General features: G+C 42.2%; 1 protein-coding gene across 2 annotated transcripts; it reads left to right on the top strand.

The window, feature by feature from the left end:
• Nucleotides 1-38082: 38082 nt before the first annotated feature.
• LOC146008034 (signal transducer and activator of transcription 5B) lies at nucleotides 38083-207654 on the top strand. Of its 2 annotated transcripts, XM_083146908.1 has the most exons (20): nucleotides 38083-38386; nucleotides 151205-151257; nucleotides 176017-176153; nucleotides 179468-179624; nucleotides 179979-180068; nucleotides 181507-181681; nucleotides 184014-184144; nucleotides 186129-186280; nucleotides 191603-191758; nucleotides 194292-194471; nucleotides 194583-194670; nucleotides 196854-196976; nucleotides 197177-197269; nucleotides 199096-199302; nucleotides 200960-201054; nucleotides 202048-202178; nucleotides 202402-202566; nucleotides 202700-202748; nucleotides 203263-203361; nucleotides 207443-207654. In XM_083146908.1, the coding sequence occupies exons 3-20, from the start codon at nucleotides 176026-176028 to the stop codon at nucleotides 207573-207575; spliced, it is 2352 nt and encodes a 783-aa protein (XP_083003034.1). In that variant the 5' UTR covers nucleotides 38083-38386; nucleotides 151205-151257; nucleotides 176017-176025; the 3' UTR covers nucleotides 207576-207654. The 2 variants fall into 2 exon arrangements, with proteins under 2 accessions (XP_083003034.1, XP_083003035.1); XM_083146909.1 differs by lacking the exons at nucleotides 38083-38386; nucleotides 151205-151257 and adding an exon at nucleotides 174311-174329.
• The last annotated feature ends 11763 nt before the right edge of the window (nucleotides 207655-219417 follow it).

The following is a 219417-nucleotide window of genomic DNA, read 5'->3' as shown; positions in this document are numbered from 1 at the left end:
TGAGAAGGAGGGACGCACTGAGCACAGACTTCATGGGATGTGTCTGCGGATGGAAGAAACAGGGGAGCACATAGTGTAAAATGTGTAGGGGGACATTCCCCAGTCAACCTTTACTTTTTTAGCCTCTGCAGCTCTGTTCAGCCACTGCCTCAGCCTATCTCCCACTGTCTCTCCCTGGCACACCTTGTCAAGCTTTGTTAGCCTCATCACCCACTGCTTGCCCATGTCATCCTCTTCTTCCCCATCTGCCATCTCCCCTTTCACAATCTACCTCTCTGCCTCTCCATGGTCACTTTGCTACTCAGTTTTTCTTCCATCCCTTTCACCCTCTGTCAGTGTCTGCCTCCCCCTGTATCCCACCTGCCTCTCCCTGCTGCCCTCTGCATCAACCTGACCACCACTGCCTCAACCTCTCTCCTATTGCTTTGCCTTGTCAATCACTGTCTCCCAAATATTCCTGCTGCCTCTCCCTGCCACTGCTGCCTCTCCATCTCACACTTTAACTAATTTTCCCCTCGCTGTTGCCCACTGTCACCCACTGCTTCCCTTCCATCTCCAATGCCTTCCTAGCAGGTATAAACTCATTTGCATGAATATATTAAAAATCATGTGCAAGGCAGGGACTCCAAAAGGAGCTCATCCCTGCTATTATGTATGAAATTATTTAATTAGCGGTCACTTAACTTCTTCCACATATGTGGCGAACATTCTGCGGTAACTTGCTGGGGTCCTGTAATATTTTTTTATTTTATTTTTTTTAATAATGGGGTCCCAGAGCAAAATATTTTTAAGAATCTCATTATCTATTGATGGCACGACTATCACCTCTAGCCTCCAAGTACGCTGTCTTGGAGTAATCCTTGACTCCTCCCTCTCCTTCAAACCACATATTCAGTGTCTCTCACAAACCTGCCATTTTCATCTCAAAAATATTTCCAGAATTAGACCTTTTCTCACCCAGGATGCCACTAAGACCATTATCCACTCACTGATCATATCCAGGCTGGACTATTGCAATCTCCTCCTAACTGGTATACCTGACAAATGCCTGTCTCCACTCCAATCTATCCTCATTGCTGCAGCCCGACTCATCTTCCTCACCAAACGCAATACCTTCACCTCCTCTCTTCTACAAGCCCTTCACTGGCTTCCCTTCCGTTTCAGAATTCAATTCAAACTTCTCACACTCACTTAGAAAACCCTCACCCACTCCTCTCCCATTTACATCTCTGACCTTATATCCCTTTATGCTCCCACTCGTCCCCTTTGCTCTGCTAACACCTGTCGGCTCTTCTTCCGACTTATTACCTCCTCCCACTCCTACCTCCAAGATTTTTCACGTGCTGCTCCCTTACTTTGGAATTCTCTACCTCTCCCCCTCCCTCTCCACTTCTATACAGAACTTCAAACGGGCTCTTAACACTTCTTCACCAAACCCAGCAACCTGTCCTCCTAACCTTCTGTTCCTCACCCTGTCTACCCCTCCTGTGTTGCCCCTGTCTGTCTGCCCCTCCTCTTTAAAATGTAAGCTGTCACGAGCAGGGACCTCTTACGTCATGTGCGTATCCTTTCTTACCTCAGTAGTCTTCGACTGCACCAAAGCATGCTGTTTGCTGCCACCTGGATACTTATGTTTTAGTAATCAGCTGATGTTCCTATAATCATTTACCCTGTATTATCCTCAACTGTGTCACTGGGCAGTATTCAATGAGAAAAGTTCTCCGTGTTTTGTGGAGAACTTGTGCTTTGTTCGCCTTGGACGGAGCATTTTGCTCTCCAAAAGCGAGCAACCCTATTCAATGTGAAATGTTCTCCGTCTTTCTAAGTGACTTTCTCCGTGTCTCTCCGTGTAGCAATTCTCCATCTTTTGATGGAGAGCTGGAATGTGAACTTTTAAACTAAAAGGTTTTTTTAAGAAATTTTGGTGTCAAAAAATCAGGTTTTTTTTTCTGTGAAGGGGCATGTTATTTTTATTCATGTGCTTATAGCACATGAATATATATTTAATTTTAAAAGAAATATTTTTTTACATTTTTTTTTTTTTTTTTTTTTTTTTTTTACACAGTGCAGCCAGCAGGGGGCCAGAGCGCTCGAGCCGCTCATTAGATATTCATATATTCACTGCACCCGAATGTAACTATGCACAAACGGGTGCAGTGAATACTGGGTCCCCTGCTGGCTATAGGGGGGTGCAGCCTGGGTCCTGGAGAGCCCCCCTCCCCTCCACAGTCCTCTGGAGCAGCCAGGGAGACTTTAATCTCTCTGGCTGCTTCCGGCTCCCTGAAAGCTCCCTGCTCCCTGCAGGGGTTAAGACTCTCCGCGAGTGGCGGAGAGCATCAGCCACATTGAATAGAGGGAGCAGGAGTGGCAGAGAGCCCTCCGGAACACGGAGAGTGCATGGAGAGCGAAATAAAACGCTCTCCATGCACGGAGAACTTTTTCATTGAATACTGCCCACTGTTTTCCTGTTTTGATTATGTGTACTCTGTAATTGGGCACTGCAGAACCCTTGTGGCATCATATAAATAAAGGATAATAATAAGAAACCATTCACTCAGCCATTCATTAGTTAAGTTAAAATGCCAGCATTCAAAAGTTGAACCTTGCTTGTCCTGGAATTCGAAGTGTTTTTAAAATGAAGCTTATGCAATTTGAGCGCTAATAAACTTAACACCTTTTAAACAGAATCACAAGTATAATTGGAAGAAGGATTAAATTGTATACCTTGGAATTAACATCCCAACTCCCTAGCTACCGCGACGGAAATCAACTTCACCCCTCTGATATCCCATATAGATGCATTATTAAAAGCTTGGTTTAGCTTGGAAATATCATGGCTCGGTAGGGTTGCTGCTTTTAAGATGTCAATACTGCCGAGACTAATGTATCTGTTCCAGGCGATTCCATATCATGTCCCACAGAAAACCATTAATCAAATTCACTCAATAATCTTGAAATATATTTGGAAGAAAAAAACTCCTTGTATAGCATATAAGAGTTTAACTAGATTGCGGAAACATGGTGGCCTGGAAGTTCTGGATTTAAAGAAATATCAACAAGCCTGTTTAGTGGCCCAAATAAATGACTGGTCTCTACCTAAAGGCAAAAAGCAATGGGTGGACTTGGAGAGCCAGCTGTTCTCCTGCATGTCACTGACGGATCTTCTCTGGACCCCTTCCCAACTAAGACCCCCCTCATTCGCTAATATACGCTCCATCTCCAATTCTCTCTCCGCATGGGACACGCTATTAATATCCTCAAAATATGTCTCCATCCCTTCCCACACCCTTTCCTTACATGCCCTTTTAAAATTAATGCCTAATATGAACCTTACCAAATGGATCACCTGCGGCATTGACTCTTGCTGCATTAGATGGTGTCTCCATAACCCCCTTTAGCTCTCTTCAATCCCAATTTAACATCCCAGACTGAACTTTTCTCTTATAACCGAATTGTACACTGGATTAAGAGCGCTATAAGACTATCCGGTCCAATATTGCTCCCCTCCCCGAACATATTAACAAAACTAGCTATGGTTCACTCCTAAGGGTTTGATACGTTTTTGGTATTCTCGGCTACAAGGTGATGCCCCAAAAGTTAGATCCTCCATACAAACAAAATGGGAAGGGATCTTATGCAGGGTACACACCACGACGACCTGCTCACGATGCACATCATGAGCGGGTCGTCAGTGTCTCGTCCGACCCGCTCACGGTAACGCGGGGGGGCACGACCCGCTCACGATGTGCACCGTGAGCGGGTCCGATCCGATGGCAACCCGCACCCGGCTGTATGGTCGTCATTCAGATCCTACCTGCAGCAGGTAGGATCTCAATAACGACCGACCCGCGGGACCGCGCATCGGATCGGTATCGGTCCACACCAGGACAGAAAAGGGCCCAATCACCACACAATCTACATCCAATTGGTCGGAATTGGATCTAGATTGAGGGGATCGGGCCCTAGTCGTCCTGGTGTGTACCCAGCATTAGCGTGCTCTCTCTCCCAACAACAATGGGAACAAATCTACCTTGCATCACATAAGGGGGCAGATGTATTAAGCTTTAACAAGAGATAAATGCAAGGGTGATAATGAGAGATAAACCTCCAGCCAATCACCTCCTTACTGACTTTTTTCAAACACAGGCTGTAACATGGCAGTTAGCAGGTGATTGGCTGGACGTTTATCTCTCCTTATCACCCTTGGATTTATCTCTTGTTAAAGCTTAATACATCTGCCCCAAGATGTCTAAATGCAGCAACCACCTAGAAATGCATTTTAAACTCTTACATAACCTTTACTTTACCCCTGCTAAATTGCATAGAATCTGGCCCTCAGTCTCCAACCTATACTGGAGAGAGTGTAACGAGATCTGAGACACCTTCCATATTTTCTGGGCCTGCCCGAAAATAAGACTGCTCTGGAGGGGAGTCTTTGACCTTGCCTCAAATGTCCTTGGGGTTTTGGTCCAGGAGTCTCCTCTGCCTGCGTTACTTCATGTTTATCTATCAGATATTCCTCACCCCAAATGTTATGTATTAGGCCACCTCCTGACTCCTCTACGAGTAAGTTTGGGCGCCATTTTGGGAGTTTCAACTTGAGGCGCAATCCCCAGGTGGCTACCCTACTTTGTCCTCTCATTATCCGCTACCCCACCGAACAGACAACCTGGGGAGGCTTCATCTTTTTATCCTGTAACAGATGAAACCTGTATGGCTATACGCTCCCCTTCTTATAGCCTAGTGGACACTACACCTTTATTATTTGGGCCCTGTACCTTCTCAGCCTTCAGAAGATACATACCTGGGTACAATTCCCCCCTCTGATAACCCTGGGGTGTGTGATGTAGGAGATGGAGACGCTGTGTCTTTTTGCTATAACCCTGCAATTTATACAGATCCTGACACTGTATGCATTTTGACCCTGATTCTACCTAAAATGAAAGCTCAGTACTACCATATGGTTGGTTGCTATGAAAAGGCCACGGACTCCGCAATGACTCCTCCAATACTGTTGTTTGATATCTCTCGAATCCAACTCTTGCTGTATATGGATGCTGACCGCCCATCTGTACACCCGTAATGCCATGGGATTAGTCTGGTACCCCATCTATGTCTTCTCAAGATATCGAACTATGGCCAGACTACTGCTTTAAAGCGCCCTCCCATCGTGGAGCCTTATGCTACTATTTTGTTTGATATGTTCCTTTTTTCGTGTTTGATGGTATATATGTGTACTGTATCCTGTTTGTCTATATAACAATACACCTGATATAGCTGCTATGTCCACCTCTTGTGGGAGAGCTGGGACTAGCCTAGTTATGGGCCATTAGTATTTTGCCCCTGTTAAATACATATTCTAATATCCTTTTTTGTGGGTGGGGGGGAGGGAGGGAAGACTGGGTTTAGATAGTGCAGTTAGTAGGGAAGGGGTAAATTGTTATTGGGATCCAAGTATGCCTGGGTTGGGGGTAGGCTATACAGGGTGGGGGGTTATAGGGGGGTTTGCTTATTGGGGTTTTGTTTTAAAGTATATCCCTTTTGTTAAATGGACATTACGATACTACTTGATTCCTATTCATTATGTGGACATTCTGTTTAAATCTCCTGTAGCTGGTTCTATATGCCCTATGTACATGTGCTATCTCCTAAATTATTGTCTATGCCTAGTATGATTAATCCGAATGGCGCCTTCGGATAGTCGTCGCTATCGCTGGCTCAGATATTGAGCACACACATTCACAATCTAGATAGATCCCCTGCATGTGCATCAAGAATACTGAGTTGGCACAGATCACTCAGCATACTCACTATTTGTGTGTATGGCCGATCTATCAAGCGATGTGTGCTGAGGGATCAGCCCAGCCTAGATAGCTAAGCATAACTTGAAGAAAAATAAGGGAGGGTGTCCCAAAAAAACGAATTTGCACTCTGTGTTGGAGCTACCCAGTAGGTAGGGAAATTGTCTGGAAGGTTGCTAAAAGCAAATAAATACCAGGCACTTGTTTCTTATATGTTAATAAAGTGGATAGCAAAAATAGGATAGACAATACAACTAGTGAGATAAAGATTACAATTATAATTATAATCAAAATAACATAAACCAGAAAAAAAATAAATGTAAAAATAAAAGGCTACCTGAGTTCCGTTGAATGAAAACTTCAGGTGGGTGGATCTGGCAGCGTGTTGCTGATCAGCGACTTCAGTGCTTAGCTCCCGCTTGAAGCCACTGCAAGGCAGAAGCCGGAGAATTGAGTGATGTCACCAGAAGCCTCTTCTGGCGACATCACTCGATTCTCCGGCTTCTACCTTGCAGTGGCTTCAAGCGGGAGCAGGCGACAATGTCTCCTCTGGGGTCCCTCTTTGTCAAACCAACGCGTTTTGCATCCGCAGGATGCTTTGTCAAGGATAATTTCTTTAAAAAGATCAAGAAATTGGTATAAAGTAACAATTCCTTTTGGAATGACGTTAACCAAAATTCCCATATGGCAGGCATTCCCAACCACGGTCCTCAAGGCACACCAACAGTGCAGGTTTTGTAGATATCTAGGCTGAGCACAGGTGACTTAATTAGTATCCGAGGGATTCTGATTAAACCATCTGCTGAAGCCTGGATATCACTAAATCCTGCACGGTGTGCCTTGAGGACCATGGTTGGGAATGCCTGCCAAATGGTATCCTCTAGCAGGAGAGATATATTCAAAATTAAACACTTTCCCCCACCTCATGAATATTCTAATGAGTATGACGTACTTTAGTAGCTTTCGGACGCCCGCTGGGTTGGCCCAGGTGAAGCTCACTGCGAAACGTGCATTGGCGTTCTCGCGTGTGCGAGCAGTGTCCTTATGTCACTCTAATGAAATGTATTTTGATCTGTTTAGCATAAATTTGTTGCGCATCAATAATTGATTGTCTGCACAGTCTGGCGGGGTCTCGACTCGCAGCACAACCTAGGGACCCAAGCTTATTAGCACACACAGCTGCTGCACCATCTATATGGTGACTAGCGCCGCCAGAGGGAGAGGCGCTTGTTCTATTTCGGCGTCTGTCTCCTGTCCATGGTTATAGATGTCTCCTATACCCACCCACACTCATTTAATTGATTATTGATTGATTTATTTATTTAAACGGAAACATAGCAGTGGGAGGTGCTTCACATATACTTCAGTACTGTGACAGTCAGTCCTATACCCGACCAGCGGAAGACTGGGCATACACAGCAGTAGCACTGCCATCACGGTAATTGTTACCGCCGGAGAGAGAGACACCAGTCCTGCCCCGGCATCTGTCTCCCATCGGGGTACTAGTGGCCTCTTACATCCACTCGCACTAATCCACGCATTTAAGTGTAATCATAGTGCTGTTGAGTAACAGGACGCTGTGCCTTATATATTTTTATACAATAAAATTTCCCTCCCCTGTGGCTTGAAGCAGAGAGTGACATATTAACTCTAATACTGAAATAAGTGACACGGGGTGAACCACATATCAACACCAATTGTCAGTGGCACCTAGACTGAATAAACTAAAATCTGAGTCCATGTTGAATCACCTGAGTTACACTGAGCCTTCACAGGAATCCCAGGAGAGGGATGACTTTGTATTAAACAGTGCTAATTGTTACATTTGAATAACTTTTATCTGATACACACATTGGGGGTTATTCTAGTTCATTCTTTCTGACAAAATCCTTCTTAGATGGACAAAACCATGTGCACTGCGGGTGGGGCAGATGTAACTTGTGCAGAGAGAATTAGATTTGGGTGGGGTTTTTCTTCAAAGTGAGATCTATATTGCAGTGTAAAATAAAGCAGTCAGTATTTTCTCTGCACAGAAACAAAATAACTTACCCAAATCTATCTGCACATGTTACATCTGCCCACCTGCAGTGCACATGGTTTTGTCCATCTAAGAAGGATTTTGTCAGAAAGAATGAACTAGAATAACCCCCATTGTTATTTAGTAACCTACTTGTCCCCATATGAATAAGACGCATCCATATACGCAGTAAGTTAGTAAAATTAGTGAGTGACACTGGACTCTTGCCACCTCAGGATTTTATATCCTTCTTATTACACATTTTCTTATATACCTTTTTCACTTCTCCTGTTTTTTTAATATCGCAGAAAATTTAATTTTAAGTCTATTATAATAATACTAATAATAATAATAAAGGTTAATTTTTATTGGTAAAATTATTTCTTGTGTTAGTGCATCGATCATAATCATTCTTTCTGCCTTTTTTTTTGTTAATATTTCATTCAATGTCTAACGGTAGCACACCTCAGAATATATATAGCCACATGTGTACATAGAGAAATAAGGAGGTTAGAAATTCTATATACGTTGTATCTCCAGTGCGACTGACAACTCCATCTCTTGTTGTCGAAATGGCATATATTCAAATACATTTCCATGAGATTAGAAATGTGGCACTTAAGTATTACAGTATTTTTAGGAGATCCTCGACTGTTAAGCCCCATACACACGGGATATATCGTCCCGTCCCGTATGCATCAGCGACCAGAGATGGTGGCTGATGAAAAACAAATTGCCGGGGGAGCCCGGCAGTGGAAATCAGCTGGTCGCAGGAGCATGTTTCTGCGACCAGCGATCACTACGGGGGAGAAAATGGGAGAATGCACCCGGCGATATAACGCCCATAGCGGGCAATATGGTCACTCAGCGACCATATTGCCCGCGATATTGGACAAAATCGCCCCCGTGTGTACACAGCCATAGATGATTGTTATCAAAAAATTGTCCAGAAGGTTATTCCAATCTTCAGCCCGGTAGAGTTTAGAAATTTTATTTACATAATGTTGTGCTGATAAATACGAAAAGAAAGAACCACCTATAATCGGAAATTTAGCCACTGCCTCAGAATGAGAAAAGGGTTTATGGGTGGTTTGAATCTATCAATTGTCCTACATTACATATTCCTTCATATTTATTTATTACATTTATTAAGTTTCTTATATAGCGCGCACATATTGTGCAGCACTTTACAGAGAATATTTTGAATGTTCACATCAGTCCCTACCCCAGTGGAGCTTACAATCTATATTACCCACCACATACTGTATACATGCACACACACACACATTCTAGGGTTCCTGTTTTTTTTTTTTTTTTGGGAGCCAATTAACATACCGGTATATTTTTGGATTGTGGGAGGAAACCGGAGTACCTGGTGTAAACCCACGCAAGCATGGGGAGAATATACGCTGCACAGTTGGGGGCAAGTGCTGTGAGGCAGTAATACCATCTTTCTTTGGCCCAAACTGAAAATATTTAATCTGGAATATGCACAAAAGGTAAATGAATAGAAACGCATACATTTATATGTATGTCATAAGGTTAACCACAGGTTTCTGACTGTCATAAGTAAAGGTTTAACCAAAAGATCATGTGAAATTTCAGCATCAGTCATCTGTAAGAAGGCTTTTAAGGAGATTCGAGGAAGAAAGTTTTTTTCGAATAGAGTATCGGTATAGACTTGGTGCATTTTGGTTGGGAAAGTTTTTTTTAGTCATACCTATTCTCGCTCTTCTGTTGTTCCATATGAAGTTTCTAAATAATCGAGTAATAGAGAAAACCTCTTTTTATTATAAAAGAACAGGAAGTACTTTTACTGGATACAGACATTTAGGAAAATAAACCATTCTTAATAAATTTTCTCTTCCTAAAGTTGAAGATGGCCTATATCCCTCAAATCTTTGACGAGAGTAGATAGTATATAACCTATATTTTATATAAGTGGGTAATTTTTTTTAGGAAGCATAATTCCCAGATATGTAATTTGGCCTTTGGCCCATTTAAAAGGGAGGGAGGCAGCCTATTTTGGCTGAATAAATCCTCTTTTAAGATGAATAGCTTGGCTGATCAAAATAAATAGTAAATGTGGAAACCGGTCGAAATGTTTTTAATAAATGTACAAGATGCTGTAAGGACGATTTTGGACTAGAGATTATTTTTATTACCTACATGTATGTAGAATCGGCCATCAATTAATAATTTATTTATTTACAGTTTCTTATATAGCGCAGCAATAGTACATTGTAAATATTACAATCATTTGAATTAAGGGTCTAGGGTGAGCTTAAATAGAAGGGGAGATGGGGGAAATCCTGATATGTTCCTCGATTCATAGTAATTGGTTCACCTCTAGTACCATTAATCAAGAGTGATGTTTGGGGGAAAGTATATAGAAACTTTATTAAATTAATAAAATCAAACCCAAAAGATTATGTAAATAAACCTTGAATGAGAAAATACATTGATACTGTATGAAATGCTTTATGTGCATCTAAGATCAAACGCATATTAGGAGAAAGGTTTACAGTAACTATGGATGCGATTGCAGTCTATATCCCTTTTACAGAATGAGAAATAATAGGAAAGATTGTAGGCAGGTAGCCATGATTTTAGAGATTATTTTTAAATTCCATTTAGAAGAGTAAGGGACGATCAGAATATAGACTAGTGGGATCAAGTTCAGGTTTTGGAATTTATGTTGTGAAAGGCTTTGTTAAAGGCTGGGTATTGTGAGTATTTTATTTATGTATAGTTCGATATAATTCCAATAATGTGGGATTAATGTAGAATTGATTGATTCATTTGGAAATTGTTTTTCTTTTGACCTTTACATCAGCCAGATAAATGTCAGAATTAGGACTTTCATCTGAAACGTACTCCGTGCTACTTGAATAAACTTCCTTTCTGCAATGTTGAGCATCCGTGACATAAAGTGCAGTAGTGGTACAGGCAGGTACATGGGAAAATTGTGGGGCACCAGGTAAGTCTACAAATGTGTATCGCTCCTATATGGAGCTTTTTAAATTAGTCTCTTTGAAAAACCTCCATATAGGAGCAAAACATCTAGATTTTTGGGATATTTGGAAAAGATCTATTGAAGAAAAATGGGTTTCCAAGATTATACAAGAGGGTTACAAAATAGAATTTCTTGCATACCGCCAAAAGGACAAATTCCCCAAGTGAAATATACCAAGGGGAGGCAAGGAAAGACTAGGTTTTCTGTTGAAAATTCAACATCTTTTAGATATCAATGCTATAGAATTTGTTCCAGAGAGTCAGCATGGAAAAGGTTTCTACTCAAATCTCTTCCTGGTAGAAAAAAGTACAGGTGGGTGTAGGACAATAAAGTGTCTGAATTAATTTGAGAAAATAACATTTCGAATGGAAGCCTTGAATTCTATTGTAACAGGAATCAAGTGGAGAATTTCTCACATCAATAAACTTAAAGCACGCAAATTACCATATGCCAATAAATCAAGAAGACCGAAAATTTGAGGTTCTCCCTACAAGGTGTTCTCTTCCAATTCATATGCTTACCCTTCAGCCTCACTACATCCCCGAGGGTGTTTAAAATGGTTCTGGTACCTTTTGATTGCCAAATTTAGGAAACTGAAGATCCTAATTTGGCCATACTTAGATGATCTTTTGATTGCCGGGAATTTGGCAGAAGAATTACAGAACAGTGTGAACTTCCCAATAACATTATTGCAGACATGGGTCATAAACAACCTGCATCCATTACAAAACATTCAGTTGTTAGTAGTTCTGATACCCAGAATTTCAGAATCACCCTATACGTGCCACTTCAAACAGGACTCCAACTGTTAGGTATAATGGTATTGGCCATCCACATAATCCCTTTTGCACTGTGGAATATGAGAAGTTTTCAATGGCAATTTCTACCACATATAAAGAAAGGAAGCAACAGGCAAATGTTAGTAAAACTAGATTTCAACGTATAGAATTGATTGAGTTGGTGGTCAAACTATTTGCAGACCAAGTTCATAAGTTTAACACTCCCAAGATTTCTAATTCTGACTATAGATGCAAGTTTTATTGACTGGGGAGCTGATTTAGCCAAAATTACGGTCCAAGGAACTTGGTCGGTGAAGGAGAGTCAGATGTCATCCAACATAAGAGAAGTGGAAGTCTTTTGGAGAGTGATATACGGTCTCAAAAAAATAGTTGTAAATTCTCCTCTCAGGATTATGTCAGAAAGTGGTATCGCACATAAATCATCGGGGTGGAACCAAAAGCAGATCACTTATGTTTTTGATATAAAAATTATGATTTGGGTGGAGAAAAATCTATAGTCCATTACAGCAGTGTACATTCCAGGAACAGAGAATACAGTAGCAGATTTCTTGAGTCAGAAAAAAACTCTTTCAGGAGAATGGGAACTGAATATGGAGGTTCTCTGGATGATTGTACACAGACTCCGCAGTGCAGAGGTGGACTTGATGGCTGTGCAAACAAAAAAGTACAGAACTTTTTCTTGCGCTATTATCATCTTCAAGTGCCAACATTAGATACATTTTCAATCCGTTGGCAAGTCAATCTAGGTTATGTGTTCCCTCCATTTCCTATAATAAACTAAGTTTATCAAGTGGAAGCATTGGTAACCTTTTAGCTGAGAAAGTCATGGTTTACAAACGTACTGAGGATGTCGGTGCAAGATCCTTGGCCTCTTCCCTCTAGACCAGATCTATTGTACCAGGGTCCAATTATCCACCCAGATCCAACAGCGTTATACCTGAAGGTATGGAGATTGAGTGTCAAATATTGAAACCGCAATGATTGTCTGATCAAGTGAACAATATGCTGTTAAAAGCAAGAAAATAAGTTTCCTTCTTGGCATGTTATAAGAAAAGGAGGAAGCTTATCACATGGGGAGGTCTTACAAAAAAAATCCTGAGACCTCCACGGCTAAAGTTGTCCAGTTTTTATATGAAGGTTTTGAACTAGGATTGGCAGTGGCTACTGTCAGGAGTCAAATAGCGGGGCTAAGTGCGTTGATAGATAGAAGATTGGCATAAGATTAAAAAGTTCTGTAAAGCTACTAAGACTGCGACCACCTCTAAAGTCTTAAGTGGCACCTTGGGATTTAAATCTCATTCTTACCACCTTAATGAAATAGCCATTTGAGTCAATGAAATAATATTCCTTAGGTTTCGAACATGGAAGGTGATTTTCCTGGTAGCAATTACCTCAGTTAGTTAGTCAAATTCAGGCACTCTGACAAGCAGCCACCTGGTCATTGGTGCACACTTTCTCAAAGCACTATGCATTAAATGTTTCAAATTACTTCTTTGGGAATTATGTTCTTCAAGGTGCTCTAGCGAAATTAAGATCTACATAGAGAGATAGAGAGAGAAACGGTCAGGTACTCACAACCACCAGCAACTCAGCAATGCCTCGGTGCTCCTACTTTGAAGAAATGGCACCCAAGGCCGAAATTGGTTAATAAATTATGACAAAAACACAGTCTGGATGTCGTCAGACTACATCCAGACTGCCTTTTTCATAATTTAGTAACCCATATAGACCCAAGTGCCATCCACCGCATTGATTTCTCTCTCACACTGGGATGCTTGGGTACATCCCAGTGTGATGCTGTAGAAGAAAGCAGTGAATTATGCTTACCGATAATCCCATGGCAGCCATTAGTTGCCCTCCCGTGGAGACACATGAAAAAATATATTGGAAAGGGAAGATGAGATTATTATACCCAAGCTGGCTGGTCCCTAGGAAAAAAGTCCTGTATGAAGGAAAGGGGAATATCCCAGTGTGACGGCTGCCATGGGATCTATAAAAAGAAATTGAATTATCGGAAAGCATAATTTGCTGCTTTTTGATATTTAAAGAAACAAAAAGGTGGAGCGCTAAATATTGGATCAATATGGTTGGATGCAAAAATAATGTAAAATTTGAATTGCTTATTGCATAATATCAGGTGGATTTATAACCACTCAATAGGCATAAAATTACATAAAAGCATAATGAACAATGAACAAAATACAAAAAGATTACAATAGAAAATATATGGTAATGATATAATTGATAAATTAATATGGGTTATAATTATTGGTGTGGATTCCTGTAGTAATGTCCTTATTGGAGACACTTGTGGTGGCTGGATTTAAACGTCCTGAGGCTGGTAATGTATGGGGTCCATAAACCTTGCCGGATAAGTGACGCTGGAGGAAGATGGTAGGCCCAATGGATTGTGGGTATCCTCAACTATGTGCGCCCTTGTAATCCTCAATATGCAGGTGGTGGTGTCCCAAATTGAAAAGTGCAGGATAGTATTTTGGCCCAGCTGACAAGCCATGTATATAAAAACAAGTTGTTGCTCCAAGGTAGGGAATCCAATTGTAACCAAGTTAACCCAGTAAAATGAACAGTGGAGGGCGGCCACTTGGAGCAGCCCCCCCCCCCTCCCCCATCAGGTGAATGGCTCCCTCTCTCTTCCCAGCCCCCAGCTTGCTGCTCCAGTCCGTCTCTCTCTTCCTCCCCCCCCCCCACCCGTGGAGCGACGCATCTCCCACCGCCGCCCGCTCGACCACCCCACCCCTGGTTGGGTGAGGCGCTGCTCCAGTGCCTCCCCCCCCCCCCCCCCCCCCCGTGGAGCGACACATCATACTCCCACCGCCGCTCTCTGGCCCCCCTCCTCCCGTGGAGCAAGATGCATCTCCCGCCGTCGCTTCACCCACCCCCCTTCCCGCCTGGGGTGCTCCGGTGCCTTGCACCGGCACTGTGTATTGTAGGTTAGTGTTTTTTTTGTTTTGTTCATATGTTTATGTACTTTGTTAGGCGCTGCAAAACCATTGTGGCACCATATCAAAGATAATAATTACAACACTTCATTTCCCCATTCTCTGCCATATGCTTTGATAACAATTTCTGCCTGCAATCAACAATGTGGTTATATGTGTTGTGTACGTATTTGTTTGTGGTTATATATGTTTGCAAGCATACAGTATTTGTGTTTGTGACTTTTCTATCTTTGTCATTTTGTGTATCTTTGTGTTAATCTATATGGCTTAGCCTCAGGCTGCTTCCTGCCCCCTTCCTCTTGCACCATCTGTAAATCATGTGATTTCTCAGATATGTTTTGTAAACTGCCTCCTCCCCTTACCTGCATACCTCGTATGCCTTAGTGCTGTACACTAGATATGATCATGGCAAAACATATGCAATGTATACAATGCAACTAAAGTTGAAAAATAAACAAGTTATAATCACAATGATGCACTTGTGTATTTTGACAGATTTTTGTGTGATACATGTATTGTACTTTGTAGACAAACTATTTGTATTGAATATTCTCTTTACACTTCAATAAATGAAAATTATAAACACAAGTATAGTCAGCTATAACCCATCTATTCTAAACCACTGTATACTTGTAAAAGCAGCAGTATTTCTGTAGTAAAACCATAAGCAATATTCTCTGCAAAAGTATACGTGTGTTTTATATAGATATATAGATAGATATATAGCAATGTGAACGGAAAGCAGTGATGGGTATCTATATTTAAATTTTCTAAGAAATACTGTGAAGTCAATTCTTTGGTATTATACACTTTAATATATTCTGCATGTAAAAAGTATAATATTTTTTTAAACCTCTTATTGATTTTTTTTTACTCATGTTAAAAGGCCAGAAGCACCCAAGCTTTTCTTGTAGCCACTAGAGTGATATAAGGATATTCTGATCTCTCTGCACATAGGACCTGATTCATGCCTGATCACTGGGCTGCAAATGTTCGGAGACCAGAGATCAGGTAAACGCTGCCCCACCACAGTCTCCCCCTACCCCTGTGCACAGCTGCGAATAAGTTTGCAGACGTGCAGACAGGGGGAAAACCATTTACAACCATTCACCATCAACTGGTTTCCCCCCTGTTCCTGTTAAGTCTAAATTTACTCAGCGTTGCAATCACAGTGGGTAGATGGAGGGGGGGGGGGATATGGATGTAAAACCCTCCAATCAGGGGTGTAGCTAGGTGCCATGGTGCCCGGAGCAAGGGCATGTTTTGCCCCCCCCCCCCCCTCCTGATTTGTAGTCGCCGGGGCTCTTGCGTAGCAAAAAGGGGTGTGACCTAACATTATACCACACACCGTAATGCCCATTGCACATTTTAGCAAACTTTGTAATACCCATTACACATAAAGCCACATGCCGTAATGCCAATTACACATAAGGTCACACATGATGCCCATTACATACTATATAACAATCCATAATGCTCATTACACATTTGACACATAAGTGCCACTTACCTACATGCTCATTGCTAGGAACTTAATGCTAGTTCCCAGGGGCTTCATGCTCATTGCCAGGGGGGACTAAAATTGCTCATTGCCAAGGGGTACTAAAATTGCTCATTGCCAAGGGGTACTAAAATTGCTCGTTGCCAAGGGGGAAAAAAATTGGTCATTGCCAAGGGGGACTAAATTTGCTCGTTGCCAAGGGGGGCTAAAGTTGCTCATTGTCAAGGGGTACTAAATTTGCTCATTGCCAAGGGGGACTAAATTTGCTTATTGCCCAGGGGGACTAAATTTGCTTGTTGCCAAGGGGGACTTAATTTTCTCGTTGCCTGTCTGCAGCTATTTTCAATTAAGTCTCCGGCTGGACCGCCAGCCAATAGGCACTTGCTGTCCAGCAGCAATCAATGCTGCTTTCTGATTGGCTGCTGGCCCACAAGTGCCTATTGGCTAGTGGTCCAGCGGGAGACTTTATAGCGGCGGACAGGGTGGCAGGTGAGCTCAGACGGGAAGAGCAGGGAGTGGGCTGCACAGCTCTGGCGCCCTTTCATGTCTTGGTGCCCAGAGCTTGTGCTCCGCCTTAGTACAAGTAGTACAAGTCTTAGTACAAGTCTTCACTTACCCCTATGACACTCAGGGGTAGATATACAGTATGAAGCCGTGATAAAGGAGGAGAAGTGATAAAGTGTCTGGTACTTTATCAGCGGCCAATCAGCTTCTGACTGTTTCCTTTTAAACCCAGCGTGTAAGGTAACAGCCAGGAGCTGATTGACCAGTGATAAAGTACCAGGAACTTTATCACTTCTCCTTCCTTATCACTGCTTCACACATCTACCCCTCAATGTGCCCCCTCCCTAGACATTTATAAGCATTCTGCGAAAAATGGCATGTCACTTCACTTAGGGGTCATGGCTTTATGTACCAACCCCCATTTTTCATCACACTAGAGGTCCAATAGATGTGGGCTGCCCCCAGGGAGTGCAGGGTCAGCTCCTAGACTGTGAAATGAGCCTGGTGTTGCATAAAATGTTACCATGCAGCACCCTGCTCTTATTCATAGGTCACTATGAATAAGTTAAATCTGTTATGCATCACTTATTCCATTGTGTGCAGTCTAATGCAACGCAGGTAACCTCTGCAAAGGGTCTTGCGCTTAACTTCTATGTTACACAGGTTAAAGTTGAGTTAAACACCAGTTTACTATGGAGGTAGTAAATAGTAACTAGGTTAAAGCAGCAGGGTCTGGGCAGATGGTTATCAAGAATGATCAAAGTTTGGTCTCAGCTCTTTGTTTGAAAAGCAGTAAATATAAGAAACCATCTCAGTTCGGATAACACTGGACCAGTGGCGCTGGCGAGTTAGAGACGGTAACTGTACTCTATGTAGTAATGTTATTGCATTATAGTTATTTGTTTTCCTCCTTTGTTAGCATTGTAAGATTGTATAAGAAATGTATTCCATGTGTTATTTTTATCTTCTGTTACCCCTTTGTGTCCATTAGGGACTAAATACATGGTGAAGGATTTTGTACTCTTCTGAATTTATACCAAGTCTTATGTAATTTATTCGTAATAAGTGGAAGTGTTTACAGAAGTGATCTCTGGTATATTGAGAGTGTGTGTAAGTATAAGTACTTTTTACTGATAAGGATACTGCCAGAAGGTGTAGCGTGAGGTACTTTGAAAAGGTACACTATGTGGCGCTACGCATTGGTACGCCAGTAGTTAGGAATAAAAGGTAATAGTTTGCGGACACATTACGCAAACTGCGAAACTTGCTTATTGTCCATCGGATTGAATATTTATGGAATTCCATACCATCATCTGTACATGCAGCTCAATTTTGACAATATCATCGACTTCATGCACGGAGCAAGGACAGGATGATGTCACTGGACGGTATCGTTAACAATATGTTTCAGTGTGTATGCACTCTATTGTTTTGCTCTGGAGTTCAAGGGAAAACACTGCCGATATCAGTAATGGAGCATATTGACTACTATGTACCCAGTTTGAGAAATGGCTAAGTCACAAGGACAGGCAATATTACCAACCTTCAAATATAGTTGGGTATGTCCAAAAAGTTCACAGAGAGCAGAAACACCCCAGAATGTTCAGTAATGTCCTAGGAGTCTGAATATACTGTCAGAACTGTAGTTCACAACACATTTGCTGGCAAGTTGCTCTTTCTCCTAGTTGGAACTGTGTAAAGTGTTTTGGGATGACATGGTAATCTGTTTTGTTCTTGATATCTTCATGTCATCCCAAGACACTTTACACAGTTCCACAATTCCAATCCAGATGAACTTACATTTAAAGCAATTGAACACATCCAACTAGGAGAAAGAGGGGGAAATATCGCCAACAAGTTATCCAAAAGAGAAATGTTCTGGATATTCCAATTACGAACACTCAACGCAAACGATCGCACCATTCTTGTGAGGTGCTGTAAACCGAACTCACCACACCAACACATAGATGAATCCGGGGTACCTGGTATAAATGTCATAGACACAACCTACATTCATACCATACTGGAAATCCCAAATACGTCCGATCTTGGCAGCCAAGCAGATATGGGCTTCTATAGTACCAGGGAAGGAGACTAAAAGAGCTTAAAGGGGAGCTGGTAAAACCAATAACAGAATTATTCAACCAGTAACCTGACTGGAAAACAGTGAATGTAGTCCCACTGCACAAAAGTAGAAGAAAGGAAGAGGTAAGTAACTATCGACCAGTGAGCCTTACATCAGTAGTAGGGAAATTGATGGAAACACTCTTAAAACCAGCAGTTTACAGGATCCAAAACAGCATGGGTTTACTGGGGGAAGATCATGTCAAACAAATCTTATTGACTTTTTTGACTAGGTGACTAAAGTAATAGATCAAGGTGGGGCTGTAGATGTAGCTTATCTAGACTTTAGTAAGGCTTTTGTCACTGTCCCACATCGCAGACTGTTAAATAAACTTGAAAGCTTGGGATTGGATTTTAAGATAGTTGAATGGATAAGAATGGATAAGAGCATGGTTGCAGGACTGAAACAGAGAGTTCTAGTAAACAGAGTACAGTCAAAGGAGGGAAAGGTTACAAGTGGGGTACCCCAGAGATCTGTACTTGGACCAGTGCTTTTTAATATCTTTATTGGTGATATTGCAAATGGAATTGAGGGTAAAATGTGCCTTTTTGCAGATGACACAAAGGTATGCAACAGGGTAGACACACCAGGAGGGGTAAAACAAATGATTGATGATCTAGGTAGATTAGAGGAATGTAAAAAGAGGAAACAAAGAAACTCTTTTTGTTGGGGCACTTCTTATTACTGAAAATAGTGAATTAAAATAATTTATTCAAGTTTAGATAAAAGAGACATACTTTACATATAACACTGACGACATACAAAAATGAGACTATTATACATCAACTCAAGCTTAATTAATAGCTGGCCGTGCTTGAAAGAGCGAAAAATAATGATCAAATTACTTTAATGGTGGTATGAATTACTAATTTAAGAACTTAGATGTCCCTGATAACTAATCACTAGGATGTGAAGCACTGTATTATAAAATTATATATAATCTCAAGAACAACATTGTTAGTATCAAAATGTTACACTCTGCATAGATTCCCAGAATTAACTGTAGTTAATATAACTGAAAGATAGGAAGAATCACTCCAATTGGTATTATTTCTGTGTATCCGTCAATCTGTAAATACAGTGATAGAGAAAGTGTGAATAGATATAACACCAAGTGCAGGATACCTGCTGTGCAGCATCATATGATTTACATTGAGTTTCTCCTGTTGGCTTTCTGTTATATATAATAGCAAGGAGGTATAGAATTAGTTTAGTAGGAAAAATCCTGTACAGGACTAGCCACTAGCACTTACTAGTTCCCCTCATGTAAAATTTACAGCGGAGGGGAGGATTCAGTGTTTAATCTCCGTGTCTCAGAATCCTGACAGGTATACAGAGTTACTGCTGTCGGCTGTTCGCCCTCTAAATGCTGATGAGTGGACTCAGAAGAAGTAAGGTTTTGAAAGTAAAGAACATAGGCAGTTTGTTCAAGTAATCACAAATATATATCGGTATCTGTGCAGTAACCAAATATATCAAAAGATCTAATCCTCCTCATATACCTGGGGCTTCTATTAAAGTGTATCAATACATATATCACATCTAGCATCAGACTGAACCGTCTGTTTGCCTGTGTTGAAAATGTGTCTAAAACACTTACTTTTAAGAGATAGAATATAACCAACAGTGCGTATATGGGCATATAAGCATATAACCAAAAGTTCATGTGATAATTGCTATATTTTATAAGTACACACAATTTAGTCTAATGCCATTATAAACATATAGATGTGTTAGTATAAAAAGACTTTCCACAACTTTCTTTTAGTTACGCTCCCTTAAGTTAGAAATACATTTTAGCAACAAGTCGATATCAGCTGATATTTAGCAACTTTACACAGATCTCGCTTAGTATCAGATTTAATTCAAACTCTAGGGAGCACCACCAGATAAAATCACTTTTTCGTTACATATCATGAGCATGGATGGGGTTGCCATAGCAACATAAAATACATTATCCTTCTCACAACAAATTCTGGTTTATTTGATTAAGTTTATAGCCTGTGCAGGATAACAAATCCCCCCCTTTTTGTAGATTTCATTAGAGGAATGGTCAAGAGCATGGCAACTACAGTTTAATGCCAAAAAATGCAAAATCATGCACTTGGGTCTTAAAAATCCAAAGACTAAATATAGTATAAATGGCACTATAATGGAAACTACTGAGGAAGAGAGGTATCTAGGTGTCACTATTTCAGGGGACTTAAAGGCAGGTAGTCAATGTAATAAAGCAATGAAGAAGGCAAGTCAGATGCTTGGTTGCATAGGTAGAGGTATCAGTAGTAGAAAGAAAGAAGTAATAATGCCACTGTATAGGTCATTCGTACAACCTCATCTAGAGTACTGTGTTCAGTTCTGAAGGCCATATCTCCAGAAGGATATAAATACATTAGAGACTGTACAAAGAAGGGCAACTAAAATGGTGCATGGCCTCACAAAACATACCAGGAAAGACTAAAATATCTTAATATGTATACTTTCGAGCAGAGAAGGGAAAGGGGGGACATGATAGAAACTTTCAAATATATTAAGGGTTTTAACAAGGTACAGGTGAGAGACATTCTTCACAGGAAGAGGAGCAGCAGAACAAGAGGACATGCACTGAAACTAGAGGGGGGAAGATTCAGGGGAAATTTGAGGAAGAATTACTTCACAGAAAGAGTAGTAGATAAGTGGAATAGCCTCCCATCAGAGGTGGTAGAGGCAAATACAGTAGTACAATTTAAACATGCTTGGGATAGGCATATTGATATCCTTACAAATAAGGATCAAATATGGTTTTAGGTAACATGTTTAAAAAAGGGGTAGACTAGATGGGCCAAGTGGTTTTTATCTGCCGTCAAATTCTATGTTTCTATGTTACCTGGGAAACACAGGTTCTGTAGAGTTGAGCTCTAGCGACTACTAGGACTCCTCACTACGGATTTAACGCTGCTATATTCACCACGTTAAAATTATTCTACACACCAAATTATGAACACAAATAAAATTATTACATATATAGGTACTTATGTAGTATCTGGGCGTCCGATTTAGAAATCGGATCGCACCGCATTGCATCGCATCGCATGCGACCAAATCGTATGCGATGCGATGGTCAAGATTTTTCCATAGGATTTAATGTTAAAATGGTCTGAGTCCATTTTAACATAGAATTCAATGGGAAAAAGGGGTCCTTTTCCTTTCCCCACTATCCAAGTGGGCATGGAGTTGGATATAAACCTGTGGCGAGCGTAGCGAGCCACCGAGCCCGAAGCGTGGCGCGCGTAGCGAGCCCCGCGAGGGGACACAGAATACTTTTTAAGAAATATGCGTCCGCTCGCCACGCTTCGGGCTCGGTGGCTCGCTGCGCTCGCCACGCTATATATAATCAACTCTATGCCCACTTGGATAGTGGGGAAATGAACAGGACCTTCTTAACATTGAATCCTATGCAAAATCGCATCGAATCGCATCGCATCTGATTGTATGCCTTAAGGTAAGGCATACAATCACAAAATCGGCAGCACAGATACTACATAAGTACCCATATATATATAATCACTTTATAATCTAATAAATACAAATTAATAAAAACATTTTTTGTATATATTTATTCACGTTGTCAATTTATTGTACTTAATGTAATTATAAATCAAACTATAGATTTTTATTAAATATATTGCATATAATGGAGAAAAAAGAGAAACAGAGTGCGCCCCTAATGTAAATTCCACCACCAGAATATGACCAATAACATAAAACAATGGTAATTTCAGCAAAATATTCACAATTTGTGATTTAATACAACATTTATTAAAAACATGTAGTTTTCATCTGTGCAGTATAATTCATACAGAACATGGAAATACACCCAACGCGTTTCGTTGATACGACTTCCTCAGGGGTAAAATTTCCGTATGTTGGTGGGTAGTGAGAATATTCACTCCCGGTATGTGAACCTTCTAAAAAAACGGATCCTATGAGGATCTTTAATATATAGTGCACAGCTGCATCAAGTTCCAACTGTATTCCAATAATGGATCAAGGAAAAAATGTAGATATCCTTCTAAAAGATTGGATCCTTTGAGGATCTTAATATTTAAAGCACAGCTTTTTCCGTCTGAAAACGTGTATGGGTCCTAGGTAATGTAGAATGAGGACTCCTCTGGATAAGGAACACAGCAAGCCAACAATGAACCACTGCAGGAGGTTATATTGCATATAATACTCATTATTATCTAGAATATTTCCTCCCATTTTCTATTACACCAAAACTCATTATATGTTATGTAAAGTACATGTCTATTTGAAAAGATACTAATCCTTTGTTTTTATTATATGTGGATACTGCCATTTCTAAAAAAATATCCAGACTCATGGGCTACAAGAAAATGGATATTGCAGCCACAAATATCACCAGAAATCCCACCCAAAAAGGCTGCCAAGAACGAAAATAAAATACAGTTTGGGCTCCGGCTGCCAGCAAGAACGAATATGTGCAGTGCGGCTTTACAGGACCGGAAGGACGCGGCGGCGAGTCCCCGGCAAAGGAGGTCTGACCTCCGATATCTTAAATACAGCGCACATGTGCACTAAGACTTTCCGGATACCGGAGAAGTACCGCGATTGTGTTATAAAATTCATTTCCATACTTCTGCTTTTGAAAACAGTTTTTAAGTCTAATGCTGTTCACTCTTATTTATAGCGCTTATATACCAAGCCACATAGTAAATAGATTTGATATATGGTTCTTTGTTTAGTAGTAAGTTGCACACCCCCAAAAGGATGTGATGTCATAATTAACTAAGGTATACTGTAGGTATAAGTAAGCAGCCCTGTCCCTCATTTACCCCTTGAAGAAGTCTACAGGACGAAACGCATTAGGTGCTGCCTAACCTAACTCCTAATAAGTTAAGCTACCTCATTTTTTTATATATTTACATCTGACGTTTTTTATGCTAATTTTTCATGCACATTTTTTTATTTTTTATTTTTTTATAGAAGCTAATTTTTTTTCTATGTAAAAACACCCCTTCTTTTATACATTGTCTAAATAAAACTTTTTAAACATTCCACTGTCCATATATATATATATATAGCAACAATAGTCGCCGAACCCTATCTACTATTTGCACATAATTGTACCTAGCCTTATACCAAGGTTTATCTTTAGGGATGAGCTGACGCCTTTATTTTCAAGATGTTGCATTTTAGGACATTTCCATATTATAGACTATTTTTTATTAGATTTTTTAATTAATATTCCCTACGGCATACAACTAAACATTATATTGTATATAATATACACATTCTCGTTTAGGTAAGTTTCATGGAAACTCATCTTACCAGAACTAAGATACAATTTAAAGCTTGTTCCCAATCTACAGGGTGATATAAAATGTGATTATTATTGTCACAAATCGCGGTCCTGAAGAGAGAAGTTGGGCTGATGCGGACGATGTCCACGCCCCTTGCTTGATGGATAAATTCCATCGGGAAAATCGTTCCAAGCGCAAAGTAGGGTGTCCGATGCCCACCCTAAAGGGGGGGGGGGGTACTGTCACAAATCGCAGTGTGTGGTCCTGTTTGTGCCCACGCTCCTTACCTTTGCGCTGGTCTGTGCTACATCACAGACCCATTGCTTGTGTCACTTTAGGCTGCAGCTCATGGCGCAATGTCCCCTGTGTCCCTTTGCACGGCATCCTGTGCAAGTTCCACACCGGGCCCATGCTGCATGGGAGCCAGCATGACACTTGTGGTCTGCTGACAGTATGGGCCAATCACTGTCTGCTGACATGAACTTTGACCCTGTTACCTGTGTCAGAATCCAGGTAATTCCAGATACATTCTGGTTCTGATTGCTTGCCAATCAGAGATAGCAAGGGGGATATAAACCAGGGTTCTAGCCCAGCCTCCTTGCCTTGAACAATTGTTTCTTCTGATCCCTGTGTGTTTGCCCCAGTGACAGAGATTCCCAGTCTATCCAGTGCTCCCAGCGATTCCACCTTCAGTGTCCTGCTGCTGTTACCTGGTTCATCCACCATCTACCAGTTCTCCTGCTTATTCCGTCCCTTGAGGGTGCCCATCTATCTCCAGCAGAGGTCACCGCTGGCCCTGGCTAGCTGTACTTTGCTAGCTCCCAGGCTCGAACTCCATATTGTCTCCCAGGCCAACCTCTTACCTTGCATCAGAGACTTTTACTATCTCAAGTCCTGATCGTCGACAGTTCCGTCTACACCTGAGTTGACTACTCACTACTACAGCCTTCAGAGACTATAACCATCTCAAGTCCTGACTGTCGACAGTACTGTCAACACCTGTGTCGACTACTCATTGCTACAGTCTTCTGTGACAATTACCATCAGTGTCCTGACTGTCGACATCCTGAGTTGACCACCAGCTGTTGTGTACACCAGAGACTTTACCATCTCTGTCCTGGCTGTTGACATCTCCAGCCATCGACACTCCTACCGGTTTCCAGGCCATCTACAACCGGCTCCCAGGCCGTCTCCAAGTATCTCCGGCTCCCAGGCCGTTGATACTTCTACCGGATCCCAGGCCATCTCCAAGTATCTCTGACTCCTAGGTGGTCGACACATCTACCAGCTCCAAAGCCGTCATCAGTTCTCTCTGGCTTCCAGGCCGTCGACAACTCCTAACGGTTCTCAGGCCATTACCTTTCACCCCCAGCTCTCAGGCCTACAAGACATACCTCAGTTTCCTGTCAACATCCTCAGCACCAGCCAGCTGCTGCCAGAGGACCAAGGCAGAGGGCCACGACCTGCTTGTGTAGACGCAGCTAAGTCCAAAGCTCCTTGTGGGACTCCCTGGTGAATACCGTTGACAAGTTAGACTCCGCGCCCGTTTCTGGTCTCTGCTAACTCTCTGGTCCAGCTGCTCCCTGGTGTCCCAGTGCATGAGTTCTCCATACCTCAAGCCACCCTCCTTTCAGTTCCCAGCACCTCCCACTGGTCCACCACGGTCACAGCCGAGAACACAAAAAACCCCGGTGCTGACAATTATATGATGATAGACAGATTTAACTTTGCAAATGCTTTCATTAAACATTAGGCTTAGAACATCCATTTATATCTTTGGGGTCCCTGTCTCATATGAACATTTTAATCTTGGACTCATACTACATTTTGCAATATATTGGTTCAAATGGCTTTTCCCCCATTTATGTCCCGTCTACATAACTTTTTGGATTGTATAAGCAACATTTCATATAGTTTCTACACAAATTAATTATGTTAAAGCCTGAGTTTTTATTTGTTACGTTTGAAATGTCCTGCAAGTCTCAGAATGCGTATTTGTCTTTTTCACTGAAACAGTTTTTTATCTGTTCTATCACTATAGTGTAAATGTTTAAAGGGCAGATGTACCATAGTTGAAGAGAGAAAGTAGAGCGCATATAGACATATGGTGTCCATACAGCTACAATGTATTGGGGCAATCCCTCAATGGCTGCCTGGGATATTAAACATGTTTAAAAATCCCAATCCTCCAAACCCGAAGTAGATTGGGCAATTTGTCGTTTTTTTATATGCTTGATTTTTCAAATCTTCTGGTACTTCCAGATTGCAGGACTGGTTATTGGGAGATCACATTCGTAGCTGTATGGGCACCTATATACCCCTTTCACAGCACATCTCAGACCTTGTTAGAGCCTAGTTGGACCCAGGTCGAGCTGTGGTATGAAAGCACCAAAGTTTGTAACCTGGGTCAATCAACATGGCAGTTCAACTGGAGTTAAGAAGCGTTAAACCTGGGTCACCGTCTGTATAGGTGGCAGCATGCTGGCTGCCATCATCCGTTTGCTGGTTTCACCAGCCGAGTGAACCACTTCCCAGGACTGAAAAACAGCAAATGTAGTCCCACTGCACAAAAGTGGAAGAGGTAAGCAACTATAGATCAATGAACCTTACATCAGTTCTAGGGAAATTGATGGAAACAAAGAAAAAAAGTGAACAATAAATGAAGGTGGCGCTGTGCAGCCTTAGAAAGGGATCTTCCTGGGTGACACCAGCACCCGAAGTATACAGCTGTAGGAGAGGTTTGGAAGAAACATCTCACGAGGCGCACGTTTTAGAAAGTATACTGTATAATAAAACCTGTGTAGGTTGATAAAGTCCAAAGTCAATTCGTGATTCAAAATGTGTTATTTCCTTTAGGAGAAGGTTCCGTGTGGTGGTGTTGTCAATAATATTGAATGGTGCACATATAGTGAAATAAAGAATAAATTTATCATTAGATGTTACAAATGGCGAGTGTAATCTGAGTGCAGGAAGTGGAAAAGTGGGAGCGTACCTGACTCACTCTGGTCGCATGGGTTTTCAAACCTATAAAGGTTTCTTTATTCCCTTGAAGAAGAGCTGTTGTTTTCTTTAGTCCAGGTGGTACATGGGTTGTCCAATCCAAGATGTGCTCCGATCATGTGGAAAGATAGATATAGACAGCAATGTGTAGATCCTTTTTATAGTGTGACACAATTTTGTATGGGTATATTCCCTTTGGTGCCACGTACCTCACTCACCAGCTAGGGTGCAGTGGGACATATATCAAGGTATCTTTTGAAATCAAACAGTAGAGTTACAGCCACTGACTCATTGGATTTTATGTATGTACTTTTATCTATTTTTCATTTTTATTGTTTCTTTTTTTTTAAAAATTTGGAAAAATATTTTTTTTCTTTCTGGTATTGAGGAGGAAATTTCAATACTTGTTTTATTTGTTTTTATGAGTTTTCTAAACTGTTATGCTACTTTTCATATGAATAAAATTTTGGACTTTTTTTAACTCCTGTGTAAGAATCACGATTTATGGCACTAAAGGAAAAGGCCCTCCTCAAAAATCACCCCTTCGAAAGAAACCACTATATGAGGAGCACCACCACTACAAACAGTGAGTGAGGTACACCCACTTTCATATATCTAGAGGTCCATAGAAATAGATTATAAAGAAAACCCTATATATATGGTATCATATAGACCTTGGTGAGTAAAGTACGCTACCCATCAGCCTGTGTTGAGTAAAAGATACCACTACGGGTGTCCCTTCCCCCTTTATAGTGGTGAGTGAGGTACGCCTAAACTTGTTACAAATTTTAAGAGAATCTTTAGGTAATGCGAAGTGTATGTTAAAAATGTAATTTTAATATACACGCATTACTACACATTGGAGTTCTTTCCTTCTTTTTTTCCCGCTTCCTCCCGGTCAAAACCCATACATCATATTGTGAGCCACCAAAGGGAGGATTGGAGAGGAGGAGAAAAAGAGTCAAAGAAACTGTGATAGGAGTTTCTAGCACTGCCTACATGTGAGTTATGGTACGATTATCATCAATATTTCCAGTATAAAGAAACCCTTATAGGAGTCATCCTATACACCTCCTGTGAGTTTTGGGTATGCCCCCTTCCCTATTTTAAGAAGTAACTCTACTGTTTGATTTCAAAAGATACCTTGATATATGTCCCACTGCACCCTAGCTGGTGAGTGAGGTATGCCACCAAAGGGAATATACCCAGGGGCTGGCTGGCAACTTTTAGCCTAGGGGGCAAGTCCAGAGCACTGGCCCATACCCCCCATTATTCTGGAAAGCTGAATGCTTGTGCGCGCCGGTGGCGCACAGAAAAATTAGGTGTGTGGCCTATCGTAAGGGGGCGTGGCCTGTACCTTGATTGTATTGTGTACCTGCAGATTGCACATTGTGATGCTAATTACACATTATGCCACACACCTTGATGCCCATTGCACCCCATACTGTGATGGCAATTACCCAATGCTCCCCACACCGTAATGTCCATTACGCCCCATACCATGATGCCCATTACACCGCACAATGTTATGTCCACTGTGCCAGATTTGCCCCCACAGTGCCAGATATTCCGCCACAGTGCCAAATACACATATGCCCCCACAGTGCCAGATATGCCCCCACAGTGCCAGAGACACATATGCCTCCACAGTGCCAGAGACACATATGCCCCCACAGTGCCAGAGACACATATGCCCCCACAGTGCCAGAGACACATATGCCCCCACAGTGCCAGATATTCCCCCCACAGTGCCAGATACACATATGCCCCCACAGTGCCAGATATGCCCCCACAGTGCCAGAGACACATATGCCCCCACAGTGCCAGAGACACATATGCCCCCACAGTGCCAGAGAAACATAATATGCCCCCACAGTGCCAGAGAACCATAATATGCCCCCACAGTGCCAGATACACATATGCCCCCACAGTGCCAGATATGCCCCCACAGTGCCAGAGACACATATGACCCACAGTGCCAGATATGCCCCCACAGTGACAGATACACATATGCCCCCACAGTGCCAGATATTCCCCCACAGTGACAGATACACATATGCCCCCACAGTGCCAGAGATGCCCCCACAGTGCCAGAGATGCCCCCACAGTGCCAGAGATGACACACATGCCCCCACAGTGCCAGAGACGACACACATGCCCCCACAGTGCCAGAGACGACACACATGCCCCCCACAGTGCCAGAGACGACACACATGCCCCCACAGTGCCAGAGACGACACACATGCCCCCACCAGCAACTCACCATTGTTGCTGGGCTGGGGGGTCCGGGACAGACAGCCCTCCTGCTCCCCCGGGCCGCTTAGCCAGTCACTGGCTGCTGGCCGCGCTGGATCACCATCCACCTCCTCCAGGCCGCCCCCTCCTGCACTGGCCGCGGCTTCCAGAGCACGGCCGCGGCTACAGGAAGATGGCCGCTGGCCTCCTGCACTAAGGACATGTCCTCAGTGCTGGGGGCCGGCGGCCATTTTCCTGTAGCCGCGGCCATGTTCTGGAAGCCGCGGCCAGCGCAGGAGGGCTGCCTGTGCCTGGAGGAGGTGGATGGTGACCAGCGTGGCCTGCAGCCAGTGACTGGCTAAGCGGCCCGGGGGGCACATGGCACCCTGCCCCCCGGCCCAGCCCGCCCCTGAATATACCCATGCAAAATTGTGTTACACTATAAAAAGGATCTACACATTGCTGTCTATATCTATCTTTCCACATGATTGGAGCACATCTTGGATTGGACAACCCATGTACTGTACCACCTGGACTGAAGAAAACAACAGCACTTCTTCAAGGGAATAAAGAAACCTTTATAGGTTTGAAAACCCACGCGACCAGAGTGAGTCGGGTACGCCCCCCACTTTTCCACTTGCTGCACTCAGATTACACTCGCCATTTGTGACATCTAATGATAAATGTATTCTTTATTTCACTCTATGTGCACCATTCAATATTATTGAGAAACACCACAGGGAACCTTCTCCTAAAGGAAAGAACACATTTTTACTCACAAATTGACTTTGGACTTTATCAACCTTCACAGGTTTTATTTTATACTTTCTAAAACTAGCGCCTCTAGAGAAGTTTCTTCCAAACCTCTCCTACAGCTAAATTGATGGAAACACTCTTAAAACAAAGAGTTGTAGATTATCTCAAAACCAACCAAGTTACAGGAAACCAAGTTACATAACTCAATACAACGCCTGAACATATTAATATGCACAATCAAATAATAACCATATAACATGACAACACATGAAACGGTATAAACTTACTGAGCGTAAGGGAGGTATCGCTGTGTCACCAGGATGGACTCAGAGAAAGGGATTCAAATGGTAAGTTATTACAAAAATCCCCTCTTTCATCCATCCTGGTGACACAGCTCAACCATGGGATGTTCAAGAGCCGGTCCTTTGGGAGGGTATGCTCAGGCTTACAGTTCTCATCATTGCTTGCCCAAATGAAGCGTCCTCCGACACGAACTCATGAAATCTATAGAATTTTGTAAAGGTATGAATAGAGGACCAGGTGGCAGCCCTGCACAACTGCTCTGCTGTAGACACATGACGCACAGCCCAAGAGGAAGCAATTGACCTGGTGGTATGGGCATTTATCCGTGAAGGAATAGGTCTACCTACCTTAGTGTAGGCAAAGGCAATAACTGACCTTAACCATCTGGCAATGGTCTGCTTAGAAGCAGACCACCCTCTCTTATGTACGTCATATAGTACCAAAAGCAAATCAGTATTGCGAATATCCTTTACTCTTTCAACGTATATGCGTAAAGCGCGAACAACTTCCAGTTTCTTCAACTTGTCCCCAACACCGGGAGCACAATCTCCTGGTTTAAATGAAAACTTGACACTACCTTAGGTAGAAACTTAGGCACTGTACGAAGCACAAACCTGTCCTCATGGAAAATCAGAAACAAAGACTTGCAAGACAAGGCCCCAAATTCTGAAACTCACCTAGCCAAAGCTATAGCCAACAAAAAGGTAAGTTTTCAAGACAGAAATTTAAGATCAGCCGCCCTTAAAGGCTCAAATGGAGGTTTTTGTAACACTGACAAAACTAGGCAGGTTCCAAGGCTGCCTATATGGATGTTTAAGCCTCATGACTCCCAACAAAAAAATCTGAACTTCAGGTAACAGGGCTACCGTTTTCTGAAATAAAAATGGATAAAGCCTACAACTGTACCTTTAAAGACTGCAGGCTAAGCCCTGCTGAAAACCTGTCTTGGAGAAATTCTAACAGTCTAGAGACCTTGAACCTAGATGTGTGTACCTTCTAATGCTCACACCACCTGATATAAATTTTCCAGACACAATGACAATTTGCAGCTGATACAGGCTTGCGAGCCCTGAGCATAGTCTGGATAACCGCTTTCGAAAACCCCTTCAACCTTAGTAAGGAGGTTTCAAAAGCAAGGCCATCAAATTTAGATGAGCTAGGTCCAGGTGCAGAAAAGGTCCTTGTTTAAGCAAGTCCGGTTGAAGAGGAAGATGCCAAGAGTTTGTCGACAACCTCAGTATGTCTGAATACCACGACCTCCTGGGCCAGTCCGATGCAATCAGAATGATTTGTACCTCTTGCGTCCTCACTCTCTTCAGGACCCACGGAATCATAAGGAACGGAGGGAACCTGACAGTTGTGCCTGGACGCCATCAAGTCTATCTCTGGGAGCCCCCAGAGAGTCACTATCTCCTGAAAAACTTTCTGGGAACCTGACAGTTGTGTCTGGACGCCATCAAGTCTATCTCTGGGAGCCCCCAGAGAGTCCCTATCTCCTGAAAAACTTCCTGATGAAGTGCGCACTCTCCTTCCAGCAGCTCTGTCCTGCTGAGGAAATCCGCTTCTACATTCCGGATCTCCAGAATGAACACAGCCGAAAGAGTAGGAATGTTCACCTCTGCCCACTGGAAAATCCACGAGACTTCCTGCATTGCCATCCTGCTGCGAGTCCCGAGCTGATGATTCAGGTAAGCCACAGCCATGGCATTGTCTGACTGTATGCATACAGGTAATCCCTTCTGCCTGCAGAAGGGTGTTCCAAACCACCCGGAGCTCCAAGATGTTGATCGGCAGTCTGGATTCTTCCTTGGACCACAGACCCTGCAACCTAAGGTGTAGTACTACTGCCCCCAGCCCCTGAGACATCGGTCGTGACAACCAGCCAATCCCATGAGAAAAGGGAACGCCCCATCTGCAGAGACTCCAGATCCGTTCACCAGTTCAAGGACTCCCTTGTCTCCTGATACAGCAACAGCCATTCCTATTTCATGGTCTTTGAATTTCCTGACCAACATGACAGACTGAAATGTTCTTGAGTGAAACCTTGCAAACTGCAGTGTCTCGAAGGTTGCCACCATTTTGCCTAACAGCTTCACTCCATGCCAAACTGTTAGATTCGGAGACTGAAGGATCAACAGGACCAACTGGCGAATGTCCACTGCTTTGGACTCCGGAAGAAACACGCAATGTAGGTTTGTGTCCAAAATCACGCCCAGAAACTGAAGTTTCTGTGTGGGTGTCAAATGAGACTTCGGAAGATTTAACAACCACCCATGGTCTTGGAAGAACTGTGTCACAAAAGCCAGATGTTCCTGCAACTTCTCTGCCGACTCCACCTTGAACAGGAGATCGTCTAAATACGGGATAATCACTATCACTTTTAGCATGAGAGCCACTGCCATGATTCTTGGCGCTGTGGCCAGGCCAAAAGGAAAAGCCTGGAACCATAAATGAGTCTCTTTTATAGCGAAACGCAGTAAAGATTCATGTTCCTTGCAGATAGGTACATGCAGGTAAGCATCTTGGATGTCCACTGATGCTAGAAATTCTCCCGACTCTATGCTTAACAGCACTGAATGAAGAGTTCCATGCGAAAATGGTCCACCCACAGGTGCAGGTTTAAAGACAAATTTAGAATGGGTCTGAAGGACCAAGAAAAGAATGGAATAAAATCCTTTCTTTCCTCCTGAGGTCCTGGGAACCACCACTCCCTTCTCGAGAAGAGACGTTGCCGCCCCCAAGAGGGCTTTCCGCAGGCGAGCTTCCCGCGGTAGGGGTGTTGGAAGAAATCTGTTTGGGGAAGGCCCCCTGAGATTTATTCTGTAACCCTGTGAAATGATGAAGAGAACCCAAGGGTCCGTGGTGAAGATGTTCCACCTATTCCTTAACTGCAGGAGGTGAGCCCCCCCACTCTGCAACCAGAACGGGGAGTCTCCGCCCTGTCATGCTGAGAATTTATTACCCTCGCTCTTGGACAGGTGCTTCTTAACAAAGGCTCCACAACTGGATCTGGGTGCCCTCCCCTTACTGTCTGTAAACTTTCCTCTTCCTGCCTGTCCTCTGTTAGATGCACACCCTCAAAAGGAGGAATGAAAGGAGGGCTTAAAAGCCCCAAACTTGGACACTAAATGTTTTGACGTGGTGGGGAGGAAAGTGCTCTTTCCCCCTGTGGCCTGCTTTATAATGGACTCAAGTTCTGTCCCAAAAAGCTGTTCTCCCTTAAAAGCCAAGGCCTCAAGAGACCTCTTGGATTCGCTGTCCACTTCCCAAGCTTTAAGCCAGAGAGCTCTTCTTGCTGTCACAGATGTGGCCGACACTTTTGACGCCATCTTGGCGCCTTCTTCAGCCTCCTTTCAAAGGCCTCCAAGTCAGGCTGAAGCGGATTTCCTAAGGCTTCAGTTCATTTAATCATAGCCTTGGATACCCACGCAGAGACAATAATAGGTCGCAGGGTAAATCCCACCCCTTCAAACACCGCCTTAAGGCCTCCTTCAATTTTCTTGTCCACCGGGTCTTAAATGCAGCACTCCCCTGAACAGGTAAAGCCGTGGATTTAGACAACCTGGCCACAGGCGCATCCAGTAAAGGGATCTTCTCCCATAATTTTACATGTTCCTCTGGCATTGGGTACATGTTAGCAAACCTTGTAGGCATGAGAAGCGTCTTGTCAGGAGTTTTCCATGCTTCCCCCAGTAGAGAAATCATGCCCTCATCCAAAGGCAAATGTCACAGAATCTCTGTGTATTTTCTTGAAAACACAGGGCCTTATTCTAATTCTCTCTGCACATGTTACATCTGCTCCCCTGCACTGCACATGATTTTTTCCATCTAAGAAGGATTTTGTCAGAAAGAGTGAACTAGAATAAGGCCCACAATGAGCAGGTACTTTATCCTCCTCTGAAAGATTTAAAGTCTGTTTAACTGCCAGGATTAAGTCCTCAAAACCAGGAACAGAAGATTCAACCTCTTCCTTCTGGTCCCAAAAGACATCTTTCATGCATACACCCTCCTCATCAGAATCTAAATTCAACAGGGCAGGTGTAGATAAAAGGTGTCTGGGAGAAGTCTCCTCAGGGGTTTTGGCAAGTTGTTCCATAAACACATTCGGCAGTGTCCTGCATGACCTGCAACAAAGCTGGGTCCCACTTAGATGGGGTAATAGAGCCCACTGATGGTTGAGAGGGGGAAAGAGGGCCAGGAGATTTCACAAGGTCATCTCTCTGCCTATTTAAAACCTTTACCAAAGCATTTATAGACCTTCCCAACACAGCCGCCCACGCAGGTTCAGACTGCTCAGACCTCTGGAATTGAGCCCCACTGGGCAAAGAATCACATGAGGGGCACAAATCCCCCTGATCCATCTGTTCAATGGTTAATTTAACACCACTCCCTCCCCCAGAGCTGTAGCACTACACCGTTCTGTCATGATAACACATAGTGCACAATGTCAGGCAATTGCACAGGATAATGTAGCAGTGTACTTATCTGTCTGCTTGCTGCAATGGATCCTCAGCGTTCACCGGGGAAAGCGCTGCCCAGAAGAAACTTCAGCTCCGCAGTATGGAGAGAAAGGGCGCCAGAACAGAGGGCAGGAAGAGACCAAGTCCCTGCTTCAGCGGGGAAGGAAGCTTATTGGCGCCTTTTCCCCCTTCACCCACCAGTGTTTCTCCGTAACACATCCCCTTGCATGGTTGCCAGGGAAAACGGCAGTGGGGGGGTGGTAGGTATGCAAGCTTCACAGCTTACCGAATTAGAATGACCCCCTAAGTGTATAATATATATTATTTATAGTATAAATGTGTGTCTTTATGGGTTTTCACAGCAGCAACATATACTAATAATACTCATAGGACCTTATTCTGGTTCACAAACAGTGCTGCAAATTTCGCAGCGCTGCATGTGATTTAAACACCACCCGCCTCCCTCGCTCGTTGTGTTCCCTGCATGACTGCGAATAGATGTTTTGCAGAAACATCCATTCGCAGCCTTGAAAGCGGGGACCAGGGACCAAATAATTTGATGGTTGCCAACTATCAAATGATTTGGAGCGTACAAGCAAAACTAAGGCACTCTCAGGTGCCTTAGTTTTGTGTGTTCCCTCTACGGGAACAGGGTGGGTAGCTGACATCCAGTGATGTCAGCTGCCCGCCCACCAGGAGCCACATCACTGCATAATTTCCATGGGAACACCCATGAAACGCTGGGTGTTCCCATGGGCGCGTCCCTTTGCCTCCACCCATGAAACGCTGGGTGTTCCCATGGGCAAGTCCCTTTGCCTCCACCCCACGCCCACACTGGTGGGTGCGAACGGGAAGGCGAACGCGCTGGGGACTGAGTAAATCAGAATAACCCCCATAGTACTAATAATACGTGCAATATTATCGGGAGTGAAAAACACATACAGTGAAACCTGTGTTTTTTGCGCAGCCGCAGCCTTGTTTTTTTCTGAAAACTGGATGGCTTTCTGGGACTCTGCTTTGCCTGCCTGAGGTAGGGGAATCAAATACCAGATAAGCTTTGAAATGCCTCAGTTTATAGGGGCTAATTAGATAGTACAAGGCAAGCCTAATCACGAGTAATAACATATCAGCCATTATAATAGAAACGCATAAGATTACAGATTTGGCAATACTTTTATGATACATAGTTATAATTTCATTTTTAATGCAGGCTCCTGTTTAATATGTGTTAACACAGAGGGCGGTATTCAATGAGGCTGATTCGCCAGGTTTTTATGGCGATTTTGTGCTGTAAGGCGAATTTCTGACTAAAACGGTGAATCACCCTATTCAATGACCAGATGGCGAATACATTTCAAGGTTTTTTTCGCCATGATTCACCGAGTAGCAATCGCTATCTTTTTCTGGTGAAGTGGAAGGTGAACTTTTAAAATAAAGTGTTTTGTTTTTTACAATTGGTGTCAAAAAATCTGGAATTTTATTCTGAGGAGGGGCATGCTATTTTTATTCATGTGCTGTAAGCACATGAATATATATTTAATTTTAAAAAAATATATATATATTTTTTTTACACAGACCAGCCAGCAGGGGGCCGGAGCCGAGCCGCTCATTAGATATTCATATATTCACTTCACCCGATCATTACATATGCATGATCGGGTGTAGTGAATATACCCGGTCCCCTGCTGGCACCCTCGGGGGGCAGCCTGTGCTGCCTGGCTCCCAGGGAGCCCACCTCCCCACCACAAACGTTCTGGGGCAGGCAGGGAGACTTCCATCTCCCTGCCTGCCACCGTCCTCAGGCTCCCTGCACCATCCGCCGCAGGAGCTCAAATTCGCCGGTCAGGGGCAGCGAGCCCCTGACTCGTTGAATACCGGAGCCGGCGAGGCTCCGGAATGCAGCGAGCAGTGGCGAATGTGCAGCGAATCCTAAACAGGATTCGCTGCACGTCGCCAGTATTCACATTGAATACCGCCCAGAGTGACTAATAATGGTGTCTGGACTCATGATAGACCATTATTGGTCAACAGTCAAAAGGTCGACATGGCACAAAGGCCATCTGGCTCAAAAAGTCTACAGCCAAATGGTCGACATGAAAAAAAGGTTGACATACATTTTTTTGTCAAAATTTTGTGCCAAAATGCGGTATTTCATACCCTACCATCCACTACAGCGTGGAGGGAGAATATACTAGTGTGCCAAGCACATTGAGGCACCGAGCCCGAAGCATGGAGACGGTAGCGGGTACACTTACATGGTGTCTATGTCGACCTAGACACCAGAAAAACTCATGTTGGCCTTTTGAAGTTGTGGATCTTTGCACTGTAGACCTTTTGACGCTGTTGACCTTTTCATGGTCGATCTTTGGACCCTGTCGACCTTTTGACCCCGTCAACCATTAGTGATTGACTGTATATCTAGACATTGTAGATCTAAATATACCATAGCCCTAATAACAAAGAATAAACATTCTAGTGAACAGCTCATCAGTTTAAATTAATAGAAACGTTTTCAAAGACAAATACTCCAGGGACTCGTCTTTAATGACACATGGAGCTGACTCTCCCCTGTAGTAGCTGACTGCCCCCTGTAGAAGCTGCTCCTTGGATGCTCTGGTCTCAGTTCTCTTTCTCTTTTGCTAGGCTGATTACCGAGTTTGACAGTTCAGGGTCACACAGCCTACCCTCGTCCATTCTCAGCACTGATTGGTGACTTCTGTCAACCTTCCTCCAATAGGAAAAGTTCCTATATTGCTGTCAGCGGTCGCTGGTAGAGTGTGAGATGCAGGGCCGCCTAGGCCAGCCGCTAGTACCATAGGCGGGTGTTTACCATACTCCGCGCGGTATCCATTTTACCCACTTGAACCCAGCTGGAGACGTAGAGATTGTTAATAGGAAGAGAAACCAGTTCGTGTTCTGTAACGACGGTTAATAAGGTTTTATCAAGGCACGGCCGAGGATAAAGCAGGGAATGGTTCCGTAGGCACACTAAACCATTATCGCAGCAGACGACGATTACGTCTCAACCTGCGGTTAAAGCAGTAGCCATTTTGTCGTAGCTAACAGTAGTATTATTACAACGTACGTGACTACTTGGTCTCCGTAAAAATGGCCTCGGTTAGAGCTTTGCATTGCGGAGCTGGGAGACAATGATGCATATAACAGATTACTTCTCTATAACCTACCACAGCGATCCCTGCCCTGAGTAGTGGGAGGTGCTAGAGTGGAAATTTACTGCGTGCGCAGCGTGTATGGCTGACGGCAAATGTGGTGGCGGAAATGATGCGCGCGCAGCTGTCTGACGGCTGGGGGCGTGTGTGTGTCCCTAAAGGAGTGAGAGCGTTACCCCAGCCAGGTGGCGCTGCAGAGCGTGCGGACTACTTCCAGCTGAAGCTCGGACAAGCTGAGCAAGCTATATCTTATATATACTACAGAAGCAGCAGCAGCAGATGCATGCAGGGCAGCAACCCGGGGAATTAAATGTGCAACAGGCGTAGAAGGAGGAAAAACAAGGAGACGCAACCTCTTGCATTCCTCCTCCCCCCCTCAGGATAGTGGGGACCAAACACCTCCCCGGGGGAAGAGGTTGCTGCTGAGTCCCCCCTGAGGTAAGGGGGTTTTGTGAATGGGAGTGGGCTGGTGTGGTTCCGTAGACAGCGGGAGGTCCCCGGGGGGTATGCCACCCTGAGTGGAGGACTGCACATTTGTCACTGTGTGTGTTAGGGGAGTGCTGTCACACTGTGTGTGAGTGTGTGTGTAGGGGGAGTGCTGTCAAACTGTTTTTGTGTGTGTGTAGGGGGAGTGCTGTCACACTGTAGGCGCTGGGGGTGTGGGGTATGTGCTGTCACGCTGTGTGTGTTTGATAAGGGTATGCTGTCTCACTTTGTGTGTGTTTTTTAGGGGGTGCTGTCACACTTTGTGTGTGCAGGGGGGAGGGTGCTGGCACACTGTGAGTAAGGAGAGGTATGATGTCACGTGTATGTGTGTGTAATGGGGTATGCAGGCAATCTACGTGTAAGGGGGGGGGGGGGTGCAGTCACATTTTTTAATTTGTTGTGGTGCTGTTACACTTTAAGGAGAACATGCTGTCACCCTATGTGCTTGTAGGGGATGTGCTGTGACACTGTTTTCAAGGAGGGAATTCTGCCATTTTACTGTATGTAGGGAGACAGGCTGCTGTCACAAATCGTGTATAGGTGGTAGTGTCACATTTTGTGTGTGCATTGGGTGATGTGGGTGTGTGTAGCGGTTGTTGATATAATTTTATTTTTTGTTGGGGGGGTTTTGTCAGAGTGCTTGTTTATGTAGGGGGAACTTTGTCACATTGTATATTTTTGTAGGTGGAGAAGCTGTCAGTGCCTAACTTGTTTTGGCGGGGATGCTGTCACAGTGTGTGTTTGCATATGAGAGGATACTGTCACAGTGTACTTACAGGAGTTGCTTTCAGTGTGTATTTGTACAGGGGTTTTCAGATTGGTGTGGTATAGGGTTCCTACAGTCGGGATCCCAACTGTCATTAGCCCAATGACGTGATCCCGACTGCCCGGACTCAGACAGCATGGCGAGCCCAACAAAGCCCCTTGCGGGCACGGTGGCTCGCGTCTATTCTCCCTCTATGGGGGTCGTGGAGCCCCACGAGGGAGAATAGCCGGTGGCCGATGGGAACCCGTCTGCCGGTGTTTTAACAGTCAAGATCCCTTCCGGCACCCGTCACAGAGTATGGGAAGTTGTCCTACTGCTAAGCGCCTTAAGTTTGGAGAATTGGAGACAGACCACTATATAAATAAAAATTTATTTTTATTATGTGTGTTTAATGTAGTGTACACACGGTGCATACAATCCTTGGATTTCGTAAGCATCTGTGCGGTAAATCGAAGGATTGTGTACATGAATAATACATTGTCCGATGTGATTCGAGGGCCTGCCAGTTGCATCGAAAAATTTTATGTCCAGCACATAATATTTATTGAATTGCATGAGTGATCACATGCAATCACTCGAATGCAATCAGCGGCGGTTTTGGGGTGCGTGTGCCAGAGCGTGGGTAGCGGTGGAGCAGGGACTGGAGTGTTGGCAGTAGTGGAGAGGGGACCCACTGCATTGCAGCAGCAGCGCTGTGAAGGAGCATTGAAGGTGGCATGGGCTCTGCAGTGGCGCCAACATTTTTTACTTTCAGGCGGCCGCTGAGAGAGCTCACTCTCAGCCAATCAGATGGCCGCCCGGTTTAAAATTATTTTTTTCAAATTCTGCTGCTGCTGAGAACCGTAGTGCTGCTGCTCCACCACTCTGGTCCCCACACCACTGATGCCAGCGCTCCGGTGCGCGCTACTCCGGCACTCCCCTTCCAGCACCCGATGTGGCATTGGGTGCTGGAAAAAACACACTGGGCACCACAAGATACGATGAGACAGCTCATTGCGACGTAGCATCGCATCCGATCGCATAAGTGTATGGGCACCATAACTTTCTATTTGATTTAGACTATATATTCTTTTGATGCTATAGAATGGTATTCAGCTGTATTCAATGCCGATTCAAACCTGATTTTGTTCTCTTGCTTAGTGAAAATCAAATAGAACTGTGCAGGAAAGACTACATACAGTAGTACAGACCTGTACTATGTAGTCAAAATACAATGTGTTTTGCTTGCTGTGAGATTCAATCAGGATCAAATTGCAAGGCAATCTAACCGTGTGCACACACCTTTAAGATGGCATACTGTCACTTTTTTTGGGGGGGGGGAGGGGGGGTGTATGTGGTATTGTATCAAACTTAATGTGTGCATATAAAGGGAGAGGGGTGCTGTAACATTTGGCGTCACACATAAGGGGGTTGCTCTGTCACAGGGTGGTGCTGTCTCATAATTTGTGTGTAGGAGGGTGGGTGTTCTGTTACACAATTCATGTGTATGTATGGGGGATGCTGTCACATAATTTATGTGTCTAATATCTGTTGTTAAGCCCCATACACAGAGGATATAAGATATCAGGCAGAAAGGGCTTTCTGAACAATCTTGTTCACCATATCGTCTAGTGAACCTGGGGTACTAGTACCCCTGGGGGTACTTTGCATACCAGTTGGGGGTACTTCAAAATAATATTGGTAATGGCGGAAGATGAAAAAAAAGTATTTTGATGGCAGAAGAAGAGCCATTGCCATGGAGAAGAACCATGTTTTGTCACTTACGGTTCTGTCTTCAGCGTCATCAGCATCATCAGAGTCTCCTGGTGCTTTTGCCTGACTAGCAATCCACGGGGAGCTTCCCATGCTGCCCCCAGACATCAGCAATCATCTGCCCTATGCTGATACAGGTGGAGAAAGCAGTGGCATTAATTCTACAGGTGTTAGTGGGAACCCTGGAGAGCGACCAGACATGGAAGGGCACGATTCCTGTCCGTTACTCCTTAGTATAGGCTCACTTCCTCTCCACTCGTAAGTACTGTCTATATTTCAAATTGTGAGGAGGGGGTACTCTTCACTGAAAAGCCTAATCAAGGGGTACGGGAGAGAAAAAAGGTTGGGAACCACTGGTCTAGTGTGTACACTGAGCATTAAAGATAATTGATGCCTACTGAACATGCATGTCAAATTGGCTATACAACCAAACAACCTCCTTGTTTAACAGGTCCTGGTGACCCCAATGAATGATATTGGGGTGCATAGTTGTACAGCTGAATTGTTTTTGGATATAAATGGATATCTTTATTGCATAGTTGTGTCTGATCTTTGACTTGGGTTTTCCTAACTATGGACCTGAATCGGATGTGGTTAATGAATGCATCCAGCAATGCAACAGAATGGTAATGCAGCATGAGTCATCTGATATAAGTAGATGCTGTAATGATCCATGCTGTAACCTGGGACACAACATCATATCACCTGTGACACCATCAGCCAGCTGCATGACCCATTAGGATAGAAATCAGTCTGCCACAGTTCCTACCAAGAGACCAGGAAATCTGTTTTCTGACACAGATCCTGCCCTACCCGCTCCCCAAAATGTATACACACCTTTTTTGTTTTGTTTTAGAAAGCGGTGGGTGACCCTGCCCCCAAATAATAGCAGACTTTCAGTTGCCTGCACCTAATGTCACTAACCTGTACTGAACATTGGTACTTTGCACTCCAACCATATCTGAAACAGACCCCGTATGGGTTGTAGTTTTATAATAAGGTGTGCTCCTGTTTTCAAGGGATTTTGGTGGCTGCCTGTCATTATCAATAGTGTTCTTTGTTGCTTTAAGTGTATTAGTAGCTACAAAGGAGGAATAAATGAAAGCCGTTTTATTGTGCATAAACCCGGTACTTCAGCATTTGAAAATCTATGCAGATGTTACCATACAGCTTGCCTGCTTGAATTGATCTTTCGACAGCATTAAACAGTGAAAGAAAACATTCCACTAATTTTCATAAATATTCTAAGAAGTAACTTCATAATGTTGAACCTTAGCAATGAGGATTTGTTGAGAATTTGGCTTTTTAATGGGATCTTGGCGAGCATGAAGGGCATTATCTGACATTGTATCCTTGATACCGCACCATTTCAATATTTTGGGCTAATTGTGATATGCTTATAAGTGTGAATACAGCTGCAACTAGCCAGTCATGGCAAACTAGGCATGTGACATAGAAAACCTCATTGTATATCTCCAGGTGGACATATGGCTGACATTTTTAAGTGACAATTGTGCATACACACAAAGCAGAAATATCTGGTGAAAGTGTTAAAAAATGACACCATATTATGAGTTGAGCACTTGCCAAAGAGATGCCTATTTCAGTCGTATCTCTTGCATCTAGCATGTGGTAGGTGTAAATTCAAAATGTCGGCTTTACGATATTTAACAGTCGGAAATATCAGTACAATGTTCAGACAGTCGGAAAATGCATATGATATTTAACAGTCGGAAATATCAGTACAATGTTCAGACAGTCGGAAAATGCATATATCGATGAAAAACTTGCCAATTCACATGTGTTTTAACAAACGTCCACAGATTCAACAATTTAGCGTCTGTTTTCAACTGCGCAGATTTGACTTTTTACAAAGCCAAGTGTGCAAGTAAAAAAAGACTTCCAAAATGGCTGAGATTGAATAGGTCTGTGCCAATATTTTTGACTGGGAAATATCGGCACATATTGAATACCCCCCATAGATAGCGATAATTGGCATCTGATGGAGCAATTCAGTTGTTACTACAGTTAAGTGGCACTGGCACCCACATTTCTGCTCACAGCCTCTTGCGTTTAGCTTGCTTTGCAGGCTAAACCAACCGCTTTTGGGCGCATCTATTCATAATTAATAGGCACAATTCTGTTGCTCCACTCGGCACGCTTTAATTATCCATGCCCAAAAAAAACAATTGAATTGCCCCTTCAGAGTGTAATACAGAATTATAGAAGCTTGAAATATGTAGTTTGAATACAGCAGTAGGAACAAAGATCATTGGATAGGTACAGTACATTGTCCTTTTAATCATTTGTTTGTTTTGTATTGTTTCGTAAGACCTCTGCCATCTCATTTGTTTGTTTTTGAGCATGACACTTTTTTTTTTTTTAATCTCTCAAGTAAACAGTTAGCTGCAACTGTGTATGAAGGCTGCCCCTAAGTAGTATTTATTTATTTATTAAGGTGAAGTAAAACTGACCTAAAAATGTACCTGTTATACAAATAGTATTTTTCCTATGGCTTGAAAAGATATATTTGGCTATTCTCACATCATGTGATTAAGTAAGCCCGCTGCCAGCTATTCAATTGTTTCTCCCGACAGGCATCCTAACATCATTAAACAGCTGAATCGCCCTCAAAAAAGTTTTTTGTTGCTGCCAAAATGACTGATTACAGTTCTCTGATCGTATCAATAATTAGAATTGTTTATAAAACAAACTTTCTAATCCATGTTAGAAATCTATCAGGGACACAAAGTCCAAGGGTATACTTGAAGAATGTGGCTATATTATTAAGTTCCTGTATTAATGGGAATTATCTTTTTTAATTTTATACACATCTTTTTAGCATACGGCTTCAACCAGGCTAAAATATTACTGGGAGCCAATACCCTTTAAAATCTCTGGGATAGTTGGGATTTTTTTCCATTGATTTTAAATGGATACATCTTCACCAACTCCTTGTCTGGTCATACGGTTTCCTGATTCATAGATTATCTTTTTCAGTGCTAGATTTTAACACAAAAGATATCCAGTGTACAGGGCTGACTGAATCCCAGAATGTCTAAGAAAACTATTGCTTCTGGCAAATATATTTTAGAACACCTCTTCCTTGTCTCTTTAAATAATCCACTTGGCTCATTGATCTTACTGACTTGATCCTGTCATAAATGATTTGATACAGTATTGGAATATTATATTTTGGCATTGCAGGCCATATGGTGTGTACACACTGTGAGATTCCCTTGCTATTCGACTTAAGTTTTGAGTGCTATGCAATCTTTGCTAACTCTGTACTACTTACATACAATTCATACAATCTGCATTAGATTTGCACTATATAATCATTGCTGGGTTTCGATTTGTGTTTTCACGGGAGTGCGCATCGGGATCGCAAGGTTAAAAACCTGTGATTTTGACTATATCAAAATCTAATGTCAAATCTCACTGTGTACACAGCAATAGTTTTATTGTGAATGTAAATATGATGTTTAAATTGCTTCTGTTGTCTTTTTAGATTGTAACATTAAGCTTAAGCAGAGTATACACTGAGCCATTTGCTGTCTGGGCGGATCGGGCTAACATTTGGCCTACATTGTTCAGTGTGTACTCCGAGGTCCTATGCAATGATGTCTGTTTTGATATGCTGCACATTATACCTGATATCACTAGTGCCACAATGGCCTTTATTTAAATCTGATCGCAGTACAAATTTGTTTGGAAAATGGGCAAAATCATGTGCACCGCAGGTGGGGCAGATGTAACATGTACTGTACAGAGAGAGAGTTAGATGTGTGTGAGTTGTTTTGTTTCTGTGCAGGGTACTGGCTGCATTATTTTTACACTGCAATTTAGATTTCAGTTTCAACACACCTCACCCAAATCTAACTCTCTGCACATGTTACATCTGCCCCACCTGCAGTGCGCATGATTTTGCCAATTTTCCAAACAAATATGTACTGTGATCAGATCTGAATAAGGGCCATAGCGTGATAATGAAGAATGGAACAGTGATAGTTCCGTTCCTCATTTACATTGCTCCGGTGTGTAGAGGCTATCTGGGATGCCAGAATAAATAACTGCCGCTCCAGTGTGTATCCAGCTTTAAATGATAAGGGACAGTACCATCAAGTTGTTCAGTTTTGAAAGACAGTACATTTGTTACAAAGGGTTTTTTCAATGTGTGCCCATATTTTCGACAGTCAGAAATATTGGCATTTATTTATTCAATGTGGCCATTTCTGACCGCATTGTAGGCCTGCAGATTTGACTTGTTAAAATGTAAAAAAAACGCTTCTGGTTTGTCTAATTGCAGCAGTTTTCGACAATTTACAGCCTTTATGTCTGTTGGAGTGGTTCCCACAATAGTAGGATTGAATTCTTAAGGGGGTGTGTACTTACTATTCAATCCTGATTCCACTCTATAAACTCCTCACCACCACCTACAAGGCTCTCTCCTCCTCCACAGCTCCCTACCTCTCTTCACTGATCTCTATCCACACTCCCTCCCGTCCTCTTCGCTCCATCGCTGACCGCCGACTGACCTCTCACCTAATCACCTCCTCCCACTCCCGTGTCCAAGACTTCTCTCGCGCTGCCCCCCTGCACTGGAACAACCTCCCACCACCCATCAGGCTATCTGATTCCCTTACCTCCTTCAAGCGCTCCCTCAAAACCCACTTTTTTCGACTAGCCTATCCCTCCTCCTAACCTCTTTTGATCCTCCTATCCTGCCTCCTTTCCCCTTCGTTCCTACTTATCCTATTGTATTTCGTTCGTCCACCCACCTATTTTTAGTATGTTAACTCTTATGAGTAGGGTCCTCCTTCCTCACGTACTCACCCTACTTCATTACCTCACCTGTGCTCCTGTCCTGTTCTTCCCTTCCTCTACTTCATCTTCAGTCTCCTCGACAATTTTGACACCTACTTCTGAACTGATGCTGATTTTAGTTCTACCAGCTATACCCCTATTTATACTGTATTTTTCAACACACCCTGTACATTACCTTGTCATTTGTTTTTTTGTTTGCTATGTACGGCGCTGCGGACACTTTGCGGCGCCTTATAAATAAACGTACTACTACTACTACTACTACCCTGATCGAATTGCATGTAGCTGTGTACACATTCGGTTTAGACTGTATAGTACAGATCTGTACCCTATAGTCTTGCCTGAATAGTCTATTTTTCTATTAGATTTTGATGCTGCGGGGCTGAGCATGGGGATTGACTAAAAGCCAAATGAGTTTTATTTTTTCCCTTTTCATTCTATTAAGTGTGTGTGTGTGTGTGTGTGTGTGTGTATATGTATGTATGTATGTATGTATATATATATATATATATATATATTACTTATGTAGTATCTGGGCGTCCGATTTTGTGATTGTATGCCTTACCTTAAGGCATACAATCAGATGCGATGCGTTTCGATGCGATTTTGCATAGGATTCAATGTTAAGAAGGTCCTGTTCATTTCCCCACTATCCAAGTGGGCATAGAGTTGATTTTATATAGTGTGGCGAGCCACCGAGCCCAAAGCGTGGCGAGCGGACGCGTATTTCTTAAAAAGTATTCTGTGTCCCCTCGCGGGGCTCGCTACGCTCGCCACGCTTCGGGCTCGGTGGCTCGCTACGCTCGCCACAGGTTTATATCCAACTCCATGCCCACTTGGATAGTGGGGAAAGGAAAAGGACCCCTTTTTCCCATTGAATTCTATGTTAAAATTTGTATACTATCTCAGATATTGAATTTGAATGCCAAGCAATCATTTTCTTGTACATATATAGTACCAGTTACATATCATGTCCTCAGTAGTGCTGTTACATATGTCCCCAGTGAGATTTTAGCTAAACAAATTTTTTTTTCCACTTTCTGGAAAGTATGGTTTTCGGAATAATTCGGATAACGGATATTCGGATACGGGATACTCAACCTGTGTGTGTGTATGTATATGTATATATATGTGTGTGTGTATATATATATATATATATATATATATATATATATATATATATATATATATATATATATATATATATATATATATATATATATATATATATATATATATATATAGTTTTGCGTGGTGGCCGGCACTCCCAATGATAGGTCCAGTCGTTTACTGACCCGGTGCCTTCCAGTGTGGACCTTGCGGCCCCAAATGCAGGGTGTAGGAAGCAGGCGGCACTCTCGGATTTGTGAAAGCAAAAAGTGAGTTTAATCCGACATGTTTCGGGCCAAGTCAGCCAGGGTCCCTGAGGACGGGCTGACTTGGCCCGAAACATGTCGGATTAAACTCACTTTTTGCTTTCACAAATCCGAGAGTGCCGCCTGCTTCCTACACCCTATATATATATTCAAATAGGAAAATAGTCCAAATTGAACCATGTTCACAAACTATTACTGTCAAATTGATGTTGTAAATGGCTGATATTATGTCTGTCACAAAGTTCAGAAAATATATTAAATAGCCTTATCATGCAATCAGCCCTTCTAGAAATCTTTATTAATTGCAGACTTTGGGATTCAGAATAAGTCATTGTCTGAGCACTGTTGTTTTTAAAGTACTTCTAATCTGTAAAGACGGTAGATAGCTTATATAAAATATCTACATAAAATATCTACAATCAGAAATGTAATTAGTATTTAGCATTTGAGAGCTTGTAATATTAAAAAGACATTTCATTACATTTAAAGCTACTATATTGATACTGTAATCAGCAGATTGCCTTTATTTAGTAACAGACAAAATACAGTATATTTTGAGCGCTGTGGGCCAAAGTTTGAGTACTGTGTGCAAATGGCTGCCCTCTGGGAGGGGGATGCCGCCCCCAAAAAAGTGTACAGAAAGAAGGATGTACCAGTATAAGAATAGTCTGTCAGTGTAAATTCTTTGAACTGGTTGAAAGGTGGAAAACGTGTTCCCAACAAACAAAAATCAGATACATCTGCGCATATTTACTGTCTAAAGTTTTTTTATATATTTATTTATATTTATATTCATTCCGATATCTATTTTTTATTCTTATTATTTTTTATTTTTTATTTTATTTTTATTATTTTTTATTTTTTATTTTTATATTATTAAAGATATATTTGCTAACGATAAATCATATATATACACATGTGCTAATGCAAAAGGTTGATTTCTGTGCATAAGATAGCTACACTAAAAGGTTCTATAGTAGACTTATAACTTGAGAAACGATAATGAAAGCACAAAAAGTGAAGCAATTAAGTATTGATCATATACACCTGTGCACATCACCAAGCCAGGTATAAGACCAGCCCACCTAGCTGAATCTTCTATCCTCAATTGAAAAAGCTGCCGTGGTGCGGCGAAACGCGTCTTGAAAAGGAGCCCCTGCTGCCGCCATTTGAACGAGTGGACCTGGAGGAATCTCGCACTTACCGAGCTCCAAAATTCTCAACTTGCCTCGGTCCCCGCTCCGTTCCCTACAGCGCAGCAGTGGTGTGCTATCGGAGACAACGTACAGCTTGCTTACCATTCTACGGCATACAGCAACAACGCTCATAGCAGAGCGTACGGGATCACCAGTCCTAGCAGCCTCCGTTTGTGTCCAGCGGCTTGCGCTTGGCTGTCTGGCCGGCGCGGCTGCCTTGCCATCTGACACCATCAGGCGTGGGGCACATCGGTGAAATCATTCTCCCAATTCGAGACCTGCTACAAAATACTGCCTGCAAGTAAGAACTGTGTTTCTTGTCTCCATCGACACATAAGTGTCGACTATACCGGCTCTTCAAAATATTGGTTGCCTTTTACAACAAAAAATTCTTACTGTGGATTACAATACAAAAAAACCCCCACAGAGCGCTGGTATTTTACCCTCCAAATTCGGGACACTAGTACCTGTATCATATGCGCATATGACAAAGACCTACCGGGACTTGGTAACTATACATCTACCAAATAAGTAATTTGCTATTTGCACATGTTTTTTAACTCTTTTTTATTTTTATTTTTATTGATATCGATGTGTATGTTATTTGTGTTTAATTAATTTTATTAATTGATTTTGGGATTACGTGTTTATTGAATAAATTGTCCTAATTGTGTGCATAAGGCGCCTACTGGTATTTCCTTCTTTCTGCCTTTATTTAGTAAAGCAACTTGCATGTTTAGAAGTCTTTTGTTTTTTCCATAGAATATTTTAAAGTTTTTAAAACCCTGTGGCCCACGTAAATATGTTCTACCAACATCGTAATAGTAACTAAAGCTGTGTACACATTATACTAGAGTATTCTGATAGATTGGCACAACAAATATTATCCAGTGTCTACGTTCTATCATGAGGCTGATACTGCGTTAATACTGGTTGTTGGTCACTTCTTTTGAACATGCATGAAGACTTGTAATATTGTTACCGACCACATACACCTGAAGGTGGCCGATGACAATATCTTTTCCAACAGTGCACAATGTGTATGCAATAAATCATATGTCCGGGAGTTCATGGGAAATTGTTGTCAACCTTGCATTCAAAACAAGTTCTTTCATTGAAGCTGTGTGTTTTCAGGTGGAGAAATGTGTCTTTTATCGGGGGATATAATTGAATAGCACTAAAATAAACTGATGAATCGGGAAAAAAATGTCCTTTTTTGACTTATAATATGTAATATGGGGTAATTGGCTACTTCCCTCATGTAAAAATGAATCTATAGAATGATTGATCTAAAGAGCTCCTGGAATCATATTTCTTAGTAAAGTGTCCTTTTGTGTTTGTAGCAGTCTTGTGTAATTTGTAGGTCATCTGTACAACTTTTAATACACTAGTAAAGTTGTAGCTCTAGTGTTCATTCTGTAGCCTTTTAAGTGTACATTAAGTGTCCATTCAAAACTCTTGCATAGACAAATTATTTATGCATGGTTTACAGTCAGTAGGGGGACATGTGAAGGGATGACCTAAATGTGTTAAGATCATGGTATACTATATATGCTGTAGTAGGTTTATTGTATGTAATAGTTGCATGCATGATTCAGTTTACTAACCTATACAAATCCTTGTTCTCTTCCTACACTGCCATCGATTTGCGTATGGCTCATACTCTACACCAGGCATGTCCAACGTTGGCCCTCCAGATGTTTTGAAACTACACATCCCAGCATGCTTTGCCACAGTTTTGCTATTAGTGAATGCTAAAACTATTGCAAAGCATGCTGGGATGTGTAGTTTCAAAACATCTGGAGGGCCAACGTTGGACATGCCTGCTCTACACTATGCGGTTCTTGGATTGATGTGGCCATATCTGTCATATAGGGACACAACTTGTATATGTGTACACAGGTTGGTCCAAAAGCGGTTGCCTGAGCTCTGGATATTGTGTATACTGCATACAAGATGTTGTTACCATGGTTTTGATATTGTTCAGTAAGTGCCACACGTGTTTGGACCTTGCCTGATGTCTGCTGATAGTTGTACTGAGACTGATTTTTGTCAAGAAGATTTGGAACCAAAAGGATTGTTTGCAACTGATTAGATTATGGCGATGGGTTTGATTTGTGTCTGGGAAGTGTCGCTCATCAGTGGGTGATAAACTCATCTCAAAGATTCATGAAGCCCCAACATGGCATAACAAGCAATCCCATTCTCAATATCTTGACACTCTTCAAGCCATTTATCCCGGTACTTGTGTATTATCTGGGCGCCCGATTTAAAGTAAATCGCATAAGATTTATCAGCCGATTTGCGTCCGATTTTCGACCATTTCCTGCCTCTTTGCATGCTTTTTCATCCCTGCACACCCCCAGGTACTTGTTTCCTAGCACGGCGTCCATCGCATACCATGGCATAACATATGCGATTTTCGGGAAAATGACCCTGGTTGTACAGTGATTCGATTTTTAATTGTACAAGCTCACTGATGGGTGCTTACAATGTTAAATGCACCCCCATTGTCAACGCCACCCCCACTATCAACACCATCCCGAAGCATGACGATGTGGTGTGGAGTTGATTTTAGATAGTGTGGCGAGGGGACGCGGATTACTTTACATGTATTCCGCGTCCCCTCGTGGGGCTCGCTGCGCCCGCCAGGCTACAGGCTCGCTGCGCTCGCCACACTATCTAAAATCAACTCCACGCCGACGTGGATAGTGGGGGTATGAAAAGGTCGGAGGACGCGTACCGCGTCTGCTTGCCACACATCGGGCTGACTTGTATAGTGGTGGGTGTGCAATGATGGAATAGCATGCAAATTGGCCGGAAAACGCGGAAATCGGCCGCTAAATGGCATCCCATTTTTGCATGCGATTTTCGGCCGATTTCGCGGGTGCCCTGATAATACACAAGTACCTTTTGCCAATTACTCTTGTGGGCAACGTAATAAAATGAGAACCTATGGGTCTTTTATCTGTGTTGGAATATGCTAGATGTTCTTCTACATTGAAAATGTACATATTCTGATTACACTAGTCATTGCTTTTTGTTTCTACGTTTTAATTTAGGAACTGTAATTTAGTAGCGTAATCTACAATATGTATATTATCAATATTTGTTTATATGTAAAACCATAAAGATCTGTTTATAAAATCTGTATTTGCCATTTCAATCTGTTAACTTTGCTGGCTTGATTATAATCACATGGCCTGCAGTGTTTCCTGGACAGATAGTAGACAAAGGGCATCATTCAGGGATGGATGCTAATGCAGCTACAAGTGCTTTTCTTTTATCTGCAACACAGCTGCTGATATTAAGAAGTAAAGCTGCTGCCCAGAAATAAAGACCTGTCCACCGGAGCTACCACAACTCAATCGCAATCGAGTACACATGAACAGGAAACTTTTGACTGTTTGAGTAAGTCTGGGGTTACTCAAACTAGATGCGGCAGTAATGTAGGTGCCATCTTTTTGTATGCTTGGGCTCAATGTCCAATACGCAACCAGAAAACGGCTGTGACACACCTGCATTTTAAGAATCCCTCCCCATTAACACCTGTAGATGGTCACATTCTGTCAATCAGTATGCAGAGGCATCCTTATTGTGTGTATGGACATGCAGCTGGGTCTTGCGCAATGCAAACTCGGCACATTTGCAGTCTGCTCATAATGACTCCATTCCGTGGAACATACGATTTGCGTCAATATCTAAATGTTAAAATCAAGAATGTTCACACCAGTGTGACTATTAAGAATATAATCTACCACAGGGAGTGTTGTGTAGGAACATTTTGGACTGCCCTGGTTGCCTATAATCATGGCTAAAATGGCTGCAAGAGGAGTTCTCTGTGAACAAAGCATTATAATCGCAAAACAGCACATCCTCTAATGTTTCATGGTCACCATTGTCTAAAGGTCCATACACACTGGGTGATTTTGCCCAGTGTATATGGACAGTGTTGATGTGAAAATCGATAGTCTGAAAATCGCTCAGTGCATACACACTGAGCAATTTCCCCCCCTGGCCAGAGGGGTGAATGGCTGTTCATAGCCGGATGCTATAGAAAGCTGTTTAGTCTGCTGGTAAAACCAGCAGACAAATGGCGGCTGCTGGCAATGATGTGGGAGTGCGTATCACCCGGCCATCCACACTGGGTGGTTTTTGAGCTGAAAGCAGCTCAAACAACAAAACTGAGGTGCTTTTAGCTCACAATCACCCAGTGTGTATGGGCTTTTAGATGAAGTATGGGTAGAATCAGGTCACCTACTAAAGACCTCACTGGGCGGAAATGCATACTCTACTTGGACAAAATCAACAAGGTGTGAGTTTCCATCCCTGAGTGTCTCCTCCAATATTGTGATATGTGTACATTCATTTGAAATGGAAGGGAAAAACAAGTGCAGTATCAGATCAACTTAGCAGGGGCAACCAGTTTAAAATGGTTAGATGGAAAATGCTGACATCGGAATATGTACTCATTATATTATAATAATAATATCTATTCTTGAATAAAGCTTGTCCAGGCCAATATGAAGAGCCCAGCAAATGAACCACGTTTGTTTGCAGAAAAGGTAAAAGTGTATTAACATATAATATGATATGAATACGCTTGTACTGTTTTTGCAGACTAAGGGCCAGTTGTATCAAGCTCCCAAAAGTGATAAAACTGAGAGTGGTAAACAACCAGCTAATCAGCTCCTACCTGTCATGTTACAGGCTGGGGTTGAAGATGTCCGGTAGGAGCTGAGTGTTTGGTTGTTTGTCACACTCCACATTTTCTGAAGCTTGATACATCTGGTCCAAAGTTGTGGTGGTATGGTCTCTTTGGGCCTTATTCGAGTTCACTCTTTCTGACAAAATCCTTCTTAGATGGACAAAACCATGTGCACTGCCGGGGGGCAGATGTAACATATGCTGATAGAAATAGATTTGGTGATTCTTTGCAGGGTAAATACTGGCTGCTTTATTTTAACACTGCAATATAGATTGAAGTAAAACCCCACCCAAATCTAATTAGATCTGCACACGTTACATCTGCCTCCCTGCAGTGCACATGTTTTTGTCCATCTAAGAAGGATTTTGTCTGAAAGAGTGAACTCGAATAAGGCCCTTTGTGACTTGGACAAACTGGGTTCAAGGACATGTTTAACCCACTGGGAGGAATCCAATTGTTTATCACCGCTCTCCCATCTTAAGTGATGGGAGATTGCGGGGTGATTTTCAATTGCTGATTTTGCTAATTGAGGTCGGATTTTGTGCATACCCATTTCTTTCTGTTGTTGCTGTTCTTTAGTACATCTCTTTTAAAAGTTCCATGATTATAGTGAGTGAACTTGTGTAATGTTATACGCACTCCTGTATCTTTGTTTATTCATCTATACTGTAATGAAGATGTAACTGTTAATAAATGCTTTTTATTTAGTATTTTTCTTACGATACAACTTAAAGTGCTTTAAATTCTCATTAAAAAAAAACACCCAATATAAAATAAGTGTAACAAAAAAGAGAACTAAGCATTGATTTTTTTTTTTTTTAAAGAACTAAAGGGGCATTAAGGAGTAAACTGGGTAGGTCTTGAGTTTGTTTTCAGAGGACATTAGAGTAAAGCCCTTTCCCACTTAGCAAGAAATCTAATTCCATAGAGTTGGGGCCACAGAGCTAAAAGCTCAACTCACCCCCTCCCCATGAATTAAGGAAGATTTCAGGTACTGTTAATCTTCTACAGATCAAAATAAACTAGCATTGTATTTAGGAATCAGAAATTGCTTCAGGTACCTTGGGCCCTGGTCATGGATGGCTTACTGACTTTCAAAGCCCATCTTACGATTTGCCGTCTTAAAATAAGCCATTAAAGGGAGTAGAGAATGGGTGTTATGTGGCTGGAAGGGGTCTGGTTAGATAATAGTCTGGCAGCTTCTTTTTGTATCATAATTCTGCTATTCAGCCTGTTTGTTGCATTGCGTAATTTAGTCATTCTTTTTCAGTTAGGAGGGGGGGTTGGGGGCTTACTTAGCAAGAACTTATGTTCATTTTGCTTAACAATTGATTTTGCCTGTTTTTTCTAAGAAGGTTTTTTTTAGTTCTATATATTTTGAAAGCAATGATTTATACAGTGGGCCAGATGTATGAAGCATCAAAAAGTGATAAAATGGAGAGTGATAAACAACCAGCCAATCAGCTTCTACTTGTCATTTTTCAATCCCAGCCTACAACATGGCAGTTAGGAGCTGGATATTTATCACTCTCCATTTTATCACTTTTTAATGCTTCATACAAGTGGCCCAGTTTTAGGTTTGTGGCAAATGCCATAATTAGTTTAATGGATAACTATTTATATTTGTTAATATAATTGTGTATTATTCACCACAACAGCTCATGTGATACAAGTTCCAATGGAGTAATTTACTAAGTGTTCATTCTAGTACCTGCCAACTTTCAGAACCCATTCAGTTCCTCTTCCCTGCCTGGGAAGGTCCCTGTCTGCTGTAGTGCTTTTAGCACAGTGTGGTCTGTATATCAGCACTAATATGCAAACAAGACCTGTGCTAGAAACGCCACAGCAGACAGCGACACCCCAGGCAGGGAAGAGGAATTGCATGGGTTTTCAAAGTTGGTGGGTGCTAGAATGAACATGAACTAAGATGGTAGTTCTGTTTCAAAAGGCATTTTGCTATGGGTAATGAATCTCTATGTATATGTGTGTGTGTGTGTGTGTGTGTGTGTGTGTATCTATCTCTATCTCTGTGCAGCCAAGACAATTTTGACTATTGTATAGAGTCGTGTTCTAGTCAAAATATCAAGTAAATCTAGTCTATATTGTATGTTCTGGGCTCTGGGGAGTTCAAAGGATATGGCATAGTCAAAATCTCACTGTGTGTATGCACCTTAACATTAGAGACAAGATAATGCCTCTGACCTTGCTGCTTTGTCAAGAGTGAATACAATACACAAAGGGTATACACCCTCCAGTAAGAACAATGTACCCCCTGGAAACACCTGGATGTCAAAATAAGCAGGAGTTGGCGATGGACCAGTCTGTCTTGATCAACTGTACAGAGAGCTGTACAACCACCACTTTTTTTTTAATTGGATATTATCCAGAATAAAAAAAAAAAAGTTAACCATATTCCCAGTTTTAAATTAATAAGTTATTAATGATTAGGTTTGTTTACCTGTTTTTACATAAATCCACATGCATTCTAAAGGGCCCTACACACACAGCGATATTCAGCCACTTTCTGAGCGATTTCAATAAATCGCTCAGAAAATGGGTGTAAATTGCCTTGTGTGTAGACCACACAGCGACTTAAAAGCGTTTCCCCGTGGGTCTGTATCGGCCTGCGATTCAGAACCGCCGGGTTGGATAATTTCAGTGCAGTTGCTCAGAAGGTCCTGCACATCTGCATGTGTGGTGCAGGTGGATGTGCAGGGCCTTCTGAGCAATTAGTAGCAGCCGGAAATGGGGATGTCCACCTGAAGCCACCGGAGATCTGTCGCCCTTGAAGCTGCCGGAGAGAGGTCCTGCTGAGCCGCTGGAAAGTTGCCCGCCTGAAGCCGCCAGAAAGAGGTCCCCGTGAAGCCACCTGCCACGCACTGATAACAAGGAGGCAGCAGCTGTCCTGATCCTCTCTATCTTGATAGATATATATTTTTCACACGTACACAAACACAGAGGCAATCCCAAGGTACCAGACTAGCTTTCCAAGCATTTGTTTTGAGTGAGCTTTCTAGTCTACTTATTTAACACCTTCTTAAAGATAATATATAGTATCTTACTGGTTGCTCATAGCAACATTCCATCTGAAATAGAACTCCCATCTTAGTAAATTTCCCCCAAGTGTCTGCATATGGTTTTGAGAATAACTAGTCTGTATATTTGTGCATGTGGTGCTATCTTACATGTAACCTGTTGCTTTTGGATTAAGATTTAGTTAGCAATATAGACTTCTAAAGACAATACACTGTGCGATTTGGGCCAAAATTCATCCAATTCCAGCAAATTGGCCGAGAAATTGGCCAAAATCATATGTGAATGACATCCGATCCGCTGGTCCTGTGCATTTTAGCATCAGCAAGGTATCTTATCTGATATGGTCAGTAGTGTAGGTGTGCACCACTGGCACACTCCTATCTGCAGAGCGGGGAAGCTCATGGCAGGAGAGGCGCGTGACCCAGCTCTGCATACCCTGCGGCAGCGGGCAGGAGATTTAAAAACTACATTAAAAAAGAACCGGCGTCTGCCCATTCTTTTGTATGGGTTTTTTGTGATAAATCGCATGCAAATTATTGCATGTAAAAGTGCCAAATCGTATGTGAGCCCAAGGAAATCTGATTCGACTAGAACTTAAGACAAGTCAACCTGGTGTTTGGGGGGGCCTTTATGCTCTTTATCTTCTGTTCACAGTGGAAAGCGTATGGGGAAAGCAAGGGGTTTGGCAAGTGAATTGCTCTGTTAGACAGAATTTCTACTTGCTACTGTTGCTTCCTTGTGCTGCATGCAATCTGTTAAACCAGTTTGAATCACACATAATGTACCATGGTTGGGTGTATCTGCCCAGTTTGAAGAGCTCACCTTTCAGAAGGCTGCCATTCTTAGACTTTGAAGAAAAAAAAGTTCCATTTTAAAGTACGTAATCATTTGTAAAGGTGCCCACAGACGCATCGATCCCGGCGTGCGTTCTGTGCTTAACTAGCACACCTAGCATCACATCGTATGCCTTGTGCATGCGATGCTATGCGATAAAAAGCTAGTACAAAAAGTATGTGCAGCACATACTCTTTGTACTGTGCGATGAGGTGCCGCGGGAGCGCGCACCCCATCGCATCGCATAGCATCGCACTGCCGGGATCGGTGTGTGTGTGGGCACCATTAGAAAAAGAGAACTTTTCTTTAAAGTATATTTAAAATAAAAATAAAGATAAAAAATGGAAATTTCCTTCTGGATATGTATACCGTTGTAAAACGTTCCCTTATTTTTGAGTGTTTTATTTGGTTTTTAGCCTTTATTTTTACATGAGAACATGCTATACTAAAGCCACTGTTTCTAGAGCAGGAGTCAGGTTGCTATGGTGCCTAAATTGCTGTTCTCTTTTCAGTAGCAATAGGTCTCAATATACCCTGTTCTGTATCCTTAGAATGCCCAGCCAGCTAGTATGTTTTTTTTTTTTCAAATCTATTTTATCAGTCATGAACATGGTTGGACACTGCCTGGGGGCCCACTTAAAGAGGCCTATAAAATGCTTTTTAGATGTTTTCAATAAGTACTTGTGTTATGTTCAAATTGCAGTTACATTGGTTTGATTTCATATATGAGCACAATAATTATGTTTTGCTTCCTGCCAAGTAAATGATGGTTTTCAGTACCTATGAGGACAACTGCTGTTTATTCTCAAACTAATAATTAAAAAAAATTAGCTTACAAATCTATAAACTTAGGAATTACTGATTTAGGCCACCAACAAACCAAGCTGTTTTATTTGATCAAACTTTGTCAAGAATTTCGGAGGCGATACAGATGGAAGGCTCGGTCAGGACCATTGGGTTCTAGTGTGAAAGTCCGGTAATCGTAAAAACATTTTTCTTTCATGTATGTTCAGATTGTGTTTTAAAATGTCTGGTGCAGTGTCATTCAGAACTATTGCTACACTAGTATTAATTACAAACTACCATTTTCAAGCCAAATACTTAGTATATTATACACTTATTTGGGGGTATTAAATAGTAATGGGAGATCATGGAGCACTATTTAATTGATTTTTTTTTTTTTATATATATATATATAAGTTTATTTTATAGTTTTGCAAATAAAAACAAATGCAGAAAGTGTGTGGAAAAAAATATCGTATATAGAAATTTCCAGAGCTGCACGCCGAGCAGGTAACCCTAGTAAAATAATGCTGGACTCGCTGTAGTGAAAGAGTTGGTAAAGCGAGAGTGCGGTAAATCTAAATGTAAAACAAGAAAATATAGATGTAGGATTTATATTAAAAGTATTGAATGGAAATGTAAACTAAATGGGAGATAAGGAAGAGAGAAAAGAAAGAAGTGGTGGATAAGGGGAAGTTGAGGAGAGATAGGAGGAGGGAGGGTCCAAGTCTGGGTCTGAATCGTAGGAATGGGGAAAAAAAAAAGAATAAATAAATCCGGGTGTAAGTGGCTACTCTTAATGGGGAGCAAAGGAAAGATGTATTCTATTTATAACAAAAGGTCTGAAAAACCAGACTGGAAGGCAACACAGGGGGTAATGTAATTATACAGGAACTGTTTATGGGAAATATTGTTAAGATAAGCTATTTTCTGCATGGCTGCCACATGCCGTCATTTATGTAAGTTTTTAGCGAGAGAGGGAGGATCAATACACTTCCATTGTTTGGCAATTAGACAACTGGCTGCATTCAGGATCTGTATAGCTAATTTGTCAGCAATTATCGAAACCCTCCACAGGACTGTCACGCTAGGCTTGGGTTGGGGAACTGTCAGATGGTAGCCAAACTAGGCAGGAAGTTAGATGGTCGTGTATATATAATGCTTTCTCGTGGAGTGTTAGAATGAAGTATCCCAGAGTACGTATCACTTGTAAGAAGATGGTGGACACTAAATAAACTGTTCCGTAGATTTAATGAAGATTTGCAATAAAGTTCATTCAAAGAATGCCATACGAGATCAAGCATATATGATATACGGGATAAACTTAGGCACTTGGTAAATGTAAAGACTTTACAAACTGTAAATTCCAGTATTTAACTGAAGAGACTAAAGAAGACTAGAGAAATTGTAGAAGACTGTTTCTGAGAATGATAGCTTTGATGCTGAAGAAAGAAGGACTGAGATTAATTATGAAGAAACAAGAACTGTAGCTTGAATATAGTAACCATCTGCATATAGCAAACAGCTGCGTCATGAATGCTGTAGAACCAGAGCTGTGACTTTTTAAGCTGTAGATTTAAGAACTAAATTTAATTGAGAGCGCACTGTTGATCACCAAAATGTTGTAATAAAATAATTAATATTTAGATTTAATAAGCAACAATTCACATACAATTAATAATTAAACTTAAAACGATTTAAACAAATGCTACAATTTACCTGTTCTTAGTAAACCCCTGAGCATCTTAAGACCATGGTTGAACTTAAATTCAGAAAGATAATAGGATCGAGGATAAATAATCCTTAATGCTCTTACCCACTCGGCTGGTAGATGGTCAAACCACTAAACTCCGACCGCACTGCAACCCCCATTCCGTCCCGCTGAGGCAATTATCATCTAAGCCTGTCCATTTACTATCGTACGGAATACAGTGTGTGATTTCCCAGAAGCATTCGTTTTGACAAGGATACCTCAATAACCGCATTCATCCTTTGTCTTAACCATTACTCCCCTATACCGCATTATATCATAATTTCACACTGTCCACATCCACATAACCAGCAGCTCCTTGCAAGGTTATTGGTTTGACCATCTACCAGCAGAGTGGGTAAGAGCATTAAGGATTATTTATCCACGATCCTATTCTCCTTCTGATTTTAAGTTCAAACATGGACCATGGTCTTTAGATGCTCAGGAGTTTACTAATAACGGGTAAATTGTAGCATTTGTTTAAATGGTTTTAAGTTTAATCATTAATTGTATGTGAATTGTTGCTTATTAGATCAAAATATTTTATTAAAACATTTTGGTGATCAACACCATGCCCTCTCTCAACTAATTTTATTTCTTCCTACCAAGTGTCTTGAGTATTCTCTCTGGGAGTAGCATAATTAACCACAGCTGTGGTCATTTGAATTCTTTTTAGTAATTGTTGCGCCTTATATGGCTATAGATTTAAGGACTGTAATAATAAATGCTGTAGCAGAACACTGCGGCTTTAACTGTAGACTCAGAAACTGTGACTATGAAGACTATAGTAAAATGACAACTTGAAGTCTGTAACAGGACTGCAACTTTGGGTGTGGTATAGTAGCCCGACAGTCGGGATACCGACAGTCATTAGTCAGACGTCGGAATCCCGACTGCACAGCGTGGGGAGCGCAATGAAGCCCCTTTGCGAGCTCGCTGCGCTCTCCGCGGGCACGGTGGCGAGCTGCGCTCGCCACCTATTTTATTCTCCCTCTATGGAGGTCGTGGACCCCCACGAGGGAGCAGTCGGGATTCCGACGTCGGAGGAATGACTGTCGGAATCCCGACTGTCGGGGAGCCGTCCGGCACCCTGCAACTTTAAGGTAATAGTAAACATACTGCGACTTTAAGGCTGTTGACTCAGGAAGGTGAAGCACTGCCAGATCACTGTAAATACCCTGCAATGGGTTCAGCTGGTCTCTTCTTGGCAACTCGTGGGACTAAAGTACACACAGAGCTGGAGCAGGATACCAGGAAGGAACAGGAGCTGGAACTGGCAAGAGTTAACTGGGAGTACAAAGTCAGGGATCCTTACTGCATGAAGTAACCTGAAGCACTGGCAAGGTACCTGAGGGCTGAACCCCTTTTAACCGGGATTGACTGGAGAACTACCCTGAGCAGTAATTGGGCAATCCTGATCTCCACCATGGCGGAACTCCATGTACCGGAGACGCATGTGGAACCAGGACACCTCAATGTACTATCCAGCCTCCTGGGGCAGCGTGCATCTGCTACACTCAATGGTGGCTGTGACCCGGCACCTGGACTCTGCCTCCTAGCTGCCACTGCACCCCAGGGCTGCAAGAACATCACACGCCCGGCGGGGAGACCATAGAACCCAGAAATGGAGTCTGAATATTGACAAGGACAGGCCAGGAGAATAGACCAGGGTGAATCTATCTATCTATGTCCTCTAATCTCGCTTAGAGTTGATTTTTTTTTTTTTTTCTTGTGAGGCTTGCAGATCATTGCTTTATGGGTGTCCAGGAGCAGTTAGGGACCAATAGTAGGACTGCCTTTTAGAGTAAAGTAGCTCCTAATGTCGGAGTTTGGAAACAGAGAGGGTTTCTCATCTAAATACCATGTGAAGGAGTCACTGCGCGGGTAAGGAGATTTGATGTTTGCTGTAAATGGACAATGATCTGACCATGTACTCTGGGGGATTTTGACATCCAGAATTAATTGTGCAGAAACAGTGTTTAGGAAGACCATATTAAGTCGTGTATACCTCTTGCACAGAAGAGTAAAAAGTAAAGTGTTTGGCGGTAGGTTCTTTCACCCACCATGCATCAAAAAGGAGATGTTGAGCGCGGTGGAGTTAGCCATATTAAATTAGCAGATGAGATGGGTACGGGCTTGGATCTGTCTAGGAGAGAATCTAAGGTGGTGGTTTTGCACATACAGTATGCTCATTATGGTCGGGTTTAGCCGTGCATAGTAGCTAAACCCTAACCAAACTAATTGAGGTAACGCAAAATGTTGAATTTCAGCATTAAGTATATATGGAAATATATTATATAATAAAAAGGTGACCTGGCAGAAAGATCTCATAAATCAGGGCCAATACGATCAAGAGAAGATTGGCACTATGCAGATTATGCCCAAATTTGCCCATGATTGGGGTAAGAAAATCTCACTCAAAATATATCAAAAAGAGAAGAACACCTGGGGCTGATGTTGGGTACGATATGGGTGCCCAGCAATATCTGCATTGCCAGAGTGCAAGTGCATACACACTTGCCCATGCCAACTGGTTAGTCAAGCAAGACACTAATAATTAAACTACAGCGTAATAAACTGAAAGAGCCGACCATGTTCCAATGGTCAGTAAAAAACATATTTGTGGTGTGAATGGAAAGGAAAACTGGGTATGGTATGTGTGACACAAACAGGAATCAAAATTCAAAAAGTTGGTTATGATGATTCACTTACAGAAGGGTTGACAAAAAAACAAAACCTTAAGATGCTGCAGAAGAATACTGTGCACGATCTCCATAACCCCCATACTTTATGGAACGCTGAGGTATTACTATTCTTAATAGCCATTACATTTTTCATTAATCAAGATGTAATCTTCTTTTGTGAAGTTTTGCCAAGATCAGCCTTGCTGCTAATATCTACAAAGTAACCTTCTTATTGGTCATTGTTAACCTTTGAGCTATTTAAAAGCAGCTGTTTGAGGGAAATGTGACCAGTTCTTTATATAAATGCATGACAAATTTGAACATCAAGTGATAGAAGTAGAGTGGTTAAGGTTGTACACATGGAGCGATTTGGCAAACAATGTCTTTAACTATTTCCTCTGAACTCCTGCACAAACGATTTGGTGTCAAATGATGAACGACTGATCTTTAACAGTGGTGGAGGGGAGTGGCAACAAAGTCAATTAGCCTTACCAAATCGTTCGTTGTGCATACACATGAATTGATTGGTCTATGATCTTTCTGCATGCAGGAAAGGTCAGCGATCTCTACCAATGACCGGTGGCTACGCGGATCGTCCGATATATATCATTCATACACACAGAACGATTTGAGCGATTTTTTTTTTTTTTTTTTTTTTTTTTTTTTTCAATCGGTCGGGAATGCCCAGATCTTTTGCCAAATCTATCCTTAAGTGTGACTGCTGTGTAAAATGCAACAATAATAAGCAGTCACTTAATCTAGAAACATTTGTTCAGGACTGACCATGAAAATTTGTAGGGAGATAAACGAACGCTACTATTATTATTTTTTGTATATTAATTTTATATTTAAACTTTGGTTACATTCATATGCTGATCTCATTGAAATAAAAGATCTACAAGGTTTTAAGTACTGAAAGCACAGAATTTGATAAGTGTTCAGGTGTATTCTCACTGGTCTCCAAATCCGGTGACATTTAGTAATTTTTACTAGTCTAGCCATTTTATAGGTGACTAAAGCCCCTATCATATATTCAAAGCATAATATAGATTGTAAGCTTGCGAGCAGGGCCCTCCTACCTCCATGTCGGTTTGTATCTACCCAGTTTGTTTAATCACTGTTTCCAATTGTAAAGCGCAACGGAATCTGCTGCGCTATATAAGAAACTATAAATAAATAATAGTTTATATTTTATTGGTAAGGTTTCTCCTTCCCACAAAATATAGAATCGCTTATAGTATGCCATTTCTTATTTGTAGAGGGAACCGCAAAACAAAGGATTTTAGCGAGTCAGATTATTTTGATCGCACGTAATTTGTGAATCCACAATATGCTTGCATGTTTCACTGCTTCAATCAGTTAGTGAAGTTCCTTTACATAGTTGATTTATTTACTGTATCTGTGAAGATAAACCTTTTTTTTTTTCTTTCCTGATGTTGTATTCGTTTTATGCATAGTCTACTTTACCTGAACTGAACCCTGTATGATATAAACAGATGGCTATAGTACAGTAATTACTGTGCTAGTAAACTAAAAATGTGGAATCACAGAGGAAACTTGACAAACAACTCCATAAAGCCAATGCGGAACAGTCCTATTTTATTTGCTCAGGAAGGTTATCTACACAGTGTAAACCAGTGATGGATAATTTATACTGAAATCATAATTGCAAAATAATTTGTCAGCTATTGCCTGGTGATGCTTTTCCACCCAAAAGCTAAAGGTGTGCAGTGAATGGTAACAATATGTCAAGAAGGTGTATTCCTGAAAAGCTGCCTACTTATTTAATAAGGCACTGAAACAAAGTAGTAAAAGAAAACCCAATCCTCTGCAAATACCAATTTGAGGTACAAAAACAAAGGGTGGTGTTCAGTTAGTGCCATAGAGGAAACAAAGAAATTATTTTGAGCCCCAAATCTTCAGTTGTGGCAGTTTTTCACCTCTTGCTGTGTACACACGGGGGCGATGGGTGCTGAAATCGCTGGAAATATGGTCGCTGGCGACCATATTGCCAGTGATTGGGAGTGTGCCCTGGCGATTAAATCTTATTGAAGACATTTTGTACCCATGCATTTTTTTTAAAGGCGTGGTTGAAAAATGCATCAAAAACAGCCCCTATGCCTGGAAAGTGGTGAAAACATGTGTAACTATTTAAATAACGCATTACTACAAAAACTGGAGCAAAACTGTTCACATTTATTAAAAAACTAGTTGTTAAAATACTGATGTCTGCAGTGAGAACACTTGATTTTTATCTTGGATTGCATCTCTACTTGAATGAAGTATAATACTGAGTACAAGTCCATTTTACTTCAGGCAGTTAAGAATTGCTTGGGTGAGATCCTGTTGTCTTCCTTAAAGCCCACATATCGCTAAACAGAAGTTGTCTCAGTCTCCTTATCTCATTTAACATAATGTTTGTCTGCTTGCTGAGATCCTACTCCTGGGGGACAGTTCTGTTCACCATTCGCATACAGCTTAAAGAGAGATTTTGAATGTGTGTGGGTGTTCCATAAAACAATTGGTGATATATCCTTAATGGGAATTACCTGCTTTGGCCTTTTTTCTGCTTTGCTGTTATGCACCAAGTTTATCGCCTCTGAGGCAGTTAAGGTGCCCACACACTAGAAAGATCTGCAATCGTAAGATATGCGCATAAATTAGCCTTGAAATCTTTTTTTCCGTCCTGGACAAAAGATTTCAGGCAAGCGCACATCTTTACTAAAGATTTTTCTTAAGATGCCGTGTGCATTGCTAAGGATCTTTTGTTAAATCTTCTTATCTTTTGTGCAGCACGTAAGATTATCGGTAAACATCGGACGATTTATCGGAAATCTGCCCAAAAATCGTTCTAGTGTGTGGGCACCTTTAGGCTTTGCCTGTTGATGGCCCATCGATGACTTTTGGTTAGCAATAGTAAAACCTGAACACCATAATAAAAGCGGACTCATTTAGCCCATTGGTTAAAATATTAGACATCATTGGAGAAAGCTCACTGACTACATCACTTGCAGAGACAGTGGGCCTTATTCTAGTTCACTCTTTTTGACAAAATCCTTCTTAGATGGACAAAACCATGTGCACTGCAGGTGGGGCAGATGTAACTTGTGGGTGGGGTTTTACTTCAAAGTGAGATCAATATTGCAGTGTAAAAATAAAGCAGCCAGTATTTACCCTGCACAGAAACAAAATAACTCACCCAAATCGAATTATCTCTGCACATTTTACATCTGCCCCACCTGTAGTGGTTTTGTCCATCTAAGAAGGATGTTGTCAGAGTAAACTAGAATAAGGCCCACTGTCTCTGTGCACACTGGCATTGCTTGAATGCACAGGACTGTTCCTAAAGTATAATATCATTCTATGAGCCTAATTCAGGTTGGCTTGCAAAACCATGGGCATTGCAGGTGGGGCAGATGTAACATGTGCAGAGTTACATTTGGGTGGGGTGTGTTTTTAAACTGAAATCTAAATTGCAGTGCAAGAATAAAGCAGACCGTATTTACCCTGCACAGAAACACAACATCTCACCCAAATGAAACTCTCTCTGCACATGTTACATCAGCCCACCTGCAGTGCACCTGGTTTTGTCCATTAAAGGAGTTTGCTTCTGCAATCTAACCTGAATAACACCCTATGTGTGAGGCTGCAATGTACACCTTTTATGGCCCCTAAAAAGTGTTAAACCGCCCAGGTTTACACCATTTAGTACTAAAGACCTGCAGTGGATCAAGTTAAGTCATTGACCCAAACCTAACCATCACAAACTTACTACTTTCAGACGAATATAATATGTATGTATGTTAATGCACTGTACCCACTCTGACCTTTGGGAATGTGTACCAGAGGAAAAATTATATTGGTAGACTGGGTTGCATGTTTATAAAACACGTTTATTCTCAGAGCTAGCAATAATATTTAGAAAATGGGCACATGTTGCATATAAAACCGATTTTTTTTGAATGTTTTAATCACAACATTTTAAGCTTATAGCCATCCTCAAGGGTCTCCAATTTTATGCAACTTCCTATACTAGCCTATAGGCCCAGCACACTATTATATAGCGGTAAAATGTACACTCCTCACAGATACAGAAGTAATTTCTTAAAAAGGAAAATGAAAAACACCCACGCTACAAAGGAAATTTACTAAAATGGGAGTTCTAGTTCAGAAGAGATGTTGCTATGGGCAACATCCCTCCAGGGCAGTACAGATGGTGTAATGGTGTAATGGTTAGCATTACTGCCTCACAGTGATGAGGTCATGGCCCTAACTGTGCAGAGTTTGTATATTCTCTATGTACTTGCGTGGGTTTACTCCGGGTACTCCGGTTTCTTCCGACGATCCAAAAATATACTGGTAGGCTAATTGGCTCCCAAGAATGTATGTTTTTGCGTGTGCATGTGGCAGGGAATATAGATTGTAAGCTTCACTGAGGCAGGGACTGATGTGAATGTTTAACTATACGCTGTACAGCGCTGCAGAATATATGTTCGCTATATAAGAAACTGTAAATAAATAATGGGCAACCAATCAGATACTATTATCTTGTAGAAGTTGCTAAATAAATAAGTAGATTCTGATTGGTTGCCCATAGCACCATCCCATCTGAAATGGAACTCCTATCTTAGTAAATGTCCCTCTACATGACACTTGTTTGTCTTTTGGGGTTTTTCTGCAACAGAATACACTTTGCAGAAGATGCACAACCTGCATATTCGAGGTTGTATCACGAGAGACTGCACATGGTAAGACCACAAGTAGCCCCAAGGCCCTAGGTAGCATTTCCCACTGGAGGGTGCGAGCAGCGTGAACAGTTGAAAAGCTCTTGGAATTACATCCCCATGAAGAGAATTGAATTCACATTTTTTACTTTAAAGGTACATATTTGTCTATCCAATCTGTATGGTGGGAACAAAATTCTGGTAATGTATGAAAGAAAATGACAATCAACCATTTGCTCCTAAACCCATGAAAATGTACAGAAATGGTCATTCAGATATATTTGCTGAATAAAATAGATTTCCAGTTTGACAGAGTGACCACTGTCTATATTCCCACATTTGGGAGCAAATAGTTGATTTTCATATGCTCTTCTTTCCACTATATAGATTAAAAAGATACATCTTTCTGTGCGTACCCAGCTCAAAGAACCCTAAACACTATTCCGACTTGTCTTAAGGACAACTACCCCAGCTGTTCTCTGGAAGGGCTTCAATCCGATTTGGCACTTGGTGTGCCATTTTTTACTTGTGATTTATTGCATGTGAAAAGACTCCCGGGGAGCTGCTGGGGGAGTTCACGTTAAATCACATGCAATATATCACGGGTGCTAAAAAATACCTGCAATAATTACCTGATGACCGTACACCTGCATCAGATGTGATGAAAAACACATGCAATTTTGCTAGTTATCACCCGCTTCGTCAGAATCGGGTTGAAATCCGCTAAAATTGCAGTAGTGTATGGCCAGCTTAAGAGTAAAAACAATTTTTAAATCATGGGCATTGTTTAATTCAATTTTAATTTAATTATTCTGTCATCCCTACGTGCAGTTCCAGAGCAATTGGATTACTTATCGCTCTTGCTTCCACATACATAAATTCTCAAATCATGTTTTTTGGGGAAAAACTTGAGGGTGGCAAATCCATTCTTTTTATAAATCCTTCAAACCAGATTACGCAGTGGCTTACTAAACTCTATTGGGGCATTTCAGTTGTTTTTGCCACCTGCAGCAGTATTGCCCGCCCGACAGCAGCTGTTCAATTGTTTATGCCAACAGGCATGAGTTCTGCTGGTAGCCACCTGAGCTGGTGACAGGTCCAGGTTTTGGCCACCCAGAATGCTTTTTTGGGTGGGTTAACCAGAACTTGAGTTGGGTTTATCATCTTTGCACAGCTAGACCTGGTCTATTTCAGCATGGTATGCTTAAGGAACTAACTGAATTTCATCTCGTCAATTTAGACAGGGGCTAAGGTACAATCGGGTACACACAATTTTTAATTATGTTTTTAAATCTGTGGGTTTTTTTTTTCTGTCCACACACTTAAGAGGAAGACCAACACTTAACCAACATACCTGTTTTTGATAAGCCAATTGCATGTGTGTTCATAGGATCCTTTTTATATTTAAATCTTATTCAAAAATATTTACGGACTTAGGGTGCCGGGTGACGGCCCGACAGTCAGGATCCTGACTGACTAGCGTTCCTCCCTCGTGAGTTCCACCACCCCCATAGAGGTAGAATAGAACCTGTGGCAAGCGAAGCGAGCCACTGAGCCCCCCTGTCGGAGTACCGGTTGCACATAATGATTGTAGGACATGTGTGGTTCTGGGGCTAAGGGTGACAGGAGCTGGGAGCTGCATGTAATGCTAAAGTGCAGCATATGGCTCCTGTCAGTGACCAGGAGCTGTAATTTTGGAGACACCCAGGTGCAGCCAGCATCCCTTGTGATGTCACTGTTTATAAACAACAAATTGGGATGGAGGGGTCTAAGATTTTTAACATCCTGTATACTTGCTGACATTTAGGGCCTTATTCTGGTTCACTCTTAGAGGCAAATTCCTTCTGAAATGGACAAATGCATGTGCACTGCAGGTGGGGCAGATGTAACATGTACAGAGATAATTAGATTTGGGTGAGTTATTTTGTTTCTGTGCAGGGAAAATACTGACTGCTTTATTTTTACACTGCAATATAATGTTTCTTTGAAGAAAAACCCTATCCAAATCTAATTCTCTATGCACATGTTACATCTGCCCCACCTGCAGTGCACATGGTTTTGTCCATTTGAGAAGGAATTTGCTTCTAAGAGTGAACCAGAATAAGGCCCATAATGTCACCCTGGAGAGGAGATTTTCAGCTGCCATTGGTTTGGGGGTTCGGGCACAGAGCCCTACATCATTAAGCTCTGCCACATTGCAAAAAAATCCTGGGATTCTCTGGTGTATGTGGAGGAGCGGGGCTAAAATAACACAAATAGCTTTATTTTAGCCCCCTCTGCATACAACTGCAAATCTTGGGATTTTACCGCAGGAGCAGAAAGATGCGGGGGAGGCAGAGGGCATGTGGGAGGCTTGCCCACCCTTCCTGGGGGGAGGGGGGGGCCCAATTTTTGGGAGCCTCCTGACCATTCCACGAGGGTAGGCAATTATGGTATTTAGCAGTATCTTCAAAATTACGGTGGACGTTGATCAGCATTTTTTGATCGCTGACTAGTGGATTTGGGGTGCTTGATAACGCTCCTACAGTGGGGATCCTGACTTCTGAATCCCAACTGCCGGTGCTTCAACAAGGGGGATCCCGACTCATAGGGGATATTCTCTCTTGTGGGGATCCACGACCCCCATAGAGTGAGAATAGAACCTGTAGCAAGCCACCATGCCCACAGAGTGAGGAGCGCAGCGAGCCCGTAAGGAGCTTTTTTGCGCTCTCCACCCTGTCGGAGCACTGGCAGTCAGAATCTCAATGTCTGGATACTGACTGTCGGGATACCGAATTTGCCCAGCTGATATATTACTCTTTGCATGTCTATTTGTTAATGTTTATGCCTTTTAATTGGCTTCATTGACTAGAGCTGCCCCTGGGTCAGAGGTGTGTGTATGTATGTGTGTGGCCCATGATCATGTCTAGCAGAGTTGCTTCACTTTTTTCCCCAGGTTATTTTCTAGATATGGTATGCTTGCAGTATTTTAATTCCTACAATGTTTCATGTAAAACAAAATATTTGTGGTTTGCATAAATGACTATTTCTACATAAAAACATTACAATTAATATTGAAATACAGTATTCTGTAAGGCTGCCAGACGGGGTCCCGACAGTCATTAACCCGACGTCGGGATCCCGACTGTTAAAACACTGACGGCCGGGTTCCCGACGGCCGTCGGCTATTTTCCCTCGTGGAGGTCCACGACCCCCATAGTGGGACAATAGAATAGGTGGCGAGCGCAGCGAGCCCGCAAGGGGCTTTGTTGCGCTGGCCACGCTGTCTGAGACCAGGCAGTCGGGATCCCGACGTCGGGATAATGACTGTCGGGATCCCGACTGTCGGTGAATCATACCACACCCTTCTGTAAGGCAGTGCTTTGCCTTAGTGTGAAAGTTTTGGAGGCTCGTAAACTTGGTACTCCCTGTCTCAGTCTGTAAATAACCCATTTTCTTGACGCGCACACACACACACACACACACACAGACTTCAGTCTCTTTTCTGCACAAGGCTCCAATTTGAGGCCACGGGGCTGAGAGAATGAACGGAATGACTGACATGTCAAAACTTCAATAATTCTAAATATACTGTATCCTGCTCCATCCAGTATTCAGGACAGTCTTAACCCTTTAGTGCTGGGAAGTCTGCGTTTTTTTTTTTTTTTATGTAGTAATTTTTATTGTACTTTGTCCTACCACGTCTCCATTTGGTTAATTTTTTTTTTGTTTTGCGGTATTACATTTTAGGGATTCTAAATTAGCATGCTTACTCCAAATACATTTGTTTATTTACCTCAACAGGATAAAATCTGTTTTTTAAAAGAAAAAATTATTAGAGACTATTAAGGTTAAATAACGTAAAACAAAAGATACTTTTTCTCCAGCTACTAAAATTGCTGAAGTTTGGTTGTTTGTGGGATGCTTCCATTCGCCAGAATTCTGATTCCACTTGTGTGAACAGTTCTGAACTTGACTGGAGGCCTACACACGCAGCGATCACTAGATCACTTAGAAAACGCCCCCTACATTGCTCTGTGTGTGGGGAGCGATAGCAATGCCTGGCCCTGCGCATTGCTGTCGCCCGGGGATTCATATCTAGCATGTATGTGTTGTTCTAGCATCCCGCATTTGTCATAAGCAGTGCAATTCCCACTTTCATACAATAAATGGCCAACAATTAGCTGTGAGGTAAGCTCAGATGCTAATTGAATATGGTATGAAACGGAAGTGGCTGAAATGTATGCCAATCAAATATTTGCAGTTACGCATTTCTCTGATTTTTAGTGCCATGTATTGCAAAATGAAAGTGTACATAATTCTAAAACATTTGTCTTAACCAAATTTAGCATATTATATACAATTGGCAGTGTACCTGTATTTAAACTGGTGTGTATACATTGTAGTATCACACTTATGTTCATTTGTTATATAGGTAGTGCATTGCATTATTTGAGGAAACCATTGAGTTAAGTGTTTAGAGTATGAGCCTTTGGCATTATCTCTGACTTCTTCAATTTTACTTTGTCATGCTTCCTCTCCCTTTTCCCCCTCCTTCCAAATAACTGTCTCCTATCTCTTACCAGGGTTACTATTTCACTGCTGTAGATTAAAGAGGGTCACCCACCAATGCCGTGGCTTTGAATTGTGCTTCTTATAACCTTTCTAAATCCAGAATTGCAGAATATGGTTAGCCTTGCTTATGTTGTATTTGTATGTAATGACAACTATTCTTAAATCCTAGGAAAAGTCCCATATTTTAATTAGTTTTCTCTTTAAAAAATGTTTTTATAATCTCCTGTATTCAACCTGTGGCAAGAGCATTGGTTAAACTGTTGTGGTAGACTGGGTACTGGTGGATACAAATACATATGATGCTGTCTGTATGTGGTTGACAAAAGTGTTTATCATATATGTAAATATATAGGTTTTCGAAAAAACTAATGCAGTTATATTTGATTAAGCTATAATTTGTGTGTGTGTGTATTTATATCTATCTGTATATATTGTATATGTGTCTGCAAATCTGTCACTCTGGATACCTGATGTAAAAGTTGTCTCTCTCTCCCCCTCCCCTCCATCCATCCATCCATCCATCCATCCATTTATCTCCAACTTTTACATCTTATTACGGTTTACCATTAAAGAATTATTGTGTATGCACGCCCACGGTTCACCATTAAAGAATTATTGTGTATGCAAGCCCACTTGATTTATATTGCCCCTGATGAAGTCCTAGCAGATGAAACGCCTAAGGTTATTGTGTTTTTTTTTATTTTTTAATAAAAAGTCTACTGATGAATGTCGACAGAAACTGCCGTGGGTTAACCACTTTAACCAGTCGAGTGTTGATATCAACCGCATTGCCAAGAAAAACTGGAAAATGGTTAAAACAGACCGATCCCTGCATTTGGAAAATACTGAGATTATGCCATGTTATACCAGGGGCCGCAACATACGTGATTTACTTGTTAAGTCTGATGTGGCCAAATTAAAATCCAGTGGTAGTGAGCAATTTCTTGGCAGGAAGCCAGGATGTTTTAAGTGCCTCGACTGCACTACATGCAGGTCTCTTATAGCCACTGACTCCTTTTGTCACCCTTATAGTGGTAAGCGTTACTCAATTAGACACAGGGTAACGTGTACCACTAAATTTATTATATATATGATTTCCTGTCCGTGCGGCATGCACTATATAGGAAAGACCGAAAGGACATTGCGTGAGAGAATGGCGGGTCACAGGTCAGCGATTAAGAAAGCATTGGAAAAGGGACACAGTGACCAGCCTGTGGCCCGTCATTTTCTGAATGCTAAACACACTCTGCCTATGCTACGTTATGTCATAATAGATCATATACCTTATGATATTAGAAGAGGTAACCGTCCTCTAGCACTCCTAAGATGTGAAACGGAGTGGATACAGAGATTGGGCACATTGTCGCCGCGGGGGCTCAATGAGTCCGCGGGTCTGCATGTGTTCTTATGAAAGTTCTGGTGTATATATTTCTCTGATCTTTTCACTATCATTTAGTTGTTATCTTTAGTGAGTAGATCTGAAACTGTCTATCATTATGAAGGTCTCTCTTTTATGAAGCCATATTAACTTGCCTTGTATGTTATTATATTTCTTTGGGTTCGGCAATTTGGGATAAGCATTGATGAGATTCTCATTTCGCATCTGATACTTACTTGATATGGGTACACTTACTTTAAAATAGATGTGTGTAATTTTGTCTTTTTAAATGTTATGTTATACGGCTGTCATTGACAGCATGTTTTGTATATATGCTTCCATGGTGACGCTGTATCCCCGGCAGCACGGAGTGACGCGTTGACGCGTGTTGATGACGTCCTCCTGCTGTGCTCGGCTGGAAACGCGGGAACCGTGGCATCACGCTGGGTTTTGGTATGTATATAAATGCTGTGTATGTTTGTAATTTTTTATATGTCCTGATGAAGAAGCGTAAATAAAGAAGCTTCGAAACGTCGCATAAAGAAATCTGACCCATTGAGTGATTGATTTACTGAGAGTGCCGCCTACCACAGAACTGTGTATATATATATATATATATATATATATATATATATATATATATATATATATATATATATATATATATATATATATATATATATATATACACACACATACATGTTGAGTATATATATATATATATATAGTGTTTTTTTTTAATATTGTAACAAAAAGATGAATGATGTATGTAACATATGTTGTGGAAAGAAAACTATGAAACATGTAGGAGTTGGTGTTACACTTGATTGCAACAAAAATGACCTTATATTGAAATCACTTATATGAAATGATTGAGCCTTTTATAAAACAACTGAGCATTGCCTAACAGCAATCGGTATATGAAAGAAGAGGTGATTCAGGCTTGGCGAGCAGAACTAGTCCTACACCGTGGAACATTTGAACTCCTTCTAAGGCTCCTATGGTTACTTGCTCCACTGAGTTTATTGTCCATTTCTGGCCAGACAATACATTTTAAGATGGTTAGTGAGGAGGCTACTGATTTATTGTGTGGAGATGGGAAAACGCAATGAGGACTTTTACCTATCTCTTGGGGAGGTTATCAGTGATTGGGAATCGATTCCTGCTCGAAAGGTCACATCATAGGACTGCACCAGCAACTGGTAGTTTGTATTTTTTTTCCTGCTTGTATGGGCCCCCATACATTATGCTATTTGGGCACGATTTTGACATTCGATTATCCCAAATCGCATATGGAGACATCCCCTCCGACCCGATTCGCGGCCCCGTGCGCATCGGGTCGGGAGGTCGGGCGGGCTGCACATAAGATTTGGTAAATCTTATGTGCAGCCTGGAGGCGGGTAGAGGACGCCGGGTATGGGGAGCTGAGCGGGGCAGGCTGATTCAAGGAGCCGGGCAGGGGAGGCGCACTGACCTGGGCGGTGATCGCCGCAAGCAGGGAGCCGGTGGTCCGGGGCGGTGAACGCAATGATGGGTAGCAGAGACCCTGTAGCATGGGGGAAGCCGGATAGCAGCGGGCACACATAGAAATTAATGGACAGTCAGTGATTGGCTGAGAGGTCTCTCTGTCAGAGAGCTCTCAGCCAATCACTGGCTGTCCATTCATTTCTGTGTGTTTTTTTACTATGTGCGCCCACTGCTGCCTGTCTTCCCCTACACTACCCGGCAATCTGGTCCCCTCGCCGCCCAGTAAGTAACCTCACTGCCTCTGTGTCCTGGCTCTGGGCTTTCAGCCCCCTGCCGCCCTGCTCTGCTTAGCTCCCGGCTCCCTCTGACAGCAGCTCCCCAGGGACTGCATGTGATGAATCGCATGCGATTCATCACATGCAAAACTTGGCACATCAAGTGCCAAATTGTGTGTGACCCTCCCCGGGGAGTTGTCAGTAGATTAGGTCCGACTTGTCCTTCGGACAAGTCGGCCTAATGTATGGGGGCCTTATGCTTCATTTTTAAATACTTGCGACTGTTGCCAATGGTTCTCAGAGGGACCTCCCATCCCAGCTGCTTCTGTTTCTCTTCCCCATTTGCCTACCTTGCTATCAATCACTGCTGATCGGGCAGCCCAGTGGCACCTACACTACCCCATGCAGACATTAACGGCCATTGGGGAAGTGTAATGGAGCCTTACCTTCCCTACGTACCACTTTCCTGTGTAAATCTTCCATGTTCTCCACTCTACAGCTGATGTTTACAGGGGAAAAATATTGTAAGAATTTTAATTTACGTACAGTATGTTCAGTACAAATGAGAGAGCAGGGATTTCAACCTGCAGTGGTGTTCTGCTGTTCAGCTGATAGTATTCCAGCATACATTTGTACTGCATATACATACCTCCTAATGTCATACTTCAACTGATATGCCCATTCTCGTCTGAACAGTGATATTCCTGGTTAGTTCCCTTGATGGGCAGCCTCTTGGTCTGTAACAAAAAATACGGTACTTGTGTAATAGCACGGCGCCTGGCTACGCTGTCAGCCCAAACGGCTGCCTAGCGTAGTTAGCGCTTTGACTCCGCGGCAGCCCGGCTCTGTCCCTGGTATCCATGTCAAGCCTAGTGAGTGCCTCTCACACAGCGCCGGTAACCGCCAGGTCCCCTGCGCTGGCGGACGCCGGCGGAGAGGCGCTCCATCTATCTGACGCAGGTGCGTCTCAGATGCTCCTGCGTCTCAGTATTATTGGGGCAGGGTACGGCAACCCTGCCCGTGTCTGCTTCAGGGAGAGCTTCCTTTTCAAACCCCCACTATCCACACCAGCCCAAAGTGTGGCGAGCGGAGTTACGCGCCCACCCCCCGACCTGTTCATACCCCCATTATCCACGTCGGCGTGGAGTTGATTTTATAAAGTGTGGCGAGCGCAGTCAAGGTACACAGATTACTTTACATGTATTCTGCTCCCCCTCTCGCGGGGCTCGCCACACTTCGAGCTTGGTGGCTCGCGGTGCTTGCCACACTTTATAAAATCAACTCCACGCCGATGTGGATAGTGGGGGTATGAACAGGTTGGGGGGATGCGTAAAGCTGCGCTCGCCACACTTCAGGCTTGTGTGGCTAGTGGGGGTGTTTCAGGAACACATCTGACAGGGACGCTGACTACGCTGGACGCAGGAACACTACGCTACTTCTGACAGTGACGCTGAGTATGCTTACTACACTAGCGGGAACACTACACTACTTCTGACTACGCTGGCCGCATGAACACTACGCTGATTCTGACAGGGAAGCTAACTATGTAACGGGCAACGTGCTATTACACAAGTACCAAAAATACCTACATCCAAAATAAACTTAACCCTAAAAATATCTAAAACTGCACCAGGTTGTGGCAGAGAATACCTACTTCTCAATTGACAATACAGGATATTGTTATTTTTTACAATAATATGTTTCACTTTGCATATTATGTGCATAAAATTGTAATCTGAGGTTGATCTTTTAGGTAAACATTATTAAGTTATATTTTACTTTGATCATTATACAATAGTGTCCCAAAAAAGTAATTTGTCTTTAGTTGCAGCTTTGCATTTGTCCAATATATTGCTAATAATGGTTTGTCAGCCTACACTAACCATCCTAAAATGTATTTCCTGGCCAGGAATGGGCACTAAATCAGTGGTTATAGGGCCTGATTCAGACTTGATCTCAGAACATATTTTTTTTCTCTAATGGACAAAACCATGTTCACTGCAAGTTGGGCTGATGTAATGTGCAGAGAGAGTTAGATTTGGATGCATTATTTTGTTTCTGTGCAGGGTAAATGCTGTCTGCTTTATTTTTACACTGCAATGTAGATTTTAATTTGAACACACACCACCCAAATCTAACACTCTCTGCACTTTACATCTGCTGCACCTGCAGTGCAACATGGGTTTGTCTATTTAAGTAAAAATGTGCTTGGTGATACAGGGGTCTATTCAACTGATGTGGAAACTGCCATCTTGCTGAAAAGATGGCAGTTCTTGACATTAATAGGTCGGAAAGGGGTTCCAACCTATTTTAGAAGCTAGCTGGGTTTTTTTTCTGGCAGGTCAGAATGCTCCGAACTGCAGAAAACCAGGTGGATTAGCGGAATAGCCACAAATCCACCTGCCCAAATGGAGTTTGATAGGCACGGCATTGTGTGGCAGTAATGATTAACAAGCTGGGGAAATCTCTTCATTTACAGTAAGACTGGCATTGAGTAATCCTGTTCTCGGCTCAACTGACAGCCTAACATTTCTTTGATAGCTTATGTAGTTTATATTAGAGGAGGTTGACATAAGTACCTCTACCACTCATTCTTCTACTGCTTGCTGCGATAATCACTTTGAGTGCTGTAGCTTTTCTGTGTGCTTTTTTTTTAGATTTTTTTTTATTTATTTTTAGTAAAATCTCATACTGAGTAAAGACTAATTACTACGGAGACTTAATGTCGCTTAGTGAACCTGTACAGGTGCCCACAGTACAAGGCTTATGCCCTTATTTACACCTTATTTCTTAATTATTGTGTTGGCCATGCAATGGTTATGCACTGTACATTTGTCAGACATAGACACCATCACTAAAAGCAAGCAATAATCATGTGAATTAAGTACATTTTCTACCTTGTTGGTGTCAACTACATGCTATTACGTATTTGCAGGCTTTTAATGAGTATTTTCATGTGAATGACAATTGAGTCTCCAGTTCAGCTGCATGAGGCTGATAGATCTTTTTACCTTGATCGCCTCATGAAAAAAAAAAAAAAACACCCCACAAATAAACTTAATCATAAAATTGATTGATCTCGGGTGATGACCTTTTTTTTATAATTTGTATCCTTTCCACCATTACTTCAAACTCTATGCCGTTGACGTTTACCATCTTCCCCTCTCCCATAGAAACATTAGCACTTTCAACAACTTCCCACCAATCTGCAACAATTGCGATTTACCAATTTCTACATTTGATTATCCTGAGATTTCTGTTTTACACCTGAATCGACTCAAGAAATAGCCTTCATGAAGTGTCTCCAGCTACCCATGACACTCCATGTACACTTAGAAATGTAATTGTTATTTTAGTGGTTCTAATTGTTGTCCATTGTAGCAATTTAGTTGTTTGTGGGCTCCCATTAATTATCGCAGTTTTTGCTCCCAAATAGACCAGATGTAGCTGCGTACAGCAAGTAAGCCAGTCTAAAGTCCTGATTGTAGCACCCAAACCACAGACTTTGCACATTTCTGCTTACCACCTCAGGGAGCCGCAAGCAGAAATCCCCCCCCCCCCCCCCCCCCCCCATAGCCCTCACCAGTATGGAACAATTGATTTGATCAGTTGGGCACACACTAGTAATAGCCACCAGGGAAAACCATTGACTGTCAAATCATGTATTCTAGAAGTAGAATGCCAGTGGCATAAATCTTGTACTCCAAGTGACTTCCTCACATATAGTATACCGATGTGTTCTTGTGCACTATTGCTGTAGTCACTTCCAACATCATGACATGGGTTAGGTTGACAGTCAAAAGGTCGACATAGGGTTTTCCAATTTTTTTGGGGGGGATTGTTTTTTTTACCCGAATGTCGTCACAGGTTAAAAAGCACCACGTCCCCTCGCATGGCTCGCTGCGCTTGCCATGCTTCGGGCTTGGTACCTTGCTACGCTCGGCACACTGTTTTGTTCTCCCACAATGCCCTAATGGATGGTAGGGCATGAAATACCTCTTGTCGGCACATGTCTGCCCATAAAACAGTGAAAGACCCAATGTCAACCTTTTGACTGTCAACCTAACCCAGGTCCGTCTTCTTGCATGTCAACCTAGACACATGTCGACCTAAATGCATGTTGACCTAATGACTGTCTAACAACTTGCTGGTGACCCAATGACCGTATCCCTATCTGCTTTTCTCAATTTATACCATAACCTTATCCACTTCTTTAAATTTCAGTATCATTTGTATGCAGATGTTACTCTGTTCTACCTATCCTATAAAGATTTGTCACCATCTGTATTGGTCGACATTACTGCATTGTCTTTCTGTTATTTTGTTCTATATGTAATCTTGTGACCTTAAACGTAATCTCTAAAGTAGAATAATTCCACCAGCCAATAGCAGTTGCCAACCTGATCTCTATCAATGATAACTCCAACAATCTTGCCTATCCCAAACGTTTGCTGCCTAGGCATCATCCTTGACTCTGACTCTGAGCTGTCTTTTTGTGTCTCATATAATCTATTTCTAAATCCTGGTACATATATCTAAAATATGTTAATTTCTTAAACAAGAGACTTCAAAAATGCACTCATTATATCCTGCATTAATTATTTCAATAGGCCTTACTGGGAAATACATATGGATGACTGGTAGACAGGATGGTGGCGGTCAGAATACTGATGTTGTCCTTCTCCCTACCTCCCTCAAAGCCTAACCCTATCTCCGGTCCCTTCTTGCAGCCTAAGCCTCACCCTATTTGCTAGTGCCTAACAGTAACTTTCCTACCCCACAGCCTAATAAAGCGCACCCAGAAAGTATTCACAGTGCTTAATTTCCTGCTACACTTTGTTGAAGCCTTATTCCAAAATGGTATTAAAATTTTTTTACCTCACATTTCTACATACAATACCCTATAATGACAACATAAATAAAGTTTTTTTGGGGGGATATTTTTGCTAATTTATTAAAAATAAAAAAAGCTAAGAAATCACATGTACAGTACATAGGTATTCACAGCCTTTGTTGATGTACCTTTGGCAACGGTCTTTTTGAATATGATGCCATAAGCTTGGCACACCTACAGTACTACCGAAGAGTAAAAATACCATTCAAGTTCCCCGGAGGTGTGAAATGTCGTCTGAAACCCAGTGGTTTAATAATACATAATGATTTTGTATTCCCAACATGCAGTTGTATTATAGATCTATTGGTTTCATGAAGATTGCACCATAGAAAATTCAGGTGTTGGTTTTGTTTTTACATGGTTACATGATGGTTTTTTGATAAGATTATGCCTTGTCGATGTATTTTTCCCATTTATTAAATATGAGTTTTTTTTACATAATGTTTGATGTTCAGTTGAAGGTCTACTATCCCTAAAGCACAGTTATCACATAGGTACTCAAACTCTGTTCATAGAACCCCAAACAATTTGTTTTCCAGATCTCCTCAAAGAATCACAATTAAAATAATTAGTCCAACTGTGGATGTTTTTGAAATGTGTCTTTGAGTAATGACTACTACCTGTGCACCTGCTACAGTACAGGACATGGAACCGTGAACTGTATGTGATCTTGATGATGGAGTTTAACAACCACTGCTCTATTTGTATTGGACACTTTCCATATTGGTGAAGGCCATCGCCTTCCTCCTCATCAGCTGCTGCTAATGCCAATCCTTTCAATTTACTAATTACTGACAATTTATATACATCACCGTTGAGGTAATTTTTTTTATATATATACTAGCGAATCACCTTTTGGAGCTAGACCAGTTTTACTACTCATTACTACTCATTGCAACAATGCTATCATTTATTGGTGTCGTCTATCTTAGGATTTATACACACTCCCTGTTGCTACAAACTGCATTTCATTTATGCCTGAATTTTGAACGTGCTTATAAATAGATCCAGCAACATAAGAATCTGTTTTTTTTTTTTTTTAAACCTAGATCTGTGACAAAATTAAGTTATCTTGTTCAAACCAAATGCATCTGATATCTGCATATCCTTATTGCACGTAGAAATTCTCAAAGAGTTGAATGTAAGTTTACAACTACATTGCTGCGTGTCGGATGCTCTGAAATGGGATAAGAAGCGAAAGCATATGGAATTTTTGAACAAGGAGTCTGATTCAGAAATGGAGTTCACATCATTGCTGCATCTTTGGACACAAAAGTGATGTGAAAATGTGTTTAATGCTATTGGTTTTGTGTAAATCTGTGACTTGCTGATTTTTATTTCCACAGCTATTTACATTCACTTGTGGTAGACTTGTATGGAATTTTAATATTTGTTTGTAATGTAGCTTAGCATAATTGATTATACATATGTGCAGAGCTGGCCCGAACTAATTGGATGCCCAAGGTGAGATAACAGATCATCTCAACTTTTTTATTTCGGCAGGCCCCAGAGCACACTGCAGCTTGACAAGGCATCTCCTATTTCCTTGCGACCCCCTAACTTGCTGATAACTAGTTATCAACCTCTTCTCCTTTCCCCAGAGCAATGTACAGGCTGCACCAGCACCTCTGACCCAGTAACACTCTCCAAGAACAGTACCCATCCCCCCACAAGCACAAGTTTGTTCCCACCATCTGACTTCATCAGAAAAAGAGCAAGAAGTGATAGAAAAGAAGGTATGGCAAGAGCAAACATCTGAGGGGCACAATGACAAAAATGGGTTATTGTACAAACACAGAAGCTAGTCGAGGGGGGGGGGGCAGATATAATAAGAGGAGTACATGGAGATAGACGTACATGCAAAGGGGGGAGAATAAAAGGGAAGATAATGTAGAGAAACACAATGGCAAGGAGGCAGAGAGACAAATGGACAAACTGAGCTCTACATACAAAGAGGGGGACAGATCCTGGAGAAAATAACAAACGTAAAAGGGTAGACAATGACACACAGTAGAAGAGGAGCATACAAACACTGTATAATATGTATGACCAGCATGTCTTCATCAGCCTTTCTGCACATCTGCTGATTTTTTACAGCAGATCCTATCTAGATAGAGAGAAAAAAAAAAGGGGGGGGGGGGGAGGAGACATAAGGGGGGTTCTAGGCCAGCAACTCTAAAGCCCCGTACACACTGAGTGATTGCAGTCAAAATCGCCGTGGATATGGTCGCTGAGCAACTGTTGCTGGGAGCGCACTCTCGCAACCAGCCCTACAGTGGCTGCTCCTGTGACCAGTGGCTTCCCCTGGCAGAGTTTCTTGCTTTCACCAGCAATTTGGTCGCTGAAAAACAAATCAATCCGTGTGTACGGAGCTTTAAGGCTTCCAATTGCTAGGTGAGTACTTTTATGTAAAAAAAAAAAGAAAAGCTTTAGATAGCAAATGCGATAGAGTAGGGAAGAGAGGGACTGCAAAGTGTGCAAACAGAGTATACACATGACTGGTTGACAAGGAAAGGTCAACATGCACTAGGTTGACATTAACAAAAGCTTTGAGTGCACTAGTTCGGTATTGACAAAAGGTTGACATGGCAGTGGTCAACACGTGAAAAGGCTGTATTGTTTGTTTTATTTATGTTTATCATCCACCATGTACGTGAACTCCAATTGGGAACAGTAAAGTGTGCTGAGCAAGGCACCAGGCCCGAAGCATGGCGAGCTGAGTGCTACGTGAATTGAGGGTCCACGGGCCCAGGTTTCAACATTGACACACTAAAAGGTGATGCGCCTCTCAGCCAGCTCAGGGAATCGCCAGAGGCGCTCCATCTTACAGAGACGCACAAGCTTCTCACACGCTCGCGCATCCCAGTCACTTGGTGGCTGGGAGCGGCGGAATCCCTGCCAGTCTCCATTTCAGGGAGACAGGAAGGGTTAGGGTGTAGTGTGGGTGGCGGCTAGGGGCGAGACAGGGGAGTGGTGGAGGCAGCAGGCTCTGTCAGAACGGGGCTCGTGAGCGTCTCATGCGTGTGTGCCCCCTTCTGGCAGATGGCAAAAGGTGGTGATTGGTTATAGAATCGCCAGGTGCAGCTCTAATGAGAGCTGCTCCATCTGTATTGACTGGCGACCTATGATCCACACCCATAGATAGACATGTAAGGGGTAGCGGGAGCTGGAAAGAGAAAGAGAGGAGGAGGAGGAGGAGAGGGGAAAATAGGGAATCATGTCAGTGATTGCATCATTTTGAGAGGGATTAAGCAAAGTAGACAGAGTAACACTAAAAGTTTCAGCAAAATTGAGGCCACACAACACCCCTTTTTTTTTTTATTTTTTTTCCTCTATCAAGACCTGGGCTTTCCCAGGGTTTTTGCCCAGGCATCCATCCTTCCTCTGCTTAAGGGCCACTAGGGCTGAGCCAATTTGGTGCTGCAGGCATGCCTCCCATTCCTTCTGGCGCCAGCCTTGTGTACTACCCTAGCACTCCAGACTTGTGGTGTGGATGACCTATCCATGCAATGACATTGGCTCCAACAGCTACTCCACATCCCTGCTTCCTCCTAATATTCCTTCCTATTGGCCCAGCTGGTGGCTTTTGTCGTTGCTCCGGCATATGTTATGATGTTATTGGCATATTTTAGCAGTTTTTGGAAATCATGGTACATTAGTTTCATCGGTACTTGTATAATATCTGGGCGCCCGATTTTTGATCGGGTCGGAAAAATCGCGTCAATCGCGACCAAATCGCATGCGATGGGATCGACGCGATTTTCCATAGGATTCAATGTTAAAATGGTCCTGTTCATTTCCCCACTATCCAATTGGGCATAGAGTTGATTTTATATAGCGTGGTGATCGCAGCGAGCCACCGAGCCCGAAGCGTGGCGAGCGGAATAAATTTTAAGTAATCCGCGTGTGCTCGCCACGCTTCAGGCTCGATGTCTCGCTGCGCTTGCCACACTATATAAAATCAACTCTATGCCCACTTGGATAGTGGGGAAATGAACAGGACCATTTTAACATTGAATCCTATGGGAAATCGCGTCCATCGCATCTGATTGTATGCCTTAAGTTAAGGCATACAATCAATCGCATCGGGCGCCCAGATATTGCACAAGTACCGTTTCATCTAATTTTCTGAAGTATTAAGCGCTCCTGCACAGCGCTCCACTAGACGGACACCCGCCACCATCGCAATTCGATAAATGTTATATGCAGCAGATAATATCTATCAACGTAACATTTGACCGGCAGGCCCGTGCATCGCGTCGGGTGACACATTCAGGGTGCATACAATACTTTGATTTAACGCACAGATGTGGTCAAAAACCTAACCATTGTATGTAATATCACCCTAGAGCAGTGATGGTGAACCTTAACACTCCAGCTGTTGTTGAACTACATATCACAGCATGCCCTGCATCAGTTTTAGCAGGGCCATATAGTAGAACTGATGCAGTGCATGCTGGGATGTGTAGTTAAACAACAGCTGGAGTGTCAGTTAGCCATCACTGCCCTAGTGTATAGGCACCATAATATAGGTCTTCTATGTTTATTATTGGATAATAGTTATTTGTTTAATGTTCTAAACATTAAGTGTAAAATCACTTTTATGGGCTATTTTTCACATTTTAAGTACATTTCAGTGTATATTTCTCTGGAACTGTGGTTGTAAAATATTTATGGTATTTATATATAAGTGGCATGTTAGGAGTTGTAAGTAACCTATGAGTAAGTACTTTGAGAAATACATAGACATAGGTGGTCTCCATACTGCTGTGTTTTACGTGTGATTTTTCTTCCCCATTTGGTTTCTCTCATTTACATACAAAGTGATTTGTATTGTGCCTCTTACATCATAACAAAACTTGGCATTTAAGTGTGTATTCATTTGCTCACTCTCATAATTACTGAGGTGGAGAACATACTCTGCTTTTGGTTTTATATTGTTTGCCAAATGTCTACGGATTTGCAGCTTCTGTAAATAGTAACTTGAGCCTGGGGCAGAAGACCAATATTGCGGGGAAGCTTTATCTTGGTACATTTGATTTTATATAAATCTGTGTTTTTATGCCTCAAAGTATACATGATGTGGGCTATAGTAAACACATTTGCATTGATGTGAGATATTGGTTTGCATAACCTTTTATAGGCCCACATTGCTATGTAAGCCACATTGTCATTCTGGCTGTGTTGTGTGTAATCTGGCCTGCTCATTTGTTTCTCTGTTGTTGTTTTTTTAGTTGTTTTTGTAAAGTTGCCATACACAGAATAGTGTAGTGAAAATAGTGTCGGTTACTATGAAATTGGTGAGGGGGAGCATTGCTCTTGGATACAATAAAAATCCAAATCTAAGCTACAAGTCCAGAGGTACTGTAAGTGCGCCACACACACACACACCCCCACCCACCCATCCATCTATTATCGTCTCCGCTCAAACAAACTGATTGTAAGCATGTGGACTTGACTAAACCTTATCCTACAGATGTATTCTTGACAAGCTATCCCTGATCGCCGTTCCTCGCTCCCGTTTGTTGAGCAAAATTTGCACCGACAGCTCTAAATCACCACACTAAGATATTGCTGCTCAATGCGTTTTCTATGAGCCGCAGGAGCCAATTAGATGTACGTGCATGGCGATGGGATCGCGCCAGTCCCCACTAGAGTCTCATGTGGCGATTTGGCATAGGGTAGGTGAGCATAGCTACAGCTATGCCTCTCAATAGTCTGAAAGTGGGAGGATTTTTGGTGAATTTTAGAGATTTTATATAGTGTAATTTTTGTGCGGATAGAGGGGGTATGTGAAAATCGCTCAGTGAATACTAAGCTTTTTTTTTTTTTTTTGTGGGTTTGCAGGGGATGAACGACTTTCTATAGCAGGACACTATGGAATGGCGTTCAGTCTGCTGGTAAAATCAGTAGATGAACAGCGGCCGCCGGCTATGATGCGAGAGAGAGCATCAGCACTCACCACTCAATGCTGGTCCATACACACTGGGTGGCTTTTGAGCTGAAAGCAGCTCAAACGACGAAACTGAGCTGCTTACAGCTCAAAATTGTCCAGTATCTGCCTTAAGTTGGACTTAAATCTGGCTTTTTGTAAGTTGAATGACTGACTGACCCATTTATGAGCAGCAAAAATATGGATGTGTTTGTGTGTACAGAAATCTAGACACGCCTAGCTCTGTTCAAAGCTAGGGTTGTCTCACTGTGTGTGCTTGTTTATACAGATTGCACTGCACCTCTGGGTGCTGGCAAGCACCGTGCTGACATTAGCTCAGTTTATGGGCCCTACACATGGAGAGATTTGTGCAAGAGATTCATAATGGCAGATTTAGCAAGAGAGATTTCAAATCTCTCATAGAAAGTGTTTAGATGACTTTAGGGGAATATTTTCTTGGACCGGTCCTGCTTTTCAAAATACGGGGGACAAAAGGAGTAGGTCCCCCGTATTTTGGAATCCAGCACCGGGCTCAAACAGCCATCAGAGTAATGCCACAGCCGGGGGACACTTTTTATACAAGGTCCAGCAGCCACAGCATTACCTCTATGGCTGGTCAGCCTGGCTCAGGTCCCTTGGGGGGTACCTGAGTTAAGGGCACAACTACATCTAGGGTAAAAATCCAAAAAATACAGTTACATAACAAATGCTCTCAGAAGACATGATGGATACAAAAGGGGGGTATACTAAGCTTACAAAGACAGGAATACAGTAGTTCATAAAGTCTGATTAAACCAGAACAGGGACACCAAGATGTATGTGTAATAGCAGGGCAGTGGGCATGGGGACAAAGCAATGCAGAGGGTGCTATTACTCTGGCCGTGGCACATCTCTAGCACGCATTATCCCCTACTTATATTCCTGTCAGAGGTAGATGCCAGCTTTTTATTCATGTTTACACTAATACACTGTGCGAGCACCATCAGGCATCAGTGTGATTAGTGTGGCCCCCGTTGCACTCACACCTGTGCTGTATTCTGTGTCCCTGCAGTGACATGGTAAGCTGGAACCTATGCAGGAGCCCATTGTTGCACCTGGTGTGAAAGACCCCGCTTACAGGCTTACAGGGTTGCGGGGAGCTGCGCTGCCGGGTGCCACAAAACCAGTAATAATGCCGGTCACCTGCTTCCCAATGCCGGCCAGGACGAGGGCCGTGGGCTGCCCGTTATGCGACACAGGCCGCTCACCGGGCAGCACATGCAGCACCTGGCTGCCACTCACCCGCTATGTCAGCCAGTCCCCGGCTGCATATGATCAGGGCCGCTGCTGCCTCCTGGTTATCAGTGCGCGGCAGGTGGCTTCACGCGGACCTCTTTCTGGCGGCTTCAGGGGGGCAACTTTCCGGCGGCTCAGCGGGACCTCTCTCCGGCAGCTTCAAGGGCGACAGATCTCTGGTAGCTTCAAGGGGGACAGAACTCCGGTGGCTTCAGGTGGGCATTCCTGGCGGCTACTAATCGCTCAGAAGGCCCTGCACATCCACCTGCGCCACACATGCAGGAGATGTGCAGGACTTCCTGAGCAACTGCACTGAAATTATCTGACCCGGCGGTTCTGAATCGCGGGCAGACACAGACCCGCGGGGATGCGCTTTTCAGTCGCTGTGTGGTCTACACACAAGGCAATATACACCCATTTTCTGAGCGATTTATTGAAATCGCTCAGAAAGTGGCTGAATATCGCTGTGTGTGTGTAGGGCCTTTAGAACGCAAGTGGATTTATGTAAAAACAGGTAAACAAACCTAACCAAAAAATTACTTTTATTAATTTCAAACTGGGAATATGGTAAACTTTTTTTTTTTTTTTTTTTTATTGTGGATGATATCCAATAAAAAGTGGTGGTGCTCTCTGTACAGTTGATCAGGAAAGACTGGTCCATCGCCAACTCCTGCTTATTGTGACATCCAGGTGTTTCCAGGGGGTACATTGTTCTTACAGGAGGGTGTATACCCTTTGTGTACTGTATGTATTAACTCTTGACAAAGCAGCAAGGTCAGAGGCATTATCTTGTCTCTAATGTTAAGGTGCATACACAGTGAGATTTTGACTCTGCCATATCCTTTGAACTCCCCAGAGCCCAGAACATACAATATAGACTAGATTTACTTGATATTTTGACTAGAACATGACTTTCGAACACAACGAAATTGTCTGGCTGCACAGTTTTAAATTATAATATATATATATATATATATATAGTCGGTTTGTAGGGCGGCACTCACATCAAATAACGGACACAGATGCGGAGCTCGATCCAGCTCCGCATCTGTGTCCGTTATTCGATGTGAGTGCCGCCCTACAAACCGACTACATTGTGGACCCCTTGACTGGGATCATCCAGGGGAAGGCACCCCAAGTGAGTCCTGATTGAGGTGTGCTCGCCTATACTGAATATATATATATATATATATATATATATATATATATATATATATATATATATATATATATATATATATATATCTCTTTCTGTGTAAAGTCACAAGTAGGTTTTCTTGATCTTCATTTGTCCATGTCTGTGGCAACACATTATTGATACAGTATGTAGAGCTGAGACGTTGGAATGCGCCCATTATACACTTTGCTCTGAGTGAATGTGCCAGGTTTTCTCCATTATATCTGCACTCCTCACATAGACTTGGGTTGTTATGGTTTCTTTTACTGCTCTAAGATATATGAGACTTCGGCAAGCTGCTGGGGCCACTATACAGTTCAAATTCAATGGCAAGGACATGTCCACTCAAATTGGACACTACATGGCTTGTAACAAAGCCTAGCATCCGTGTTCTCAAATGCAGGTGGGTATTTTTATGGGTTGATAAGCAAGGCAAATATATCATACATATAATACAATTTCAATCTAGTGTTTTATAAATGTGACATTATATTTAGTTGTTTGTTTCAGTGTCTTAACTTCTGCATTTGTGTGTCACTGCAGTTCATACTTGCCTACTTTGGAAAACTAGTTTCAGGGAGATTATAGCTGGTAGGATTTTGCACAGCACCCTATTGAGGGGGCGTGTCGTGATCCACCCAAAGGGCGTGTCTAGTTCCATATATGGAGAGATTGTGAAAAGAGATTGTGAATGTGGCACCTAGAAGTGTGGGTGTGTACTGCTACATCTGAGAGGAATCTTTTAAAATGACGTATATTGCCCCTTTCCCACTGCAGGCTTTACACGGTAAAATGCCGTTTTTTTAGCCTTTTTAAACGGCTAGAGCTGCAGTGGGAAAGCTCCAGGTTGCTTTACCCTGGTAACAAATACCGGTATTTGTTAACCGGGTAAAAAGCAGTGTTTTACCCGTGTAAGAGCCGTTTTTTTGGCAATGGGAAAGGGTTTTAAACGGTATTTAGAAATAATAATAAAGGTTTAGAACATGATTGGTGCATGTGATGTTTTTAATGACAGGCAAGGTTTACTAGAGAGTTTACGTGTTGCTTTGTGGTTTACACGGGTAAGTGTGAATGGTACATTTACTGCTTTTAAACGGTAATTTACCGTTTAAAAGCTGCAGTGGGAAAGGGTCTTTGTGGCTCTTACCCGGGTAAAGACCCATTTAAAAAAAACGGGTCTTTACCCGGGTAGGCAGTGGGAAAGCAGCATAAGCAAATGTAGCTGAGGCCCAGAGAAGTTATTAAGAGACACTATGCTTGCTAAAGTGCTGGGAAATGGTGCTGATGATTCAATGTAGATATATCTATCTCTCATTACTTTTTTCCCAAAAAAATGTAACCGTGTAATGTGGGTTAGGTGAAATGAGGGAGAATGGTAGACTAATGAGGGAGATTGCTGCTATTTCAGGGAGTCTCCTGCAGAATGCAGGAGGGTAGGCAGCTATGCTGCAGTTACAGGGCCAGATGCACTATGCTTCAAAAGTGATAAAATGGAGAGTGATAAACAAACAACCAATCAGCTCCTGCCTGACATTTTTCAAACATAGTCTGTGACATGGCAGGTAGTAGCTGATTGGCTGGCTGTTTATCACTCTCCATTTTATCACTTGTGAAGCTTAGTGCATCTGGCCCTTAAGGTGCCCACAGACGCTACAATTGTACTGTGCTATGCGTTTTTGACTGTACAATGGTTCTATACAATTTTTCTTCCAGCTTGCTATGAGATGTGCACTTGGATGCATGTGATGAACCCATGTTTGTAATGTTAAATTTCAGATGTAGTCTAAAAAGTACGTGCAGCACGTACTTTTTTAGACATACAATATCGGGCTCCAGGGAACATAAACACCATCCAATAATTGTACATAAGATGCAATTTGTGCTTAAAAAGTACAAAACGCATTCGATAATTGTAGCGTCTGTGGGCACCTTAAGTATCAATCTGTGTATATACTGTAAGTGGCGTTTTTGTAATGTATATATTAGAAAAAAATAACATACCGCCACAGTAAGCAATTACATTATTAGTCACCACAGAGTTCTGTGACAAGCACAAACACATTTGTGCTTCCAATTAACTTGTCCTAATGTATAGTGAGAGTTATTACCTGGGCATGGTACTAGTAGCTCTTAATTTTCTATTTATCCCTAAGCCCTTTAGAGCAGGCATGGGGATCCCTCAGCCCTCCAGCTGCTGTTGAACTACGCATCCCAGCATGCCCTGCACAAGTTTTAATAGTTGCCCATGCTAAAACTGTTGCAGGGTATGCTGGGATGTGTAGTTCAACAACAGCTGGAGGGCCGAAGGTTCCCCATCCCTGCTTACAGGGTTATCTAGAAGGATTTCTTCCTACTGGTCTCTTTTGCAAATGAGGTGAAGGCTCTTCAATAATTTGATTAGTTAATAATTAATTGATAAGTTGACTAATGGTTTCAGCTCACAAAATGACTCTTCCCATTGTGCATTGGGGTCAAATCCCCCTAAAACCTGTGTTTTAATCTGATTAATCGCTTGCAGTTTCATTAGACCTTTCATGTTGGTTTGTATTTATATGCTAGATAATGTAGTTTTGCCAATTGTCTGCTTAGACTGTTTTTGCGGCCATGCTGCACAGATGTACAGAAAAGCTTGGCCCATTAACACTTGGGACTATACTGGAATTTACCAATAAACAATAGCGCCAAAAAAACTGCAGCTGGACCTAAACTTCAGAGCCTACAAAACTTCCTAACAACATACACATACGCCCTAACAACATACACATACGCTGTTCTAACTGTATCTCTTTATCGAGGATCCTGAAAACACTGATAATAAGGTTCTAGAGTGGTTAATAACCACTCTATTTATTTATTTATTTATTTATTTATTTACAGTTTCTTATATAGCGCAGCAGATTCCGTTGCGCTTTACAATAGTAGACAGTGATAAAACAAACTGGGTAACAACAGACAGACTTGGAGGTAGGAGAGCCCTGCTGCAAGCTTACAATCTATAGAACCTCTAGAACCTTATCAGTGTTTTCAGGATCCCCAATAAATAGATACAGTTAGAACAACGCTGGTTATCTGTACTTAATTTGTATTGTGTATGTACCGAATCCTCTCTTTCTCTGTATGCATGTACATGTTTTTTTATGTTTTTCATATAGCCAGACGCTATTTATGCAGTGCCTGGCAGCATATTAGGAGATCAGATTGGATGTAACATCAAGTTCTTTCTTTGAATACAATTAGGATAGGTTTATTGCCTTGAAGAGTTTATACTTGAATAAAGTAGGTTGTGTTCAACATGTATTGGTATATACTTTAGGGCAAACATTCAGAAGTGAATGCATTTGCAACAGTGCCTGCAAAATTTGAATAGAGATTGTAAAAAATTGACCGATTTACGATTGTTCCAGCAATAATGAGCAAGCAGAGACCGGTTTACATTACGTAGTGTATAGCGGAGAGCATTTTTGGAAGACCATAGAATACAAAGGATGATGTAACTTTCTTTTTTTTTTTTTTAGATAGACATTATATGCATTATACTAGTAAGCCCGCTTGAAGCAAAAGCTTTGAAAGCTAGTCTGCTACCTTGTATGTTTGTGCATGTGTGAGATAGCAGCAGATGACAGCGTTTCGGAAACTCTATACCAGGGGTCCTCAAACTAAGGCCAGCGGGCCAGATGTGGCCCACTGAGGACGTTTATGCTGCCCGCCGGGTTATGGCAGAATCAGACCGGAAGCAGCTCTAAAAGGAGTGCTGCGGTCCTTCACCATCTCCTCCACTGTCGGCGGCCATGTTCCTGTAGGCTTTTAAAACATGGCTGCTGCTACAGGAACATGGCCGCTGGCCTCCAGGTCTATGTGGAGAAGGTTCCCTCTGATGCCTCAGACGCTGTGTGTGGATTTCATGATGATGACGCTGCTCGCCCATGCATCTGTGAAGCAAGTAGGAGCAGCAGGCTGTTGGAGGGGTGGACGGGGAGTCGGGGACTGCTGCCGCATGAAGCATCAAGCAAGCTGGGAGCCGCAGCAGCAGGTGAGGATCAAACTCACAAAAAAATAAAGAAGTCTGCTGTTTCCTGAGGTGTCCTTCTTTAAATGTGTTAAGGGGGAGCAGCCTGTTGTGTCCTCCTGTTATTATGCAGGGGAAGCAGCCTGTGATGTCATGGCATTATTAATAATAATGCCATATAATAATGCCATGACACCACAGGCCGCTCTCCCTGTATAATATAAGTAATGCCATGACACCACAGGCTGCTCCCTCTGTATAATAATAATAATGCTATGACACCACAGGCTGCTCCCCCTGTATAATAATGGGGAGCAACCTGTGGTGTCATGGCATTATTATTATACAGGGGGAGCAGCCTGTGGTGTCCTGTTATACAGGGAGAACAGCCTGTGGGGGTCCTGTTATTATACAGGGGGAAGCAGCCTGTGGGGTCCCGTTATTATACAGGGGGGAGAATTTAACTTTACTTCATTTTAAATATTGTATTTGTTCCCATTTTGTTTCTTCACTTGAAAATAAGATATATGCAGCGTGCATAGGAATTTGTTCATAGTTTCTGTTTTTTACTATAGTCCGGCCCTCCAACAGTCTGAGGGACAGTGAACTGGCCCCCTATTTAAAAAGTTTGAGGACCCCTGCTCTAAACTTTCAACTGGTAGCAATTGTCACGTTGAAAATTTAGTTTTGGTACTTCCTTTGCAGTACATTCATAAAAGCATGGTTTATAATTTATAAAATAATATTATTTTTGCTATCTAAAGTACAGCTTTTTTAAAGGCCAACTAAATGCTTACTAAGTCTGTACTTCAGACAGCGAAATGCATCTGGAGGACAAGTGGACCCAGACCTCTCTTCACCTTGTGTCGCCACATACCCGAACCAGCCTGCCATTCTCCTACATTGGAGTACCAGTGGGTTACAATTGTGTTCAATCATTACACACAGAGGCAGAACTCTGGGAGGCAATGGAGTCATCTGCCGCCGGGCTCCTGCTCCCAAGGGGGCACCTCTCCTACCCTGCAAGTTTGAATCAGTTAATTGAAAGCCATTGATATCAATTCTGTGGCTCCCAGCACGACCATAGAAGTCACAGTTTCTTTATTTTTATACATAATATACATAACGTACACATATATATTTACTGTATGTAAGGTGCAATGTGTGTGTGTGTGTGTGTGGGGGGGGGGGGGGGGCACCAATATTTATCTTGCCTCCGGGCAACTGAGACAAACTTACGCCACTGATTACACCATCTACACCGCATCTTGTGAGGATCATTGCTGCATTGCTATCTGAACGGGATCAATGTGTTGCATGTGATCATGGTCATAATTTGATTGTCTTTGCCTTATGCAACCAGGTGCATACATATGTGGTTTAGCTAATCTCATGAAATACCCACTTTCCAAGAGATTTCATATGCTTTTGGCTGTCGTTTTCCTGTATCATGTACACCAGGGGTCTTCAACCTTTAAGACAGTGTGGGCCACATTAAAAAATTCAACGAAGCCCGAGGGCCACTAAGCTCTACTGTGGTATTTAGCACAGCTCTTAATAGATAGACAGCACACCCCCCACATAGATAGTTGGCACAGCTGCCCATACACATAAACCCTGCCCCCAATATATAGTCTGCACCAGGGCTATTTCTAAACAATTAGGGCCCCAGTGCGAACAGAATAAAAATGCAGCCCCCCCCCCCATACATAATTTGATATTTAAGAAATTGCAAGCGCCGCAGACGTGCTCCCAAAAAGGGGTGTGGTTTAATTATAAGGGGCGTGGTCTAATGATAAGAGTGTGAACTAGCAGGAAAAAAATTACCTGACATCTCAATTTTGCAACCTGCATGACCAGACATTGGTTACCGCAGGAATGGTTGTTGTCCTTCCACGCTTAAGTTGGCTGTCTAAAGGCCGCACAGTGACATATATAACATGAAGGCCCATTACACCATGATGCCCATTATACATTATGCCACACACCGTGATGCCCATTGCACAATATGCCACACACCGTGATGCCCATTGCACATTATGCCACACACCATGATGCCCATTGCACATTATGCCACACACCTGGATGCTCATTGCACATTATGCCACACACCGTGATGCCCATTGCACATTATGCCTCACACTATGATGCCCATTGCACCTTGCACTATAAGGCCCCCAATACTCCTGCTTATGCATATGATGCCCCCAGCAGTGCCTCTCACAAAATGCCACCAGTAGTGTCCCTCATAAAATGCCACCAGTAGTGTCCCTCACAAAATGCCCTAGTATTTCTCTCCATAGTCAGCACTGCATTGCGCAGCATGCCAGCCCTCCCTTGGTCAGCACCACATTTCACTGCCAGCCCCCCCTCCCCATAGTCAGCACCCTCCCTATATACAGGGCCACATTGCACTGCCAGCCCCCCTCACCCATAGTCAGCACCCTCCCCATACACAGGGCCACATTGTACTGCCAGCCCCACCTCCCCCATAGTCAGCACCCTCCCCATACACAGGGCCACATTGCACTGCCAGCCCCCACTCCCTTGTATTCAGCACCGCGGTAGCTAGCCGGCATTACCCTCTCCTGAGACACTTGCCTTAGTGTCCCTTACAGAGGTCTCCTTCAGGACGGGTGCGCGGCATCAGGAAGTACACAATGCATATGTTCGCGCACAGTCCCGCCCACCACAGCCAGCACATCCACCTCCGCCACGTCCCACTGCTAATGGGACAGCGTGCGGAAGGATTTTAAGGGGACAGTGCGCGGAAGGATTTTTTTTTTTAAATCAGCACAGCATTGAATAAAATAAAAACGCAATTCACTGGCGGGCCACCTAAAACTACTCGGCGCGCCACTCGTGACCCGCGGGCCATGGGTTGAAGACCCCTGATGTACACAATCACATGGTTAAAAACCTTAACTCTTCCTAACCTGCCATTCTTAATCCTTTCGTTAATGACAGATGAATTACTCTATATGATTTGGTTATATATTCTTAAAACAGGTCTAAAGCCAGTTAAACCATTTCACATTGCATGGTATATTACCATTCAATACCGTTTTTGTACCCTTCACATTCAACCCATTTCACCCATAGAAAACAGTGGATGTCATCTTAAAGGGTATGGATCGTTTTATCAACCATACATAAGTAGACAGTCATTAGGTTGACATGGGTTTAGGTCGACACATTTGTTAGGTCGACATGGGTTAGGTCAACAGGTCATTCGGTCGACATGGTTTTTTTTTACCGTTTTTTTTTTACCCGAATGTCGACACAGTCCACATGGACACAGTTGGACGTGAACCGCAGCCCCTCGCAATGCTTCGGGCACGGTGCCTCTCTACACTCGGCACACTATTTTATTCTCCCACCATCCCCTAGTGGATGGTAGGGCATGAAATACTGCCTGTCGGCTCCAAAAACGGTGAAAAAAAACCCTGTCGACCTTACCCATGTCGTCCTAATGCATGTGTCGACCTTGTCCCATGTCGACCTTGTCCCATGTCGAACTAGACACCTGTTGACCCAGAATCCTGTCGACCCAATGGTGTCGACCTAATGACTGTTGACCTAAGTGCATTCGACAATACAACCGTATCCTATTTTAAATGGACATTTCTGGGACAGTCTCACATATGAGGTTTTTACAGTATAAAAAGGAGGGGTGGGTAAAAATAAAAAATAAAGTAAAAAAATAAGTAGAAATGTTGACCAAATGATCCCAACACCTGCACAGTATGCACTGGGTTAAAAAAAAGTCTCCTCTCTGCTCTTTACTTCCTGCCTGTGCCTGGTGTGATCACAAGGGAGATAGCCTATCACCCTCTGTGACCTGCTCATGACTTGTAAATACTGTTTCAGAGCCATTCACATTACAAATGGATTGGCTCTGAAACGGGTAGGACACTGCTTTTAACCCGTTTTGGATTACAGGTATTTTAAAAACTGTAGTGCTGCTTTCACACCGCAAAACCTGCTTTAGACCAGGTATTTAAAACGTTTTTTTTTAAACGGGTCAGAAGCAGTTTACCCCCTTTCACACCGCACCTAAATACCTGGTCTAAAGCAGGTTTGCGGTGTGAAAGCGATAGTGATAACGGTAAATTCTGGCTTATTGGGGGGGGGGGAGGCCGGGCAGCCTCCCCTCCAGATGACAGATGATTTTGGATGACACATGGGCAGCCTCGCACTCTATATACCATAGAGTGGACGCCCCCCCCCCCAATACATTAATCAGTTTTGCGGGAGGACCTGCGGGCAGCCTCTCCCCCCCCCCCCCGGACCGGCCACAGTGCATGGGGAGCAAGACTGAATGAGAGCCCCCGAAACACTCACCGCAGGAGCCGGCTAGCTGCAGCACTCCAGTCTCCGGCGATACAGGCGCACGGTATGGACACAGGGGGGGGGGGCGGCGGCGAGAGGGAGATAGGCTGTCCGGGGTCCTCGTGCGCACGGTAGGGACACGGGGGGGCGGCGGCGAGAGGGAGATAGGCTGGCCGGGGTCCTCGTGCGCACGGTAGGGACACGGGGGGGGCGGCGGCGAGGGAGGCTGGCCGGGGTCCTCGTGCACCCGGTATGGACACGGGGGGGTGGCGGCGAGGGAGGAGAGAGGCTGCCCGGGGGTCCTCCAGCCCCGCAGCACGGATCCTACCTGGGCAGCGCAGGGGGTCCCTACAGTGTATGTTATATCAGTGGCGGGGTCCCTGCAGCGTATGGGAACTAGTAGCTGCATGGACCCTGCCACTGATATAACATACACTGTAGGGACCCCCTGCCCCCAGCGCGATTATTCCCCTCCCTGCGCTGCCCGGGGGGAGGTGGGGGGGGGTAGGAATACCGTTTTGGAAACTGTAAAATCACTTTGCACCTTTCAGAGCGCACAGGATACCGTTGCAAAACTGTTAAAAATCGGCAATATACCGTTTTTTTTAGTGCAGTCTGAAAGGGGCATAAATTCTCTCTGGACCTTTTCACATTACAGCTAGAAACGTTTTAAAGCCATTTAAAATCGGCAATATACCGCGTTACAGCTGTAATGTGAAAGGAGTAACAGTGAGTGCCAACCTGTTCCAGGAGATATAGATATATATATATATATATTATATATATATATATATATATATATATATATATATATATATATATATATATATATATATATATATATATATATATATATATTAGGTGATTCATCGCGCCCTACGGGCGCTCTTCACACTGTCGTAAGGGGCTGCGCCCCCTTAATTTGTGAACATTTGTATATGAGAAAGATGGTTAGAATTGTATGAAAGATGGCCTGTATTGCAACTTGAGTTATAGGTGAAATGTGTTAAATAGAGAGCATATGATGTGGAAGGGGGTGTGTATTGTTTTGTTTAATTAAAAAGCGGTTACAGAGTAAGATGTACATTGATAGTGTGGAGGGTACAGTGACATTTGTGGGTGTGGGGGGGGGGGGGCTGTGTGTGCATGTTGTTTAGGTGTGTGTGTGTGTGCAATAGTATAGTAGGGTGTTTCTGAGTCAGCGGCTCCCCACTGGCGGAGGTCATGACACAGGAAAACAGGAGGCTGGGTAGTGATAGGGGTGTGTGGGCATAAGGGGGACTAAAGAGGAGGGTGGGAGATACTGTGCAGCTTCTGCCAGTGGGAGAGGGTCCAGCGTGGCAGTACAGGAGTACAGGATGGTGGCCCTTAGTGTCTCCTCCTACTGGGTGGGAGTTCGGGTGCATGAGAGCAGGAGGCATGATAGGGGCATGTGGGCAAAACAGCGTCAGCGACTCCCCAGTGGTGGAAGTTACGGTTCAGGAGATCAGGAAGCTGGGTAGTGATAGGGGTGTGTGAGTATACGGGGGAGTAAAGAGGGGCTTAGGGGTGCCGTGAATTGCGGGAGGGGCGTGGGGGGTGCCGTGAATCAAGGGAGGGAGGGGGCGCAGGTGTCGGCGAATCGAGGGAGAGGGCCGGGGTCCGCAGAGTGTGGGAGGGGGCGTGAATTGCGCGAGGGGGGGTTGCAAATCGCGGGAGGGGGTGCGCGGGGGGTCCATGAATTGCGGGAGGGGGGGGGCACGGGGCGCGATGAATCACCTAGTTGGTTATATATTCTTGTAGAAGGATGGTAGGATGTTGCTGTCATTCAGAATGCATTTACATAAACAGTAATAGTAGCAGTAAAAGGTCTGACTTAAAACACCTACAGTAAAACAGAACAGGTATTATACAAAGAATTGGTTGATGATGTGTAGGTTGACGTTCACATAGTTCATAGTTGTGACTGGAAAAAAATTGCTACAAGAAAAAATCAACACAGAAAGTTCAACACATGTAAATGTTGACATAAGTGTGGCACTTCATCGGTGTCCATGTCGACACATGAGAATGAATATGAAAACATTCAAAAAAAGAAAAATAAATCTTCAAAAACTCATGTCAACCTTTTTCATTGTCGACCATAGCCTCATAGAGGTGAGGGGTGTCCGCGAATCACGGGAGGAGGGGTCATGGGTGGATGCCGCGAATTGCGGGAGGGGGGGTCGCGGGGGGGTGTAGGTGCCGCGAATCGTGGGAGGGGGGGGCGCGGGGGGTTGCATTGAATCGCGGGAGGGTGGGGCGCGGGGGGTTGCCGCAATGACAGGAGGGGGGGGTCAGGGGTGGGGAATCGCGGTAGGGGGGGTCATGGGGGGCACCGTGAACCGCGGGAGGGGGGGCCCGGGGGTTGGCGCGAATCGTGGGAGGGGGGGTCGCGGGGTGCCGCGAATCGCAGGAGGGGGGGGGTGTCACGGGATGGGGCCGCGAATCGCGGGAGTCACCGGGGGTGCCGCGAATTGCGGGGGGTGTGCTGCAAATCGCGGGAGGGGGGTCGCGGGGGGTGCCGCGAATCGCCACAAGAAAAAATCAACACAGAAAGGTCAACACATGTAAATGTTGACATAAGTTTTGCACTTCATTGGTGTCCATGTCGACACATGAGAATGAATATGAAAACATTGAAAAAGTGAAAAATAAATCTTGTCAACCTTTTTCATTGTCGACCATAGCCATGTCAGTGTTTTGCATGTGCCATTTAATCATGGGGATGCCGTGAATGGGGGGTTGGGGAGGGAGGTGCATACCTCCAAACATGACCCTCTCCAGGAGGGACACATTTCTCTGTTTCTGGACTTTCTTCTTAATTTATGGATTACCATCACCTGTGCTTAAACACCTTTCTTATCAATTACCCTGTTTAAAACAGGTGATGACAATCATAAATTAAGATAGAAGTCCACAAACAGAGCATTCTGTCCCTCCTGGAGAGGGTCATGTTGGGAGGTATGGAGGTGTGGGGCGCTCACCTGGTGAGTAGCTGTGTCTTTGCTGTGTAACATGGAGAGGCAGAGGGTGTCTGGCACTGTCTGTGGGCTCACTGGGCTGGTTCTCTGTCATGTGAGTCAGTCATGTGAGTCAGAGGCTCCACCCAGCGTTACATCTCCAGACACACTTTGAGTGACAGATGTAGCCAAATATATAAGAGATTAAAAACTATTTTATGGACTTCGTTTATACATATTATTTGGAATAAGAACCGGAACATGGTCTAAAAATGTTTATTGAAAGACCTTTAAACCCAGCTGGGACACCGTCCCCCAATTTTTTGTTTTTTTACCTGGGTCCTCCCTTGCCAACAATGGGGTTTGTGGGTGAGGCAGCCACTATCTATATTCACAAATCGATAGAATAAGCGTGAGTCAAGGATTTTGTGCCATCTATTAAAATGTCCTATGCCTGGTGCCCTGCAAATCACCTTACATTTGTACCATTTAATTCACTACAGGTGGTTTTACTGAACTTAAATAAAAAGGTATGTTTGAATACTTCAAGGATTACCTCTACTGTAAATATCTCCTCCTTTGTGCACCTGCAAAGCAACAATCTTTTTTTTTCTTTTTTCCTTTTTGTACTTAACCCCTTACCGCCGCAGCCTGTTTTTGCCTTCCTGGCAGAGCCCTTTTTTTCAAATCTGACATGTATCACTTAAGTGGGGATAACTTTTTTTGCTTTTACTTATCCCAGTGATTTTGAGATTGTTTTCTCGTGACACATTGTACTTCAAGTTAGTGGTAAATTTTGGTCGATACAGTCTGTGTTTTTTTGTGAAAAATACCAAAATGTCGTAAAAAATTGAAAATTTTGCAATTTGCAAAATGTTAAATTTTCTGCTTGTGAGACAAATAATCATACCACTCAAAATAGTTAATAACTAACATAGACCATATGTCTACTTTATGTTTCCATCATTATTTCAACCTCCTTTTAATTTTTTTGGACACTAGGAGGCTTCAAATATGAATAGCAAATTCTCAAATTTTCAAGAAAATTTCAAACACTGATTTTTTTAGGGACCAGTTCAGTTCTGATGTGACTTTGAGGGACTTGTATGTGAGACACCCCCATAAATGATGCCATTTCAAAAACTGCACCCCTCACAGTATTCAAAACAGCATTTTGGAAGTTTGTTAACCCTTTAGGTGTTTCACAGGAATTAAAACAAAGTGTAGGTGAAATTTGAAAATTTCATTTTTTTTGCAGATTTTCAATTTTAATACATTTTTCTAAGGAACACAGTAGATTTTACTACAGAAATGTGACTAAAAATTGATTCCCCCAATTCTTTTGTTTTCATAAATATCCTATATGTGGCCCTAGTGTGCACGTTGACCAAACCACAGGCTTCATAATAGAAGGAGCACCTACTTGATTTTGGAGCCTCCTTTTTATGAGATTATTTTTTAGGCACCATGTAGGTTTCTAGGCACCATAAGATGCTAAAAGTTAGGAACCCCCCCACAAGTGACCCCATTTTGCAAACTACACCCCTCAGGGAATTCATCTAGGGGTATAGTGTACATTTCAAACCCCCAGGGGTTTCACCAATTGTGGTACAACTGGGCTGTGAAAATGAAAAATTACATTTTTTTACACAAAAATGCAGTTCTGGCTCAAAATTTTTCATTTTCACAAGGAATGAAGGAGACAAAGCACCCCAAAATCTGTGCCCCAATTTCTCCCGAGTACGGCAATGCCTCATATGTGACCAAAAAATACCATTTGGGTGCATGGCAGGACTCAGAAGGGAAGGAGTGATATTTGGATTTTGCAGCATAGATTCTGGTGGAATGAATGGTGGGTGCTATGTCGCATTAGCAAGACCCCCGAAGCACGGTGAAATGATGAACCTAATAATCCATAGATGTGTGGTATATTTTAAAGCACTCCTTCATACATAGGCCGGGTTTGTCGGGGCAAGTTTCACAGTGGAAAATAGTTTGCTTTCGTATTCCCTTTTTATAGCAAACTTTGCACCTTTTTTGTGTCCTGCCCTTTTTTCCAGTGGAGGGGATTTCGTTTGGAAAATGCTGCCCTGATACAATACGGGGGCCAGTACTAGAAGTACTGGGGCCAGTACTAGAAGTACTGGGGCCCTCTGCCTGCTGGTTCCCAAATATTAGGCCCTTTATGACTTCCTCTTGAAAGTGCATAAATGTCCCCGTCTGGCTGGTAGAACGGAATAGTACGTAAGCGTTATACAGTGCCATCTGAATGATATACACGGCCAGCTTCTTGTACCATATTTTTGTTTTCCGCAGGGCACTGTATGGCTTCAGTACCTGATCTGAAAGATCCACTCCGCCCATGTACTTATTGTAATCTAGGATACAAATAGGTTTTGAGGTGTGGGTACTGGTACCTCGTACAGGGACGGAGGTGGTACTGTCTCCGTGAATTGTTGTCAGTATAAGGACATCCCTCTTGTCCTTATATTTGACCAACAACATATTTTCGTTGCATATTCCCCTGCTTTCACCCTTTCTCAGTAATTGGGCAACGTGCGTTTTTGGGAGGCCTCTTTGGTTCTTGCGCACAGTACCGCAAGCTTCTGTACCTTTTGAACCAAGGGCCTTAAACAGGGGGATGCTGGTGTAAAAGTTATCCACATAGAGGTGATAACCTTTATCCAGGAAGGGGTGCACTAAATCCCAGACAATCTTTCCACTAACACCTACGAGGGAGGGGGGGCATTCTGGCGGTTCAATTCTTGTGTCCTTCCCTTCATATACCCTAAACCTGTGGGTGTACCCTGAGGTACTTTCGCACAGCTTATACATTTTTATGCCATACCTTGCCCTCTTATTGGGAAGGTAGTGGCGGAATTTAACCCTTCCTTTAAAATGTATAAGTGACTCGTCCACACAAATGAATTTTTGGGGGATGTACATCTCAGCAAATTTGGCGCTGAAATGATCAATGACCGGCCTGACTTTGAATAGCCGGTCAAAGGTGGGATCATCTCTGGGTGGGCACTGTGCATTATCGTTGTAATGCAAAAATTTAAGGATCGTCTCAAAACGAGACCGGGTCATGGCCATACGATGAAGTGGGGTGCTGTACAGAACATCTGTACTCCAATATTGCCTAATTTCTGGCTTTTTAACTATGCCCATATGTAACACCAGACCCCAAAACGTCATCATCTCTACTGCATCTACAGGGGTCCACCTAGCAAATGATGACGTGGGGTTTTGGGCAATAAACTGCTGGGCATATAAATTACTTTGGTCCACCATTAAATTTATAAAATCATAAGAGAAAAAGACTTTGAAAGTCAATTTCTTTGAGGCCTGTACTATCAAATTGGATTCCTGGGTTGGCCAAAAACTCAGGAACCTGGGGCTCAAAATTGTCTGGTGGTGGGGTCCATACAAGATCAATCATTGGGGGGGGGGTCTCAGCTGCTCTACGGGGGCGTCTTTGAGGGGGTCCCTCATCACTAGAGGAGGAAGAGGAGCTTAAGACAAATGCCAATTCATCGCTTTCTTCACTGGCTGTGTCAGTGTCAGAGGCAAGAAGGGCATATGCCTCCTCCGCTGAAAACAGTCTTTGCGATGATTGGGACATTTTTATTATTTTTAAGTGTAGTGTTTCAACACGTGTATAGTGTAGGGGGGGGTACAAACTTTATTTCAACACGGGGGGTATGTAGTGTGTATGTAGTGCTTTAACACGTGTAAGTTTAAAAGAAAAAAAAAAAGGTCCTGCGCCAAAAATTTAGCACAGATGTTGGTCAGTAACGTCCGTCACTGATCAGCGCTCAGCGGGCACAGGACACCCACAAAAGCAACGTGGGTGTAAAAACAATAAAAAAAAAAAAAAAACCACAGCACTCTCCAAAAAAAAACAATTAAAAAAAACTGCAGAAAAAAAATTATATCAACCCTGTGCCAAAAATGCTGTTCAGTGATGTACGTCACTGATCAGCGCTCAGCGGCCACAGGACACCCACAAAAGCAACGTGGGTGTAAAAACAAAACCCCACAGCACTCTCCAAAAAAAAAAAACTGCTGATCAGTGATGCAACACTGTGATGCAACACAGTGATGCAACACTGATTAGCAGTGAGGGGCAGCAGGCACACAACTGTGGGTGCAACCTGACAGGGTATATATAAAAAAAAAACCTGCACCCCAAAAAAAGGTGCTGATCACTTAGTCTATAGTGATCAGCACAAAAGGGGGGCAGCAGGGGGGAGCAGATACAAAATTATAGCACACAATAATAGCACACAATTTAAATCTCTGCCACAATGACGCTGCTGCAGCAGCAGCAGCAGCAACACAAGGAAGTCACACCAGGAGCTGGCAGCACGGATGCCACCAACGATCAGGTCAGTATAGGGCACAGATGGGCACGGAGACCGCTCTGCACGCTGTTCCTGACCGGAATGGCGGCTGCAGGGCTGTCTCCGTTATTTCATCTGAGGTGAAATGGCTGTGATTGGTCCGTCGGTCCGACGGACCAATCACAGCCTTTGGGGGGCAGGTGGGGTGACACCAGTGTCACCCTTACACCCGGTGGTGATTGGTGCTGTACTTTACAGCACCAATCACCACCGATCCCTGTGTCACCGGCGAACGTTATTCGCCGGTACACAGAAAACGCTGTAATTGGCTGTTCCCATTGAACAGCCAATCACAGCGATCGCCGAACGGGGGGGGTATCGCTGCCCCCCCTGGGCAATGAGGGAAGATGTCTGCTGTCAGGGACAGCAGACATCGTCCCTCTGTCACCGCGTCTCTAGACGCGGTGGCACTTTAAAGCCATGACGTACATTTACGCCATGTGTCGGGAAGTACATCCCGGCCATGACGTAAATGTACGTCAAATGTCGGGAAGGGGTTAATAGAAGAATCCGTGCAATTGAGATATATTATCCTTTACAGTACTCGTTATGTCCAGATTTGTTTTTCTATGGTTGTCAGCATTTAAACATTTCAAGGGACATTTTGCTGTTTGACGAGTGTGTCATTAGGATACTGTATGTTACTGGTAGAACCATCATAGTGAATCTTGTACTTAAAGTACAGAATATAAAGTATGATGTAGTACATATTATTATTATTATTATTGTGTATTTATATTGCTCTAAAAATTATGCAGCACTATACACAGACAAACTAGTAAATCACAATAGTCCCTGCCCTAGTAGGGATTGGCAGTCTATATTGCATTTTGGCACCTTATACGATCACTTTGCAGCCATAATTGTTGGTCACGATGCTTTGTAATAAAGTCCTATCTAGTAGGGCTGAATGTCGAACAGCCAGTCCAAATGTAGATCATTTGTGTGTCCACACTACAGCAGACAGCGACACCCCAGGCAGTGAAGAGTAACTGCATGGGTTTTCAAAGATTGCGTGTTCTAGAATGAACACTAAATTAGCTGTGTCTTATCACCTATCTAGAGGTCACCATACCAGCCATAGTTACAAGGAGCATTTATTAATATTCGCAGAGGAGACAAAAGGTCTGTTTTGGCAGTCTGCAGGCATTCTGACCTTGGGAAACATGTAATATAGTAGAAGGTCTTTTAGAAAACAGACTAAGCACACATAAACAAGCTTCGAGTGCCATGCATAGTAATCTTTGCAAACATTACTAGATAGAGCTATTCGATTATGTATCATTTACCTATACAGATGTTTTCTGTGCTAGAAGTTTAATAGGACCAAACAATTTCAAAGCACATGGATTGTTCCTATCAGTATTACTTTTAACAAACTTTATGCTATTTTATGCATAAAACATGGATTTAAATAGGACACATTACTTTTATTGTACAGCTCACACCAATGTGTTTATAAATAGAAGGTTGCATTTAAAGCTGGGTACACATTAGCCAACAATGTAAAATGATACAATACTGAAAATTTACCTTTATCCTCCTAGACAAATGATATAGTGCGTACACATCAAGCAATATTGTTAACCATACCATTAAGTGGCAACCTTCAAAAGCATGTGGTTGTTGACTATGTAGTCAGGATTTTTTTTTGAGTCATTTTTATTGAGTTTTAACATGAACAAAAATGTAGGTAGACATTTCAAGAATAAACGATATGAAACCGTACAACTTAGTATGATAGTATACACATTCAAAGGCTATATAGTGCAGATGCGGATAAACAGATTATCTCTGCAGCGGGGGAATAATACTCCATCCACCTGAAGGCGCCATTCAAGTTGGACAGTTCTTATATAAAAAGGCATATGAGTAATGTTGCCCATACATATGTGTGATCGGATTCGATGCGACATCGCAGTGCGATGTCCATCAAACCCGATTGCATCTTGTGGTGCTAAAGTGTCCCCTTTGCAGCACCTAATGTCGCATGCCATCTTGAGATGGCACATCGGGTGCTGGAAGAGGGCGGGCAGAGGGCGGCCTTATGTAGCACAAGAAGTGCTAGCGCTGTGGCGGGGGTCAGTCAGTGGTGGCAGCAGAATTGTTTAAACACTGGGCAGCCCTCTGATTGGCTGAGATAGCTCTGCCGCCACCGCTGACAGACACCCGCCACCCGCTATCGCTTCTTGTGCTACATAAGGCCGCCCTCTGCCTGCCGTCTCCCACGCCGCCAGCGGTCCCTCCGGCCCCCTCTCCCCATCCCCACACCGATGAAAGTGTTTCCTCCGCCCCCACCTGCGGATCGCATTTGAGCATCGCATGTGGTTAAAAACCACATGCTATCGCTCCTGCGATTCGATAGATATTATGTGCAGCACATAAGATCTTGAGACCCGACGTTCGACCGGCGTGCCCGCGCATCTTGTCGAATGTCCCCTTAAAAATGCATACAATCATTCCATTTCTCGGCCAGATGCGGTCGAAATCGAAGGATTGTATGCAATATTTCACATATGTATGGGCAGCATAAGAAGCATTTGCGTATTAAAAACATACAAAATAGTATATATTGAATCCTAGATTAATAAAAAAGAAATAATGAAGTCTACTAGAGAAAATAAAAACAAACAGAAACCCAAAACAAACCACCTCAAAAATTGCCCCAAATAAACCACCATAAAACCCCCACCCTGTATAACCTAACACCAACCTAGGATGTACCTGGATCCCCTAAAACCTAAACCCACTAAAGCTACACTACCCCCTCCCTCCCCACTAAAGAAGGCATGTAGTCAGTATTTAAATGAATGTACAACAGAGGGAGTGGATAACGACCCACGGTAGCGCGCGTCATTGATGATCTAGTGCTGGGGTAGCCAACTCCAGTTGTCGAGCTACCAACCGTTCACGTTTTCCAGGTCTCCGCACAGAATCACAAGTGAAGTAATTAGCTCCACCTGTGGATCTTTTAAAATGTGTCAGTAAGCAATGAGTGCACGTTTGCAGCAGCTAGGTGGTCTGGAAAATATGAACTGTTGGTAGCTCTCAAGGACTGGAGTTGGCTAACACTTATCTACTGCATACACACTAGCTGATGTGCACAAAACTACAATTAACGTTATTGTACATATCATTAGCGATAATAGTTAAATGTGTACCCAGCTTTAGAATAACACATCCTTCTCTTCACAAGCAAATGAACGATGTAGCAGTGTGTAGAAAACTTAAGGGGAGAAAATGATGTATGAAAATAAGTATTGATGCACAACGTATGTTAAAAACTTTGGAATTTGAATCTAGCTTGTATTAACTTCCAATGAAACATGCACTATATTTTGCATATGAAATCATAGTCCAAGACGGGACAAAGATGGGAGAATACAAAAAATACATAAATAAATAACACGGGTACAATAAAAAATAAAGTTATGAAGAGAAAATTGTGGATAATGGTTATATGAATAGACATTTCTTTGGTATTAATGAAAGCAGGCTGCATAATTTAAAATCGTATTCATTACATAAACTGTGTCTATCTCTATCTCTCTATCGATATATAGATAGATAATGTTAAGCTGAATCAGCCAACGCGTTTAGTCTCTGGAGAGACTTTATCACAATGTATATACATAATCAAGTTACACATATTGGACTAGATAACCACTACATAATGGTCTCCAATAATAAGCCACATACAGTTGGTAGTGTTTAGAGGTCATTTATTTTCTGGCTCTGAAATGGTGGGCATTACCACCCTAGAGATTCCCTTCTTTACAAATAGCTTGACTGTTAAAATACGCTATCAAATGAAGCTGCCTTAAGTCCTGATAGATAAATAGACCCTGTTGAAGATCTTTCATGAGAGGAAACTGCCACAGGTCACCTGCACAGCATTCGTAAAAGAGGAGCTGCAAGGTGAAGGGCATTGTATACTGCTTTGAGTGCTAAGATGTTGATTGGTGTATATTCATCTTCCCGTATCCAGGAGCTAATGTGCACTAGTTGGGCCGCCATATAGTATATTTTGAAGTTGGGCAGTGCCAGTCCCCCCGTTTTTCGACTTCTCCAGAGGGTAGACAGCTTCACCCTGGGACGTTTATTGCCCCATATGAAGGAGGAAATTATGCTGTTAACATTTCTAAAATACTCGTCCTTAATATAGATGGGGGAATGCTGTAAAAGGTATAGTAATTTCGGGAGGATAACCATTTTTATTAAATTAACTCTGCCTATTATGGTTAACGGCAGTCTGGCCCATCTCCTGCATTTTACTCTTGTCTCCTGGATAACAGGGTAGATATTGTCTTTAAAATATCCTTCTGTATTCCCCGTGACCCATACCCCCAGGTAATTAAACCCCTGTGTTTTTATTAGTGGGTCATACCGCTGACCTGTCTCCTGTAATTCCTTACCCAATACCATTAGGTGGGATTTATCCCAGTTTACTGTTAGGCCCGAGACTTTCCCGAAAACATTGAGATGTGTCACTACTGCTGGGAGGTCTCGTACTGGGTCTACCAGACCGACCAGCAAGTCGTCTGCATATAGGGAGACCAGATTATAACTGATCTCTCTAGTCGGGTCCTGACGATATAACCTAGATCTTAACAGGCAGGCAAGAGGCTCAATCGCCACGGCAAACATAAGAGGAGAGAGCGGGCATCCCTGTCGGGTACCTCTATTTAATGAGAAAAAAGATGATGTATACCCGTTAATAGATACTCTAGCCCTGGGATTTTTGTATAATGCCTTTAGCCACCCCACGAACCCGGGACCGAAGCCGAAGGCTCCCAGGGTGTGCCAGAGGTAGTTCCACTCGACTGAATCGAACGCTTTATTTGCGTCAAATGATGCGATTGCTGCGCTCCCTCCTCTTATATTTGCGTGTTGGATAAATGTGAACACCCGTCTTAGGTTAATCAAGGTTGATTTACCCCGCATGAACCCTGACTGGTCATGATGAATTATACTTTGTAGTACACAATTAAGTCTATTCGCCAGGGTCTTCGCTATTATCTTCGCGTCTGTTGAGACAAGTGAAATTGGTCTATAGGAGTCGACTCTTGTTGGATCCTTATCCTTTTTAGGAATAAAGACCATAGAGGCGTCCCCCATAGATACTGGAAGTTCCCCCTCCCTCAGAGCCTCTTGACAGAGCGAAACTATGCGTGGGGCCATAATTTTGGCGTATTTTTGATAAACCTCCGCAGGCAGGCCATCGAGGCCTGGTGCTTTACCTGAGGGCAAAGCTTTGATTACGTTATCAACTTCCTCGAGAGAGATAGGTCTATCCAGGAGCTCTCGAGCTTCCGTAGATAAACATGTAAGCTCTATATCTGCCAGGAATGTTTCCAATTCCTCACTACTTGGCGATACAGTGGATTGGTACACCTCTCCAAAGTGGGCGACAAACTCATCCGCGATTTCCGGGGTTGAGGTCACTATTTCCTCCTTATCCGTTGTGATTTTAAATATTACATTAGAAGGGTTATCGGTTCTAGAGAGAAAGGCGAGTAATTTCCCCCCCTTGTCAGCATTAGAGTACCACTGGTGTGATTGGGTCCGGAGCCGTCGATAATTTACCTCTTGAAGGTATTCTAGCCACTTAACTTGCATGTTTTGCCAGTTCTGCTTATCTATGTCTGTTTTACTCAATAAATATATATGCTCTAGTTCTAAGGTACGCTCCTCCAATTGCTTTACTTTAGTCCTGTGACACCCTTTCAGATAAGCAATTTTTTTGATTAGTATACCACGTGTAAAGGCCTTAAAGGTATCCCATATACATGAATTAGGGGCAGAACCTTCATTTAATTCGAAAAAAGTTGACATCTCCTGCTCGATCTCCCGATTTAAGGAGATTGGTAAAGTGCATAGATCCATATATAACTCCTCTTCAGACACTGCTTTCGGGCACAGTTAGGAAAAAATACCCGGGCATTATCACTCAGGCTATTAAAATTTGGAACATGGTGGAAAAAATAGGTAACTACGATGGGGTTGACCCGGATAAATCATTCCTGCAGCTTCCAACGGCTAAGGAGGTATATAAACAACAAGGTGGAAAACTTTGGTCCCAATATGGGATCACTAACATGGGCCAACTCTATCAAAATAATAATATGAAATCGTTCGATCAGTTACGGTGTGAATATTCGCTCCCTGGGTCTATGTTTTTTAGATTCCTGCAGTTACGTGATGCCATCGCACGGTGGGATAGGGGGAAAGAGAGAAGGTTACAGGACACCCCGGTTAAAGTTTTCTTGAAAAATCTGACCCCGAAAAAACGGATTTCAAAAATTATTAAGTTTCTCCTCACAATGGAACCAGAAGAAGGTCTATCACAGCTAAGGCAGAAATGGGCCCGAGACCTCCCGTCGTTGACGGAGGGACAGTGGCAGGAGGCGTTGGCGGCTCCAAGGTGGGCGTCGGGCTCTATCCGCATTCAACAGGTCCAATTTAATGTTCTCCATAGGACATATGTAACTCCGGTGGGTCTCCAGATAATGGGTGGCTCGGCTTCAGATAGATGCCCAAGGTGTGATGGGTCAGGGGCCACCTTTTGGCACCTGCTTTGGTCATGTACTTCAGTGGGTCACTTCTGGGACAAAATACGACAGGTTCTGGTAGACATCGGGATACAAAGGGATTCTCTTACAGCTGAAAGAATGGTGTTAGGGATTTGGCGAGACGGATATTTAACTAAGGAGCAGCGCTCTCTTATAATAATCCTCACGGCTTCGGCCAAAATGATAATTGCACGACACTGGATGGATACAACGGGCCCAGTATTTAGAGAATGGGTTAATTTAGTAAATGTGATCTATGAGCACGAGAAATACCACTATGCTTCCAAAAGGGAGCCCACTAAATTTTACAATATTTGGTACCGATGGTACCAATCTAAATGGTATAAATTCACAGGGGTATAGTTAAGTAACACTAATATTAAATTTAATATAAGGGGGCAGGGTTCACATATTTTTAGTTTTGGTCCCACACCTGTAAAAATGGTACGGCTTTTTTATTACTAGCCGGGTTTATTTGTTTATTGGAGGGTTTTTTTGTTTGTTTCTTGTAAAGCGCTCTATAAGGATGATGTGTGTATTGTACTTTTTCATCTGTATACCTGATGTACCCGGTGATAATTAGAATGGGAAAAGATGGAAAAACATATATATTTAAAAGGGGGGGGGTCGCAACCCCAGTCCCACAATGTTGTGATAATTATTATTTTTTTTTTCTTTTTTTTTTTTTTTTTTTACTGAAAGAATTAAGTTCAACGAAGCACCCAGGGTGGTCCAGCAGAATAGGTATAGTTTACCTGAGAAACTCCTAAGCTGCCGGTGGGAATGGAATAACTCCAGATAGTGTAACATATCTCATTTAATATTGTGAAGTAAAACCGGACGATGTTTAATACCAGCGAAAATTTAATAGAAAAATAGAGGTGAATGCCCTCCCCCCATCTACTAACTACAAATGGTTAACAGTCCCCCACGAGAGTGTTCCCCCCTCCTTTTTGTCCTCCTTCGCTATGATCCCCCAAGACGAATATCCGAAGGTGGAATGTTGGTAATTGCAACGTGTACTGTATGTAGAACAAACATGTTAGTCAGGGATGGGTTGTTTTTTTAAATGTATCTGTGTATGTTGTTCGTACTTATTTGAAAAAATTTAAATAAAGACTTAATTAAAAAAAAAAAAAAAAAAAAAGATGTTGATTGGTAGAGTCAACTCCTGTGGACACAATCGCCCTTGGAAGTTGCTGTCCGTCACTGTTCTGCAACCTTGGTGAGAAGGACCCACTCCCACAGTCAGAATCACCTTCCTTTCAGATGGTGAAGGGTGTGAGACCCTAGTTGTGGGAGACATATGGACCATCTGATGTTAGTGATTTCATCCACTGGGAGAGAAGGTCCAGCAGGAATGGAATTAACTGCACTGGATAGCTTCTGAGGCTGCCACCATCTTTCCCAGAAGTTGGATGCAGAGGTGTTCTGATACGTGTGATGCTGGAAATTTCTTTGCAGCAACGTATTGAAGATCATCTCTAGAAACGGAAATGAGCACTAGGTGTGATTTTAGGAAAGTTTATGATCCAACAGTGTTAAATGAGGTTTTGATGCATTAATACAATGATCTTCAGTAGCCATACCCTGGACTTGAGCCCTTATGAAGAGCTCATCCATAAGGGATGATTGCCTCCCCTTGGCCACGAAATTGCATCTACTGTACATAGCAGCCATCACATTGTGCACACTCTCTGAGCTGAGCACAATGATTTTTTAAACTTGTATTTGTTTTTAATGCACAGCTTGTATAACGCTGCTTGGACATAGAACAATCACACACACAACTTGTGGTGTATACTATTGAGGTGCAGTATACAGCAAAAAAAATGAACAGCAAAATTTAATTTTTATATTGTATTTATTTTTTATGGACGGACCTTTTGATAACACTGAGGACCATGGATGCAGAACAATCACACACGCAACTTCTGACAGTAGTATATGGTGTATTGGATTGCAGTGCAGCACACCACAGTGACCACACACCACAAAAAAAGTATATTTAATTAAAAAAAAAAAAAATCGTATCCTCAGTATCCTGACTTGTGCTGTGAAGACGTCCACTGTTGACTTGTCTTGAGAAAGGCCACCTGCTGGCCGAAATGTAGACCTACACTTGTTTGACTGGTAATGTACCAAGAATAAATTTTTCACAATGAGACTTTGGTGAGTGCCCTTATTGGATTACCCCTATCCTACCCTACCCTAAAATATATATATATATATATATATATATATATATATATATATATATATATAAATATATATTCCCAACACACAAACCTCTCTGCTGAGTCTGCACTGCACAACAACCCTCTGCACACTAGATGATGTGACAACTGAAAAGTGATTTGGGGATTCAAGATCAAATTCACCCAGGCTCCTGCACGCAGCTCAACTAGCAGAGCTGTACGCATCTGGAAGCATGAGTGTGAAATGGCGCAAATTCTCGGGATGCCAAGCTTTTATAGACTCACCATCTCGTGAGAATCTGATGTCAGATTCCCACGTTCAGCCACGCTCGGGATTCAGAACAAAGCTGGAAACTGGCTGGCTGTGTTCGGAGCCACCTTTTTCATCCTCTGCATCGCTGAATAGATGCTATGTGCACAGCTTCTATTTCTTCATGCTGGGTGGGACTCCTAACTGCCCCCCCTCCGCATGACATGGGCAGGGGGCGGGGCTGTCCCCCCAAAAAAGGGGACGGCCCCGTCAGAAACGGGACTGTTGGGTGGTATAAACAAGCAAACATTTCCTACAAGTGGCGACCTCAGCACTTCATTTAGCACCATTCTTTAGAAGTCCATGTGTGGTTTTTTTTTCTTCCGTTGATTTGTTGTTATCCTTCCTTGCCCTGTTTCCTGTCCTTTGTGTTTATTTCTGCTTTCAATTGTGTCCTAGTCTTGCTTTGCTCAGACCCTTTGTGCCTGCCTCTGGTTCTGTGCTGTCTTTGTATTTGGGTGCTGTATTCATACCTTTCTCAATTGAATTATTTGTTTCACTGTCTTTTCCTTGCAATCCTTTTCTGGGGAGATTTAATTGTGCCATTTTTGTACCTATGACTTTTTACTAGTTATGTCCTTTTAATCTTCTTTGTTTCCCTTTAGCTGGTTTTCTTTGGCATAATTTTTAAGGACTTGTTTATTTAATCTCTGAGAGCATCAAATACTTTCTCCATTCCCCTACCCCCCAAATCTCAAATAAGTCATGCAATAGGTTGACGTTGATGCCAAGCATTTAGTCCTGGTTCTATGCATTGGTTTAGGTTTCAAGTAGATATTTTCCTAGTATCCATGTATGTCTTAGCCATACCTGGCATTTTGGTAGCAGTCTTTGTTCCATACTTGGTTCCCACTGTTTATTTATAATACCTGTCATCGCTAGCTCTGTAGGGTCCTCTGCTGGCATTAATCCTTAATTTGGTTTTATGTGTAATTCCATAGCCATCCTTTCGAAATTTCCCTCTATGGTTCATGGTTTTGTTTATATGTTGTTTTGCCATTATCCTTCTCAATTTTATTTATTTTTCTATGGATGTCCCACATTCCTAAATGCAATATGAATAGCTTAAGCATACCAGGAGAGCCAGTGGTTTCATATTAGCTGGACTGAGTATGCACGACTAAACCATCACTACACTGGGATGTACTGAGAATTTGGGTATCCAGTATATCCTCATTCATCTGCAATTCCTATATTGCATGACCAAGTAGGAAGTGTCAGTATTTTAAAAAATGTAAGTTTACATCATATTTTTGATCTCATCCCAAAACTTTATTGGTGTATTTTAAGCATATTTTGATCCAGTCTGACCACAACGTTTTGGGCTTTTATTGTTTTATTAGAGCAGGTAAGAGTTTTGAAAGAGCATTTCTGGGAGACTGTGCAATCATCAGTTTATGAACCATGCGTTACAGGGGACGTACTTATTTGTCTGTGCATTGTTGCTCAATATCGACTTGGTGACCTTAATACTGATACTTTGCAGATCTTGTTCATGTGTTATGTTTCCGCAAACTATGTTGTATGGGTGGTGTGGGGGAGGTCCTCTAATCTCTATAGCGTGTATGTACGTATGTCTATATCTCTATCTATCGTGTAGCAAAGCACAGGTATTCTGCGCTAGTGTATAATAAGGTCTAGTTTATCTAGTAGCTATACTTCTTGAATATATGGATAGTCAGTATTGGAAAACAAACCTGGCAATATGTAATAAAACACTGACATTAAGTATTAACACTTTGTCAGAAATATTGAGGTAAGTTCTATACAAATTAAGTTGAGAACAATTATCCAAGACCAGAATTCTACTTCTTTTAGACCTAAAGCAAAGGCTGGAGCTGGGTTAATTAACAAAACAGGAATGGGGGATAGAGGGGGAGGAGCCTGCCACACTTCTATATTCTTAAAGTTGCGACTCCCGCAGATGCCAATTCTATCCCCCCAAATCTATAAGAGATGTCGGTGTCCCCTATGGATTCAGAGAAATGGAATTATCGGTAACTACCAAATTCCAGTTTTCCGGTTAGTTTAGTTGCTGGCTCTCTGACAACTCCCTGCCACTGTCATAACTTTGACCCTCATGGAGAGCTTTAGGGTAGTGTTAAAAAGTAGCAAGAAGGGGGGGGGGGCAAGGGGAGAGGGTGTCATTGAAAGAGAGAATGAGAGATGGCGATGGAAAAAGATTGATAGAGAGGTTGTCAGAAGCAGGGGGGGTACGACCAGGAGAGAGACGGGTTATCTGGGTGACACAAATGGGAGCAAGAGTGTGTGGAGAGAGTATGTCGGGAAGAGCAAAAGGATAAGACCAAGAGAGGGGAGGGAGGCAGAGCGAGCGTGATCAACACTACTTTTATGGCTTGGCTTCAGAATCCGTAATTGGCACGTGTCTGATGGGAGCGGACACTTCATTGCATTAGGCCCCTCCCACCCATGAATTACGCAGCCTGGCTAGGCTAATGCACAGGACTCTGATGGGAACAGGCAGTTTGCAGTATTAGGCCCTTTCCCCTCCCATCTGCAAATCATGCAACCTGGCTAGCATGCAACACCAGTCTCTGATGGGGGCCAGAAGTTTACTCTATTATGACCTGCCCCCTCCCCGCTGATTTCGGCAAGGTAAAAGCTTTGATAAAGCTGCAGTTGGCAGTGAAACGCGTTAGATGGACAGCTAATCTTCACGCCCAGGACCTAACAGTGTGGACCGTTTGCCCAGTGTGGACTCATTGACACCAGGTACCCCCCTTGCTCAAATTACTCCATTGTGGCGGACATTTCTCACTGAACCCTCCAGTGGCTTATCACCATCCAGCCAGCAAGGTGGGAGGACATTGTTCTCTGTGAGCAGAAGCCCTTTCCTACTCCCCACTTCATCCACTTGGCGGACACCGCATCCTGGACCACCTTGGTGGCTGTGGTCCAACATAGACCACCAAAGTAAGAGGATACCAGCTATTGCGGAAGCCTACAGTTGTATTCCTCCAACGGTAAATACAGCGCAGTAACAACTAGTGAGGATTACCACCACCCTAATTAAGTGGAACTCATTGAACCATAAGGTTACCTTACAAACCGGTAAAGTGCACTTACCCGTGACCTATTGTACCCTTCACCATCCTTTCCTCTTTGGGCCATCTCCACACTTTGTCCACCTCCTGCGGCGTGATTTTTATTCATATTATTATTTTCATTATTATTCTTTTTTATTCAATGATGGTAAATTTATAACTCTTGTACCAAACCATTGCTATTTTTCATCAGCGCTGCTCACATGCCTTGTGCGTGAATGGTGTTGTGTGCTTTTCTCTAGGTGGGGATTGACTACCCCCCCCCCCCCCCCCCATTTTGAGCAGCTGCTTCATCTAGAACTACAGCCACTGCCATAGCGCCTGCTTATTCCTTGTGAATTTTTCCTTGTTTCGGCAAGGTAGGGTTAGTCGGCTGGCACAATATTTTCCACAGTGTGGGGACCCTGGACATCCGCCCTTCCTATAGTCCATCCCTGGCTTCCATTCCGAATAAGTACATTGTACAGAGTGTCAATGGTATGAATTTCGTTTCGGTATTGCATTTGGGTTCTGTACAGAATTTAAGTATTTTTTATTTTTTTCAATCATTTTTTTTAGTATTCCCTTTTTTCTTTTTGACTGGTATTCTTGCAATGTTTTGTGAATGTACCATGAACTATCTGACTGGTTTCTCAGCCTGGGAAATCCTAGGTACCACAGCATTTTGTTGGCTTCACAGTATGCTGCCAAGTAAGTGACTACATCAGAGTTCATAGAACTTTTGGCAAAAGCTGTACTTTGACCGTAGAAGTCACTTTAAGCACATAATGCCCTTTGCACTCGTTAATTCTAGGCAGACTTATGTTTTTGGAGGATTATTATTCCTTGATTTGTTAGACTAAGGGTTCTGTTTATTAATGGATAAAAGCCATCTCTTTTGCCAAAATCCATCTTTTCACCAGGAATAGAGCTTTAACCTACATGTCAATTGGTCTCTGCTGGTAGTGCTGAATTAAAATTTGCAACAAGCCTCCTCATGAAGCCTTATTAACAAGGATGGCATAAGTGGAATAGGGTCCCGAAAATCAGCCTGCTGGAGGTCCCAAAGGTGTATATTTTTTTTGCAGGTTTGGCCACTCTGAGTGGGGTTTGGATCAAAGGGGATCCAATAAAAGGCAGCGGGCTGGGTACCTTGCAGTTGGCTTTGCTCCAGTCTTTGTGGGAGTCCTCTCCATCTTTGTTTTTCTTATTGACAATTACAGTGAACACACATCATGTACTTTTGCTAACTAGCATTATACAGCTGCAGTAATGTCACCTGGAGCAGCTTAGGGTGTATAACTTCTACCCCTTCTGTGTCACCTCAATCTGATTGCCTCTCCCCTTTAGAATGTAAGCTCTCTTTTCCTTATGAGCTGTTCTTAGAATATATATCTCTGCCACCCTGACAATTGTGTCAATGTCCTGTCCTCTGCTTCAACTGTCTTTGTTTACTATGTACTTGTCCTAATTTGACTTGTACTGTGATTTTATTTTCTTGTTTTTTGATCATCTATGTGTATTGTAAGGTGCTACGGAACCCTTGTGACGCAATATAAATCAATAAACAATAATAAGCCTTGGTTTAGTTACCATGTCCTGCGGGAATCACCTAAGTGATACTCAGGTGGGATTTCATTGATATTCATAGCAACAGGTAGTTTTCTATTTCTGCAGTACAAAACTACAGCTCTATCGCCCTCTAAATAGTCCTATTAAAGTTTTTGTTGCTGGATGATATTTTTTCCAAGCTCCTGCAAAGCATGCTGCATCAGATGTCAGTTGTTCACGTGGTCTACAGCAGCGGTAGGCCATTTTTTGCTTTCAGTTTCCCAGATAAAATCTTTTTAAACAGTGTGCCAATAATATCAGCACACACCTCTTAAATGTCATCAGACTTCCCTGTATGCCCAGCACAATATGTATTCAGATCAGCGTATGTTTCTTACATTCCATCTTTTAAGGCATTTATCCATATGTCCTGAATATGCCACCAGGCACCCCACATGCCATCAGAAACCCATATTTCACTTCTGCCATCAGACATTTCTTATTACCCTTTACCTGCCATCAAACCTTTTATGTCATGCCATGACATTAGATATCCCTCCTTTCAATTGCTCCTTTATGCCATCAGGTCCCTCTGTGTTCTTATAATCCATATATGCCCAGAAGTATTTTTTTGCATTTATTTTTGAGACTACAGTTCATGCAGATAGGATGTTTACAGGGCAGTTTAGTTCTCCAAACAGATCTTTTCGGCATCCCAGCAGTTCTTTATATGATGCTGCCTAGCTTCATATAGTTGCCCTACTACTGTAATCTGTCCTTCCCTGTCTCTGGTGTCTTGTTTGATGGGGTTTTTTTTTTGGCTATGTACTGCTTTGAACAGCGGTTGGATTTACACTCTATTACTGGTTTCTATGTAGACCTTTAAGGGCTCTGCATGCACTTTGTGGCTCCTTTTTAAAAATAAAAAAGTTAATAATAAAAACTAGTAGCTATGTAGTACCGTAGAATGGGCTAAAATAGTACAGTTTTTCCAAGAAAAGAACTTGCATTGTATGTGAACAAGGAACATTCTTCTGAAGTTATCTGTTCTTTTTTGTTTTTCAGTTTCAATTATGGTCACACGTAATACATTTTCTAGAGAAGTATTGTACATTTAAGATCAAGGGAGTTGAAAAACTATTGTTTTTCATTCAATATACAAACATGTTTTTTTCTGATTTTATTACAGTATTTCGTACTGAATTAATTGGCATTGCCCATTGCTTCAGTACATCCCCCAGTTAATGCATATGGAAATATATTCCTTCAACTAAGATTCTCTACATGGGTAGATGAACAAATATGTTTTCACAGTGTGGAGCGGGACTTTTGAACCTAACTTGAGATTTGTAGAGTTGACCTCAAGTGCCACAGATTTGTATTAGAGATGTGACCTTCTAAACTGTGGTTTCAGTCATGCCAAATAGCCCCTTTCTGTCTTTTCCTTCAAAATCATTACTCGCTTACAGTAAATGAAACCGTGACACAACTTAATTGGTAGGTTAAGCTTAATCTGATGTGCATCATTTGTTCTTCTGTGTGTGACAGTCGCCCATACACACTGGGCGACTTTGAGCTGAAAGCCTCAAAACAGCCTGTTTGAGCGGCTTTCAGCTCAAAGATGCCACGTGTGTATGCCCCAGCGATGAGCGGTGAGCGCTGCTGCGCGCTCCCATGTTGTCAGCGGGAAAGCCATTCATCTGCTGGTTATACCAGCAGATGAGCGGCATTGAGGACGGCTTTGCATAGCTCTGCGCTATGCAACGCCGTCCTCCCCCCTCCGTCCACTGAGCAGCTTTCCCCCAGCGTTGATTGACATCATCGCTGTCCATACACGCTGGGCATAGTCGCCCAGTGTGTATGGAACTTTAGTCTATAAAGTGCTTTGATGTGACTGGCTACGCCTTTTTATCATGCCAACTTGCACTGTACTTTATATGCAATATTGTATGCATAAATCTAATGTCTGTGAGGTTAATGTTGCATCTAGCATCTCTTGTTACACTGTGAGTAGCACTTTGCTGCCTCTGCCATGCTAACCCTGGGTGTATGAGGACACATCCAATATAATCAGTTATCCATCTAATTGCAAACAAATTACATGGTAAATTACTGTCCGATGTTAATACCCACGTATTTAGTAACAATGTTAAAAACTATTTTATGGTAGAGTTCCCATTGACTTGCTAGTTTCCAAAGGTTTTCATGTTTTGTATAGCAATTCTAGATTACACCAAAGGTATGGTTGGCTGGGTTACAACCTTTTGTTATTTATTATTATGCTGCAGCACTTTGACTTATTTAACAAAAAAACTATTACAGGTTGAGTATCCCTGATCCAAAATGCTCGGTACCAGGAGAATTTTGGATAACGGATTATTCCATGTTTCGGAATATTTTAATATTTCAATGATGTATCTTGAGGTATCTTGTATTTATGTTGTGCCTATACATCAAAACACATGAAATAAACACAAATATATTTTATTTGTGCATAAAACAAGGTTTCAAAACATGAAACAAAGTTTGTGTAAAATCTCAGGCACTGAATTTAAATGCCAAGCAATCATTGTCTTGCACATATATAGTGCCAGTTACATATCATTCCCTCAGTAGTGCTGTTACAGATGTCCCCAGTAAGTTTTTAGCAAAAAAAAAAAATTTGTTCACTTTCTGGAATGTATGGTTTTCGGAATAATTCGGATAACGGATATTTGGATACGGGATACTCAACCTGTATACTAAAAAACAAAACAACCTAGAGTTTTAATTCAAAATGTTTAAAGGTGGTGGTATGGCCAGTGCTTATGCTTAACTCCTCCTCTGTGTGTTTGTTTCTCTGAAAAGTGCTTATGCATTTTCCATTTTGTATTATTCAGCTTTATTTAATTATAACAAAATAATAATTAGGACCAATGCTTAATAGAAAACACTTTGAGTGCCATTGTTGCTTTTGAGAGATGTACAAAATAGTTTCTAAAAATTCCAGTTTCGCTCACTTCGACTTTTTTTATATATTTTTTTTTTACAGATCATTTGCCAGCAATAACTAAAGTGATTTTATATTCGAGTCTCGCTGTTTCAGCGGCCGCATACGCCTATTTCCCCCTTGCTCCAAAAGCGGGGCGAGGGGGTATCGGCAAAGGGGGGGGGGGGGGGGAGAGAGTCAGTTTAATAGTGACAGGACAAGCTGTGACAGCGAGCAGGCAGCACTGCTTGCAGACACAGCTCTCCCCCGCATTGAATACACCCCATGCTATCTGGGATAAGTTTCTGGAGCCATGTGTTATCACAAATCTGAGGCTGCTTAATGGGAAATATCTTGCAAAGCATAACCACCGATAGGTGTTGGCTATCGGGTTAATTCGATACCCTGAGATTAACCTCTGTAATTTGTTGCCATTAATTGTCTATTATCACTCGTCATGGATTTATGGACTGTGTGGAGTTTCTAGGTTTTTCTATGGTTGTGTAGATTTTTTTTCCCCCACTGTCCTAAAATGAAGTGTAATTGACTTCTAAGGGTCCAATGGGAGAATGAACGGATATGCATGATTTTGTAGACTGGGTAAAGTATAACTTAATATGATGAAGCTTTATAAAGCACGTTATCCATCAGTCTTGTGAGGAGGGAAGCAAGTAAACTCTTTAAGGATAACATTTTGCTCTGGTCTGCATTATGTACAAAACTGATTTGCGTGTATCTTGTACTCAGAGGAACTCCTTTTTTGTTTAAAAAAAAAAATTAAATCATTTTATGTTGGTCTGATTCTACAATGGCAACACCCTTCCCTTTAGCAACTGTTTTTGTTTTGGGTAATATTTTGCTAGTGTTTGCTATAAAATATGCTCCGTGGTATTCTGTGAATGATTGTTCCTGGAAAGTGATGATGGTTTTGAATTGTGTAATATTAGATATTACTTACCAACCTTGTACTGACTTGGATTCAATCAAAACTAAAAATGTCATTTGTATGTGTTCTACAGGAGCATAAGGGAGAATTGTTTGTGTCCAAACACCCAGTTTATAATGCTACCAACATAATTTAAAGGATCATTGGAACCATCATCTGCCTCTGGCTGTAAATGTTCAGACTATGCTTCCCCATCTTATACTACCTCTGGCAGCTTATTAAGTGTAGTTAATCTAATTCTCTTATCAAATTACAACACAGAGTTCTTTGTGACTTTGGTGCTAATTGGGAGCAGAGTGTCATCTTTCTGAGCGGTAACACTTTGCAGCATTTACAGGGTATTCTTTGCCTACAATATGGGTCATTGCAAATATTCATGTGACTATCTTATTATTATCACCAGTTTCTTAAATGGTGCAACAGAAATTGCGCTATTTAAGAAACTCTAATCGTAATACAACAAAACTTTGTGATAACAGACACACATGGATACATTTACTAAGATGGGAGTTCTATTTTAGATATAATCTGATTGCTTGCCCATAACATCCTATCTATTATCTTCTAGTAGGTGCTAAAAACATGAGTAGATTCTGATTGGTTGCCCATAGCAACATCCCACCTAAAAAAGAACTCCCATCTTAGTAAATTTACCCCTCAGTGGTAGGAAGGCCCTGCTCGCAAGGTTACAGTCTAAAGGGAAATAGGCCTTGGTACACATGAAATAGGTGCTACTTATTGTATAATGTTTCTGCCAGTTTGCAAAGGTTCACAGAGCAATATTGTCCTGGGGTCAGGACAATATCAAAATTAGATAAAGTATGTGAGTTTGTTTGAACTGTATAGAGATGTAATCGGGTAGGATAGTTTTATGAAGGTTATTGGTTTTAAAATCTGATAAGCTTGTCTAAAGAGTTGAGTTTTCAGGAAACACTTGTAAGTCTGTAGATTAGAGTCTTATTTTGCGTGGGAGGGCATTCCACAGAGTGGATGCAGTCCAAATGGTTTAGTAGGGAGACATTTTTTGAGAAGACCCGATGTATGTTGGTTTATAGCCTTGTGTGTAAATAAAAGTATTTTATGTTTAATACATTAGAATACAGGTAATGGTAACCAATGGAGGGGACTGGCAGAGGGGATCATAAATGGTTGGCGTGGAAGATATTCATTTGCAAACGATATTGTTATTTTCCCTTTAATTGCCTATGCTCCTGGACAAACTGTATAGTGCATACACACTGAACGATATAATTAACCATATCGTTCAGTGACCACATCAGAGAGTATGCTGTCAATGACGAGATAGTCAATCAGGATTTGACTGCATGAACAGATGACTGGTGTTTCGTTAATGACCTGCACGTATAGTTAACGATCTTGTTTATACACACTAGAAGAGATGCACGATAATTTCATTAGCGATATCATATTGATACAAAAAATATTATAGTGTGTTTGCACCTTTGTTATGAATTTTATTTGTATGCCTTTATTTCTATTTTTATGACATGTCTTTTGCCTATGTTAATTAAATTTTTATATACATCATGTTTACAAGCGCATCTTATTATGCCCAATTAAACATAGAGTGTGAAAAACTACCATTTTGCAACGCTTTTTACAATGTTTTTTTTACCAGGCTGTCCTATTTGGATTGCCCGATTTACAAAGAATGAACACTCCCAAAAAGGAACAGGTTCAATGAAAAGTGTCTTCGCCAACCGCATTTACCATTTTCGCTGGAAAATGTTACTGCTTTGGTGGTATTGCTTCTCCTGCCTGAGGCAGGCGAACATTATACCGAATCAGCCGCGACATGGCCAGCTTTCCAGGGCTAATCAGATAGCCCTGAGCGAGCCCACAATCGGCGATCGCAAGTAATAGGATATCCCCATTAGTGTGGGTGTGTGAGGAGCCATGTAGTGTGCCTTCAGTGACCTGAATTAAAGCATCTAAAGCCAGAGATGTCACTAGTGATATTTACTGAAATACTTTCCAAACTGGCTGTTAGGAATTCATGGAATGTGGTACCTCTACTCTTTGCATACTTGTATTTTGTCTTAAACCAGGTCAAATTATTATTATTTTTTTAAATTCACAATAAACCACTGCATAATTATTCATTAGAGATCATATAGATTGCTTCAAATAGGACAGTGGCAGTGGTAGACTTAATACTCAGCAGATATTAAATGCAACCGCAAAAATAAAATGTTAATTTAAATGAAGGGCAGCAAAGCTTACAGGAAAAGTAATCTTTGCTTAAAAGATGTAATAAATGATGTTTGAAGCAAACTTTCAGCCAATCATGAGCATTTAGTGGCTGACCTAATTTACATTTCTAGAAGCTAAAAGTAAATACAAGTTGCTATTTTATGGTCATAGTGGTTTTTACAAAATTAAATATAACTTTTATAAAATAAAAAAAAGCAATTGTTTAAATCCAGGGATTGGGGCTGATTCAAATGTTGCGCATCCCTTTCTATAGTAGATATCACTTATTGGGCTAATCCAGGGATGGGGAACCTTTGGCTCTCCAGCTGTTGTTAATCTACAGTTCCCAGCATGCCCTGCTACATTTCTGCAATTTGGCAATCCTAAAACTGTTGCAGGACATGCTGGGATGCATAGTTCAACAACAGCTGGAGGGCCAAGGGTTCCCCATCTCTGGGCTAATCTATTGTTGCATACACAGCCTCCAAAGGTGCAAGACCAAAGTTTGTACTTTGGGTGTCCAAAGCAGAGTTTTAGACACTCAGACGTCAACATTAGACTTGTTTAGATTCCTTGCATGGCAAAATCTGGAGCTATCCATAGCATAATATGCTTGGCTCCAATAGATGCCTATTACTATGCAAATGTGGCCTGTGTGCAATATTTGAATTGACCTAATTGTCCTTAGGACAAGTTGGACCAGTTTTCCATTGAGTTCCATGGAGGGCTTACAATACGATTTGGCCCTTGTTTTGCTTGTTTTTACATGCAATATCTCATGCGATTTATCACATGTAAAGGACTCCCAAGGAGCTGCTGGTCAGGGAACAGGTTGCAGTAGCAGCGGGGGGCAGGAGATGTAAAAAAAACGGGGGAAAACTACACCAGCAACACTAAGTACCTCCTTAACATGTCCCAACCCTTTACTAAAGGTGTTTTATGTGAACTGGTCTCTCCTTTCTAATCTTATTGGCTGGTGACCTATCGCCAAACCCAGGCCCCAACCACCTGTCCCACTCAGATTTAACTGGTTCTAAGCCTTCTAGAAATTCAGCTAACCTCATAAACATCACATGCCTCTCACCAAACAACTTAAATGTGCCCTATTGAATGCACGCTCTGTTTGCAACAAATTAACATCCATCCATCACCTCTTCATCTCTCACAACTTCAACCTGCTGGCTATTGCAGAAATCTGGCTCCCACAATCGGACACTGCCTAGCCTGCAGCACTGTCACATAGTGGTTTCCACTTCACTCACACCTCTAGGCCTTGTAACTGTAAAGGAGGTGAGGTAGGTATATCATTGTCCCAATCCTTCACATACTGTACTCTGTTCTGCCACCAGTTCCTTCACTCACATTCACATCATTTGAAGTATACTCTATTAGGATGTTTTCCCCTTTCTCTCTGCTATCTATTGCCCAACTGGGCTTCCCAAACCTCAATTTTATGAAAGATTTCTCTGCCTGGCTCCCCCACTTCTTATACTCTGGTACTGGTACTTTTCCTTCTCAGTTCAAACATGCAGTGATTACTCCCATTCTGAAAAAACACAATTCTGACCCGAACTCTCTCTCTCTCTCTCTAACTACCGTCCTATCTCTCAGCTCCCATGCCTCTCCAAGCTACTCGAGCGACTTGTCTACTCTCGCCTCACACACTTTCTTAGCTCTCACACCCTATTAGACCCACTTCAGCCAGTCTGTCATTCCAAACACTCCACTGACACAGCACTGATTAAAGTGGTGAATAATCTGGTAACTGCTAAGTCTAAAGGTCATTACACACTACTTATACTTCTAGGTCTTTCTGCTGTGTTTGACAATATTGATCACACTCATACAAACACTGCACTCCCTAGGTCTTAATGATACAGCCCTTTCCTGGTTCTCATCTTACCTATCTGATCGCTCTTTCAGTGTTCGCTTCTCTGACACTACCTTTGTAAGTTGGAGTTCTGCAAGGCTCAGTTTTAGGTCCTCTGCTTTTCTCAGTCTATACCTCATCTCTTGGCAAACTAATCCGCTCTTTCGGATTTCAGTATCACTTGTATGCGGACAATACTTACTCACAAGCTCGTTGCCTAGGGGTCATCCTCGACTCTTAACTATCCTTTGTTCCCCACATTCAATCGGTCTCCAAATCATGTTACATGAATCTAATGAATGTTATGTTATATAACTTCCATTCTGGACTTGCCACTTTGTGGGACTGCGATGCTATTATTGGTAGTTATCTTTGTGTTTCCCTCGTATGTCACTATAGATTATAAGCTTGCAGCAGGGTCCTCTTACCTCCACGTCTGTTTTTACCCAGTTTGTTTTATCACTGTCTACAATTGTAAAGCGCAACAGAATCTGCAGTGCTATATAAAAAAACTGTAAATAAACTGGTGGCGACAATTGTTTAACATTCAGTATCAATAGGGTACAATGGAAAAAAATGTAAGTATAACAATATGGAGAATATATACTTTGCATGAGATTAGCACACAGGCGTGGATACAGAGGGGGCGAAATTGGCGATCGCCCCCCCCCCCCCACCCCCAGGAAGTCTATATCTGCCCCTGAAAGACTGCACAGCGCACAAGTTTACAGCTGACCGGGAGCAGACAGCCCCGTGCGGGGTTTCAGCCAGGGAGCTGCAGGACATAAACGGCCGGCTGGGTGTCAGTCAGAAAATGGCAGCATCCAGCCCTGTGTGACGAATGTTGGCAAGCTTTTAATCACCGGGAGGCTGACTGCTGTGCTCTGTGTATTGTAAGGGGGGGGCCTCTCCGGGATCTGCATGCAATTGGTTAAGCGTAACTGTTCTATTAGTTGTCATTGGTCAGGAAGGAAGGGGAGGAGTCAGACGGGATGGGGGAGGGGCAAAATGAAACTGTAAAACTCCCCCCCCTAGAAGAAAAGTCTGGATCCGCCCCTGCTAGCAAATTACCTGAAAAAGGCTGTATCTGTGTTTCATAATAGATCTAGGAGCAGGAGTGGGTATATAGCATCTTTTGAGACTTTAACAATTATATCCCCACAGTATCATGGAGAGACAAATTTTAAGCTTGATCGGTTCCTCTTATCAAGCTTGTATGGAAGTTCTCAGAAATTATACTTGATTAGTCCCCCAGTGAGTTATATGGCCAGCACAGTTGTTCGTGTTGAGTAGGAATAATGATGGAAGGATTAAGAATAGCTATTGAAATAAAGTAGAGAGACGACTTAATAAAAGGACAGCTATTGATGCACAATAGGGAGTTAATAATTGCATGGTAGAGGTTTAAGGTTATTTATGAAGATGGTAGGGGTTAATAATTACTTTGTCGGTTAATGAGGATTGAGTTATTCTGTATGGATGAGAGGATTAATAATAACTTTGTGAATGGTGTTAGTTATAATGATGAATGGGAGCTGATCAAGGTCAGACGATGGTTGGGGCGTAGACTGACTATGATGAAGGCTACATGTTGATAGCGGTCCTGTGTGAACAGGAGGACGAGGGTTCAAAATGATGGAGAAAAGGAAGGTAATTGAAGGCATAGACCAGGCATGTCCAACGTTGGCCCTCCAGATGTTGTGAAACTACACATCCCAGCATGCTTTGCCACAGTTTTGCTATTAGAGAATGCTAAAACTATTGCAAAGCATGCTGGGATGTGTAGTTTCACAACATCTGGAGGGCCAACGTTGGACATGCCTGGCATAGACAATAATGGGGGAGGATACAGGGGCGGACTTAGATGGCATCTGAGAAGGATTATGTTCTGTTATTTACTAGCAGATACCATATAAAAATAGTCTGACTGACTCCACACCGCTAATACAAAGCGTAAGCTTTGTAATTATTCTAAAGTTTCTTTTGTGCTTTTTATATAACGTATACTAATCATATAAAGATGTTTTTGTAATAGATGAAAATGGCCCCATTGCAGTTGATGCCTCAGGGACCTCGAAGACTAGGAAAATGTTTGTTTGCTTTGGCAACACCAGCTTTTTTGAGTGCCAGCTTTTGTAAATGTTTACCAGTATGTTTATTTTTAGTAGGCATTTGAAAACTGCTGCATTAGTAGCCTCTTCTTCAGTTGATCGTTTGTGAACCCACACACAGCAGATGTGGGGTAATTCTGATCTGATTGCTGTTGTGCGATTTTTCAAGGTGATCTATTATGCGCATGGATTGTAGCGTGCATGCGTGAGATCAAAGGTCATGAAAAATGTGCAATAACTTTTTCTTTGCATTTCCATCGAAAATTACCTGACAGTAAAGGTGGCCATGCACCTACAAATTGTCAGATCTGGTTGGTTACGGATGAGCGCAAATGACAGTTGACCATTTTCTAGAAAATGCTGGAAAACTGTCAAACTGGCATTCAGATATTACCAGATTTTTGTTCCATCCAGCCAGATCTGGCAATAAATCCGTAGGTGTCTGGCCACCTTAAGCCGCGGTTTTCGAGATGTCTGGAAAACTGTAGGTGTGCCCAGGCATTTTTCCAGGGAGGCCATATGACTGCTGCTCCAGCCTCGATCAGCCTGTCTGTCGCAGTGGAAGGGTCAGAACTACGCACACTTGTACAGAGTGGGAAAATCATTAAATTATGGGAAATTCCAACATGACATGAGTCATGAAAAAAAAGTTGGGATATTCAAAATTTGAATATCCCAGTGCATCAGTCATAGTCTGTAGTATTTAGAAAATATAGAAATATATAGAAAATCGGTTGGTAACAGTGTGTCACATTACATGCTGCCATTTTGTATTATTTCAGTAATGGTTAAAGACACTGATTGTGACAACTGATTATCTATTGCTGTTTTCTGAAAACAAGGGTAAGAAACTTGGATTATTGTAAGTTGAGGACATGTACTGTAAGAAACTATATGTTGATAATACGTATTTCATGTGGTTTTATGTTAGTGAAAGTTACATGTGGCACATATTAAGTGTTACATACGTTACTTTTTTGGTATATTTTTCCCCCCATATTTTTGTTAAAAAGAATAGTAAATGCATGATATTTACTAGATCTCTAATGGTTTGTTTGAGAGGATTAAAAATTCCTTTGACATTTTGTTCACAACTTCTTACCTTTGGCAGTCCTGTACTGTAACCTATGTAACATGCTTAATGTAATGGACGTAACATAGTTTGTTACATGTGTTACATTAACAACTTAGCTGTTATTACCAGTTAGCTTGCTTATCCCAGATGGACAATATGCAAGAGAGAAAGACAAAGAAGGAAGCTATGACACCTGCAGAAAGAATGAGAAAATACAGAGCCAGACTAAACACAGAAAAGGCTGCAGAAATAAAGAAACAAAATGCGGAAGACCAGAAAAAAAGGTCAGAATGGATTTGTGCCAGAAGGCAAGCAAAAGCAGTCAAATCAAGAAAAAGAATGACAGAAATATGATGGCGTTAATCATCAGGCATTAATTGACAAGAGTCCCCCAAAACAGTAAAAGCCTCACAAACAGTACATGGATGCTCCCCCTGCAGGTGTAATAGCTCCCTTCTTTGTATTTCTCTCTTGCATATTATAACCACATTAAATACTGATTCTCAACGTATAATTTCTCACAGTACATGTCCTCAACTTGTGTTATATACTACAATAATCCAAGTTATTTACCCTTGTTTTCAGAAAACCACAATAAATAAACAGTGGTCACAATCTGTGTCTGCCTGATAACCCGTACTGAAATGAGACAAAATGGCAGCATGTCATGTTACACACTGTTACCGACCAATTTTTAAAAAATTACTATAGACTAAAACTATAGACTATGGGGGGTATGCAATCCAGGATCACGGCTCTTGATCCCTCCCGGCAGCCATGATCCTGGCTCATTTTCTGTTTGCCCGACAGCAAATCGGTTGGCGAGATTCAATGTCCCGCCTGCCAATCGGCGAAAGGGGGTGTGGCCGCAAAAATGGCCGTGATGTCAATCCACAGCCGATATCACCAGAACATGCCTGACCGCTTTTAAAGTCGGGCTCATTCTGCCATGAACCCTCTTCAATGCTGTTGGTAAAGACCACATTCAATAGGGCCCCTCCGCTAATTTCCCTGTGGGAAATAGTGTTGGACGATTGCATACTCCCATATGACTGATGGACTGGGAAATTCATATTTTGAATAGCCCCAATCCTTTTTTTTTTTTTGACCCATTTCCACTTTTTTTGTAGGACTGTCACTAATATAAATGAGAATGGAGAGTTCTGTGTTTGGGTGATGAATCCAGCCAGAGGTGGGTGGTTATGGCTAAAACAAGATGATGAGATCTAGTACACATCTGTAAAAATTGTTAGAAAGGTAAATTACCCTGTATCAGTTAATGCAAGGGGCCTTTTTTCATTTCCTGATTAATGTATTTGATGGTTACATCTGTAACTATTTTCTGATTACATCCGTTATGCATACATTCCTTTAAATATTGTCAAGGTAATAAGAAAAACGTTCCTGAAAATTTTACTAAAAGAATCTGTGTTGTGTATGCTTTATTGTAAAAAAGCATGGAATAAATATTTGTTGTAGTTTCAGAGAAATCAGACATGTATTTTATTTCAGAAATTACCATGTCCTATCCTGGTTACATCTGTTCCACTTAAACAATTAATTGATTTTATAGCAGACAACAATGGTGAGGTTTGTTTACACTTCATATTTTTATTCACCAGTTGTAGATACAATTGTGGTAAAATTTTTCTTTTTTGTGTGAATTTTTAAATTTAAAGCAATATAGATGTTTACCACAAATATTGTATCTGAGAGTTACATGCGTTACGTTGGAATTGCCCTTATATGTCTTTTGCAGCTGTCCTGAGAGTGTAAGTCATTCGCAGACCTGTACAAGGCAGGTTTTCACTCTGTGTCAGCATTGACTATCTGACCGCAGCCCTCTGCAAATTCACACAGCAGCGATCAGGTCTGAATTAGGCCCATTTTCAGGCAAACCACTCAATATGTCTTTCGTATGAAGATTTCAAGCATGTGCAACACTGCTTTCTAAAACTTTTTTTAAAGTGCGTTCTGTAATCTGAGGGCTGTTAATTGGTGCCTTCACTACATTGTGTTTTTTTTTTTTTTTTTTTTATCAAAACCTCTTAAGGGCCATACATACAGAGAGAGTTGTGCCAGAGATTCAGAACAGTAGATTCAGTATGAGAGATTTCCCTTAAACTGAATCTCTCAGATAATGGACCCACACACATTGAGTGATTTGTGCCAGAGATTCATAATGGGAGATTCAGCATGAGAGATTTAAAATCTCTCACAGAAAGTGTTTAAGCAACTTTAGGGAATGTTTTCTTGGACCGGTCCTGGTTTTCAAAATGAGGGAGAAAAGGAGTAGGGGTCCCCTGTATTCTGGAAACCAGCACCGGGCTCTTGGACCAGTTCTGGTTCCCAAAATATGGGGGACAAAAGGAGTAGCGGTGTGTCCCCCCCCCCCCCCCCCCGTATTTTGGAAACCAGCGTCGGGCTCAAACAGCCATCAAGGTAATGACACAGCCGGGGGAAACTTAGTATTATATAAGGTCCCGCGGCCAAAGCATTACCTCTGTGGCTGATCAGCTCGGACCGGTTCCCTGGGGGAGTGGGGGGTCCCCCCCCCTCCAGGGCCCCACTGACCCGGTCTGAAGCCCGAGGCTGTCCCTGGCACCCCTGGGCAGTGAGCGACAGGCTGATGGTGACTATTAAAAACATTGGTGATCAGTGGCTTTAAAAACACATTAGTGGCCAGTGCACCCCCCCCCAAAAATATTTAATCTTGGTGCTATAGTGTCGGACCCCCCCCCCCCCAAACATATAAACGTTGGTGATATAAGGGGGGTTCCACCTCCCTGTATCCCCTCCCAGCTGAGCCACGCTTGTTGCGCACCCTCCGGGACTTGTAGTCCCACACACAATGAAGTGGGAGGAGGAGAATGCACCAGCTGGAGCCGAGGCAGAGGACTGGCTGCTGGAGAGAGTTTGACTAAGCGCTCCCCCTCTCTCCAGGTGGCTCCTCCATGCTGCCCTATCCCTGGCTGCCGGGAAGCTGGAGAGTGTCACTAGCCGCTGTGCGCCCTCCCGCCCGCTCTCCGAGAAGCTGTAGTGCCGCACTACCTTCTCCTCCATTGGTGCTGGAGTCTGCCAAGCTGCCCAGGGAGAGCCTGCGCCTGCCAGCCGGAGAGCAGTGAGGAGGAGGAGAAGGCATAGGCAAGGCAAGCAGATGCGGCGGCGTCACGGCGGCTGCAGTGATCACTCAAGGGCCACCACACATGCAGAGTTGTGTGGGCCTTCTGAGCGATCATAACCAGTGGGATGGTTCTGAATCGCGGTCCAGCGTTGCTGCGCATTCGTACACACAGCGATAGTCAGCCACTTTCTGAGCGTTAATGTTCAATCATTTAAAGTGGATGACTATCGCTCCGTGTGTAGGGCCCATTAGAAGGTTGAACTTGGCAATGTTAGGATTTGCAGCAGTAATACTGATTTAGAGTTAAAAGAGGTGATCTTAGGTTTACTCTACTCTAAATTGTAAAAGGAAAGTTACAGTATTGTACCTGGTATTGGCATATGCCAAGGCATTCGTTCTTCTGTAGACAGAAAATGTATAGGACCCCTTGCATAGCAAGTAGCTACAGATTTCCATCCATTCATTTCTATGTGTAGTCCCAGTTGATGAGCCACACCCTTTTCTCTACTCGCATGAGCTCATTGGATGGTACACGCACTGCTGCAAAATTGGTGGCAATAATTATTTGTCAGCCTTATACTGACCATATACTAGACCAGTGATGGGGACCCTTCGGCTCTCCAGCTATTGTTGAACTACACATCCCAGAATGCTTTGCTTCCGTTTTAGCATAGCCAAATAGCAAAACTGTAGAAGTGCATGCTGGGATGTGTAGTTCAGCATCAGCTGGAGGGCCAAAGGTTCCCCATCCCTGCACTAGACACACTTTCATCCAACCATCACTGAACATCGATTACTAGACGGAAGCAAGTGACAATCAGCAATTTGCTCGCAAAATCCAGGAAACTGGACAAAAACATTCAGGCACATTGTTTAAATCATCAGATTCAACTATAGTACCTGGTCTGACTGACCAGTTTTTGGTAATTTCCAGATTTTGGGAGCAAATTACTGAATTACAAATTACAGTTGCTTCCAGTACCAGATTTTTATTCCATCCAACCAACTAGTTGGATGAAAGCTGGTCTGATGTATGGCCAGCATTAGTCATAACCCCATGTAAACACGGTCCAGGTGAGAGCCCTTTTCTTCAGTGTCTGCATATTTTGTTAAAGCAGGATGTAATTCCGTAGGCTGCTTGTTTCATGCATATAGACACTGGATAATGCATGATACGGTACACAAACAAAGGCATGCTTTTATAATACGGTACAAGCAATGTTATCCAAAATTTGCCTTAAGAGATTTATCCAGAATGCTAGTTCCGTATTTTCAAAGTCCTGAAACCCCTTTCTCTTAAAATTTTGAAGGTTTCCGCAAGAGGGAGCAAGAGAAGATTAGGAATTGCAAAACCTTTTCGCAGTGGCATCTGTCTATATGTGTAGTGGATTGAAACTGCTTGTGACCGAAAGTGATGTTTTATTTGCTAGTGTCTCTCATATTGACATCTCTTAATACTGCCTTAATTTTTGTTTTCAATAATTATGTCTCCAGAACATATCGTTCCCAAGCTGAACCAACCATCCCACCCCACCCCCGTAAGTTGATGTAGTGCATTGAGGATGCCTGGCATCTGATTCATCTGAACCTGTTGACTTCAATCTGCAGAGAATTAAAATGCATCTCGCGCACACACACATAAACAGCGTAATCTCTGTAGCTGAGAGATGCAGGGACTCTCCTATAATTCAGAAAACATTATAATTGTAGTGGTTTGTACTGTATATGAAGTGGAGAAAAACATGATGTCCATTTAAAGCACCTATGTTTGCTGAACTTGGTCTTTTTCCCTATCCAGGGCGCTGCTTACCTGCAATGTGCAGTGATAGCCTTCACCATGTATTGTATATACAGTTTGAGCATCCCTTATCCAAAATGCTGGGACCAGAAGCATTTTGGATAACGGATAATTCCGTATTTTGGAATATTTTTATATGTGAATAAGAGATATTGCATTTATGTTGTATATTTATGTTGTATAAACACATCAATCACGTGAAATACACACAAATAGATTTCATTTGTGCATGAAACAAGGTTTTACAACATGAAACAAAGATTGTGTACGATCTCAGGTACTGAATTTGAGTGCCAAGTAATAATTTTCTTGCACATATTTAGTGCCAGTTATATATCTTTACCCATTAGTGCCAGTTACAGATGTCCCTAGTAGGGCCAGTTTTATATCATTTGCCCAGTAGTGCCAGTTACATATCATGTCCCCAGTAGGTTTTTAGCAACACAAAAAAAAAGGAAAATTTGGAGACTATGGTTTTTGGAATAATTTGGATACCGGATATTAGGGATACTCCAACCTGTATAACAATTGACTACCACTGCATCTTCCTTTAGCCAGCTCAGGATGGTGGTAGAAGAACACTATGAAGTAGCAGTTTTTTTCAATCCAGAATAACATTTTTCTTTTCATGAGATCCATGAAATTCCATTTCAGTGTTTCCAGTATGTGGAAACCAGCACAACCACATGCACAGATGATTTGAGGCCAGGCCAGTAAAGCATTAAATTTGCTTTGAATAAAGTTGTGTTCAAGAAAATGTCATTACTGCATAATAGTGTGAGTGCATTGCGAGCATGTATATTGGTTTTTATGGTTTAAATCTTTTTTTTTTTTTTTTTTTTAGTCTTTCCTCTGTAGGTGACAAACCTACTAGAAATTCCCAAACTCTGTCCTCAAGGCACATGGCTGAGCACAGATGGTTCAATAAAATTGAGGTGCTAATTAATGTGTCAACATTTTGCCTATGTCAACCATTTGGTGTTGACCTAAATATACTAAATTTAGTATACTAATGATATGCACATTTGTTAGCAGTTTGCTAAATCTAAAATAACTAGAACATAGTATTTCTGATTTAAAGCTAAAGATCTATCTCTCCAATCTATCTGGTGGGAACAAAAATCTGGTAATGTATGGGATCAGATGAGAATTGTACATTTGCTCCCAAACACTCGAAAACGGACAATGGTCATTTAGATAAGTTGGTTAAATCCATTTGATTTAACAATTTCTTTGAATAATATTTTTTGTCCATTTTCCAGCGTTTGGAAGTGAATGGTTGATTGTCATTTGCTCCATACTGTACATTACATTACCAGAGTTTTGTGCACACCACACCGATTGGACAGATAGATCTGTAGATGTGTACCCAGCTATACTGTCTGTTTTTCCTTCTATTCTAATCTATTCTAATTATTTATCTTGCTGACTAACCCAATGCTAATATTTCAATGATATGGCCCTTTGGTATCACATTTACCTTTAAATTGTTTCCATTGAGGCTCTTAATATGCCTATTGTTCAGCTTGTTACAGATACAATTGTTATTGTTTATAAAACCTTTTGCTGCTGGATGAATCCAGGTTACATGTTGCTGATCTCTGCCCTAGCCTTTGTTGTATATGTAGGGCACATGGCTGTTCGGTTGTTAAGGGAAAGAAAATCCATAGTAACCAATTACACATTGGTCTACACCAGCTTGGTTCAAATCAGATACAAAAATGCAATCAGATTTTCTTGATTCTTATTTAGATAGTTAATCTTTTTATTGTACTTATCGGTTCTTTATGCATCTCCAAATGGAATTGTCTTTTTTTAACCTTATCATGGCCAATCGGAAGAAGAGTTGATCTGTCCCCTGCTCAGGCCAATAGATACTGACATTGCAGCAGGGAAATAGAAAAATGTTATTATGTGCCAATACGATCTACCTCCTCATGAGGTGATGTACCACTAGTGACCACTTGAGGCCAATCGACAGACCAAATTTGTGTGCTGAAAGATGTCATAACAGAAAGCAAAAGCAATTTTTCCAGTGACACTAATTTGTTTTTAAATTTGCTCTGTGTAGAGGGAGCTGTAAAAATGAATACAGGAGGTAGGAGCAGATAGGGACAGAGGGTGGGGTGGAGAGTTTGTGGGCTAAAAACTCACAGCTTAAAGTGAAAGCACATTGCAGAAACCGTCATTTTTGAATGGTTGGGTAGATATCTATATATCGAAAATATGTGAGATCTATCTATATCCATTTACCAATCCGGAAAAAGAGACCAGCACACCACCTCTTAAGTCAAAAAATAACTGAAATAAAGAAAACTTAAAAGCAGCTCCATGTAACAGGTTAATAGCAAAAGTACAAATACATACATGGTTGGAGTGCATAGCCATGTAAAAAGTCCTCCTGGCCCGACAGCTGTTTCGGTGGAGCGACCACCTTCCTTAAGGGCTCGGTAAGTAAGGAGGTCGCTCCTCCGAAACCACTGTCGGGCCAGGAGGCGTTTTTACATGGCTATGCACCCCAAAGGAGATAAGTATTCCTCCATATGTGTATCTATTTTTATTTTTGCATTGTTGCTTCTAACTTGTTGCATACTGTATAACTGCTTTTAAGTTGCTGCTTTTTTGCCTAAAAGGTAGTGTGCTATAACATTTAAAGTAGATATAGTCCTATAATTTGGTTTACAGTCGCAGCGGTTATAATCTATACCTTCCACTACTACAATGATACATCATATATCTTATTGATACAAAATAAATAAGTAAAAAAAATGCTTCACATACAAATCATGTGCAATTGGCATACAGTAAATAGCATTTAGCAAAAGATAATTGTTTAAACCAGAATCACCGCCATAACGTATTGAAATAAAATTTGAAAATAATGTGGTATTACGCAAAGCTGCAAAATTTGCAGCTTTGCATGTCATTTATGCACTGTATGAACGCCCGCCCCCACTCGCATGCTGAATTTCCCGCATGCGAATGGATGTTTAGTATAAACATCCATTCGCTGCCTTGCATGCTGGGACAAAATAATTCGATCCGATTTTGCAAGTGCTCACAGATCTAAGACACCAGAGAGGTGTCTTAGATCTGTGAGCACTTAAGACACCTCTCTGGTGTCTTAGATCTGCGGGCTCCCTGTATGGGAAGAGGGCGGCCATCTGAAATCCGCCCCTCGCACTCCCCCTTCACTGGCACATTTGCATAGGGACGCCCAGCGTTTTTCATGGGGACGCTCATGGAATTCTGGGCCCCTCGCCACCGCCCCCCATCAGCACTGCTAGGTGTGAACGGGATGGCGAATAAACAATACGCAGTGCCCGCTTGGACAAAGGGTATGAATGAAGGTTTAGAAATTACTCCATTATATTATTTTAGCTTTTTTTTTTTTTTGTGTGTGCATTCCTGTATTAAAGTGCTACTTGTATTTCTCTTTTTAGAGGTAATTTATTTTTAAAAACAATGTGGTATTATAAGAAATGTCTTTTAAAATGTTATTTATTTTATGCCGATTGCGCATAATATTTTTAAGTTATTCATGAACCATTTTTTAATTAACTGATCAGTGCCGATGCACTTTTTAGTATAGGTTGTCTTCTGAAGCCCCATAATGATTCCATCTGTTAAAGATTAATATTTTCTTTGCAAAGCATGACTAATTCTGAAAATCTTAAGTATTCTCTTATTGTTCTGTTTTTTTTATGTGGCTTTGTCTGCTTTTAGACTTTTTTTGTGCTGAAAAGCCTAAACTCTGAAGTACAGTGTCTACACAGCAGACGTTTTGCCACATCATTTTCAGACTCCATTACCTTTTCAACTGCTAACAAATGTGAAGAAAAGTATTCAGATTATGATAGTTTTGGTGTTGTCACCAAAATGACATTTTAAAATGTTACAGCTTCATTTAAAATGTTATTACATACACCAGCCTGTTTCTTAGGCACGAATATGTGTCACTAGTTTAACAGGTTGTCATGGTAAAAACACAAGGCATGAAAAATACATTACTAATGCGTGTAATAAGGTGCCCATGTACTTATGATTTGGGCTCTTTTCACCTGATTCTGACTAATAGGGCTCTGAAATTGGGTGAAAAGTTCCCAAATTGTATGTGCCTAGGCTCTGATTCTTATAGGATCCAGCAGTACTTGATGATGGTCGCAAACAATACATTGTATGCTAATTTACCACATACGATGCATTGATTGTGGTCCAATGGAATATACCAGGCCTCCCAGCGGGCAGTTTCTGAGGAATCGCATGCGTGGCTGCATGCGATACCACGGAAAAGTGTATGGGGACCTTTAGATATTCTCCGCTTTTTTATTTATCTATTTATTTATTTATTTATTTATTTATTTGGATTCTGGGGGGAAACTGGAGTACCCAGAGGAAACCCACGCAAGTACGGGGATAATTTACAAGTTAGGGGACTGGTGGGAATCAAACCCATGACCTGTGCTGTGAGCCAGTAATGCTAACCATTACACTATCCGTACTAACTAATTTTCCCAGGAAAATAGTTATACCCAGCTCTCCTAACTGTAGTTTGTAGCTTGCTCGCATCATGGCACTGTCCTTGTCACATGCACGCCTGTCTTCACATGATGAGCATCTTCTGAAACACTGTAAACATAACATTTTACAGGTTGTCCCACTACTGCCTACCTCTATTTGGGAAGACTGCAGCTCGGCCGGTCCTCTGGCTTAAGCCACTTTGTTCCGCTAAGGCTAATCTTTGCATGTGGAACAGGTGGGGTTGCACTCCATTAAATAGATCCAGTGGACATTAACTACATTTTAGTGTCCACAAAACACTTTAATACTTCCATGGTGGGGGATAGCTGAACCAAAAAGGTGATTGAGCTTACCTTAGAGCAAAATCCAGACACACTCTGGTTCGTTCACAGGCAGGAACAAAGAGGAATGATGTATTTGTCCAGTTTCTTTGAAATATTCTTTACTATTATCTGAACTCCTAGTGGTGGTCAAATACCATGATAGTTTGTCTGCTTACCAGCACTTGTGCAACTGCTGTATATACATTTTAAAGGTGGTATGCAATCTAGGCCAATAATTCCACCGGTGGGAAATATCAGCCATCAGTATTACAGATTTGACTTGTTAAATCAGGCCGCTGGTTTGGCAAATCCGTGGCCACTTTCGGCTATCAGCATCCATGTGCGCTGATGCACAGTCTTTCCAAATGTCTAAATCTTTTCTGACAGCTGGAAAAACTGAAGGGACGTTGAATAGATCGAAAATGGACAACGTCCGTTCAGTTTTTTATTGCCTGGCAGAAATATTGGCCGAGATTGAATACCCCTTAAGTATCTATTTGTCTTTTTATGTAGTCACTAGATACTGGTGTTGGAGTGAGTGTGGTTTATGGTCACGCTCCTAGGGATCATATTATGCACACAGTGGGTGGTATTCAGTGCCGCCAGCAAGGATCGTTTGTTTTTGGCGAGGATGGCCAAAAACAAGCCATCCATGCCATCTAACCCTCTCGACGGCCGCTCGCTGTATTCAATGTTCCAAGGAATGCAGCTGCATTTTGTGGTGAGCCCCACCGCTTTGATGGCAGCACTTGCCATTTCCACTTCACTGAAAAGAACCAGCGAAGTGGAAATGGCAAGTGAAGGGGACGCCATTGAATACTCTGACTGCGAGCGGTCGGCACTTCTCGCAGTATAGCTTGCCATCAGAGGCTCGCTGGCACCATTGAATATGGCCGTTACAAATTGCCTATCCACCAGCACTTATATAAATGCTAGGTATACACTTGTAAGCATTAGATTTTTCGTGTATTCAGTGGATAATGTTGGAGTGAGTGTACAAGGAATGGATGTTCCAGGAGTGTAACCATGATCCACAAAATACATAATTTGATAGGGGTATAGCAATGGCAGCCCCTCGCGTCACTATTGCCTTGTGATTAATATCCAGTAGGCTGGATAAATCTATAATCGCCAGTGTTCTCAGTGGCGCGTATTCTCAGTGGCGCAGCGCTGTGTGCTGAGCGATCATCTCCCCATAATTGCTATGTGTGTAGGCCCCTTAAAACCATTTCAAATTATTTGGTTGCTTATCAGCACCTGTGTTAATGCTAGATACACACTAGTTGTTATCAGTTGCTCTCTCCTATACTCAGTGGATTTTGTTGTTGGAGTGCGTATGGTCAACCCTAGTTCAATACAGGCAAATATTTGGAACAGTTCACCTAGTGCGTCATAGGGGGAAATTGCTAAGATGTGTATACTACTTCACATGTGATGCTGCTATGGGAAACTAATCAGAATCGAATTCTTATTTATTTAGCACCCTCTAGAAGATAGACAGGATCTGATTGGTTGCCCATAGCAACATCACATGTGAAGAAGAATACAAATCTTAGTGAATTTCCCCCATTTTGTCTTGTACTGTTCTACCATTATTTGTATCAGATGCACAGCAATTACTCTTAAATTTATTAGAGATCTATTTTCACTACACTCACTTTTTCCTTGAACTTTCATCATTGGGGGATTCACTGTTTTCTCTACGCTGGTAACCCCGAAAGGAAATGCTGAAGGGACACACCCCCATGAAAGCAAATTCAATTGATTCTTTCCCTCCGGAAACCTAATCCAGTCAGTTTAGCACTCTAATCCACCCATTCACTGCTGGGTGGAGAGCAAATACCAAATGGTAATTTTGGGGCCTAAACCTTCTCCATATGTACTGTAGCACCCATAGGAAGGACATAGTTTAAATATGTGCTGACTCACTATAGGACAGTGATGGCTAACCTTGACACTTCAGCTGCTAATGAGCTACACATCCCAGTATGCCCTGCATCAGTTTTAGCCTGGCCAAATAGTAAAACTGATGCAGGGAATGCTGGGTTGTATAGTTCAACAATAGGTGGAGTGTCAAGGTTAGCCATCACTGCTATAGGGGTTCCAATGGAATATACCAGGATTTGTTGATAAGGGATGACCTTTTCTAATAGTTATTATAACTGATTGTGTAGGTCTCGTAAATTCCTTTCTTTGTCAGATAATGATATCTTATCATTAGGCTTTTTGGATTTAGATTTTTTAGTGATTATTACATACTGTACTTCATGAAAAACAGCCATTTATCATGTAATTTACATGATAACTTTATATATTATCATCACTAAAATTATTGGCTGTCACAAATCTCCATTTTATTTTTTTATACTTTTTTTTATTTTTTTCGGTACTTGTTTCCTAGCAGGGCGCCCACTAAGCAAATAGCTTAGTGTGCTATTCTGCGTAGGAAAATTGCATCGCATTGCATCACGTACCCTCTATAGTGCTGTGCGATGTGATGTCCATGTTAACTGCACAGGAGTGCTTATACAATTAAATATTGCATAGGATCGCATGGCACCAGATGCGATGCGATATTTCATTGTACAAGCCATGAGATGTGATGGGTGCTTACAATGAGATGTGATGCTATGTGATGTGCGCATAGTATGTGATGTCATGGGTGCTTACAATTGTAAGCACCTGCACCTACGCCATTGTTTAGCGTCAACCCCAGTATCCACGCCACTTTTGTATCAGGGATAGTTGGGAACATCCGGTGTATGGAGAGGATTTTGTATTGGGTCTCAATAATCTGAGTCGAAGATGAACTGGCAAACATGTATTGGAATATCGTTGGCCACTGATCATCTGATATAGCAGTTGTCAACTCAAATTGCCATGCCTTAAAGAAGTGGGGTAGCTCAGGTGAAAGGGTTTCTGAGAACATTTGGTAAATAATAGATACAAGATATTTAGGTGGTTTGTCATCTAAATATAATTGTTCAAATCTGGTTGGTGTCCCTCTGGGTGTAGAACTGTGGAAAGATTGTATGTAATGTCGAAATTGTAGGTACGCCCAAAATGACCTTGCAGGCAGGGAATGCGTCAGTTGTAGGTCTGTGAAGGAGCGTAAGTCAGAGTTGGACAGTAAATGGGAGATGCGGGAAATTCCAGCTGCGGACCAGGTCGTCAGGGATAGGGAGGCTATGCCAGGACGGAAATCAGGATTACCAAAACGGGATGTGGGAAGGGAAAGTCCAGGGCTAAATAGGGTATGGTGTTTAAATCTCTGCATGTTTCATAGTAGGACTCAGTGTGGGGTAAGGTGGTGATCCAGGGAAGGATGTGTGAAAGTATAGCTGTGGCATGGTTTAAGATGTGGACCCAATGTTTAGTAAAGGGGATTCTGGACATCTCGACTATTTTTGCTCCATGTACTGCATAGTAGTAGTAGTTTAGGAACAGAGGGAGTTGTAGTCCTCCCCTAGTTCGGTTTTGGGACAGAGTTGCTTGGGAAAGGCGAGCTTTATTGGCACCCCAAATAAATTTCCCTATTAGGCTCTGTAATGATGTGAAGTAGGAGATAGGAATTAAGGTACTTGTTTCCTAGCACGGCGCCCGTCGGGTCCCATCGCATACCTTAACTTAAGGTATGCAATGGGACCTGACCGACCCGATTTTCGGGCTTTAAAGACGTTTTTTAACGCACTATAATTATAATGGCATGCGATGCGACCGACCCAATTTTTACATTGGACCCAATGTAAAAATGGTCCCTGAGACCCGATTTTTTTTTTTAATTGTAAACCCACCCTGATGGTTAATTATATCAAATGCCTTGGAGCGGAAAGGGTAGTGACCGGTTCAGTAAGCATTGCGAGGAGGTCGTCCGCAAATAAAGCGAACTTATATTCACAATACCCCACCTGTATTCCCTTTATATCCCCATTAGCCCGGATGGCCCGTGCCAGGGCTTCCATACATAAGACAAAAATAGTTGGTGAAAGGGGACAGCCTTGGCGTCTGCCATTATGTATCATGAGAGGAGAGGGCCCATTAATTTGAACCCTTGCGGAGGGGGAGTGGTATTGGGCAATTATATGGTGCAGGCAGTGTGAACCCAAACAACGGAGAAGACCCTCCATGAACTGCCAGTCGACTCTATCGAAGGCCTTCTCTGCGTCTGTGGACAAGAAAAATGCATGTTATTCCCCTCCCTTGATATGATGTACCAGGTCTATGAGTTTAGAGGTATTGTCCTTAGCCTCTCGCCCCTTTATGAAGCCCACCTGGTCGTCGTGTATCTAGTCAGGGAGGAGGGAACCCAACCGGTTGGACAGAAATTTTGCATATAGTTTAACATGATTATTTAGGAGGGAGATAACTAGCACATTAAGTGGGGTCTTTTTTGTTTGCTATGTACGGCGCTGCGGACACTTTGTGGCGCCTTATAAATAAATTAACTACTACTGGGCAGTCAGTCTCCTACCCACCACACTACACTATTTTCCATTGTGTTCCTGTTCCAAACTTCCCGTTGTGGTCCTCCCTTCCTTGGGGATTATTGTAATGTGAGCTTCAAGTGATTGAGGTGAAAGACCTATAGTGTCTGAAACTGCATTACAAGCCTTCAGAAATAGGGGGAGGTGGGACGTACTATAAGTTTTAATAATATCTTACAGGGAATCCATCCGGGCCCTTTCCCAGTTGGTGTAGCTGAAATTGCCCCCTCTAGTTCCGCTAAAGTAAATGGTAGTTCAAGTGCGGTTAGATCATCTTCCCCAAGTCTCGGGAAGCCAACAGAGGACAAATAGTCCCCTATAGTCTCGAAGATTGGTCCATTCGCAAATTGTAGAGGTTTGTGTAAAATCCCTGAAAGGCTGCAGCAATTTGAGGAAAGGTAGAGGCCATGTTCCCTTTTGAGTCACGTATAGAGTGAACAAAAGTTTGAGCTCTCTGGGCCCGGAGAGCCCTAGCTAGCATAGAGCCTGGCTTATTTCCCCATAAATAGTACTTGTGTTTACACTTGTTCATGTCCAGTTTGATCCTATTCTGAAGACATTTTTTAAAGTCTAATCTAGCTGCAGTGAGGTCTAGTAGGAGGGACGGATCTAATGAAGATTTATGGGCCAATTCTAGTGATTGAATTCGGGCAAGCAGGTACTGCCGCTGTGCCAGTCTCTTTGTTCATTTGTGAGCCTAATTGAATGCACTTTCCCCTAAGAACACATTTATGTGCCTCCCATTTTGCCATAGCCGAGATGCCAGGTGTGTCATTGAGGGAAATAGTCAGTGATGGCATTTTGTAACTCAAGTTTAAACCGGGGGTCATGTATTAGGAGTTTGTTGAGTCTCCATGACCATGGTTTTGGGTGTGAATTAGGATGGCTTATAGAGGCAAATATTGGGGCGTGGTCAGACCATGTGATATTACCTATAGAACTATGGGTGAATAGTGCAAAGATCTGTAATCTATATGGGTATATACGTCATGTGGGGAAGAAAAGAAAGTATAGACTTTCAGAGTAGTATGGTGAATCCTCCAAAGATCTATTAGTTGATATTCGTGAAGTATTTGTCGGATCTCTCCCATGATCTCTCCATAGAGGGCGAGAGGACCTGGAGGAAGAATCCAGAGAGGGATCTAGATAGAGACGACTGAAAAAGGAGATGAGAAAAGGAAGATCAGTATAGTAATAATTATAACAACATGCATGGAAAAGAATGCAACTGTCCGCTGTTGGACGGCATGGGGACATACCATGAACCCATGCCCCAAATTGGAGCGTGGAACGACCCAACTGGGTTCAGGTAGCGCGGGCCAGCCCTGAAACATTAGAATGTAAACAGGAATACAATCCAAGGAACATATAAAGGCACTAAGGCTGAGTATTATCACGGACATGGTATATAGAATTTTTGTCTCTCAATGCGGGAGAGGGAGGACCACAACGGGAAGCTTGGAACCGGAACACAATGGAAAATAGTGTAGTGTAGTTGTAGTAGTTTTTTACAGGGTGTTTTCATATAATACAGCATAAATAGGGGTATAGCTGGTAGAACTAAAATCAGTTCTGAAGTAGTTGTCAAAATTGTCGAGGATACTGAAGATGAAGTAGAGGAAGGGAAGAACAGGGCAGGAGCGCTGGTGAGGTAAAGAGGTAGGGTGAGGAAGGAGGGCCCTACTCATAAGAGTTAACAGACTAAAAGGAGGTGGGTGGACGAACGAAAAACAATAGAAAAAGTAAGAACGGTTGGAGGGGGTAGGGTAGGCAGGTGAGGAGGGATAGGCTAGTCGGAAAAAGTGGGTTTTGAGGGAGGGCTTGAAGGAGATAATGGAATTTAAGCCTAATGGGTGGCGGAAGGTTATTCCAGTGCAGGGAGGCAGCGCGAGAGAAGTCTTGGACACGGGAGTGGGAGGAGGTTATTAGGTGAGATGTCAAGCGGCGGAGTGAAGAGGACGGAAGGGAGTGTGGATAGAGATCAGTGAAGAGAAGTAAGGAGTGGTGGAGGAGGAGAGAGCCTTGTAGGTGGTGGTGAGGAGTTTAAAGAGAACTCTGAAAGGAATGGGGAGCCAGTGAAGAGATAGACAGAGGGGGGAGGCGGAGGTAGAGTGGCGGGAGAGGAAGATTAGCCTAGCAGCGGTGTTAAGAATGGATTGGAGAGGGGCGAGGTAAAACAGTCTGGACAGAACTTCGGACAGTCTCCCGCCCAGACACCAATAACATATCAAGGTTAGCAAATCATTACAGCACCACAGGTATTAGAGAGTGTCCCCCCAGACTTCTGAGGGGAAGCAACATCCTTACGACGCCACATATGAGTCCACTGTGGTCCTGGGACTGGAAATGTTGGTGGATCAGGGTGAGTATCGGTACGGGGATGTCAAGCGTCGAGCAGAATTTATCTAAGTCATCAGGCAATTGAAGAACAGCTTGGAGACTTTCGTGGGAGGCTTGGACACTCAGCGGAAACCCCCATCTAAATCGGATGTTTCTCTGTTTAAGTGAATCTGAGTGGGGTGAGCAGGCGGTGTTGTTGAAGAGTGTTCCAGGAAAGGTCGGGAAATATCTGGATCTTGGAACCATTGAATTCAATGCTGTCCAGTTTACTGAGAATTTCTTCTTTCTCGTGGTGGTAATGAAGATGAAAAATAATGTCTCTGGGTCACTCTGACCTAAGCCCCTTGGCGTGCAGAGCTCTGTGTGCCCTGTGTATGTATGGATACTACATCTCGCAGTTTGCACTGTGTGGAAGCAATGTCTCCCATATGGTCTATATTGGAAATTCGCCCCGTTCCCCATATTGTGTGGGTAGGGTGGTCAGGGGGTCATGGCCAGTAGGCGGTGAGCAGCCTGCAAGGGATTACCTATAACTACTCAGGGGCCGTTGTTAGGTGTACTGCCCACCATTAACACATTGTATGTCAAGTAGCACTTATAGGTAATGCATCTCAGAGACCACTTGATTTGAATGCTGCAGCCACCACAGTGTCAAGGCTGAGGGTCTGGTGCAGCCGCAGGAGCCCCCCGAAGTCAGTATCTTAGTAAGAAGTGGGTGGGAGGTCTAGTGCAAGGGTCCAGCAACTTCCCCAGCCAGAGGAGGGGGGATGAGGATAAAGTGTGGATATGTTAGCTCTGGCGGCACATTAGGATGTAATAAGGGCAGTGCTTTATGAATATTTGCCTTTATTTATTTCTATATGCCTTTATTTACTTGTTTATTTATTTCCTTATGGGGCCCATGAAGTATAAATGGCGGCTGTGGGTCCTGGTGGCAAGGAGGGGAGAGAGCAGGGAAGGCCACCCCACACCCCAGTCCAAAAGCTGCGGCGGTAGCAGCCCTGTAATTATACAGAGATATATCCAAGATGGGTCCAAGATGGATAGAGAGGGGAGGCTGTTGTTCCCTGAGGGCTTCCTCCAGCGTGGCCAGGGCTCTGGGCGCCCCGATCAGAAGGTGAGGGGGGAGGACGGGCTGGAGGGGTACTAGCTCACCTCCGGAGAGAAGGATTTGGGTCTCGGCAGCCGTCTGCATGTGTCCGCGGGTCTGGAGCCCAGGTGTCCGGCAGGCACAGAAATCCAGGCCGTGACTTTGTGCACAGGGTAGGCCACGACCCGCAGGACGGGGCTCTGCCCGTCTCTGGCTCAGCAGCACTCACCACCGTGGTCCGGAGGGGATCTCTGGATGGTGAGGAGGCGGGTTTGCATCTCAGTCTGGGTGGGCAGTACTGCACTTTAGGGGGGCAAGCAGGAGCTCGGTAAATATACGGCCAGCTCCATTCCCTGCTAGGACATGCCCCGTGGTGTTTTTTTTTTTTTTTTATCTATTATTGTTAGTCATTGTACATGACTTTTTTCTAGAAGCCTTTATTTTTGTAATCTATTTTTTTTGTTGGGAGCCAATTAACCTACCAGTATATTTTTGGATTGTGGGAGGAAACCGGAGTACCCGGAGGAAACCCACACAAGTACGGGGAGAATATACAAACTCTGCACAGTTAGAGCCATGGTGGGAATCGAACCCATGACCTCAGCGCTGTGAGGCAGTAATGCTAACCATTACACCATTCGTACTGCCATAAAATGGAAAATTTTCGAAATATAGAGAAGATTAGAGGAGGATACTGGTCAACCGTTCTGTATACTGGCCACTTCTCCTATGAAATTGGTGTGTAAGGGCAGTATAATGTGATTTGCGACTTACCGAGTCTTCAGAGGACTACTTTGTCCTGAGTCAGAATGCAATAAATTGCTTTCCTCTATTCTGGGAACACAAATTGGCGCTTCACACCATCGTCCCCTCCCACACGGACCTCTCTCTCATAGGATCTCCCTGAGTACTCCCAGTGACTGTTTTCAAGCAGAGAGTGCGTGAGCGTGACGGTTGCTCATCTCCCATGGTCACTAATGCTGCTTTCACATCACAAGATGAAGGTTCGCACCAGGACTGGGACTGAAACGGGTCAGCCCCAGCATGAATCTTCATTTTGGGATGTTCACATCCCCACAGCAAACCAGCAATAATGCCGGTTTGCTGACATCATCGGGGGACACGGCAGTGGGTCGGTGCATCATGGGGGTTTGGGGAGGAGGCAGCTCTTAGAGCTAGCGCTGCACCAAGCGCTGCCTCCTCCATAGAGTGAACAGGAAACAGGTCGCTCGACCCGTTTAACCCATTCACACCGCCAAGCAACACAGCAACGAACCGATAAGAACTCTGCTTTCTTACCAATTTGCTACCCGGTTTTGGGACACGGTAACCTTAACATCGCTCTAATTACCAGGTCAAAGTGGCTTGTACCTGGTAATTAGTTGCGATGTGAAAGGGGTATAAGCTGTAAAGAACACACAATTAGTCCTAATTTCCTCCAGCAAAAGAAGGCAGAATGTTAAGATTTTAGCACAAATCAACACATGAGGTAAACCTATTCTTACTTTATGCCAGGCATGTCCAGACTATGGCCCTCCAGCTGTTGTGAAACTACAATTCCCATCATGCCTTGCCACAGTTTTGCTATTAGAAAATGCTAAAACTATGGCAAGGCATGCTGGGATGTGTAGTTCCACAACAGCTGGAGGGCCACAGTTTGGACATGGCTGTATTATGCATTATTTAGTTCTAGATTTTTTTTTTCATTGCTAACATTCAGATTGCTATTTTCTGATCAGATGTGATTACTCATGATCATTAAAGAATGAGCACACCAAGTAATAGGAGGATACATGCTCAGTAGGGTACTGAAGGACATCCTTTATTAGCAGCAAGCTGCTAGCCTTTAACATGAAATAAGTGTCCGTGTCTTCCACCTACCAGCAGGTTTGCGTATAATGTGTAACCTCTTTGAAACGTTTTCGCAAGTTCGCTTTTATTTGTCGGTTGGTTTGTTTATCTGGTTTGTGGCATGACCTAAAATGTCCAGAGTTCCTCAATGGAAAAGCTAGGGATGTATACTTTAAAGAATACATAGGCTACCTCCCAATTGTACAGTATTAGGTGTACTGAGTAGTGAAGCATTTAGGAACCGGAGTGTGGTCGTTCGGGTAGACCACATTTTATGTAATGGAGTGTGTTGTGAATAAAGTAGGGACAGGACATATTATTTTTCTCAGTGTTGCATTGATAAATGTTAGTAGGATAGCAATAGGGTCTTTGATTACCAAAGTAATGTGTACTGTATGTATCGTGAATCTTCTGCACAGTGAACACACTGATTACAAATCTGTAAAAAAACAGAAACCAGAATCATTGGTTAACATTCATGAATGGAAATGCCCTACATTTAATCTGAAAACATTAAACACATTGTTTGGCTGTGTCTTTTGTTACGATATCTATTTATTATCCTTTATCCATTAATTCTTCTCCTACTAATGAAATGTCCTCTTCACTAAGCGGTTTGCCCTCCTTCATAACTAAGACAATAAATCTAGTTTATCAACATTTTCCTGTTCTAACCTTATCTCCCTTGGGGGGTCTATCAGTTCATGAGTCTAATCCTTAAATCCAAAGATTAATTTCGTTTTCCGTGCAGACTTCGGCTCTATTTTCTCTTATCACTGTTTATTCCAACGGCTGTTTACCATAATGCTCTGGCCAGATGTAATGTCCTATAAACCTCATGGCTCATCATGTCTTATCATTTGTCTGTTTCTTTCACTATATTAACAATAATCTCGGGATCATAATCAAATTTGTAAATGATTGAGACACACTATGTAAATCTTGTCAAGGGAGACAAAATAAAGATCTGTTCATACATATTAATCGGGCTACAATTTTTATTAACCTTCTGAGGAGATAAACATCGGATTTTGAGATTTCACAGAACAGACGCGTGATTATGGAACAGTCTCCCAGCATAGTTGCTCATAGTGACACTGTGAAATACAATAACCAATTTAATTTTGAAATAATCGTATTCAGGTCAGTTGTTGCTCAGTCTGCTTCAGTTATTTTGCAGGCTTGGGCTGCCAAGATAATTACTAGTGGAGGGCAAGTGAACAGCAAACTTTGTACAATCACAGCGCCCGTTATGGGCAGTCTGGGGTAGAGCAGGATCATTTTACATGCGATTATTTTACACTTAGCACTGACAGTTGGGGATTGCTTGAAAACTGGCAAGCATTCTGATTTATAAGTGTCCAATTAAACCGGTACAGTAATAATTTACTTTCTAAAGAGTTCAGGCTTTTATACTGGTTTTTCCCTTTTTGTTTTGGCATTCACAATCCTTCCCATCAGGGCTCCTGCTGTACACTGGTAATTATCAGAGACTTTGTTTGCCCAAAGCAGTGGTTCATTATTTGGTTGTTTATTATTGCCTCACATCTATGCAACTACACTACTAGTTTATTAGTAAATAGACATAAATGGGCGCTATATGGCACACTTAATGATTGAGCTGCTTAGTTGCTCCTCTGGTTTTGCTGTGTTAAGTTCTTTATTTTGTATAGAGGACTTCCACATGGTTACAGTCTACCCTGTGTCCCTTTGTTGTCACCTAATTCTGCAGCTATTGAAGTGACAATTTGCACCTACTTGTGGTTGCTCCAGTAGCTGAGGCCTTCTTCCTGCCATAGCCATGGACTGCAGTAAGGAACAGATTCAGACTGGGCATGCTCCCTGCAGTACGGTGTAATCGTGGACCTCCTGATCTGTAACAAATTGTTCCCCCATTACTGTCCCTGCATTCCTTAGTGTGGAAAGCCATATTAGTTTCCTCAAAAATGTAGTTCTTTCGGTACTTTCTACCCAAAGCTTCACACTGCTAGTTCTATCCTGCTTTATTTCAGATCTGAATATTTCTGTTTTGGAGTATTTGTGGTATCAATACAATAACAATAGGTGATGTGTAACGATTCTGGGTTTCCCCTTTCTCAATTTCAGGTGTAATAAAATCTCCTCCCCAGGGAATTCTGTATTTATATGTGTATTAGCCATTGGATTTCTTTTTATGTTTAAATTATCTAGTTTGAGTTTCCCACTACCTTCCATTTTAACCAAAATGTCTACCAATAATTGTAAAGGTGCTATATATTTTTTTTACACACTCTCTGTAGAAAAGACGAGATTGTCACTAGGTCCAAATCACAACTGCATCGGAAAACAGATTTACAATTACTACTCAGCAATTGGATTAGATTTATTTAACTGCTCATTGATTTTCTAAATGTTCTCATTTGAAGATGCAGTATAAATTGCTACACAGATTATATTTAATGCTGACTAAGCTGCATAGCATATGGATACCCAGTCCAGTTACTGTTAACAAAATTGTTTAGACTAGAGCCTGGGGATATATTGGAGTTGCCCCATCATACAAAAACTCTGCTGGGAGGGTTTCACCTGATCAGGTTTTTAAGGTACATATCAAACTTGCATTCCTTAGATCCGAATGGAGCACCACTTCAATTGGTCCGTTGGGCTCCATCTAGTATGAATTTCCCCCATAGAGGTGAGGAGCAATATTATATTTTTATTGTATAGGGTTGTGATGTAGTCTGAAGCTATGCTGAGCCAAGTTCCTAAATTATTACCTGTGAAATTAGCTACACATTGGTACAGCACTGGATGAACCCCTGGAAAATGACAGTGTGCCTTATACTCAGCCTAATTTTTTAGGAACTTGCACTTCTAAACACTTCAAGACATGCATGTTAGGATGAATAGAATGCTGGCAGAGATACAGTTAATACTTCATAATACTATAGTGTCACCCTTGAACATTGAAACCCTTGTCTACATAAAATTGAGAAACTCATTTTGAGGGGTGCCTATGTGACAGCATTATAGTGGCTTTATATGTTTGTGTATCTTGTTGCATGTCGGTGCCACCCTGTTCATGAAGCTTTATTTGTACATGCTGTACTTTTGAAATTGTGTGTGACAGTGTGTCAAAGTTTGGTGAAAGTACCTATACAGTATGTAAGCACAGACAACCAGTTATACAGACAGTTTAGCTAATAGTAGCTATGGGGTTCTTATAATAGTGCCATATGTTGTGTTACAGAGTTTGAGTTACATATCTTTTTTTTTTTTTTCCTACAGATTTTACCGCAAATTCATTGCCTGCATCCTTGTATCAGGCCTGCCTCTAAAATGTAAGTAATACTGTTTACTTTGAGCTTTCATTTCTCTGCACTTGTATGGCCCAGCAATCCTGATCACTCTTATTGCAATAATAGTGTGTATTATACATCACAGCCACGATTCGCCGACTACAATCCGCAAATAGGTCATCAAAACTGCCAGTGCACATATATTATCGGTAATACGTCAGGGAAATTTTCCAATATCAATCATATTTTTGGTCAGAATCATTCCAATTGGGATTTCTAACATGTTCTTTCCAAAACTGGCCGTTGATAAAATGGGGAATTCGGGCAATCAATTGAAGGCATATGGGTCCCATAAGAACCGCACTCAGTCCATTAAGGAAGACACAGGGTGGTGCTCCACTTTAGAGGATTATCCATCCCAATAATAGCGATTTAGAGAGAAGTAGGCACTCGCCAGCACTGACAGTGTGCAAAGGCAAACAAAGTTTATTCGTCAATTCATCAAGACATCATTGGAAGTCGACGTTTCGGCCCTCCACAGGGGCTTGTGTAGTCTCATGGCAGCAGGCTACGCTACGTTTTCAGCGTAGGCTAAGCTACTTTGTCAGTGTAGCCCAACGGCTGCCTAGCGTCAGTGTAGTGTCCAAGCGGCAGCCCTGCGTAGTCAGCGTAGTGTCCCCGCCAGGCAGCGTAGTCGCCTTAATGCCCCGCGAGCTGCAGCTCTGTCCCCGGGGTCCCCGGCAAGTCTAGTGAGTGCCTGTAAGCGCCGGTAACCGCCAGATCCCATGCCTTTGCGGACGCCAGCGGAGAGGCGCTCCATCTGCCTGAGACATACGAGGCAACCCTGCCTGTGTCCGCTTCAGGGAAATGGACAGGGTTTGGGGTTCAGTAGTGCGTATGTCTCTTGCACAAAGGTAGGGTGCGGTGCGCAAGTGCGTCACATGCACAATAAAGGACGCATTTGCCAGTGCTCCATGTTACATATTGGCAAATGCCTCCATTTCAAACCCCCACTATCCAATCCATCTGGAAGCGTGGCGAGCGGATGCAGTATGCGTCCTCTCGACCTGTTCATACCCCCCCTATCCACGTCGGCGTGGAGTTGATTTTCTAAAGTGTGGCGAGCGCAGCGAGGTGAGCGGACGCGGATTACTTGATGTGTATTCCGCATGCGCTTGCCACGCTTCGGTCACGGTGGCTCGCTGCGCACGCCACCCTTTATAAAATCAACTCCACGCCGCCGTGGATAGTGGGGGTATGAACAGGTCTGGAGGATGCGTACCGCGTGGATAGGGGGGGTGTTTCATGAACACATTCATACCTGTCATGTTAGGCAGGTTAAAATGGTCAATGGTTCCCATATAATGTAATAACTGCTGACTGACCACGCTAACTATGTAAGCTCTGGCTGGCCGCGGGAACACTACGCTGATTCTGACAGGGACGCTTCCCTGACTACATAACTGCCGTTGTGAAACTACACAAGTACTATACACACATATATTTTATTTGTGCATAAAATGGGCAAGGTTTCAAAACAATGTCTCAGATACTGAATTTAAATGCCAAGCAATCATTTTCTTGCACATATTTAGTGCCAGTTATATATCATGCAGTGGCGTAGCTATAGCTCCGCAGCCCCTGCTGTGGCGGGGAGGCGCAGAGAACATGTGGCCACCGGGGGTCTGCGGGGCTATAGTTACCACTTACCCGCTGCTGTTTGGTGCCCTGCCGTCACGGTCCCGGCAGTTTTCTGTCTACAGTATGGGGGCAGCCATTTTCTAAGAGTCCGGTTTCACTATAGAAGCAGGAGCCGGCGCCGAGAGAGACGGGACCGTAACCGCAGGTACGCCGAGGGGAGGGGGGCGCAGAAAAATCTGCGGCGGGGGGAGGGGGGGGGAATTAGGTAGTTATGCCACTGATATAATGTCCTCTGTAGTGCCAGTTACATGTCCTCAGGTTTGGTGGACTCTATCAACCAGAAAAAAAACCTATATCCCCCTCCCCCTTCATGTCCACCTTACATCCAGCCATAGGTGTTTTTATAATGGGTGCAATGTGTGCAGTGTACACACTCCCCTGATCCCAGGGGGTACACACTTTACCCATGCTTTAATTCTTACCTCTCCTGAGTCAGATTCATTTTTGGCTAAATTTGACATCAAAATGGCCACCACGCATGCACAGTATGGATTTTAGACTCCTGAACATGCCAGACTCTACAGTAGAGCAGAGAGGAGGGGTCCACCTGGAGTCTGCAAACAGGCCCTCTACCCTGTATCCAGCCTTCAAAGTTAAGATGCCAAGCTCTTCGCCTTTTTTCCCCTCAAATAGGATGTATGTCTAACACTGCTCCTCACCTGTATATAGTGAATTCAAGTGTTTTGCTTGCCATTGGCCACTAGATGGCAGCCTGCGGAGAAATTAGAACTCCACCTACATTCACATTGTCTTTTTTTTTTTTACAAATGTAATGGTTCTTTCAGTTGTACGTAGCAGATGGTGCCTTTAACCAAACTTACCAATTGTGCTATCTGCACCTCACAGAGATAGTGAGTAATCTACTTGTTTTTCTGTTCCCCGGTTTCATGGTAATTGAAAGGAAGTTAAAGTAAACACAAAACTAAAGTCTATGTTGAATAAAAAAGCTTCTGGTTCTCCATTACCCCAGAGTAATATTGCTAATCTACTACCAAACTGGTGCCAAATATACCTATTTGTGAAGGAAAATCCATAAATTCAACTTGCGTTTACAGCAAACACCCTTATTTCTCTTCATGTGAGGCAATGGAAAGACCTGATCTTACAAATTGTAATGGTCACAGTTGAAAAAATATATAATACTTTATCAATTTCACCCTTTCACTAACACTGCAGACACCCCTCTGTAGTCTGATGTTGGCACACACCACTGTGGGGAGTTGCTGTCGCTGCTGGCCTGAGGTCTTTTTATCTCTTCCTGTGTGTTTGTCCTTCCACCAAACCATCGGCAGTTTGTCTTACTAAGGATAGCTAAGGAAGATGATGCAGTTGAGGTCTGTTTGTTTGACTGACTGAGATGAGGTAGAAGATTGAGGGGGGGGGGGGGGGGAGCAGAGGGAGGACTTGCGGTCTAAGCGTAAATCATCCATTTACTGTAAGTTTCAGTCTCTTCTCCTACACATGGATTGTGTTTCCTCTCAGTGAGTGTTGTGGTTTAGTGATATTGTTCTGCTATTTTTTGCTTTTCATGGTCACCCCATGTTCTAATTCATAGTTTTTCTCTTAGCTCTTCCTTACCTCCCATGCTTTTTTTATTTTCTCACAATCTAGATCTCTAACCTTACTGGTTTTTCCATTTAAGTGACTTCTACAGAGACCACTGTGTTTCGTTCATACCTTTTGTGCAGCACCCTATATTGCACATTTCTTCACCAATGTCACTCTGGCAACATCCTGTCCAATGGTGGTCAGTCTGTTTATTAGTTTATTCTAAAGGTAGAATCTGCCTTTTTATAGAAGCCTATCTCATCTACTGTTCTTACAGCTTCCACTGTCATCATTGTTATCAGCACTTAAGACCCCCATACACTAGTCAGACCAAATTCCCCCCTGAGCTCCCCCGGCAGCTCCCAGAGAGACTCCTTTATGATTTGGCACTGGATGTGCTGATTTTATCGCATGCAAACTCCCGGGGAGCTGCGGCAGGGAGCAGGAGAGCCCAGGAAGCTGTGATTGCAGGGTATGAAGCGGCAACAGAAAAATATATGTTCAAAAGGCCGGCTGCTGATTGGCAGAGAGAATTCTCTCAGGCAAGCAGCGGCCGGCCGTCTTTTGAAAAAAAAAATGTTAAATTTGGCTGCTGCTTCCCGCCACACTGCACCTTCCCCTGCCAGTTGCTCTGCAACTGCCCCACTGCTACCTGGCCTGTGGCACCCACCCCTGCACATAGGTGTGTGCCAGTGGTGCTTCACCAATATATCATGGGTGGTAAAAGCATCCCCGAAGTGCAGCTGATGGGTCCGATACGGTAAATCTTATGTGCAGCAAGATCAATATGTAGGTTCCGAACCGATGCGCATGGGACAGCGCATCGGGAAGGATGGGATGTCACCCACATCCGATTTGGGCCAATTTCTCAGCCCGATCGGTCGGGATTGGGTTAAATTGGCCATAATCTCACTAGTGTATTGGGGCTTTTACAGCTGTCCCATGCCGGGTGCAAAAGCTTTGTGTGAAATGGATGTCGCATCTCTGTTTGTACACTAAGTTCAAGCAAGGAAGTAAGCTTGCATGCACATGAGACAGAGGAGTTCTGTGCGATCGCTTGGTGAAGTCAGTTACCACCCAGGGGCTCCCATGTCATGGAAAATCTGTTCCTTTTGATAGACAGTTCGAGTCCATACAAAGTAACAAATGCTGTCTGTGTGCGGATAGCTTATACAGGGCATGTGCAGAAGCCAAGTTCTTTTTCCCAGTATGCTAAAGTCCACGCAATCTGTGGGCATTGTGACTTTGGGAGCAGTTCAATTGTTTTGTTTACGCAATGTCCTGTCTAAAATGATGGGTGCTCTGTGATATCTTTTTGCACCTATGCATTCCAGGTTTAGCTTCGTAAACCAGCTAAACCCAACCAAAGTGCTGGACGGAACACAAAAAGCCCTAGACTGGCACTAATGGAAAAAACTGTTTGGTTTAGTATTTGCGATTGGACCTGCAAGTACATCGCTATTTGCAGTTTTGCAATGGTCGTGTTTTTCTTCTTTCTGGACACCTTTTTTCTGCTTGCAGTACACTGCAAATTCTCGGATTTGCGATCCATGTTGAATTGGGCCCATAAAGGGGAATGAAATTAAAACCGTGGGGTAATTCCATGGCAATAACCAGCATTATTGGGGACTTTGTTTCACCATTCATGGTAACATAGATGTTAAGGCTGGAATACGTTTACCCTATAAGATCTCCTGCGGTGTAAATGTAAACCAGTATCTATTTACTGCTATGTAACTATACTTATGAATTATGGTTATAACCGTACATACTTTTTTCTGATAAAAAAAATTGTCTAACTTTTTTTTTTAACCTATCCATTGAGTCTGCCATAACAAACTTAACTGCCCTTACTGTGAAGAAACCTTTCCTTTGCTGGATGCAAAACGTCATCTCCTCTTACCTTAATGGGTGACCACATGTCCTATGTACAGACCTCCTGGTAAACTGTTCACATGATAATACTGTGTATTGACCCTTTGTATATTAATCATATCCCCTTTTTAAACACCTCTTTTTTAATGTAAATTCTGTCTAGCTTGGCTAACCTTTCCTCATAACCTAATCATTTCAGGACCTTTATGAATTTAGTTGCTCTTCTGTTAACCTTTTTCAAGTTTCAAGATGTATTTTTTAAGGTGTGGTGCCCAGAACTGTACACTGCATTCCAGATGAGGATGTACCAACCATTTATACAGTGGCATGATTACATGGTCTTCCCTTGCCTCTACACCCCTTTTTATGTATGCTAATACTTTGTTGTCCTTTTGCTGATGCTCCTTGACATTGAGCACTGCAGTTGAGTCGATTGTCTATGAGCTCCCTCAAATCCTTCTTTATTAATGATTGTCCTAGAATTTCCCCATATATATATAATAGGTTGCCTGCCCATTTCTGGTCCCAAAATGTATAACCATATGTTTATCAATACTAAACCTCCCAGTTATTTTAAGTCTCTCTGTAGATGGGACACATCTCGGTCTGGTTTCATTATCTTACACGGTTTAATATCCTCTGCAGAAATGGACACTTTGTTCCTTAGACCATCTACACTAGGTCACTTATAAAGATATTACAATTCCATCTCTTCCGCAGGGACTGGATGGAAGCTTCTCTTTGTAAAGAGTCCAGGGGTTTTGTTTTTTTATAACTCTGAGAACGTTCTTTCTCAACCCTTCCAGACTCGACTAAACTATTGATTGCTAATTGCTTTTCAGCATCATCTTGGTACCTAACACGACTGATAGATAACGACCCACCACTTTAGTTGACACAATGTTTTGGGCTTCGAGAGACTTGTTTTTAAAATTTGTATTGTTCACATCACTGTATACTATATTGTTTTCTCCTGTTACTTGATATTTGCAATTTGTGTTCGCCTAATGCTTTTGGAACCATCTACCTTATACGAATGCTTCAGAGTTTTCCATTTAAAAAAAATAAAAAATTAAGATATTACAAATCACCTCATTTAAATAGAAGTCAGCAAGCTGTTGTAGAACAGGTTATAATACAGTTTTGAACAAAAAAAATCAAGTGAACAGTTGGAATCACTTCTACATTGTGCTGAATTGTTAATAAAGGTAACTTCTTTTCAGCTTGGAACTATAAAATGTTATAACTTACAGTCCTTATTTAGTATTAAAAGACTGTGTCTCACAGCACCACTACAGATTACTTCTTATTTAATCATACATCTACAGACCTATGCAAGAACTGTCCTTTTTGAAGAACTAACATGGTAATGTCCTGGTGTTTGTAAAGGGCTTGAACGGTGGCAACATTTGAGTCTTTGTGCACACGTGTGCAGCTTGTCTTGATTTTTTTCTGTAGCCTTATTTCTCTGTCTTTTTATAGCGCTGTTTGGTCAGACAGTTTCCCACCCTCTTACCGTGATCAGGTCTTTCTCTATCTGGTGCTCCCTTACTGTCATTACTGAGCAGGTTTTCACAGGCTCTCTAATATCCCTTTTCCAACGCACCTCAGTCCCGGGTTATTGCCTGTTGGTGCTTGGTCGACCCAGGTCATGGTGCGATTTGAAAGCACCAACACTTAAAACAAGAGTAGACCAACTCAGCAATTGGAAAAAGGATTGGTCAACTTGGATCGCCCTGTGTATAACGGGCACCCCCCTCCCTCTCTCTCTCCCCCCTCCCTCTATCTCTCTCTCCACCCACCCTCTCTCTCTCTCTCTCTCTCTCTCTCTCTTCCCCCTCCTTCTCTCTCCCCCTCCCCTCCTCCCCCCCTCTCTCTCTCTCCCCCCTCTCTCTCTCTCTCTCTCTCTCCCCCCTCTCTCTCTCTCTCTCTCTCTCTCCCCCCTCTCTCTCTCTCTCTCTCTCTCCCCCCCCCCTCCTCTCTCTCTCTCTCTCTCTCTCCCCCCCTCTCCTCTCTCTCCCCCCCTCTCTCTCCCTCCCTTTTTGGTCTTGTTACCGTCTCCAGTTAGCTGTTTGCACTGCACAGGCAGCCACTTTTTGGCACTGACCCACTGGTGCTGTAGCAGGCTGGCTCCTCAAACAATAGTTGTGTCAGATTTACACTAATGTTAAGCAAACCCTGTTAAAAACATATACATAACTATAGATAACACCTCCTAGAACACTTTAACTTCTACACTACATAGGGAGCAATGTAATTATTTTGTCTGAGCTTTCTGCAGAATTCTGAAAGCATGATATATGTAAGGCACAGGAGAATTTTATTTTAGCCACAATCATTGTTTAGGTCATTGTGTTCCCACAAGCCAAGGTCCTTTAACAAGAAGGCATCTGCCCAGTGACTCAAAATATCATTTAGTTTATAAAACAAGCACGGTGTGAGTTTTACAGATTCTCTGCTCACGTTTTTTTTATAGATTTTTCTGCTAGGGACTGACCATGCTTTTACCAAAGAGATAAGTGTGCTCTATGATTAGACCCATTGAAGTTGCAATCATTGTGCAGTGAATTCCACTAAATTCCAGTGGAAACGACTACTTTGAGAATGGCATATCATAAGGAAGTGACATTTGAGATACCAACTGGAGGTGTTTATGAAAAAAATAATTATAATGATTGATAGTGACTCATATTGTTAAGGTATGTTTTATTTAGAGATGAGAGCGGTTCAGTTTTACTTGAATTTACTCTTTTCTTAAATCAGGATCTTTTTTTCATTTAAAACATGCAGCAGCTGATAGCCAATCAGAAATTTGTTGAAACTTGCAATAATTTGGAGGTGAGAATCGTCTAAAACCGAACCCACTCATCTTTAGTTTTAATCAATAGGGTAAAAAAAAACTTTTAATATATTAACAAATGTTCGTCCTTTGGCCGTTGTTTTCTCTGAATCAGGTGTACAGGTACTTGTCCCTAATATGTCTCAGGTTTGGTATCTGGAAATAACAAGATCCAACATCCCTTATCTACATAAATAAATATCAAATAATCTTCAAATAATGAACAGCACCAACAAAATAATCTTGACCGGTGCAATAATTGTTAAAAATATACTAAAGAATTAGAAATATACATCAGAACATTAAAATCACAGTTTTAACCACATTTTTCTAATGTTTCCACACTATCTTTATTTTAAGAGGGTGTGTTATTCACACCCATTTTAAAAAATCTCGTAAATAAATTTTAAGTTATGTTTCAGATGAAAAGATTACATAATTATATTTTCTTGTGTGTGCCCAGAACGTCTCTGCTAACCTTTTCTTTTCTACTATAAATATATATAATCGGAGAAGGGTAGCATCACCTTTGGCAAAAAATGATTATAAAAATATTATGAAAAACTGAAAAATAGTACAGGTCTAGTATCCTGTATCTGGGCATCTATTATCCGAATTATTCCAAAAACCATGGTTTTTGGAATCATTAGAAATATTTTTTTCCCCCCTAACCCTCTTTTCATACTTACCAAGTCCCAGGGCATCCACAGCAGGCCTCCGGCATCCTTCTCCAGGGTCTCCAGCGGTCCCAGGAATGCATTGCGCGAGTGTGCGCGCGCGCCGGTGACGTTACCGGTGCGCGCGCACACCCGCGCAATGCATTCCTGGGACCGCTGGAGACCCAGAGAAGATGCCGGAGGCCTGCTGTGGACGCCGAGGGACCACCGGACACCATCAGGGGACAGGTAAGTATGGCAAAAAAAATGTATTCCAAAAACCGAAAAATTCCCCTATCCGGAATGCTCGTTGTCCCGAGCATTTCGGATAGGGGATACTCAACCTGTACTCATAAACATCACAATCATACTTGGGGCCATAATGCTTTGTGTTATATGTTCGTATATGCACATCTTATCAGGTAATTGGGGTACAACGGTGAGAACAAGTTTTTTGTCAATACCCAGTTTAAGGCTACTGTATATAGCAAGGGTAGCAAACTCAAGTCCTCAACAGCTACCAATAATTTATATTTTCCAGCTCACCTCACACATTTAAAAGATCCACAGGTGGAGCTAATTTCTTCACTTGTGATTCTGTGTTGAGACATGAAAAACATTAAGGGCTATTTCACATGCTCCAGCTCCTGCCGGACGGTGAAATCCCGCACGGCCAGGAAGCCGACAGCAGTTAATAATGGACACAAATGTGTCCATTCACACGCGACGGCCCGGCCACCGGGTTGCAGCCGGATCCCACCACTGGAAGGGACAGCTGCCGGGCTGTGGCCATCCCCTCCATTGTAAACTACTGTGTGGGGCACGGCTTCCTGGCCGTGTGGGATTTTGCCACCTGGCAGGAGCCGGAGCGTGTGAAATAGCCCTAACTTTTGGTAGCTCTCGAGGACTGGAGTTGGCTACCCCTGCTATGTAGTATAATTGTGCCCTGGATTAACTGGAGACACTGCCGATTGTTCTGTATGACCATGTGCCGTGGAACTTCCGGCTTGTTTTCCACCGTTGCCAAAAGTGCGTTCCATGTAACGGCCTTATTGGAAGAAAGGATGAGGACAAGCTGAGCTTAAATGCTGAATATTCTTTATAATGAAAAGTATTTTATGTTGCAATCACACTGCTCAGTATAATGGTGAGTAGCAGACACAGTGACATTCTATGGCTGGGATTTGGCAATACCCAGCTCCAAATGGACTAGTTGCTGTATTGTGCCACAGGACGTTTCCTGACACTTTGAGTGTCCACTGTAGTTGTGGAGAATATCGGCCTGAGCAGCTGGCACCTAGTGCGTGTCCTGCCGTTAATAGGTGGATGGAAGCTGGGATACCATACTACATCGTCTAAGGTGTTTAGTTACCTGAGTCTGCGACAAACTCCTGGCAGTGTGCGCAATTCTCACTACAGACAGTTCAAAAGGCTGGGGTGTAATGTCAGAGTCTACCTGCATGCAAGAATGCCAGCGGTAACTTCCTGTGGCAACAATACAGCATCTGGTCCGTTTTGTATGGCTGGGATTCGGGCAATACTCAGCTCCAATGTCACTGTGTCTGCTACTCACCATTGTTCTGAGAAGTGTGATTGCAACACAAAATCTTTTTATTACAAGGAATGTTTAAGCATCTAACACTTGGGGAACATTCATCATCTAAAGATCCGCCTATTTACCTCCAACTTTACATTTTTAAACACTTGGTGAGCCGGTACAGTACACAAAAGTTCCCAGCGATGTTGGTATTTTCATATTGTTTAATTATTTTTTTTTTATTTAACACCTCCAGGAGGTTGTCGATTGTTTTGTATATTGTGATATTTTTATATATTTCTGTATTTATTGTTTTTATTGATAAACTACAGAAAGCAATATTGTCATTATAATTGATGGGTTCTTTGTGATATTAAGCGCCACTTGAAAATAGTTTTCCTCTTTTGCTTTGTTTGGAGGCTGGCATACCTCTCCTTTATAGTGGCTGATGATATACACTTTATGGTCCACTGCACCACTCCTGCACCTAAAGGTGCGTACACACGGTACGATTTATGTTCCGTATGATATTTTATACCATATCCCAGGAAAGTCCCAGTAGTCAAAAGCATAAGATTTGTGCTTAAAATAATGTACAATGTGCATAAGATATCATATACGATATGACGTCACAGCTTTACTACACTATACTATCTTATGCTTTCTAGACAGAATTGAGTTGCATGTTCATCCGAGCAGCTCCCTCCATTACGACCTGCGGGAGCGCACATCGTTCGTCGGATAGTGCATACACACGGTTAGATATACTGCACGATCTAGCATACTATTCAAAACTGGCTAGATAGTGCACAATCTAGCACACTAAATCGTACCGTGTGTACGCACCTTTAGACATTAGAATGCATCTGTGATGTAGCCTGGCCCCAGCAATTGACCCCAGTATGGCAGGTTTGCCGTTTGAGCCCATTGTAGCAGGGTCCCCGGTGGTGGAGCGGATGTTCCCCAGCAGGGATGCTGTAGTAAGTGGCGTCGGATTTTGGTGCGCATCAAGCGAGCGCACTTCCACTCCATCTGTGCTTTCCGCCACCACTGCACCTCCTGCGTTCCACTTCCGGATCCGGAAGTCTTTCGGCTACAAACTTTAAAAAGCGTGGCTGAGGCTGGGCATGGTGACTTTTCTAAGCTGCAGTACCCAGACACACTCACGGATGGAGAACAAAGATGCCTCACCCCAAAAATTTATGATAATTAGGGCTTATAGTTAATACCTTTCCTTTTCTTTTAGTGTGTCTGCTTCTAAGAAGAAATTATGTAAGAAGAAAAATTGCTCCAAGCTTTGCCCTTCATGCGATAAATCTTTTTTTGGGAAGCCAGGAAGACTATTTGTGACTATTCAATTGTCCGATATAATGAAGTAGATACCATATGAAGGGTCTTTTCTATTTGGAAGCAAGTTGGATTCTATTATTCAGAGAATGTCAGGGGGAAATAAGCAAGACTCCTTCAGGACAGGCGTGGTAGATTTTTGGATGTGTCCTCAAAACAACACTTTATACCAGCAAGGTTTCATAGACCTGGTCGTCCATGTAAAGAAATAGATTAGCGTTCATTGTAGCACTTGCCATCTTTGAAAACCCATCCTGATGATATACACTTTATGGTCCCTCTTCCCTGCCTGGGGTGTCGCTGTAGTGCTTCCAGCACAATGTGGTCTGTGTATTAGCACTGATATGCAAACCAGACCTGTGCTAGAAACACCACAACAGACAGCGACACCCCAGGCAGGGAACAGGAACTGCATGGGTTTTCAAAGATAGCGAGTGCTAGAATGAACACTATCTATATTTTCCTCAGGTCTGCCGAGGTCTACCTTTCGACAATCCAAAAGAACAAGTAGCCAGAGGCATTGACTGTTTGGAGGCTTTGGTACCTATACCAGTTGTAGGAAGTATTAAAAAATTGGGGGAAAGCTGGTTACGGAACATTCAAGACAAGTGATTGATAGAATTCCTCAACAAGCCAAGTACAGACCATTTTGAAATTTCCAGACTACCAAGTATGGGAATAGAGGTCGCAGCATTGCAAGGGGGTTTGAAAGCGATAATCAACTCCAGTGTAGTGGAAAGAGTCCATTGGCAGACCAACAATTTCTAAGGTACTTGTGTAGTTTCACGGCGGCACCTTATGCTACGCTGTCATCGTAGCCCAACCTCAGCCTAGCACAGTCAGCCTAGTGTCCCCGCCAGGCAGCATAGTCACCGTACTGTCCCCGCGAGCTGCAGCTCTGTCCTTGGCGTCCCTGGCAACCCTAGTGAGCGCCTCTCACACAGCGCTGGTAAACACCAGATCCCCAGCGCTGGCGGATGCCGGCGGAGAGGCAATCATGTGGGCGCCGGCGTAGAGGTCCTCCATCTCCCTGGGAATGCACAAGCGTCTCATGCGTCTCAGTCATTCTTACGGCAAGGTACGGCTACCCGTGCCCGCTTCAGGGAGACTGACAAGGTTAGGGGTTCGGTAGCACCGCAAGTGTGTCTCATGCACAATAATGGACGCATTTGCCAGTGCTCCATGTTAAATGGAAACCCCATTTGAAACCCCCACTATCCACTCCAGCCCGAAGCGTGGCGAGCACAGTGAGCCCTACTTCCTCCCGACCTGTTCATACCCTCACTATCCCTGTTGGCATGGAGTTGATTTGATAAAGTATGGCGAGCCCGACGCTCGTTTTAAGTGTCCCCTTGTGAAGCTCGCTGCGCATATCACACTTTATAAAATCAACTCCATGCCGGCGTGGAGAGTGGGGGTATAAACAGGTCGGGAGGATGCGTACCGCGTGCGCTTGCCACACTTCGGGCTGGCGTGGATAAAGGGCATGTTTCAGGAACACATTAACACCTATCATGTCATCCATCTGAAACCATAATGATGATAACTGTGTAAGCTCCTGTTAGCTGCGAACGTACACACACAGTCGCAGGATCACTGACTATGCTGGCTGCATGAACACTACTCTGATTCTGGCAGGGACACTATTGCCGCCGTGAAACTACACAAGTACCATTTCTAATACTACCAAAGCAAGTGCCAGCAGCTCGGGGGGCTCCCATGCTGGACAAGAGCTGTCAAGATACCTGGTCCCCTCAAGAAGTAGTAGTTTCCTTCAATCAATGAGAAATTAGGGCAGTTTGGCACAATGACATTGCAGGAAAACACTTGAGGGTCTTTTCAGGCAATGTAATTATAGCATCATATCTGAACGGACAAGGTGGTACGAAAAGTTTATCCATCACGTAGGAAGTATGGAACATTATGGTCTGGGCAGAGAAATCTGAGGTTGTTAACAGCATTACATGTGCCAGGCAAGGAAAATGTGGTGCCAGATTTTCTAAGCAGAGAACAAGTCTGTCCAGTTAGTAGTCAACAGGTTTTGCCTCCCCAAGATAGACTTGATGGCATCCCTAAGAAACACAAAGCTGGAAAAGTTTTTTTTCCAGATAGTGTGACAGGGTCCTGTGGAACAGTTGCGCAGTCCCAGAGGTGGAATTTCAAGCTGGCCTATGCCTTCCCTACATTTTTTTCTTATTTCCAGGGTACTGAGGAAGATAATGGAGGAGCAAGTACAGGTAAATCATCATTCTACATTTCTGGCCCAGGAGGTCAAGGTTTCTGACTGCTAAGGGTGGCAGTTGGGGATCCCCTGACACTGGAGGTTTGGTTCACTCTTTCTGACAAAATCCTTCTAAAGGAGCCCATACACGCTATGTTCTGGGCGTCCGGTCTGTACTTTTAAACCCCACCCAAATACTAGACACATATGTTGCATTCCAAAAAGGGTCCTCCTGCGAGCTTCAGAATATATATACGGATGAAAAGAAACGTCCCTATCTTACAAGGAGCGTTCCTCTTCTCCGCCTCAGGAAAGTTTGATGTATATTCATCAAAGTGTGTCCTTATTTCATGAGCATATAGAATGGTGTACGACCCTGCACCACACTTCAGAGTAGAGGAAAAGGTACCATACGTCCCTTGGAAGGAAGGATATTGATGTAATCCAGTATTTGGTGAAATATATTATCATTCGGAGAAGAGGAGACGCCAATCCCTCACAAGGGACGTATGGTACCTTTTCCTCTACTCTGAAGTGTGGTGAAGGGTCGTACACCATTCTATATGCTCATGAGATAAGGACACACTTTGGTGAATATACATCAAACTTTCCTGAGGCGGAGAAGAGGAACGCTCCTTGTAAGATAGGGACGTTTATTTTCATCCGTATATATATTCTGAAGCTCGCAGGAGGACCCTTTTTGGAATGCAACATATGTGTCTAGTACACATTACCCTTTGAAAACTCTAGGGCAGGGGTTCCCAATCTATTTTAATTCATGGCACCCTAGAGTATCAGAATTTTTCCACAGCACCCCTACCCCCCCCCCCCCCCCCCCCTTATGATTGGCAGCAACCAGTACTGGGTTTGTCCATAAATAATTTTAATTGATCCTGGACCACCAACCCGTGGCACCCCTGCAAGTGTCCCGGGGCACCCCAGGAAGCCACGGCACACAGTTTGGGAACCACTGCACTAGGGGTTTATTTACAAGGATAGGAGTTCATTGCCCATGGTATGTTTCTAAGTGCAACCAATCAGAATCTACTTATTTAGCACCGTCTAGAAGAGAATAGCCTGGAATTGCAGCAGCCTCTCCTCTCGCTCTTACGTAGGAGGCAGCAGCAGCCACATGCAACACATGTAGCTCTGCCCCCTCAGGTGTGTCTCATTTAGCTCTGTTATTTCTGGTCCTGTGTAGCGCTGCCCACCCACCAAGCAGGGGTGCCAGACAGCTGAGCCAGTGGCTGGGCATATGAGGGGGGAGAATTGGGGCCTGAGCAGCAGGACGACGACGATGAGTGGGGTGGGGGTGGACTGTTTTGGGGCCCCTCAGATTGGAAGGGCATGGAACAGATGTCCCTTTCGACCCCCCCCCCCCGCCCTTGGACCTCCTTGCATACTCAGAAAATACTGTCAAATTAGCTAGCTACTGTCAGGGTCTTAACTAGCAATTTCTACCATTGTCTCTACCTAATGCCTGTTTTTCACTTCACACTTTGGTTCTATTTTCCTACTACTGGAGATCCTCTCCTGACATCTGATAGTTTAATTACTTCATTACTGTGGTCACTTACCTCTGCTTAGCACTTGACATACAATAATCTCCTTCGCTCAAACATAGCCACCCCATTAATAAAGGCATGTACTGTAAGTGCTGGATAAATAACTGGATTGCCATGGCGATAAAAAAAAAAAAGCAAAAGCATGTAGTTAATTAGCTACGTCTGATACAGACACTAATGTTTATAGTAAGCTATGGCAATAGTCTGCATAAGCTGGAGTCATGGAGAAACTGAGCTTCATGTTCCATGCACACTACAGTAAGTGCTCCAGTGGTATAAGCATGGTGCCAGTTCCATTTGGAAGGGTATCCCATGAATGCTATATGGAAAATGTTCTCTGTTCTGTCAGGACATAAATTGGTATACTAAGGGAGCATTTTCTTATATATGGGAAAGGACTGGATTAGTGTGGCGGCACGTGTGTTTTTCACAGGGTCTGGATGGTGTTTGCAGTTTGGGGCTAGGTAAAAGTTCTTAATCACTGCAGTCCACATAAATCCTTTTTTTTTTTTTCATTTTTAAAACCTGTAAATGGGGTAGCGTGATGAAACCCGCTCTTACTATGTGCACGTAAGCAAATGTGTGTGCTATTGCAGTTGAGGTTGGTGCTGTCTGCTCCAATCCCACTGGTCATATTAGACATGCTTATCAATGGTAAAAGTTAACTAGGCCCTGGATAACCTTGCATCTATCGCACAGTAATGTTGACATTGTACTGATGTTATATTGCAGTGGTTCCCAACCCTGGTCCTCAAGTACCCCCAACAGTGCAGTTTTCCAGGTCTCCGCACAGAATCACGTGCTATAATTAGCTCCACCTGTGGATCTTTTCAAATGTGCCTGAATAATGAGTGCACCTGCCGGGTGACCTGGAAAACGTGCACTGTTGGGGGTACTTGAAGAGGGACTATACAGTGTTAATGATAATTATCCTAATGCTGCCCATACACGCTGCGATCCCGGCGTGCGTTCTAGGCTATAATAGCATCCATCACATCGCATTGCATGCCTTGTGCATGCAATGTGATGAATATCAAGTACAAAAAGTATGTGCAGCACATACTTTTTGTACTGTGCGATGAGGTGCCGCGGGAGCGCGCACCTCAAAGCACACATCGGACCCGCCGGGATCGCAGCGTGTATGGACTGCTTAAGGACTGGTTGTTGTTTCGGCTCAATTGTCTCATAAATGGAGATAGGAAAAAGGAAGAATATAAAGTAGCGCTAATGGCAGAAATTAATCAACCTAATTCAACCCAGCTGGTAACTAGTAGGGTTTACCACTCCCAGTGGATATAGACAACAATATAGGCAAGAAAAGAGAGCTCAGGTTGTAGGTAAAACCAGTAGCCAGTTTTGATAATTTAAAAACTAGTATTTATAAACACTGACAAAAACAATGAATCAATATACACATATTAATAATAAATCTCATAAGGTACCGGCCGATACCAACCATTAATAATAACGGATACAATTTTAGTTTTTACAATAAAAAATAGAATGGGAATATTAAGGACAGATCCAAAAAATAAAAATAAGAGTAATGATGAGTTAGTATGAGAGAAGTTGCTTCAAAAAGAGTTTCTGTATTGCTGGAGACGGACAAAGCTCCACTCGGGCGTGCAGTTAAAAATCAAAGAGTGTGCCGGCTATTCCTTCTGGGCAGAGGATAAGTTTTTAAGGATCGACGAGTCTCTCATGAGATTTATTATTGATATGTATATATTGATATTGTTTTTGTCTGTTTATAAATACTGTTTTTTACATTTTCAAAACTGGCTACTGTTTTTACCTACAACCTCAGCGCTCTCTTCTGGTCTATATTGTTGTCATAAAATGAGATGCCTGGTGTTACAGTATATGTCAGGCTGTTAGACTGCGTAAATATGCTTACAGCTTGGGGCCTGCCACCATCAGAAGACTTAGCAGGCATGTCCAAACTGTGACCCTCCAGTTGTTGTGAAACTACACATCCCAACAGGCTTTGCCATAGTTTTTGCATTCCCTAATTGCAAAACTGTGGCAAGGCATGATGGGACTTGTAGTTTCACAACAGCTGGAGGGTCATAGTTTGGACAAGCCTGACTTAGGGGATGCAACTTCTTTGCATAAGCAGGTACCTATAAAGTCTAAAAGCTGCCCCCTGAAGCCAGACTTTAAAAAATGTGCCATTGTTTGAGTCTCCACATTGTAGATAGTGTCTGTCTCTGTGGGTCTGCTAAGCACATTTGTAATATCCACAGTATTAGATCTGACACTGTTAATCACATAGCAGCGCAAATGTGTGTAATTACACAGCCAGACAGACTACAACTTCCAGCAGCCTCTGCAGCTACTCGAGGTCAGGAGGACGTCACATGAGCATTGTCAGAGGGTAAGGTCAGTGAAAGTTGGAATAGAGTAAGTTGGTCAGAGCAGAGCTGACATGGGGAGATTAATTTATGGGCCCCATACATCAGCAATTAATTGTGACCATCCTCAGATCTGGAGATGATTGTCACAATTAATCTTTAATGTGTGGGCTCCCCCATTTGGCGATCCCGATCAAAAATTGAACGGGATGGCCAATCAATTGCTGAATCAAATTTTTAAACATGTTTAATAATCTGGTATTATCTGCGGATCTTTTTTATATGTGTGGGCATTCCCAATTGGTCTTCTTCATCTATTTACATTATGAACAGCTGAAATGACAATCGATTGGGCAATTTCCAGATATGAAGATGCAATCTTTAGATGGGAAAAATCTGCCGATCACTGAAATCAATCTGTAATGTGTGGGCAAGTCAAATAGATTGGAGAAACCATTTTTCTGGCCAAAAAAATCACTGGATCTGGAAAACCATTAATTGTGATTGCTGATGTATGGGGCCCATAAGCCTGGTAAATTGATGTGGAAGGTGATAATGCACCATCCAATAAACTCCTAACTGTCATTTTTCAAACACAGCTGATTGGCTGGTGCATTATCACCTTCCACTTTATCACTTTACAAGGCTTAATACATCTGCCCCAATGAGAGCGGAGATGAGGATGAGACCTGTATCCTATCCACCTCTTGAGCTAACCTGTACCGACTACTCCTAATTGAGTATAAGGGAACTTCATACAAAGATCAACGTTATTTATCATAGCCTTATGCAACGCTGACACTTATTGTACCTCAAGTAAAAACTAACCACTTAGAGAGAATTAAGCCCATGTGCTGTATAATATACATTGCTAACCCAGAGACTCAGGAGTGCATCTCTTAAAAACACAGATACTGTAATGGGTGTGGATCGTTTTATTGACCCATAGTTAGGTCGACAGGTGGGAAGGTCGACATGGGTCAAGGTCAACAGGTGTCTAGGTCTACATGGGACACGGTCGACATGTGTTTAGGTCAACATATGCGTTAGGTCAACATGGGTTAGGTTGACAGGTCGTTAGGTTGACATGGGGTTTTTATCTTTTTTTTTTTTACCCGAATGTCGACATGGACACAGTTGGAAGTCAACTGCAGCCCCTCTCTTCGCTCACTATGCTTCGAGCACGGTGCCTCGCTGCGCTCAGCATACTATTTTATTCTCCCACTACACCCTAGTGGATGGTAGGGCATGAAATACTGCCTGTTGGCACATGTCGGCTCAACAAAACAGTAAAAAACCAATGTCAACCTAACGACCTGTCGACCTAACACATATGTCGACCTAAACCCACGTCGACCTTGCCCCGTGTCGATCTAGAACCCTGTCGATTTTTCCCACTTGTTGACCCAACGGTGTCAACCTAATGACTGTCGACTTAAATGCAGTCGACAATAGGACCGTATGCCACTGTAATAACCTTGAGCTAATGCAGCAGTGAGCTATACAATATAGCTATCTTATTAGTTATAAAAGACTACTGTCTAATCACAAACCAAAAATTCTGAAGTCTTGCAGTCATTGGGAAGCTTTAGCTGATAATTAGAACACTTGGTACATTACTAGGAGTTATACCTTTATCTCCCTCTTCAAAGTAATAAGCATCAGCCAGGTAGTCCTATAGAAGTGTCCGCAACAATGTTGTGGATACTTTCTGGATTTGATAACATCTAAACTAATATAGGATAAGACCATATTACTCCTAACTTTGTGGGTGAATTACTAATTTACTTAATTACCTGAAAAAGAGTTAATACTTGTTATAGGAACCATTAAAGTTCCTTCTGAGTTGTTTAAATGGAGATTATTATTATATTTTTATTTATAAGGCGCCACAAGTGGTACGCAGTGCTGTACATATAGAACACATTACAACAGTACAGGGTACACAGAACTAGATAGAACAGCAACAGAAGAACAAAACAGAGCACATGTTCATTTCAATTAACAGCACAAATCTTGGTACATAATACAGCTGAGATATAGGAAAGTGAGAAGAGATGCAGGTGTAGATTGTACGTGAGTTAAGAGAGGACCCTGCTCTAAGGAGCTTACAATCTAAAGGGAGGGGGTGACAGACGGGTGACATGACGTGCAGGTAAGGAGACCTGAAGGCAAGAAGTGAGGATTGCAGGATAGTCAGGACATGAGGCAGCAGGTAGAGAGAATGGGCAAAGTAGTCCTCTCCCTCCTCCTACATAATTAATTTGCAGTGCACTCCCAACCATGTAGAACTAGCTGTACTTTACAATAATTACTTTTGACAAGATTGATAAATTCCAAGATGAAATGGCATGCTCATCCTCGGCAGTGGCTTGCTAATTTCCTTTCCTGAGCCCTTTGGCATGTTTTCCTCATTTGAAACCACAAAAGGAGTATCAACAGTCTCTTCATCCTCCTAATCCCTTACCTCTCATCTTCCTTACAAGTCAGTAAAGCGGTCTCCTGTGCACATACAAAACCTGCAATCTCTCTCTCTCCAGGGTGCGTTACGGCCGCACTGAAATCCCCCCAGCGGGGAGCAGGAAGCGGGCGGCGCGGAGGGGGCAGCGTTAATTAAGGGGTGGGATGGGGGTCGGGAAGGGGAGAGGGAGGAGGATGACATACTCACCTGCTCCCTCTCTATTGTACCTCGGCGGTTCAGTACCGCCCTCCAGTGGCCGGCGCCCTAGGCAAATGCCTAGTGGTGGCGGGGGCGGCGCTGTCTCTCTCTCTCTCTTCAAGCATGCAGTTATTACTCCCATTCTGAAAAAACACAAATCTGATCCAAACGGTCTGACTCTCCCAAAATAGGTGCACTCCCGTTGTCTCATTTGACATACCTCCCAACTTTTTCAGCTGTAGAAGAGGGACGCTCGCGCGTGTGCCCAAAAAGGGGTGTGACCTTTGCAAATGAAGGTGTGGCCTATGCAAATGAGGGTGCCATCGGACCACGTCCCCCATTTTTCGCCCTCTGCATTGCTGAATAGTCTATTCCCTTCAGGTTGAGGGGACTCCCAACTGCCCCCTCCCCCACCTCGGGACACTGCCGGCCCCGAGTGGCGGCCGGGACATCCCAAAAACCCATGTCAGTCCTACAAAAAAATGGGACAATTGGCAGGTATACATTTGATGTCAGGTTTGCTGTGCTGCACATCAAAACTAGGAATAACGCTAGGATGTTCTAATTATAATTATATATTGCTAGCATCCAAACTATGTACAATACAGGTCGAGTATCCCGTATCCGAGTATCCGTTATCCGAATTATTCCGAAATACGGACATTCCAGAAAGTGAAAAAAAAAATTTTTTTTGCTAAAAACTCACAGGGGACATTTGTAACAGCATCACTGGGGACATGATATGTAACTGGCACTATATATGTGCAAGACAATGATTGCTTGGCTTTTAAATTCAGTGCTGAGATAGTACACACATTTTGTTTCACGTTTTGAAACCTTGTTTTTTGAACAATTAAAATATATTTGTGTGTATTTTATGTGGTAATAAAATATATTTGTGTGTATATTATGTGTTTATACAGCATAAATGCAAGATACTTCAAAATGCATCATTGAAATATTAAAATATTCCGAAATACGGAATAATCCGTTATCCAAAATTCTCCTGGTCCCGAGCATTTTGGATACGGGATACTCAACCTGTATTCAGTTATTAGCAAGATTGCCGTGCTTGTACACTCGATTTGACTAGTTCTGGGCTTAAGGGACATATGCTGTGTACACACGCGGGCGATAGGGGCTAAAATCGATGGAAATATGGTCGCTGGCGACCATATTGCCAGCGATTGGAGTGCGCACCCGGCGATAAATCGCCGGGTGCGCACTCCCGTTTTTAGCCCCCTTATGATCGCTGGTCGCAGGGGCTTGCTCCTGCGACCAGCTGATTACCTCTGCTGCTCCCCCGGCAGAGGTTCCCTTTCATCAGCGACCATCTCTGGTCGCTGATGAAAAGGAGAAACTGAGCAATATATTGCTAGCAATATATAGCTGAGCAATATATCTCCCCCGTGTGTACAGGGCTATAGTCAGTAAAGGAAAAATGATTGGCGGTCACTCCAGTGTGTACCCAGCTGGCTGTCTCAGGGATCCCCTAGCTGCTGGGAGTAGCTTCATATACATACTATAATTATTTTTGTGCCTCTGACTATTAGTAACTCTTATGCAATAGTTAATTCTACTCTGCACTGAATGTCCCATTCATTCAGACACTGAATTTAAAATTTTTAGCTGGTGTTATGCTTTAAAGGTAGGTCAAGGTTATATATATAGATGGATAGATAGATAGATATTTCTACCATTATGTCCCTGCCATGAAACACCTTTGCAGCAAAACTGTATGGTGTCTGTGCTGGTACCTGCAGTTAGCTAGCGCTTCTGCCTGTGCCGCTTATTCCAGTCTATGCTCAGCCTTGCTTCTACTTCTGCACACAAAGTTAGCAGCTGTCTATGCAAAGTCACAGAAATCAATGCTTTCTTCAACTTGAAGTGTTAAAATGAGCACTGATACTATGCTTAATCAAAAGTTCTACAGAATATTCCACACGGTTATTAAACAGGTGTGTCCTTTAGCCTTTAGTGAAATCTGTAACATGGAGGTTCTCACTGCTGCCAGCATTATTATTATGAAATGCGTGTAACAGAAGAGGTGAGACAGACAACAGATTGTTAGAGAAAACATATATGACAATGGCCTCTGTTCTGAAAGACTATGGCTGTGTGCCCAAAATTTGGGGATTTGAATAATAACAAAATAAAAAAAACACACCACAAACCAAAGGTAACACAGTTGGGTCAAGATCAGCCTATCCAGGTGTGTTTTTCATGTTCTTAGCCTATGCATAGGGGTGTGGATCGTTTTATTGACCACACTATGGTCGACAGTCATTAGGTCGACACCATTGGGTCGACACGTGGGAAGGTCGACAGGTGTCTAGGTCGATATAGGACAAGGTCGAAATGTGCTTAAGTCAACATGGGTTAGGTTGACAGGTCGGAAGGTCAACATTGTTTTTTTTTTTTTTAATGTTTTTTTTACCCCAATTTCGACACAGTTGACATGGACACAGTTGGAAGTCAACCGCAGCCCCTCGCATCGCTCGCTTCCCTCTCAATGCTTCGGGCACCACGCCCTAGTGGATGGTAGGGCATGAAATATCACTTGTCGGCACATGCCGGCTCAAAAAAACAGTAAAAAAAAAAAACCATGTCGACCTAAACACATGTCGACCTTCAGCTATGTTGACCTAGATACCTGTCGACCTAAGTGTGTCAACCTAAGTGTGGTCGACAGTATGACCGTAAGCATGCATAGAATTGCTGAATGTTTCTACTTGAAGCTAAAAATAATGTTTCATATTACTCCAGGATTACAGCTGAGCACATCCAGCACAGATGAATCTGCTATCAGCAGGTGATATTAGAAATGTTAATTGTAACAATAGAAAGAAGTTTTCATGGAGGTTTTGTGATTTGTTTTCTCATAAACAGCTTTGTTGTATAAAATGGCACAAAGTATACAGCTGGAACTCTCTTATTAATGGTATACGGCCAGACATGCCCCTGAGGGAGAGTTGAGTGTTCCTGATCATAACCGTATTGTAGAATGTAAATACCGTCCAATGATACTTTATGTCATACTTGCCTACTTTTGAAAAGTAGTTTCAGGGAGATTATGGTTGGTAGCATAATTTTGCATAGCGCCTCATTGAGGGGGCGTGTCATGATCCACCCAAAGGGCGTGGCTACTTCCATATATGGAGAAATTGTGGAAAAAGTGAACGTGGCACCTAGAAGCATGGGTGTGTAATTTAAAATGACTTATATCCAAATGTAGATGAGCCCCAAAGCAGTTAGTAAGGGCTACTATACTTGGTAAAGTGCTGGGAAATGGTGCTGATGATTCAATGTAAATGTATCTATCTCTCATTCCTTTTTTCCCCAAAAATGTAACAGTGTAATGTAGGCTAGGGGAAATGAGGGAGATTGCTAGACTAATGAGGGAGAGAGGGAGATTGCTGCTAATTCAGGGAGTCTCCTGCAGAATGCAGGAGGGTAGGCAACTATGCTTTATGTTGTATTCTATTTCCTAGTCATGGAGCGCTAAATATGGCTAATATGTGTTACAAATGTTGCATACTGTTTTACCAACACGTTTAAACAGAGGGTAGTGCTGAAAGACTCTGTAACAGGAACATATGTTGCCTTACAAGCTCTCTTATTTGAGGCCTCTCAGTCCTAAATGACCCTTCCATTTCACGTTCTAGCCACAGTTATCTCCCTGACTCTCTGTATCCTTTGCCCCCTCCTTCAGTACCTTTTATTTCCCCAGTAAGACACACATTACGCAACAAGAATCCTGACCGAAATTCATCTTCCGGCAACAGCTGTGTGTTGAAATGGAAAGATGTGTTAACCCTTCCCTCACCAGAATGTGGCTGGCTTTTCTTAACCTGCGTGCGGTGCAATGCTGGCACCGCACGCAGCAGGATAACCACAGGTCTGTTGGCCATGTATTACAGTGTGTAGCCAGAAAGTATTGCAATGCCTCATGCGTTATTCACTTCTGCAATGAAATGCCGTTTCCATATCAGACTTAGATTATGGTAGCACCAGGCTTTGTGTAGCCATTTTATGACATGGCTGACAAATTGCTATTTCTATGCCCTGCAAAGCACATGTGTGACCCATAACTTCTGTCAGGTTCTGTTTATGTTTAAGCAATGTGTGTATCGTCCATTACACGTATAGCTGTAATCTCTGCATTGGCTACTATTGTATGCAAAGTACAATTTACCCCAAGGAGACTAAAATAGCTTACTCTGCCATCACTCCAGTGATATAAGGACTTGGTTAGTATGCAGTAGTATGCACAAAAGAGTTGCTGAAAGGCTTAAAATTTAGTACATTAGTTATCTGAAGATAAAAAGCGTATAAAAATCCTGATAGTACCAGTCGTCTTCTGTGTAAAACAGATTACCAAATTAATTTAACTCTGAGGTTTTATATATTCTCAACCTGCATTCCTTCCATGTCCGGAATCTGCATAGGTACCGCCATAGTTACTGATTCACTGATTACTTTTTAACTCACACTTGTAGATCATCAGCATGGCAGTCTGGATCCAGGCACAGCAGCTACAGGGGGATGCCCTACGTCAGATGCAGGCACTGTATGGACAGCATTTTCCAATAGAGGTGCGACATTACCTGTCACAATGGATAGAAGGACAATCATGGTATGTATGTTATATGTGCTATATGGGAGTCCTATGTCATTTTTACCCCATGTCTGTGGACAGTTGATACGTTTGTTTCATTCTGCATAAACATTTATAGGTTTAGTTAAGTGCATGGCAACATTTAGAGTTAAGTGATGGCAGCAATCTAAAGATAATAATAATAATAAGCAAATTTGCTCCAGGGACAAGCCATTTCCATGCAAGAGAGACTGATCTATTCTGCATGTAGCAAACATACTGTTGGTTTTACACTAGGGTGACCAACTCATCCCTTTAATCCGGGACACATATTAATTACACAGGTTCTGTGGCTGGCTTTCACCTGGTTTTAAACTGCCACACCTCAAGACTCCATTTCACCTGGTTTTAAACTGCCACAGAACCTGTGTAATTAATATGTGTCCCGGATTAAAGGGATGAGTTGGTCACCCTATTTTACACTAATAATTAGATTTAAGCTAGGAAACATGCATACTATAGGTCGACATGGGCTAGGTCGACAGTCAAAGGTTGACATGGTTTTTTTTCCGACATGTGCCAATAGGTTGTATTTCATGCCCTATCATCCACTAGGGCATGGTGGGAAGATTAAATAGTGCATGGCGAGTGCATCGGTACACTTTTTTAGTGTCCATGTTGACTGTGTCAACATTTAGGTCAAAAAAAGTGAAAACCCCATGTCAACATCTTGACTGTCGACCTAGCCCATGTCGATTTAATGCATGTGTTGACCCAATGACCTAAACCCATGTCAACCTTCAGAGATTTCAACCTTGATGTATGTCGACCTATAGTGGTTGACCCAATGCATGTCGACCTTAGTGCTATTGATCCTATGACCCATACCCTTCAGTTCAACATAGTCTTGCCAATGTGCAAATTGCTCCTTTTTTCCCTCCTAACTCTTAATTATGCCAACAATGTGTAGGAGATATAGTGCCACCTTGGGGTAGACTAAGGGTATTGCTGACTTAAGTGTTAGATGAGAGAAAATATGTTCAAGTCTCTAGAAGTATGAAGTCTCTAGCCTTACATAGCTAGGGAACACTTTCTGATAATAACCTTTTCTTTTGCCTGCAAAGACAAAAAGCACGGTTAAGGTTGCGTCTAAGCAATCTTCGTGTGAAATTTCAGCAAGAGATTTAGCATTTTACTTTAGAAAGATGATCATTTGCCATCATCCTTCTCTTCACAACAATGGATTTTCCAAGGAGACCGGACTAAAATTGTAGCTTTCTGAAAATGCATAACCCTTTGTTCTGCAAAGGGAGCAGAGCTACAGCGCTCAAAATGCTTTAGCATGATTGCTCAGCACACAGCGATGTGTCAGAACTATGTGGTGAGCGATGTGTCAGGGCCAGTGTACTTCAGAGAGAACACTGGCCCTGACTGATTAATATCCATCCTGCTGGATATTACTTGCATGGGCTGTGCATCGCTATGGCCCCTACACACGGAGCAATGTAGGAGCATTTTCTAAGCAATCTAGTGAGATCGCTTTAGAAAATACCTGTATATCGCTACGTGTGTAGGCCCCATTAGACTTGAATTGTGGCACTAATAGTATGCAGTGTTTAAACCTTAACATTCTATTTTACAACATTTATTCATGGCTTTGTATACCTAATTGATACTTTTTTGTCTTTTGTTTGAGGTTTTTATTTAAATGCAGGACAGGAAGAAAAAGTGTTAGAAACTGGGGTACATTTTCCTGACCTACTTGTGTCAACACAAAAAGCAGTTGCACAATCTAAGATATAGATGTTGCCATGCTCCTCTTTCCTGTAGTGTCTTTGTACACACATCTTAGTTGTGGCATAAAAAATTTAGCGCATGTTGGCATGATAAGGCACATGAGGTTCCACAACATGCAATTACACAGCTTCACCACTGGGTGGCGATTGCTCCACTAATGAAAACTATAGAGCTGAAAACAATCGAAGCAGATGGGTAAGGCATTACAGAATAGTACTGTATATACAATAGCAAGCCCTGACAAACATATATCAGTCACTTATACTGTATGCAAGTCTCACATGGTCCCTGCCACCAAATACCGAAATTGCAGAGATGCAGTGATAGCGTCACTTACAAATACATGGCTGGCTCCATGTGTGCTGCTTGAAATCCTAATTTTCTGTCAGGGCAGAAAAAGTGCCTTTCCCCCCCAAACCCCACCCCCACCCAGTCACTACAGTTTTGATTGTAGTGACTGTGTCTTTTTTCCCTTATTGTGTTCCGTGTCCACACTATATATTCACTAGAGATGTGCGGGTTCAGTTTTACTCGGTTCATAAATCTGGATGGTATTGGCTATCCTCAAACCATTTCACAGCCTATGGCCAATAACGATCCAAGTTTGAGGACCTACAGTAGTAAAACCAAACCCGCACATGTCTAATTTTCACTGTCATTTTCATTTACTTAAAAGGTATTGTATTGGTGGATGTGTGAGCGGAAATGCACAATCCGCTTATGGCAAGCTTCTCCTTTTCGGTGCAGACATTTCTATTTAATATGAGTAATCCTGCTCGTCTGCCGCCACATCATGTCTAAATGTGCGAGAACCATGTGTGTATGGCAGTGTAAACATAATGTATCCACTGTAATAGAACATACTGCATGCTATACAGTACTGTATTATACTATACATTTGAAAGGGAAATATAAAACATCTTAAGAAGTTATTGCGTTGCAAGCATCGTTTCACATTACTGTACGTTGGAGACTTCACACACACGGTCATTTTCAAAAGTAACACCTGGTGGACGGACCCCAGTATTGCACTTGCTAGCAACTCAATGTGCCACACTATTATTCAAAACGCCATCCTGCGACATATAGACAAAAGATAAGCGTGGCTTCTTCTGAAAGACTATGCAACTTTAAAATTCAGTGCTACAGACACAAAGGATCATGTGTTATTTTTTAGTTCTGTGTGACAAGCCATGTCTCAGTGTGTCAGGAACACTTCATTACATTCTTCTCTCCTTTCATCTTCAACAGGAGAATTTGCTATTAGAGATGTGCCGGTGTTGGCAAACACAGCTAGTATATAGCCAAACAGCAAGGTTATCGACCTACTGTGTGGGCTATCAACATACATACCTGTCCTACTTTTCCAAACTTTTATTGCTGCATTCACATAAATGTATTGATGGGGTAAAAGGTGGGAGTATAAGAAGAAGGGATGAGTATATGGGGACCCCTTACATCTGCCTGTAAGATTTTGTAAAGAAAGTCTTCTAGAGGAATAAGAAATGGTGATGCGGTACCCTGTGAGGCCATGTTTAAGCAAATGCTTTTGTTAGGGACTCTGTGGACCCAGAAAACCCACAAGACAGCATGAAAGCCACACACCTTTTGGATGGACTGGTGCAGGAACTGCAGAAAAAAGCTGAACACCAAGTCGGTGAAGATGGGTTTTTATTGAAGATCAAGCTTGGGCATTATGCTACGCAGTTCAAGGTAAGATGTGGTGTGCGATGTAAGTGGATGCAGAAATTGTGATTTTAAGAAAATAATTCACTGCAATAAAGTTGATTTTGATAGAGAGAAAATATATATATATATATATATATATATATATATCTCATATATACTCGAGTATAAGCCTACTTTTTTAAAACATTTTTTATGCTGAAAAAGCCCCCCTCGGCTTATACTCGAGTGAGGGTCCCACTTGTGTCAATACGTTTTACCAGTTTTTTTGTTGTAAAATTAGGTGCCTCGGCTTATATTCGGGTCGACTTATACTTGAGTATATATGGTATATATTTTGTGTAAAGCTGTAAAAAGTGTTTAACGCTTTGCCTTTCATAGAATACATATGAACGTTGCCCCATGGAGTTGGTCAGATGCATCCGCCATATTTTATACCATGAACAGAGACTGGTACGGGAAGCAACCAACGTAAGTCTTATGTGTGATATGCTTTACAAATGTATCATTGTCTTCCAAGTACAATTATGGTGGTAATCCCCATGCCACTCTATATTGGGTCCTTTTAGAGCCTAAGAACAGATTCACACAACATGTTTAGGTCCAGTAGCCACATGGGGAGACTGTACTGTATAAAAACTTACTTAAAAATGAAAAATTGGTACAATATAATAGTTATGACTCGCCTATATTTTGGTTATGTCCCAGAGGAGGTATCAATGATTGTGCTGTAGCAAACAGGAGAGGGTGCCCATACCTTAGCAAAGCCGTGGTTCCTGTCCTAACAAAAGTAGTGCTGGTTTCTATAGTGATGCACTTACATGCAAGTTGCTTTGGTTTCCTTTCAGTGCAAGGATTTTTTGTAGGGCAGCATATTGACACCCATAAGGGGTTTTCAGTCCCAGTCAATGTCCCATATTCGAAGCGGCCAGCGATGGGGTTAAATGGCGGGGATTGCAAGCCTTGCTGTTTGGGGAATCCTTGCCGTCCTCTGACAGCGAGGGTTCACCCAGATCGTTGAATAGGCTGAGCGGTCGGCGCAGGGGTTAAACAGCGATCCTCGCTGTTTAACCCCTGCGCTGACCGCTCAGCCTAAATCAACGATCTGGGTGAATCCTCGCTGTCACAGGACGGCAAGGATTCCCCCAAACAACGTGGCTCGCGGCTAATGCAGGGAGCCCGCTGCATTCCCTCCAAAAATGGAGTGAGGGGGGAATCTGCATATGCAGGGGGTCAGTTGCATACTGACCCTGCTTGCGGTCACGGCTCATCAGCAGCATTGAATACACCCCAGAATTTCCAACAGATGGAAATATCATCCATTTTCTTCCGGGACTTGCCTATGCAGATTTGACTTTTTAAAATGTCAAATCTTTTTGTTGAAAACAGCTGTTAGATTGTCGAAACCACTGCCATTTTCACGTATCAGCGGCCACGTGCTTTCCAACAATCAGAGAAACGGACCCGGACACGGATTTGCCCTATTCTAGTTGAAAACTGATGATATTTCTGCCTGTCTGGGATTAAATACCCTGTTGATACCCTTTCACACCGCACCTCAAACCTGGGTTATTGCTGGGTCGAAGTGTGGTGTGAAAGCACCAAACCTTCTGTCCCAAATCGACCATCCTGGCAATGCGATCCAGGATGTAAGAAGGGTTAAACCCAGGTCGCCCTGTGTATAATGGACGGGTGTAATGTGAACGTGCCTGACTCTGTAATGCAATGTGATCTGAAAACGGTATGTGTGTGTCTGCCTTATAAATGTACTTTACCAGGGTGTGTTGCTAATTTTTTTAAATGTAGATGGTAAGAAAAAGTTCAGTGTTTTTTTTTTATTTGCATTTTTTTAAATAGTATACTGAGGTACCAATGTTTGTAATATGCTTTGTAATAATTCTCCCTTCAGTCCAGTTCTCCAGTTGGTGGCCTTGTAGACACACTGTCTCAGAAGCACCTTCAGATTAACCAGACGTTTGAAGAACTGAGACTCATTACTCAGGACACAGAGACCGGGCTGAAGAAGTTGCAGCAGACACAGGAGTATTTCATTATCCAGTACCAGGAGAGTCTTAGAATTCAGGGTATGTCAGTGTCCTCACAACTTAAACTAAATTAAAAATATATATACCTATATCACACTTCCAAGTAAAGCTGGATTCAAATACATTTATCCAAGGGCTCTTTTCACAACTCACTTTAGTGATAAGCTCCTGTGGAGTGTGTTATACCCACATATGGGTGTTTTGCTAAATAATATGAATGAATCCTGCTCTAAGAGACTAGAGATTTGTTCCACCTAAAAACAGGACCGGTATGTTTGCAATACTTTCCATAGTTTTTATTACCAAATGTAGCAAAAGTGCATGGTAATTGCTATTATATTTGTTCATTTAAGGAACATTTTTAAAATATTAATAATAGTCTGCCAGATGAATACTATCATTAATAACTTTTTATAATGTTGTTTGAAATGAAATGGGAAAAAAAGAGAGCGAGAGATCAACAAAGCTACAATTCCATGGCACTTGGAGTCCTTCATTCATTTTCAGCAATTTGTTACATTTATGTTGATTATTTGTTTTGTAATTACTGTCATTTTTACAACAATTATGCATCAGAGCAGCTTCAAAAAAGAAGTGCTTATTATGGAACCTTAATTATACAGGCTTGTTTGCTTTAATAAGCTTCGCCAAAAATAATTAAACTCCTCCAGAGATTGCTTTTCTCTTGGTCTGTAAACAGCTTGTACAGTAGCTGAACTGGAGCAATTGGAAAAGTCTTTGCTGGCCTAACCGGAGCAATATATTTACTCCTCATATAGCAACAACATAGAGCCATGCAACTGGTAAACAGTCCAAAGCAAAGGGACCAGAGCGAATTTTCCTTGCGAATGGGTGGCGGCCAGCCAGCATTCACAAGGCGGGGTTTGGTGGACTCTCAATGCAGTGAATATGCGAATTAAGCAAAATAACCCCTGCTCCCCTCCGGAGGATGCAAGCACGAAAATAAATGTGTGTGTGTGTGTGTGTGTGTGTGTGTGTGTATATATATGCATGCATATGCTGGGAGCCATGAAAGGTCGGGTGTGTATTTTGTGTGTGTGTGTGTGTGTGTATATGTGTAACTCTGTCACTCCCTGCAACAAACCTGGAGGGGGGGGAGGTGTTGTGGCGCCAGAAACCTTTTTGCAGTGGGGGAGCACACTTTCAAGTTACATCACTGCATGAGGGTCTCTGCTCTAAGGAATTTCCTTAGTGTGGCACTCTGAAAATAAAATGGATGTCCCTGCTGTTCAGTGTTCATACTATATATGGATACAAGAATAGATTTCCAGCTTTGTTATTCAATTTAATGACTAACATACATCTCAAAATTAAATACAGAGTCTTTTCAGTTTCACAAAATAAAGATCCAATACATTTCTATTTTGGGCAAGCTATTTATTGTTTGGACTCTCTCCTCTTGTGACAGTCTTGGTCATTTAGGTAAATTCAGTACTCTTTACCTAGAACGGCGCCCATCGCGGGCATCGCATGTACATCGCATGCCATGTACGTGTCCTCCAACCTTTTCATACCCCCACTATCCACGTCGGCGTGGAGTTGAGAATAGAAAGTGTGGCGAGCGCAACGAGCCACTGTGCCCGAAGCGTGGCGAGCGGATGCGGATACCTGTGAAGCCCGCGAGGGGACGCGGATACCTGTGAAGGTATCCGCTGCGCTCGCCACGCTTCGGGCTCGATGGCTCGCTGCGCTCGCCACACTTTCTATTCTCAACTCCACGCCAACGTGGATAGTGGGGGTATGAAAAGGTCGGAGGATGCGTACCGCCGCCCCTCGCGGGCTCGCTGCGCTCGCCACGCTTCGGGTTGACGTTGATCGTGGGGTGGCGTTAACAATTGGGGGGGACATTTCACACTTCAGGGTGGCTATTTGGGGTCTGTGGGCCATTTAACATTGTTCCCTATGTAAAATCGGGTCAATTGGGCCATTTAACATTGTTCCCTATGTGTAATCGCGTCGGTCGCATCGCATGCAATTTTTTACCTTGCGATGCCTAAGATCAAAATCATGGGCGCCGTTCTAGGTAAAGAGTACCATAAATTCTAACATTTTAGTGGGTAAATATTTATAAGGTGTAAGTGCATCTACTCTCAGAGGGCTCCGCTGACTTCTCTTATTGTATGTACTGCATTAGGCCAAGCCAGCTTAAACAAATATAACTTGACTCTTATTGTGATTAATAAGAAGTAGCAGTACATGAGTCCTAAGGCACTGTAACATATATGTAAATGTGTGGCACCTTAAAATAAGTTAATAATGTGTTTGTGTGTGTATATAATGGTATATGCTAATTTCACTATATTGCATGTGCTCTCATAATGAGTGACTGGTCTCTGCTCATTTCTCCCAGCTCAGTTCTCCCAACTCTCCCAGCTCACTCCCCAGGAGCGTATGCCTCGTGAGGCCACGTTACAACAACGACAAGCCTCCTTAGAGGCCTGGCTACAGAGAGAGGCTCAGACCCTCCAACAGTACAGACTGGTAATTTTCTGAAAAGTAATAGATATATAAATACATTTTTCATGCATGCTATTTTGCAGCAATTAAAATGATAATAGGGGACAGTGACAATTTTCACAGAACACTGTAGTATGTCTTACCAACCACCGGGCTTCCCTGTCCTTGTAGGTTTTTGTTTTCTTTAATAAAACCGATATATTTAAATCTAAGGTGACAAATAAAATAAATGCTAATTACCTGTAATGTAACAGGTCCCTCAGCTTCTACATTGGGTATAGGATGCCTTCTTCTCCCCTGCTACCTATTGTTAATTCATATGTTTGCCTGTAACACATCAACATTACTCCTCTCACGTTTGAGTTACAGTATTACATATACAACACACTGCTGGCAGGTGTGAGGAGAGCCTACTCTGACTACTAGAAATGTTGTTGGACATACTAGATTAGTTCAATCTCCACAGCACAGATTGATGTAAAAGATGCTGTGAAAGCTATTGATTATGCAGTCACAAGTAGTCAATGTAAGTGATGTAAGATGTCTAGACATGCATCTATTCTGGGTTCTGTTATCAAATCCAGGAATTCTGTTATTGTGTAGATGGAGTATTTATTGCATGTGAAATACAGTAGCATTTGAGTGTGTGTGAGCCCCATGAGGGAACTATTCTTAACTTAGGGGGTATCCAGTTAGCATTAAAAAAAAAAAAATCAGGGAGGAAAACAGAGGTTTTTTTTTTTTTGTACCAATATTTTTTTGGGGACAGTCCTGTTAGGACACCTGAAAGAGAAAAAAAAAATCATGAAAATGGGGCTGCTTTCATGGACTTTAGGGCCCTACATATGCAGAGATTTGTGCCAGAGATTCATAACGGGAGATTCAGCATGAGAGATTTCACTCTCAGATAATGAGCCACATGCAGAGAGATTTGTTTCAGAGATTCATAATGGGAGATTCAGCATGTGAGATTTCAAATCTGTTACAACTTTCACAGAAAGTGCCGGAAAAAACTGCACTTCATCTCAAAAATAATGTTATATGGTAATTCCTAAATTAACTTAATAAAATACATTTCCTTAATAAATAAAGCAAATAACGGTTAGTGGCAAATAATACAATGTAATCATTGGTGGCCAGTGAACTTTACAATGGAGGGGATGGCCACAGCCCGGCAACCGTCCTTTCCAGCGGTGGGATCCGGCTGCAACCGGGCGGCCGGGCCGCGGCTGTCCCATGTGAATGGACACAATCGTGTCCATTATTACTACTGTGTGCTTTTGGCCGTGCGTGTTTTAGCCGCCCGGCAGGAGCCAGAGTGTGTGAAATAGCCCTTAAACCCCGTACACACGGGGGGAGATATATTGCTCAGCAATATATTGCTAGCAATATGTGGCTGAGCAATATATTGCCCAGTGTTTCCTTTTCATCAGCGACCAGAGATGGTCGCTGATGAAAAGGAACCTCTGCTGGCGGTGCCGCAGAGGTAATTAGCTGGTCGCAGGAGCAAGCTCCTGCGACCAGCGATTAGAAAGGGGCTGAAAACGGGAGCGCGCACCCGGCGATTTATCGCCGGGGCACACTCCCAATCACTGGCAATATGGTTGCCAGCGACCATATTTCCAGCAATTTCAGCCCCTATCGCCCCCGTGTGTACACAGCATTAGAAGTCCCACAACTTAAACTCATAGTTGGGTTCTGCACTTACCAGAATACATTATTACATTGGGGACAGTTAATCTTAATATAAATAAATCAATTTACTCAGTATGTGTTAATGTGAACTCAGCTGTATCTAAGATATATTTAAGGTTATGGACTTGCTCATTTGCCATGAGTGAATATTTCTTGAGGCTATTGAATAAAAGTACTCTTGTCACACATCTATTATTTTACTTTTACTCCTGTTTGTACGCCACATGGTCATCATTGTATTACAAGTTTTAATATTATTCTGCTCTCACAATCTACCATTTACAGCATATCTTGGTGTTAATTATATTTTCAGGATTTGTCGGAGAAGCACCAAAAGACCCTCCAGCTTCTACGCAAGCAGCAAACAATCATCTTGGATGATGAGCTGATTCAGTGGAAGAGAAGGCAACAGCTAGCGGGAAACGGTGGTCCTCCGGAAGGCAGCTTAGACCTTCTACAGACATGGTGTGTTATGATTTGTGTGTCTGACAAGATTTTTATGTTATTGTCCTCAAGTAACCATAAACAACAATGTTTTTCTTTGTCTTTTCATAAACATGCACACAAGGTAACCCCTAATGGAATAAAAAACAGGCCTGTTCCTCGGATAATGGCCGTGGATTGTCGCAATCCTGGCCGCAGATTTCACAGCCATGCCCCCCTTTGTGCCAATCGGCAGGCGGGACATTGAATCCAGCCTGTCGTTCACCTGTCAATCAAAACGTAAACGGGCCAGGATCATGGCTGTCGTGAGGGATCGACAGCCATGATCCTGGATTGAATACTCCCCTTAGGCTCTAATGTCAAGGCTCTTACATTAGTTCCTGCAAAACCACTTCATCCCTCCTCCCATCCTCTACATGCATGCCCTTTCTGTAAGTGTTCTGTTCACATGAGATCAAGTTAAAATTAAAAAAAAAAATTGTTTTAATTTATGAGCAATTCTACTTTAACCCTATATTGTGGCTTCTTTAAATGAAAGTGACAGAGGTAAAATGGTCAGGAATCATGCACTATATTGATCCAAATATATTCGTTTTATTTTTGTAATCACTCAACTTCCAGTTTACTGCCACCACTCCTGGAAATTACAAAAAGGGACACAGGTCGCCTAGCACTCTATCACAATAAAAAAAATAAAAGATTAAATTGAACTTGACTTTTGAGGGCCAGTGCATATTGAATGGAAGAATTGACATAGAACAGAAGGCAACAAATAAAAAATAAAAAAGTAAAAATATTCCTCCAGCACACTGCATTGTATTGGATCAGTAATGAGATCTAAATTCTATATAATAAATAGAACTACAGAGATCTCCGTTTGCATATATGTGCCATGGTATGTAGGTGGATTCATATCTTATTGCTGATCCTTTGCAGTGTGCTGGCAGAATATTCGTACTTTTTCTTTTTCCTTCTCTTGTCTAGACTAACCTCTCCATTTTCTGCAACTGTGAAGGACCATTTCATTCATACAATTCATTCAACCACCATTTATATTATAGAACAAAAGCCTCCCATACATTTTATTATTGCCCCATCCCTATATGTCACTAAGTTCCTGACTGGCTGTCCAGTTAATAATGGAGTCTGTGCATACATTATTTGTAACTTCCAAATCATTGTACCTAATTCCCCCTGTGTAGTAGCCACATGATATGGTGTGTTCTAATTACATTCATTTGTATAGCTTAAAAAGGAGAATAAACAAGATTGTTTCAGTATGTGTAATTGGTTAGATGCTTCGGGGCCAATTCAGCCCTGATTGCTTCTGAGCACATTAGCAGTTTCCAGTGAACAGGTAGATGCTCCCTCGCATGCTGTGTGCGTAGATGTGTATGGCTAGCGACGTATTCGTAGCTGTTCAAAAATGTCCCAAACCATTTGTTAGAAGCTCGGCATTGAATGATTTCTCCTGGGCATCAGGAATGCATACTACGTGCAGTACACATGCGCAGTCTAGTCGCACAGCAGCTATCATCTTTACCTCCTAAATCGCACCTAACCAGCACACAAACATCAAGTATTTTTTTACATTTTCTGAAGCTTGTAGAAATATACATTTTATGTCAAAGTAGGTTACATATGGGTTTTGGTGTTTGTTCCTGTTTGAAAAACCCCTGCTCGGATGGTGCTGAAATTGCACCCTGAAGTATTTTATGTGCAAACTAAAGCTGTGTACACACGCTGCGATGTTAAGCGCATATCGCTGGCAATACGGTGGAGGAGCTACCATATTGCCAGAGATTTGTATGTGCTGTGGTGCGCGCTCCCATGCTCAGCCCCTAATGGTCTCAGATGGTCACGGGAGCATGCTCCAGCAATCTATTTCCTCCTGCGGCTACCCTGGCATGGTCTCCTTTACATCAGCGACCATCTGTGGTCGCTCATGAAAACTGGACACTGAGCAATATATTGCACCGTGTGTACACAGCTTAAAGCTGAATAAACTTTATAAGATTATCTGTCCAAATTTGTTTGGCCCACACTGGAATACAGAGAAACGATTATTTGGATAAATTGGTTAATGTAAAAGTATTTAACCCGTCTATTTTCCAGTGTTTGGGAGCAAATGGTTGTTCTGAGGGTTTTTTAGTTCTCATATAGGCCCTTTATTCTAATTGAGTCGGACGGCTGCGTGTTCAGTCGGATGGCCGATGTATTGTGTTTGCGCATGTGCAGAGGCGTTTCTGTGCATGTGTGAATGCCACGCACGTCTGACTGCGGCGTGAATTCCGTACAGAAAACGATCGGTCAGAACAATCCGAGCAGGGGGTGGAGAGGGGCGTGAAGGGCTGTTTGTGCTCATTACCATATGCGTATGCCCTGCGTTTCATGGGCGTTCCCATGAAAATGCTGGGTGTACGTATGCTAATCCGGCCGTGACACACGTGTGGGAGGCGGACAGCTGACATAGCTGGATGCCAGCTGCCCGCCCATATCCCTCCTCGCAAGAAGAAATGTCAGAGTGGTCTGGAGCACTCGGAGCTGTCTGACCGCTCGGTCCATCATTCGATGGTCGGCGACCATCGGAGGATGGGGGAGGTTCCCACAGATGGGGGAGTTGTACACATGAAACATCCACTCGCGTTCTGTTCGCTCTGCGTCTTACTGCATTCGGACGGTGTGAGCAATCTGTGCGGTAGGCGGGGCTAAGAACACTCTGTGGCCGTCCGAAAATACGCATCCCTCCGAGTCAACTAGAATAAAGGCCATAGTACCAGATTTTTGTTCCAACAAGAATTTGGAAAAGTAGTATAATCTCATATTGTTATCTGACTTAAGACAAATGCTGTAGCTTTACCAATCTCCTTCACCTGGGGCACCTAGTCTGCACAGGTAATTGCTTGCTTACTCACAGAATCCTAATAAATATACAGTACATACTAATTAAAGTACACCAGACCACCCCAGGCTTCCTGAGTGTGATTAAACCTACAGGATAACAAAATGTAATACAAGGGCATTCAGATTACCTTTTATATACAAACTGAAAACTTCCTCTCTATAGTGCCATGACACTCACAATATCTTAATTCAAAATATATTTATAGACAGAATTCCAAAATGGTGTAGAGATTGTTGTAAAAACAATCTAAAATCATTTAGATGGACTATGAAATATACAAAGAAAAGTGACCTCTTTGGAAAATATGGTCATACTAGACAAAACATATATTCCTAAAGCAGGTATTAATGTAATTATTATAACTACATGTTGTCATTATTATGACTTTATACAGTACAATGATGTCTTTCATCAAATATGAATAGGCTGACATACTAACCCTTTTTGACCCAGTGCATGTTTCAGGTGTATATCCCAGTGATGACAATGGTAAAGTATGTGAATGAGGCCCTAGGTAACTGAATAAAAAAAAAAAAACAGAAAATAAGGTTTGGTCATTGTTGTTTTTAGTACATAATGCATTGTAGCTTGTACATCAAAACATTGCAATTGTAATACAAAATTTTGATACTCTAGCGTCTGCTAGCAGATGTATTTTGCCAATATAATGACCCATATTCACTAATTGTTAAACTGTTTTGCATGAGGCTTCATTTTTCAAGATCAAAATCCATAGAAGTTCTTTGTGGAATAATTTGGCCAGAAAGATGCAAAAGTGTAGAGAAATGAGGGAAACCACGTGAAAAGTCATATGTTTTAGTGGTAAACGTTGGAATTTGACTTCTTTTTGTCGCCTAAGGCCCCTTTCACATGCTCCGGCTCCTGCCGGGTGGCGAAACCCCTCACGGCCAAAAGCCGTGCCATACACAGAAGTTAATAATGGACATGATTGTGTCCATTCACATGGGGCGTCCACGGCCCGGCCGCCTGGTTGCAGCCGGATGTCACCGCTGGAAGGGACAGCTGCCGGGCTGTGGCCATCCCCACCATATTAAACTTCTGTGTGCAGCACGGCTTCTTGTCCGTGCGGGGTTTCACCGCCCGGCAGGATCCGGAGCGTGTGAAAGGGGCCTTTGTGTGCATAAATTTACAGAGACGTTTTGGTGTTTGCAAAAATACGCAGACACACAAAATTATTTCCCCACTCTTACAATTAATGTTTACTGAAATTTTATGCAATGGATATTTTGAGGATCGCAACGTTGGTGCTCAAAGGGTAAAGGGAATTCTACACTGTAATTGTTTATAAAAAAAAAATACATTTAAATTATTTGTCAAAATAGGCTTTACTCTGCCTCTAAAATGCATCGTGTGAAACACTGCAAAAAACACTTTGGGGTACAATTTATAAAATATATGGTTTGCAGCTTTTTCCAAGCCCTGTTGGAAAGTATGCTGAAATATAGGGTGAGATTTAATAGTATGAGAGAATCAGAAAGAGAGAGATTTGGTAAGAAATCTCCAGGGTTTTTTTAAAGCAGCAATCATTTACACTGCAAAACCAGTTTGATTAATCAGTGTAAATGATTGCCACTTTAAAAAACCTGGAGATTTCTTACCAAATCTCTCTTTCTGAATCTCTCATCCTATTAAATCTCACCCGTAATCTTAATAATTTTTTCCTTATAGAAAGTGAGCCTAATTAGGTGTCCCCTCAGTCTAATTAGGTGTCCCCTCAGTCTAAACAAATAACACAAAGAAGACAGACAAGACAAACACACTACACTCCTTACAAACACACTTTAGGCAACACCTATAAGACCACAACAGACAAAAAAAATGTAAACCATTTTAATAAGAAAAGATTATGAACAAAAGGTAAGACGACTTTCAGAAATTGCTATGGAACTGCTCTCCAAAGTAAACTCTTACTGCAAACTCACTCTACCCACTACACTAGACCAGGGTTGCCGACTTTCTCGGAGAGGAGAGAATCAGTAGCCGCTCAGAGGGCGGGGCTTAAGTGTGACATCACTAAGCCCCGCCCCCATGCTGGTAAACCAGCGAATTCAGTGATCTGTGTCATTTTAGCTCCGCCCCCTCCTCTGAGACCCGAGGATTGCGGCATTTTAATGCCGCGATCCGGGGGACTGCGGGGGTCCCCCCGGAAATTTCGGGAGGGTCGGCAACCCTGCACTAGACCCTCATAATGTGTTTGATTAGTTTGGGGTGTTTCTATAAAGGATTTGTGATGTAGAAATTGCATGTGATCTATCTATTTTAACTAGTGGAAAACACAAGGAATTATTCATCGGTTTTCGGTATTTCCACTGGAAATTACAAAACCGACTAACTTAATGAATACATTCTATATCTGTTTTGAAACAAACAGTAAATATACCCCTGGCTTAAGTAACCCAACTTCCTCCTACCCACAGGTGTGAAAAACTTGCAGAAATTATCTGGCAGAACCGTCAGCAGATAAGACGAGCAGAGCACCTTTGCCAGCAGCTGCCCATTCCAGGACCTGTGGAGGAACTACTCGCAGAGCTCAATGCTACCATTACTGACATCATCTCTGCCTTAGTAACCAGGTAACATAATAGATGACAAGCGTGTGTGTGTATCTCTATAGGACTAAAATTTTCGGTACTGTTTACCTAGCACGGCGCCCATCGCGTTGATCGCATGTACATCGCATGCCATTATAGTGGCATGCGATGCCTGCGATGCGATGGGTGCGATTGTAGCGATTTTACATAGGGAACAATGTTAAATTCCCTTCCAATCAACCAGATCAACCCAATGGACCCGATTTTACATAGGTAACAATGTTAAATTCCCTTCCAATCAACCAGATCAACCCAACGGCCCCGATTTTACATAGGGAACAATGTTAAATTCCCTTCCAATCAACCAGATCAACCCAATGGACCCGATTTTACATAGGTAACAATGTTAAAATCCCCTCCAATCAACCAGATCAACCCAATGGCCCAGATTTTACATAGGGAACAATGTTAAATTCCCTTCCAATCAACCAGATCAACCCAATGGACACGATTTTACATAGGGAACAATGTTAAATAGCCCCCAGACCACAAATTGAATAGAACAACCACCCCCCCATTGTTAACATCACCCCACGGTCAACGTCATCCCGAAGCGTGGTGGTACGCATCCTCCGACCTTTTCATACCCCCACTATCCACATCAGCGTAGAGTTAAGAATAGAAAGTGTGGCGAGCGCAGCGAGCCACCGAGCCCGAAGTGTGGCGAGCCCCGCAAGGGGACGCGGATACCTTCACAGGTATCCGCGTCCCCTCGCAGGCTTCACAGGTATCCGCGTCCGCTCGCCACACTTTCTATTCTCAACTCCACGCCGACGTGGATAGTGGGGGTATGAAAAGGTCGGAAGACGCGTACCGCCGCCCCTCGCGTACCGCTGCGCTCGCCACGCTTCGGGATGACGTTGACAGCGGGGTGACGTTAACAATGAGGGGGGGGGGCATTTCACACTTCAGGGTGGTTATTCAATTCAATTTGTGGTCTGGGGGCTATTTACCATTGTTCCCATAGCCCCATGTAAAATCGTGTCCATTGGGTTGATCTGGTTGATTGGAAGGGAATTTAACATTGTTCCCTATGTAAAATCGTGTCCATTGGGTTGATCTGGTTGATTGGAAGGTAATTTAACATTACAAACACATAAGATGCATGCGATGCCTGCGATTTGCGGCAAGATACCCGCAATATAGATCGTGGGCGCCGTTCTAGGTAAACAGTACCAAATTTTTCTTCTATTCTGTTGCAGTGAAAAGCCACCAGATCTCAATGTGTGCGGCCACCTAAATTTTTATATTACATTTTCATTGTTCGACATCACATCTATGAAACAGAATATATTCAGTTCCTCGCATTTAGTTGGAAGTAGATGGAATACATAGCTAGTGACTGCTTTCCTTTTTCTTAAAAAAAGAAAGAACTTTTTTGAGTCCTATAAAGTGCCAAAAACTATCCCTTTTTAAAAAGTCCTCTAGTGTGTATGGATCTCAGTTCCTTACCCCATCTTCACAAAGACTGCGTAGGCTTCTACTTGTTTACAATCAGTGTTCAGTTTAGAGATTAGCACAGCTGTGTGGTATGAAAAAGGATTGTGGGAGTGAGATAATATCAATGTGAAGCAATACTGAAAAGGAAAGCTAGATGTCTACTTACAAATCCCTCTGTTCAGGCCCAGGCACTGGGCCGGACCCAGTTAGTTTTCGCATGCACTCTTAGATACTTAGAGAAAAATTCTGTGAGCTTGGGTACAGACACCCCAAACCTGGTCACCATAGCAATAGTACTCATTGCACCCAGTAGAGCGTCACCTACGAATGCAGTCCATGTATATTTATTATGGTCACAGACAGCTGTGATGGTCTTATTACATACTATAGTGGGGGCATTATCCTGTATATAATATGAGGCTTTTTATAGCTTTTGAAGTATCTGTGAAATTGTCTGGATTGATGCACCCTGTTATAGTAAAGGGCTCGATTGACTAGCCACACATCTAGTCATATATGACTGTATTATAATTTTACTTTATTCCCCAAAAATTGGTAATACAGGTTGAGTATCCCCTATCCGAAATGCTCGGGACCACGAGCACTCCGGATAGGGGAAGTTTTTGGAATATATTTTTTAAAGCATACTTACCTGTCCCCTGATGGTGTCCGGTGGTCCCTCGGCGTCCACAGCAGGCCTCCGGCATCTTCTCTGGGTCTCCAGCGGTCCCAGGAATGCATTGCGCGAGTGTGCGCGCGCACCGGTGACGTCACCGGCGCGCGCGCAGACTCGCGCAATGCATTCCTGGGACCGCTGGAGACCCTGGAGAAGATGCCGGAGGCCTGCTGTGGACGCCCGGGGACTTGGTAAGTATGAAAAGAGGGTTAGGGGGTTAAAAAAAAAAAATTAATAATAATTCGAATGATTCCAAAAACCACGGTTTTTGGAATAATTCGGATAAGGGATGTCCGGATACCGGATACTCAACCTGTATGTACCATATTGTGGTGGTGGATGCCATTTCATTAAATGCGAAGTTTTCCTAATCTCACCTCTGCCCTTTAACTCCTGCAGCACATTCATCATTGAGAAGCAGCCTCCACAGGTGCTCAAAACACAGACAAAGTTTGCAGCAACAGTTCGGCTTTTGGTGGGGGGGAAATTGAATGTCCATATGAACCCTCCCCAGGTAAAAGCCACCATCATCAGTGAGCTACAAGCCAAGGCTCTGCTGAAGAATGAAAATACGCGCAAGTAACTATCCTATGATTCTTTTTCTTGTCCTTTACTTATCTCCTTCTAACATAAAATAGTATAGCTTCAATCCATCCTCTTTGGTTCACCTGTGATATTTCTTTGTTACAGTGAGAGTAGTGGGGAGATCCTGAATAACTGTTGTGTGATGGAGTACCACCAGGCCACCGGCACCCTGAGTGCACACTTCAGGAACATGGTAGGTACCACAAATAGCTCTGTGAAATATTCTACAAAATTGTGGCTTGGTTTAAATGGGAGGAACATTTAGTGATATGACTTTACATAGTTACTGGTATCCTGCTTGTTGTCCACTCCGGATTATTTCTGCTCCCAGCAGGTTAACACTAAAAGGAGCCATGTTCTGAAAAGTATGTGTGTATTTACTGTGGATTGCCTCTTCTCCTGTCTGGCTAATACTTCCTAACAAGAAACCAATTTACCTTTTTATCCATGTATTGAGCTTAATGATTCACCATTTAATATATATGTCAGTAAAAGTAAGAAAATCTCTAGTATTCAGTAATTGGTCTAAACCCCTCCTGATAGATTGAGCACTCTTAGGGGTAGTTTACTAAAAAGCCTTTAAAAATGAAAAGAGGCGATGTGCATAACAACCAATCAGATTCTGTCTATTATTTTCCAAAAATCAGTAGAGGAATGATAGACATAATCTCTTATTATTTTTAGAAGCTTTAGTTAATGTACCCCTTACTGTGATACATCAGTTTGGACACATTTTGTCCTATTCCTACCTGTAGAAAGGTTTCAAATACTGGCTGTAGGGTGGGTTTTCTTGCATGAATAATGTGCTTCATGACCTCAATATTAATTCCAAATTAGATAACTTTTAAAATAGGCAAACCAACTGCAACTTATACACCAATATAAAAAGAGTTTACACCTGAACTCCTTACACATTAAGTGGCAACACTTGTAAATGGCTCTTCGGTATAAAAAATGAATGCTGTACTTTTTTCTCTATTCTGTTTTCTCAGTATTACCTATAAATGTAGAGAAAACACCATATCAAATCGTGTAATTTGTTTGGACAAAATATTCAACAATATCCACTGTGATATACAATTTCTAAATCACACAGTTTCAAGTGGAGCACTAAGTTTGTTTTGTGTTGTCTCTCATTTCATATGTAATCCTGAGATGCAGTTAACTTGAAAAACAGAAAATTACGGGGGGTGGAGGGGGGGGGGGGTGGTTGTTATCATTTTTATACTTAATCGCCATTTTCCCAGTATTACCATTTTCTGGGCTGTATTCAATGCAGCCGGCGAGGGGGTTAAACGGCAGGGATTGCCAAAATACAAGTGAGCCTTGCCGCTTAACACCTGCGACGGCCGCTCACCCAATTCGGTGTTCCGGGGAACCCTCGCTGTCAGAGGATGGCGAGTATTCCCCCAAACTGCAAGGCTCGCAGTTAATGCAGGGAGCCCGCTGCATTTAGCCGCGAGCCTCTCTGTTTTAGTGACCGCACATGCCATTTCCACGTCGCTGCAGAACCCAGCTAAATGGAAACAGCATGTGCAGGGCATGAGTTGAATACTGACAGTGTGAGCTGTGACAGCAAGCAGTCAACACTGCTCACTGTCACAGCTCACAAAAGTAATTGAATATACACCTTTGTTTCAAGACCTGCCAAGTTTATTAGATTTAGATATAGACTTTGCCTCTTATACCAATAGCCCCATTACAACCATAGAACGTTAATAACATTCATATCCCCACATATGCATAATAGTAAAAATATGCTCCATCACTCTAACCAGAAATGTTGGATAGATAATTAATTATATAGAATGTGCAAAGAAGGGGTAACTGTTAAACAGGTTGATTAATAATTCAAGTTTTACTAATGTTTTAAGACTGGTAGGTCTTGAAGTAATGAATGTCAGGTGTCTGTAATGATACAGAACATTAATATCACTGGAACTACAGCTACCAGGAGCTTCTTGGTATGCTACTTATAGCCACACAGCAGAGATGCCACCCTAAAGGATGTCCCACATGGAAGGATTTTTAAGCTCTTTTGTAAGTGATCTGACTAGGTCGCTTAAAAAGTAAACACCGATTGATCCGTTTGTATGCTCAGAGCGATAATGATGCTCAGTTCCGCACGTCGCGATCGCCCGCTAATTAAGTCAGTGTATGCAGACAAAATCTAGTCAAATTGCTTAGCAAGTGACTGCAAATTGCTCTGTGTGTAGAGAATGAGAGATGGCACACATCTCTGCATGTGTATGAGCTTTCTATCCGTGATCTAGACACTGGGAAATCGCCTACGCTAAATAGCTTCGCTTTCTGGCTAATGTTTTTTTTTTCCTTTTTGCTTTTCCATCTGGCTAATTCACCTATTTTCTCTCACAGTCCCTGAAAAGGATCAAACGCTCAGACAGGCGTGGAGCAGAGTCTGTGACAGAGGAGAAGTTCACCATTCTGTTTGAGTCACAGTTCAGTGTGGGTGGGAATGAGCTTGTGTTCCAAGTGAAGGTACGGAGAAAGAAAAGGAAAGTCTTTTTGGCTAATACAGTATGCTTCCTCCTAATTTGGAAATTTTTAAGCCCTTAATTAATGTGATATTCTTGGTGACTGATCTGGTATTTTATTAGTCAGAATATCTGTTTTCCTTTCATCTAAATTTTCCATGGGTAAGTATATCATACACTCACTGTATCTTTTTCACTTTCCAGACATTGTCTCTTCCTGTTGTTGTGATTGTCCATGGAAGTCAGGACAACAATGCGACAGCAACAGTCTTGTGGGATAATGCATTTGCTGAGCCGGTAAGACCACCCCTTTAAAAAATTGTAATATTTTTTGAGTCCTGCTGATTGTATTTACACAAATAATCCTGCCGATTGTATTTGCACAAAGTACAGCAGTCTCCAACATCTTAGGTATACTTGATACAAATTTAAAATTGTACTTCACTATTTCTGATGTGTAATGCATTTTATACATTTATCAGGGCAAGAATATTTTCATGTAAATTAATTACATTTATAACTTACACTAGGGAACAATTGTTTTTTCTTGCCAAGGATTTAATATCGGTTTACGAGTACTTGCAATATTTTCAAATTAGATCTTTGCTATAGCTGATTTCGCTCCAATTTCAAATTAATGAAAAATTATAAACTGCAATATTCTGTACCTTACTAGTCTAGGCCACTTTACTTAACAGAAATGGCTTAGATTTTTTAACTACTACCTTCTTTCAACAGTAACAAGAATTTGCTTATTTGTGATAACATAGCTGGTTGTCACATTGAGACACACCATATTCATATCTCCTCTCTAACACTGGGCCTACTGGGACCTCATCCCAGCCATTTAAATTACTTCCCAACCAATCTAATAGATTTAAGCAAAGAACAGCATGATTGGTTTCACCAGGAAATTCAGGTAATTGTAGAAAGATGTCAAGGATGGTGAGATCATCACATGATGGCCAATTACTGTTGTAATCTGCAAATGGACTGCCCTCAAAAAGAATACAAAAGAAGATTTTTGTAAAGAGAATAGGGAGCTAAGTGTTGACAACAAATTCACTACTTAGCTCCAAGTTAAAACTTAAAAAATGACAGGTTGAACTTGAGGGATGAAAGTCTTTATTCTGCCTTACTTACTATGTTACCACAGTATATGGTGCTTACATAATATTAAAGGAATGTGAAAATGGATTGGATGGGCAAGAAGTGGTTTAAAGTCAAATTGTAGAATACAATTGGCGGATTGTCCATAGACCTTACAGGGAAGATTCCCGGTAGGCCGAAGCACATGCAAGGCCACCTGTCAGCGCTTTTTTTTTTTTATTGTGACCCTGACTAGAGTTGTGTCTTCATCCCTTCTGTCTTCCACAAAAACAGCCGTTGCTGGTTCATAGAGCCAAGTACCAGATTCTACAAATACTTTTTTTTTTTTTTTTTACTTTTTTGATTGATATGTTAAAGAAACAGGATTGGGAGCAATTTATGGATGTAACAACTTATGGGGTGTTTTTTGGGGAGTGATATTTGTGAAATTCAGGGAATTATGGTAATGAGTTGTGTGCCTGCTAGATGGATGTTTCTGCATCTGTGTTCTAGTTGGGGTAGTATTTTAAATGTGGAGGTCTGTGGTTTTTCACAGCAGCTTAAAGGTTTGGGGCTACTAGACTGCCAAGCATATTGAACAAAAATAGCTTCCACACAGGTGTAGTGATGTATTAATCCCACCTGTTATGGTGTTGGTTCAGCCCAAGTGAGACCACTTCTATACATTTTTCCAGGGCCACTTTTAGTTCCCATTCCGCCCCTGTCTGGACATAATAACTTACCTCTTCTCTTCTCCCTCCATTGTTAGGTTACACTATTCTTAGCAAAGTTCAAACCATACTTTTATGCAGCCAAGCATGAGGCTATCTGGGCTGTTAAAGTGGTGTCAGCGGTTTTTAGGCAGAAGCAAATGCTGATGTAAATAGTCCTATCAAATATATTGTTATGTTTAATAACCAGTGATGTGTTAAATTACTCATTTAGAAAATGTTGCATGATGAATCCCTAAATATTACAAATGATATTACACAAATTTGATATTGAATAATACATCTGCATTAACCTCTCCACAGGGCCGGGTGCCATTTGTGGTTCCAGACAAAGTTCATTGGCCGCAGTTATGTGATGCTCTAAATATGAAGTTTAAAGCAGAGGTTCAGAGTAATCGAGGGCTCAGTGATGAGAATCTGGTATTTTTGGCACAGAAACTTTTCAACAACACCAGTAACCACAAGGATGACTACAACAACATGACAGTGTCCTGGGCACAGTTCAACAGGGTGAGAGGCTGACTGAGACCTATGCCTAGCAGTTAGTTGGATGTTACTATGGGGTAGATGTATTAAAGAAATTTGCGTGTAACTGAAGATTTGCGCTGGAGTAGCTGTGCGTGGTATCTAGAACTCAATAGGACTTACACCAGAAGTCCTTAGAGTAGAACAGGAACAAAAAAGGTTTTGAGTTCCAAACACAGTGCACAGCGCTACATTTAAATATATAAAATAGTGGAAAACTGGTAATAAACAATTCAATGTGCTCGGAATAAACAGGGAAGTACTTCCCTTCTGTATGTTCCAAAAAAAGGTGGGTGTATCGATCCTTTTTCAAATAAATTCTCAAGGTGTGTAGTTTTTTGATAAATGTCCCAATATGATCGTAAAAGAATGAAAAACATACAATTGTGTAAACAGGTGAAAACAATAAAGTGATTATGTTCTAAAGTGTTTAGAAACAAGAATATTCTTCTTTATCCTATAGAGTACAAATCTCTGTAGAATATTTATGAAGTGTTTGTTTGATAGGAGGTCTACTCCAAGGGGCGTACCTCTACTCACATAAATATTATGCGATAGACTCTCATAAAGGTTTCTTTCAATAAGGCCCCTTAAATTTCTCAAACAGGAAAGATAAATAAGCGTACCCCCACTCACTCATAGTACCGTGTTTGGAACTCAAAACCTTTTTTGTTCCGGTAGATGTATTAAGCCTGAAGAAGTGATAAAGTGGAAGGTTATAACACATCAGCCAATTAGCAGCTAACTGTCATTTTTTAAAAATCACCATGATGCTTGACAGGTAAGGTGCCCATACATGGTACAATTGCCGGGTGTGATGAGATACACGCTCCCGCACACATCCCACCGCACAGCTTAAAAAGTATGTGCTGCACATCATTTTCATGCTAGATCACATCACATTGCATACATTTTGCAATGCACTGAGATGCAATTTAGTCCAAAGTGTATACAATAATTGTACAGTGTATGGGCAGCTTTAGAAGTTGGCTGTTTGCGTTATCACCTTCCACTTTATCACATCTCCCGGTTTAATACATCTGCCCCTAAGTAAGCATAATCACATCTTGCGCTCCTGAGGTGTTGGTTTGGATTGTTATGTAACTATTCAGAAATTAGTTCTCTAACTGTCTTTCAATCCAAAAGATTCTCAACACATTTTGCTGTGATTGTAATGAAATCTTCACCTGTCTGTGTGTATGTATATGTGTATGAAGGTGCAAAAAAATTAGGTTACTGAAAAGATGATAGGTTTCTATTATAATCTACTGATGTATGTCAATTTATTATGTGTCAAACTTCTCATCCCCAAGATGGAAAAGCCACTACTTCATCGGTACTCTGTGTTGCTTCATGAACGCACACAGCATTTATAGCCGGTGACTATGGCATGAATGAGATCTTATCTAGCTGCCATACTGCAGATTAATTAAGACTTGTCCTGTTACTAGATCTTAGTGAATTGTGGCAGTGTACTCCATATTGGTTAAGCTCACAAATGCTGTTCCACTGTGTGGGATGGTTTGCCTTAACATTTGTATTTGGAGACAAATCTGGAGACCATAGTGCAGTGTATCAGGGGCCATGTAAATGTGAACACTGATAGAAAATAGATGTGTAACTGTGTTAATAATTGTTGCAGGAGAATCTTCCTGGTTGGAACTACACATTTTGGCAGTGGTTTGATGGAGTTATGGAAGTACTGAAAAAGCATCTGAAGCCTCACTGGAATGATGGGTAATTGCAAGCTGCAGATTTAATAGGAATACACAGAAGTCATTGTGGGAAATTGTGTCTGTATTTCTCTATCTTTTGCGTTAGTCACATCCATCTAAACTTCTTTTCTGCTTATCTTGCCTACCTTCCCAGAATGGGCAGGAAGCACCCACAAATCAGATAGCCCTCCTGGCCACCCGGAAAGGTGGGAAAGTATCCTGTGCTCCACATGACCTCTCGCAGACCCCCTTGTTGAATAAATATGGATTTTTTTTGGTCTTATTTTCTAGGGGGGTTTAGTACCCCTAATAGCAGCTGCATATTGGACATGACTGTGAATTAGCGCTTGGTCATTATTCTCTGTTTTATTTTGCAGTCAACTATGCTTTTATTTTCCCTTCTAATTTTAGCTATATGGAGGCCAATGTCTGTCCTAATAATTACTGTTTGTTTTCCATTTATCCTCCTGAATATTCTACTGGTTTCTGTTTGAATTTTCAGCTGTAAATAAATGTATTCACCATGCAAAGCCTGTGGAAGCGGTAGCTGTATACTGTAGTAAACCATATAAATGGAAGCAGTATGATATGTAGGGCATTTCATCCAGTGAAATCTCTTTTTTAGGAGGTTTTTATATGACGCAAAAAAAGGATATGTATCATTTTCGTTATTGTGTTTGTTTGTTTTTTCATTTAAAGATTGATGTTATAGAATTTGAGTTGCAGAAATGCCCAGTGACTGATCACACACAGCCAGCTAATGAACACTGTTAATTACTTTAATAAAACCAAATGAGAAATGATTAGCTGAGAAGTTTAAAGCTTGATGTAAAGAGACTATATGGATGGTTAAATATCTGTACGGAACACGTTTTGTTTTTGTTCTATGCTCCCTGCTAACTTCTAAATCCTTTTTATACTGTTTTCTGCACCATTCTAAATGTACAGTAAATGTATGTATGTCCTATACAGTACCTGGCAATTGGATCACTGCAAAACTTATTTTGGTTTTCAGGGCCATTTTGGGCTTTGTGAATAAGCAGCAGGCTCATGACATGCTGGTGAATAAAAGGGATGGGACTTTTCTCCTGCGCTTCAGTGATTCTGAAATTGGGGGCATCACAATAGCATGGAAATTTGAGTTGCGTAAGTTACCACTCCTGAAATATAACTTCTACTTATACTGCCAGGGATACATGGTGCAAAATATAATGCTCAGGTCATCAGCAAAGGTTTGAACCAGTTACTTCCGCACTGATGATACTTTTATTTTTGTACTCTCAGAATAAATGAAAAATATTGCTAGTAAGAATGTGATTTCTGGGAGGTTTTGCTACCTGTAAAGAGCTTACATATCTTGTTTCTCTAGCTGATAGGGCCTTGTGGAATCTGATGCCATTTACCAGCCGGGATTTCTCAGTGCGTTCATTGGCAGATCGACTTGGAGATCTCAATTATCTCATCTACGTGTTTCCAGAGCGCCCCAAAGATGAAGTGTTCTCAAAGTATTACACCCCAGTTCTCTGCAATCCCTGTAAGTATGTGTGTATGTATCTCTCGCCCTCTTTTTTTTCCAACACACTCAGTTGCACAGATGTTGTTTGACTATAATTTATGCATGAACTCTTCCTTTGTATTAAATCTGTGAATTTGCTTGTTCTATGCAGCAAAAGGAGATGGCTATGTGAAGCCAGCCATAAAGCAAGTGGTTCCTGAGTAAGTTTCACGTCTTTATATAAATAAATTATAATATTAAAAGGTGTCCCTTTACAGAACCTATGCTTTTTCCTTCGTCTGTTAGGCTCTAAGCTACTCATAAATGATGTGATACTTGTTGAATGTACACATTTGTTTTGTATTGGCAAGTATATTCCTCTCTCTCCTTCAGGGCAGTAAATCCAATGGATTTGTGAATATGGGCCCATCTCCCGATTAGGGTCACATGAATAATGAAATCTGGTGTGCACATTCATCCCACGCGGTCTCAGAGGTCACACTTTCAAATGCACAGATTTGCAATTTAGTGTCGGATATTGGCATTCCTGTATGGAAGCAAATGCTGTTGCTGTAACTACAGTTAGCCACTCTGTAGACCGCTGATGGTTACATAAAGTGCTTTTCTTTTTACCGGTCCAGTTGTTTAATACCTTAGTTTCTGTATTATAAACACATGACCGTGTGCAAAGCTTTGGGTGTTAGTACATATAACAATTTTTTGTTCTCTTTATAGGTTTGTTACTTCAGATGTTATGCCCACAAACAGCTATATGGACCAGGCACAGTCACCAGCAGTTTGTACTCAATCACACTATAACCTATACCAGCAAAGGTGAGTTCTTGTAAAAACAGATAGATACACATACTTGCCTACTTTTGAAAACTAGTTTGAGGGAGATTATAATTGGTCGTAGAATTTTGCACAGCATCCCATTGAGGGGGCGTGTCATGCTCCACCCAAAGGGCGTGTCTAGTTCCATATATGGAGAGATTGTGAAAAGAGATTGTAAACGTGGCATCTAGAAGTGTGGGTACATCTGAGACGAATCTTATAAAATTACTTATATGCAAATGTAGATGAGCCCCAAAGCAGTTAGTAAGAGCTACTATACTTGGTAAAGTGCTGGGAAATGGCGCTGATGATTCAATGTAAATGTATCTGTCTCTCATTCCCCAAAAACATAACCGTGTAATGTGGGCTGGGAGAAATGAGGGAGATTGCTAGGCTAATGAGGGAGAGAGGGAGATTGCTGCTATGTCAGGGAGTCTCCTGCAGAATGCAGGAGGGGTGGTAACTATGATATACATGTATCATTTATTAGGATGGATTGCCAGGGTTGGCTGGTTTAAACCAATGTTTGTTTGTTTTTAACAGCTTTTATATGTAAATGCTGAGTGTCCCGGTTACGTAATTCCTAATAAAAGCATAGAGCAAGTTTCATTCAGCAATATGGAGTCTGTAGGTTCCTACGACCGGTTTTGCTCCTACGGATGCTTTATAAAAGACCGTTATTGCTGAATTGACCCAAGATACATTGTGTATTTGTGGATCTACTCTCAGAAGACAAGATGCCCCTATATCCAGAAGAGCCAGAGGTCTGCAACACTCGAGCCGAGCCGTACAGTGCCATGACTGACACAGACGGCAGTGGTAACATCTCAGACCGGCCACACTGGATTGTATATCCCGCAGCTGAGTATCGGGCTATTAAGACACTCCTATTAGGAGTATGTAACCAGGAGACGATCTACCTCTTATTCAAAATACTGTATATAATCATTATACCAATATACTATATGTATTTTCTGATGCAATGATGATATAATGGAAAATATAGCTCATAATATAGAATAATGCTTAATAAATATTTTATTTACATAGGTGTATTGGCCAATTCATTTATAATGGCTCTGTTTAACTACAATTAATGCAGAGATTTTATTTTTTACTATTGTTGTCGTTGCCACTTTTTGCCTAAACGTATCTTAAGATGCAATCACAAGCATAAACCCTGCAGCTCAATAAATTGAAAGGAATACAATTAGGGGTATATTCAACCACTGTCGAAACTGCCATCTTGCCGAAAAGACGTCAGTTTTCGACATGAATAGATCAGAAGGGATTCCGAGCTATTCAGTGCTGGCTGTTTATTTTCGGCAGGTACAAATGTTCTGACCTGCCGAAAACCAGGTGGATTGAAGGAATAGCCGCTAATCCACCTGCTTTTGACGGAAACACAGCCAAAACTGAAAGGTTTTGGCCATGTTTCCGCCAATCTCGATCTGACATTAAAACATGCCGAATTGAGTCAGGGAGGATGGGGCCAGGTGAGCAGCAGCAGCTTACATAGTGCTGTCAGCCGCTGCCCATACCCTACAGCCGCCACCCATACCCGGCCTGCTGCACTCTCCTGTCCCACAGCCGGGCAAGGTGAGAGCAGTTCACCCGGCTCTGTCCAGCCTGCTGTTGCTGTGCTCACCTGTCCCCTCGCCGGCGGGGTGAGCATTAATCAGCAGCCAAATCAGACATCCAGATTTGCGTGCTGATTGAATAATGGATGCTCGATGCTCAATTTCCTCAAAAGAATGTCATAATGGATTTGGCCTGGAGTGCCCCAGGGTTCGGTTTTGGGGCCCATTTTGTTTAACATTTTTATTAACGATATTGGGATAGGGTTACTCAGCAATGTATCCATCTTTGCGGACGATACAAAACTTAGCAAAGTCATCAAATCATCAGAAGATGTCACCATGCTTCAAAATGATCTTGCAATTCTAGATGAGTGGGCAAAAAAATGGAAGATGAGGTTCAATGTAGATAAATGTAAGGTTATGCACCTTGGGAGACACAACCAGTGTGCAAGTTACAACCTTAGCGGAGAGGAACTGGGTAATTCCATACTTGAAAAGGATCTAGGAGTCCAAATAGACAGCAATGTAGGATGTAGTGCCCATTGTAATGTAGCTACAAAAAAGGCCAACAAAATTCTGGCATGTATTAAGAGGGGAATGGAAACTAGGGACTCAAGGGTAATTATGCCACTATATAAAGCATTGGTGAGACCTCACCTAGAGTATGGAGTACAGTTCTGGGCCCCACACTATAAAAAGGACATCATAGAATTAGAAAAAGTCCAAAGGCGAGCAACAAAGCTTATTAGGGGAATGGAGAATTTAAGCTACGGGGAGAGATTAAGCAATTTGGGACTATTTACATTAGAAAAGAGACGTTTAAGGGGGGACATGCTCAACATGTACAAGTATATCAAGGGCCAATATAAGGAACTGTCACACACCCTATTTTCTACTAGAAAGGAATCTAGGACACGAGGGCATGAGTATAGATTAGAAGAAAAAAGATTTCATTCAGCTAGTAGAAAGAATTTCTTTACGGTCAGAACAGTCAAACTCTGGAACTCTCTTCCCAGAGAGGTGGTAACGGCTGGCTCATTAAATGCGTTCAAGGCAAAGTTGGACAAACATTTACTGGAGAAAAACATCCATGGGTACAAATAAGAAATATTATTTGTCTGTAAAATACCAGAACCTACCAAATCAGCAATGGATATCTATACCAGGTTGAACTGGATGGACGCAAGTCTTTTTTCAGCCTTACCTACCTACTATGAATATACCCCATAAGTATTATAATTGCATGGTTTTATTAGCACCTGAATGTATTTGTCCTGTGACTGATAGATATTTTGCTGCCTAAGTGAAATACACATTAGATAGGGAATATTTGTTCTGATGTTTGCAATATATCAGTTTAGGTGGCTTTCCATACAAAAGCATGGCTAATTGCAAAATACTCTTCTGATCCTACCCAAAAGAGCTTCTTTGTGTCGCACCAGGGGCCCAATGATGAGATGGAAAGTTTTTTGTGGATAGTATCAGAACTGTATTTTGCAGTTAGCTATTCAATTTCATTGGTAGTCACCCATTCCTGGGTGCTGCGACCATGACACCATTGCAATTCAACACCACACGACCCACTCCATAATGCCGTCATGTAACTACCATTTGTTTTAATTCTCCTCTCTTTGTTCCTGCTAGGCACTAAAGTATGTGTCCTCATGCCGTAGCAGTAGCAGCATGTTGAAAGCTGAACAACCGTCTGCAGTTAAAATATAATATAACATATATATATATATATATATATATATATATATAATATATATAATTGTTTTCCATATAATTGTTTTCCACACAATGGTAGAAAGTAATCTGCACACCAGTTTAAGAAGCTTTTATAAATTGCAAACAAAGCCGAAAAAATCGGCACATGGCAGCATATAGGAAAAAATATATAAAGGTACAGGTTACTTATCCAGGTGCATCACTGTATCCTAGTGAGCATAGGTGCCGTCATCAACTTGGCATGGAAGTTGGTGACTGGTGTCCTTTGCAATTTATAAAAGCTTCTTCTTAAACTGGTGTGCAGATTACTTTTTTTACTATTGTGTGGAAAAAATATATGAAATTATTTGTGATCTGGCACTCAATCATCGCATTTACAATAGTGTGCGGTTTTTCATATGTATATATGGCGCTCCAATGTCCGAAATTGCAACTGCTGAGTTGCTCAGTAAAGGAAAGTATACAACAGTAAAGGCTGGCATTCTATCAGACTTTGTGCCATTAAAGGCTTTAAATTGCTTTTGAGTTTCATTATTGTGCTATAAAGAATACTAAGGCGGCATACAATCCACTCTGACATGGCTGACCCAACAGCTGTTTTAGTGCCATGGGACTGCCAAACACATACTGGCTCAGCATGCAGGATAAATACATCGCACAAGTGTCCTGACCATTTTTATTTTTTTTTTGTGTAGAAAATAGAATAAAAAAATATATATATACAGTATAGTCTTAGTTCATTACAGCACTTATCCAAATTGTTGTTTCTGTAGTGCTGACTCCGTTCTGGACCCTGATGGAGACTTTGACTTGGATGATGACAGCATGGATGTGGCAAGACATGTTGAGGAGCTTCTTCGAAGACCCCTCGATAACAGCCAGTGGATCCCCCATGCCCAGTCCTGACGAGACCTGACCCCACAGCATACTGCCTTCAATAATCAAAATGTGACATGTTTTCACAATAAATAATTTTGGTATTTTGTGCATGGTGATAAGTACTATGTCCCCCCCCCCCCCCCCCCCCCCTTGTGTTATGGTACTTTTAGACAACAAAACCATATTTTTAAATGTTTTCAACTCTGTTATTCTTTAAAGGGGTTGTCTATATTTGGACAACAGTTCCCTCTTCTGACTATACAGTTTGCCTCCCTTTGGAACATACTGTATAGTGGGAGCTCGAGACCCAGTTACAGCCCTGTAAATCATAACACACTTTCAGCTCACAGGCCACGAGACCATTTGGTTTGTCCTCTACAGTTGATCTGAACAGAACAGTTCTGTTGATGAGCACTGACATAGAGGTGTCCTGGTTTCTGAACTCACAGCAAAATATAGAAAGAGGGAAGTGTTGTCCCGAAATGGATAATGCCTTTAAAAAGTTCAATATATTCCTTAAACTGCTTTGAGTGGACTGTGCAACATTGCAGAGCAATAGGCTGCAGATGCCATAAGCAGTGTATGGACCTTGGTATCGCAAATCAGATTAAGCTAAATGTCAATCATGTTTACTTTGCAAAATATGTAGAATGTTCTCCTCCATATCGGAACCTCAATGTGAAAGGGTTAGAAGGTGAGAGATGATAAACCCTACATAGGCTTTAGCAAGATTTTCAAATTATTTAATATTAAATATATATAAAAATATATATACTTCAAATTATATATTATATAATTTTATTAGTTTTTTCCTTACCTGATCTGATATCATTTGTTTTGAGGTTACCATTGTTATATACATATTATGACCATTAGTTAAATATTTTAGCAAATATAATTTCCTTTTTTTAAATCTTTCAAGATTCTGTCTCACAAAACATCATGCAAGGTGCAATATGGTATGCGACAAACACTAGAGGAACCTTTTACAGTTGTATTAATATGGAGCAAAGCAGCAAGTCTGCTGGTTAAGATTTTTGCGCATGTTAGCTACTGTAAACTGCTTCCTCTCATTCAGGTAGGCACAAATGGATGATGCCATCTGTTTCCCACTGACTGGCTCATTTCAGTGAGTGGCAGCAGGAAATTCCAGCTTTGTAATCATGTATGACTATCTGCAAATGACTGCTAAATGGAATTTCCCATTATTAAACTCCATGTTTATTGTTCGTTTCCCATGAATGCGCCATTTTAATGAAACACAGAGGGCCGCCATTAAAGATGGACACTGCCCAAATGCTGTATTAAGCAGCACAGTACTTGTTATTTCCCTAGTGTCTGAGTAATACCTATATAGCCATATTTGTAGCTGCAGGGTCGGACATTGCTATTGGCTCAGTACTTTGCAGTACTTGGTATGGGGTGACTAATTAGCATTGTGCTCCTACAGTACATTAGGTCAAGCAAATGAAGGTAGCGCTTCTGCTTTAAAAGTTTGGTTAGTACATGTATTTAGAAGATTTAATTGTGTATTTAACCGGCAGTACACTTCTTTGCAAAGTCTCCCAAAACCTTTACAATTATCTCCAGGATACTGCCTATACTGGGCCTAGTGCTAAATATAGATTAATAAATGCTAAGCTACAAAAGCAACGGTGCCACTGCCTTTTAAATGCATGAAACACATTCAACCCATCATAGTGAAAATGCAATTTGTACAAATTCATATGTTAGACCCCAGCATGTCAAATCTATGTGCACGTATCTCTTAGTTTTTTATGTGATAAAAGCCATGACAAATGTTTTTAAAGAATCCATAAAAAAAAATGCTAGTTGGTAGCATCCTGGCTGCTATTCAGGTGAACAAGCCTTTGTGAGCCATCATATTAAAATACAATCTGATTATTTTGTTCTCATTCCAAAGAAGAAACCGTATTCAGTATCTACAGTGTAACCTTTCTCTAGTTCTAGCTGGGGAGTGAATTCAGGAACTATGGCCTTTCTGCTGTGTATACTGGGTGCTTGTGGGGAAAGATGCACAGCTACAAAGTGCCATTCTTGTGTAGGGGCATACATATTGCTGAAGGCAAGTTATTTTTTTGGTCAGACAATGCCACTCTCATATGTGCCTTTATTTTTGTATGATTATTGGCTATTTTATGATCATTGACCTTGGAAGTCCAGTTCTCAATCATCTCTCCATTCTTATTGCTTTAGATTTTGTTTGTGACACCACTTCTTTCAGAGCTGATGTCAGCATTTTCTTGTAGCCAAATTGAAAGCCCCTTATGACGGCTAATATATAAATAAAGCCATAAGAATGACACCAATCCATTAGCATCTCGCTTCTGATGTATTATTACATATTGTTTTGTTATGATATTGGTTTTTTTTTTAGTGTTATTGTGTATATGTATATAATAATTTTAGCTGTAGGCTCCTATGGTCAGTGACAGGAAAGTGTTAAAATCTATTATACTTAAAATTAGCTAAAGAACAAACCAGACCTATAGTCTGTGTATCCACTGGCATTCAAAATGCGGTTTTAATGCACGCTAAAACTCGGATAACACGAAAACCGTATTTGATATGTATTATATGTTGATGCACTGAGATGGAACCAGAAGTTAATTGCACGGAAATGACAAATGTATGGTCTCATTTGGTACAATGATTTTTATTTTTGCATCCGTTTGTGCATTTTACATAGTTAAGACATGTTAAATGCATAGATATAACTACAGTGAGTATGTAGCCTTATGATTCTGCTCCTAAGATCGAATAATAAGTTTATGATTCAAAATGGTAATTAGCTACTTAAAAAGAGGAAAGTAAACTTAAATTTGATGTTAGTAAAGCAAAAGGCTTGGAGTCCTCAGTCCAGTCAGATTTGGACGGAGTCATCTAGTTCTTATCTCTTGTATAATGTTTCTCATGTGTGAACTTATCTCTGCTGAATGCTTGCATTTATTTCTAGTTTCTACTTTTTATTACTCACGGTTTTAAAGTTGTGTAGAAATTTGAAAAAATAAATACATTTAAAAAATCTAAAATGTACAAGAAAAACCAATTGGTCAAAAAAAAAAAAATCAGCACTCAGGACATAGATATAAATATGTACATATATATCTTTTTAAACACAGGTCTCCATAAATAATACAAAATGTATTTTGAATGTTAGATTTTTATCTAAGGTTTCAACAAAGACAGAAATGCTATATTTACAAACCTACGAAACTTAAATTTAACAAAGCAAATCTCAGTGGATCTTTTAGTTATATGGGCTACCACTATTTGTTAAATGTGGTTAGGTGTGCCTTATCAAAGCAGAAATTCCCTCACTTGTTGCAGAAGTGTGGTCATCCCTTACTGAGGCTTAATACTTTTTTAAAACCCATTGAAGATTGTAAAATGGCTGCCTCAAGGAACCTATATCAAAGGCAGAGGTATTTCTGTGTTATCTGACACAAAGGTAAATTTAGAAATACATGCACATTGCGAAGGTTAATGACTATTAGCCGCTCAGCTGTAAAATAAGTGTACTGAAAAAATAAAATATTTTTTTTGTTTTAGTTTTTTTTCTTCATAATACCTTTTAGCTGCCAAGAACAGGTTGATATGGGGCCTCATACTGGCATCCTAGGAAACCGCTAGGTAAATGTTTTTCTTAGGTAATGTTTTCTCACTATTTTTATGATTGTTTTTTTGCTCTCAATGTTTGAAACCTCATCACCTAAAAATCATGGTTTGTTTGCTCTTTTCTTGCTGTTAAATGTCTTTTACCCTTCTATATTTACTCTTTTATTCAGCAGATTAAAATGTATGTTTTGTGCATCTGTGACTTTTTTATTTTGGGAATAAATTGTATTTTCCATTAGAAAATAAATAATTTGGTTTTGTGTTTGGTTTTAATCAACAGTATCTTGACATGATTACTCATTGTTTCATTGTTTTATTGAAGCTGCACTGCTTATAACTGACTTAAGTTGCCCATACACCAGGCATGTCCAAACTATGGCCCGCCACCATGCCTTGCAATAGTTTTAGCATTCCCTAATAGCAAAACTGTGGCAAGGCATGATGGGACTTGTAGTTTCACAGCCATAGTTTGGACATAAACAGTACAATATATGGTACAATATACCCTGTGCATTTTGAACTAGATCATATCGCTAAGCATGCAATGTGATGCGATCAGGACCTGTGCACGGGCTGCACAGACTTTGTGCTGTGCGATGGGGTGACCGCGGAAAAGCACATCGCACAGCACCATTATACCATGTATGGGCACCTTTATTGCTTAAGATGTCAAGTGGCCACTGACATGGGTGTGAGCAGGGGGACCTGTAAAAGGTTTCAAGATTTATATCCATTTCATGCAGAAAATGAAATTCCCAGGTGAAGCAGTTCCAACCGGGAATTTCATTAAATACAAGGGTCCTTTTTCTGGAGACCAGCAGTTTAAGATCCGGATCGACCCTTTCACACAGGCGAAAACCCTATGTAATAGAGTTAATCTCCAGATCTAAATTCTAGACCCAGGAATTTGCTCTTCTGTGTGAAAGGAGGTCTGACAGCAGGCGGCCGAATAACCCGACACTTCGAAAGCCGAGTAATTGCCGGGTTATTCGGCCGTCCATGTCTGAAAGTGGTATTATAGTGACTTTGTGTATATGGCTTTATACACAGACACCTATGAATATATACATACTAAAGGCCGATTGTCATTGATGTCTGTTGATTGATGGAAATCAATCCAGATCAATATTGCACACCTGTACTAAAGTGATTTCTTTATATACTTTTTGAAAAGGATGGACATTGTGTACTAGCACGGCGCCCACGATAATTAGTCGCCCGATTTTTTTGATCGCATCGCATGCCATACACCCGATGGCATGCGATGCGATTTTGCCCCATATACGATGTTAAATTGTATAAGCACCCTAATGGGTGCTTACAGTGTTAAATGCACCCCCCACGCCACCCCCCAAGTATAAACGTGAACCCGTAGCGTGGCGAGCGCAGCGGTACGCGTCCTACGACCTTTTCATACCCCCACTATCCACGTCGGCGTGGAGTTGATGTTATAAAGTGTGGCGAGCGCAGCAAGCCCTGCGAGGGGACATGCATACCTGTGAAGTTCGCCGTTGCGCTCGCCACACTTTATAAAATGAACTCCACGCCGACGTGGATAGTGGGGGTATGAAAAGGTCAAAGGACGCGTACCGCCGCCGCTCGCCACGCTTCGGGTTCACGTTTATACTTGGGGGGTGGCGTGGGGGTGCATTTAACATTGTAAGCACCCATTAGGGTGCTTATACAAGTTCTAATCGCATCCCATGGCATTGTACAATTTTAAAATTGTATGACATTGTGGAGCATCGCATGCGATATGGTCTGCGATGCGATGGGCGCCATGATAGTACACAAGTACCAAAAGGTTTATACAGGAGTGTTCTAACCCCTGAAACACATCGGTATACAGTATGACAACTTTCATCAATTTTAGATCAAGAAAATTGATCTTCAGTAAACGACATGATGAAAGCACTCAAATAGGCAGATTTAAATGTTTCATCGCTCCCGATTAGGGTGGCCAATCCCGGGATCGGCGGGATCCCGGGATTTGGCCTAAAAAAAGTCCGGGATTTCAATGGATTTCGGGATTAGACTGCGCATGCACCCGCTCAGACGCTGCCCGGATGTTCCCGAATCCCGACCCCAGCGTGCGGCCTGCGTAGAGTGACAGTAGAGGTCACGCTGCGCAGGCCACACAGTCACCACTCTCCGCCCACTCTTCTACTCTGCCCGCCTGCCTCCGCCTGCTGTATGCTGAGGAGGTGCACTTGCCGGGAGGCACCGTGCACCTCCAAACCCACTCCCGGCCACCCGCCTGCTGAGGAGGTGCACTTGCCAGGAGGCACCGTGCACCTCCAAACCCACTCCCGCCCGCTCGCTAATGTAAGTAAATGTGCGGGTCGGCCAGTGTGGGGATGTCCATGGGACTTATAGGGATGCCAATCCCGGGATTGAAAAAATGCCCCGGGATTGACATCCCTACTCCCGATCTTATGTTTAAGTGATGGGAGATTGCGTGGGCAATATTTAAATAGCTGTTTATATCAACACTTATTAACCCTTTGAGTGGCAACGATTCTCAAAATATCCGCTAAAAATGCCAGCGTCACGCACAGTTCTTTTAGTATAAATAAATACAGCCAAGTCAATTAATTGAAGTTTAAAAAAACTGCCATGTTTTGCAGATATTTTGAGGATCTCTCACAGCAACATCGGCACTGAAAGGGTTAAGGTTGGTGTTATCCACACATAGCTGCTAAACCCAAGCCAACTAATGAGGTGAAAAATCCCTTTTGCATGCTCAGACAGGTGATAGTGTGCATTTCCATTGGGTGTTCTCTAGTGGCTGCTGGTGCGTAATCATTTGAATCTTCCCCATACAGCTTAAATTAGTAAAATATTTTAATAAAATAAACCATGGTATATTGGAATCTAGCCCACCTTTATCGAGGACCTTCCGCATCAGAAAAAAATAATGAAACTGTTGCCTAGCAAGCCAAAACACTCCCCACCAGAGTGTACAATTTCAAAAGTACATAAAAACATCAGGGTAAGGCTGTTCATGAGGGTCTGCACAGTGCCGGCCTGTGTGTACGCACCTTAAGACTGCACTCCCTTGCGCACCTGTTCATTGTTCTTGTTAACACACAGGTGGGCAGTAGATTATAGTATACTGTATTAGACTACCAATACCAAATCTTTAAAGATATATCCTGTACTTTTTTGAGCAGCATTTGGATGTTCATATTGATACCTATATCCAGCAGCTTTTGGACAAAATCTATTTTGGATTTCAATATCACTTGTATGCGGATGATACTCAAATCTATCTATCCACCCCAGAGTTGTCACCAGTGGTTTTGGGCCGAGTCTCTGAATGCCTCTCTACCATCTAATCTTGGATGTCTTCTTTCCACCTCAAACTCAATATTTCCAAAACGGAATTAATTATATCCCCACCAGCCAAGAACCGTTCTCATCCTGATATCTACATAACTGTTGACAACTCAACAATCTACCCTACCCCATAAGCTTGTTGCCTAGGGGTCATTCTCGACTCAGATTGGATGTAGAGAACAAAGGACAGTTCAGTCTCCAAATCATGTAATATGCATCTAAAAAACAGCGCCTACCACACAATCCGACTGACATATACCAGAAAGGATTAAGACATTTACTACAAAAAGGAAAAGACGCAGGAATTCTAACAGAAAAAGAATACGAACATTTAGACAATCCCAACCCAGTGATACCCGTAATATACTATCTCCCTAAGGTTCACAAAAGTACAACACAACCACCTTGACGACCCATCATATCTGGCATAAACTCTCTAACAGGTCACAATACATAGACACATGTCAGCCTGCAAAAATCACATTTGAAAGACACAACTGCCACCATTCAAGTATTACAAACCGTAAAATGGGAAGAGGGCCTATGGCTATGCACAAGCGACATCACTTCATTATACTCAGTTATCCAGCATGATCAGGGCATAGAAGCAATCAAACACTTTTTAACACCGGATCCAGAAATGCCAACGCTACAAACAGAATTCATCATCAAATGCATACACTACATTCTGAAACATAACTACTTCTGGTTTGGGAACACATACTACCGACAGATTCAGGACACCGCCATGGGGACCAGATTCACCCCCAGTTATGCTAACCTACTCATGAGTAAGTGGGAAGAAGATCATGTTTGGGGAAGGCAGGAGCTGGGGGAGAATCTGGTCCTATGGCGGAGGTACATAGACGATATCCTGCTCATTTGGAAGGGGGATGAACACAGCCTACAAACATTCACTCAGCATCTCAACAAGAACCATCACAATCTCATCTTTAACACAGAGTATAGCAAACAAGAAGTTAATTTCCTAGACCTCAACATCTTCATTAAAAATAACACCATATGCACTAAAACATACCATAAACCAGTCGATGTAAACAGCTACATTCTGTCAACCAGTGGTCACCATCCCAATTGGCTCAACAACATACCCATCAATCAGTTTAAACGCATCCGTAGGAACTGCACCAAATTGGAAGATTATGAGACACAGGGTCTAGATTTATGCACACAATTTCAAGAGAAAGGGTACCAAGACACAAAAGTATCAGAGGCATTCGGAAAAGTGGCTAACTTAAACAGAGAAACACTACTAACTTACAAAGACAAAACCAAAAACGAACAATTCAAAACAGCTTTTATCACACAATACAGTCAGGACACTTCTAAACTTCAAAAAATCTTGAACAGACACTGGCACATTCTGCTAGAAGATTAAGCACTTTATGACATCTTCCCACCCAGACCGAGAATTATATACAAAAATGCACCAGATCTAAAACAACAACTGACGCACAATCATATTACGACAAAAACAATAACCACATCTTGCGTATACTGCAAGATGCAACACACCACAACCAAGAAAGTTAACTTTTTTCAGTCCTGCACCACTCAAGAACAATTTGAAATAAAAGAACACATATCTTGCAACAGTACAGGAGTAATTTATCTGGTCACCTGCACATGCAACCTACAATACATAGGGCGAACAATAAGAACATCAAGGACCAGGATAGGAGAACACACCAGGAACATTAAGAAAGGTCTTAATACACACAATCTGTCAAAACATTTCAGAGACGTGCACAATAGAAACCCCAAAGAGATGACGGCTATAGGTATCAAAATGGTAGACAAGAATTGGAGAGGAGGGAATTACAAGAATAGAATAGACAACTAAAATGGATGTTCTTACTGAAAATGTTACATCCAAAAGGTCTAAACATTGATAATGAGATCAAGTCCATCATAACAAACTGATTTTTTACACTGAATTATCCGATACAAGAGCATTATGAGACAGGACTTTATGCACAGGGGGTTCATCATTAAAGCCAGTCCATCTCCCGAACAAGCACCAGGACCAAATCCATCCTCTAATTAGGTATGGGCAGTTTTGCTGTTTTTAGCCCACACCAAATATGGCCGAATCAACCGCTATAAACCCCGATGTGTGATATACACAGTCGGAGCATTCAAAAACAGCCGCTATGTGGGGATTAAACATTGGTAATTCCATATACATCCCGCACAGTCACTCCCTGTATAAATAAGAACTTTACAATCACTAGTTGGGAATCTCACAACCGACTATGGTTTTTTTTCCAATCCATGCACATATACCATAACCAAGATGGCCGCCACAACATTTTACAAGACTTTTTCCCTTTTCAAAATGGCGGTTCAAGCTTACATTCAACAAGGCGACTACCCCCAAAAAAAGCCCTCACAGCAGAGGCACAGAACTCCCTGAAGAAGGCCAAAGGAGGCCGACACGCGTTGAAGCACCACACAGAATTCATTTCCAAAGTCTCCTCCCCTCAGAGAGTCGAACGCATTGTGCCCGGTGGAGGTAAAGCTGCAGGTGTGCGGGGTCTCACGACAACGCTCATCTCACGGTAACACCAAAGCCCTGAGGCGCCGTGGACAACACGGCAGCAGGACCTGATTCCAGCACAGCACCACCTAGTAAAGAGGGCAGCGGGGGACCAGGAAGCAGGTAAGCGTGTATCGCGGGTTGGACAGGACGCCAGCCTCCCGCGACACCTACCTGCCACAAACCGGACCCAGACTGTTTCTTTTCCTTGCTGACTTTTACCTACCCCCTCAACCCCATCGCCCCCCACCTCCAATTCCACAGAATACAGGTGACCCAACCATCAACCTAGCCCCGCACAAGACTCCCCCCCCCCCCCACTTGTATCTCAAAATAAAGTTCACTTTTTACCCCATTTCAGTCCATCAGCCATTCTTTATACTAACATATTTCCTAGCATCATATTGTACGCATCAACTCATTTCCCTAGGGAGCGCAGGTTACAGAGACCAAGAGCATGGCAACTACAGTTTAATGGCCAAAAATGCAAATTCATGCACTTGGTTCTCAAAAATCCAAAGACTAAATATAGTATAAATGGAACTATAGAGGATGAGGTGTCACTATTTCAGGTGACGTAAAGGCAGGCAGGCAATGTAACAAAGCAATGAAGAAGGAAAGTCAGATGCTTGGTTCCATAGGGAGAGGTATCAGCAGTAGAAAGAAGAAGTAATAATGCCACTGTATAGGTCATTGGTATGACCTCATCTAGAGTACTGTGTACATTTCTGGAGGACATATCTTCAGAAGGATATAAATACATTAGAGACTGTACAAAGAAGGGCAACTAAAATGGTGCATGGCCTACAATACAAAACTTACCCGGAAAGACTAAAAGATCTTAATATGTATAGTTTAGAGCAGATAAGGGAAAGGGGGGACATGATAGAAACTTTCAAATATATCAAGGGTTTTAACAAGGTACAGGTGGGAGACATTCTTCACAGGAAGAGGAGCAACAGAACACGAGGACATGCACTGAAACTAGAATTTAAGGAAAAATTACTTCACAGAAAGAGTAGTAGATAAGTGGAATAGCCTCCCATCAGAGGTAGTAGAGTCAAATAAAGTAGAGCAATTTAAACATGCTTGAAATAGGCATATTGATATCCTTACAAAGAAATAAGGATCAAATATGGTTTGAAGTAAAATGTTTATAAAAGGGGCAGACTAGATGGGCCAAGTGGTTCTTATCTGCCATCAAATTCTATGTTTAAGACACTACTAAATCCTTTATCCATGCACTCATTACAGTATATCTCGTATTGACTATTGTAATAGTCTCCTAGTTGGTCTTCCCAAGAACAGACACTCGCCACTGCAATCCATTCTTAATGCTGATGCTAGACTGATCTTCCTAGCAAGACGTTCATCGTCTGCTGCTCCGCTCTGCCAGTCCCTCCATTGGTTAACTGTATTTTACTGTATTCAATATAAAATAATTTTACTCGCATATAAAGCTATTAACCATACACCCATGTATACATCTTTACCTATATCAAAATATCACCTAACTCGACTACTCCACTCTGCACAAGATCTCTCTTCTGCATGGATTGGATTACAGGACTTTCATCGGGCTGCTCCCAACTTATGTAATGCCCTTTCATGCACAATAAGATTCTCCACTAAACTCCAAACTTTCAAGCGTTCCCTGAAAACTCACCTATTCAGGCAAGCCTATCATATTTAAGTACCACATGCATTACCCTCTGAAGCACTTACTGTATTTGCTGGCGTATAAGACTACTTTTTTCCCCTGAAAACCATGCCTCCAAGTGGGAGGGTCGTCTTATACGCCGGGTGCACTTATATAAAAAACGTATATTTTGAGTGGAAATGTTGGGGGGGTTGTCTTATACGCCGGCAAATACGGTATTTCATATATAGCTTCTGAACTTGGTGGGAGTGCTATGCTATTACTGGTGCCTGTCCTTGTGTTTCCCTCCTACAGTATGTCCCTATTGGCCCTCTTACCTCCAAGTCTGTCTGTTGTTACCCAGCTTGTTTTATCACTGTCAACACAGTGATAAAACAATGCACTTTATATAAGAAACTGTAAATAAATAAAATTAGTAACCAGTAATGATTTTTAACAATGTTAGGTACTTGTTTCCTAGCAGGGCGCCCACTAAGCTATTTGGTTAGTGGGCTATTCTGCGTAGTGAAATCGCATCGCACATCGCATGGCTTTTTGTGCCTTGAGATGCATGCGCTCTCAATAGTTACTTTGGTACTTGTGTATTATCACGGCTCCCACGATTTCCATCTTATGGGATCTTATACAATTTAAAATTGTATATGGCATACAATGGCATACGATGAGATGAG

The sequence above is a fragment of the Crinia signifera genome, chromosome 6, assembly GCF_055691185.1.
Source record: "Crinia signifera chromosome 6, ASM5569118v1, whole genome shotgun sequence".
Lineage (NCBI taxonomy): Eukaryota > Metazoa > Chordata > Amphibia > Anura > Myobatrachidae > Crinia > Crinia signifera.
Note: the sequence above shows the minus strand (reverse complement) of the source record. Positions and strands in the feature narration are given on the sequence as shown.

Excerpts from the sequence above, each read along its gene's own strand:
- LOC146008034 (XM_083146908.1), top strand. The coding sequence starts at position 176,026 with ATGGCAGTCTGGATCCAGGCACAGCAGCTACAGGGGGATGCCCTACGT. Across the intron at positions 197,270-199,095 it reads ATAATGCATTTGCTGAGCCG|GGCCGGGTGCCATTTGTGGT; the intron begins GTAAGACCACCC and ends ACCTCTCCACAG. Across the intron at positions 202,749-203,262 it reads ATAAAGCAAGTGGTTCCTGA|GTTTGTTACTTCAGATGTTA; the intron begins GTAAGTTTCACG and ends TTCTCTTTATAG.